Raw genomic sequence first — 288,358 nt, 5'->3', positions numbered from 1 at the left:
TGTTTGAATTTGTAGTTCCCTGATAACATACAATGTGGAGCATTATTTTTATATGTTATTTTCCATCTATATACCTCCTTTAGTGAGGTCTGTTAAGGTCTTGGGCTATTTTTCAATCAGGTTGTTTGTTTTCTTATTGTTAAGTAGTGTTTTTTCTATATTTTGGATAATAGTCCTCTGTCAGATGTGTCTTTTGCAAATATTTTCTTCCATTCTGTGGCTTGTCTTTTTATTCTCTTGACAGTATCTTTTGAGAGCAGAAACTTTAGTTCTAATGATGCCCAGTTTATCAATTATTTCTTTCATGGATCATGTCTTTTGTGTTGTACATAAAATGGTATCACCATACCCAAGGTAATCTAGGTTTTCTTCTAGGAATTTTTAGTTTTACATTGTACATTTAGCTCTAGGATCCATTTGGGGTTTTTTTTTTGTGTGTGTGTGTGTGAAGGGTGTAAATTCCATGTTTGGATTCATTTTTTTGCTTGTGGATGTCCAATTGATCCAGCACCATTTGTTGAAGAGATTATCTCTGCTCCATTGTATTGCTTTTGCTGCTTTGTCAAAAAAGTAGTGGACCCTATTTACGAGGGTCTATGTCTTGGCTCTCTGTTGTTTTCCATTGCTCTGTTTGTTAAATCTTTCATCAATTCCACACCACCTTAATTACTGTAGCTTTCTAGTAAGTCCTAAAGTCAGGCAGCATCAGTCTCCCAACTTTGTTCTTCAATATTATGTTGGCTAATTGTATCTTTTGCTTCTCCATATAAACTTTATAATCTATTTGTCAATATCAAGAATATAAATTTCTGGAATTTTGACTGGGATTGCTTTGACAATATAGATCAAAGTAGGAAGAAGTACTGACATCCTGAAAATATTGAGTTTTTGTACCCATTAACATGGAATATATTTTCATTTATTTAGTTCTCTGATTTCATTCATTGATATTTTTAAAAGTATTATTTATTTCAGGGAGAGAGAGTGAGAGGGAGAGAATGTGCACATGCATGTATGGGTACGGGGAGGGACAGAGGGGGGGAAATTCAAGCAAACTCTTCTGCTGATTACTGAGCTCAACATAGGGCTTCATCTCAGGACCCATGAGACCATGAGTTGAGTTGAAATCAAGAGTTGGCTGCTTAACTGACCCAGGCTCCCCTATTATTACAGTTTGTTACACAAAAAATAGATGATTTTACAACATCCACTTTCCTTATTCTATTAGCCTTGTTTTATAATATGGTAAACATTTAACAATATATAAACTTGGTATAGGAAAAGAGTCTCAAGGAAGGAATCTATACTATGATACTTCACTTAAAGGCTTAACTTTGTTTGCAGACAGGTCAAAAGAGCACCAAGATTTTAAAAATATTTTTCTTTTCCCATGGTGGGCAGTATAATATAATATTAAATCAAGCAAGTCTAATCCACGAGGCTATCAGACTATTAAGTAACAAATAAAACAAAATAAGCCATTAGGACTTTATTTGCATTCCTGAGTACTATTTTCCTGGAAACCCAGGAGACAAATAGCCTTTGTTTACCTTCTCACTTCAGATCATGTCCCTCTGGGTGCTGATTGTCATAACACCTTAGACCTTTGTCTTTTGGCCCTTAAGTACAGTGCAATGATATACTTATGAAATTAATGTCTAACTGTACCTTTAGACAAAAAGATCTACCAAAGCAGAGGCAGTAGTCTCTTTTGTCTTCAGTTGTATCTCTGGCTCAGTGGCAGGCTGTCAGTAGATACACAGTAAATATTTTTTTGAATAAATATATTATACAATTATGGACTGGCTCTACTATAGCATGTGATAATTCTTATAATGGAAAAAACTTCTGCTAATCTTTAGGACTGGCACAAATGTAAGAAGTGCAGTAAGTTTAAGATAAAAATTGTTGACTATCACACAAACTTTGTAGTTGATTTGAGATTCCTTCTGGGAACCAATTTGCCAAGGGAAAGGGTTATCTACTATTTATTTTCTCTTATGCATTAATTTCATTCTTTTTAAAAAATTTTTATTTATTTATGATAATGAGAGAGAGAGAGAGAGAGAGGCAGAGACATAGACGGAGGGAGAAGCAGGCTCCATGCACTGGGAGCCCAACGTGGGATTCGATCCCGGGTCTCCAGGATCACGCCCCCGGCCAAAGGCAGGCGCTAAACCGCTGCGCCACCCAGGGATCCCCATTATGCTATGTCTTTATTTCTATGCTGTGTCTTTATTTTCTTTCCTCTGTCTTCCAAAATCTATTGTTTGATTTTCTCTAAAGACAACTATGCAATGAGTTCATGCAAATACCATTTTTAAATTACTAAATTTTTGGTGGACAAATATAGAAACAAACTCCAGGGAAAATCTATTGTATATTCTTTTTGATCTATGAAACATTTTATTCTTTTAACATCTAAAACATGATAGGGGCTATTTATAATTCTGTATTTAACAATTCTACCTCTGCAAAGTAATTTCTTTAAGATATATTTACAGTTGCTCTCTATCAATAAAATTATGATAATCAGCTGACAGAAATCTGTTTCATGAATCATAGTTTAATTTAGTACCTATCACTAGTATTTAGGTTTGAACATTGGATTTATGTGGCATTGAGGTCCCCTTATCACTATCAATAAGAAGCTATACAATTTTCTTTTAAAATATTTTCAAATGAGTTTCAAAATCTGGTCACATTTAAAGAGAAATATGGGAGATTTAATTAAAGAAATACACTGTTGATAACATACTGGGCAGATGAAAATGACATCCATTTCAATTGATAAAAAAAATAACATAGAAGGGATTTTAGTCAAAAGATTTAACCAAGATGATTACATAATGTGAGGAAGAAGCAATAAAAAGACTAGAAGAAACAAAAAGGTATTTTGAAAACCGGTATCTCAACCTGTAATATAGGCTTATATGTCCCTGAAACAAGTCAATTTCATCTCCTCTGGTTTTCAGAAGTGTTGTACTATGAGGAAAGATGCAAGAACATTAGTTTGCTCAAAGGTAAATTTTAAAAAATTATTTATGCAGGGTGCCTGGGTGTCTCAGTCTATAATGTATTATCCAGGTCTCAGAGACCATCCTCTGTCCTAATTTTAACAAGGAAATTAGGTAAATTTTGAGTTTATGTAAACTTCAGATCTCTTCAAAGCAAGACAAGCCAACTCTCAAGGTGATGAATCACAAGAAAATGTATCCAGGAAGGACAGCCTGTTTTAACTCCAGTGAATGATCTAGTCCTATCTGTTGAAAGGCCTGGCAATTACAAAGGCCTTCAGAATAAAAGTGCTCAACCCCACTAAAGAGATTTGACTAGTGTTAGAAACTTGGAAAAAATAGCAACCAGCAGTAACTTCATTCCCTTAATAAAGTCATTTCATTCAAGAAATATATATTGTGTGGAATGCCTGGTAGCTCAGTCAGTTGAGCATCCAACCCTTGGTCTCAGCTCAGGTCTTAATCTTGGGGTCATTAGTTCAGGCCTCACATTGGGCTCCATGCTCCAATATATATTGCCATATAATGGGCATAAATAATTTTTTAAGAAAGATTTTATTTATTTATTTTAGAGAGAGAGAGTGCATGCATGAATAGGGGATGGAGCAGGGAAAGAGGGAGAGAGAGAGAATCTTAAGCAGGCTCCACATCCAGCATGGAGCCTCAGGCAGGGCTCCATCTTACAACCCTGAGATCATGACCTGAGCCAAAATCAAGAGTTGGACGCTTAACTGACTGAGCTACCTAGGTGCCTCTAAAATGTTTTAAACAGGCCCTTGGCTTTGCAAATGATTAGAAAAATAGTGAAAATAGTATCCTGAAAAAGAATGGATTTTCTGCAAAAGAAAAATTACTGGGGGCATGAATAATAGCACAGAACTTCTATGATGCATTTACAAGACCCCTTTGTTCTATGCAAACTTGGACTAGAGAAGTTTTTATTATGCAATTCATTAAGAATGACAAAGTTTCTTTTTTTTTTTTTTAAGAATGGCAAAGTTTCTAAAAAATTCCACTGATGTCTTGGATTTCATTAATTAAGACAAACATTTATTGAATGCTCATCATGTGCTGGCAGATTGTTAGCTGATGAGGTCTCAAGACAAATATGATGTTGTCTTTGCTGGGGAGCTGTAATACATTGACTAAGAACTAATAAAAAGAACATGTGGTGCCTGCTATCTATGTACTTATACAGTATAAAATGAAATTTTTGGTATTTCTATAATAAGCATTAAATTTTAAATTCTAAAGGAGAAATCAGTACTTCTTTACAAAAAATATTTTCCTCCTATAGACAAAACATTCCTATTCTGGAATTATAATTGGTCTAGAAGTCTTAGGTGATAGAGACCTAGAAACTTCAGAACTCAAAGTTAGGAGTGGACAGCTCCTTGGAACATTGGTGTTTTCAAGTAGAGCTGGCGTTGTCAACAATGGTGCTGGCTCTCTTCTTGTCCCAGGAATTCATGCAGATGCTGAGTCACACATGTTTCAGGGTAAAAATATAGATAGGTTTCCAAATAAGGAAGAAGTTGCATTTGGTGAGCTCCTTAGGTCCCTCTCTCCTCTCATAATTTGTCATTCTAATAGGATTGGATGACTATTGTGTGTTGTGTGTTGTGAAGCTGCAGTACTATTGGGGAGCCAAATGAGTGTGGGAGAAATTAGTTGTCAAATATATACGGAAGTAGATATTATTAATTTAGTTTTCACAGACACTCTATTACCCTGGATACCTTGCAAAATTAGATAAAGTAATGAAGGGATCCCTGGGTGGCGCAGCGGTTTAGCGCCTGCCTTTGGCTCAGGGCGCGATCCTGGGGACCCGGGATCGAATCCCACGTCGGGCTCCCGGTGCATGGAGCCTGCTTCTCCCTCTGCCTGTGTCTCTGCCTCTCTCTTTCTCTCTCTCTGTGTGACTATAATAAATAAATAAAAATTAAAAAAAGATAAAGTAATGAAATAATGATAATATTTGTTAAATATTATCATTATTTAAAATAATGATTTAAATACCCTTATCACAGATTTTGTCACAGAGCATGACAAAAATTTAAATTTTTTAATTTAAAATTCATACCTGGTTTCTTATTTAAGAATAGAAAGAGATCTTCTTAGAAAATGGGGATGACTAGGTAGTAATATACACTCTTATAAATGAAAATCAAATCACCATAGTGGTGAGTTAATAAACATTCAGGATGTCCTAGGGAGGTTTCATAAAATGAACTATTATGTCTTAATTAATATAACATAAGGAAACAGAATATAAATTTTTTTTTTAAATTTTTATTTATTTATGATAGTCACAGAGAGAGAGAGAGGCAGAGACACAGGCGGAGGGAGAAGCAGGCTCCATGCACCGGGAGCCCGATGTGGGGTTCGATCCTGGGTCTCCAGGATCGCGCCCTGGGCCAAAGGCAGGCGCCAAACCGCTGCGCCACCCAGGGATCCCCAGAATATAAATTTTTTTAAATCAAGTAGAGGTTTCAAAATATTTTAAATGTCTTTTAAGCTGCAAAATGAATTTTTGAATCTAGATAAGTCAGAACAGTATATATTTTGTGTAAGATTACATTTTCATGTTTGTGGTTAATAAGCTCCTAATTGAGGTGTGAGCTTAGCAATATCATACCCATGGTAAATGTAACTAACAACATTGAAGAATGAGAACAGTCCTAAATGAGATCTTTTCCCCTCAGATACAGTATAATCAGATTCTCATTCATGTGTGTCGTCTGTGCCAGCCCACTGCGCAGCCCACAGTGGGTTCTCAGAAAAGGAAGTTAATATTAAATGAAAACATTTGCTCTCTCCCAACTTATGACCTTCATTTAGTCTCTTGGGAAAGTATACATTTTTTTCTAGATCTTGTGATATGGTATCTACTAATCTATGCTTAGCCCCCTTCAATTCTTTTAATCATTTGGTTTGGAGGTGCATTGTTGACACAAAGGCAGATGGTTTATGCCAACTGCTCTTTCTTCCACTGCAACCAAATAATAAAACAAAATTAACAATGCCTGGTAAGTGAGTCTATTTGAAAACCAAACAGCCCTGTTATTTCTGTGGCTTGTGTAAATCAAATACCTAATTTGATGGATGGGCATCACAGTCCCTTGTTAATGGTGACTCAGGGATCACTCTGGGGTTTCAGAGCTGAAAGAAATCATAAAAATCATACAGATCAGTGGTTCCCCAAACTGGCTCTGTTTTGGAGTCACCAAAGGAGCTTGTTAAAAATTCATATCAGAGTTCACTCCAGATCTAGCAAAGTAGAGTCCCAAGCTTTGGACTGGCAATTTCCCCTGATGATTCTGGTTTGGGGACCAGTGGTCTGGTCTTATGTCTTCACAGAAGTCTAGAGAGACGGTTGATTGTGGTCATGAATAAATTTAGATTTAATTGAATTAAATGACGTCCAAAGTTTTGGTAGTAACAGACTTAGGACCAAAACCCATATGTGCTTGATTCCAGTTTTCTTTTCATGACACTAACTTTTGCTATGGCAAACATCATCTGAGAGTACATAATTTATATCCATTTGTGAATTAAAAAGTGCCTAGAAGTGCACATGCTCAGGTGGGCACACACACCTAAGACCTTTGAAGCTTTCTAAAGGCCTTTGATATCTCTTTCCCCACTCTTCCCCTTAACATTTTAATCACCTCCTTGGCCGAGTTCCCTGAACTCTATCTTCTCTTTGGCTATTTAATTCAGATTCCTCTTAGGGCTTTCAAAGCCCATTCATCTATTTTCACTCCTTTCCTACCAAGACTGTTAATCACAGTAGGGCTGGTTATTATGTTGTCTCTTTATCTTCTGTTCCTGTCTTCCAGTCTGGTGACTAGACATTTAGGTTTAGGTCCCCTGAATTTATTTTTCTAAGTGGCTTATCTTTTCCCTTATTATTTCCATGCCTTTATATGTTTTCTTTGACCTTTGAGATATTTCTTCCACTTCATTTTGTAGTTTGCTAATTTGGGTCTCTATAGGGACTTTCTTGACCTTCAATTCATCTACTGAATGTTTTAGTCCTCTACGTATCTATAATAATTATAATCTAACATATATATTTTTACTAGAAGGAATTGGTTCATGTGATTATGGAGGCCGAGAAGTCCAAGATCTGTAGTTGGTAAGATGGAGATCCAGGATGGCTGATGGTGTAGTTCCACTCTGAATCTGAAGGCCTGATCACCAGGAGAGCTGATGTGTTAAATTCCAGTCAGAGTGATGGCAGAAGAAGACTGATGTCCCAGCTTGAAGGTAGTAAGGCAGAGAGAGAATTCTTCCTTCCTTACTCAGCCTTTCATTCTATTCAGGCCTGCAAGGCATTGGATGAGGCCCACCCACACCAAGGAAGGCAATCTTCTTTACTCAGTCTACTGATTCAAATATTAATCACCTTAATAAATGCCCTCATATAGACATCCAGAAATAATATTTAACCAAGTATCTAGATACTCCATTCCCCAGCCAAATTGATTAATAAATTAGCCATCACAAGTGCCATCAACTTGGTACCAATTCACATTTTCTTTCCACTCAGCCTCCAAATAAAGACAATAACAAGTCCATAATTCTGCCTACCATGATACAACTGTATAGTGTACAACTGAAAACACACTAGTTGCTTCCGCAGACGAGGCAACTCCCTAGATCTGCCTATCGCTTTACTAAGGATGAAAATAGAGAATACTACACCTGTTTTTAAACATAGAATTTGATTCTTTCACCACAGTGTAGTGCGAGTAATAGGCACACTGCTCCTGTTTGCAGGAAATATAGTGATCTGCATTTCAAATATAGGATGTCATTGTTTATCTGTTTTTCCACAAGTACTTCTATAATGTAACCCAGTTAGTTACCAATTTCACAATCACCTGCCCAAATTCTTCTACTTCTCTGGCTCTGGGGCCCCCACCAACTGAGAGGGAGAGCAATTAAGAGTATATATATAAAATAGTAGGATGACTCTGTGCTGTGCAGCAGAGCACTAGATACGAGCAATATTGGTGGTAGGTCCTGCAGAGTCAGCGAGAGCATGACAAGTATTGGGTGCCTGCTCCCTGACAATGCCAATTCAGAAAGAGGGAGGAGTTCTGCATCTGGGCAGTTAACCTCTCTCTCATTTTGCTTCTTTAGTCCCTCCAACATATTTGCGGTCAATTCTCAATTACAATTCTGTTTTAACATTGTTGTTACTAATCACTCCATTTTTAAAAATAAATTTATTTTTTATTGGTGTTCAATTTACCAACATACAGAATAACACCCAGTGCTCATCCCGTCAAGTGCCCCCCTCAGTGCCCATCACCCAGTCACCCCAACCCCCTGCCCTCCTCCCCTTCCATCACCCCTAGTTCGTTTCCCAGAGTTAGGAGTCTTTATGTTCTGTCTCCCTTTCTGATATTTCCCACACATTTCTTCTCCCTTCCCTTCTATTCCCTTTCACTATTATTTATATTCCCCAAATGAATGAGAACATATAATGTTTGTCCTTCTCCGATTGACTCATTTCACTCAGCATAATACCTTCCAGTTCCATCCACGTTGAAGCAAATGGTGGGTATTTGTCGTTTCTAAGGGCTGAGGAATATTCCATTGTATACGTAAACCACATCTTCTTTATCCACTCATCTTTCAATGGACACTGAGGCTCCTTCCACAGTTTGGCTTTTGTGGCCATTGCTGCTATAAACATTGGGATGCAGGTGCCCCGGCGTTTCATTGCATCTGTATTTTTGGGGTAAAACCCCAACAGTGCAATTGCTGGGTCATAGGGCAGGTCTATTTTTAACTCTTTGAGGAACCTCCACACAGTTTTCCAGAGTGGCTGCACCAGTTCACATTCCCAACAGTGTAAGAGGGTTCCCTTTTCTCCACATCCTCTCCAACATTTGTGGTTTCCTGCCTTGTTAATGTTCCTCATTCTCACTGGTGTGAGGTGGTATCTCATTGTGGTTTTGATTTGTATTTCCCTGATGGCAAGTGTTGCGGAACATTTTCTCATGTGCTTGTTGGCCATGTCTATGTCTTCCTCTGTGAGATTTCTCTTCATGTCTTTTGCCCATTTCATGATTGGATTGTTTGTTTCTTTGGTATTGAATTTAAGAAGTTCTTTATAGATCTTGGAAACTAGCCCTTTATCTGATACATCATTTGCAAATATCTTCTCCCATTCTGTAGGTTGTCTTTTAGTTTTGTTGCATGTATCCTTTGCTGTGCAAAAGCTTCTTATCTTGATGAAGTCCTAATAGTTCATTTTTCTTTTGTTTCTTTTGCCTTCGTGGATGTATCTTGCAAGAAGTTACTGTGGCTGAGTTCAAAAAGGGTGTTGCCTGTGTTCTCCTCGAGGATTTTGATGGAATCTTGTCTCACATTTAGATCTTTCATGCATTTTGAGTTTATCTTTGTGTATGGTGAAAGAGAGTGGTCTAGTTTCATTCTTCTGCATGTGGATGTCCAATTTTCCCAGCACCATTTATTGAAGAGACTGTCTTTCTTCCAGTGGATAGTCTTTCCTCCTTTATCGAATATTGGTTGACCATAAAGTTCAGGGTCCACTTCTGGGTTCTCTATTCTGTTCCATTGATCTATGTGTCTGTTTTGTGCCAGTACCACACTGTCTTGATGACCACAGCTTTGTAGTACCTGAAATCTGACATTGTGATGCCCCCAGCTATGGTTTTCTTTTTTAAAATTCCCCTGGCTATTCGGGGTCTTTTCTGATTCCACTCAAATCTTAAAATAATTTGTTCTAACTCTCTGAAGAAAGTCCATGGTATTTTGATAGGGATTGCATTAAACGTGTAAATTGCCCTGGGTAACAGTGACATTTTCACAATATTAATTCTGCCAATCCATGAGCATGGAATATTTTTCCATCTCTTTGTGTCTTCCTCAATTTCCTTCAGAAGTGTTCTATAGTTTTTAGGGTATAGATCCTTTACCTCTTTGGTTAGGTTTATTCCTAGGTATCTTATGCTTTTGGGTGCAATTGTAAATGGGATTGACTCCTTAATTTCTCTTTCTTCAGTCTCATTGTTAGTGTATAGAAATGCCACTGATTTCTGGGCATTGATTTTGTGTCCTGCCACACTACCAAAGTGCTGTATGAGTTCTAGCAATCTTGGGGTGGAGGCTTTTGGGTTTTCTATGTAGAGTATCATGTCATCGGTGAAGAAGGGAGAGTTTGACTTCTTCTTTGTCAATTTTAATGCCTTTACTGTCTTTTTGTTGTCTGATTGCTGAGGCGAGGACTTCCAGTACTATGTTGAATAGCAGTGGTGAGAGTGGACATCCCTGTCTTGTTCCTGATCTTAGGGGAAAGGCTCCCAGTGCTTCCCCATTGAGAATGATATTTGTTGTGGGCTTTTCGTAGATGGCTTTTAAGATGTCGAAGAATGTTCCCTCTATCCCTACACTCTGAAGAGTTTTGATCAGAAATGGATGCTGTATTTTGTCAAATGCTTTCTCTGCATCTAATGAGAGGATCATATGGTTCTTGGTTTTTCTCTTGCTGATATGATGAATCACATTGATTGTTTTACGTGTTGAACCAGCCTTGTGTCCCGGGGATAGATCCTACTTGGTCATGGTGAATAATTTTCTTAATGTATTGTTGCATCCTATTGGCTAGTATCTTGTTGAGAATTTTTGCATCCATGTTCATCAGGGATATTGGTCTGTAATTCTCCTTTTTGGTGGGGTCTTTGTCTGGTTTTGGAATTAAGGTGATGCTGGCCTCATAGAACGAATTTGGAAGTACTCCATCTCTTTCTATCTTTCCAAACAGCTTTAGTAGAATATGTATGGTTTCTTCTTTAAACGTTTGACAGAATTCCTCTGGGAAGCCATCTGGCTCTGGACTTTTGTGTCTTGGGAGGTTTTTGATGACTGCTTCAATTTCCTCCCTGGTTATTTGCCTGTTCAGGTTTTCTATTTCTTCCTGTTCCAGTTTTGGTAGTTTGTGGCCCTCCAGGAATGTGTCCATTTCTTCTAGATTGCCTAATTATAGCTGTTTATAATATGTTTTTAAAATTGTTTGTATTTCCTTGGTGTTGGTAGTGATCTCTCCTTTATCATTCATGAATGAAGATACTCAAATTAATAAAATTTGAGTCTTCTCTCTCTTCTTTTTAATAAGGCTGGCTAATGGTTTATCTATCTTATTAATTCTTTCAAAGAACCAACTCCTGGTTCTGTTGATCTGTTCCACCATTCTTCTGGTCTCTATTTCGTTGAGTTCTGCTCGAATCTTTATTAACTCTCTTCTTCTGCTGGGTGTAGGATCTATTTGCTGTTTTTTCTCCAGCTCCTTTATGTGCAAGGTTAGCTTTTGTATTTGAGTTCTTTCCAGTTTTTGAATGGATGCTTGTATTGCGATGTATTTCCCCCTCAGGACTGCCTTTGCTGCATCCCAAAGATTCTGAACAGTTGTATCTTCATTCTCATCAGTCTCCATGAATCTTTTCAATTCCTCCCTAATTTCCTGGTTGACCCTTTCATCTTTTAGCAGGATGGCCCTTAACCTCCATGTGTTTGAGGTCCTTCCAAACTTCTTGTTGTGATTTAGTTCTAATTTCAAGGCATTATGGTCTGAGAATATGCAGGGGACAATCCCAATCTTTTGGTGTCAGTTCAGACCCTATTTGTGATCTAGTATGTGGTCTATTCTGGAGAAAGTTCCATGTGCACTTGAGAAGAATGTGTATTCAGTTGAGTTGGATGTAAAGTTCTGTAGATATCTGTGAAATCCATCTGGTCCAGTGTATCATTTAAAGCTCTCGTTTCTTTGGAGATGTTGTGCTTAGAAGACCTATCGAGTATAGAAAGAGCTAGATTGAAGTCACCGAGTATAAGTGTATTATTATCTAAGTATTTCTTCACTTTGGTTATTAATTGATTGATATACTTGGCAGCTCCCACATTCGGGGCATATATATTGAGGATTGCTAAGTCCTCTTGCTGGATAGATCCTTTAAGTATGATATAGTGTCCCTCTTCATCTCTCACTACAGTCTTCGGGGTAAATTTTAGTTTATCTGATATAAGGATGGCTACCCTTGCTTTCTTTTGAGGACCATTTGAATGGTAAATGGTTCTCCAACCTTTTATTTTCAGGCTGTAGGTGTCCTTCTGTCTAAAATGAGTCTCTTGTAGACAGCAAATAGATGGGTCCTGCTTTTTTATCCAGTCTGAAACCCTGCGCCTTTTGATGGGGTCATTAAGCCCGTTCACGTTCAAAGTTACTATTGAAAGATATGAGGTTAGTGTCACCATGATATCTAATCAGTCCTTGTTTTTGTGGATTGTTCCACTGGACTTCTTCTTAAGGGGAATTTTAAGAGTCCCCCTTAAAATTTCTTGCAGAGCTGGTTTGGAGGTCACATATTCTTTCAGTTCCTGCCTGTCTTGGAAGCTCTTTATCTCTCCCTCCATTTTGAATGAGAGCCTTGTTGGATAAAGTATTCTTGGTTGCATGTTCTTCTCATTTAGGACCCTGAATATATCCTGCCAGCCCTTTCTGGCCTGCCAAGTCTCTGTGGAGAGGTCTGCTGTTACCCTAATACTCCTCCCCATAAAAGTCAGGGATTTCTTGTCTCTTGCTGCTTTAAGGATCCTCTCCCTATCTTTGGAATTTGCAAGGTTAACTATTAAATGTCGAGGTGTTGAACGGTTTTTATTGATTTTAGGGGGGGATCTCTCTATTTCATGGATCTGAATGCCTGTTTCCCTTCCCAGATTAGGAAAGTTTTCAGCTATGATTTGTTCAAATACATATTCTGGCCCTCTGGCCCTTTCTGCGCCCTCGGGAACCCCAATTAAACATAGGTTTTTCTTCCTCGGGCTGTCGTTTATTTACCTTAATCTATCCTCATGGCCCTTTAATTGTCTCTTTTTTCCTCAGTTTCCCTCTCTGCCACCAACCTGTCCTCTATGTCACTCACTCGTTCCTCCACCTCGTTAACCCTCATCGTTAGGACTTCTAGTTTGGATTGCATCTCATTCAATTGACCTTTAATTTCTGCCTGATTGGATCTAAATTCTGCAGTCATGAAGTCTCTTGAGTCCTTCATGCCCCTTTCTAGAGCCACCAGTAGCTGTACAATAGTGCTTCTGAATTGGCTTTCTGACATTGAATTGTAATCCAGATTTTGTAACTATGTGGGAGAGAGGACTGTTTCTGATTCCCTCCCTTGAGGTGAGGTTTTCCTTCTAGTCATTCTGCTCAGGGCAGAGTGGCCAAAGACAAGTTGTATTGGGAAAAGGAGAAAAAGAGAGGAGAGAAAGAAGGAAAGAAAAGAGAAAAAGAAAAAAGAACAAAAGAGAAGAAAAAGAGAAAGAAAAAGAAAGAAAGGAAAAAAAAGGGGCGGGGGAAGCAAACTAATCAAAAAGCAAAAAACACAAAACAAAACAAACAAACAAAACCACGGGGGAGTATCTTCTGATTCTGTATACTTTAAGTCCCTTGACTTCCCCTGGAACTTGTCCGTCTAGCTAGTCTTCTGGGGGAGGGGCCTGCTGTGCTGATTTTCAGGTGTTAGCACTTGGGGGAGCTGCTCTGCCCCCTGCCTGGTGCAGGGCTCAGTGGGGGTTGTTTACCCCGTGAGGCCCCAGGGGAACAACCGCAGTGGCGGGGCCAGCTCTGCAGCCCTGGAGTCAGCTCCCGCAGTAGCTCCGGGGCTCTCCGTCTGCAGGGCCTGGGGGCTCCGGGGCGGGGCCGCTGATCTGCTCAGTTCCAGGCAGGAGCGTCCTTGCTGTCCTGGGCCCTCCCGGCCTCTGCCTGTCCCGGGGTGAGGCCGGATCCTGGGCTGTGTCCCGGCGCCCTGTGCCCCGGAGCCTCCGCTGTTGGATTCGCTCCCGCCCTGCAGCCCCCTCCGCGGAGCCGCCGCCCGAGCCCCTCCGAGCTGCTCCGGGTCCCGCCGTGCGCGCTGCAGCCCTTAGGGAGCTCGGCGCACTCTCCTGGGGCACAGGTGCCTGTTAGTGTCCCAGGGAGCCCGAGGGCATCCCCGCCCTCCTGGGTCCCGCTCTAACTCCCTGCGAGCCCCTTTCCACCCGGGAAGGTTGGTGCAGCTCCTGCTCCTCCGGGACGGGGCTCTCCTGTCCTGGGGACACTCGCCCCGGCCTCAGCCTGGCTCCTCGCGGGGCCCCTCCCCCTTGGAGGCCTTTTGTGTCTTTATTTCTTTTCCCCCGTCTTCCAACCTTGATAGAAGCGCGAACTCTTCTCACTGTCGCATTCCAGCTGGTCTCTCTTTAAATCTCAGGCCGAATTCGTAGATTTTCAGGATAATTTGAAGGTTATCTAGGCAATTTGGTGGGGACAGGTGACTTGGGGACCCTACTCTTCCCCCTTCTTGCCCCTCCTCCTAATCACTCCATTTGAAATAACCAGAAAGCTCTCTCTTTCCCTGGCTGGAAACTGATTGACATATTAAGGTAATGAAACTTGTAGAAAAGAATCTTGTTTATAATGAAGTTAAACTGTGTTAAGGTAGGAAACATAGAAGACTCCTCATAAATTAATCAAACAGAGCTGTGGGTCTTTAAAGCCATGCTTGATAGAAAAGCCGCCATGAACTGATTGTTTATTCTGTGGTCCATTTTAAGGTAAACTTAAGGTGATTTCTTTGTGTTGCATATCTTCTTTCTGTCCCACTTTCCCCAGCTTGATTATCACTCTGTCTTTTATGGAGGCCATTCAGTGTGAGACAGTTTGAATCTCAACAAAATAGTGAAATTATAGAAAACACTGTATCAGTCATTTATACTCATAACTGACTAGTACAGCAATTACGTTCAGTGCATGGTTATCTCCACTAAGTATTTTCTTTTTAAGCATTTAATCTCTAATTTGGGATTAAAACCTTTTCTCATTAAATGCATTTTAGGCATCAGTAAGATATTTTGTATCCAGTACACTGAAGAGGATGCTGTAGTACTACAGTATTAGCAGAGCCAGCTCTGAGGTTAACCTTGATAACTTATCAGCAATGTAACTGCTTTTGTGTAAATGGCCCCCTGATGGCCCAGAGAAGACTAGAAAGGTCCTAATAGTGCCCTTCATTATTCATTCAGGGGAAACAAATATTTATCGGTCATCATATGTAGCAGGTACTGTGCTAGGCACTCTGGAGACAATGGGGACTTAAAAAAAAAGATGACAGTATATTATGTAAGAGTACAGCTAATCTGTCACTTTGAAGCTTTGAGAGCTTGAGCAAGTGATCTTGAATTTCAGTTTCCTAATCTACAGTGTGGGGAAAACTAAGGTGTGTACTGCAGTGAGCTGGTTTTCAACATCCCAACTCCCCCCACCAAACTGCTGGGGCCAGAGCATTTTATAGCCTTTTATCTCCTATCTTGCCTCAATATAGAACTGCTTAGTAAGCCCTGAATTGAACACAATTCCTTTATTTCTCTCTCTTGGATTCAGAGTGTCTAGATACTTCTTTGTATATTTCAGATACAGAGATTTCTGACTTTCCAGATGTATTTTGTACTATATATATATATATATATATATATATATATATATATATATAGTCCTATTTAGTGATATATGTCTAACACAAAGAATCTTGTCCTCATGCCTCAAGCCATGTTCCTGTGCCTTCTCTGTATTATTTCTACCTGTGATAGTGAAGTTTCTCACAAAGCTGTATTGAACATCTTCTTACTAATAAAGATATTCCTGAAAGACAATTACCATATGATTTCACTTATATGTGGAATCTAAAAAGCAAAACAAACAAAACAAAACAGAGAACACAGCAGTAGTTCCTAGAGGGGAAGCGGATGGGGAGATGCACAAATAGCTGAAGGGGATGAAGAGGTACAAACTTCCAGATATAACTAAGTCACGGGGTATAATGTATAGCATAGGGAATATAGTCAATAAAATTGTAATAACTTTGTATGGCAATAGACAATAACTAGACTATTGTGATCATTTTGTAATGTATAGAATATGTTGAATTACTATCTTATACACCTGAATCTAATATAATACTGTATATCAATTATAATTCAATAAAAACTGATATTCCTGTATAAAAACCAGTTTGCCAGGATAGTAAGTTACTACTTAATAATCATAAAATCCTCATAAAGAAGACATCTTTGACATGTCCCAATACAAAACAAAGGCTAACATAGACATTATATCTGACATAAACTCAACTCTCTATCTTATCACCCAATTTAACATATTTGTGGATTTAATATTGGATATACAGGTAGGATCTGGGGAAATGTTGGTGGCAGTTGTATATTCAAAGCTTTCCAAATTAGCCTTTAAAATATAAAAGAATGAAATGAAGTCAATTTGCTGCCAGGAATATTTATATAACACTATGCTCATTTTTGAAATTAAAATAAATCTCTTCTAGAACATAGGGCTTAGTTAAGGATTTTTATAGCTATTTGACATCACGTTAATTTACAAAATAAACTCTAATTCCCTGTATTTGGATTTGTGTTTTCAGGCTATTGTGGTCAGCGATCTCCTAGAGCAGAGTCTGAGAAAAAGGCTTGTTTAGGTAGTTTGTGTGGGAAGTGAGCTTGGAAGTGAAATGGGAAAGCCCAAGAGAGAATGCATTCTGAATCAGCACTGCTGTGGATGGCTGCGGCTTTTGGCATCATGTAGGATACTTATTAGAATTGCCCACCTGAGGAAAGAATGGGAGAAGCATTTGTTCACCCCAGCGCCCACTAGTTGAGGGTTGCCCATAGGGTATTAAATCCTCTGCAGGCTCCTCTAGAGCATGTGTGGGAGTCAGTAGGCATCAATGCCTGGCAAGGGGTGCATCCTGGAGGAAAAGAATTATTTAGATGGCAGTAGGCAGAGCTCCTGAGGAACTGTTCCCATGGCTGTGGTTGCATTCAGAGGAGGCTGAGGAGACTGTGGGGCTAGATACCAGAGGCTCCTAACATGGGCCACCCATATTTAGTTGAGAAAAAAATTAGATCAAATAGGACAAAAATTATTCACAAGGAAAATAATCCCACTTGAAGATTGTATGCTTTTCTTGACTGCTAATATCTGTATTTCTATACTTGGTATAAAGACAACTTATCAGAATTGGAGAGATCATTGAGTCACTTAATTAAATATAATAAATCTGATGTTTTAACATTAGGTAGGGTGATTAATTCTGCATTCCCGAATCTAGCTTCATTTGGAACACACCCCTGGGGCACTTTATTCTTACATTTATAAATTATGAACTCAATGAATGTAATATTTTGCCGATAATGGGTATATAATACATTAAGGTTTGCTTGCTTTAAACAGATATTCTTTTTAATAGCAATTAGGATGGGGAAAATGTCCTTTGTTATGGTCCATCTTCATTTTCAGGCTTTCTTATAGTTTAGCTTAGTAATTATAAGGTCATTAATATGATATGAATGCAAAACCTTCAAAAATCTGAAAAAAACAATTATAAAAATGAAAAGAGGAATTAAAGCTGGAATGAAAAGACATGGCAAATGAGGAAAATGAGCATTTTTCGAGATACCAATAAAAAGTGAATTTAGAGAAAAAAATACAGAAAGAAACCCTTGCATTGACACGTCGGAAAAGATATTTTGTGTTGCTTTGACTTTTATGCCATTCAAAGCCCTCAATGGCATGGCTTCCTGTCATTTTTAAGAACAAGCTCAAAGCAAGTCACTCAAGGACCTCCACAAACCAACCCCAGTCCACTTTCAAACCTGTTTTCCAGAGTTCACTTTCAGGAACTCCCTACTCCAACCTCACCTAATCTAAGCACTCTACAAATATTAGCTCTTTGAATCTGCATATATGTCTATAAGGTACTGAGATACACACAAGTAAATGACTGCCCCAGATCATCAGCTAGTAGTTGGTGAAGCTAGGATTCAAACCCACTCTGGCTCCTGAGTGTGGGCTCTCCACCATCACATCCCTGGCTGCCTGGCTGCTGTCTCAACCTGCCCTGATATCTACTGAAGCTTTGCTTTCTGTCATGGAGAATGTGCTCTTTCCTCCTTTCTACCCCGTAAATCCTACTTGGCCTTTAAGGCCAACACCAAGTTCTGCTCTCTTCCACAATGCCTCCCATAGCTACACTGGTCCCAGTCACCTCTTCTTTGGATTTATCGAGTTCTCTTAATTGGCAGAATTCATTTGGCACCTGTCACCTACAGTCTTCACTGAAAATTATCTGTGTGTATATGCACATTTTTCCCTAATTCAGGCATACCCTCATTGAAGATAGGCCAGAACCTTCTTTTTCCTCTTAAAATTAAGTAGCTTTCACTTTGTGGTGGAGTTGAAGATCATGATGCCAGTACTCCAATGCAGGACCCCAGAGGGACTTTGGCTTGGTCCCCTTTCTGGGTTTCCTTGTAGCACCTACTACTGCTTACATTTTATGCATAGTCCATGCTCAATATTAATTGAGTTGAATTAAAGTTGAGAACTGTGGTCATTTGAATAGCCATGATTTCATTTCTATTATTTATTCAGGTGAAAGTGTAATGTATATTCCATATTAAAAATAAATGCAGATTGGCAATTTTAATACTTTATATGACAAGGAATTTTAAAAGTGCTCAAAACTTCAATGTGGCACTGGAAAGGTTTCCCTATTTTCATTTTATATGTAAAAATTACACTTTCACAGCAAATTTCCAGTGACCACCATTAGAGTGTTAATGATAAGTATGGGTGCATACATATAAAAAAACAGATATACATTATCATACACAAACTTCCAGTGGTTTTTCAGAGGGGAAAATAAAGACATAGTTGAAATCAACAAAGATGGTATCTCTTGCCCATTTCTTGCCTGACACAGTTGGTCCAAAAGCCAAAAATCTGTATGTGTATCTGAAGCTTGGCATGTTGGTAGATCTAGTTTGCTTCTCTTTGTTCTTTAAACAATTCCCAAGGTAAGAAAAGGCAGGTGACCTTGGGAAGTTGGCAGTGGATTTGGGGGGGCAATTTTCTCACATCAAATTAATGGGTTGAATCTCAGCCTGTTCTTATCTTTATAAAGCTTAAATGTATTTATTGAGCCCCATCTGTTGAAAATAACCATGGAATTAATAGCTACAGGTTCTTACCTGCATGGGAGAGATCACAGCATGTGATCCATATCCTTTGTCTCTGCCTCATATTCCCTTTCTCCTTCATTAAAGAGCCTTTTGGGCAGAAGCCTGCTCAGGCACCTCAGTCAGGCCCAACCAATCCCTAAGACCCTGTGTAACAGCCACAGTCAACTACCATTTTGCCGAGAAATGGCTCTTTCTAGGGTAGTTTCCAGACCCACAAACATGTGGTAAAGATTATTTTCTTTAATATTTGATTTTATCCTTATACTTCTACCTCTGTAGCAGTTCCTTCCAAGTTATATCACCTTAGATAAAGAAACAAACAAAAAAGATAAACACTCCTGAGCACAGAGTCTGAACTTACTAATTTTTCCCACGTGCCCTTTGTGGGAGAGGCCCTCCTAGAGAGAAAACAACCTTGGGGATGTGTAGGATGGACCATATGTAATTCCCAACTATGAATTAATGGAACAAGAGAATTTATTTACTAACTTTCCACATCTTTGATAATTTGCAGGAAATTATCTTGAATGTTAAAAAACTTTTTTATTTTGGCCAGCATTTTTTTTTGGGGGGGGTGTCAATATTGTTGACCTTAGGAAGGAGCACTCCTCAGCCATTCTAACTCAGAGGGTGTGACAAGAAAGATGTTTTCCACTTGCTACTAGGAAAGTGTTTAAGTGTTAGAGGTGGGGTGGGGTGGGGTGGGAATATATTTAACCATTTGCCTTGATCATTTAAATATGTAATGATTTTATCTAAAATTTAACTTTGCATAAGGAAAATTTCTTGGTAGCAATAGGCATACCTTTTTAAAAATGAAGACTAGTCTTATCATCCAGACTTCTCAAACTGTTTACTATTGATGTGACTCACTTGGAATCTTGTGACTCACCTGGAATCTTGTTACAAGGCAGATATGGAGTCGGTTCAGTAAGAAGCCTGTGATTCTGCATTTTTTGTTTTTATTTTTTTAAAGATTGTATGTATATATGTATGACAGAGAGAGAGAGAGAGAATGAGTGAGCGAGCAGGGAGAGGGGCAGAAGGAGAAGGAGATAGAATCCCAAGTGGACTCTGCAATTGAGCACAAAGGCAGACATGGGGCTTGATCCCATGACTCCAAGATCATGACCTGAGCCAAAAATCAAAAGTTGGCTGCTTAACCAACTGAGCCACCAACTGCCCCTGATTCTGCATTTTAACAAGCTCCAGATGAAGCCTATGCTGCTGTCCCTGCCTCTACACCTTGAGTAATAAGAAGCCACATACAAAGCAGCCTAAGTCTTTACTTTTTAAAACACTTCATCATTATGGCAGCATTTGTACTTTTTTTTTTTTTTTTTTTAGCTCTTCTAGTATGAGCTTTACATAGGCATTAACAGTCTATCTTCCTAGAGTTAGTGTGAGGATTCAATGATATAAGTCCTTGCTATGCAAAGTGTGGTCTGTAAGCCAGTAGCAGCAGAGCCACCTGGGAACTTATTAGAATTGCAGACAGGCCTTACCCTAGACTGACTGACCTATCAGTATTTTATTTTTTATTCTTATTTTTAAAGATTTTATTTATTTATTTATTTGAGAGAGAGGGAGAGAGAGATCATGAGCTCCTTTCTGGGGAGGAGCAGAAAGAGAGAAGCTATGTTAATCTCCCCAGAGGTATTTGCTTTAATCAGGATTTTCTAAATGTAATCTTTTTGCTCAAAAAAAAAAAAAAAAAAAAAAAAGGTACTCCTGTGGGGAGAATTGTAGACTGTGTAGGATTGGCGAGGATGTATTTTAGTACGTGTATGTGTGTGTGTGTGTGTGTGGTGTGTGTGTGTGTTGGCAGTGGCTGTGGGCTATGGAGATCTCTCCTGGCATTCCTTAATCCCAACTCTTGGCAGACACCTGCTCCATTCATATGTAAAACCTGGGAGAGAATCACAGTAGTTCAGATTTGGGAGAGATGTTTCTATCAGGAAAAATCAAATCACAAATGAAAGTGGGAGGACAAGGAGAAGAAAGATATATCTGTGGCTCTGAAGTTTGACCAGAAATGTCTAGGACATGGAAGGAACATGATTTTGGAGCCAGAGGTGTAGGTAAACAGTTGTATCATGGAGACTACTTGTGTCGCCCTGATTATGCCATTTTTAAATTTAAATTGGACTTTTTTTTTCTGATTTTGCTTTCACGTTTTTAGAAACATGCTACTAGACTATAGGCTTACTGGGTAGATTTAGCTGTGTATCTTAATCTTAATTGCTTTATATATAAACTTGAGGTCCTTTTCGATTTGCTCCTGCTTCTCACCTCATGGGCACTGATTGATTTAATTTCTTTCTGTGTTTTTGCTAATAGGAATTGAATGGACTTGCTGATTCTCTTTAGGTCTGCTTTGATTTGATTGCTTCATTTGCAATTAGGGCTTATATGGGATGCCTGGGTGGCTCAGTCAATTAAACATCTGACTCTTGATTCCAGTTCAGGTCATGATCTCAGGGTCTTAGGATGGAGCCCCTTGTGGGGCTCTGTGCTCAGGTGAGAGTCAGCTTGTCCTTCTCCCTGCCCCTCCCGCTGCTTGTGTACTCTCTCTCTTTAAAATAAATAAATCTTTAAAAAAAATTAACTGGGGCTCTTATTTAAAATTTTTGTTTATCCTATGGTTTTGTCTCTTGGATCAAGACAACTTCCCCGATAATGAATTCAGAACTCTAGAGGAAAGCTGGTTAGGTATCCAACTGCTTTCATTCTTCTTTTTCCTGTTGTTATTTATATTTTTATTTGTCTATTTAGAGTTTCCAAGTGTGTCTTGGTGTTGGGGATAGCATAATGTTGTGGAAGAAGATAATATTTTGCAAGTATATTTCAAAGGGGATGAAGTATGAAAAATAATTTGCTTCCCCCATTCTAGATCAACTTGGAAAGTCATTTGTTTAGGACTAAAGTGTAATTGTAGAGACAGGCTGCCATTGGTAAATATGAGAGATGCAGTCAAATCTGGTATTCTGATCCCAACATTTTTTTTGTGAACAAAGATTTTTCTAGGCCATCATAGTGAAGAAATGGAGAGAACTAGTGCTTGTTGGGAGTGCATTTGAATTATGAATTAAAGGTCTCAAAGGTTGATATTTCTTCCCCTGATAGCTCTCCTTCTTCATCTCCCATGGGGCACTTCTCTTACATGGATATACACCACTTTATCGTTAATACAGATTATTTTATAGACAATTCAAATTTGGACACCTATCACCATTCCTTTAATGACATAGCACATTGCACCTACCTCAATGAAATGTGAAAAGTAAGGGTCTGTCATGGGGCACCACTATTATTCCATATACACTTATGCTGTGCATGTATATGTTTATTTGTAGTGGGGTGAATCTCAGTTCCTTAACTCAGATGGGCAAGAAGTGTAACTTTATATTCTGTAACTGAACTTAATTTTTGGATTTTGAGCTTCTAATTTGCTGGGAGTGGGTAGAAAAGTCCTGACAATAACTTTTCCTGGAGTTCTCCCTTGCCCATACAACTTCCTGGTGTTGCTTCATAGTTCCATGATCCTACCCAGTTTTAAGGTGTTAAGGTGGTGGAAAGAGAATGGTTACTGGTGCCCATGTCCTCTTTAGATACAACTTTCTGCTATTTGGTGCTATTCTTTCATCACAGAAGTCCTTTCCTGGCCTGTCTATGGTCCAGTCTTCCTACACATACAGCATAGCTGATATCTCTGGGGTATGGCCATCTCTTTTTGTTCTTGGGAATCATGCTGTCTTTTTCTTTTTCCCCTCCTTCCAACCTCAAGGAAGCTTCTCCTAGTCTTAGAGAAACCCATCTTTTTCATATTTATGCTTGCTCAATCCTCTCCTCTTAGACTTTTGGGAATGAAAGCTGGATTTCTGCTGGAGAGCACATTCATGCCCTTCCCTATGGTACTGAACATGGACCTGAATGGGAGGGGAAGGGAACTGGTGAAACAGAGGCTGATGCAGAGAGCTATCTTGAATGCAGGAATGATACCTCAAAGTATCATTTCTTTTCAAGATTTTATTTATTTATTTATTTATTTATTTATTTATTTATTTATTTGAGAGAGGGAGACATAGAGAGAGAGAGAGAGAGAGACATAGAGAGAGAGAGAGAGAGAGAGAGCACAAGTGGGGAGGAGGGGGAGAAGCAGACTCCCCACTGAGCAGGGAGCCCAATGTGGGGCTCAATCCCAAAACCCTGGGATCATGACCTGAGCCAAAGGCGGACACTTAACCAACCAAGCCACCAAGGTGCCCCTCAAAGTATCATTTCTGTACAATTCTGGGATTTAGTTATATATATTTTGTTTTGTAAGAACTATTATTCCCAAACACTGTACCAATGGCCTTTCCTTCAAGTTGCAGAGTTTGCAAGCAGTGAGGAACCAACAAGTGTTCATCCACTCTCTGTCACTTATCAAATAAGCTATTTGGTAGAAGAGACACAAATTGTAAGCTGTGCAGTGAAATTACCTTTCTGTGATAAGTTTTTAAGGATAATTAATTTTAGGTGGCTGTCAAATATACTATGCAAACCAGTGGATTGTGAAGTAGCTATGGAGGGCCAAGTTTTTTTTTTCTCCTAATAATGCACTGAAAACCTTACCTTTTAAATATATTCCTTGATTAACACAAATTATATCTGCAGCATAACAACTATTTTCCAAAAACAAAGAATTTTCATGGAGGGAATTCAAATCAGAAGTAAATGGATGGGTGTGAAATCCTTTCATTGCTACAATAATGAGATAATTTATGTAATACCTCAAGCATCAAAATCCTTTAATGGCTTTTTTGAAATATAAAAGACTGAAAAAATCAGTTATGCCTGTTCCCTCCTTCACTGAGTGTTTATTTGAAAAACTCCTTGTTCAGTTAATGTTCTCTTGAAAAATAATAGCAGCTTGGTCTGGGATGGAGAGACAAATTGTTTAGTGGTTTTCTTAGTGGTTTTCTTCTCAGAAATTTCTATTGTAGTTATGGGGGAAATGTTTTCTCAGCAATAAAGTTAATCCTCTTCCCCCACCTCCCCAGTTTTCTGATAATTGTTCATGATGTTATATTGTACTTCAAAATTTTAGTGCTACTTCAAATCTGCTGCTCAAACTTTCATCAGATTTTATTTTTTCTTCTTTTAAACTGACCGCTTCCTAAACCACCTCACCTCACCTCATCTCTTCTCACCTCTGAATATCCATGGCAGCCTTGTAGAGCAGAACTTCTCTAACAATTTGTGGTGAAGGACAAATTTCTTTTTTCTTTTTTATTATTTTTTATTTTTTTGAAGGACAAATTTCTAAATCTGAACTCCCTATTCCTATAATAATTTGCTCACAGACTAGAAACAAAGAGCTTGAAGACTAGGGTTCATGGGCCACACTTGGGGGTGTTCTGGGATCCTGTTCACCATCTCTGCCCATCCCCATACCATCCTGGATATTTTCCCAAAATATCGCTTTCTGAAATGAAATCTCTACTCATAATCCTGGAGCTCAACATTCTGCAACATCTGACAGCATTCGGTCTGTGTCCTAGCACATATCTCAGCCTCCTCTATGGTTCTCTCTCTTTGTTGGAAAGTAATTCCTCAGCATCTAACTAAAAAGCAACCTTTGCTCACTACACTTGGCTGTATTGATATCCAGATTGCCTAGAACATACTGAGCCACAAGCATTGCTCTCTAATTGCCTTATTTTTTCAGATGGATTACTTATTTTAATTAATGAGTAACTAATGAATTTGGTTGGCAAGAAACATGGAATATTTTTAGTCAAGGGTGGGGGGGCAGGGAGCAAGCCATCATGGGTACAAGGGACAGGGGTTGTAGTATAAGGGGGGACATGAGTGCCAAGAATTTTTAACTCTGGGTGTTTAGGACTGCATAAGTGATAGTCTTAGGGGAGAATTTACCCCTGATTTAAAGAGGTGTGTGTGTATGTGTGTGTGTGTGTGTGCGCACGCACTTGTGCACAGAGAAAGGCATTTATGGAGAAGAGGAGATTTATGGAGAATTATACAAAGATACAATTTTTGCATAATCTTTTCTTATCTGAATTTTTTATTGAGAAAATTACAGATTCATATGTGGATGTAAGCATTAACACAGAGAGATCCCATATACCCTTTATGTAGCTTCCCTCATCGGTTGTATCTTACAGAGCTACACTCCAGTATTACAATCAAGATATTGGCATTGATTCAAACCACTAATTTTCAGATTTCCCTGGTTTAATGTGTACTCATTTTTGTGTATGTGTCTCTGCAAGTTTATCAAATATGTAGGTTTGTGTATCCATGGTCTTAATCAAGATATAGAACAGTTCCATCAGCACAAGGACCTGCCCTGTTGCCCCTTTGGAGCCACCCTCTCTCCATTCCTCCAGCCTTACCCTGGCAGCCGCTCATCCTCCATTCCTAAATTTTTTCATTTCAAAAATGTCACATAAATGGGAGCATACAGCATGCAACCTCTCAAGATTGGCTTTTTCACTTAGCTTAAGTCTCTAGAGATTTATCCCAGTTGTACACGTCAATAGTTCCTTTTTATTGCTGAGTAGTATTTCATGTTATGGATGCATCAGTTTATTTAACCATTCACCTACTGAAGGACACCTGGGCTGATTCCAGTTGGGTTGCTACAAATAAAACTGCTACAAGCATTCAGAAACAGGTCTTTTTTTTAACGTAAGTTTTATTTCTTTGGGATAAATACCCAAGAGTGTGATTGCTGGGTCTTTTGATAGCTGATTTGATAGTTTTATTTAATCTTTTAAACTTATTGTTTAAAATTGTTTTCCTACTCCACATTTTTGTATTATGATGAAAAGTACAGTTGCTTGATTAGTTATGGCTCTGATATTAATACCTGAATAAAACCATCTTTTTAAAGTCTTTTTGTCTTGTTTAAAATAATCTTAAAACTCATATCTCATTTTATACTTACAGCACGTCTATAAGCTCAGCAGCAATTTATAGGAAACCAAGACACAGAGGTGTTAAGTAACTTGGGCCATATAGAGAATTAATAGCATGGTCTGAAGCAAATCCCAAGGCCCCTAAAACAGAATTTTTTAAACTATATGTGGTGACACATTAATGGATCATGAAATCAACTCAGTCAGTCACAACCAGAATGTTTTTATAAAGAGACTAGACTAGAATATAAAATATCTTAGTGCATTGCACATAGTAAGAATATATATTGTGCAATTTATATATAAATTTATTTATAAATTGGATGATAGTTAAAAATGATGTTCTTATAGCTTAATTTTTTCCATTAACCCCCCATATAATTAACTTATATTTTCCCTGGTGCCTACCAAGGACATACAAAAATTCAACTAGTCTAGAAATTTAACTAAAAATTCTTGGTTAATATTGGTGTGAAGGAAGGCTTGAAAGCAAATCTCTTATCTCTCTAGGAATTTGTCAAAATGTTTTTGTCACTTTATGGAACATTATTTTCTTCATTACTTGAGGCAAACCTCATATACAAACATTCCTGGGCTACAGGGAAAAAGGGAACACTCCTAATTCACTTGATAAAATTAACTTTGATAATAAAACCTTACAAAAGCAGTACAAAAAGTTAGAAGTGAGAGGACTGCCCTGAGGCCACACATTTAGAAACAGCTGGAGCCAAGACCCAACTCCAAATTTTCTGACACCTAATAATATGCTTTCCCTGAAATCTTACCCTGATTTTCTGTAGGGTATTTTCAAAGTAGCATATGGTGTTTAGGCTGATTCTGTTATGGACAGTCTGTATATGCCAGGGCTTTCATCCAGAGGTTATTGAAGCTGCAACAAGAAGGATGGGAAAGAAAGACTGACTGTTTGCAGATACTAGACGGGCTGTGATATAGGAAAGAGAGAGAGCATTTCTGTCTTACAACACAAGGTAGAACTAGGATAGGATTTTGGCATTTAGAATGATGGAAACTTCTTCATCTCAAGGAAAATATATCTAGGTAAGCTGCCCAGGAACAAAATAACTGCCTAGCATGGTCTTGAACTATCTAAATAAAGAAGGGCTCATTAACCCACCAGAAAACTATCTATCCCAGCTACTGGAGACAAATTCTTCAATTGGACCAAATGTTCTCTAAGGTCTTTTTCCAAATCCAAGCTCCTAGGAATCTATTGCTAAATGACTTTCTCCCCTGTTAGTCATTTATCTCTGCAAATCCTACCCACGCACCATATTTCCTTGCAATCTGTTTAGAATTAAAGAAATGATTTCTAATTGAAACCTTAACTACCATGATTTTATTTCCAGTAGATATAATTTATCAAAAAACCGAGCTTAAGGGATATGCATTTTTTTCTCTTAGTTTTTTGAATTGGGTCATAAATCAATTAACTCATATTGTGGAGTAGAACAGAACAGGATGAAATGTGAAATGCAGTGTTTATCAATGTGAAATGGAGACTTGCCTGATCATAATCCTCTAGAAGTAGGTAGGGATAGATATTACTCAATTGGAAATTCTGACAGAGAGAGGAAAAGTGATTTACTCAAGATCACGGAGCTAATAAGTGATCACACAGCTAAGATACGGTCACAAAGCTAACAAGTCCTGCACTTGCTAATGCTCTTTGATGACTCCTTGAATAAATATTAAACTTATCCATGGAAGAATATGCTTGAAGGGAAACTTCTGACTTCTAACAAGAGAATTTTCAGGGGATTATAAGTCCAGTTGTGAGTTATTATTTACACAATAAAACTCATTATCCCCTACTTTGCTTACTAATGTGTTATTTAAAAAATAGATTTTGCCTCCTTCCATGGATTTCTTTTCCTCAGGAATAAAAAGGAGGTTCCTTTATAGATAGACAATTCTATTCTGAAAGCATGACATTCTAAATCATAAGATTTTACCTCTTGATCTTACATTTCCACCACCTCTACAAAAGATATTGAAGTTCATGTCAAGTACCATCAGGAAAAAAATGTGAGTAAAACTAAGATCTTAAAGTAGTAATTTAATAACTCCCTTTTTATACTGTAGTGTCAAGTAGACAATACTTATATTTCTTGTGCTCTCACATGATTTCCACTTTACCTTACTGTATTTGAGATTAAGGTCCTGTCCACTGCACCAGAGAAGAGTGGATGTTGGCTCCAATGTCTGACAGGTGTTATTCATGACATCTCTGGGCCTACAGTAATGATAAGAGGTTGGTTAGCTTGTGATTTGGAAAATTCTAGAGATTTGGTTTGAACAGTCATGGGATAGAGATGAAGAAGGTTGGTAATGTGAAAGTGGCTGCTGTACCTAAGGGAATGATCTAATTGAGAATGGGCTGGACAGGTTATGATGAGAACTATATTTTATTTTCTTTGATGGACTTCTCATTCTGCTTGCTGAATGGCCCCTTGGACATTTAAAAATATGCACAAATGAAGAGGAAGATGGGAAGAAGGAGGAGCCAACCTGAACATCAAACCTGCTACTACTGTTGTGTGAGCTTGACTCTCTAGTAAACTAACTGCTGTTTTGCAGGTCTGGGTCTTTGCAGATTCCTTGCAAACCTACAGAGCATGCGGAGCAATTTTCAGAAATTGTTCTTTAGGGCTTAAGTTGGTGAGAGGTTTAAGAGATCCTACATGCTAGCAATCTAAGAAGCTACTAAGACAGATTTTAATTGGCATAGTTTACTGAGAACTGAGTTCAAGAGATCATTGTTGAGGGGACTTTGATCTTACGTTTGCAACAAGTATTTACACTAGAACTATAAGAAGAGTGGGTTTTACTTGTCGAGGTGGAGGGGTAGCTTAGCTCTTCTGCTCTTCTTGCCTCTCCAAGTGAAGTTCTACCAGCAATTTCCTGGTCTCACTCTTTAGAGGCAGAATATTGGTGATTAAAGAAAGAGTGAAAGTAGATACTTATATTAAATTCTTTGTCTTTACCCAGAAATTTTATATAATTTCTAAAAGTTCCATTTAATTTTTAAACATTCTTGATGATTTTTGTCATCTCTTCTGTTTTATTCTATTGTTACTTATTAAAAATTGCAATTTTAAAATTTGTAGATTCACATACAGTTGTGAGAAATAATACAGGGAGACACCTAGTTTCCTGCAATGATAACACCTTGCATAATTATAGCACAATAACATAACAGGATATTGACATTGATATTGTCAAGATATAGAACATTTCCATCACCACAAGGATCACTCATGTTGCCCTTTTCATAGCCACACTAACTTCCTTACTATCTAATTTCCCACTTGTCCCCTGGAAAACACTACTCTGTTCCCCATTTCTTTCATATTGTCATTTTTGAGAATTTTACATAAATAGAATCATACATTATGTAACCTTGTAGATTGCCTTTTTCACTTTATAATTCTGAGAATTTAACCAGGTTGTTGTATGTATCAGCAGTTCATTTGTTTTTATTACTGAGTAGTATTCCATGATATGGATATACCACAGTTTATCTACCCATTTACCTGTAGAAAGACATCTAGGCTTAATCTAGGTTTTGGCTAGCCTGAATAAATCTACCATGGACATTTATGGGCAAGCTTTTCTATGAGCACAGGTTGTGTCTTCTATTTTTTTTTTTTGTCAGTATTGCTATATAAGTTTGTCAATTTTACTGATATTTTCAAGCTCTTTGATACATTTATTTACTACTTTTCTGTTTTCAATTTCAGTGATTTCTGCTTTTCCTTTAATTTTTTCTTTTTTCTACTTGCTTTCCTTTTTTCTAGTTTCTTGATATGGGAATTTAAAGAATTGATTTGAGACTTTTGTTCTTTTCAATATCTTTACTTAGTGCTATAAATTTTCTTTTAAAGACTGCTTTAGCTATGTCATCCATATTTTGATATGTTGTATTTTCATTTTCCTGCAATGTAACTTTAAAAAATATTCCTTTGAGACTTCTTCTTTTACCCACGGATTATTTAGAAATGTGTTGATCAGTTTCCAAGTGCTTGGAGATTTTCTTATCTGTTACTGATTTCTAGATTGATTGCATTGTGGGTGGAGAACACACTCTGTATAATTTCGGTCATTTTAAATTTGTTGGTGTTTTTTTATAGCCCTAGGACATGATCTATATTGTATATATATGTAGTCTATATTAACCTATGTTCTGTGAGCACTTGAAGGTATATATTTTGCTGTTGTTGGCTGTAATATTCTATAAATTTTAATTAGATTGTGTAGGATGATAATGTTGTGAGGTTCTAATTCCTTGCTGATTTCTGTCTAATTGTTATATTAATTGTTTTGAGGGAATATTGAAGTCTTCTACTATAATTATGGATTATCACTTCATTGTATACTTCTATAGCTGTATCTTTCATACTCATCATAACTTATTCATTCCATAGCTAGAAATATGTATTCCCACTTCCCATCACTCCTTTTTGCCCATCTCCTCATTTTTCCACCCTCTGGCAATCACCAGTTTGTTATATGTATTTATGGGTCTATTTGTACTTTTTTGTTTGCTTGTTTTGTTTTGTAGATTCCACATATAAGTGAAATCATATGGCATTTGTCTTCCTCTGACTTATCTTACCATAATACTTTCTAGGTCCATCCATATTGTAGCAAATGGCAAGATCTCATTCTTTTTTATGACTAAGTAATATTACATTATATTTATACCACACCTTCTTTATCCATTCATCTGTCAATGGACATTGAGGTTGCTTCTACATCCTAGGAGGTCAGCATTACTCTGATATCAAAACCAGACAAAGACACTACAAAAATAGAAAACTATAGGCCAATATCCCTAATGAACATAGGTGCAAAAATACTCAACAAAATATTACCAAACCACATTCAACAATACATTAGAAGGATCATTTACCACCATCAAGTGGGATTTATTCCAAGGATGCAAGGATGGTTCAATATCTGCAAATCAATCAATGTGATACAACACATTAACAAAAAGAAGGATAAAAATCATGTCAATATATGCAGAAAAACCATTTGACCCAAATTCAACCTTGATTAATGACAAAACCTTCAACAAAGTGGGTTTTAATGGAATATACTTCAACATAATAAAGGCTTGTATTACAAACCCATGACTAACATCATCCTTGATGGGGAAAAACCATGAAATTAAAAAAAATATTTATTTATTTGAGAGAGAGAGATAGCAAGAGAGAGAACAAGTGAAAGGCAGGAAGGGGGAGACACAGACTTGAACTCAGGACCTCAGGATCATGGCCTGAGCTGAAGGCAGATGCCTAACCAACTGAGCCACCCAGGTGTCCCAAACATGAGATTTTTTTTTTTTTTTTACTAAGATCAGGAAAAAGACAAGGGTATCCACTATTACCATGTTTATTCAGCATAGTTTTGGAAGTTTTAGCCATAGTAGTCAGATAAGAAAATGAAGTAAGAGGCATCCAAATTGGCTGTCACTATTTGCAGATGACATGATAGTATGCATAGAAAACCTTAAAGGCTCCACCAAAAAACTGTTAGTGAATTTAATAAAGTTGTAGGATACAAAACTAATGTACAAAAATCTGTTACATTCCTATACCCTAATAATGAAATGGCAGAAAGAGAAATTAAGAAAACAATTCCAGGGATCCCTGGGTGGCGCAGCGGTTTGGCGCCTGCCTTTGGCCCAGGGCGCGATCCTGGAGACCCGGGATCGATTCCCACGTCGGGCTCCCGGTGCATGGAGCCTGCTTCTCCCTCTGCCTGTGTCTCTGCCTCTCTCTCTCTCTCTGTGACTATCATAAATAAATAAAAAAAAAAAAATTAAAAAAAAAAACAAAAAACAAAAAAACAATTCCATTTACAATTGCACCAAAAAGAATAAAATATTTAGGAATAAGTTAAAACAAGATAAGATCTGTAGTCTAAAACTGTAAGACAATGAAGAAAGAAATTCAAGATGATGAAAACAAATGTTAATATATGCCATGCACATGGATTGGAAGAATAATATTGTTAAAATATGCATACTACCCAAAGGAATCTACAGATTTAGGGCAATCCCTATCAAAATGCCAATGGCATTTTGAACCCCTAATCCTAAAATTTGTGTGGAATCACAAAAGACCCCAAATAGCCAAAGCAATCTTGAGAAAAAACAAAGTTGGAAGTATCACAATCCCAGATTTCAAGATACACTACAAAGCTATAATAATCACAACACATTGGCACAAAAATATACACACATAGATAATATAACAGAATAGAGACCCAATATATAAACTCAGTAATAAGTATTTAAACCATTTAAATTAAAAAAATAAACCATTTAAATTTATAGTAATTACTATAGATAATTTTTACAATTGGCATATACACATTTAAAATTTTTAGGTCTTCTTAGTGGACTGAACTCTTTGATCATAGCATGTCCCTCTCCATCTTTGCTCTGATGTCTGCTTTATCTGATCTAATAAAGCTATTTCTCCTTTCCTTGATTAATGTTTGTATAATATATATCCTCCCACCTTTAGTTTCAACCTGACTATATTATTATATTTGAAATTTCATGTAGATAGCATATAAATGAGTCATGTTTTTAAATCCACTCTGCCAATTTCTGTCTTTTAATGGGTGTATTTAGAGAATTTATATTATATGTAATTATTATGTTATGGTTTATTTATAATTTATTTTAAAATATTTTATTTATTTATCTATGAGAGACATGGAGAGAGAGGCAGAGACACAGGCAGAGGGAGAAGTAGGCTTCCTGCAAGGAGCCCAATATGGGACTCGATCCCGGATCCTGGGATCATGCCCTGAGCCAAAGGCAGAGGCTGAACTGCTGAGCCACCCGGGCATCCTGATTTGTTTATCATTTTAATATTTTTTCTATTTTGGCATGCCTGGGTGGCTCAGTGGTTGAGTGTGTGCCTTTGGCTCAGGTCATGATCCCTAAATCCTGGGACTGAGTCCCACATGAGGCTTCCTGCAGGGAGCCTGCTTCTTCCTCTGCTTATGTCTCTGCCTCTCTCTGTGTGTCTCTCATGAATAAATAAATAATATCTTTGAAAAAATCAGTAGCATACATAAAAAATATATTTTCTTTTATTTAATTTCTCTGCTTTATATCCCCCTCCTTCCTGTGGCTTATTTTTTTTCCTGTGGCTTATTTAAACATAATTCAAAATTATGGAATTTTGGAATTATCTATACTTTTTTTTTTTGGTTTCTATTGATACCATAGGTGGGGTGGGGGTTGTTACTGGATAACTGAGATAAAAGCCCTGGATCCCTGCTTAGCCTTCTCTGACACTCTTAGTAGGGGTGTTTGGATGTAATAGTAGTAGAAATGTAGAAGTCTAGGCTACCAAGTTGGCTTTTGCTGGCATGGTGAGAATGAGGCCATATTTTTTCCTGTTGTATTTGGCAGGAATAGCACAGTTATCAAAAAGTTTCTGTTGTGCTAGGCTTTCCTTTTATTGGCCTTTTTTTTTTGGCTTTTGTTGGAGTTCCCCACCACCCCAGCCCCATACTCACTGGCATCTCTGGGCGCTAGATTCTTTAGCTCTAAAACTGGGATTTACCCCAAAGATTCAGATGCAATGAAACGTCGGGACACCTGCACCCCGATGTTTCTATCAGCAATGGCCACAATAGCCAAACTGTGGAAGGAGCCTCGGTGTCCATCGAAAGATGAATGGATAAAGAAGATGTGGTTTATGTATACAATGGAATATTACTCAGCAATTAGAAACGACAAATACCCACCATTTGCTTCAACGTGGATGGAACTGGAGGGTGTTATGCTGAGTGAAATAAGTCAATCGGAGAGGGACAAACAGTGTATGTTCTCATTCATTTGGGGAATATGAATAATGGTGAAAGGGAATATAAAGGAAGGGAGAAGAAATGTTGGGAAATATCAGGAAGGGAGGCAGAACATAAAGACTCCTAACTCGGGGAAACGAACTAGGGGTGGTGGAAGGGGAGGAGGGCGGGTGTTGGAGGGGAAGGGGTGACGGGCACTGAGGTGGACACTTGACGGGATGAGCACTGGGTGTTTTTCTGTATGTTGGTAAATTGAACACCAATAAAAATTAATTAAAAAAAAATAAAACTGGGATATATGAAGCAAAAAGAAAACCCAGGGGGCTTACCATCATATCAATACTTGGTTCCAAGGTTCCTAGACTGTCTGATTCTAGACTTCTTCTTCTTCATGATCTCATGTCTGTTTTATACAAGGACCAAGGTTTTAGCTGTCATTAGAAAAAGGGAATAGGGAAAAGTATGTCTGTTCCATCTTTTTGGAAGTCCGTTTTTATGTTTAAAAAATATACTATTATATAATTACTTTATATATTATATTGTATTTGAAATTCTTGGAGGGCTAAATGTTTTTTTTTTCCCCTAGTAACTTTGACATGTTGCCATTTGTTTCCTTATGCTGGGTGATCCTGATTTGAGATGAGGCTAGGACTTACAATGAAGATGTGTATATCCTTAGAGAATTTTCCTTTGGTTCTACTAGATACCAAGTTATGCTACCTGGGATCACTCTAGCATTCACCTAATCTGTAATTTAATTTAGTTTAATTTAACCTCAGGTTCACCTCTTCCTCATTGCCTCTGCCTCAGGCTTAGTCTTCTGATCACAGTACCAATACAGGCATCTTTTCCTCTTATGTTTGTTTTATATACAAACCTATAAAACCTGCCTCTCTTCCTCCCATGTATCTAAGTGTGTGTGCACATGTGTATATTGATCGGTGCCGATTTTAGTTCACAGGTTCTTTTTAGAGGTTGAGAACCATTTTGCAGAATTTTCTTACTTTTTTTGAGCCTAGGAAGTCAATACAATTATGTTTTATGAGATCTAGTTCTTATGTCGAAAAAGAGTTTTACTGCCAGAAACTGAAGCTACATTTTTATACCTTCAAAACAAACAAACAAACAAACAAACAAACAAACAAATTCCAGTCACATTTATTCTCAAAAGGCCATTGAGAACATCTCATAACATTAGAGCTGCTTTTCCCAAACTATATTCTGTGGAAATTTAATATCATTGACATAAATTGTAATAGGTTTTCCTCAAAAAAAGTTTAAATGTTTCATGGTAAGAAAAATTTGGGTAAATCATGTACATTGTATCTTCTCCTCTTAGAAATACATAGTGTATATTATCATGTTAAAGGTTCTGAGAATTTGTGAAGTAAATGCAAAGTTAAAATTGTGATTAACCCTGCATTTCCCAAATTACTTGAATGTGGAATCTCACATCTTAATTAATTAATTAATTAGTATTTATTCACATCCCACATGACACTAGAGTTCTGTGAAACAGTTTGGTTAATGCTGATTTACAGTCTCTGGTTAGAAGCAGTGCATTTAGAATGAGAAGATCTCAGTTCTAGTCCTGGCTTTGTTGAGCTGTAGGACATTGGGTGAATGTATAACCAACTTGAACTCATTTCTTTCTTTAGAAAGAGGTTGAAGGAAATGATTTCTAGAGTATTTTCAAGCTCTATAATTATCTTCTCTCAATCAACAGAGTTACCAATGCCTCCTCTATAGTATAAGGATGAGTGCCTTGGGATAGCATTGGAAATGTGTGTTTGCTGCCTTCCAGGTTTACAATGCTCCTCACCTTCCCAGCACTCCCCTCTAATGCTTTAACTATAGAGGACCTGCCTTTATTGGAATTTCTACTTCCTTTTGTGTCCAGGTTTAATATTTCTCCTTAGAGCTAGTTTTTGTTTTTTCAATTACTATCACAACCAATAATGTGAGTGTGATGGGAAGAACCCACATGTGATTATACCTTCCTTGCCTGTGTTCAATATATAGATTGACCTTGGGGATCCCTGGGTGGCTCAGTGGTTTGGTGCCCAGGGTGTGATCCTGGAGTCCTGGGATCTAGTCCCACATTGAGCTCCCGGCATGGAGCCGGCTTCTCCCTCTGCCTGTGTCTCTGCCTCTCTCTCTCTCTCTCTCTCTCTGTCTATAATGAACAAATAAAATCTTAAAAAAAAAAAGATAGATTGACCTTGAGCAACAGGAGTTTGTTTAGTCCCTGGTCTATTTTTCTTTATTGTCTTAAAATGAAAAGAACACTCACTGACTCTGGAGGCAGAAGACTGAGTTTGAAGGCCAGTTGATGATCTTGGGTTCCCATTTTTGCCTTAGACTTTCAGTTTCCCCTCTTGAAAGCAATGGTGATGCTAATTGTTCCATCCATCTACATCACAGAGCTCCTATATAGTTCTGGGATGATAACAAATAGGGAACTGTCTGAGTACTGTACTACAAAGCTGTGCAAGTGGAAGGTATGTGAAAAGTGAATAATGAACTTTGTGATTGTGGTTTCTTGCAGTTTACAGAACAATAGGTTGAAACAATAATTATGGATATACATGCTGAGGCTATTTACAAAAAAGAAATCCAGGAGATAACTAAGTTAGAAAATTCAGTTCTAGGGGCACCTGGGTAGCTCAGTTGGCTGAGTGTTGGACTCAGGTTAAGATAGGGTCATGACTTTGGGGTCCTGGGATTGAGCTCAGTGGCAGGCTCCTGGCTTAGCAGGGAGTCTGCTCAAGATTCTCTCTTTCTCCTCCTCCCTCTGACCTTCCCTCCACACTTTCTATCTCAAATTAAAAAATCTTAAAAAAATTAAATTCTTAGCTTTTTCCCTATCTTTCCTTTTCCTGCTGTCTTTGTATGTAATAAGGAAAAGCATAGGAAACTAAAAAAAAAAAAAATGCCACCAGGCTTTCCAGGTAAACAAAGATTAAAGAAAAGATAGGGCCAATGTAGGGTAAGATATATTCATATGCCAAAATTTATTTTTAGTCAAAAATCCCCTTAGCCTTATTCAACTCAGAAAAATGAAAACTGATGACCTAGAAGTGAAAATTTGTATATCCTTTTACTTAGTCTCATAAGTCATTCTGTTCTAATTCCTTTGTGAATTCATGCAATACTTTGCCAATGAATTAATGAATAATATTCTTCTAAGTGGGTTCCTATGAGAATGGATTTTTGTGTGTATAGCTTATTAAATCTTTTTTAATATCTAGGATTTTACCATATTAATAAAAGTATCAAACATATGCCCTTGCAATGCAGAGGAAAAGTTATAAGATTATTATTTCAATATTCAATAATCTTTCTTGCAAAAGCACCATGCTACAAAATTTTTTCCTATAAAAACAGGAAGTGATATGAATTCACTCTATCAAGCTGGCTTGGTGGGCAAAGACCACCTTTAAAATTCTCATGATTGTCACTGTTTTCTGACATTCTCTCCATCTTAAGAAACAGGACTCGTGTAAAATAAAGAGAACTCACTCCAAAAGGACTGAGTCACAGCTTGGAACATTTCATGTTGATGTGATTTGAAATGATAGTTGAAAATCTGTGATTAATGGGGATGTAGAATAAAAGCCTGAGTAGACCTTGCACTGTGTGGTGCAGCTCAGCATCACTGCAGTACAGGGCACAAAGTATCAAGATGAAGATGGGCATGTCTTCTCTACCTCCCATGGCCAATTTCCCTTTTGGGCTCCCTGGTACGTAAGATTAATATTCCATGTTCTTTGAGGATGGAACTTTAGTACCAAATGTTTGATCAGAGAGTCATGCTAGAAAACACTAAGAAACATCTTCCTTCTGATTCAAACATCCCATTTTCTCTATTTGCCTACTGAATTCTCACTTAACCTTCTGAGTTTTGGCTTAGATGTCACCTATAATGAAAAGTAATTCTAGACCCTGTGGCCTGAGTCAGGTTCTCTTTTCTCTGTTCCTGGGCACCATATAGAACACTTATGCAAGGCTATCCAATTTCTCTTAGATTAACCTTTTTTTACTTTTCTCCTGAGTTCCCACTCAAATGCAATGAGTACTGCCTAGTAGTACTTTCTGCAGTGATGGAAATGTTCTAATCTATGCTGTCCAGTGTGGTAGCCACTAGTCACATATGGCTGTTAAGCACTCAAACTATGGCAAATGTGACTGAGAAGTGGTTTTAATTTTATTTCATTTTAACTACACTTATTTAAATCAACTAAAATTAGATTATAAAGTATATAAAAATTCCATATATAAATTATAAATACTTTAAATTATTCATTAACATTATTAAGATTTAAAAAAATTAAGATTTAAATTTAAATAGTCGGTGGCTTTTGGCTATCACATTGGACAGCACTGCAATAGCTGTAAGCTTCTTGATGGCTGGGACTACATCATTTACTTTTATATTTCCAGTACTGGAAGACTTTCTATTCCAACACTTTCTATGCACTCAAGAAATACCTGTTGACAATTGAATGAATGTCAGTGTTCTATTCTTATTTCACTTTTAGTTTGTCAGGCTCAGAAACCTGACACTGTAGGTGAAGTTCTGGCTTTATCATTTAGCACTTATTCAAGGGTGACTTAATTTCTTTGTGCCTCAGTTTCCTCATCTTTAAAATGAAGTATCAGTAGTATCTGCCTCATAGGGTTATAATGAGACTTAAATGAATTTATATACTTAATTTATTAATTAATAAATACATTAATTAGTCCTGAATACAATAGATGGCGGATAGTAAGTTCTACTATGTACTATCATATTGATTTTGCAGTGTTTTTTTTTTTTTATTAAAAGAAGGAGTAAGAGAAACAAAAAGAAGAAAATGAGGCAAAAAACACTACTTTGGTAGAAAGTTTTGAATTTTGTGTAAAATCATTTAAACTAAACACATTAGGGATCATATGTTATTTTGTTTGAGATTCTTAACCATCAAAAGGGCTAAAGAGGGAAGGGAAACCATAAAAGACTTTTAGCATTACAGAACAAACTGAGGGTTGCTGGAGGGGAGATAGGTGAGGGGATGTACTAAATAGGTGTTGGATATTAAGGAGAGCACTTGTGATGAGCAGTGGGTGTTATATGTAAATGATCAATCACTGAATTCTACTCTTGAAACCAATATTACACTATATGTCAAATAACTAGAATCTAAATAAAAACTTGAAACATGAAAAAAAAAGAGCTGCTATTCTGATGTGTCTTATATAGGATTAACAGTGCCTTGACACAGCACAATAAACAATAGCAATAAAATGTAGAAACTTTATGCATTCATTTATTTTTTAAAAGGAGTAACTTCAGAATATAGACGCGGTGACAAATTTTAAGACAAGAACTTTACTATCATTTACAATATAAATTAAATTTAATGCAATTATAGCAAAATATATTTTTTAAAAAGATTTATTTATTTTGGAAAGAGAGAGAGAAAGTGTGAGTGAGTGAGTGCACATGTAAGGAAAGAGGTGGAGGGAGAGAGATAGAGAGAATGCTCAAGCAGACTCCCTATTGAGCGTGGATCCTGACACAGGGCTTGATCCCATGACTCTGAGATTATGACCTGAGAGGAAACTGACTGAGCCATCCAGGTGCTCCAGTAAAATGTGCCAGTAAAAGATGTCAGTAAGGATGCCGACAAGAAGGACTTTATCTTAGTCTTCCATTGCTGTTACTTTGAGCCACCATGTTGTCAACCAGGCTGGATCTTTCTGCAATGACAAAATAAATCATACTTTTCTTTCCTAGTTTGACATCTTTTTCAATACACAGTTGATGAGTGAAATTAAAAAATGTCTTAACCCTGAAAATTATTTCCTTCTTCATATTCAGATAGTTTTTTGATTTATTAATATGTCTATCTTTATTTGGGGAAGGAGAATCAGATGGTGGCTCTTGGCTTTGGAAACTCAGGCTGTGTCCTCCATTTTGAGGGATTCTTTGGATATTACTATCTACTTTTTAGGGTAAGAAAACTAAGTCTTAGAGAGATGCGATTTGCCCAAAGCCACATGGGTTATAGTAAATAATAGAATTGGAAGTAGATCCTAGGTTTTGTGACTGCTAGTTCTAGGAATTTCCAATGAGTGTTGAGCTTAGAAGATACTGGAAGAAGAAAAAGAAGAAATAAAAGAAGGAACACCCATAAGTAGCTGCTACTTATTTCACTGGAATTTAAATTTTTATTAATTATAATGAGATTTTGGTGTAAGCCACTGATCCTTCCTCAGACAAATGCACATAAAAGTATTTTGCTAACACATTTAGGTAACAATAGTCCCTGAAATTCACTGATGGACCATTATTTAAAAATAGTGTGGAAGAAATCTAGTTTCATTTTAGGGCATTATAAATAATGCCTCAAAATCTCTGCACACATAGTCATTGCTAGTCTGAAATATCTGGATACTGGAAAAGTATCCACTCTCATGGTTACTCTCATGGGATGAGGATAGATTCTTCTTTTGTAATTTAAGATTTTATTTATTTATGAGACACACACACACACACACACACACACACACACACACACAGAGGCAGAGACAAGGCAGAGGGAGAAGCAGGCTCCCTGCAGGGAATCGGATGTGGGACTCGATCCCATGATCCTGGGATCAGGATGAGGATAGATTCAGAACAGGGTTTATCATTCTCTATTACTGAAAACAGTAATTGTAGATTGTGTTGCTTCTTCTACTTTCATATTTGATGTGGTCATGACAACAAGCTACAAAGTTAGAATATAATGCCTTTTTTTTTCTTCAATAAGGAAACATTATAACGTGTTCCTCAGTCCCAATAACCACCAAAGTTAGATAATGTTACCAATTACTACCAAGGTATATATATATATTTCAAAGGCATTTGTTTCCTGGGAAGTAAAATATTCTAATTCCAAGAAGTAAAAGTAGAAGATATATTAGCAATTTGGTGTTTTCAAAAGTTTATAAAATTGTACTAGAAGAAAAGCAAGACAATGAAATATTTGAGATACTTTCAATAATGCTGGTATTTTAAAATTTTAAATAAGTTGCTAAAAGGAATAAAGAAATTGTGTTAGGTAACCAAAGATCTCTTTAAGAATGGATATTAATGTTAAACATGCAATCTACTAACGGCAAGTTGCTGGTGGGAACAGTATAAAAATTTAAAGAGACATAATGAAGGTTTTATTTCTGGTTTAAGACCTCATTTTTATTTCTCATTGGGAAAATGTGAAACCACTTCTCAGAACAGTCATTTTAAATTGTGTAACTTAAGAATAAAATATACAAAGGGAAATCAAGGTAAGGAAATATGTGTCTTCAATACTTCTTTAGAAAATACAGTAAGCCATTGTATTTACTTATTTTATACCTTCCAAAATATATAGGAAATAGCTCCAGGACAATTTGGATAAAATTTATCTTGTCTGTCATAGGAGCTGCTTTTTATTCATTTTAAGGGTACTGTTGGGGTATTCTGAAGAATTTCATTTTCATTAATAAACTCATACTATCTTTCCTTGAAGCACAAATTATTTTCATCCTGAGGGAGAGAGGCTGAACATTCATGAGTTCTCTCACACAGCTACTTTCCTGTGGGAGTATGTGTAGCAACAGTGTTGCCTTTCATTAGAAAAAAATCTATAATAAGAATTGTTCATTATTTCTAAAGAGAGCCATATCTGGCTACCCCTGATCATGGTCCCTTTTTATATAGCTTGATTTGATTCTCAGCAAACAACTTCCAAGAATACTCATAAAACAGATGAATTTACATGTGAAAATACCTGGTAGGGCTTTAGTTGTGGTGGTTTTCTTCCCACAAAGAATAAGGGGAAACTATGTCTAAAGACATTACCAGTTTTTCTCAGAGCCTGATAAAGTCAGTATAACTATTAGCCCAGTTCAATACTTGTTGAGCACTCTTTAAAATTTTTATTTATTTATTTATTTATTTATTTATTTATTTATTTATTTTTGAGCACTTTTTTATATGGCAGGACCTGTGCTTAGTGCTGAGGAAACCAGCATGAGTAAGACCTAGCATCTGCCTTTAGGAACCTCATGGGTGAAGGTCAAGAACTGATTCTTAAGGATGTGATTTTGATACAACGCAGTTGATGCTTTGAGAGATATGTGCATAGAGTATACTGAATATGAGAAGGCACCAAGCACAGCCTGGAGAGACAAGAATGCTTAGCCAAAGAAAAGAATACCTTGTGGTACTTGAGGGTGTTAATAAGGGTGCCAGCATGAGCAAAAAAAAAAAAGCATGGGGCTAGAAATAACACAGTGCATTTTAGAATTGCTAGGATAAGAAGCAGCTATGTGGCTGAAGAGACAAACAGGGTCCATGTTATGTTCCAAGGAAGACCCCATACAACATGCTAACTGAGGAGCCTGGACTTTAGCCCACACCTTTATCTGTTTATAAAAAAGAATCATGTAGGAGAGGTCTGGGGCAGAATTAGAGATTTGGAGGTCATCAACAGGTTAGGTAGAAACTGTAAAACGAATGTGACCACTCAAGGAGTTTCTGTAAAAGAGTAGACTGGAAAAAGAATCCTGGAGAACCCAAACAAGTGAGAGTCCTTAAAAGGGTTAAGAAAAAGCAGAATAGGAAGACAACAGGATACCATTATGACAGAAGCTGTGAAGAGCACCAGAAAAATCCAGTGAGATTAAATCGGAAATTGTATCTATCTCACCATTAGGAGATAATAGTGGGTTAGTTTAAAACATTGATGGGCTAGTGGGAACAAGAGACATATTGCAGTAAATTGAGAAGTGAGTGGGAGTTAAGCATAGTCAGCTTGTATAAGCAACTTGGATAAGCATGAATGGAGAAAGCTGCTTCAGGGAGTTTGTTTGTTTTCTCTACAGGAGATCCCTGAGCATATTTAAAGGCTGATGGTGGGTGTTTGTAGAAATGAAGGAGAGGGAATATTGCTGGAGCAATATTCACGTGAATTTAGGAGGGAGTTGGGTAATTCCATTCTGATGAATTATCTTTCTTTTCCTTAATTGATGCGTTGTCTTTCAATGAGAAGAGAGGCATGTCTTTCTCTAAGACTGAATGGAAGAAAGCAAGAGATATCAGGGCAACTTTAAGAAACATTTAAGTAAAAAAGTTTTTTTGAGTAGATAATAAATATGGCTCAAAATTGGAAAGGTATAAAATGTATGATGAAAAATATTCTCTCCAACCCTGCTTCTCATTCATTACCTTCTTAGAAAACACTTTATTGAACACTTACGCATATACTGTTTCTCATGTTGGAGACATGACAGTGAATAAAACAGAGGAAGTTCCTGCTGACGTGCTGCTTTTATTTGTGTATGTACGTGTGTGTGGGAGGGGGAAGGAGACTGAAAATAAATAGTTATATAATATATAATGTAATATAAATCAAAGTTCTTTGACAAAAACTAAGCAGATAATAGTTATGGGGAGGTAGGCAAATTCTGAGTTTATATAGGGTGCTCAAGAAAAGCTCTCTGAGGAATGGGTTTGAGTACAGTTCTGAATATGGTACAGAATAAAATGAGAGCCTATTTTACAGAAGAGTGTCTCAGGCAGTGGGGGCAGGAAGAAAAAGGCCCTGGTCAGGAACAGGGAGGTGAGGTTGAGGAACTATGAGAGGATAGCCCGAATGGAGCTAAGAAGTAGGAGAGACAAGTGTTGGTCCTATTGAAGTAACAGGAGATTTATAGCTTTTTTTTTTTAAGATTTTATTTATTTATTCATGAGAGAGAGAGAGAGAGAGAGAGGCAGAGACACAGGCAGAGAGAGAATCAGGCTCATGCAGGGAGCCCAACGTGGGACTTGATCCCAGGTCTCCAGGATCACACCCTGGGCTGAAGCCAGCCCTAAACCACTGAGCCACCCAGGCTGACCTATAGCTTTTTAGATTTAGATTTTATCCTAACTTTGAGTGGCTTGCTTCAAAATGGGGTTATGATGTAAATGCAAGATGCTAAAAAATCTTGTTAAAATGCAGATTCTGATTCAGTAGGTCTCAGATGGCACTCAAGATTCTGTATTACCAACAAATTCCTGGTGATGTGGTTATTGTTGGTCTGCAGAGCATACTTGGGATATAATGGTCTAGAAGCAATAATTATCGCTTATTCTACTCCAGACCCTATGGATTAGAGCTGTAGGAGAACAAACAGCTACTACTTGTGAGGTGTTGAGTACAAAATGGAATGGCAAGCTTTAGTCAAAGCAAGAAGTTGCCAGAACATTCTGAGAAGAGGTTAAAGATATTTCACTAATGTATTTGCTAATATATTACTGAGTTCCTGAGGGCACAGTGTAAATATTCTGGGTGGGTAAGTGTGTGAGATTGGGTCAGATGAGGGAATGTACAGAATTTATGAAAAAGGTAGACAAATGACAAGGATAATTGGCACCTTGAACTGCTCCTGGTGATTGAGACAAACACAGATATGAGAAAGAATGGATTTACTTCTCATGCTCTCTTAGGGGAAAATGTGCCACCAGTTCCAATTGCAGCCTTCTTCATAAGGTTAGTATTTTGAGCAGACTATTGAAGTGGGGTGGGGAGTATAGGGTGTCAGGGATTGGGGATATTTCCAGGACTGGGAGGAGGTCTGAGGGTCATGATAGCAGGATCCAGGCCTGGGGTGATGCAGCATTTCCTGGAATGTACACAGCTTTGAGGGCCCTGTTGACAATCCTCCATGGCCATATGGTTTCTCTCTTCGAAGCAACCAAAATTACTAGTCTCCTGTGTACCCTTTCAGAGCTATTTTATACAGATAAAAAACTCAATAGGAATATAAAATATTTCAACAACACAATTAACAAGCTTGATCTAATGGACATAGAAAGAACATTACACTTAACAGCTCCTTTCAAGGGCTCATGAAAGATTTATACAGATTGATCCATTTTGGCCCATGACGCAAGTCTCAAAAAATTTCAAAGGATAATTGTCACAGACTCTATACTTTCTGACCATATTACAATTATGTTAGAATTTCATAACAAAGAGAAAAAGTCTTGAGGAAATCAAAGTATCTTCTATCACTAAAACTTTAGTTATCATTGATAAAAACAAAGAGAAAAAGTCTATATGTTTGAAATTTATGAAACAGTTCTAAATAACTTATGTTCAAAATATAACAAATCAGGAAATATTTAGAACCAAATGACATGGAAATTCTTTTATTAAAACTTATTGGATGCAGCTAAAGCAGTGTTCTGAGGAAAGTTTTCAGCCTTAAATACTTCTGTAGATAAGAAAAAATAAAAATTAAAAATTAATCATCTATGTTCAGAAGTTAAGGGGAAAAACAATAAAATTAATCCAGAGAAAGTAGAAATAATAATAAAGAATATGAATTTAATGAAATGTAATATCAACGTGTAATAGAGAGGCCCAATAAAGGCAAATGTGATCATTTGAAGAGCACATTTGAGAAACCTCTGCTCAATTTAAGAAAATAAAAAGGAGAGGACAAAAATTAGAAATAAAGAGGACATATCTATAGAAGCTACAGAACAAAATGTTAGTAAGAAGATATGATAGGCAGCACTGTTTGTAACAGAGTTGGTCACATTCCTAGAAAAATGTAATTTACCAAGAAAGAAGTAATAAAGTTGCTTATTCTAAGCCCCATACCATCAAACAGGCTTAATTACAGCTTTGGCTTTCCCAGAAATGGAATTTTAAGCCAGTCAATCAGAAATCACTTGATCGGGCATCCCGGGTGGCTCAGCGGTTTAGTGCTGCCTTCAGCCCAGGGTGTGATCCTGGAGACCCGGAATCGAATCCCACGTGGGGCTCCCTGCGTGGAGCCTGCTTCTCCCTCTGCCTGTGTCTCTGGCTCTCTCTCTCTCTCTGTCTCTCATGAGTAAATAAATAAAATCTTAAAAAAAAAAAGAAATCACTTGATCAACACCAGTTATCTTACTAATGACTCCTGCCATCCTCTAAAGGAAATTACCTTTGCAATAACCAATTCATTTTTTTTTCTGGTATAACTTTATTGTTGTTTGCTTCTTTCTGCTTATAAAAGTCTTTCATTTTGTATAGATCTTTGAGGCCCTCTGCTAGATTGGATGTTGCCTGATTTGAATTGTTTTTTGCTCACTTAAGATTTTTAATATGACTCAGTTTATCTTTTAGTGTATTCTAATATCCACTAAGTTAATTGATTTGTAGTTAAGTCTTCCTACTCAAGGTGTATAGGAACAAATTGTTTTACCAATATATTCTAGCAAGTACTCAAAGAATGAGTAATTCTACTCTTACACAAACTATTCCAGAATACAGAGAAAGAGGGTACACTTGACAAATCACCATAAGAGCTTAGTTGTCATAATCTTGATATCAGATCTAATGAGGATAGCTTAAGAAAGGAAAATCTAACTCATGAACTTAGAAGAAAAATTCTTGAATAAATATTAGCAACACGAGTCCTACAATGTACAAATAAGTAGATAGGGAAGGAGGTGAATGTGTCTTAGAAAGAAGAAAGAGAAGAGAAAGATGTCAAAAAGCACAGGTTGAGGAGCGACCAAGAAAGTTGGTGGGTTGGTACTAAAATTAAGTTTCACTTCCTTTACAATTTTGACACTTCTTGCTCTAACATTACAAAGTATGTGAAGGAAATACCTAAAACTGTTACGTTTGTTTATTCATATAGTTATTAAGCCCCCTCTATGTACAAGGTATACTGACCTAGGAAATTAAAAAGTTATGCTCTGAATATTTTGTGAAGAAGGCAGTGGCATCTTCCCAAATTCTTCTATAAAACACACAGAATAGGATAAAAAAAAAACAACGGGCCACAGGCAACTCACAAAACTAGGTGACAGAGTATTTCCATAAACCCCAAATTATGAGCAAATAATGACAAATCAACAGTTACAAGACATCCTGGGTATTAGCACTTGTTCAAGAGGAAGCAGAAAGAAGCAATGGGATCTATGACAAACCTGATGGTTCAAAATAGCAAACAAGCATTTAACCTGAAAAACTCAGCCAGCCAAGCTGAGAATAGCAACTAGAACTGAGGGGGATTTTCATGATCCAAAATGTCTATGGTGAGGCATGGTGTGTGATAAAACTGAAGGGCTTGAATAGTTTGAGCTCCCTTCATTGTCAAAGCTACCAAACAAAGGTCCCTCCCAGGACAAAGCTGGGCAATAGTCTAAACTGAGAAAAAACTGCTGAGAAGAGAATCTAAATCGAACAGATCAGGGACAATAGAGACCATAGAAATATGAAGTCCAGAACACTGGTGAGGGAGAATAGAAACAGGAGATCTTAGAATTTAAGTGTTCATACTGTTGAATACTTTACAAAAACCACCAGGAGAGGGTGGTCTGGAGATGTTCAATTGGAAAAACTATATATATATATATATATATATATATATATATATATATATAAATATATATATATAAAAAAAGGAAAAACTATATAAACCAAGCTCCCTTTATAAAAGTTCAGAAAATCGAATTCTTTGTCAAAATGAGCAACAAAAAGGATAGTGTTCAAATCACATTTAAATTTATCATAGGATAAAAAGGAAGAAGGAGTAGAGTCTTTATATATAATGGATGAACATGAGATACATGTTCTCACAAAAATGAAAACTATAACTTAAGGGGGCCTGGGTGGCTCAGTCAGTTAAGTGTTTGAGTCTTGATTTTGGCTCATGTCAGGATCTCAGGTCATAAGATCAAGTCCCACATCAGGCTCTGTGCTGGGCATGGAACATGCTTAAGATTCTCTCTCTTTTCCCTCTGCCCCTCCCCTGCTCCACACACACAAAAACAAGACCAAAACCCAAACCAAGAATACTATAACAATATTTCAAAATGAGCTATAAGACAGAAAATCTGAAAGATGAATCAGAATGAAGAAAATTCAATAAAGTGGTAGAACTCAAGAAAGAATAAGAAAAAAAAGAAAACATCATTTCAGAAATTGACTAACTAGAAGTATAACACAAGAGCATATATATATAACAGCTAATATCTTACAATAAAAAGAGGAAAAAAAAGAGGAAAAATGTAAAGATCAGAAAGAATTGAAGATGCCAGAGGCTAGGGCTGGGAAAGTGGTGGGCTGGGGAGTTAGTACTTGATGGGTACACAGGACACCAGGGTGGCTCAGTGGTTGAGTGTCTGCCTTCAGCTCAGGGTGTGATCCCGGGTCTGGGGATCGAGTCCCACATCAAGGTTCCTGTGAGAAACCTGCTTCTCCCTCTGTCTATGTCTCTGCCTCTCTCTCTGTGTCTCTCATGAATAAATAAATAAAATCTTAAAAAAAAAAGTACTTGATGGGTACAGAGTTTCAGTTTTGTAAGATGAGGATAGTTCTGGAGGAGGATGCTTGCGATGGTTGCTCGACAATGTGCATGTACTTAATGCTACTGAACTGTGGTTATGATAGTAAATTTCATGTTATGCATATTTTACCACAATAAAAAAAAACTGAAAAGAAAAAGTGAAGAAAGAAATGACGAGTATCAGCAAGAGTGTGATTAATTCAGAAAACCAGCAGAGAGGATCTGGGGTGTGTGTATGTGTGTGTGTGTAGCTGAGAAAACTGACCCAGAACAAATATCCAAGCAATAAGATCTTGTGATTTATAAGGGAAAGAAAAGTAGATTATCAGCTTTTCAATAACAGTGCCTTATCCTGAAGAAAACAGAGTAACATATTTAAGATGTTGAAGGAAAGAAACTGTGAACCACAGATTTTATATTCAACTAAGCTGACTGAAGTATAAAGACAGAAAATTGCCATCAACATGCAGAAACTTAGGGAATACTGTTTTTAGAAGCTTTTCCTTGGGGATATACTGGAGCTTCAGACATCCAAAGTAATCAGAGAGACATTGCTATAGAGATTGAGAGTGAACATTAAGTATATATTTACATGGAGAACAAGCAAAAAACAAAACAAATATAAGTTAGTATGTAATGGCTCTATATTCTGACATATATATATACAGTAATATTCTAAAAAATGAGAGAATGGGAATAGTATATGAAAAACATTCAAAATATTTGTCAATAATTACAGTGGTAGTAGTTTTGGTATTGTAATTCTGAGAATGTTTAGTGTGACATGGAAAAAACATTCGTCATCCCCATTGTCCTTGATAGCCAGGATTCCTGCTGTGGACAAAGGGAGATTTGGATGAAAGAAGAGTTTAAGAAAATATGGAATTTGAATTGGAAGTAGGGGTGGGAACACCTGAGGGATTTTATCTTTAAATAATAAATGTACATATTTTCATTTATAGTTACATATTATGTAATTATGTTTGTCATATAGGTAACTATGTATTATACATATAATTATATAGAATTGTTGTGAATATAATGGACCATCTAGGAAAGAATAATAGATATAATGATATTTAAGTTACCAAGTTCCCACCTTGCTTATTTAGTCCTGGGGATAGTGGCTGCTTTCTGAAGTTGCTACCTTTGTACACTTAAGAGTTCTCATCTACGACTTTTCATAGTTGACCATTATTACCTAGTTAATAATTCTTTATATTAAATTTTACCAGCTCCGATGACTAATATATTTTCTGCCTGCTTCTTGGACAAGGGCTGATGCAGGCAATGTTTGTAACTGAGATAATGGAATAGAATCGAACATTTACTTGTCCTGTGGTGAATTGCCGGAGGTTTTTGAGGAAGCCAGGGATGTTCTTAAAATATTGTGCCAGAAAATTAAATGTGGACATTGCATATATTTTTTCCAAATTTTTTAATATTTAAATTCAACCAATTAACATGTATTATTGGTTTCAGAAGTAGGGGTCACTGATTCATTAGTTTTCTATAATACCCAGTGCTCATTATATCATGTGCCCTCCTAATAGGTAAGAGGTTTCTTTTTGGGGTGATAGAAATATACTGGAGTTGATGGCTGCATAATTCCATGAATCTACTAAAAACAATTGTACACTTTTTAAGGGATTTTAAAGGTGAATTTGATGGTATGTAAATTATAGCTCAATAAAGCTGTTATAATAAAAAGAAAAAAAAAGAAAGTTAAATGTGGCTGACTTTTTTTAGAAGAGAGAGAGCCAAAGGTAAGAAGGGCCAGTAAGAGGTAAAAAGGATTCAGCATGTTGGCAGAGAAGATAAAAAGAGTAGAGAGCTGAGAAAATATAAGGAAAGAACAGGATTTAGGATTGTTCAGAGAGGAAAGTAAAGGAGATACTGAGGATTTTAAGCCATAGGGTTTCAATGCATCAGAAATGATCATTTTAAGGCAAAGATACTGAAAAGGATACCAGGAGATGGATCATGTTGATGGGAAGGTAATGATTTGGGTCTTACACATTTGAGTTTTAAATGATAATGAAATATCTGGGTGAAAATGTCTGGGCAGCAGTTGAGTATAAAGGTCTGAAGCTCTGGGAGAGGTCATTTTCAGAGCTCTAAGTTAAGACTAATTATTCATTTATTCTTCAGAGGCACATTCAGTGTCTAGTATCTGGGTGTTGGTATTTAGAACTGATTCAGCATATTCATGGTCTCTGCCTTGGGGAACACACAATCAAGTGTCATGTGTCCAATAAGTTACTCATTCTAACATCCTCCCCGTATAGCTGACACTTTTTGAGGTCCCAAGGGCCCATCTGGCTGCCAAAATTTCTCAAATGTAAGTAGCAAGGTTAGAAATTGAATTTGAGCTTTCTAAAATACTTTTGTTTTAAGTACAAACTCTCCAGACACATTAAGGCATTTAATGCCCTCCTTCCTACTCCCATCAATTGAAGTGAAATCTAAGCTCCTTATCGAGGTAACTTCTGCAACAGGTGAGGTGCTTTTCTTTCCATGGGAATTTTACTTTTAACAAACAAAGCCCTACTCTACAGGGTGATGCTACCATGGCGGAATGTCGATATCAGCCAAGTTCTGAACAGAGTATGGGCTTCCTCCAAGGTCTAAGCACCTCTTGCCTATGCACTAGGCATCCTCTTGGATTCAAAGCAAAAAAAACCCAGAAATAGTCAAATGGAAAGGTGCTCAAGTACATTAGGATAAATTTCAACCCTTTCTCTCCTTTCACTCATGAAAGCTAAAATTTTGCTAACAAGGAAACAAAAAACCCTAGTATGTTTGTGATTACCTCACCGATTAAGTGCTTTTTTATTTTATCAGATATTGAAAATATAATGAAAAGGAATAGAAAATATATTGGTGTTTTTGGAAGTAGACAGTCCAAATATTCTTTCTTTGGCTGCTTAAGAGCACAAATGTTTCAATGAGACAGCCTGGTTTAAATCTTAACCCCACTCCCCACTAGCTTTGTGATCTTAGGAAAGTAAGCTAACCTCTCTATGCCATAGTTCCCCACCAGTGAAATGTGGATACTTCTCATGGTTGTTCTTAATATATCTAAGGTGCTTAGAACAACATCTGGCCCCTAGTAAACACTATGCAAGTATTAATACTATTAAGGTTGCAAAGTTTATTATATCCCACATACCTGATTATTTGGTTAATCTTGATTTGCTGCCTGAGCCCCTGGACTAGTGGTTGCATAGATGATGGTCCTATTCTCAAGGAATTTCATTTTATTTGGAGAGCCAAGATTTATGTCTATGAAGAGATAACACACAGTGAGCATAAGTGAAAAATGCGAAGTGCATAATCAAGTCAATGTTTGTTGGGAGAATGGGAGATGGGTGGGTTCTAATGGTGGAGATGACCTAGGACAATGTCCATTAAAAAGCATGTGTGTGTATGGAGGGGGCAGATACGGACTAGTAGAGAGAAAGTGAGCAATGAGCAGGGGCTCTGGACTAACCCTTTATGTGCCAGAAGCATTGTGATAAAGAAAAGAGGAAGTCAGTGGAGCAGCTGGGAACTGTGGGAAGGGAAGGGAAGGGAAGGGAAGGGAAGGGAAGGGAAGGGAAGGGAAGGGAAGGGAAGGAAGGGAAGGGAAGGGAAGGGAAGGGAAGGGAAGGGAGGGAAGGGAAGGGAAGGGAAGGGAAGGGAAGGGAAGGGAAGGGAAGGGAAGGGAAGGGAAGGGAAGAGACACTTGTGAGAGACATTGGCCAAGAAGGCCAGTCCCTAAATCTTTCTTGATATGAGGCTATGCATTGAGGAAGAATAGCCAAGCTCTCGGGCCCGGCTAGTGGGTAGAGTAATGGTACCATTTACCAAAATAGCAAAACCACGAGGCAGAAGCTGGCTTTGAAAGGACAACCCATTTACAGCTTTCCCAGATTTGGTTGTTGGAAGGACTGGATGAGACACAGCATGCAAATCACTTAGCACAGTGCCTGGCGCAGAGTCAGCGCTCCCTATCTGCTAGCCAATATCATCCATGCACTCTGGAGGCTGCACTGCAGGAACTTACGTGCAGTGCTAAGACATGCCGGACATGAATGCACATAGAAATGTACATGTGATATTTTCGAGCTTTTGTTTGGATACTTGGGTTTTTTTTTTTCCTGAAAGAAACAAAATATATTCTTATAGCTGCAAGATTTGACTTGAACTCTCACCATGACTTTAGCTATGATTAGAAAAATGGGTAATAAAAGAGACCATAATTGAGAACTTCCAAGAGGCCTGAGAGAGGCAAATTAGCCAATATTCTGTCACTTTTCCCTCTCCCCTAGGGTCATTTTTTTTCCCCACATAGAATAAAGTAAAAGGGAAATCTTGACAGCCTTCGATTCAGAAACAGTTGATGGTATTGTTAGAACAAGTATCTTTCATTATACGCTATAAAACTTGCTGAGCGTGCTGATGGCATTTATAGAGTCATGTGGGGAAACGCTCAAGGATTCCTGGCTACACTAGAATTCACTGTATACAGTGCAATGAGTTTAATTTGTGGAAAATACATTTAATAATTTGTTGACCTTTGTCTTCTTACTGGACTCATTCCTTTGTATTTTCCTCAGAAAAGTATTTACTTAAAAGCTGCATGAACATTGAAAGCAAGCATTGAAACTCAAGCTCCACACCATTGACTGCAAAATTACAAGCTAGGGTGGGGGAAGTTGAGGTGTAAAGGAGCAGGCAATTAATAGTTTTTTAAAGGATGTTTTATTATTTTTTAAATTTTTATTTATTTATTCATGAGAGAGAGAGAGAGAGAGAGAGAGAGAGAGAGAGAGGCAGAGGGAGGAGGAGGCTCCATGCAGGGAGCCTGACATGGGACTCAATGCCCTGGGCTGAGGGCAGTGCTAAACCGCTAAGCCACCCGGGCTGCCCTTAAAGGATGTTTTCATTGAGGACTGGTACTCTTTTAAAAAACAGTACGTCAGCTGGGAGTTTGTCTTCTTTCACTGTCAAAGCAAATGGAGATTCTAGGCTCACGGAATACTAGAGTTGAGAGGTGACTTGGCAACTCTACACTCTACCAATGAGGACACTGAGGGGTGATCAGATCACAGCAGTGCCCAGAATCCAGACCAGAACCTGGATCCTGCTGCCCGCTTGCCTGCTGCCCCACTTCCTTCTCCACTTCTCTGAGGTCACTGAATGCTCATTACTGGTAACAAGGAGGGGATTCTTTAAAGCATTAAAAAGCTTCAGAATTGGAAGGGGCTGTTGAGAGCATCAGACTCAACCCTGTGAAGCTCTGGGGCTTGCTCAATGTTGGAGATAAGTGTGAATGAGAAGGGCCTGGACCTGGCTTCTCTGACTGAATTCAGGTCCATTTGTGTTTCTTTAAACCACTCCAATATCAGTGACCCGATGATTCAGACTTCCTGTCAAAATAACTGCAACAGGGCTCATCTTCCTTAAGACCGGTGTACCTCATGCTTCTACCTATTCCACTTCTCAGGGCCTAGAGATCTCCTCTAGGAGATCTAGACTAGAGGGACAGACGGTGCAGATGGTCTATAGGCTCATCTAGCTGAAACACACAGTGCTTTGGTGACTGTGGATACAGTGCATGACCAAATTCCCTAGATTCCTTTAATAATCTTTTGCTGCAATAGACCCATTGTTTCTCTTTCAAGCAACCCATGAAATTTCCCACTTCTGCACCTTTGCAAAGCCATTCCCCTTTCCTGGAACACTCTTTTGCCTCATCTTCATTGACTTGAGTATGTTCCCTGTGGAATGTGAGTGCCAAGGGAGTAGAGGCCTGTCTGTTCTGTTTGCTGCAGTGGTCCTCCACTTGAAAGTGTGCCTGCACAAAGTATGCACTCTATATAATGAATCCAAAAGATTATAGGTGCTGCTTGGTTCCTGTCTTTTGAAGCTTTATTAAGCCATAAGTAGGAGTCTTTGATCCTCACCTGTGGGCTCAATCATATCTTAGACTTTTTGCTCAGTTGTGACCCAAACAGAATAGTTGTCAGGGCTCTTGCCAGGAAAAGATACAACTTAATCAAATTAAGTAATCAAATAAAAAATCAAATTAATTTTGCTGCCACTTGGGCTCTGACTTTGGGCCTTACCTCTGGACTCTGGCTTCCCACCTTTTTATGGCCTTCAGAGTGCATCTGAGTCTGATGAAGAATCTAGCAACCTTCCCCACCAGGTAGAGGTTTAGTGCATCTTATTTAACTTTCTGCTTAAAATGTCCTGCCTCTTTTCTGTATATCAAGTTCTGCCTGCTAGGCAGGCTGCCACGGACTCTGTCCTCACAGTGCCTACTGTACTCTGGGGGTGGATAACTCTTGCTTTCCATCCCTCCCTATCCTGCTCTGGTTAAGTCAGTTACTTCATGATCCACGTCATGTTCTATATGATAGTCACTCTTGGTACCTAACACATTAGTGTTAACATGTTCGCCTTGGCCCTGTCCATGAACCAGGGTTTTCCCCCTAAACTACAGGCAACTCTCTGACTTGTGTCCTAGAGGGCGCTACCTGCTTGCTTTATTGGTGTTGCTGTTTTAGCGTTCCTCTCTTGGTGCTGTGTCTCCTGTGGCATCACTCTGCCACCTGGAGTTGGGCTGGCAAAACCAACTGCTGGCATGGATCCCCTCTGAAGTATTTTATCATTGACTCCAGTTATCAGAGTCTGCTGGCTATACTGGTCTTTCTCCCTGAGATGTGTTCATGTTCTGGGAAGGGTGGTGCCTTTCCTCATCTAGTATCATGGCTAAGAGATAACATTCTGGTATCAGAGTACCTAGACACCAAGTGTATGGCTTAGTTAGGCAAGTTACTTAGCTTTAAGCTTCAATTTCTTTACCTGAAAAGTGGGGGAGGAATGCAAGCAATAACAGTGTTTTGTCTTGTATGGTCATGATGAGGACTACGAGAAGTGTAACCAGCAAGTTTTGTAGCTCAGAGTTATTGGGCTCCTCAGCCCGCTGAACTGCTCTATCCTATGAGCTCCCATAATATTCTCTATGCTCTCATTTTGCATTAAAGATACTATGTTGCAACTGCAGTTTCCATTTTTAGATCCATGTCTTACATGTCCAGCTATATTGTCAGGTCGTTTAGGTAAAAATCTGTGCCTGGTACTACCTTCTATCTCCCAAGCCCAGTGCCCTGCATAAAACAGATCTATAGTAAAGGCTTATTTTTATTGCTAGCATGAGTAATCATCTCATTTATTAAAAAATTAAATATTACCATCCCACAAACTCTTATGAGTTTGCTCACCCCAGCGTTCATTTCCCTTGTTGATGGTGCATTGGCAAGGATAAATGCCAAGGCAGAAAAGACACTTATTAACTATCCCATGGATTATGCAGGTGGCAGCTGTCTTGGGAAGATGTTCCTTATTAATGATGTTCTTAGACTTACTTGAAGCAGTGGTTAGAAGTAACAATGGTCATACTAAAAATCTGCTTTCCAGTTAGCTCAGGAAAAAGGCTGGCATCTGGGACTCAGCCAGTAGGAAATTAAGAGACTCAGTGCACAATATTTCAGAATACTGTTTAACTTGTAATGTCAGTCTCCTTTCCTCACTAGATAGTTTCAGATTTGGTCATTTAACTGATAGGTAAAGCATTTTTGACTTTTACCTACTATTGACCAGTAAAAGAATAAAAGTTGGTAAGAAGTGCCATCAGTAAGTTCAACATCACATCATCTTTCTTGGAGAAAGGCATTTAACACAATTAACACCCAAAAATTTGGGAATGGCTTTTCGAAAAAAGCTTATTTGGGTTCTGAGATGAAAAGCAAAGACACTGCTCAAAGCACAAAGACATTTGTGCTCAGACACTGTAATATATCTGCAGTGAAATGATTAAAGGATAGGAGTGAATCACACAAGTGAAATTATTATGGGAATATTCCAGCATTTACATTGGAGACTACAGGTGGAAACTGTGAGTGAGGACCTGCACTTACTTGTAGGAAGGTGAGCTGGGTTCCACCCCTTTCCCAACTGCAAAGTTGGCATTGTCTCTTTCTTCTGTAAAATGGGAGGAGTGCCAATTTCCCTGTCCTGCTTTCTCAGAAGGCTGTTGTAAAGATCATATGTGGTAATAATTGTGAAAGATCCTTCTGGGTTTAGAAGTACTAAGTAAACATAGGTCAAACAAAATGGTTTTGTTGACTACAGGCCCGATCTGTACCTGGTGGCCTTCCCAGTGCCTGGCATGGTGGCCTAGACAGACCGAGAAGTAGGGCGCAGGGTGTGCCATGATGGTGACTATTATCATTTCACTGGAGACAGAGACTGGCTGATCTGAAGGAGGGCAGGATGCTCTTTGAGATAAGTCTTGCTTTGCACTCAGATTGAATTTGCAATTTCTGATTTAGGGATCTAGAGGCTTTGTTCCAGATCATGCAGAAAGGGTCCGGAGGTGACACAGCAGGGACAAGACTTCTATCTCAGTAGCTCTTCTTAAGAAATCTCTAGATACTCTAAGAAACAAATTCGTATTTTTCAATGGACCAGTCTTCTTTTGGAAGGAGAGAATTGAGAAAAACGGACTTAAAGTTACAAAGGGGATATTGTTTGGCAATGAGGGGAGATGGTGATTTTTTTCTCAAGGGAAGAAAAATGTGACAGTAGAGAGAGAGAAAGGGAAAAGTTTTATGTCCGTTTCAGGGTTGGAGGTAACACAGCCCATTACTGGCAGAGGCCTGGGTAGACTTCTGATATTTCCAAGAAGAAGAAAGGTAATTACCTTTCTGAGATGGCTTAAGGGCATTTCTTTTCAAGGTCTCTTCAATTTCTTTGCTGAGTCTATAAACTTTGTGAGGGAAAATAGAAATATATATCCACTTTAAGAATAACGTGACAAGCTATCTTTTACAGTAAACTCTTGCTTTTTTTTTTTTTTTTTAGAACTTTTTGTTTTTTAGTACTGAGAATCTTAAGAAATGAAGGGTAATATTAAAATTTGAGAGCAATAGGTCATGAAAATACATTAGTCAACTAATTTGTCAAGCTGTTATACAATTTCCCATTAGGTTAGTTATCTTACATGTTAACTTCTAGAAATAGAGCCTCCAAATGCTATCTCTAAAGAGGGTGGGAATGATGAAAAGCTGAAAGCCAAATATCTCTGAGAGACAGATAATTTCAAACTTGAAGTAATCCATTGTCCAAATTCCTAGAGTCTTAGAAAGAAATTGCTAACGTCAGATTGTCCACATTACTCCAGGAAAAATAGAATTCAAAAGAGACATATGAATAACTGACCCAAACAATAGCCTCAGAGTGTCTCCAAAGAGGCTTCCTTAGAGAGAGATGCCTGCAACACTTTTTTCAGAAAAATTCATCTTTCTCAACAGCACTAATAACATTAAGCCTTTAGAGAAGTACTTTCCATCTACTAACCTTTGGGGGAGGGGGAAAGACCCCACATATCCAGAGGCAAGAAACAGTTCACACTAGATAATCTATTAATCCCTGAACTAGGCCTATAAATGAAATGGTGTATAGAGAAAAGAATTAAAGAATTTACAACCTTTGTCAAAAACTCAGAATAACTCTCGTTACTTCTCTGTTTGAAATAAAGATTCATAAAACTTTTTAAATTAACAAGTTTTATGAGATTTTCAAGTATAAAAATAAAGCTAGAGGGTCAGGTTTTTCTTCTGAAGAGAAACAAAGGTAGAGTGGGAAAGAGAATATAAAAGCCAAGCAGGAGAGAAGAAAGATATTTTGAGGCATGCCTACTAAAAAATATTTACAGAGTATAGTAAAACTATTTAATCTCAACTTTTCATTACAAAGAGAATGGTTCCCTAAGCAAATTAATAGCATAAAGAAGACTCCAGGTAGGATCCAGAACTTAATTATGAGAATAAGTCATGCTTGTCATTAACAGCATAGTTTGCAAACCAAAAATGTCTCACTTGATGATTCTGTGTTTACAACAGAAAGGTCAGGGACAATTCTACTTGATGATGTTTTGGCAAATCATCAGGTGGAGTTAGATGTTTATAATAATAGTCATAGTCTTTTAGAGATTGGGAAACATAAGAGAAAATCTAAACTGATTCTACCTCTCAATGTATATATGAGAAAATGGAGTTTCTTAGTGATAGGATGTTTGGCTAAGGATTGCAGCTAGTTGGTTAAAATGGTCCAGGATCATGTTTTAAAATTCCCTGTTCATATTTCTTTTATTTTCTTTTAAGATTTTATTTATTTATTCATGAGAGACACAGAGAGAGAGAGAGGCAGAGACACAGGCAGAGACATAGGCAGAGGGAGAAGCAGACTCCATGCAGGGAGCCCGACGTGGGATTTGATCCCGGGTCTCCAGGATCACGCCCTGAGCAGAAGGCAGGCATTCAACTGCTGAGCCACCAAGTGTTCCCAGATTTCTTTTATCATAATGCTTAACTGAAAACAGTCATAGAATCATAGAGTTTCACTTCACTCATCTTGGGAAGAGCCATTAAAATTCATGTTTTTGGTATCCTTCTCACTGAAGTGTACTGAAAAGTGCACAAGTCTTAAGTATACAGTAAACATGTTCACCCCAGTAGAGAAATGAAACATTACCCAAACTGCACAAAAGCCACTTGCACCTCTTGAAGTCAGAGCCCACACTGTACAACACAATTACATATTTCTATACCCAGCTGAGGAATGAGTGGGCTGAGGTCTACATTGGATAAATGATTTCATTTGTCCAAAAGTGAATTACTAGTGAGAACATGAAACAAGGTCTTTATGCTGCTACTTGTGTTTTTCCAGTAAGTTAATTCCATCTAATTTAGCTAGCAGTATAGAGCCCAACACAGTACAAAACTGCAGGAAGAGTGCCCCAAACATTTGTTGAATGAATTAATGAAATCATCTCTGAAGTTCCTCCTGTTTCATACATTATATCTATGTTTGGTGTGTTTTTCTTGGTCTCTCACTCACATTGCAAGGTCTCTTCAAATCTTGCTGATGATTCTGGGCTATTTCTGAATGAAGTATTATGAAGCTGTATGTGTGGGTGCTATTGCCCTTTGTAGGGCTTTTCTCTAGGAGGGTTGAATGTGAGCCCATTTCACTGGGTGAAGTCCCCATGTCTGTATTTGAAGAACTTATTTCTGGGGTTATTTTATTTTGAAAGAAAGGAATCCTTCCACCACCTGGGGAAACATGAAAACTGTTAGTGCTTTAGAAACAGTATGAGACGAATTGTGTGACCAGCTCTTCATGCAGTCTTTCTCTAAATCTGTGTTCATTTCTACATCTCATTCCCAATGTTCTCTGAGGATGACTATAAGTTGATGTACTTTTTATTGTTACCATGCAATAACAACTCTAAATAATGGCAGTAATAAAATATCCTCCTACTTTTAAATATTAACTTGGTCTGGCTCTAAACAATTGTGGTTGCTATTTTTTCAACTTCATAGATATTTAATTTATATATCATAACCTCCCCTATTGTAAGTGTACATTTAATGAGTAGTGATAATTATACACAGTTTGATGAATTTGGGTAACTGCATTCAAAATATGGTACTGTTCCATAACTTTAAAATGTTTTCTTGTGCCCCTTTGCAGTTGATACTTTGATCCAGCTTCCAGGACCAAATAACCACTGATCTGTTTTCCCTAACTATGCTTTTTACTTTTTTAAAGAATTTCATATAATGAAAACAAATAGTATATGCTCTTTTGTGTTTTCTTTCACTTAAGACGTTTTTGAGATTTATCCATCTTGTCGTATATATTAATATCCCTGTTTTATTGATGAGCAGTTTTACACTATATGGATATTTCACAATTTTTTTTTATCCATTCACATGTTGGTGAACATTTGGATTGTTCTAGTTTTGGGCAATTGTGGATAATGCTTCTGTGAAAATTTGGTGTAAGTCTTCATATAAACATACGTTTTCATTTCTTTTGGAAAAACCCCTAAAAGTAGGATCAATGGATCATATGTTTAACTTTCTAAGATACGCTATGCTGACTTCTGAGGTAGCAGTGCCATTTTGCTTTCCACCAGCAATGTTTGAGAGTTGTCATTGCACTATATCATCAACACTTGCTATTGTTAGTATTTTTAATTTAGGCTATTGTAGTGGTGTGCAGTGTTTCTCATCTGGTTTTAATTTCATATCTCTGATGACTTGTGATATTGAGAATCTCTTCATGTTCTTATTTGACATTTGTTTATCTTCTTTTGGGAAATGCTTATTCAATTATATATGTGTATATATATATATATTTGTCTATTAATGGGTTGTTTGCCTTCTTGAGTTGAAAGAGTCTTTTATATTTTAGATAAAGCCTTTGTCAAATGTGTTTTGGAAATATTTTTCCTAGTTTAAATTTACCTATTTTGCTTCCCTCAACTCTAAGAATAAAAGTCTTAATTTTGATAAAATAAATTTTATTAGTTTTTTTCTTTTCTATATCATGTTTATAGTGTCTTGCTTAAGAAATCTTTGACCCAGGTCACAAAAGTTTTTTGTTTTCTTCTAGATGCTTTATAGTTACATTTTAAAAAAAAATTTTATTTATTTATCCATGAGAGACAGAGAGAGAGGTAGGCAGAGATACAGGCAGAGGGAGAAGCAGGCTCCATGCAGGGAGCCCCATGCAGGACTCGATCCTGGGACTCCAAGACCACACCCTGCGCCGAATTAGGCACCAAACCACTGAGCCACCCAGGGATCCCTATAGTTACATTTCTTACAATTAGGTCTATGATCCATTTTGAGTTACTTTTTATGTATGGTATCATGTATGGATTGAGGCTAATTTTTAATACAGACAACCCGCTGTTCCAGAATAATTTAAAGACTACTTTTTCTCTATGGAATTACCTTGTTTTAGGAAAGGACTTGGCATATTCCAGAACCAGAAGGGAGGTCATTGCGGCCTGCATGGAAAAAGAGGAGGAGAATGTTATACAATGATATTGGAGGGATCCCTGGGTGGCGCAGCGGTTTGGCGCCTGCCTTTGGCCCAGGGCACGATCCTGAAGACCCGGGATCGAATCCCACGTCGGGCTCCCGGTGCATGGAGCCTGCTTCTCCCTCTGCGTGTGTCTCTGCCTCTCTCTCTCACTGTGTGCCTATCATAAATAAATAAATAATTTAAAAAAATGATATTGGAGAGAAAGTAAGGGCCAAACCTTGTAAGAACTTATAGGTCTTGATAAAAAACTTGGATTTCAATCTTATTGTAATATAATTGCCTCAGGCAACTTAAATATGGACACTGAGTGATCTGATTTATGTATTAAAAAGATACTTCTGTTTGTACCAATCTGGTGAAACCATGCTGATGAAGGTCACTGCTGACCATGCAGTAGTAAGCTGAGTCTGATGAAGTTTTATTGTTTTTCAGTTGGGCAAAATTTGACCCATAGCTCAGCAGTTCTTAAACTGCCAACTGCACATTTGCTTTTTCCCCTCTCCTTGTAGGAGTCTGTTTAAAACCAGAGCTAATGCACTGTTTTGAATGCTAGCTTATATATTGCTACTGCCAGAAATTTTTGCCAGAGATATAGAAAATGCTACCTGGTGCTTTATGTCCTTTTGGCTTCTCTTCCTTTGCTATTTCCTTATTGCCAAGGTAAACACTGTGCTAATGCTAATAGGAAAAAGCTTAAGGAGATTTTTTAATTATTAGAGATGGTATACCCTTTGGTGGTTATTACTAGCTTAATTTGTGAATTGAAATTAACTAAACATGAGGAATCTAGGGTAGCATTTTTGTAATAAAGATTTATAATGCATCATGATCATCCACTGAACTTGAAAATGATTAAATTAACTTAAATATAAAAAATATTTTGATATAGAAAAATTTTGTTCTGTATTAGAGTAGAGTATAGGGAAATTGTAGAGATCCTAATAATAGAATTGGTTTATTTTGGCAAAATTTTGTTGAAGGATGCTTAACTGGTTAAATTATATCTAGATTGTCTTTTCTGTTTAATTCTAAAAGGCTCTTTATTCAAATATAATTTGTGCTTAAACTTTAGTAGTTTTAGTATATGCTTTAACTTTCAGAAGATTAAATGTACTGAAGAGGCAAAAAATGAAAGTTAAATCAAGTTGAATAAATAGGTTACTATTGTTTTTTCTTTTAGTGAGTTCTATATGATTAATATCAGCTGTTTGGCTGATCAGTTCTATAAATAAGTTTCATATTTGCATCATAACTATATAATTTGTCTAATATTGTAAGAATGTTGGTTAGGAAGATAGACATTTTATTAAGTAAAATGTTGGCACAAGTCTTGCTAGTGTTGATATTTCTTATTTTTAATTTCTTGATTTTATCTGTACATTAACCCAAATTTCATTTTTAAAGATTATTTTAGGTGTTTAAATATAGAGTTTAGGGATGCCTGGGTGGCTCAGTGGTTGAGTGTCTGCTCGAGTTGTGATCCCAGGGTCTTGGAGTCAAATCCCACATTGGGCTCGCCACGGAGAGTCTGCTCCTCCCTGTGCCTATGTCTCTGCCTCTCTCTCTCTCTCTCTCTCTCTCTCTCTGTGACTATCATAAAAAAAAAATAAATAAATAAATAAATTATTTTTTAAAAAATTTGAGTGTAGTTGACGTACAGTGTTACATTAGTTTGAGGTATATAGTGACTCAACTTTTCTATACATCATGCAATGCATACCACAAGTGTACCTACCGTCTGCCACCATGCAATGCCATTACAATATCCATGACTATATTCCCTATGCTGTGCTCTTTTATTTGGAACTGGGAAATTTTTTGATTTAAAGCATGTGGAGAAAATTCCACTTTTGTTGGACAAGATATTATGAAAACTCTCCCACTAATAGATGTAGAAATTATGAGATGAATATCTTCAAAACAAAGAGAATAACTAAAACTAGAGTGGTAAGCTAAAACTAATGTCCTGGTTTTTCTGGAGTGTCTATTAGAAATATAGACCAGGGTTTTGACAGCTTCATGAAGGAATAGGAGATAAGACCTTTTGTTTAATAAGATGGGCAAATAATACTCATGCATAAAGGCAAGATGTTCAGAGGGCTAGACCCTCAATGAATGGTTGAACTAGGAAAAAAAAATCGTATCTTGGTGAAAGGAGTCAAAAGGAATCTTTAAAAGTCTTAGTTCTGGGGGGAGGAGCAGGATGGCGGAGGAGTAGGGTCTCCAGGTCACCTGGTCCTCAGCAAATTACCTAGAAAACCATCCAATCATCCTGAAAACCTACGAATTCGCCCTGAGATTTAAAGAGAGAAGAGCTGGAACGCTACAGTGAGAAGAGTTCGCGCTTCTATCAGGTAGGAAGACGGGGAAAAAGAAATAAAGACACAAAAGGCCTCCAAGGGGGAGGGGCCCCGCGAGGAGCCGGGCTGAGGCCGGGGCGAGTGTCCCCAGGACAGGAGAGCCCCGTCCCGGAGGAGCAGGAGCTGCACCGACCTTCCCCGCGGAAAGGGGCTCCCCGGGAATTGGAGCAGGATCCCCAGAAAGGCGGGGACGCCCTCGGGCTCCCGGGGACAGTAACAGAGGAACTGCGCCCCGGAGAGTGCGCCGAGCTCCCTAAGGGCTGCAGCGCTCGGCGGGACCCGGAGCAGCTCGGAGGGGCTCGGGCGGCGGCTCCGCGGAGGGGGCTGTGGCCGGGAGCGCGAATCCAACAGCGCAGGCCCCGGAGCACAGGGCGCCGGGACACAGCCCAGGATCCGGCCTCCCCCGGGACAGGCAGAGGCCGGGAGGGCCCAGGACAGCAAGGACGCTCCTGCCTGGAACTGAGCAGATCAGCGGCCCCGCCCCGGAGCCCCCAGGCCCTGCAGAAGGAGAGCCCCGGAGCTACTGCGGGAGCTGACTCCAGGGCTCCAGAGCTGCCCCCGCCACTGTGGCTTCCTCCCGGGGCCTTACGGGGTGAACAACCCCCACTGAGCCCTGCACCAGGCAGGGGCAGAGCAGCTCCCCCAAGTGCCAACACCTGAGAATCAGCACAGCAGGCCCCTCCCCCAGAAGACCAGCGAGACGGACCAGTTCCAGGGGAAGTCAAGGGACTTAAACTACACAGAATCGGAAGATACTCCCCCGTGGTTTTTTTTTGTTTTTTGTTTTTTTGGTTTTGTTTTTGTTTTTGTTTTTGTTTTTGTTTTTGTTTTTTTTTGTTTTGTTTTGCGCTTTTTTTTCTCTCTTTCTTCTTGATTTCTGATTGCTTCCCCCACCCCCCCTTTTTTCTTTTTTCTCCTTTCTTTCTTTTTCTTTCTTTTTCTTCTCTTTTTCCCCTATTTTTTTTCTTCTTTCTCTTTTTTCTTTTTCTCTTTTCTTTCCTTCTCTCTCTTTTTCTCCTTTTCCCAATACAACTTGTTTTTGGCCACTCTGCACTGAGCAAAATGACTAGAAGGAAAACCCCTCAAAAAAAAGAATCAGAAACAGCCCACTCTCCCACAGAGTTACAAAATATGGATTACAATTCAATGTCAGAAAGCCAATTCAGAAGCACTATTTTACAGCTACTGGTGGCTCTAGAAAAAACCATAAAGGACTCTAGAGACTTCATGACTGCAGAATTTAGATCTAATCAGGCAGAAATTAAAAATCAATTAAATGAGATGCAATCCAAGCTAGAAGTCCTAACGACGAGGCTTGACGAGGTGGAAGAACGAGTGAGTGACATAGAAGACAAGTTGATGGCAAAGAGGGAAACTGAGGAAAAAAGAGACAGGCAATTAAAAGACCATGAGGATAGATTAAGGGAAATAAATGATAGCCTGAGGAAGAAAAACCTACGTTTAATTGGGGTTCCCGAGGGCGCGGAAAGGGACAGAGGGCCAGAATATGTATTTGAACAAATCCTAGCTGAAAACTTTCCGAATCTGGGAAGGGAAACAGGCATTCAGATCCAGGAAATAGAGAGATCCCCCCCTAAAATCAACAAAAACCGTTCAACACCTCGACATTTAATAGTGAAGCTTGCAAATTCCAAAGATAAGGAGAAGATCCTTAAAGCAGCAAGAGAAAAAAAGTCCCTGACTTTTATGGGGAGGAATATTAGGGTAACAGCAGACCTCTCCACAGAGACCTGGCAGGCCAGAAAGGGCTGGCAGGATATATTCAGGGTCCTAAATGAAAAGAACATGCAACCAAGAATACTTTACCCCGCAAGGCTTTCATTCAAAATGGAAGGAGAGATAAAGAGCTTCCAAGACAGGCAGGAACTGAAAGAATATGTAACCTCCAAACCAGCTCTGCAAGAAATTTTAAGGGGGACTCTTAAAATTCCCCTTTAAGAAGAAGTTCAGTGGAACAATCCACAAAAACAAGGACTGAATAGATATGATGACACTAAACTCATATCTCTCAATAGTAACTCTGAATGTGAACGGGCTTAATGACCCCATCAAAAGGCGCAGGGTCTCAGACTGGATAAAAAAGCAGGACCCATCTATTTGCTGTCTACAAGAGACTCATTTTAGACAGAAGGACACCTACAACCTGAAAATAAAAGGTTGGAGAACCATTTACCATTCAAATGGTCCTCAAAAGAAAGCAGGGGTTGCCATCCTTATATCAGATAAATTAAAATTTACCCCGAAGACTATAGTGAGAGATGAAGAGGGACACTATCTCATACTCAAAGGATCTATCCAACAAGAGGACTTAACACTCCTCAATATATATGCCCCGAATGTGGGAGCTGCCAAATATTTAAACCAATTAATAACCAAACTCAAGAAATACCTTGATAATAATACACTTATACTTGGTGACTTCAATCTAGCTCTTTCTACCCTGGATAGGTCTTCTAAGCACAATATCTCCAAAGAAACGAGAGCTTTAAATGATACACTGGACCAGATGGATTTCACAGATATCTACAGAACTTTACATCCAAACTCAACTGAATACACATTCTTCTCAAGTGCACATGGAACTTTCTCCAGAATAGACCACATACTGGGTCACAAATCGGGTCTGAACCGATACCAAAAGATCGGGATAGTCCCCTGTATATTCTCAGACCATAATGCCTTGAAATTAGAACTTAATCACAACAAGAAATATGGAAGGACCACAAACACGTGGAGGTTAAGGACCATCCTGCTAAAAGATGAAAAGGCCAACCAGGAAATTAAGGAAGAATTAAAAAGATTCATGGAAACTAATGAAAATGAAGATACAACCGTTCAAAATCTTTGGGATGCAGCAAAAGCAGTCCTGAGGGGGAAATACATCGCAATACAAGCATCCATTCAAAAACTGGAAAGATCTCAAATTCAAAAGCTCACCTTACACATAAAGGAACTAGAGAAAAAGCAACAAATAGACCCCACCCCCAGCAGAAGAAGAGAGTTAATTAAAATTCGAGCAGAACTCAATGATATCGAGACCAAAAGAACTGTGGAACAGATCAACAGAACCAGGAGTTGGTTCTTTGAAAGAATTAATAAGATAGATAAACCATTAGCCAACCTTATTAAAAAGAAGAGAGAGAAGACTCAAATTAATAAAATCATGAATGAGAAAGGGGAGATCACTACCAACACCAAGGAAATACAAACGATTTTAAAAACATATTATGAACAGCTGTACGCCAATAAATTAGGAAATCTAGAAGAAATGGACGCATTCCTGGAAAGCCACAAACTACCAAAACTGGAGCAGGAAGAAATAGAAAACCTGAACAGGCCAATAACCAGGGAGGAAATTGAAGCAGTCATCAAAAACCTCCCAAGACACAAGAGTCCAGGGCCAGATGGCTTCCCAGGGGAATTCTATCAAACGTTTAAAGAAGAAATCATACCTATTCTACTAAAGCTGTTTGGAAAGATAGAAAGAGATGGAGTACTTCCAAATTCGTTCTATGAGGCCAGCATCACCTTAATTCCGAAACCAGACAAAGACCCCACCAAAAAGGAGAATTACAGACCAATATCCCTGATGAACATGGATGCAAAAATTCTCAACAAGATACTAGCCAATAGGATCCAACAACATATTAAGAAAATTATTCACCATGACCAAGTAGGATTTATCCCTGGGACACAAGGCTGGTTCAACACTCGTAAAACCATCAATGTGATTCATCATATCAGCAAGAGAAAAACCAAGAACCATATGATACTCTCATTAGATGCAGAGAAAGCATTTGACAAAATACAGCATCCATTCCTGATCAAAACCCTTCAGAGTGTTGGGATAGAGGGAACTTTCCTCGACATCTTAAAAGCCATCTACGAAAAGCCCACAGCAAATATCATTCTCAATGGGGAAGCACTGGGAGCCTGTCCCCTAAGATCAGGAACAAGACAGGGATGTCCACTCTCACCACTGCTGTTCAACATAGTTCTGGAAGTCCTCGCCTCAGCAATCAGACAACAAAAAGACATTAAAGGCATTCAAATTGGCAAAGAAGAAGTCAAACTCTCCCTCTTCGCCGATGACATGATACTCTACATAGAAAACCCAAAAACCTCCACCCCCAGATTGCTAGAACTCATACAGCAATTTGGTAGCGTGGCAGGATACAAAATCAATGCCCAGAAATCAATGGCATTTCTATACACTAACAATGAGACTGAAGAAAGAGAAATTAAGGAGTCAATCCCATTTACAATTGCACCCAAAAGCATAAGATACCTAGGAATAAACCTAACCAAAGAGGTAAAAGATCTATACCCTAAAAACTATAGAACACTTCTGAAAGAAATTGAGGAAGACACAAAGAGATGGAAAAATATTCCATGCTCATGGATTGGCAGAATTAATATTGTAAAAATGTCAATGTTACCCAGGGCAATTTATACGTTTAATGCAATCCCTATCAAAATACCATGGACTTTCTTCAGAGAGTTAGAACAAATTATTTTAAGATTTGTGTGGAATCAGAAAAGACCCCGAATAGCCAGGGGAATTTTAAAAAAGAAAACCTTAGCTGGGGGCATCACAATGCCAGATTTCAGGTTGTATTACAAAGCTGTGGTCATCAAGACAGTGTGGTACTGGCACAAAAACAGACACATAGATCAATGGAACAGAATAGAGAACCCAGAAGTGGACCCTGAAATGTATGGTCATCTAATATTCGATAAAGGAGGAAAGACTATCCATTGGAAGAAAGACAGTCTCTTCAATAAATGGTGCTGGGAAAATTGGACATCCACATGCAGAAGAATGAAACTGGACCACTCTCTTTCACCATACACAAAGATAAACTCAAAATGGATGAGAGATCTAAATGTGAGACAAGATTCCATCAAAATCCTAGAGGAGAACACAGGCAACACCCTTTTTGAACTTGGCCACAGTAACTTCTTGCAAGATACATCCACGAAGGCAAAAGAAACAAAAGCAAAAATGAACTATTGGGACTTCATCAAGATAAGAAGCTTTTGCACAGCAAAGGATACAGTCAACAAAACTAAAAGACAACCTACAGAATGGGAGAAGATATTTGCAAATGACATATCAGATAAAGGGCTAGTTTCCAAAATCTATAAAGAACTTATTAAACTCAACACCAAAGAAACAAACAATCCAATCATGAAATGGGCAAAAGACATGAAGAGAAATCTCACAGAGGAAGACATGGACATGGCCAACATGCACATGAGAAAATGCTCTGCATCACTTGCCATCAGGGAAATACAAATCAAAACCACAATGAGATACCACCTCACACCAGTGAGAATGGGGAAAATTAACAAGGCAGGAAACCACAAATGTTGGAGAGGATGCGGAGAAAAGGGAACCCTCTTACACTGTTGGTGGGAATGTGAACTGGTGCAGCCACTCTGGAAAACTGTGTGGAGGTTCCTCAAAGAGTTAAAAATAGACCTGCCCTACGACCCAGCAATTGCACTGTTGGGGATTTACCCCAAAGATTCAGATGCAATGAAACGTCGGGACACCTGCACCCCGATGTTTCTATCAGCAATGGCCACAATAGCCAAACTGTGGAAGGAGCCTCGGTGTCCATCGAAAGATGAATGGATAAAGAAGATGTGGTTTATGTATACAATGGAATATTACTCAGCAATTAGAAACGACAAATACCCACCATTTGCTTCAACGTGGATGGAACTGGAGGGTATTATGCTGAGTGAAATAAGTCAATCGGAGAAGGACAAACAGTGTATGTTCTCATTCATTTGGGGAATATGAATAATAGTGAAAGGGAATATAAAGGAAGGGAAAAGAAATGTTGGGAAATATCAGGAAGGGAGACAGAACATAAAGACTCCTAACTCGGGGAAACGAACTAGGGGTGGTGGAAGGGGAGGAGGGCGGGTGTTGGAGGGGAATGGGTGACGGGAACTGAGGTGGACACTTGACGGGATGAGCACTGGGTGTTTTTCTGTATGTTGGTAAATTAAACACCAATAAAAGTTAATTAAAAAAAAAAAAGTCTTAGTTCTTGGCTTCATTTGGGAGAAAAACTATTCCCTGAAAATTAATTACTAATCTATCTAAACATGAGCTCAAGGTTTGAATTTACAAAACCTGCAGAGTTAAGAAAAACCACACTAACAATTTAATTTAAAATGCTTCAGGTAGGTAGTGTACCAGAGTGGTAGAGCACCTACCAGAAGTAAATACACATTTATTTGATGAAAGTCACTCCCAACTTGCCTCTTTCAAATTAAGGCCCACCAAATAAGAGCTTACACACACAAGCAACAAGCAAGAGAGCAAAGTCATTAAAAACAGCAAACAGTGAATCAGATGGACTTGGCTTAGGATCTGACACAGGGTTAAAAATGTCGAAATTATGCTTAAAATGTCTCTGTAAATAAAAAAAGGATATTGTAAATATGACCAAGGACTAAGGTTGAAAATATTTTAAGAATTATATAACTTTGAAAAGGAACTGGGTAGAATCTGTAGAAATAAAATATATTTGTCTAAATTAAAACTCTGTGGATGGGTTAAATGTCAAACCAGACACAGCTAAAGAGAAAATAATAAGCTGGAATGAGATCTGAAGAATTATGAAGAATTTAGCACAGAGAAATTTAACAAGTATGGAAGACAGACTGAAAAGTTCACTCATGCCTAACTGGAGTTCCAGAATAAAAGAGTACTGAGAAGAGGGAGAGGAAATTTTGAAATATTAATATTTTTTATAATGAGAATTTTCCACACTTGAGGAAATACAAAGATTCTTAGATTTAAGAAAACAATAAATCCAACACAGAACAAATAAAAACTAATGTTAACCCAGTCACACTGTAAAGTGAGATCATCAATGACAAGATAAAAAGTAACTTTTTAAAATAGGTGGCAATCTACCTTCAAATAAAAGTTAGATTGATGTCACAGCAGCAAAAATAGAAGCCAGAGAATATAAACACATCTTCAATGTACTGAGAGAAGAAAGAAGTTCATCTAAAATTTGAAACTTAAACTATCTTTGAGAATGAGGATTAAATAAAGACATTTTCATGTAGACACAAATTAAAGGAGTTAACCACTAACAGACTTCACTGAAGGAATTTGAAATGATGTACTCAAGGTAGAAGTAAAATGATCTCAGATAGAAGGCCTAAGATTCAAGAAAGAATGATATGTAAAAAAAAAAAAAAGGTAAACATGAGGGAAAATATAAACTAAGATGGACTGTATAAAAAAGTAATAATACACTTATTTTCGGGTAAAATTATTAAAATTTTATACTAATAACTTTTAAGATGAGAAGGAAGTTGTCATATGTTAAATTATTCCTCCCCCAAAAGAGATGTTGGAATTTTAACCCACAGTACCTCATAATGTCACTTTATTTGATTGTAGTCTTTACAGAGGGAATGCAGTTTAAATGAGGTTATTAGAATGGCCCTAATTCAATATGACTGGTGTCCTTACAAAAAAAAAAAAATTCAGACACAGCACATAGGAAGAAAACCACATGAAGTTGAAGGCAGAGATCATAGTATGCTTCTACATGCCAAAGAATGCCAAAGATTGCCAGCAAACCACCAGAAACATTAAAGACATAAAACAGATTCTTCCTTATAGCCCTCAGAAGGAACCAACCTTACTGACACATTGATCTTGGATTTGTAGCCTTTAGAACTGCGAGGCAATAAACTGTGATTGTTTAGGTCACTCAGTTTGTGGTGCTTTGTTACAGTGGCCCTAGAAAACTAATAGAGAAATGTTTAGGGTAAAATGTCCAATATAATAGGAGTTCTAATAACTTTGTATTATTTGCAAAGATAAAATTATATATTTTAAGCAAACCATATATTAAAATTTTTCTTGGATGTCACTAAAAGTAAAAATATAATACATATCTTTTACTTCAGTAGAGAATAAGTAGAATAAAAAATGAATTCTTATTATATATACAGCTTATTCCATATCTGGAAATGTATAAGTTGATCCTGGAACATTTTCATACCAGAGAGCAAGAAAACCCTTAAAGATTTCTGCTAATAGACTCATAAACTAATCTGATTAGCCAGCCCCAGCCAAGAAAGGAAAATTTATATATCAATAAAGATAACAACTGCAATGGATTAAAACTTATAAAATATATTTAAGTCCAGAAGTTCAAAATTATACTAATTATTTATGATTTATAGGAATAAACGAACAAACTCAAACCCTTTGGAGGGTTCTAGAAAATGATTTCATTATTCTGGAAACTAATTAAAATATATCAAGAATTAATCCTAGCATCTGATGGGAAGATGATGGAGTAGGAGGATTCTGGGCTTATCTAACCCATGGATACACCCACATTTTTAGGAAATACAAGGAGATGGAGAAATGTGCTGAGTATCACTATGTGAATACAAGAACAAAAGCCAGACCACAGGAAACTATAGGACATATGACCCAGCATATTCAACACATTAAAATGAAATGAGATAAAATGAAATAAAATTAAATTAAACACAATAAAATAGATGGACAGAAAATATACATATTAGAAGAGATTTAAAAGACATAGAAACTGAGAAGATAGACCATATTTAGATACTTTTTTAAAGTAAAAAAATGTATAAAATCATCAGGGAAATAGGAACATTGAGTAGACATTTATAGTATTAAATATTCGTTTTTAAATTCTAAGAATGCAATAATGGTGTTATAGTTATGTGAAAAGAAGAGCACTTTAAATAACTTGTAACAAGGTGGTGGTGGATATGGTGCTGTTTGAATAAAGGTCTAGAGAATAATTGGCCACGTTCAGTAATTATCAAGATTGGGTTATCGATATATTAGGTTAGTTATTTCTGTCTATTTTTATAGATGCTTGAAAGTTCTGTGATACAAAAGTTAAAATGAACACAATAACAATTCCTACTTCATAGGGTGATAGAGTAAAAAATTATTATTTTTACTAGCACAGAAGTTTCCATGTAATTCACACCCAATTTTTCAAAAGCCTCAATCAACTATAAACAAGAAAGAAAGAAAAACGTAGCAAATTCAGGGGAAACAAGAAGCATAAAATAAGAAAATTTCAAACTTACTAATAGTTAAAAGCCAGTGTTAAAATTTATATGAAAGAGTAAATAGTGCAAGAGCATAACAGAATTTGAAAAAGAAAATAAATTTGTTTAGATGACAAATAAAATAGTGGAACAAAATAGAGTGAAGAAATATTCCCATATATCTGACTTAAAGATGATAAATATGTCATTGTAGATCGGCAAGAAAATGATGAACCATCCCATAAAGGGTGGGTTATTTAGGGAATTAATTTGGAACAATAAAATCTTATTCCAGATCCCTATTTCATATAAAAAGATAAACTCTAAGTGGATTAGAGACCTGAAAGGAATGTAAAGTAAAATAAAATAAAATAAAATAATATAATAATTATAAATTGTGGGTAGTTAAGGATGTTAAACAAGACCAAAGAAAGCCCAAAACACAAAAGGAAGAAGACTGATTAGATTTGACAATTGTATCTTTTATGGGGTTATGTTTATAATACATATTACTAATAACTGAATCAATAACATGGATAACTCAGTCAGTTAAAAATGACCAATTGCGAATAAATGAAATTAGCGAAAGAATTGAGTCAGCAACTTATAGAAGACAAAACCTCAAAAATAGTTCAGCAAATTCAACATGAGAGACCATTCATACATGTGAAATTAAGAAAAATTAAAAAGGGCTGCAATGCTAGCTGTTGTTGAAGAGGTTGAGTAACTGACCAGCAAATCTACTTCTAGGCATTTACCTACAGAAGAGAGGAAATACAGAAACTCTATCACGTGTATACAGGAACATATACAAGAACATTCATAGCATCATTGTTTATATGAACAAAATACTGAAAACAAATGCCATCATAAGCAAACTTATGAAGAATAATTATGTATACTCACACAACAGTCTACTATCCAGCAATCAAAATTAACTACTGTCACAAATATCAACATGGATGAATCATAAACATAATGTGGAGGAAAGAAACCAAGTCATAGACTAAATAGGCATTATGGAAATATTTATATAAAGTTTAAGCACTTCCATAAATATATGTATAACAAAATTAAAAAGAAATACACTGGAATGTCAAATGTAAAATTCAGAATAGTAGCTATGGATTGAAGAGATATGGGTATGTTCATAAAAGGTAATAAATGGGTTAGTAATATTTTGTTTCTGAGTCTGAGTGATGGATGCATGGGTATTTATTATATTATAGAACGTTTGCATATTATAACTTATTAAAATTAAATTCTTAAATTAAAAGTTTTAATATTAATAACTTATTAATAATAAACAGTAAAGCAATTAGAAAAATATAAATACATTTACTGAGCTTCTTAAAAGTGCCAGGCACTTCTAGATGCTAAAAAGAATATCATGTTGAACAAGAAAGACATAGCTTTTAGCTTTATAGACCTTAAAACCTTTCTGGGAAGATAAACATTAAACAAATAGTTACCATTCTAGATGACTTGCCATACTCAAACATATAGTTTTTTTTTTTTATGAATTCCTGCTTTCTTTTGACCTTGCCTGCTCTTCTCTTGACTCATCTCCTACCATGTAAGTCTCCATAACCACAAAATTTTCCCTGATGTCTCCCTGCAGTATTGATCCTGCTTTCCTCTCTCAGATCACTGTGCTCTCTGTTTTTAACCTCTGTATTTCAATTATTAGTTTGCTTTTCTGTTCCTGCCAGCAGTCTATGAGCTCCTTAAAAAATGGGAAAGCCTTTTGTGTTTTGGGCTTTCTTTGGTCTTGTTTAACATCCTTAACTACCCACATCCTTAACTCAACATCTTTAACTACCCACAACTTATAATTATTATATTATATTATATTATTTTATTTTATTTTATTTTATTTTACTTTACATTCCTTTCAGGTCTCTAATCCACTTAGAGTTTATCTTTTTATATGAAATAGGGATCTGGAATAAGATTTTTTTTTGACATATTAGAACATATTTTATTTTTTTTTAATTAATTTTTATTGGTGTTCAATTGACCAACATACAGAAAAACACCCAGTGCTCATCCCGTCAAGTGTCCACCTCAGTGCCCATCACCCATTCCCCTCCAACACCCGCCCTCCTCCCCTTCCACCACCCCTAGTTCGTTTCCCCGAGTTAGGAGTCTTTATGTTCTGTCTCCCTTCCTGATATTTCCCAACATTTCTTTTCCCTTCCTTTATATTCCCTTTCACTATTATTTATATTCCCCAAATGAATGAGAACATACACTGTTTGTCCTTCTCCGATTGACTTATTTCACTCAGCATAATACCCTCCAGTTCCATCCACGCTGAAGCAAATGGTGGGTATTTGTCGTTTCTAATTGCTGAGTAATATTCCATTGTATACATAAACCACATCTTCTTTATCCATTCATCTTTCGATGGACACCGAGGCTCCTTCCACAGTTTGGCTATTGTGGCCATTGCTGCTAGAAACATCGGGGTGCAGGTGTCCCGACGTTTCATTGCATCTGAATCTTTGGGGTAAATCCCCAACAGTGCAATTGCTGGGTCGTCGGGCAGGTCTATTTTTAACTCTTTGAGGAACCTCCACACAGTTTTCCAGAGTGGCTGCACCAGTTCACATTCCCACCAACAGTGTAAGAGGGTTCCCTTTTCTCCACATCCTCTCCAACATTTGTGGTTTCCTGCCTTGTTAATTTTCCCCATTCTCACTGGTGTGAGGTGGTATCTCATTGTGGTTTTGATTTGTATTTCCCTGATGGCAAGTGATGCAGAGCATTTTCTCATGTGCATGTTGGCCATGTCCATGTCTTCCTCTGTGAGATTTCTCTTCATGTCTTTTGCCCATTTCATGATTGGATTGTTTGTTTCTTTGGTGTTGAGTTTAATAAGTTCTTTATAGATCTTGGAAACTAGCCCTTTATCTGATATGTCATTTGCAAATATCTTCTCCCATTCTGTAGGTTGCCTTTTAGTTTTGTTGACTGTATCCTTTGCTGTGCAAAAGCTTCTTATCTTGATGAAGTCCCAATAGTTCATTTTTGCTTTTGTTTCTTTTGCCTTTGTGGATGTATCTTGCAAGAAGTTACTGTGGCCGAGTTCAAAGAGGGTGTTGCCTGTGTTCTCTTCTATGATTTTGATGGACTCTTGTGTCACATTTAGATCTCTCATCCATTTTGAGTTTATCTTTGTGTATGGTGAAAGAGAGTGGTCCAGTTTCATTCTTCTGCATGTGGATGTCCAATTTTCCCAGCACCATTTATTGAAGAGACTGTCTTTCTTCCAATGGATAGTCTTTCCTCCTTTATCGAATATTAGATGACCATACATTTCAAGGGTCCACTTCTGGGTTCTCTATTCTGTTCCATTGATCTACGTGTTTGTTTTTGTGCCAGTACCACACTGTCTTGATGACCACAGCTTTGTAGTACAACCTGAAATCTGGCATTGTGATGCCCCCAGCTATGGTTTTCTTTTTTAAAATTCCCCTGGCTATTCGGGGTCTTTTCTGATTCCACACAAATCTTAAAATAATTTGTTCTAACTCTCTGAAGAAAGTCCATGGTATTTTGATAGGGATTGCATTAAACGTGTAAATTGCCCTGGGTAACATTGACATTTTTACAATATTAATTCTGCCAATCCATGAGCATGGAATATTTTTCCATCTCTTTGTGTCTTCCTCAATTTCTTTCAGAAGTGTTCTATAGTTTTTAGGGTATAGATCCTTCACCTCTTTGGTTAGGTTTATTCCTAGGTATCTTATGCTTTTGGGTGCAATTGTAAATGGGATTGACTCCTTAATTTCTCTTTCTTCAGTCTCATTGTTAGTGTATAGAAATGCCATTGATTTCTGGGCATTGATTTTGTATCCTGCCACGCTACCAAATTGCTGTATGAGTTCTAGCAATCTTGGGGTGGAGGCTTTTCGGTTTTCTATGTAGAGTATCATGTCATCGGCGAAGAGGGAGAGTTTGACTTCTTCTTTGCCAATTTGAATGCCTTTAATGTCTTTTTGTTGTCTGATTGCTGAGGCGAGGACTTCCAGAACTATGTTGAACAGTAGGAGGGGCATCGGCTCGCATCCAAGATGCCCTAAGCACGGTGTTGCAGTATGCAGAGGATGTGCTGTCTGGAAAGGTGTCAGCTGACAATACTGTGGGCCGCTTCTTGATGAGTCTGGTTGTGAGAGTGGACATCCCTGTCTTGTTCCTGATCTTAGGGGAAAGGCCCCCAGTGCTTCCCCATTGAGAATGATATTTGCTGTGGGCTTTTCGTAAATGGCTTTTAAGATGTCGAGGAAAGTTCCCTCTATCCCAACACTCTGAAGGGTTTTGATCAGGAATGGATGCTGTATTTTGTCAAATGCTTTCTCTGCATCTAATGAGAGTATCATATGGTTCTTGGTTTTTCTCTTGCTGATATGATGAATCACATTGATGGTTTTACGAATGTTGAACCAGCCTTGTGTCCCGGGGATAAATCCTACTTGGTCATGGTGAATAATTTTCTTAATGTGTTGTTGGATCCTATTGGCTAGTATCTTGTTGAGAATTTTTGCATCCATGTTCATCAGGGATATTGGTCTGTAATTCTCCTTTTTGGTGGGGTCTTTGTCTGGTTTCAGAATTAAGGTGATGCTGGCCTCATAGAACGAATTTGGAAGTACTCCATCTCTTTCTATCTTTCCAAATGCTTTAGTGGAATAGGTATGATTTCTTCTTTAAACGTTTGATAGAATTCCCCTGGGAAGCCATCTGGCCCTAGACTCTTGTGTCTTGGGAGGTTTTTGATGACTGCTTCAATTTCCTCCCTGGTTATTGGCCTGTTCAGGTTTTCTATTTCTTCCTGTTCCAGTTTTGGTAGTTTGTGGCTTTCCAGGAATGCTTCCATTTCTTCTAGATTTCCTAATTTATTGGCGTACAGCTGTTCATAATATGTTTTTAAAATCGTTTGTATTTCCTTGGTGTTGGTAGTGATCTCTCCTTTCTCATTCATGATTTTATTAATTTGAGTCTTCTCTCTCTTCTTTTTAATAAGGTTGGCTAATGGTTTATCTATCTTATTAATTCTTTCAAAGAACCAACTCCTGGTTCTGTTGATCTGTTCCACAGTTCTTTTGGTCTCGATATCATTTAGTTCTGCTCGAACTTTAATTAACTGTATTCTTCTGCTGGGGGTGGGGTCTATTTGTTGCTTTTTCTCTAGTTCCTTTATGTGTAAGGTGAGCTTTTGAATTTGAGTTCTTTCCAGTTTTTGAATGGATGCTTGTATTGCGATGTATTTCCCCCTCAGGACTGCTTTTGCTGCATCCCAAAGATTTTGAATGGTTGTATCTTCATTCTCATTAGTTTCCATGAATCTTTTTAATTCTTCCTTAATTTCCTGGTTGACCTTTTCATCTTTTAGCAGGATGGTCCTTAACCTCCACGTGTTTGAGGTCCTTCCAAACTTCTTGTTGTGATTGAGTTCTAATTTCAAGGCATTATGGTCTGAGAATATACAGGGGACTATCCCGATGTTTTAGTATTGGTTCTGACCCGATTTGTGACCCAGTATGTGGTCTATTCTGGAGAAAGTTCCATGTGCACTTGAGAAGAATGTGTATTCAGTTGAGTTTGGATGTAAAGTTCTGTAGATATCTGTGAAATCCATCTGGTCCAGTGTATCATTTAAAGCTCTCGTTTCTTTGGATATGTTGTGCTTAGAAGACCTATCTAGTATAGAAAGACCTAGATTGAAGTCACCAAGTATAAGTGTATTATTATCTAAGTATTTCTTCAGTTTGGTTATTAATTGGTTTAAATATTTGGCAGCTCCCACATTCGGGGCATATATATTGAGGATTGTTAAGTCCTCTTGTTGGATAGATCCTTTGAGTATGAGATAGTGTCCCTCTTCATCTCTCACTAAAGTCTTTGGGGTAAATTTTAATTTATCTGATATAAGGATGGCAACCCCTGCTTTCTTTTGAGGACCATTTGAATGGTAAATGGTTCTCCAACCTTTTATTTTCAGGTTGTAGGTGTCCTTCTGTCTAAAATGAGTCTCTTATAGACAGCAAATAGATGGGTCCTGCTTTTTTATCCAGTCTGAAACCCTGCGCCTTTTGATGGGGTCATTAAGCCCGTTCACATTCAGAGTTACTATTGAGAGATATGAGTTTAGTGTCATCATATCTATTCAGTCCTTGTTTTTGTGGATTGTTCCACTGAACTTCTTAAAGGGGAATTTTAAGAGTCCCCCTTAAAATTTCTTGCAGAGCTGGTTTGGAGGTTACATATTCTTTCAGCTCCTGCCTGTCTTGGAAGCTCTTTATCTCTCCTTCCATTTTGAATAAAAGCCTTGCTGGATAAAGTATTCTTGGTTGCATGTTCTTCTCATTTAGGACCCTGAATATATCCTGCCAGCCCTTTCTGGCCTGCCAGGTCTCTGTGGAGAGGTCTGGTGTTACCCTAATATTCCTCCCCATAAAAGTCAGGGACTTTTTTTCTCTTGCTGCTTTAAGGATCTTCTCCTTATCTTTGCAATTTGCAAGCTTCACTATTAAATGTCCAGGTGTTGAACGGTTTTTGTTGATTTTAGGGGGGGATCTCTCTATTTCCTGGATCTGAATGCCTGTTTCCCTTCCCAGATTCGGAAAGTTTTCAGCTTGGATTTGTTCAAATACATATTCTGGCCCTCTGTCCCTTTCGGCGCCCTCGGGAACCCCAATTAAACGTAGGTTTTTCTTCCTCAGGCTGTCATTTATTTCCCTTAATCTATCCTCATGGTCTTTTAATTGCCTGTCTCTTTTTTCCTCAGTTTCCCTCTTTGCCATCAACTTGTCTTCTATGTCACTCACTCGTTCTTCCACCTCGTTAAGCCTCGTGGTTAGGACTTCTAGCTTGGATTGCATCTCATTTAATTGATTTTTAATTTCTGCCTGATTGGATCTAAATTCTGCAGTCATGAAGTCTCTTGAGTCCTTTATTGTTTTTTCTAGAGCCACCAGGAGCTGTATAATAGTGCTTCTGAATTGGCTTTCTGACATTGAATTGTAATCCAGATTTTGTAACTCTGGGGGAGAGACGGCTGTTTCTGATTCTTTTTTTTTGAGGTGAGATTTTCCTTCTAGTCATTTTGCTCAGTGCAGAGTGGCCAAAAACAAGTTGTATTGGGAAAAGGAGAAAAAGAGAGAGAAGGAAAGAAAAGAGAAAAAGAGAAAAGAGAAAGAAGAAAAAAAAGGGGGTGGGGAAGAGAAGAAAAAGAAAGAAAGGAGAAAAAGGAAAAAAAAAGGGTGGGGTGGGGTAGGGGAAGCAATCAGAAATCAAGAAGAAAGAAAGAAAAAAAAAAGCACAAAACAAAACAAAAACAAAAACAAAAACAAAAACAAAAAAACCCATGGGGGAGTATCTTCCGATTCTGTATACTTTAAGTCCCTTGACTTCCCCTGGAACTGGTCCGTCTCGCTGGTCTTCTGGGGGAGGGGCCTGCTGTGCTGATTCTCAGGTGTTAGCACTTGGGGGAGCTGCTCTGCCCCTGCCTGGTGCAGGGCTCAGTGGGGGTTGTTCACCCCGTGAGGCCCTGGGAGGAAGCCACAGTGGCGGGGGCAGCTCTGGGACCCTGGAGTCAGCTCCCGCAGTAGCTCCAGGGCTCTCCGTCTGCAGGGCCTGGGGGCTCCCGGGCGGGGCTGCTGATCTGCTCAGTTCCAGGCAGGAGCGTCCTTGCTGTCCTGGGCCCTCCCGGCCTCTGCCTGTCCCGGGGGAGGCTGGATCCTGGGCTGTGTCCCGGCGCCCTGTGCTCCGGGGCCTGCGCTGTTGGATTCGCGCTCCTGCCCCGCAGCCCCCTCCGCGGAGCCGCCGCCCGAGCTGTTCCCGGAGCCGCGCCGCCCCCTCCGCGGAGCTTCTTCCTCCGCCCGAGCTGCTGCCGCTGAGCTGCTCCCGGAGCCCCGCAGCCCCCTCTGCGGAGCCGCAGCCCGAGCCCCTCCGAGCTGCTCCGGGTCCCGCCGAGCCCTGCAGCCCTTAGGGAGCTCGGCGCATCTCCCAGGGCGCAGGTGCCTGTTAGTGTCCCAGGGAGCCCGAGGGCATCCCCGCCCTCCTGGGTCCTGCTCTAACTCCCTCGGGCCCCTTTCCGCGGGGAAGGTCGGTGCAGCTCCTGCTCCTCCGGGACGGGGCTCTCCTGTCCTGGGGACACTCGCCCCTGCCTCAGCCCGGCTCCTCGCGGGGCCCCTCCCCCTTGGGGGCCTTTTGTGTCTTTATTTCTTTTTCCCCGTCTTCCCACCTTGATAGAAGCGCGAACTCTTCTCACTGTAGCGTTCCAGCTGTTCTCTCTTTAAATCTCAGGCCGAATTCGTAGATTTTCAGGATGATTGGAAGGTTTTCTAGGTAATTTGTTGAGGACAGGTGATTTGGAGACCCTACTCTTCTGCCATCTTGCACCTCCCCCTGGAATAAGATTTTATTGTTCCAAATTATTTCCCTAAATAACCCACCCTTTATGGGATGGTTCATCATTTTCTTGCCGATCTACAATGACATATTTATCATCCTTAAGTCAGATATATGGGAATATTTCTTCACTCTATTTTGTTCCACTATTTTATTTGTCATTTGTCACTATTTTATTTGTCAACATTTCTACATTTTCTATCTACCACCATCATGGCATATGATAAATTTTGAAAACCTGTGTTTACATGTGAAAAGTAAAGTACTAAGGCAATTATGTAAATAATACAAGATTAAAATGAAAGCAGTATACAAAATTCTTTGCCTCAAAAATTAAAATACTATTGGGCAAAAATTTATTTTAACATTGTAAATATAAACACAATGATACCACTAAACCATTAAAGGTTTTTAAAGTTGCAACAAAAAACCTTATGTTATTTTATCCTATTGTCTTTTCAGGGTTTTCTTTGTCAAAATAATGACTTTCTCTTGTGCATAGAACTTGTATATGCCATCAAAATAAGTTGTTGAATTTAATAGAGAAATTTTGATGAAAACATTCCCATCCAAGGGGCCTTTCTTTCTATATTTTATTCATACAAATTTTTATTATTGACCAATTTCCTGGAAAATACTTCTATATCAGTAAGAAAAACACTAGCATTTTTTTAAGCTAGGGTTTTCCCTGACTCGATATATCATAAGAACTTCTCTTTGAGTTTCTTTATATGTACAAGTATCAATATCTTGTTGTAGCTTTTTTTTTGCTATAAATTTGATGACTAGTTTTGATAATGTGCTACCTTGGTGAAATACAACTTTTTTCAAACTACTCCCAAGGATTAAGTCTTACTAAATAAAATGTTCAGAAAAATCTATTAAGTACATATTACCAGAGTCCTTGTTATTAAAAGAATCACAGTATGTTAATATCTATGCTTGTTTGTATGTGATAAGAATTTGAAATTGAGATAATAGCCTTGGTATTACATGCATTTTGGCCAGAACATATTATAGAATATATACTCTGCTGCTCTGTGACTAAATTTTTTTTCAAGATTTCCTGCATCAAATAATCTCCAATTGCATACACATTTAAGAAGAGAGTGAATCAAATACCTTACAATAATAAAAACACAGGTGAATTTAATTTTCCATTATCCCCATTAACTGGAGTCTGGCTCTTGCCTAAGATTTGCTCTCACAAAGGCATATCACAAAGAAATATCCTATTTCTATTACCAGGGCCTCATTGGCTTTTGTTAGAGCACCTCATCAACACAGGGAGAAAGACAGCAATTTGGTACATGTAATTCAAAAGAATTTCTCCAAGACTTCTTTGAGGTAATATCAGAAAGTTCCCTTGATATCTACCTTAAAAGAAAATTGGATCTTAAATTTAACTTCACAGAAACACATCTTTTGAAGTATTACAAATAAAGCAAGTTTCCTGCCTCGGGACACTTGCCTATTGCTCTAGCAGATTGCACTTACTATACTATGGAAAATGGAACAGTGTTACGTTTATTTTTCTCAAAAATTGCCCTAAGAAGGATGCCCACTATCTCTAGTATTATTTCATGTTGAATTGGGAGTATTGGACAATGCATTCAGACATAACAAAAGAAGTAGAGGCACAAGAATTAGAAAAAATAAAGAAATAAAACTATTTGCAGTTTATGAGATGGTATTCTTGGAAAACCTGAGAGAATCAAAAATAAAATTAACACATACATAAATTCTGTGAAGTAACAGGGTTCAATTTTAACATACAAAAATCAATAACCACTTAAAAGACATAATGTAAGAAAAACTCCATTTATAACAATAAAAAATGTAAAATACTTAGGCACAAACTTGAAAAGAAATGTGCAAAATCTATATAAGGAAAACTTTAAAATATATCAGAAAGGCACAAAAACAGATTTTAATAAATGGAAAGACATTCTTCTTTCTTGAATAGAATGAATCAATATAAAAGAGTTAATTCTCCCTAAGTTATTATGTAAATTAAACATGATCCAATAAAAATCCAACAAATTTTATTGCTAGAGCTACAGTATTTGATTATAAAGTTCAAAGTTACAAATAAATATACCAGAGAAACTAGGAAAATTCTGAAAAAGCAGAATAATTAGTTTTACCAATTACTAAACACACACTTCTATAATTAAAATAGAGGGTACCAATGAATGAAAAGGCATATCAGTAAAAGGAACAGCATAGTGAGTTCAGAAATAGACACAAATACATATAAAAATTCAATATCTGGGGACTTCCTGGGAAGATGGTAGAGTTGGAAGACCTAAACTCATCTTGTCCCATTGAGACAACTAGATAACACTTACATCAATACAAGTAACCAAGAAAACTACCAGAAGACTGGCAGAACAAATTCCACAATTAAATTCAGAGAAGAGGCCAGAATGAAGAGGATAGGAAGGGCAGAGGTGCAGTGGGGAATTCATCCTTATTGGTCTGGCCATTGGAGGCAAGGAGTTAGGGGTGCAGAGAAGAGCAAGAAACAGACTCACACCTGGGAGCCTGCACAGGGAAGATGAATCCTCATAGCATTTGGCTTTAAAAATTACAGGGAACTGAATTTTGTGAGTTCTTACAACCAGTGGGACTTAATAAAGTCTGGTATTTTAAAAATCAGTAGCTTGGCTCTGGAAGAGCCCAAAGGGCAATAGGTAGCTGAGTCCCTGCCCATAAAAAGATAGCCCAAGGAGATACAATGTAGAAGTAGTATTTTAAACAAATGCCTGGAGCATGTTGTTTACTAAAATCATAGTCCCCTGAGGGACAAAGGAGCTTGCCTGTGCCATTTCCCTCCTGTGTTCCTCCAGCAAAAACACCTGGTAAGCTGCAGGAACCAACCCAACACCAGGTTTTACTACCTAACTGGCTTATACTATGCTCTGTTGTCCACAATTTGGTGAATCTGCCCCTTCCAGCCAGGCCTGACTCAGTCCTGACATTTCAGTTTCCCTTCCATTCAACACCAGCACAAACCTCACCAACACTGCATCATCTGACCATGAATTTTGCAGGGCCCTGGTCTTGGCAGCTGTGGCTCGCCATCTCCTTGGGAAGACAGTGCTCCTCGTTGAAATTGTACCCCCTGCTCTCACGCACTTTTGCAGAGTGGCCCTAGTCTACTATGGTATCAGTAGTGGCTGCATATCCCCCGTGGAAGAGAACCAGCTCCACCTTGTGAAAAGTATGTATCCCACCCACTACTTCAAGAACAAGAGACAAAGCAAATGAGGAGACAAAGGAATATGTCCCAAAAGAGAGAATAGGACAAAATCACAACAAGAGAGCTAAGTGAAATATAAATAAGTAATGTGTCTGATAGAGAATTTAAAGTAATGATCGTAAAGATACTCAATGGACTTGAGAAAACAATGGAGGACATAAATAAGACCTTTAACACAGAGATAAACAAAAAGCAATCAGAAATGAAGAACACAATAACTGAAATAGAAAATACACTAGATGGAATAAATGGCAGGACAGAAGCAGAAGAACGAATCAGCAGTGACCTAGAGGACAGAGTAATGGAAAGTAATCAAGCTGAGCAGATGAGAAAGAAAAATTATGCAAAATGAGAATACATTTATGGGACTCAGCAACTCCATTAAGTGTAATAGCATTCATATTAGAGGGCTCCCAGAGGAAGAAAAGAGAGAAAGGGGGCAGAAAATTTATTTTAAGAAATAATAGCTGAAAATCTGGGGGAAGGAAACAGAAATTCAGATCCAGGAGGCACAGTTATTCCCCAAGAAAGTCACCCAAGGAGGTCCAAACCAAGACATGTGGTAATTAAAATGGCAAAACAAAAACAAAAACACTGTTACAAAAAGAAAGAATTTTAAAAGCAGCAAGAGAAAAGAAAAGTTACATACAAGGGAAACTCTATAAGGCTATTGGTGGATTTTTCAATAGAAACTTTGGAGTCCAGAAAGTAGTAGCATGATATATTCAAAGTGCTAAAAGGAAAAAGTCTGCAACCAAGAATATTCTATCCAGCAAAGCTATCATTTAGAATACAAGGAAAGATAGATCTTCCCAGACAAACAAAAGTTAAAGGAGTTCATGACCATTAAACCATCTCTTCAGAAGATGTTAAAGGGAACTCTGTGAGTGGAAAGGAAAGACCAAATGAGTAAGAAATGTATATCTATAAAATTCAGTCAAGGGACTCACAGAATAAAAGGATGTAGATTGTGACACAATATACTTAAAATGTGGGGAAGAGAGGAGTAAAGAATGGTTAAAACTTAAGTGACCATCAACTTTATACTTCTATATGCAGAAGATGTTACATACAAACATAATTATAACCATAAGTCAAAACTAGTAATAAATATGCAAAGAATAAAAAGAAATCAATGTATATCACTAAAGACAACTTACGAAGATAGAAGAGAGTAAGAGGGAAAAGGGACAGAGAAGATTCACAAAAATACAAAACAAATAACAAAATGGCAATAAGTACCTACTTATCAATAATTACTTTGAATGTAATTGGACTAAATGTTCCAATCTAAAGAATAGGGTGACAGGATAGATTAGAAAACAAACAAGACCCATCTTATGCTTCCTACAAGACTCACTTCAGTCCTAAAGACACATGCAGATTGAAAATGAGGGGATAGGGATATATATCATACAAATGGATTTCAAAAGAATGCCAGGTTAGCAATATTTATATTAGAAAAAACTGACTTTGAAACAAAGACTATAACAAGAAACAAGAAGGACATTATATTGTCACTAAGGGAACAATCAATCAAGAAGACATAAATTGTAAATATTAATATGCCCAACATGAGAGCACCCAAATACATATAAGAGTTAATAATAAAAATAAAGGAAAAAAATTGCTAATAATACAATAATAGTAAGGGAAATAACACCCCACTTATATCAATGGACATATGATCTAAACAGAAAATCAACAGGGAAACATGGCTTTGAATGGCACACTGGCCAGATGGATCAGACAAACTCATCTAGAACATTCTATCTTAGGCAGCAGAATACACATGTTTTTCAAGTGCACACAAAACATTCTCCAGAATATTAGGTCACAAAACAAGTCTCAATGAATTAAAAAAGATCAACATTGTACCATGCATTTTTCTTTGACTGTAATGCAATGAAACCAGAAATGAACCACAAGAAAAATGTGGAAGGAGCACAAATACATGGAAGTTAAATAAATATGCTAGTAAACAATGAACAAGTCAACTAAAAATCAAGGAAGAACCAAAAAAATACATGGAGACAAGTGAAAATGAAAATACAATGGTCCAAAACCTATAGTATGCAGCAAAAGTGGTTCTAAGAAGGACGTTTATAGCAATACAGGTCTACCTAAAGAAGCAGAGAAATCTCAAACAACTGAGCCTTACACCTAAAGTAGCTAGAAAAGGAATGACTTTTCATGTCTTCTGCCCATTTTTTAACTGGATTGGATTACTCGATTTTGGGGTATTATTAGTTCTTTATACATTTTGGAGAACAGGCATATGAAAAGATGCTCAGTGTCACTGATCATTAGGGAAATACAAATCAAAACTATAATGAGAGATCACCTCACATCTGTCAGAGTGACTAAAATCAAAACCACAAGAAACAACAGGTGTTGGCAAGGATGTGGAGAAAGGAAAATGCTCTTGAATTGTTGGTGGGAATGCAAACTGGTGCAGTCACTCTGCACAACAGTATGGAGTAGAGCTACCCTTTGATCCGACAAGTGATATAAAATACTAATACAAAAGGATACAAAAATACTAATTCAAAGGGATACATGTACCCTGATGTTTATAGCATCATTATTACCAACAATAGCCAAGCTATGGAAATAGATAAAGTGTCCATAGAATAATGAATGGATAAAGATGTGGTGTATATGCACACACACACACACACACACACACACACACACACACACTGGAATATTACTCAGACATAAAATGAATGAAATCTTGCCATTTGCAACAACATGGATGGAGCTAGGGAGTATTATGCTAAGTAAAATAAATCAGTCAGAGAAAGAAAAATACTATATGATTTCACTTCATTTAAGAAACAAAATAAAGAGCAAAGGGAAAAAAAAGAGAGGCAAACCAGGAAACAGATTCTTAACTATAAAGAACAAATGGTTACCGGAGGGAAGGTGGGTAGGTGATGACTGAATAGGTAAGGGGTATAAAGAATACACTTATCTTGATGAGCAGTAAGTAATATATGGAGTTTTTTGAATTACTATATTTTATACTTGAAATGAATATAATACTATTTACTAACTATATTCAAATAACAATGACAAGAAAAATAAAAAAAAACCCTCAACATATGATGAAGGTGGCATCTCAAATCACTAGAAGAAATGTAGGCTTTTTATTTATTTATTTATTTATTTATTTATTTATTTTTTAAATGTAGGCTTTTTAATGAATGATTTTTGAACAGCTATAGAAGGCCACCTATACTTCACATTATATACCAGAATAAACTCCAAATAGGGCAGAGATCTATTGTAAACTACGAAACTACACAAAGATTAGAAGAGAAGGTAAAAGTTTAAAATAACCTCTGGGTGAGTTATGACTCAAATCCAGATACAATAAAATATTGATACCTTCAAATATATTAAAATATTTTTAAATTATCAAAACCACCATAAACAAAGTCAAATAATAAATGGCAGATGAGGAGAAAATATTTGCTACCTTATCATAGATACAGGGCTAACATCTTAATATATACACATTTCTTAAAATATATTTGAAAAACCTATGCCCTAATACAAAATAAGCAAAGATAGAAATAATCAGTTCATGAAAAAAAAGATATACAGAAGGCTTTCAAATATATAAAAAATTTCATAACTTATAAGAAAAATGCAAATTGAAATTACATTCAGATACTATTTCTTATCTATTAGAAAAATAAGAATTCAAAATCTCAATAACATATTTTGTATACAAGATTATAAGATTACCAAATATTGCTGATGAGAATTCTAAATGATATAACCTTTTTGGAAGGAATTTGGCATTACCTAGCAAAATTTTCTATTGACACAGCAGCAATTCCCACACGCAGGAATTTAACCTGAAGATACACTTTCACAAATGTGAAGGGAAAAAATATGCACAATGTTATTCATTGAAGCATTATTTGTAATAGCAAACTACTGAAAACATCCCAAATGTCCAACCACAGGAAACTGGTAGAATAAATTATGGTACTTTCACACATGGAATAATATACATTATAAAAAAAGATTGAGGAAGAATCCTATGAATTGGTATGAAATGATTTCCAGGCACACTGTAGTTTGGGGAAAAAAAAATCCCCAAACCCAAGTATATATAGTATACTATTTTTTATGTAAGAGAGAAATAAGGCTATATACATATATTTTAGATAAATACAGATATATGTGTATGCGTGTATATTGCAAAATTGAAATACAGAAAAGATAAGCCAAAAATGAATAAAATTTTTTGCCCCTAGAAGGTATGTGGAAATGCAGTGGAGGGACAGTATTGAGTGTGGGACTTCTTGGAAAATATCATTTTAACTGTCAAATAATATAAATGCTTTACACATTCAGAAATTTTAAAAAATTAAAAAGAATTTAAAAAAGATTTCCCTACAAATGGATAGAAATAGAAATAAATGAACCTAACTATATATCAAACTGATGATATGATCATATGGAAAAAGAAATTCATTCAAATAAATTTTGAATGTAGTACCCTATGTATCATAAATGAGCTAAGTACAAGAAAAACTGCAAAAAAAATCGTGAACTCCGTTGTTTTGTTGTTGATAATGGTATTGATGTAGTAATACTAGACATAATTTTTGTATACTATTGGGGTGGGGCAAGATGGTGGAGAGTAGGGTCCCCAAGTCACTCGGCCCCACCAACTTACCTAGATAATTTTCAAATCATCCTGAAAACCTACGAATTCGACGTGAGATTTAAAGAGAGAACAGCTGGAACGCTACAGAGAGAAGAGTTTGCGCTTCTAACAAGGTATGGAAGATGGGAAAATAAAATAAAATAAAAAAGAATCCAGTGGAGGAGGGGCCCCCCGAGCCGGGCTAAGGCGGGGTGGTGAGAGCCTCCAGGACAGGAGAGCCCAGCCCCAGAGAAGCAAGAACTTTAAAAATCTGCCCCGGATTCTTCCTGGATGGAAAGGCGCCCACAGGGAACTGGGGTAGGATCCCAGGAGGGGCAGTGGAGCCCCCAGGTTCCCAGGTCACTAACAAAGGAGTGTGCCCGGGGAGAGTGCTCCACACACCACGGGCCGAGCGGGGGAAAGGGCTGGAGCGTGCCCCGGCTCGGGGAGAAGCCGGTGGGTCAGGCGGGGGTTCCAGGCGGAGGGGGCTGCGCCCTGCTGCCTTCGGGAGCTGCAGCCCCAGGAGCGGGAATCCAGCAGCTCAGGCCCTGGATCCCAGGGTGCCAGGGGACACAGCCCAGGATCCTGCACTCCCCCCGGAAGAGGCAAAGGCCGGAAGGGCACAGGGCAGCGAGGGTGCTCCTGCCGCTGGGCACCCCCAGGTTGTGCAGGTCAGCGCCCCTGCCCCCGGAGCATCCAGGCCAGTGCAGACTGGGAGAGTGCGGTAGTTACTGAGGGAGCTGACTCCAGGGCTGGGGAGCTGGCCGTGGCTAATGTTGTTGTCCCTCCTGGTGGCACCCTGTGCCTGGGATTGAGTGGGGCCACCAGGGAACAGGGGCCTCACAGGATAAACAGCTCCCACTGAGCAATGCAGACACCTGAGAGTCAGCACAGCAGGCCCCTCCCCCAGAAGACCAGCTGGAAGGACAAGGGAAGAGCAAGTTCTTGACCAAGCAGCGTTGGAAAGCTCCAGGGGAAGTCGAGGGAATTACAATACTGGAACCAGAGGATACCCCTCTTTGTCTTTATCTTTCTTTCTTTCTTTTTTCCTTTCTTTTTTCCAGTACAACTGGTTTTTAGCCACTCTGCACTGAGCAAAATGCTAGAAAGAAGAACTCACCACAAAAGAAAGAATCAGAAACAGTACTCTCTGCCACAGAGTTACAGAATTTGGATTACAATTCAATGTCAGAAAGCCAATTCAGAAGCACAGTTATAAAGCTACTGGTGACTATGGAAAAAAGCATAAAGGATTCAAGAGACTTCATGACTGCAGAATTTAGATCTAATCAGGCCAAAATTAAAAATCAACTAAATGAGATGCAATCCAAACTGGAGGTCCTAACAACAAAAGTTAATGAGGTAGAAGAAAGAGTGAATGACATAGAAGACAAATTGATGGCAAGAAAGAAAGCTGAGGATAAAAGAGAAAAACAATTAAAAGACCACGAGGAAAGGTTAAGGGGGGGTGGGGGGAAGACAGCCTTAGAAGGCAAAAAATCTACATTTAATTGGGGTTCCAGAAGGACGCTGAAAGGGACAGTGGACCAAAAGTATATTTGAACATATCATAGCTGAGAACTTCCCTAACTTGGGGAGGGAAACAGGTATTCAGATCCAAGAGATAGAGAGATTCCCCCCTCCCCAAATCAATAAAAACTGTTCAACACCTCAACATCTAATAGTGAAACTTGCAAATTCCAAAGATAGAGAGAAAATCCTTAAAGCAGCAAGAGACAAGAGATCCCTAACTTATATTAGGAGAAATATTAGATTAACAGCAGACCATTCAAATGGTCCTCAAAAGAAAGCTGGGGTAGCAATCCTCATATCAGATAAATAAGCTTATCCCAAAGACTGTAGTAAGAGATGAAGAGGGACACTATATCATACTTAAAGGATCTATCCAACAAGAGGACCTAACAATCATGAATATTTATGCCCCTAATGTAGGAGCTGCCAAGTATATCAATCAATTAATAACCAAAGTTAAGACATACTTAGATAATAAGTATTAATAGTACTTATTATCTAATAATAATACTAATTATTATTAGACTAATACTGGGGGACTTCAACACAGCACTTTCTGTAAATGACAGATCTTCTAAGTACAACATCTCCAGAGAAACAAGAGCTTTAAATGATACACTGCACCAGATGGATTTCACAGATATTTACAGAACTTTACATCCAAACACAACTGAATACATATTCTTCTCAAGTGCACATGGAACTTTCTCCAGAATAGACCACATACTGGGTCACAAATCAGGTCTTAACTGATACCAAAAGATTGGGATCGTCCCCTGAATATTTTCAGACCATAATGCTTTGTAACTAGAACTCAATCAAAAGAAATTTGGAAGAAATTCAAACACATGGAGGTTAAAGAGCATCCTGCTAAAATATGAAAGGGTCAACAGGGAAATTAGAGAAGAATTAAAAAGATTCATGGAAACTAATGAGAATGAATATACAACCGTTCAAAATCTTTGTGATACAGCAAAAGCAGTCCTGAGAGGGAAATACATCACAATACAAGCATACCTCAAAAAATTGGAAAAAAGTCAAAGACACAAGCTAACCTTGCACCTAAAGGAACTGGAGAAAGAGCAGCAAATAAACTCTACACCCAGCAGAAGAAGAGAGTTAATAAAGATTCGAGCAGAACTCAATGAAATAGAGACCAGAAGAACTGTGGAACAGATCAACAAAACCAGGAGTTGCTTGCTTCTTTGAAAGATATTTGCTTCTTTGAAAGAATTAATAAGATAGATAAGAAGATATTTGCTTCTTTGAAAGAATTAATAAGATAGATAAACCATTAGCCAGCCTTATTAAAAAGAAAAGACTCTAATTAATAAAATCACAAATGAAAAAGGAGAGATCACAACCAATACCAAGGAAATACAAACGATTTTAAAAACATATTATGAGCAGCTATACACCAATAAATTATACAATCTAGAAGAAATGGACACCTTTCTGGAAAACTACAAACTACCAAAACTGGAACAGGAAGAAATAGAAAACCTGTACAGGCCAACAAAGAGGGAGGAAATTGAAGCAGTCATGAAAAAACTCCCAAAACACAAAAGTCCAGGGCCAGATGGCTTCCCAGGGGAATTCTATCAAACGTTTAAAGAAGAAACCATACCTATTCTACTAAAGTGTTCTGAAAGATAGAAAGGGATGGAGTACTTCCAAACTCGTTCTATGAGGCCAGCATCACCTTAATTCCAAAACCAGACAAAGACCCCACCAACAAGAATTATAGACCAATATCCCTCATGGACACAGTTGCAAAAATTCTCAACAAGATACTAGCCAATAGGATCCAACAATACATTAAGAATATTATTCACCATGACCAAATGGGATGTATCCCTGGGATGCAAGACTGGTTCAACACTCGTAAAACAATCAACATGATAGATCATATCAACAAGAGAAAAAACAAGAACCATATGATCCTCTCAATAGATGCAGAGAAAGTAAAAAAAAAACAGACACGTAGATCAATGGAGCAGAATAGAGAATCCAGAAATGGGCCCTCAACTCTATGGGCAACTAATATTCGACAAAGCAGGAAAGACTATCCACTGGAAACAGGACAGTCTATTTAATAAACGGTGCTGGGAAAGTTGGAAAGCCACATGCAGAAGAATGAAACTAGACCACTCTCTTGCACCATACACAAAGATAAACTCAAAATGGATGAAAGATCTCAATGTGAGACAAGAATCTATCAAAATCCTAGAGAGAACACAGGAAACACCCTTTTTGAATTTGGCCCCACAGCAACTTCTTGCAAGATACATCTCTGAAGGCAAGGGAAACAAAAGCAAAAAGTAATTATTGGGACTTAGTCAAGATAAAAAGCTTCCGCACAGCAAAAGAAACAGTCAACAAAACTAAAAGACAACCTACAGAATGGGAGAAGATATTTGCAAATGACCTATCAGATAAAGGGCTAGTATCCAAGATATGTAAAAAACTTATTAAACTCAACAGCAAAGAAACAAACAATCCAATCATGAAATGGGCAAAAGACATGAACAGAAATTTCACAGAGGAAGACATAGACAAGGCCAACAAGCACATGAGAAAATGTTCCGCAACACTTGCCATCAGGGAAATACAAATCAACATCACAATGAGATACCACCTCACACCAGTGAGGATGGGGAAAATTAACAAGGCAGGAAACAAAAAATGTTGGAGAGGATGCGGAGAAAGGGGAACCCTCCTGCACTGTTGGTGGGAATGTGAACTGGTGCAGCCACTCTGGAAAACTGTGTGGAGGTTCCTCAAAGGGTCAAAAATAGACCTGCCCTATGACCCAGCAATTGCACTGCTGGAGATTTACCCCAAAGATACAGATGCAGCAAATGCCGGGACACCTGCACCCCGATGTTTCTAGCAGCAATGTCCACAATAGCCAAACTGTGGAAGGAGCTCAGTGTCCATCGAAAGATGAATGGATAAAGAAGATGTGGCTTATGTATACAATGGAATATTCCTCAGCCATTAGAAACGACAAATACCCACCATTTGCTTCGACATGAATGGAACTGGAGGGTATTATGCTGAGTGAAATAAGTCAATCGGAGAAGGACAAACATTATATGGTCTCATTCATTTGGGGAATATAAAAAATAGTGAAAGAGAAAAAGGGAAAGGAGATAAAATGAGTGAACATATCAGTGAGGGTGACAAAACATGAGAGACACTTAACTCTGGGAAATGAACAAGGGGTAGTGGAAAGGGAGGTTGTTGGGGGGTTGGGGTGACTGGGTGATGGGCACTGAGGGAGGCACTTGGCGGGATGAGCACTGGGTGTTATGCTATATGTTGGCAAAATGTACTCTAATTTAAAAAAACAGAAAAAGAAAGAAAAGAAAAGATTATCCTCCAAAATATATTCAATATATTTTTCTTCTTTCTTATGGGTTTAAAGATAATTTACACACTATTCTTCCAATATACCACACACAAAATAATTCAATATTCTCATATTATAGCCCAAAGAAACTAGCAAATATTAATTTTTATGTGAAATTACTAGAGTCTGATTTTAAAAAGCTCTCTCTCTCTTTTTTTAATGCACAGAGTATTTGTGTGTGTGTGTGTGTGTGTGTGTGTGTGTGTGAACTTTCATAGAATAGATTGAGAATCTAAAAACTTGTGTTTTATTTCTACTTCAGTCACAAATTAGTTTATTTTAGGAAAATTACTAAAACTGAGCCTTCGTTTTTTTTTTTTTAATCTGTGTAATGAGGACTGGAGTATTTAATATCTAAGATTTCTTTAAATTCCAACCTTCTGGGCAGCCCGGGTGGCTCAGCTGTTTAGCACCGCCTTCAGCCCAGGGCCTGAACCTGGAGACCCAGGATAGAGTCCCATGTCAGGCTCCCTGCAGGGAGCCTACTTCTCCCTCTGCCTGTGTCTCTGCTTCTCTCTCCCTCTCCCTCTCTGTATCTCTCATAAATAAATAAAATCTTTAAAAATAAATAAATAAATAAATTCAAACCTTCTATGAGTCGATGTAGTTTTGATAAGGTTTTAGTATTTGTTTCTCAGAGAGGTGGATCGAACAGAATTTAAGCTACTGAAAAATCCTAATAATAAATTAAATCAATTAACATTCATGATATAATAACTAAAGTAACTAGTTTGTGAATACTAATGGACCGAAGATTGTTTTAGACTCTTGCCTAAGGCTGTCATAGCCTATTTGCTGACAAATCCCAGATTCATATAACCAGTGTAGATCTATTTGCACTCCAATTTGTGTAAGCAAGTGACTCTATGATTAATACTTGTATGTTTCTCGGATATTCAAGTTTAGGACATATAAAGTCAAACTCTAGACCTGCCTCTACCTCTCTTAACTTGGAAATAACATGTTCCATTCTACTTCTGTCTATGGCCTCTGTGATCCCAGTAGCTTGAATAAGAAACTTCAGCATCTGGCCTGACTCCTCTTCTGCATACCACCCACATTCAAACCTATCAGTCCTGTTTTTTCTCCCTCCAAACTATGTTATGAATCAGGTCACTTCATTTCCAATGTGAGCATCCTAGCCCAAAGCACCATATTTTCTCACTTGGGCTTTTGTAATAGTTTAGTAGCCTCCCTACTTCTCCTTTTATCTCCTTAGAATCAATTAATTACCCTCCTAGCATTCAGAGTATGCAATAATGATTATTTTACAATACAATTATTGTTATTGTTATAAAAGTGACATAAAGACATGAATTATTTGAGGAATACCATCATTTAAAAATATTAGAAGAATATTATAAACATCTCTTTGTACATAACTTTAGATAAGTGAATATAGAGAAAATATTTTATAAAAAGAGATACTATTTATTATGATATTTTTCTACTTTTACTCTTTAAAAATTCTATATTGAACAGTCATGATTTTTTTTTTTATTATCTATGTTAAACACCATGTATCGACACACTGCCATGGTAAATGAGGAGGTGGTAAATTTAGCTCACTTATTCTTTCCTAACCTCCCCTCTCTCTCTCCTGTCACAGTAATTATTTCACTACTCTTAGGTCCTCTTTTGATCATACTTGTACCCCCAAAATATACATTTTCCCTTTATTTCTGTCTAGTAGTAATAAACGATCTATTTCCTTACCTTTAAAAGTGAGGCTTTTGATTCCTCACCCTTGCACTGTTTTTATTTTTATATTAACAACACTGAAAAAAATTGCCTTCTGTGCTATAACCACAGTTCAGTTCTCCATGCGTTGCCTTTAACTTTTAAGAGTTGGAAAATCAATAAGCCTAACTTTACATTACCACAACTATGCAAATGTGGTCCATTGTGGAGCCAAGCAGTGATTTCAAGATAGTGTATTTATTTCATGTATAGTGTCCCTCTTCTTCAAATTTCTAATTGCCTTTCTTTTTTTCTTTAGCTAATCCTTAAGTTTGTTCTTCATTTCAAGGATACTATCAAGTCTATGGAATATATTCCACTGCACACACCTTTTATTTTTTTACTGCATGCTTATTTCTGGACCTTACTTTAAGAATGATTTTGCCACACATTAGTTATGTTAGGTCTAACATCATTATTGTCACCAGTTAGCTTCAGTTTCCTACATCCTATGTCTTTCTCATTCTTAGCTTCTTGTTTCTCCCGAACCATCTTAAGGAAGCTTGTAAAGAAGGATGCATGGGAGAGAAATTTTCTGAGTACTTAAGCATTTTAGAAGCTTTTTGTTCCATCATCATACTTGATTGATAATTCTCCTAGGTAAAGACTTTTAAGTTCAATAGCAGCTGTCATCAGAATTTTGAAAGCAATGCTGCTTGCATGCTAGCAGTCAGTACTGTTACCTTTCCTCTGAAAATTTCTAAGATCTTCACTCTGACCTTGGTATTCTTAAATTTCTTGATATTATGTTTAGTAATGGATGTTTATTGCACTCATGGTGGACATTTCCTGGCTTCTCTCAATCTGAACACCTACATCTATACTAAGCTGTGGCATGTTCCTGTCTATTACTTCTTTGATATTTTTCTTCTCCATAATTTTCTTGTTTTCAATAGTCATACACTAATTTTCTAAGTGTTCCCTCTTGCAATTTTACTTTTCCTTTTTTCAGAGATCCTATTCTTGTTGTATGCATGTAACATCTTCTACTGTATCTTTAGTATAATAATTATAATAATAATAATTTAGTATAATAATTAGTATAATAATTTTAATAATAATTAAAAGTTCTTTTCCATTCCTTAATTTGTCTTTCTTTCTCTGGGGTATTTTATCATGTTTACCTTGGTCTTTAAATATTTTCCCTGAAGTGTCAGATAATTCATAGTTGTTCATTGCTTTAGAATAATGGGAAAGAGAACTAGAAATAATGTGTAAAAGGTTTCCATAAAGGTAAATGGGTAGTGATCTGGCTATTTTTTTTTTTTTTGATCTGGCTATTAATCTGATGAATCCCTAAAATGATTCTAAGGCTTTATTCTAAGTGTAAACATCTCTACTTTGGGTTTTCCAAACTATTAAGTTTCTCTAGAAAAGAATGATTTAGTTTTGTTTAGTTTTGATTTTTTTTGGATGGTGAGGCTTAGAGGAGGTGAGGGATATGGGGTTACTATTTTTTCTTTACATATTAATTATTTTTATTAATTATTTTTTAAATCAACCCTAGGTCTCTATCCCACCCCTGTCACACCTGGTTTCTTCATAGCCAGAGCTCTTCCTATACTTCCACACTTCCATCTGCTTTTTGGACTTCCAAACCTTATTGAACTCTTTCATCAACTACTAGCCCTTACCTTGTTTCATTGGATCTTCTACTTTTACTATCACTTTAATACAGTCTTGGGAGAGAGAATTGATCAATACATGTGCTCAATTTGTCACCTTAAGCTATTATAAGAATCTACATTCCATTTTTCATAAAAAGTAGCTTAATTTTACTTGACATTGAGACACTAAGCATTTCAAAGTTTTATGACATTTATATTGTGTTTTGTAACCTTAATCCTATTTTCTTAGTTCTATATTTAAATGGATTTAATGTACATCACTATTTTCATTCCCAAGTTCTCAATTTTGATTCCCTCTTGTTGTATGGATTTTATTTCAAGTGTTGGACCCTGGCTCACCGGTGCCAACGTGTCCCGGTGGACGCCCCAGAGACTTAGACCCCAGACAGGCAGATGCAACAAGCAAGAGGGTTTATTGGACGTTTGCGCAAACGGGCTCCCCGCCTCAGAGGTGGCAGAGCCCCGACTAGCAATTACAGGCATCTTTTAAAGGCAAAAAACCGCGGGAGTAGCATAGCATTCGGGTTATGACATGATTGATTTCTTTGAAGGTCAACACGACCATGTTCAGGGACTTTCCCAGTCAGGGCGAGGGGGGATAGTTTTTTTATCTCGGAAAAACAGAATGTTTTTGTTGCTTGAATTCATGGGAGGCGCCTGGATGAGCTGCCTCAGGGTTAGGCCTGGTCCCACTCACGGGGGGGGGGTGGTGGGGGGTGGGTTTCTTCACAAGGAGTTTATAAAAACACTTGTAAGTGCTATATTGGGGGGTGGGGGGGAGAAAAAAAAAAAGTGCTATATTCACTGAGTTCTTTTGTGCTAGAGCATATTATGTGTCTATTACCTTCCAACCTAAAGAAATACTTGGTTGATTATAGAAAATGTTGGTCACACCTTCTTGTACTGCTGTGACATTACTATCTTCTAGTATTCAACATTGCAGGAGACACCATTTACCATGATGTCTCTATTCATTTCTTGATTGGCTAGATTCTATCACTGAGTCATTTTTTTGCCCCTCAAGCAAGTGAATGTGTGCTATTTTTTTTCCTTTTACATTTAAGAATATCTCTTTCTAGTCTTTATATGTGAATGGAATGTTGGCTAGATGCAGTATTTCTTTTTTAAATCACATTTCTTTTCCTTTCAGTTTAGTAGGCAGTTCCTCGTTGTCCTCTACCCTGGAATAAGGAATTTTTTCTTATCCTCTAAATTCAGTAATAACAAGAATATGATTTAGAGTTGATAATATTGAATATATTTGTTGGAATATGATATAAACTTCTGAATTGCAGTCTCTTATCCCTGCAGTTCAAGATTATTTTTCTATTTGTTATTGGAATACTTTTTCTGATTCATTTATTGAGTTCTTTAACTCAGTGACATTTATCATCCTTGTGTAATGTCATCTTTGTCACTCTTCCTTAGCTATTATCTTCTATTGCCATTAATCTTTTTATCTTTTTCCTTTGATTTTACTGTGCTTGTCTCAAGCCTTTTCTCTGTGTAAGTAATTTATTTTTCAGCCGTGTCCATTCAATTTCTTACAGTGTATAATTTGTTTATTAGTTTTGTAATGGTGTTATTTTAGTTTCAGTTTGTTTCCTTATATTTTGAATTTCCATTTTTATTTCATTCTGTGTTATCCTCTTACATTTAAGCTCTTATATTATTCAATTCATATTCTTAATAAGCTTTTCTATGGTATGAAACACTGGTGAGATGTTTTTCTGTGTATTTTAGACTCTGGTTGCTATAGAGTTTCTTTCATTCTCATTTTTTGTTCTGTTTGCATAGTTTCTATGCCGTTATATTTTCATCTTGTTCATATTTCTAGTGGGTTCTATATGTAAACTTTGTTCTGGTAGACTCTGGGTGAATTCTCCTTTAGTCCCCTCCCATATTCCCTGAATCTAAGAGTCTTTCCCTAAAATTTGACTTGAGAGATGGTTATTGAATTCTTCTCCCTTCTCTGTAGCCTGAGGATTTTGGTGTGTGTGTTTTGGAAGATGACTAGGAGTAGGGAGAGAGGTAAGCTGGCACTTGGTACAGTCTAGTTGTTCAGATATTCTATACTTTTACTAGCTTTTTCTGTCTGGTTTATGCTTTTTATTGAAGTGTATGACATCTCCTACTATATAGTTTTGGGTTTGTTGACTTTACTTTGTAATCCTGTCAGTGTGCTCTGTCTAATGTGATGTGATATTATTAGGTACCAAACTGTTTTACTGTCTTGGGGATAATTCTCTATTTTTTGTAATGCAACTTACTATGAAATATACTCAGCTCTTCTTTTGTTTAAAGATTTTATTTATTCATGAGAGACACACAGACACACACAGAGAGAGGCAGAGATATAGGCAGAGGGAGAAGCAGGCTCCTGGTCAGGAGCTCCATGCAGGACTCGATTTCAGGACCTTGAGATCACGACATGAGCCAGAGGCAGATGCTCAACCACTGAGCCACCCAGGCACCCCTCTACTTGGCTTTTTAAAACTTTATGCTCAAATTTTTCTTTTTTGGTTTGGTGTTAGGTATGCCTTTTCTGATCAGCATATATCTGAATTTTATTATTGGTACTCCATCTGATAATATTTTAATAGGTGAACTTTACCTACCACATTCACTTTGATATTTTATGCATTTGGGCTTATTTCTACCACCTTCCTTTGTATTTTCTGCTTACCATTCATTTTCTTTGTTTTTTTTTTTCTGTTATCCTATTTTCTGTTGGATTGATAAAATGTTCTAAATTTTTATTTTCCTTTCTTTTCCCCTCTTTTTCTTCCTCTTCCTCCTCCAAATTATCTTATTTGTCCTCCATTTGATTCATCTAATTTGGCAGATATCAAGACTGTTTCTATTTCTATGTTTATTACCTAGGGTTAACTTTTTAAAATTTATGTAGAGCAAACATTTAGAAATGAACATATGCGTAAGTGTACACCTCCATAAACTTTCACAAAGTAAATACACCTGTGTAATAACCCCGATCAAGAAGTGGAACATTATCAGCACCCCACAACCCCTATAGTGTCCCTTCCCAATTTCCCCTTTTCCCTTTCTAAGGTCTTCCTTACCATAGATTAACTTTGTTTTGAATTTTACGTAAATGGAATAATAAAATATCACCTCATTATGTCTGCTATACTTCAATGCTATATTTCTAGGCCCACCTATGCTGTTAAATGTAGTGGTGACTCATTCACTTTAATGTAGATTATCCCATTTTATGAATACACCACAATTTATCATCCATTTTACTCTTGCTGGCCATTTAGAATTTTTCTAGTATTTGACAATGATGATTAATGCAATTTTGAATATTCTTGTTTCTGTCTTTCATTCACTGTTGCATTTGGGTATACATGTAGGAGTGAAATCTTAGGATTGGTGAGTTATAGGCTATGCATGCATTCAACTTTAGTAGTTACTATCAAACATTTTCTGACATGGTTGTACCAATTTATATTTCCATGTATAGTGCATGAAAGCTCTAGTTGCCCATATCCTCACCGGCATGTGGTATTACTAGTTTCTCTAGATTTCACCTATTCTCACAAGTGTATATAGTTATACAATTTTCAATTCCCTAATGAATAATGATGTTGAGTAATTCATATGTTTATCATCATTTATTCTCTTTCACAAGTTACTTATTCAATGTTCAAGTTTTTGCCCAATGGACTTTCTATTTTTATAATGCCTCATAGGAACATTTTATATCTTTGGGATAGTAATCTTTTATCAGATAAAATATTGAAAGTATCTTCTCCAGTTTGTAGTTTTCTAATTTACTTTTTTACTGCGGTCTTTAGATAAATAGAGGTTCTTAATTTTGTCTCAGTTATCGACACTTTAATAAGTTTTTGCCGTCTTAAAGTCATGAAGAAATTCTCTGTTTCCTGTGTGATTTTTTTTGGTTGTCAAATGATCCTTTATTAAAATATTTTCCTTTGTAGTTCTTAACTAGTGGGGCATTCCACTGCACCAGTATTAATATTATATTAGGTCACAAGAGTGGTGACCATCAACATTGCAGCCTGCAGGCTGGGCAGTCCACAGGATCTCTTCATGGTTCCAGAGAATTTTCTGGCTAAAGATTGGTGCCTCATCTGTTGAGAATCTAATAAAAAGTGAATATTTACACTGTGCTTAATGTTTTTCTGCTTCTTTCTGCCTCTTGGGTGGTTTCTTGAGGACTTTCATAATCAGGGTAGAGGCAGAAGATACCATTTCTTTTTTTTTTTTTTTAAGATTTTATTTGTTTATTCATGAGAGACAGAGAGAGGCAGAGACACAGGCAGAGGGAGAAGCAGGCTCCCTGCAGGGAGCCCGACATGGGACTCGATCCCGGGTCTCCAGGGTCATGCCCTGGGCTGAAAGTGGCGCTAAACCATTGAGCGACCCGAACTTCCCAGAATATACCATTTCAATCTGGGTCTGACTGTTCTGAATGGTCAGTTTCATTGTAATCCTCAACCTTTCCAGTCACCAGTTGCCTTGGTGATGTTATCACCAAGCATTTTTGGATACAGACCCAGAGGGCCAATCTTTAGGGCCAGGGCAGATGTGGCACTGACTTCTCCAGAGGTGCACATCAGATATACAACTTTGATCTCATTGGATTGAACTTAGGTGGCATGGTAAAGGTGGCTGGTATTCGAAGAACCTGGATTCTAGACAACCAAAGAAAGTTGTACCCCTTTGTTTGCCTCCTCCAATCTGAAAGCCAAAAAGTCTATGTGATGTTTTGCTATTATCATTCACATAGAGGTATACTTCCCACCTACTCCAGAATTGATTTTTGTATCTTATGTGAAATAGGATATCAAGAATATTTTTCCATATGGATAACCAATTGACCTAGCATCATTCTTTAAAATTTGTTTCTTTTATCATTTTTTATACTTTATAAGAAAACAAATGGTCTTACATATTTTTCTCTTCCAGGTGTCTACTTGTCTATTCTCATCCTAATACCAAACTGCCATAACTACTATAGCTTTGCAATACATCTTGATAACTCTTAGAGAATTATCCTCCAATTGTGTTATTCTTCAAAATTGATGTGTATAGTCTTACTCCTTTACATTTCTATACATAGATAAATTAGGTTCTGTTTGTTAATTTCCACAAAAATTCTTTAAAATTCTTAACATAGAAGCTGTAAATTAAATGTAAGTAAAATTAATTAATTAAGTATAATGTAGCCAGTAAGCCCCTTGACATCAGCCTTGGAAATGAGTTTTTGGATCTGAGTCCAAAAGAAAAGGCAAAAAAAACCCCAAAAATAAACAAATGGGCCTATAGCAAACCAAAAAGCTTCTGCACAGCAAAGGAAATCACTCATAAAATGAAAAGGCAACTTAGCAAATGAGAGAATATATGTGCAAGTCATATATGAAAAGCACTAATATCAAAATATATAAAGAACTCATGCAACTGAATAGCAATAAAAGAATCCAACTTAAAATGAACAGAGAGGGATGCCTGGGTGGCTCAGTGGCTCAGTGGGTTAGCGGTTTAGTACCTTCCTTATCACCTGCCACACCTGAGGCATGATCCCATTGTCCTGGGATTGAGTCCCACGTTGGGCGGGCTCCCTGCATGGAGCCTGCTTCTCCCTCTGCCTGTGTCTCTGCCTCTCTCTCTCTCTCTCTCTCTCTCTCTCTCTCTGTGTGTGTGTGTCTCTCATGAATGACTAAATAAAATCTTTTAAAAATAAAATAAAATAAAATAAAATTAATAGAGAGTTTGAGTAGATTTTTTTTCAAAAAAGACATGTAGTTGGCCAATAGGCACATGAATACATATTCAACATCACTAATCATCAGGGAAATGCAAATCAAAACCGCAATAAGATATTCTTTCACATCTGTTAGAATGGCTAGTATCAAAAAGACAAGAAATAAGAAGTGTTGGTGAGGATGTGGGAAAAAGGGAATCCTTGTGCATGCTGGTGGGAATGTAAATTGGTACAGCCACTGTGAAAAACAGTAAAGAGTTTCCTCAAAAAATTAAAAATAAAACTACCATATGATGCAGCAATTCCACTTTTAGGTATTATCTAAAGGAAACAAAAACACTAGTTGAGAAGGTATGTGTACCCCCATGTTCAATGCAGTATTATTTATAATAGCCTAGATATGGGAGCAACCTAAATGTCCACTGATGGGTGAATGGATAAACAATATGTAGTATATGTATATAATGGAATACTCTTCAGCCATATAAAAGAATGAAATCTTGCCATTTGTGACATTATGGATGGAGCTGAAGGCATTAATGCTAAGTGAAATATAAATTTCCAGGTATAAAATATATGTCATGAGGATATAATGTATAGAATAGTGACTATACTTAGTAATATTGTATGGCATAATTGAAAGTTGTTAATAGAAAAAAAGTTTTCATTACAAGAGAAAATATAAAAATTTTTATAACTATTTATGATAGATAAAGGATGAGATTTATTGTGGTGATCATCCATAATATATAAAAATATTGAATTTTTAAGTTGTACATCTGAAACTAACACAATGTTATATGCCAGATATACCTCAAAAGAAGGACATTAGAGGAGGGAGTTAAGGTAGCAGAGTAGTAGGGGAACCCAATGCTTGCCTCATCCCCCAAACACAGCTAGATAAATATCAAATCATTCTGAACACCCAAGAAATTTATCTGAAGACTGAGAGACCAAATACAGAACTAGAGGGAGAAAAGAGGCCACATTGTGGAAGATAGGAGGTGCAGAGATGTCATGTGGGAAGAAAGTCATAAGTGCTGTGAAGGGGAAGGAGTCCTGATCATAGATAGAGGAGAGGGGAGGGGAGTGAACGAAAGCACAGTGCACAGGGGATTGCACAAGAAAAACACCTCCTCAAAACTGCTGACTGGAAAAATGAGAGGGGCTGATTATTGTGAGTTTTTACAACCAGTGGCCATCAAACACTGAAGTTTTAAAAGTCTGCACCATGGCTGGTGTGGAGCCTGGTAGGCATAGCAATGCTCCTATGGAGAAGGAGGGCAGGGGCCCAGGAACAGATGGAGTGATCTGAGGATCTCCTGGGGCACACTAGGAGAGAACTTTGCCCCTTCTTGGAGCACTTGGGAGGGGTGGCATTGCCTCTCAGGGGACAAAAGAGCCCGCAAGTGCCATTGTACTGCTCAGTTCCTTAGCATAGGGGCAAAGACAGCTGCTGAGGGCAGCTAACCCAGATGGCAGCTTTTTGCTGTCCTTTACTCTAAATTCCAACCTCCTACATATTGGAGCAAATGCCCTTCTGGGACAAACCAGCACCGGCCACAGTTTGGTGAGAACCCCTCCCTCCCCTCTGGAAAACCAGCACAAACACCAAGGCTACTGACTAGAGTGCTGCAAACTTTAGCTCTAGTGGAAATAGCATCAGTCCTCTTTTAACAAGCAGGTCAGTGTACACCTAGTTAAAGCTCATTACACACTAGACAAGGTACAAATACTCCCCATTGCAGACAAAGAAAAACTCTGCAGAGAATTGACCTGTGGGAAAAAGCAGAAAAAAAAAACAGCAGCAAAAAAAACAAAACAAAACAAAACAAAAACCCCAAAAAACAGCAGTGGAGTGCATAGAACATACACCAGAAACACTTCCTGAAGCTCCATGCCCTGGACAGTATAGCACTTTTTAATAAAGCCATTACTCCCAGGAGCAAGAAACATAACAGGCTTTCTTTCCTAACACACAGAACAAGACAGAGACCAAAACACAATGCCAATACAGAGGAATTCATTTCCCCCCAAAAAGAACAAGAAAAGGTCATGGCCAGGGATCAAATTGAAACAGATGTAAGTAATACGCCTAAACCAGAATTTAAAACAACAGTCATAAGGATACTAGTTGGGCTTGAGAAAAGTATAGATGACACAAGTGAGTTCCTTACTGCAGAGATAAAAGACCTTAAAAAGTAGTCAGGCTGAAATAAAAAAAATGCTATAATCAACATGTGAAACTGACTGGATATAAGTGACCACAGGATGGATGAATCAGAGGAATGAATCAGTGATACAGAAGATAAAAATTATGGAAAATAATGAAGTTAAAAGAAGAAAGAGAAAAATACTGGATCACAATTAGTGGTAGACTTAGGGAACTCAGTGACTCCATAAAGCACAATAACATTCCTTCATAAGAGTCACAGAAGAAAAGAGGGGAAAACGAGCAGAAGGTTTATTTGAGCAAATTATAGCTGAAAACTTCCCCAATCAGGGGAAGGAAACAGACATCCAAGTCTAGTAGGCACAGAGAACTCCCATCAAAATCAACAAAAGCAGGCCAACCTCAAGACAGATTGTAATAGAGTTTGCAAAATACAGAGATAAGGAAAAAAATATTAAAATCAGAAAGGGGAAAGAAATCTCTAACTTAAAAGAGAAGACAAATAAGATTAGCAGATCTCTCCACAGCAACTTGACAGGCCAGAGAGTGTGGCAGGCTATATTCAATGTGCTAAATGGGAAAAATCTGCAGTCAAGAATACCTTATCCAGCAAGCCTATCATTCAAAATAGGAGAGATAAACATTTCCCCAGACAAAAATAGAAGGAGTTAGTGACTACTAAACCAGTCCTGCAGAGAATATTAAAGGGGACTCTTTGAGTGGGAAAGAAAGACCCAAAACAAAACTAGAAAGGAACAGAGAATATTTCCAGAAATAATAACTTTACAGGTAGGAAAATGGTACTAAATTCATATCTATCAATAATCACTCTGAATGGAAATGGGCCAGATTCTCTAATCAAAACCCCTAGGTTATCAGAATGGAGGAAAAAAAAAAAAGACCCATCAATACGCTGCCTACAAGAGGCTCATTTTAGACCTAAAGACACTTTCAGATTGAAAGTGAGAGGATAGAGAACTATTTATCATGCTAATGGATGCCAAAAGAAAGCCAGAGTAGCCATACTTATATCAGATGAACTAGATTTTTAAACAGACTGTAACAAGAGAGAAGGGCACTATATCATAATAAAGGGGTCTATTCAACAAGAAGACCTAACAATTATAAATATTTATGCCCCAAACTTAGGAGAACCCAAACAGATAAATTGATTATTAACAACGACAAAAAGAAACTAATCGGTAATAATACAGAAATAGTATGGGACTTTAACCCCTCACTCACAGCAATGGACAAATAATCTATGCAGAAAAATCAACAAGGAAACAATAGCTTTGAATAACACACTGGACCAGATGGACTTAACAGATATAATCAGAACATTTCATCCTAGGGGTACCTGGGTGGCTCAGGTTGAGCATCTGCCTTTGGCTCAGGTTGTGATCCTGGGATCCTGGGATCAAGTCCTACATGGGGCTCCCCAAAGGGAGCCTGCTTTTCCCTCTGCCTATATCTCTGCCTCTCTCTGTGTGTCTTTCATGAATAAATAAATAAAATCTGAAAAAAAGAACATTTCATCCTAAAGCAGCAGAATATACATTCTTTTCAAGTGCACATGTTACATTCTCCAGAATAGATCACATACTGTGTCACAAATCAGGCCTCAATAAATACAAAAAGTTGAGATCATACTCTGCATATTTTCAGATCACAAAATTGAAGTCAACCATAAGAAAAACTTGGTAAGATCACAAATACATGGAGGTTAAAGAACATCCTACTAAAGAATGAATGGGTTAACCAGGAAATTAAAAAAGAAATTAAAGAGTATACAGAAGCAAATGAAAATGAAAACATGATAGTCCAAAACCTTTGGGATGCAGCAAAGGCAGTTCTAAGAAGGAAGTATAAAGGTCTACCTCAAGAAGAAAAATCTCAAATATACAACCTAGCCTAAAGGCACTAGAAAAAGATCAGTAAATGAAACTTAAAGCCAGCAGAATAAGAGAAATAATAAAGATTAGAGCAGAAAAATGATACAGAAAGAACAACAACAAAAAACCTCCCAGTAGATTAGAACAATGAAAATAGAAGCTAGTTCTTTAAAAGAATTAATATAATTGATAAACTGCTACCCAGACTTAACAAAAAGAAAAGAGAAAGAACCCAAATAAATAAAATCATGAATGTAGGGCATCTGGGTGCTTAGTCAGTTAAGTGTCTGACTCTTAATTATGACTCAGGTCATTATCCCAGGGTTGTGAGATTGAGCCCCATGTTGGGCTACCCGCTGGGTGTGGAACCTGCTTAAGATTCTTTCCCTCTCTCTGCCCCTCCCTCTCCAGCTTGTGCTTTTCTCTCTCTCTCTCTCTCTTAAAAAAAAATAAATAACCATGAATGAGAGAGATCACAGCCAACACCACAGAAATATAAACAATTATAAGAAAATATTATGAAAATCTGTATGGCAACAAACTGGGCAATCTGGAAGAAATGGATAAATTCCTAGAAATATATAAACTACAAAAACTGAAACAGGAAGAAATAGAAAATTTGAACAGACCCAGAATCAGCAAAGAAATTGAATCAGTAATCAAAAATATCCCCCCAAAAAAACAAAAAGTCCCAGGCCATACGGCTTCCCAGGGAAATTCTATCAGATATTTAATGAGGAGTTAATACCTATTCTTCTCAAACTATTCAAGAAATGGAAGGAAAACTCCCAAATTCATTTTATGAATCCAGCATTATCTTGATATATAACTTAAAGATACCACTAAAGAGAATTATAGGCCAATATCCCAGATGAACACAAATACAAAAATTCTTTTTAATATTTATTTTAATTATGAAAGACACACAGAAAGAGGCAGAGACATAGGGAGAAGTCTCCCTGTGGGAGTCCCTATGTGGGGAGCCTGATGAGAGACTTGATCCCAGGATCAAGCATCATGCCCTGAGCTGAAGACACATACTCAACCCCTGAGCCACCCAGGCATCCCCAAATGCAAAAGTTCTTAACAAGATACTAGCACATCAAATTCAACAGTACATTAAAAGAACTGTTCACCACAATCAAATGGGTTATACAAGAGTGGTTCAATATTCACAAATCTATCAACATGACACACCAGATTAGAAAAAGAAAGGATAAGAACCATATGATCCTCTCAATAGATGTGGAAAAAGCATTTGACAAAATACAGCATCCATTCTTGATAAAAACTCTCAACAGAGTAGGGATAGAGGAAACATACCTCAACATCATAAAGGCCATATGCAAAGGACCCACAAGTAACATAATCCTCAATGGGGAAAAACTGAGAGCTTTTCCTCTACAAGCAGGAACAAGACAAGAATGTGCACTCTCACTGTTGTTATTGAACATAGTACTGGAAGTCCTAGTCTCAGCAACCAGACAACACAAAGAAATAAAAGGCATCCCAATTGTCAAGGAAGAAGCCAAACTTTCACTATTTGTGGATGACGTAATATTCTACTAAAAATTACTAGAACTGATACATGAATTCAATACAGTTGCAGGGTACACAATCAACATACAGCAATCTGTTTCATTTATATACATCAATAATGAAACAGCAGGAAGAAAAATCAAGGAATCAGTCCCATTTTCAATTGCACCAAAAAACAAAAGATACCTAGGAGTAAGCCTAACTAAAGAGATAAAAGATCAATAGTCTGAAAGCCCTAAAATGCTGATGAAAGAATTTGAAGACGACATAAAGAGATGGAAAGACATTCCATGCTCATCAATTGGAAGAACCAATATTGTTAAAATGTCTATATTACGCAAAGCAATCTAGACATTTAATGCAATCCCTCTCAAAATACCACCAGCATTTTTCACAGAGCTAGAATCCTAAAATGTATATCAAACCACAAATGACCCTGAATACTCAAAGTAATCTTGAAAAAGGAAAAAAAAAAGCTGGAGGCATCACAATTTTGGACTTCAAGTTTATTACAAAGCTGTAATCATCAAGACAGTATGGTACCGATACAAAAACAGACACATAGATCAATGCAACAAAATTGAACACCTGTAAATGGACCCATAATTATATGATCAACTAATTTTTGACAAAGCAGAAAATAATATCCAAAGGAAAAAAAGACACTCTCTTCAATAAATGGTGTTGGGAAAACTGGAGAGCAATATGTGAATGAAACCAGATCACTTTTTTTCACTATACACAAAAATAAATTCAAAATGGATGAAAGACCTAAATGTGAAACAGAAAACCATCAAAATTCTAGAGAACATAGGCAGCAACCTCTTTGACTTTGGCCGTAGCAACTTTCTTTCTAGATATGTCTCCCAAGGCAAGGTAAATAAAAGCAAAAATGAACTACTGGGACTTCATCAGGATAAAAAGCTCCTGTAGAGCAAAGGAAACAATGAACAAAACTAAAAGGCAATTTCAGAATGGGAGAAGATATTTGCAAATGGCATATCTGGTTAGGATCTAAAATATATAAAGTATTTTAAAACTCAACACCCAAAAAACAAATAATCCAATTAGAAAATGGGCAGAATACATGAACATACATTTCTGCAAAGAAGACATGCAGATGGCTAAGAGACCCATGAAAATATGTTCATCATCACTTATCAGGGAAATACAAATTAAAACTATAATGAGATACCACTGCACACCTGTCAGAATGGCTAAAATTAATAACATAGAAAAGAACAAATATTGGTGAGGATATGGATAAAGGGAAACCCTCTTGCACTTTTGATGGGAATGCAAACCTGGTATGGCCACTCTGGAGAACAGTACGGAGGTTCCTCAGAAAGTCAAAAATAGTTCCACCCTATAATCCAGCAGTTGTACTACTAGGTATTTACACAAAGGATACAGAAACACTGATTTGAAGGAGCACATTCACCCTGATGTTAATAGTAGCATTATCAATAATATCCAAATTATGAAAGAGCCCAAATTTCCATTGACTGATAAATGGATAAAGAAGATATGATATATTTATACAATGGAATATTACTGAGCCATTAAAAAGAATGAATTCTTGCCATTTGCAGTGACATGGATGGAAGCAGAGAATTATTCCTAGTGAAATAAGTCAGTCAGAGAAAGACAAATGCTATATAATTTCAATCATATGTGGAATTTAAGAAACAAAACAGATGAACATAGGAGGAAAAAGAGAGAAGGAGGCAAACCAGAAGAAAGACTCTTAACTATAGAGAATAAACTGAGTATTGCTGGAGGGGAGGTGGGCAATGGGATGGTTCAAATGGATGATGAGTATTAAGGAAGGTACTTGTAATGAGTACTAGGGTTATGTGTAATTGATGAATCACTAAATTCTACTCCTGAAACTAATATTACACTCTATATTAACTAACTAGAATTTAAACAAAAACATGAAACATTAAATAAAAGAAATGGAATAATATATGACTCTTATGCATAAAACTTCTAAAAATCAAGAATTAAAGAAAAAGGGTAGATACAATATGGGCTCTGAAACCATATCAATAAACTTTTTGCACTCTTATTAAAAAATAGCTCAATTATAATTTATTTATAAAAATATCTGAAGTTATCTAGTATTTTTATCCTCCTCTCAAACCCAAGAATCTAAACACACATCAATTATAGGCTGGATATCTGTTTCCCCACACCATTTTTTTTTTTTTGTTACCAAGTTATCTGTGTATAGTACTCTAAACTGAATGTTCCCCTTGTTACGCTGAATATATTTCTCTATTGTCTAATGGCATCTATTGTTGCTGGTAAGAAATCTGCTGGGTTTAATGTTTAATTACCATTTTTGTTGGTAATCTCTCTTTTCTCCTGGTAGCTGATAAGCATTCTCTTAATTCTTGATTTTCCTCTAGTTTAACTACGATGGGTCTAGGTGGAAATATGTTTTCATAGATCTTGTTTGGTTCAAATAGGTCACTTTCATTTTGAGGATGCATGTCTTTATTCAATTATCAACAATTCACAATACTTTCCTCTTCAAATATTACTTTTTTGTGATTTTGTTGTTTCCGTTTGGAAGTCTTCTTTGTCTTTTAGTCTATCCTATATATTTCTTAACACTTGAGTGACCAAATAATTTATTGTTTAAATTAGGACATACTTGAGAGTTAAAAGGTATCCCACTGGGCAACCCAGGTAGCTCAGCGGTTTAGCGCCGCCTTCCGCGCAGAGCGTGATCCTGGAGACCCGGGATCGAGTCCCACACCGGGCTCCCTGCATGGAGCCGGCTTCTCCCTCTGCCTGTGTCTCTGCCTATTTCTCTCTCTCCCTGTCTCTCATGAATAAATACATAAAATCTTAAAAAAAAAAAGTATGCCACTAATAATTACATCAGGACAACAGATAAAAATCGGAACTCTATCAAGCATACTAAGGTGTATGATCTATTTAACATTTTTATAGACTTTATTCCCCTGCTCTGATCCAGGTGAATCCTCAGTAATATTTTCCAATTTATTATGTTTTCTTTTATTGTCTGTTCCAAAGTTTACCAAGTGTTTTGAATTTTTATATCAATGATAGACTTTACATTTCCGATATGACTAGTCATTCTGTTTTTAATTTATCTGACTTGTTTCATTTGTTTTTATATAATTTTTAAATATAATTTATATAATTTTCATTTTAATCTTTAAGCATTCAAAGCATATTTATTCTAAACTTTTGGCTAGTTTCACAAAATTTTACCTGGAATAAAATTTTGTCACAATTGTGGATTTTTGGCTGGGTCACATTCACAGCATTAAAATTCTCCATGTGCTTTGAAATTTTGCAGCCTCATTTTGAAGGAAATCCTCCCCACTTCTTTTTCTTCACACTTCTCTCTGTAGTGGATTTGCAGCTTTATTCTCCCAACTTCCTGAACCCCAGCTCTAACCCAGATACTGTATAGAATCGTGGAACACCGGCCAATGGTCTCAATAGGGCTAGGACATCAGGTTCCAGGCCAGGGGCAGTTGGCCCAGTTCCTCAGGTGCATGGAGCGTTTGGCCTGCTTGCTTCTGAAGCCGTCCACAGAGTCATTACCCCAGGTAGTAAACCGCTGTGCTTTTCCAACCTCCTTTCCCCAGAAGGAGCCTCATCTTGCTCCTGTTTTAAAACCTGGCTCCAGTCTTCTATGGAACACCTTCAGTTTTCCTTCCCTGAATTGCCAGCTGCCACTGCCTGCTACTGGACTAGAGCCCAGCATGCCTGTGACCTCGGTTCTACCCAACTCTTGGTTTCTCTTCTATTTCTAGTACACAGCAATGCTTGACAGGTTTTGAACCCAGACATGGGTTTTAGGATTTTCTTTTTATATCTTTATATATCTTTGCTATGTATTGGGTCATGGAGGTATATTAAAGCAGGAACTAACTGTTCTATTTTGACCAGAATACATACAATTTTAAAATAAAGAAGTACATTGTATTTTTTAAAGCTAAAATGGGTGATTATAAAGTATTCAGATTTACCAAATTTGGAGGACATTTAGAGGTATATATTCTTTGTACAAGTCTCTGAAACATTTTTATAAATGTGCAACAGTGGTAGTACTAATGGGATGAACAGAACCAAAATTGTTTAAAATACCTTTTGCCAAAATGCAGTTATTTCTTTCCTAAATTACATCATATGGAAATCTTTTCTATTAGCTAAAGCACTTTCTGGTGCTATATGACATTGTGACTTGGTTATTTTGAAATGAGACATATTTTACTCAGTTAAAGACAAATGATTAAAATTTCCATGTAAAATAATTATGAAATCTACAGAAAAAAAAATAAAAAGAGGAAGGAAGAAAAAAGTGCATTCACTCCGGTGTTTTGAATAGTACCTGGCCCTTAGTAAATATTTGTGGAAAAATGAAAAGGAGAAGTATCTGAACCTCACGCCATTGCTGGTTAGCACTGTCAAGGGAGGAAGGTAAGTATCACATTGTGGATGTGACAGGGCTAAGTGCAGCATGAGGGCTCACAGATAGAAGGTCAGGTCAGAGTGAGGGTAAATTGAAACAGAGTTAGTGTGATTGTCCGAGTGTTTGTTTTTCTATAACCTGCTTGTACAAAACAGTGATTTTTTTATTGACATTTTTATGTGGCTGTGAGTTTTCTGAGTCACATCAAAACCATTATGCCAACTCAGCCATGACTAAATGTCCTGCTTCCTGTTTTGAGCCTATTTTACTGAGCTCTACCTGTCACTCAGGTGAGGAGACAGGCCATGGTGTGAGGTTATAGATATCCTCCACATTTGGAGGGAACATGTTTGGAGAAAAGAAGTAAATGAATCATTCCCCTGCTGCAGTCCCTGCACTGTGGCACCTAAAGAGAAAGTCCATTCAAGCCTATATTGGAATGAATAACAGTTTTCAGCAACATAACTTTACCAAACTTTATGTCATCCAAGCCCCTCAAGGAGAAACAAGGGAATAGGTTGGATCTTAAGGAACCAGCCAGACAGAATGACTCTGGTTGAGTCACTGGCCTCTACCTCAGCTCTGTTACCATCTAAGCCCTTTGTTCATAAAGTGGGCCTTCAGTTTCTAAATTGATGTGTGGGGAGCAAGTAAGTACCTCTTCTTGGATCACTTAGTCCCAAGACCTATTCCCATGAGCGGGACTCTTTAATAACTATTGATTCAACTATCTTATCATATTATTAAAAGAAACAGAGTAGGGCATGTGACAATATTTTAATGTGCAGTTCTCACTCCCCGGTACAAAGTTTTCTCTTATTGTATGCTCTAAGTTACACCATACTCTATAGCTCAACATGAATATATTCCCTTTGATTCTTCATAGGTTCACACTTGATCTTAATTTATTACCCAAAGACTGATGATAGAACTTTGAGCAATCTCCTGAATAGGTGGGGAAGTCAGTTCCAGTTGGTTCAAATGACTCCTACTTAGACTGATTTCTAGGGATTGGAAATCTATATAAACTCTGTGAGGATGCTGGGGCAAGACTAAACCAACCAGAATTAAAGACTGTACAAGAAAGACAGAAAGGGGAGTTACATCACAAATTCTCATGTCTGTTGGCTTTATTGTTGTAGCGTCAGCATTAAAAGGGTGATAGTTGCTTCTTTAATTTCTGTCATTGAAAAGGATTAGCCAGGGCAATGGTTTATTCATCCTTGTGATTCATAGGTTATTTTAACTGGGAAGAAGAGCATTTATGTTTGTTTAGTGCCTTGTGTGTGGGATTTTCCTTACATTGGCTCATTTTATCCCCACATTTGTGGTTTGAGATACATTTTATCTTTTACAAATAAGAAAATTGTATATGGGAAGTAAATAACTTGGTCAAGATCATCAGCCAGTGTGAGAGCTAGTACTGAAACTCAGGAAGGCTGTATAGGATCATGGGTGAGAGGTGTAGTCACTTAAATCTGTGTGGCTCTTGTCAAGCTGCTTAACCTTCCTGTGCCTCAGCTAACTCAGTTTTAAATCAGGAATAATAATCTTAAGATTGTTATAAGTTAAGAATTTAGGGTAGCCCCGGTGGCGCAGCAGTTTAGTGCTGCCTGCAGCCCAGGACATGAGAGTGGAGACCCAGGATCGAGTCCCATGTCAGACTCTCTGCATGGAGCCTGCTTCTCCCTCTGCCTGTGTCTCTGCCTCTCTCTCTCTCTCTGTGTCTCTATGAATGAATGAATGAATGAATGAATGAATGAATAAATAAATAAATAAATAAAGAATTTACAGCATAGTTTGACCCAGGGGCATTTTCATTTTTTATTGGTGGGAATATAAATTGGTATTTCCTCTTTGGGAGGCAATTTGGTAATTGCTTAAATGGGAAGTCTAATACATCATCATTATTAGTATTGTTAAAATTTGTAATTTTTGAAAAACACACGGACAAACTTAAAAATTTAAATTTTAAATTTTAAAACATGCATCTCCTCTCACCCAGCAATTCTTATTTTTTAAAAAGATCTTATTTATTTATTTGTGTGTGTGTGAGAGAGAGAAAGCATGGGCAGGGGGAGAGGCAGAGGGAGAAACAGACTCCCCACTGAGCAGGAATCCCTATGTGGGGATGTGGGCTCCAATCCCTGAACTCTGGGATCATGACCTGAGCAGAAGGCAGACACTTAACCAACTGAGCCACCCACTCATGCCTCACCTGGCAATTCTAATCTAGGAATTTATCCTCTAGATATACTCACACATATACATGAAAGTAGTTATTATACAGGATGTTCATTTTGGCACCATTAATAATAACAAAGACTAGGAAAACAGAAACATCAATTAGGAACAGATTAAATAAGATACATAAAATGTACTGTATGAACTCCAAGATATGTTGTGAATTGAAAGAAAAGGTGGCATATTATTTGAACAATTCTGCCATTTGGATTTAAGAGTATGTGTGTAATGCAAATATCAATACTTATATGTACATTAAGTATTTCCTGAATTATACACAAGGAACTGTTTACCATTGTTAGCTTTTGGAGAAGGGGGTTGAAGAGAATTTAGTATGCAAACAATTTTTTTAATACAAAGGAACCAATTTTTTAAAATACTACAATACTGCATTACTGAACTAAGGAGAATTGTTAGCTACTCACATGCAGTTCAATTGAGATAATCCCCTAATCCTGGTAGGCAGGACCCTTTTAGTGAAAGGGTCTTCTGACTTCTGAGATCCAGAAGATGCCTCCAAGTATCAAAGAAAGATTCACTACACTTTTGTCAGCACAATTAGGATTTAAAAGGAGCATCTAGAACATATTTCTGCATCTCTTTCATATTTTGTGACTCCTCACTCTAAATCCTACTATTTCTTCAGCCTCATCTCTGTATTAGTCAGCTCAGGCTCCTGTAACAAAATACAAAATACCATGACTGGGTGGCATAAACAACAGGAATTTGTTTCTAATAGGTCTGGAGGCTAGAAAGTCCAAGATTAGGCTGGCTGACAGTTTCCTGAATTCCCTGGTGAGGGTCCTTTTTCTTTCTTGAAGCTGGTTGCCTTCTCACTGTGTTCACATGGACCCTCATGACTTCATCTAAACCTTATTACCTACCAAAGGCCCATCTCCAAATACCATCCACACATTGGGAGTTAGGGCTTTAAGATATGAATTTTGGGGGGACACAATTCAGTCTATAGTACTTTTATTTGAGCTAAAATATTAAACTTCTTAAGATTTATAATAGGATATTAACTGTATCACCAGCGTATTGTTTTCTAAAATTCATGAAATTTTCTTAATTAGGCATATAGAATGCCTGTAATCCAGGTCAATTGCCTACAGTATCAGTCTTATTCTGTTTAGATGGTAGATATTCAAAGTCTGGCAGAGAGGTAGTTAAGAAAGATTGTCTTGGGTTATGCATCTATTCATTACTGTATATACTCCAAATTCTCTTAATGTCTTTTCCTTAAAAAGTCCTTCCCTAATACTAGGTGGAAACAAGAGGACATCCTCCACCATCTTAACTCTTGATGGGGGTGCTAAGTAGAAAATTAACACTGCTATCACAATTTGTAACTATTTTATTTTTATTTCTTTTTTTACTTTATTTCTGTCTCCTCTGCAAAAATGTAAGCTCCACGAAGGCAAGGACTATGTCTATTTGCTCACAAATATGTCCCCAAACCCAATACAAACACTTGCTAAGTATGAACCAATGTTCTTGGATCAAGTTAGATCACATGAGGGCTGCAAGTCTGGACAATGACATCTTTGTCATTGCTTTTTATAGACTGTCTCAGTTGTTGGCCATAGATTTTTATCTGAGGTTGCTCTCAAAACTAGTCATTCAAATTTAATTTATCTATTCATTGTGAAACCAATATTGATGTGATTATTGATATCTTATTCCCTCTATTGTCACATAGGAGCTAGGTCTCTCACAGGAAATATTATCCCCCAAATACTTGTAGGTAATTATTTCATATTATAAATTATAGAACATTCATTAAAAATAATTTTCTACCTTCATCATGGCTAGGAGAAAACTCCAGGTTTGATGCTCAACCATAGTTACTCTGTTGACTCTTTTTGTTGGCATATCCTCCCCACCTCCCACTTTTGGTTCTATTTTATGAGTCTCATTGTAAAAATCTCCTTCTCTTTTTGAATAATTCATCTGAAATACTTTCTTTATGAAGTAAAATGTAAGCACATTGAATTGATAAAAATAAATTATGTTGTTTTTGTGTATTTTCCCATTTCACATGTCTTTACTGCTAAGTTTTGAGTCCATGACATATTTTTGTTTTTGGCTTAATACTATCAGCATCTAGTCTTTCTCTGTCCTTTCTCTTTTCCATTTTATCCTGTTCCCTCCCACCAAAATGCTGTCACCAAAGATAATGCTTTCCCATAATACCACTGTTGCTGCCACCTCTTGTATCATGAACTGTCATAAGAGTGGACAGTATACCATATACAACTTGCTTCCTCAGGTTGTGCCTAGTTTTTGTCCCCTATATAGCTTGGCTATATTCTTAGCTTCACCTTCTCTACTTTACAATGCCTCTAATACTCCTGTAACACAAACTATCACCAATATAAAACTCATGACATTTGTTTCTTCTTTAGTAATCCCTGAAATCTTTTACTGATAAAGATACTTTTAGACCTTAGGAATAATACTCATCTATCACTATCCAGATTTTCTATATTTATAGATTAGATTATAATTATAGTGCCTTATTTTATTAATTGTATTGATAAATAGTCCTATGTAATTGTAAATAAAGCATTAGAAGTAGTCCCTTAGCCCTCTCTTGTCCCAAAAATATAATTGTATATTATACAATATATAGTATATTCAAAATATATAGCACACACATACACACATATACATTTTCCCCAAAGTTTTTTCATAATGATATAACATAATACATTTACCAAAAGACAAAATTAGCATAATGAGAGGCAATTAGAAAACTGAAAAAACAGCATTAATTTGTCAACTGATTAATTACTTTTCTGTTGAGTAGAAGATAAGAATCTAAGTCTGAGAAGAACTAAGTCTCAATCTTCAACATTAAGTTTCCTCAAATGTGCAGGTATTAAAATGAATTATAATTGATCATAGTGTTCCAAATTTATTACTTAGTACATAACATAGCAGGTACTGAATTGAAGACTGAAACTAAATAAAATATTACCATAGGAAAATAAAGTGGAATCTTGTAAAATTAAAGACCCTGTTTTTCATATAAATTATTTAGTAGAAGTTGCTTAACTAGGAGTATGGAAGAAAATTGCAAAATCTCTTTATTTTAAATATGGTTGTATTCACTGACATGCTTCAACTTGGTAATAAATCAGCTTGGGAACCTTTTACATAGAGGGATGTCACTATAAATTAGCTTTTACATTTTATCTTAAGTAGTATCATCATAAAATATTTAATCAAGACACTAAAGCTGTCAAAGTAGGTGGATAATTTGAGACCTGGTGTGTAAAAAAAGATTCAATTCTTTCAAGTTGGGATTTTTCTGCATTCTATAAATTTTGATTTTTAAATTTACCAGAACTTGCCACAGTAACAACATTAGATAACTTATTTACAAATTGTAACTATAACAAATGTTTGCCAATCAGAGATGCTAATCAAATACTTTGGTTAGAAACTAACCAGAACAAACTAAATTTAAAGAAAATAACACATCAAAATGCTTTGTCCTATTTTGTTCTCAACAAAAAAGATATTCCTACCATGTTCATGTTTTTCCTATTCTTTCCTATTTTTTTTAAAGAGATTTGATTTATTTATTTATATGAGAGAGATAAAGAGAGAGAGAAAGAGCAAGAGAGAGCACAAGGCAGGAGGAGAGGGAGAAGCAGGCTCCTGGCTGAGCATGGAGCCTGATGAGGGGCTCTATTCCAGGACCCTGGAACCAAGACCCAAACCGAAGGCAAGCACTGAAGCAAATGAGCCACCCAGGTGCCCTCTATTCTTTCTTATTTAGATTACCTTTCCATATATTTTTCAATTATTTTTACAGATTTGAACAATAATAATAATGATAATTTGACTTTACATAAAATATCAAAATTGATCTTTTCCACACTCTTATTAGGCAGAGAGAGTAGGAAACAGATAAACTGAAGCCTAGAAGGGTCACTGGGTGTCCCTTCTGTCCTGGCTTCTTATACTTCAGAAGGCAGCAAGAGCTCATCTTTTGGCTGCTTGCCAGGATTACTGTTTTGCTTGCCTCTTCCTAGTGGAAGATCCTTGCTTTCCTTTTCACTGGTTCTTTGACCCACAGGTTACAACAGTTAACTGTTGCCCACCTCAGGCTCTTCTTGCCTTCTTCTATGACTGGTTTAGCTCTGCATTTTTGACTTCGATCTTTAATTTTACTGTTTGTTCTTTGCCTCCCTTCAACCACAGAGGCCATGAAAATCACTTCCTGTCATCTGCCCCAGTTCCTTGAGCCTATTTCAGGGAGTACAGTTCAATCCAACCTCCTACCATGAGAGGAAGATCAGATATCCTGCCAGGAGCAATGAAGTCTGGATGATAACACAAATAAAAGCACTTTTAGAAAATGCCATTCAAATTGTTGAAAATGACAACCATCAGAAATTCTTAACTATTTTCAGTCATTACTAGCCTGGCTATATTGATCAAAAAAATATTGTAAAGGTAGATCTGTGAATTCCTCTTGCTTTTTAAAGCTGAAGTAATAAATTCTCCAGGTATAGACTTCAAACAACATCTGTTGACTTAATTAAAGAAGAAATGTTTCAAGGATGAATTCTTTCTAAACTTGGTTGTCTTCTCAATAGATGATACATCTGAAACAATAGGTAGGGAGCAGGTGTGGGATAGTCTGAGTCCTTGCTTGCATTTGGCAAAACTCTGACTATAGAGTGCAGCCATTAAAGATGTTGTCAGTGAGATTGATGATGTTACACATTTTGAAATTGTCCTTGACAAATTCTTCTCCAAAGACACATCATGAATTGAAGCAAAATGTAACACACAATACACCCTTTTTCAGGGGGCAAGGATTTTATTAGTTCACTGAGGCACATTCAGATTGAATTAAGACAGATTCTGAAATAATTCTACTAAAATATGTCATTGTAAATAGTTCAGAATCAAATGAAAAAAGAAGTATGAATGAACTGAGAAGGGCTGTTTAAATAGCATGCAACCCTCTTCCAGTATATGATTCCCCCTTCCATGTTAGAGTGCAGAAGCAGGTCTCCAGGGTTGTAAGATCATGGATGAAAAACCTGAATCCAGAGGGCCAGTTCAATGTTTTGATTTGAAATCCCTAAACAGGAGTGACTTGTCTTGTACTACAAAGAAATCAGAGGTACATCTTCCTAGGTGAATTGGGTCAAATTTCATCTCGCCTGCCCCCAATGATTGATAACTTAAAATATTATTTTGTATTAAAGGAGAAATAGATATGATATATAATTTTAAATTCCCATTGACCTTTAAAATGAATAATAGGAACTTAAAGAAATCTTGTGCTTGCATTGATTGACCACCGCTCCAACTAATGATATGAATTTACCTGTCTTTGACTTAAGGATACTTATATGGAAATGCTGAAGAATAGAAAGATACAAAAAATGTGCATTTAAGTATGGAGTCAGAATGAACAGGCGAAACACAACCTTAGGAAGCCTGGAGCAACTCCAGAGACGAAAGCTTAAATCCATGCAAGATTGAATAAATAAGCTAGTTCTCTTCCTTATTTCCTACCTGCCTCCTTCCCACAGAACTAAAGCAGAAAGTCATTGAGTCTCAAGGTTCAGAGAGACTTTTTGGGACCATTAAATCCAATCTTATTACATAAAAATTCCACAAGAGTCTTAAGAAGTGGTTTTCAAGTGTTTTCTGGAATACTTTCAAAGACAAAAAACTCATTATTATGTAAGGAAGCTTTCTATCTTCCAAGAATGTGAATTGTTAGGAAATACAGGGTTGTTATGAACACTGGTTTCTAAAGTCAGATAATTAGAAGAAAAATTGGCTTTAGGAATCTATTTATCCTGGCTTCTCATTCAGTGTTTTTTTTTTTTTTCTTTCTTTCTTTCTTTTTTTTTTTTTTTTTTACAAAACTTTAGTAGAAATATTTGATTATAAATTGGTTAAAGGAAACTGACTTGGCAGCTGTAAAGGAAATCTTAATTTAAGCCAGAGGGAAAAGAACAAATGACATCATAGGAAGTTATGAAACCTAATTCAGTAGAGAAACAACCTAAGACAATTTATTCTTCAGTAAAAAAGCCCTATGACCTACTAGTGGAATATTTCCTCCCTTTATCCTGATTTTCTTCTCCTGGGTTCTAGAGTTTGCAGGTGGTCCAGATACACACCATGAGGGGGAGATATTTTAAAGTTATTGTTCTATTTTTAAATCAACAGAATTAAAGAATCTGCAATAAGTCACAAGTTATTCCAGCATTCTACAAAAAAATTCTGTGAAATTATCTACAAAAAATCCTACAAAACCTCAAAATCACAGTCATTCTACAATTACTTCCAATTCTAGAGAGTTAATCACATGTCACTTCCAAAAAAAGAGCAGGACATTATTTTGAACTAATAAAAACATTGCACTTGTAATTAAGCAAAGGATTTTTCTTTTTTATCAAGTGAAGAGTTTCTGTAAATATTTTATTTGAATTTTATGTATTCATTTCATACTATCCACCACTCTACAATATCATCACCATTTCTCTTTAATGCCATATTAACTGAAAATCTATACAAAGAGAGGATATGGATGAAAGTCAATCAAATTTGGAGATTCACAGACTGACATTTAGCTTCTGATCACCAGCCATTAAAGTGAAGGCTTATAGTGTCCCTGGTCCACTAATATGCATAGAATTCTCAGTCAAAACTCTTCTTATCAGAGAGACCACTGTGGAAAATCATCCTGTTAATGTAACAGCAGAAGAAACTCTAATGATCCAAATCTTCCTAAAGCATGACTGGACATCCTAGGTTAAGGAGACACGTGAGAAATACCATCAGCATCAAAGAGAACAAGCAAGGCCAAGGTAAAGAAAACTGACTTGAGGAACTAATAATAATCTGATCTATAACTCTTCTGAATTTATGTATAATAAGTTCACCCACTCTAACAACCTTATGAGGTAGATCCTGTATTGCCCCATTTTATGGATGAAGAAATTAAGGCATAGTACATCCATAAGCCTGGCCTCACATGCAGGGAACAATCTGCTTGTTCTAGAGTGCCCCCTGTGTGAGCCCCTAGACCCATCTGGCTAAAGTGTCTCTAGCAATTATAAGAGAAAAGAATTCAGAATTATAATTCAACCTTCTCAACCTCAAAACAAAAAGGAGAAAGCTACTCAGACTGAGAAGGCAAAGATCATACTTAAAGGAGAAAAAGTTTAAGATCAAATTATTAGTAGAAAAACATAAACAGTCTTTTCTACAACCAAAAAAAAAAAAAAAAGACTTCATTACTGAGCATAGTGTGGTGGAAGGATTGGAAAATAGATTATTGGGAGGACATGAGGAAGGCCAAAAATCCAGCAACAATTGGCCAAAATACATAATGATGTAGAGACTTATTAATTAAAGCATAATGATGTAGAGACTTATTAAAGCATTAATTAAAGGAAGTGACAAATCTAATTTTATTGAAAAACTCAGAGAAATAATGTAAACAGTTGAAAATGCAATGAGCACTTTTAAATAAGAACAGAAGTTGATATATGAAGAGCTTATTTAAGAAGAGAAAATAACTAATGACTTGAGTGCCATATCTAGAAAAACTGACACATAGGCTTTGGGTCACTCAGAAACACACAGAGGGCTTTCATAGCAATGTCAAGCAAAGTTCCTGGAGACACAGTACCGTCACACACTCTTCCAAGAGAAATATAGATTCTGAAAAATTCTTTCAGCAAATAGGAGGATGACAAGGGCACTGGACTATTAGGATTACCAGAACTTTGTAACAGTGAGGAACAAACATAAAGAGAGGCCAACAGTTATGGGAGAAGTTCTAGAACACTACCCTCGAAAAACACAGGATAAAATGTAACAGCATGAAAAATGATAGAAAAATTTCTGACTTTAGGAGAAAGGGGAAAAAAAGTCTATTAAGAATTGGAAAACTAAAAACAGCAAAAGGGGGGATTTTCAAGTTAAAGACAGGATATACTTATGCTTCTTCATAATAAATAAAAAGATAAAAGCAAAAAGAGGAACAGAAAAGAAAATTGCCAGTTGAAGCTTGCAAAAAAAACCAGAAAAGCATAATAAATATCAATGAAATATATTTCTCATATTGAAAAGAAGTTAAGAGAAAAAATGTAGCAGAAAGAGCACCTATGCTAGTTTAAATTAAAGTTACTATTAGAAAGTTACACCTAGGAGAAATAAAAATAGGAAGAACTTTTGAGGCTTGAAAAGGAGATACAGGCAAGGGCAGAAACTAGGAAAACTGCTAGTTATGAAATTTCCAGTTTTCAAGAAAGAAATTTACATACCTGGATAAAAAAATTCTAGCTAGGCAAAGGGAGAAGAATGCAGAAAACTGAGAAGACCGGACAAATTAAGAGTGAAAGCATGCTAACAGAGATCCCTCTAGGTTTTACAAACTTATCAAACTTTGGAAAGAATGGACTAAAGATATAGGACTGAGCTTTGAACCACTTCTGCATATTCCCCACTGGGCTCTTCAATTTAGAGACAGGGAGAACAGAGAACATGAGATAATGAACTTGGTATACAGTTGATGAGAATGTTAGTATAGTCAATTATTCTGGAAAATATAGTGACTAAATTTCTTTAAATATTATTAACCTGATCAGTTAATTATTAATTGTATTATATGTAAATTGACAGGTATGAAGTTCCATACTGATGTTGCTATATTTCCTATTTGCATTAAGAAAATATTTAATTTATATGTTGGCCTATGACTGATGTAAAAGCTATTGAAATAAGTTTACTAATACACATTACTTCATTTAATGCACAGAAAATTGAGAAGATTTTTTTGTTTCTTTATTGAATAACAAAATTAATTGGAACACTTTTGGAGTGTTTGAATTTTTAAACCAAAAATCTCTTTTAGAACTTGGAAGTAAGTTGGCTTGTGTAAGAAAAATGTAAAATTTTCTTTTTAGAGTTGTAAGTTCATTGTTCTTCTAAGGTGAATAAATTGATAGTTTAACAACTACTGCATTTTTGTATGATAAGCATTTTGTATTTTTGAAACAAAAAAAGAAGTTCCAAAGGACACAAAACTGTTACAAAGCTGACATTTAAACCCAGGCTATCCTGTTCTAGAGTCCATCCTCTTAATTACCATGCAGACCACCTCCAGTGGCAAAAAATTTTAAATAGCTAATAATCTATCTAAATATCTAGTGGATATTGAGATAGTTTTATAACCTTAAAACAAGAACAGGACACTCTGAGAAAGGAATAAACAGAAACCCAGAAAGATCTCCTAGATGTTAAAATTGTGAATAAGTTAAATAAAACAATAAAAGGACTAGAAAGCAACTTCCCAGAGTTACCAAAATAGTAGTTCCAGGGGATTCAGTTTACAAAGCACCCCAGATCTGCAGTGACTGAACTGAGCAGTCCCTGAAGCTCTTCCTATGGTTATGGAGTCAGGTTACGGCTGTTGCTGCTGCTGCTGCAGCAGAGGGATTCTGTGGAGATGCAAAGCTTTCAGTTTCCTTTCTGAAGCTGTGCTGTAGGACCTAGCACTCAGCTTTTCACAAAGCTGTGGCCTTCTCTGTAATGCTGTCTCCTTTCTTGCCTCATACCCATTTCCTCTCACTCCTGATTTTCTGGCACTGCACTCCCCAGTAGTAAGCTTTTACCTTAGGTGCTGCCTTCTAGTAGATCCAATCCATGACAATCATATTCGAGAAGGGGAGAATCATTCCTGAGGTGTTACAGCCAGGACCACTCTTCCCAGAAGAAGCTTCATCTTGTGGGATCTCAGCTGTTCTTGTGAGGCAGGATGGGGATCCCTGGGATGAGAAACACCTGAGCTCCTTTGTAAGGGGTCTGGCTCAGGCCACCTATGAGTTAAATCCCAGTGCTGCGCAAGCCCTTCAAACAGCCTTGTCCCAGAAGCCTGGCCAGGTGTGGAGAATGGGCTCTGGCCCAAAGGCTGCACCAGAGCCAACCACGGAAGCCAGATGCAGGGCCAGAACTGTGCATATGTGGGCTGGAAATCTATAGATTTCTGGACACCAAGTGCCCAGAAATGAATGAAAAAGACCATTTTTTAAAAGACAAATCACCATGATATGCTGAGCAACAAATAAACAAAAGATTATAAAAACTTCAGCTGAAAAAAATAATATGTCATTTACACAGGAACAAGAATCAATCTGGCAGAAGCACCCCTGGAGGCTGGAAAACAGGGAAGCAATGCCTTCAAAGATTACAATCGTCAAACTCCCAGCCAGGGTGAAAGCAAAACAAAACAAAGAAAAAAGGAAGACATGCAAAGAATTAGATAATTTACCCTATACACATTGTTTTAAAATCAATTACCCAAAAATGTACTCCAGGAAAACAGGCATATTTAAGAAAAAGGAAGACAGGCTGAGGAGACAGTGAAACCTGGAAGGGCAAAAAAGAGAAGTACTAGGGTAACAGGTAAGCAGACAACTAAAAACAAAATGAGCCAGACTGGAACAGGAAAATGGAAGTCTGGGGGAAAAAAAGGGGAGCTGCATGGACTAGTATGATATAGAGTCTGAAAATGAAAAGGGGATGATCAAGGAAAATGCTATAAGAAATCATGAAAGCAATTTGAAATTTTAGGCAAAATACATAAGAATCAAAAAAATGAAGGGAATTATAATGTTAACTAATGTTAAGTAATTGGGGAGTGTAAGAAAAGTTAGTCCATTTGACCCTGATGCTTGGAATTGTCCAGCAGTGACGCAGAGTCATGAAATTAGGGAAGGAAGTGTAATTCTGGCCCACTATTTGGCAACATTGTACTTTCCTTTACAGTGGAGAGTATTTACAGAGTACTAATGCTGTTTGTTAGCTTCCATCTTTTAGCATGAATCTATATATAAAGCCAGAGAGATTTGTTATGGTGGAAGGATAAAATGTAACGATAAAGTCCAAGTATAGCTAATGCAAGATTGGAGGTGGAAGGAGAGGGTCAAAAGGAGTGTTAATATATGCTTATCTCACAGAATGAGGAAATAAGAAATACCATTGAAGGTGGATAGAAAATCCAACCACAAGGATCAATTAGATTACTTTGCAAGGAAAAGTGAAAAGGGATACCAAGGATAGAATCCCAAGGAATATCAAAAGTAAAAAAAAAAGAAAGAAAAAAGGAAGAGGTAGGCAGGAAGTGCAAACACTTGGGATGCCCCAAAAGGGAGGCAGAAGGGCAATGAAGAAGGTGTTGTGACAAGGAAGTCTTGGGGAAAGGATGGGCTCAATTGTAACCAATGCTGCTGAGGTGTCAAGGAGGATAAGGACTGGGTGTGTCCTTTGGATTTGGCGGCAGGGAGAAGAATGATGGGAGCAGTAGCCACAGAGCAGTGTGTTGGCAAAGAAAGTGAGGCACAGTAGCAACAGAGTCGGGTGATGCTGAAGTTTGGGAGTGAAAGAGAGGAAAGTAAAAGGGTAGCAAACAAACTGGGACATTGGATCATAGGACCATTGGATCATAGGACCATTGTGGAGTTGTCAGGTATAGAGGGAATTCAAATGCTGATGGGAAGTTGGGGGTGGTGGAGGGAGGGGTTAACCAGATGGATATGGGCGGGTGGACTCCAGGAACCGGAGAACAGAGTCCACAGAACAGGCCACTTCCTCCTCTGCAGCAGGAGGAAGAGGGTAGCAGATGATGTAATTACAGTTAGATGTGTAGCAGGCAGGAATTTGGGGAAGTTCCTGTCTGACAGCTTCTAATTCTTCTATGAAGGAGGAAGCCTGCCCATGTCTGCTGAAAGAGAAAAGCAGGCAGTTTAAGACTTGCTTTATGGTGTGATTTTTCTTCAGCATTCAGCAATCCAGGGCAGAGGCAAGGCAGTGGAGAGCTGAGTCCGTTGAAGATTGGGGTATTGCCAACTGGGTGCAAAAGACGCATGGGTATTTTTTGGGAGCGCAGAAGGAAGAGGGCAGGGGCAAGCCAACTAGCAAAAGGCTCATTTGTCAAAAGCTAATTTTGCAAATAGTGAAAGAACTTCAATTATGTAACGAAATAAACTTTTTAAATGGAACAAGAAGGTTATCAGATGCATTTTGAATAATGAGCCCAACACCAAAAATGTTTACATTCAGGATTATTAACCTAACGTGAATGCCCTGAATGCCCCCTTCTAAAGCTGGGCAGTTGAAAATTCCAGAATGTAGAGATTCTTTCCAATGAGAAGCAACCTAGAGAAATAGGCCCAGCCCACTTGGTGAAGAAGCCTCGTGTTTAGATGCCAATTGGGACAGGAGACATCTGATTGTAAACTTCTATGGAATTATTCCATTTGGAATGGGAAAGATGCATGAAAATGTGGACTATTCTAGAAAACGGCTTGCTATTCCTAGAGTCAGCCAACTGGACATTCTGTTTTCCTGGCCTCAGCTCTGCTCAGCTTTTCTGGAAAGGTGTTTTGGCTGCCTGAGTCCCTTCATCGGACATCTGTGGGGCTTCTTCAGTGATGGTGCTAGCTCAGGCAGAGAGCCATGCCAGGTGGTGGTGAACGTTGGTCCAAAGACACTGTGATTTTGGAACAACTGCAAGAGCTGCTTTTGACTCACGTCCTCTTAAAAGGTCTAGCAGTCAGGATTCTGTGGCCTAAAAACAAAGAGCTTCCCATATTAGGGTATGTTGGGGGATACAGGGCATTTCTAAAGGGGATGGAGGTGTATAGTGGTGGTCATTGCTGCCATGTACCCCATAAAATATACCTGACCAATTTCATCCTCTTTTTGTTTTCTACTGCTGCCCGCAAGTTTAGAAGCATCATTTAGCAACACACTGACACGTGCTTTTTGTACCAGAGGTGAGGCTGAGAGGAGAAGGAAAGTGGGGACTTATTCAAGTCCAAGGATCCTTATTCATCAGGGCTCAGGGTCTATTTCCTTTCTTCTTTTTCTTCTGAAACCTCACATTATCTGGGATTAAGATTTTCAGCTCCTTTCATTTTGAACCATAGTTATTTATTTAAATATCATCTCCTCTTAAACTTTTGGCCAGATTTTGTAAAATGGCTGTTGTGGGTATATTTAACCTGCAGGCATGTTTTTTTTTTCCTTTTACCTCACATAGAACTTTAAAAAACAAAAAAACTTAGAAATGGTTACCAGATACAAAAATTAGAATACTTCATATAATGTGGATTTATAACTTCTCTTAAAATATCAGAAGACCTGCGGCACTGGGTACAGTTTCCCACATCTGAAGCTGAGTAGTAGCTGCTCCTTTCGTTACAGCATGCACTTTCCAGAACGCCCTCATCTCCACCCAGTTGCTTTGCCTACCTGTGATGCCTTTTTTGCCTCTGGAACTCTTGAGATTTGTTAGGAACTAAGATTGTAGATTGAGTGTGAGTCAGTAAGAACTCGAACTGCTCCAAGTGGTGGCTGGAAAGAAATAAGGGCAGAACACAAGAAAGAAAAGTGTGAAGGAAGAATTTTCAACATTTAGTGACTGATACAGTATGGCTTGATGGGAAAGGAGTTGTGACCCTGAGTGGCCAGTGGAGTGACAATGTTTATAATAAGCATGTTGGTAGCCAGTCAGATGCTTTTTCCCAGATGGTGCACATATTCCCCAGCTGCTTTGACAGTTGGCTGGAAATTACTTGCAGTTGCCCTCCTTCTCTAGTAAATTGGCACCCATGAAAGGAATGAGAGCATTAACATTGAGAGGTTACACATAGCACTCTCTGAGGAGACGGCAGCATGTAGTCAATGATTCATTGACATGGACGTACAAAAGACAATCCTTCTTGCCTCAAGGTGGGATCAACTGAGTGGTACAATTTATGCTTCACAACTCCCCACAGAAGCTGGATTCCAGTTAGGACTGCAGCTTTATTTAGTTTCCTTCTCCAAATCTCAGTTGCTTTAGTCCATTTTCTAAAAAAAGATTTATTTGTTGAGTGAGGAGGGGCAGAAGGAAAGAATCCCAAATTGACTCCCCACTGAGCACAGAGCCCTATGCGGGGCTCCATCCCAGGACCCTAAGACCATGACCTAAGCCAAAATCAAGAGTTGATCGCTTAACCAACTGACCCTCCTGGGTGCCCCTGCTTCCCTCCTTTTATGGAGAGTGCTTTCTCAATAATTCATGAACACTAGAATATCAGTAAATTATGTATTCTTAGGAACCCAGCCTTAGAACCCAACCTTCATAAGAGAATTTTGTAGTTTAAAACTTGGGAAATGACTAACAGTAGGGAGATAAAACCTAAGAGCTCCTCCCCATAGGAATTCTTTTATAATCATGGTTTTATCTCTAGCTCAGCAGCACAGGGCCTGGCATATCCATTGTGCAGCAAATTTTATTTTGTTTGTCAAATGAATTTGATTTGGAGTCTATTAAGTTTGAAGCAGCAGCAGGACATCCAGTGTGAGATACGGTACATGGGCACAGGAAAGTGATTGTGGCTGGATATTTAGGACTTTCACTGGGAAGGAAGCAATTCAAGAAGGAGGCAGTAATTAGTGTCAAGTCCAAATAAATTCTTGAGTCTCTTCAACATAAAGCAACCCATATTTGTCTTTACCTCAGCGAGGTACATAACTTCAGTTACTCTAGATCAATGATTTACAATCCTCTAGTAAAATTTATGCAAAATTCCAGTTAGTGAGTTTTGATCACTACTAGTAAGTAGATCCAGTGGAAAAGATTAACATTCAGTTGGAGAAGTACTTGTGGATTTTGTTTATATATTCTGTATTCTATTCCCAAACAAATTGAGTGAGCCATCTGAGATTCTTTTAGGACAGGGAAGTGTGCAAAATAAATAAAATAGTGTTTATTGTACTTACACTTAAGAGATTTATGCCTATCTCTCTTCATTACACTGATTACATTTTTTACACTGATTACATTTTTAAAAAATAGAAATAAAAACAGAGACAAAAACATTCAAATATCCCAAAGGTTACACTATTTATATTTTCAAATACAAGTCTCCAGTATGCTGAAGAGGGTGGTTTTGAATGCTTTAAATCTTGGTTGTCTAATTTCATCCCATAAACTGTAATTATAGCTCTTTATAACATGCTAAATAATTCCTCCCCAACTGGATGTTTATACCTTTCAAATATTTATAGACTGTCATCATTCCTTAGTCATCTCTTTGCAAAGTTGCACATATTTTGTTCCTATAATATTTTTCATAAATCAATTTCCTCAATACTAAGCTGCTTGTCTGAGTTCTCCATTCAATTTGTCTCCATCTTTTTAATATAGTGCTAATCAAAGTTAAATGAGATATTTTGGGCTTAATTTATCCTAAGGTTGTTTGAGAGGGTTGAAAATTTCCTCACCTGGATTGGTTCATTTATATATGGCTCAGAATAGTGCTGACTTTATCGGTATTTTTATCATTTTACTTTGAAAAGCCATAACTAATTTCCCATGTAATGGCACTCAAAAATCTCTGTGCCGTTACTGTTTCTTCACTGATCATTGAATATGTAGGAATTAAATGAGTTCAGAATATATTTCTATAATTTGCTTCTTATTATGCAATATTGAATCACAGTTCCAGCTTCTTAATATCCATAAACTATTATTATTTCTCATTGTCCCTCCAAATCAGTAATATCTGGAAATTTAGAATATATTATTTTCATTCTAGGTTGTTCGGAAAGATATTAAATTCTTTCTTGCAACCACGTTTTCAGTCTTTCAACATAATTATTTCTTTCCAACCAATGTTTCAGTTGACCTGGTTGTGTCATTATTATGACAATTTATTAAGACAATTCCTTTTGCTTATTATGTCTTAAGCATATCCCCCTGCTGATAGGATACTATGCATATATCCTACGGGTAGCAGATAACATAAGAATAATTTGAAATGCTCAATATTTTCTTCTTCAATATCATCATTCCTCAACAACCATATCCTATATTTATATATTTCAAGTTTTAAAACTTGAATTTCATTTCCCCTTTTCAGTTTAAAAACCTCATACAGCTTCCTAGAGCCATGTGTGTAGTAACGTGGTGTGGCCCCCAAAGGGTCTGCTCAGTCTGACCCCACTCAGCCTCCCTGTTCTCAGCCCTATTCACTCTGCCCCATGAGCACTGTGCTCCACCACACACAATGGATTTCTGTGAAGACTTGAGAAGGATCCCCACAGAATTAGTTCTTCCCTCTGCCAGTACTTGTTGCCTTACTTTGTGCCTCTATAGAAGCTCTTGTTTCACTGAAAGCTTTACTGTTATTTGTATACATTGTTGTCTCCCACACATCATTTTGTGAGTTTGTTTTTTCCCTGCCCTGTGCCTCACAGAAGTACTTAAAAATGTTGAATAACAGCAACTCCAGATTTTCTACCTTGTCAGGGTTTTGAGTGATAGTCCAGCTGGAGAGAGAGCTGGAAACCAGGAGACCTGTCCTAAAGCTGCCCTGGTAGGTCAAACACATGACATTTACTTAGATTGCTTATTTGGGAGTGGCTTGGGGGTGATTAATAGAGGCCATGGGGGGTTACAAACACCTGTGCATTCCTTGGTGTTGGAAGCAGTCAAGGAGGAAGGACTTGAGGACAGTCAGGCTCAGAATGATGAAAGGACTTGCAGAAGTCACCCTATGATGGACTGGATTAAAAATTATGGGCTTGTGTTTTCACTCATGATTTTGTTCCCATGATTCATTATTCTGTTTTGCTTGGGTGTTTCTCTTAATGCTTAACTCCTGACTCATAATGACATCAGACAGAGCAGATGACATTTTTCTACCCTCATGTAGTCTGTTTGGAAGATAGAATCACCTTCTCCCATCTTGACCCCATATTAATTGGTGTCCAGTCAGGAAACCAAAAACCACTTTAGGTTTTTCAAATGGAAAATACAAGGCATTGGTTTCATTGGTTTAGGAAAGCCTGATGGAGCAGAAGGCAGAAGGTGGGGAGACGAAGAGTTAGTGACTACAAGAAGTCACCACCAGCCCTGGCTAGAGGATTGCAGGAAAGAGACAGTGCCAGAAGACACAGGATGATGTTCACAGTGGATCTTGCAGGAGGCCAGAAGCCACATTGCTGACAAATCCATGGTCACCCCTCCTGCAGCTACTGAAGACCAATGGAGGGCACAGCCAGCTGGCTTCATGGATGCTTTTTTGCTGTTTTAACTGTGCACAATACTGGAGCCGCAGCCATCAGCCCCAGTCCACAGGGCCAAAGGCCACTGAAGCCTGAGACCTCCCACTGCTGTTGGAAACAAAATTTCTTAATAATAAAATTTTCCCCTTTCTTCAGCTTTCTAGTCTTCGGCTAGTACCTTTTTTTTTTTTTTTTTTTTTTTGGAAGAACTGATCCAGAAGTCATCTGGCTGAGAAACCAAGGGAATTTAATTTTTAGTGTTTTAGGCCTAGAATGTCACAAGGTAGAAAAGAAACTAAGAGAAAAATGGGCAAATGAGTGTCACATATCCCTCATTCCACCAAGGCTTTGGCATAATTCCAATTCTCTATTCTTTCCACCCATGAAATAATAGCAGTGTAACTTACATTTAAATATCTATACAACAAACTTTACAACCTGGCAAAAGTAGTTTTGGCATGCACAAAATTTGCATGTATCTCTTTAGATCAGTGCTTCCTACAATGTATTCTATAGACGCATTCTGAAGAAAGATCTATCAATCCCATGAGTTTGGGAAACTCTGCACTTTATACCTGCCCTTGGGGTTGCACAGCTCATATTAGTATGTGAAAATCTCTGAGAAATTCATCAATCCCAATGAAATTTGACATTTTTGACTTTGTATTTGGGATACGTTAGTGACAAAAATGATCACAGTCCCTGCCACCTGGAATTTAGGAGAGAGATGTAGAGAATAAAGTAAGCAGAGAAATGTGTGTGTGTGTGTGTGTGTGTGTGTGTGCATATGAATGCAATTTAAGTCAGGTTATGAATGAAGCCAAGTAGGATGCAGTGATAGAAAATATTATAAAGGGGATGGATCTTATGAGATAGCCTGTTTGGTGCAGACTCTGAGGGAGTGACGTTTTAGGCGATGCCTTAAAGAGTGGATGGAATCAGTTACAACACAGAGTACACCAACACAGAGCCTCTCAGTAGCCTGTAGACTGACCTCTGTTGGCAAACTGTTCTGGAACTTTAGTGAGATCTGTCCCGAAATTGAGAATAAGCATTTGTAACATTTATAGTAATTTGATAGACTACCTTTATGCCATTAAATATAAAAATAAAATATATTTCTTTTAATTATTTTTCTAGTAGTTGATTTTTACTCTATTTTGGAAAGAATTCCATGACAGATTGAAGAAAAGATCTGATCCTTTACCGCAGATAATTCAAGAAACTCTGCTCTAGCAGAAGTAAACTTTGTTGCAAAAGCTCTAAAGAAGTAAAGAGGCGACTGAGTTTGACCGGAGGCTTATGACTGGAAGTGTGATTGTGTGTAGAGCTTTGAGGACAAAATAAATAAATAAAGTGACTGGATTTTATTTCAAGTGCAGAGGGAAGCTAATGAAGAATTTTAAATAATTTAAACAGATACATGATATGATTTAGATTTTTAAAAACAATTATTCTAACTGCTTTCTGAAGAACCAGCTAAAATGAAATAAAGAGGGTAAAATACACTGATCAGCCTGGAAGCTTTCAGAAGTTTCTGGAGATGATGATGGCTTAGACTGTGGCTGTGATAAACAGGAAGAGGCTAACTGGGGGAGAACTGAAGTAGAATTGGCACATGACTCCCTGAGGAATTGGAGGCAAATAGATAGAAAATAGGAATTGGAGGCTGGGAAGGAGGGCACAGGAAGAGATTGAAGCTTCTCTAAGAAGAAGATACGGCTTGATGTATGCGTTCAGGGATAAGCAGTATTTCGTTTCCATAGCCATGAGGACCGGATCATATTGAAGATAATGCAAAGGGAAGAGTTCAGGGCTCAGGACTGAATCCTAAAGAGTATCTTTGATCTTTTTAAGGCCCTGGGGAGTCCAGCTGGAAGAGAACTAATTACCTCAAGGCATGTTGATTTTTAGACATTCAGATTTGTGTCTAGATATCATTAATGTTAAATTCCACTCAGTAAATTTACTGAGCACCTATATATTTAGAAGCTGATGGAGGTGTTGTAAAAGATAAAAGCCAAACAAGACACTTAAGAACTTGCTATCTAGAAGGACATCTAAACTATCTACACAAGTACAAGACTTGTACTGTTAAGTGTTGTAAGAGAATACAAATTGAAATGGGGATCTGGAAAGGTTTAAGTGGAGATGGTATTGAGCTGGCCTTAAAGGAGGTGCATGACTTTGAGTCAATAAAAAGTATACAAAAATAAAAATAAAAAGTATATAATACATTGTATATACATGTATATACAATGTATTATATTAGCCCCATGCATACACACATTTATATTTATTTTCATATCTTTATTGGCACATATATAGTTGTGGCTTCCCATGGGGGAACCAAATATGGGACTCAATTCCAGAATCATGATTTGAGCCAAAGGCAGACGCTCAACCACTGAGCCGCCCAGATACACTTCTGCCCATTTCTTAACTGGATTATTTGTTTTTGGGGGTGTTGAATTTGGTAGGTTCTTTATATATTTTATATACTTTATCAGATAGGTCATTTTCAAATATCTTATCCCATTCTGTAGGCTACCTTTTAATCTTGTTTATTGTTTCCTTCAATGTGTAGAAGTCTTTTACTTTGATGAAGTCCCAATAGTTCATTTTTGCTTTTGTTTCTCTTGTCCCCGGCAATAGGTCCAGTAAGAAGTTGCTATGGCTGAGGTAAAAAAGGATGCTGCCTATGTTCTCTGCTAAGATTTTGATGGTCTCCTGACTCACATTTAGGTCTTTTGTCCGCATTTGAATTTATTGTTGTGTATTGTATAAGAAAGTGGTCTAGTTTCATTCTTTTGCATGTTGCTATCCAAATTCCCAACAATATTTGTTGAAGAGACTGTCCTTTTTCCATTGGATATTCTTTGTTAAAGATTAGCCCACCATACAGCTGTGGGTTCATTTCTGGGTTCTCTATTCTTTTCCATTGATCTATCTGTTTTGTGCCAGTATCATAGTGTCTTGACGACTACAGCCTTGTAATATAGCTTGAAATCCTGGATCATGATATCTCCAGGTTTGTTTTTCTTTTCCAGGATTGCTTTAGTTACTTATTGTGGTCCCATTCAAATTTTAGGATTGTTTGTTCTAGCTCTGTGAAAAATACTGGTGGTATTTTGATAGGGAATGCATTAAATGTCTAGATGACTCTGGGTAGTATAGACATTTTCACAATATCGGTTCTTTTAATCCATGAGCATGGAACGCTTTTCCATTTCTTTGTGTCCTCTTCAATTTCTTTCATCAGTGTTCTATAGTTTTCAGAGTACAGATCTTTTACCTCTTCAGTTAGGTTTATTCCTAGGTATCTTATTAATTTTGGAACAATTGCAAATGGGATCATTTCTTTGATTTCGTTTTTCTGCTGCTTCTTTATTGGTGTATATAAATGCAACAGATTTCTGTGCATTGATTTTATATCCTGTATCTTTCTGAATTTATGTATTAGTTCTAGCAATTTGGTGGAGTCTTATAGACTTTCTACTAGAGTATCATGTCATCTGCAAATAGTGAAAGTTTGACTTCTTCCTTGCCAATTTGGACGCCATTTGTTTTCTTTTGTTGTCTCATTGCTGAGGTTAACACTTCCGGTACTATGTTGAATAGTATTGGTGAGGGTGGACATCCTTGTCATGTTCCTGACTGTAGGGAAAAGGCTCTCAGCTTTTCCCTATCAAGGATATTAGCTGTGGGTCTTTTGTATATGGCCTTTATGATATTGAGGTATGTTTCCTTTATCCCTATTTTGTTGAGGGTTTTTATTAAGAATGGATGCTGTATTTGTCAAATGCTTTCTATGCATCTATTGAGAGTATTATATGATTCTTATCCTTTCTTTTATTAATCTGGTGTATTAAGTGGATTGATTTGCAACTATTGGATCATGTTTGTAGCCCAGGAACAAATTCCACTTGATTGTAGTGAATAATTCTTGTAATGTACAGTTGAATTTGATTTGCTAGTATTTTATTGAGAACTTTTGTATCCATGTTCACCAGGGCTATTGGCTTGTAATTCTCCTTTTTAGTGGATTCTTTATCTGGTTTTGGAATCAGGGTAATGTTGGAATCATAGAATGAATTTAAAAGTTTTCCTTCCATTTCTATTTTTTTTTTTTTTGGAGCAGTTTGAGAAGAATAGGTATTAACCCTTCTTTAAATGTCTCCTAGAATTCCCTTGGGAAGCCATCTGGCCCAGGAATTTTGTTTGTTGGGAGATTTTTGATTACTAATTCAATTTCTTTGCTGGTTATGAGTCTATTCAAATTTTCCATTTCTTTTTATTTCAGTGTTGGTAGTTTGTAAGTTTCTAGGATTTCATCCATTTCTTCCATATCACCAGTTTGTTGGCATATACATTTTCATAATATTCTTTTATTATTGTTTGTATTTCTGTGGTGTTGGTTGTAATCTCTCCTCTTTTATTTGTGATTTTATCTATTTGAGTCTTTTCTCTTTTTGATAAGTCTGGCTAGGGGGTTATCAATGTTATTAATTCTTTCAAAGAACCAGTACTTATTTTGGTTGATCTCTTCTACAGTTTTGTTTCTGTATCATTTATTTCTCCTGTAATCTTTATTATTTCTTTTTTTTTGCCAGTTTTAGGCTACATTTGTTGTTCCTTTTCCAGCTCCTTTAGGCATAAGGTTAGGTTGTCTTTTTGAGACTTTTCTTGCTTCTTGAGGTAGGGCTGTATTACAATATAATTCTCTCTTAGGACTGCTTTTGCTGCATCCCAAAGGTTTTGGACTGTCATGTTTTCATTTTCATTTGCTTCCATGTATTTTTAATCTCTTTTTATTTTTTTAAAGATTTTATTTATTCATGAGAGACACAGAGAGAGAGAGAGGCAGAGTCACAGGCAGAGGGAGAAGCCGGCTCTACATTGGGAGCCTGACATGGGACTCAATCCCGGGTCTCCAGGATCAGGCCCTGGGCCAAAGGCGGCGCTAAACCACTGAGCCACCAGGACTGCCCTTAATCTCTTTTTAAATTTCCTGGTTAACTCATTCATTCTTTAGTAGGATGTTCTTTAACCTCCAGGTATTTGTGGTCTTTCCAAGTTTTTTCTTGTGGTTGATGTCAAGTTTCATAGTGTTATGGTCTGAAAATATGCATGACATGTTCCTGATCTTTTTGTAATGGTTGAGGGCTGATTTGTGACCCAGTATGTGATCTGTTCTGAAGAATGTAACGTGCACTTGAAAAGAATGTGTATTCTGCTGCTTCAGGATGAAATATTCTGATTATAGCTGTTAAGTCCATCTGGTCCAGTGTGTCATTTAAAGCCATTGTTTCCGTGTTGATTTTCTGCTTTATCTGTCAATTACTGTAAGTGGGGAGTTAAAGTCCCCTTCTACTATTGTATTATTATCCATGAGTTTCTTTATGTTTATTATTAATTGATTTATACATTTGGGTGCTCCCAAGGTGGGAATATAAATATTTGCAATTGTTAGATCTTCTTGATGGATAGACCCCTTAATTATGATATAATGCCCTTCCTCATCTCTTGTTATAGTCTTTGTTAAAAATCTAGTTTGTCTGATATAAGTTTGCTTACTCTGGCTTTCTTTTGACATCTATTACATGATAACTTGTTCTCCATCCTTTGCTTTCAAACTGCATATGTCTTTAGGTCTAAAATGAATCTTTTGTAGGCAGCATATAGATGGATATTTTTTATCCATTCTAATACCCTATATCTTTTGGTTGGAACATTTAGTCCATTTATATTCAGAGTGATTATTGAAATGTATGAATTTAGTGTCATTGTGTTACCTATAGAGTTGATGTTTCTGGTGATGTTCTCTGGTCCTTTCTAGTCTCTGTTGCTTTTTTTTCTCTCTCTCACTCAAAGAATCCTCTCTAATATTTCTTACAGAGTTGGCATAGTGATCATGAACTCCTTCAGTTTTTGTCTTGGAAATTCTTGATCTCTCTTTCTATTCTGAGTGACAGCTGTGCTGGATAAAGTAATCTCGGCTGCATATTTTTCCCATTCAGCATGTTGAATATATACTGCCACTTTCTTCTGGACTGCTAGATTTCTGTGGACAGATCTGCTGAAAACCTGATCTGTCTTCTGTCATAGGTTAATGATTTTTTTCCCTTTCTGCTTCCAGAATTCTTTCCTTGTCTGTATTTTGTGAATTTGACTATGATATGTCTTGGTGATGGTCAACTTTTGTTGAATTTAATGGGAGTTTTCTGTGCTTCTACAATATATTTCCTTTCTATTGTTGTTCAATCTTAGTACACACAGGTAGGTTCAGAAGTGCTAAGTCATATCTCTGTGAGAAACACATTTACTAACTAGAATATAGTATATTTGTACAAAATTTTTTGTTTCTAGCCTTAATAGTATTTATTCAAAATATTGTTTTCTAAAGTTTCTTAGGTTAGTTCTTTTCTTCTCTTTCTGTGGGGTAATCTAGTTCATAGGTTAGATTAGTTACATTTGTTAGAGTTTATGTTCCATTTTGGGCTTCCATTTTGGGATACCTCCACATCCTGTTATGTTTTTATTCATTTTACATAGAATAAAATGCACTCATTTGGGGGCATAATTCTTTGGGTTTTGACAATTGCTTAAACCCATGTACCCAACACCAAGCATGATTCAGAGTACTTTTATCACTACTGAAATTCCTGTGTGCTGGACCTTTGTTGATACCACCCCCCTCCAAGTCCCAGCAACCATTAATCTGTTTTCTGTCTCTATTTTGACCATTTTCAGAAAGTTATGTAAAGAGAATCATATAAAATGGCATGGATGTGCCATGCTATGTACATCTATTCATTGATTTAAAAATATTTGAGTTATTTCCAGTGAGGTGATTATGAATAGAGATATGAGAAATATTCATGTATAGGTTTTTGTGCGAACACAAGGTTTCAATTCTCTAGGGTAAATACCTAGGAGATATAAAATTATTTCCTCCTTGTGTTTCAGTTTAGGTCATGTCTGTTGACCAATCTTCCAGTTCACTGATTCTTTGTTAAGTCTGTTGATGCCATTTGAAGATATTCTTCACCTCTATTACTATGGTTTTCATTTCTTACATTTCAAGTTGAAATTGCCTATCTGATCTTGTATGTTGTTCTTCTCCACTAGAGCTTTATCATAATACTCATAGTTATTTTAAATTCCCTGTCAGGTAGTTCTGACATCTCTGTCATTTCTGAGTCTGGTTCTGTCAATTCCTTTATTTTTTGACAGTGTGTTGTTTTTTTCTCACCTTTTCATATGTCTCATAATTTTTTGTTGGAAGCCAGACACCTTGTCCAGGACAGTAGAACTGTGATAAATAGATTTTATGCCTGGAAATGCATATGCATATACTTGTCCTTCTGCTAGAATTTTAGCATGTGAATTTGAGTTAGGAGTTGGGCTGAGTTTGATATTACCCTCCTCAGCTGCAGTGCTAACTCAATTCACCACAAGGATCAAATTCCTTTAGTGACTCCTTGCACATCAGGTGGGGGGTGGTTTGCTGCTAGCCCTCCCCCTGCCAACACACAGTGTTTGTTCCACCCTTAGTTAGTTCTTCCCTTTGTGCTGTGCCCCAGAGAGAGTCTGTCTTCACTCTCTTGGCCTTCTTCCAGCAATATCCACTGTATCTTGTTACTCAGCTTGTGAGCCTGGTGGTGGGGGAGAGGAAGTTCTCTGTTTTTATTAAGACTCAGTCTTAGGTAGGCACTGTGTCTGGAGGGTGTGGTTTTCTCTGTCCTCCTGTCCCTCTCTTCACCTTAGTTGTGACCCCAAGAGATATTCTGGAGCCTTACCTACGCTAGGGTTAAGATGACCTCCTTCTTCCAGTGTGCTAGGGACTTCCCCAGTTAGCCCTGAAAGTCCCATGTCCATCCTAGGCAAACTGGAAGTAGAAGTGGTAGATGTTTTCTGTTCCTTTCTTCATTTGCAATGGGTTTTCACCAATTTCCTAAGGATGACTGTTTGTTATACTCCTTCATAATAGCTTAGGACTTTTGTTCCATAAACAAGATAAAGGAGAAAGGTCCTGCTTGGGATTTCTTATCCCTTTAGCAGATGTTGCTATTTGGCTTTTTAGTCCTCCATGGTTAGGGATGCTTTTTCAGTGTGCTTGAGGTGGGGTTCATGGAGAAGAGTCTGTAAGAAGGTACAAACTCTCCCATACTTGCATCTTCAAGAGGCTCCACATTTTCCTACAAGCTTCACTCAGGCTCTACTAGTTCATGAACTATTGTGGCTGAGTTCTTCCACAACCAGTGTCTGATTGTGTCTGAGCCATGTAAGCAACTGGCCATGTCTAGTCTTTCCCTGCAAATGCCTGTCTCTTCTTAGATTTGGGGCTAATTGGTTATTCTTCTCTGATGGGTTCAAGAAAAGTGATGAACAAAAAAAAAATAAAAAAAAATAAAAAAAAAATAAAAAAAAGAAAAGTGATGAACTTACAATCAGTTGACAGGATGTTTTTGCCATGAATGACAAACAAGTGACATATTTTTAAGCTCTCTATGTCCCTGAATCAAATCTTTGATTTTTAACATTTGTACTAATAAAAAGATTTCAACTGTGCATATATAATACAGACACATGTACTTATACAGTCAGCTCATAGCTGCCCTATGTTGGCAAGTATACTCATAATTGGCCCGTGGTAGTTGGATGTTCAGTTTAGAGCAGACAAATTTGGTTATAGCATAAGTGAACTATCCTGAAAATGTATCATTTCTGTATCTTTTGCGTGCAATCCAGGAATATTGAGGAGGTTTCTTTGGCATCTAGAATGTCAGCCACCATACTGACATTCTATTTCCCTGCACATATCAGGCCTTCTCTTTTCTTCACAAATTGGATTTGTATAATTTATTTAACTTTATTTTTGCTGTAGTAGATTAATGCAAATGTATCTAATAAATACGTATTGAATGTCTTACATACAGTAAGGTATATAAAGAGTATGTTGAGTTTTTATGGAAAATCCCAATATCTTATCCATTTGGAGCTCAAGGCTGTCTTGTAAATTGATATTTTATGATTTTTAATATTGTACAAGTCTCTGTGTTGGGAAGACCTGTATAAGCAGATTCATAGAAATCTTCTGCTAGCTGTATTACCTGGCATTTCTCCACAATGGCATATCCTCAAATATGTGCAGGCTATCTTTATAATCTTTATCATCCCTGAATATTTAACATAGCATTTTATTTTATTTTTTATTTTTTTTTAATTTTTATTTATTTATGATAGTCACAGAGAGAGAGAGAGAGGCAGAGACATAGGCAGAGGGAGAAGCAGGCTTCATGCACCGGGAGCCCGACGTGGGACTCGATCCCGGGTCTCCAGGATCGCACCCTGGGCCAAAGGCAGGCGCTAAACCGCTGCGCCACCCAGGGTTCCCTTAACATAGCATTTTAAACCAACTTCTATAATGGTCTTTATACCTACACTTGATCTTTTAATTTATGTCTATTATAACCACTATCATAATTACTGTTTTATTACCTGATACTATGCACATTGTTTCTGTCTCATAATTATCTTTCACCCATAAGTGTTACAAATATCCTTTGTTGCATTTTATGGCTACTTAAAAAAATATTTATTGGAACATTTGAAATCCCTTTGCATTCTTCACCCTATATCAAAGGCACTCAATATATTTACAAAGAAAGTATCATTTAAAAAGTTACCATTTGTAACTATGATTATTTTTATTAAATACATTTATTAGCATTAGTTTCATCGTTGTTTTTAATAGCAAAATATCCTAAGAATCCTAAATGACAATAGAGATGGTTCTGGAATTATATATAGTCACTCAATTCAAGTTTTCAATATTTTTATCGCTGTTAAAATTTTGTTAAATTAACAAAATAAGATAATAAAAATAACTTTTGTGATACAATTCTATGGATTTTAACATGTGTTTAAATTTACAGAATCACTAATACAATCAAGATATAGAACGGTTCCATTACCACTAAAATTTCCCTGGTAAAATAAATAAAATAAAATAAAATAAAATAAAATAAAATAAAATAAAATAAAATAAAATAAAATAAAATAAAATAAAATTTCCCTGGTACTGTCTCTGTTTATCCATCACTCCCCTCACCTCTAACCCCTGCAACCACTCATCTGTTCTTCCTCCCTATCATTTTCTATAGTTCTGCCTTTTTTTTTTTCCAGAATGTTATTTAAAGGGAGTCATACAGTATGCAACATCTTAAGACTAAGTTCTTTCACTCATTATGTGACCTGTGAGATCCTTCCATGTTATTTGTCTATCAATATTTTGTTCCTTTTTATTCCTGAGTAATTTTCTATTTATGGCTATACTACATCTTGCTTATCTGTTTATCTATTGATAAACATTTAGATTGTTTCCAGGGTTTTGGTGATTATAAGTGAAATTGCTATAATAATTCATGTATAGGTTTTTTCTGTAAACATAGTTTTTATTTCTCTAAGTTAAATAGGGTTGATGAGTAATATGGTAAGTCTATTTTTAACTTTATAAAAGATTTCCAACCTGCTTCAGGCTGTCTGTATGATTTTGGATTCCTATGAGCAGTTCATGAGAGTTCCAGTTTCTTTGCATCCTCATCACCACTTGGTATTATCCATGGTTTGTTTGTTCATTTATTTTTGCCAATCTCACAGATTGGTAGTGGTATCTTATCACAAATTTAATTTGATTAGTCATAAGTAGGTAATGATATGGAGCATCTTTTTTTTTTTCTTTTCTTTTTTTTGCTTATCTGCATTTGGCCATCCATATATTTTCTCTGGTGAAGCATGTATTCAAACATTTTTAACCATTTAAAAAATTGTATTGTTTGTTTTCTTATAGTTGGATTTTGAGAGCTCTTTATGTATTCTGGATACAAGTCCTTTTTATTGAATATGTAATTTGCTAATAATTTTTCCATTCTATAAATTGTCTGTTTTCTTAGCATCATTTGCAGAGTAGAAGTTTTAAATTTTGATAAAAATTAATTTATGACATTTTAAAAGTTTGTGGATTGTGCTTTTGGTTTCATATCTGAGAATTATTTGCCTAACACAAGGTGTCCATGAGAAGACAGACACCCTGAGAGTAGGCAATCATAAACTTGAGTGAGAGAAAAAAGATAGACCAGGAAAGCCAACCTCCCATCTTAATAAGATGGGGGCACACTGAAGCTATTGAGCATGGAATAAAGTGATATTTTCAAAGGCCTTTTGTAGATGATTGGTCTGGCAAAGATATACTACATGAATTGGAAGAAGGAGACTGAGTAGAACCATAAAGAAAAACTGGGAGACGATGCTATTGAAGTACTCCAGGTTTTCAGTGTTAAGGGCTATTGTCACACTAGCATTGTGACAGTATGTCATGGAAACATGAAGGAATAGGTGGATGGGACAACCATTTTAAAGGAAAAAAACCCTCAATATATAGCATTTACCAAATGAGCAATAAATAGAAAAAAGTTAATCAAGTGTGATTCCTAGATTTTTAACTTGGGTGATTAAAAGAATAGCAGGGAAGTTAGTAAAGCCCCTGGTTTTAGAAAAAAAGATCATGAGTTTAGATTAGGATACCTTAAAGAACACTTATCGTATTGCAGCACTTAGAACAGCAGTTGATACTCAACACAGGTTATTCTTCAAATACATGACCTTGAGACTTTGAGATGACAGGAAGTATCCACGACGAATTATATAGTAGTCAGTCAAAGGTACAGAAATATAGGGTGTCCATAAAGTTTGGAAACATAAACAAACATGCATAATAAATGGTTTGGAATATTATCTTATAAAACATACAGTGACATATGATATGTTCAACATATTATTCCTCCTGAGCATTGCATATCTGATGCAAAATTGCAATGAATGGGGTAAAAATTGCAGCATTTCCATCAATTCTTCCATTTCCTCGGAAAATTTATATCTCTGATTTTCACTAATAAGCCATTAACTTATCCAAGAAGAAGCAATCATGAGAGTTCAACCTCTGAAAAAATAAAATGAGAAGTTTTAATTCCAGACTTTTTGGCCAACAATAAAATCCCATGAGGACAAAGCTGAAGATATAGAATGGTGGCTGTCATCAGGAAGATTAGATTTTTAGAGTGGATATTATGCTAAGTGATGAATTTCTAAAGGGAGACAGTACAGAGAGAAAAGAACAGATATCAAAGGAAAGGAGAACAGAATTAAGGAAAGATTTTTGAGGTAATGTGAGGAGAACCAGGACAGTGTGGAATCCTGAAAGTGATGGAGCAAAGGGTTTAAGGATGGAATGTGTCACCCAAGTGGTAAATACAGTGAACAGAATGACACATCACAGAGATCATGAAGCTTATGCAATAACGTCTAGCAGTTTCAGTAGAATGGTGGGGAATGGATACAGTTTCGGAGGGGGTGAATAATGGGACAGTGGAAACATAAAGATCACTTGTCATCACTTGTCATTTGGAGAAGTGAAAGGAAAAATTAAAAAAAAAAAAACAATAGTAGCTATAGAAGCACCTGATCAAGTTTACTTTTTTTTTTAAAGCTAAGTGTGTGTGTGTGTGTGTGTGTGTGTGTGTGTGTGTGTGTGTGTGTAAAGGCTGATCCTGTGGAGAAGAGATTAATAATGTTGGAAAAAGAGTAGTAGGTACTAGAACAAGATTCCTTAGGACTTGGCTGGAAGAAGATTGCAAAATTCTATTTCCTATCTCAATCTTCACTCTTATCTTCATCCTCTGGGTTTGTAACCAACCTACACAACTGTTAGAGCATTTATATTTTTCTGAAAAACTACTAAAATACTCTGGGCACAACTGACTTCATAAATGGTGTTAACACTTCTGGGTCAATTTCTTCTATTGAATTTATCCATTTTTTTTTCTTCTCACCTTCAAATATTTCATATAATAATCTCAATCATCATCAATTAATATTCACTGAGAAACTTCCTCTATATTGGGTATTATAACTTTGCAGACTGATTGTTCTTTACTATGAATTCCTAGGAATGGCATTTTTAGTTATTGAAGTTAAAACCTTGAAAATGTCTTTTTGGGAATTATTCCATGTAGATTTCCGCAACTCTAAAATGCAAGTCCAGTAACCTATTACAGTCTGACTTTTTGTTCTTTTTATTTTACAAAATATAAAAGAAGAAATTAAAGAGAAAAGTTTCCATTTAAGTGGATTACTAGTTGCAATATTATGTTAACATAAAGGTTGGTCAAGACCAATGATTCATGCAATTACGTGAGAGAAAAATGACAAGATGATTTAATAATTATTTTTCATTGAAAAATATGTTTATTTTCTTCTACTTGGTAGTTGTGACTCGTGTACCTCAGGTCAGATTGGGCTCTCCCACAGATTTCTATATGATTGTATCTACAGCATAGACACAATTAAAAGTCTGTCTCATTGACACTGCAGGAAATGCTCATTTTTACGGTGCTTTTGAAACTCAAAACAAAAATCATCCTCTTCTGTTTTCATAATTGTAAAGATAGCTACAGATATCATATCATTGAAATTAATGAATGAATGTGTTGTAGTTAAGTCTATGGACTGCTATCAGCTACCAATGACAAGTAAATTAGTGAATTATTTTGTATTAACACCATTCATTAACAAACCTTTGATGAAAGCAATAGGTATCAGTTTAAATGAACAAACAGCTACTAGGCTATGAGTGTTTGTTTGTTCATCTAAGTATTCATTAGAAAGCACTTAAAAGTGTATATGATGTATTGCCTCTCACAGAAGGCTCTGAGGAAGAAAACTATCAGCTCTTCGCAATTTGCTAATTTATATTTTTAACTAATGGAGAACCTTCAAGGACTTGGGAATAGAGTTTTCCTCTGAGACCAAAATTTTGATTCAGCATTAAATGGACTCAGACTGAATGAGTAATTATCAAAAAGAGGAGTGGCTCCAAGACTTTCAAGAGACCCTGTCCATGTTCAAGGTACTCACATACATGAAGAAGATGGCTAATCAGACTGTTAATACTTAAACATTGAAATACTCCCAGCCAATTGTTACCTGGTCATGACTCCAATACTTCAGGGCTTCTCCCCTTTCCCAGGCACCCTGAAACTCCCCACAACCCAGCAGTTGGCACAGCAGGGGACCTCCAGACCTCCAGCCCTCCTGCTGGCATTCTTGGCAGGAAACCACATTATATGGGCTGTTAGGGATTTAGAATATTCTCCTTGAATAAGCTATTCATAAACAGTGTGATCATTGATGAATACTCAGAGTCTAAGAGTTACAGTGTGCCAAACAGAACAGTGCTGGAACTGTTCCACTCTCCATCATAGGCAAAAGGAGGCTGCAGGCTTTGGGGCCTTAAGATCTTGAAACACTTTAATTCTATGTTGTCTCTGGGTTTGATTTCATGCTCACTGTCTTAGTCAATTTGGGCTGCCATAACAAAAATACCATTGACTGCGTGGCTTAAACAATAAACATTTATTTCTCACAGTTCTGAAGGCTGAGAAATCCAAGATCAGAGTGTTGGCTGATCGGATATCTGATGAGGGCCTGCATCCCAGTCCATAGATGGCCATCTTCTCAGTGTCTTCACATGATGAAAAAATTAAGAGAGCTTCCTGGAGGTCTCTTTTATGTGTGCCCTAATCCCTTTCATGAGAGCTCCTCTGTCATGACCTAATCACCTCCCAAAGCCCTCACCTCCTCATATTATCAAACTAAGGGCTAGGATTTCAATATATGAATTTTGGGGGGACACTCATAAAGCCTGATGAGCACTCATATATATACTAGGAATTGTCAGTTACAGTTCTCATCATGAATTAAGAACTGGTTTTCTGGACTAGTCTTTTAAAGAGCTCTGTTAATATCAGCTAACATCCTTCAGTCAGATCATCTCACAACAATTACAAGCTAGAGATTCTGAGATTGTGCAGCTCTGGGCAGCCTCTCTGCCTTGCTAAATTCACCATTCAGTTCTCATGGGAAGACTCAGCCCTTCCAGGGATTCTGGTCTGCTCACTATTGAAGAAGCAGAAGTGAGCAGAATGGTGATAAAACCAAGAGCACTGCTCAGGCAAGAAGGAGAACTAGTCTCTTGATCTTTCTCTCTCCTCTCTACTACTAATAATGCTCTGAAGGAAAAAAAAAGTTCTACACTAGCAGCTTCTACTTCCTCTTTCTATTCTAATTTTTTATTTATTTTCACCATTCTGTAGAAACTGCTCTCACCAAGGTCATAATATGGCAAATTTGATTACCTAGTTTTAGCTTTCCTCCAATGTGTTATCTCCTCAGCTTTTGATATTAACCTTGAGATCAGGGATGTGTCTTTTTCACCATATTTTCTCCAGTGTCTATCACAGATCACAGTGAATGGTTCCTAGGAAGCACTAAATACATTTTGATCGAAAGAATGAATAACTCTATAGCTGTTCTTATTAACAAAGGAACAAAAATCATTCTTTTTTTGTGTGTGCTGTCATAGCATTTTGTCATAAGATCTTGTATCACCATTTATATTTACTCATCTATGTTCCCACAGAATTGAGAGCAACAACTTTTTAAAAAGATTTTTATTTATTTGAGAGAGAGAGAGATAGCATGAAAGGAAGAGGGAGTGGCAGAGGGATAGGGAGAAGCAGGCTTCTTGCCGAGCAGGGGGCTCAATCGTAGGATTCAGTCCTGGGACTCCAGGATCATGACCTGAGCAGAAGGCAGACACTTAACTAACTGAGCCACCCAGGTGCCCCACAGTAACTGTGTCTTAAACATCTTTGTATCCTAGCCTAGTACAGGGTCTGGCATATGATAGATGCTTAGTAAAAGTTTGTGGAATAAATAAAGTTGGTGACTAGTGTTGATTTAGTTTCTCCAATAATTTGTAATATATCACTCCAAGATGTAGTGTCTTAAAACAATGATCACTTATTTTTCTCTCTTGGTTTCTGTTTTGCCAGGAATTCAGAAAGGGCTAGGCTGGATAGTTCTCATTATTGGAGGGGAAAATGCTTTCAAGTGGCTACAGTCAGATGTCAGCTGGAACTGTAGGCATCTGAAGGCATGGCTGGGGCTAGAAGATCCACTTTCATGGTGCCTCACTCACTTGTCTGGCAAGTTTGCGTTCTCTATTGTCTGGGGCCTCTGTTCCTCTCTTTCTTTGTAAGCCTCTCTATAGGTCCCTTGAATATCTGCAAGACATGGCACCTGGTTTCCCTCAGAATAATCAATTGAGGAGACTAAAGTGGAAGCTGCAATGTCTTTCATGACCTAGCCTCATGTTCACCATACTTTACTATTTTCACAGGGCCAGACCTCATTCAGTGTGGGAGGGGGTTTTTCAAGGCCATGAATATCAGGAAGTGAGGATTATTAGCGGTATCTTGGAAACTGGGTAGAATAGATGATCAGCCATTAGAAAACAAAATATCAAACTGAGACAAAGCCTCTGTCTAAGCACTCTTCTAAAGTAGTTGTAAGCTATGAAGCCTGGAAGGAAGAGTTGTTGCCAAATAGGATGGTGCCTCTCTTAGAAGAGATGGCCATCTGGATGGATTGTACCTCCTCTTGCCACATACAACATGCTGATGTTTTCCTGATGGAGTGTTTTCCTGATGGAGTTGCTGACATCTATGAAGAATTATTCTTGGGAACCCTGATGGCTCAACGGTTTAGTGCCACCTTCAGCCCAGGGTGTGATCCTGGAGACCTGGGATCGAGTCCCATGTCGGGCTCCCTGCATGGAGCCTGCTTCTCCCTCTGCCGTGTCTCTGCCTCTCTGTCTCTGTGTGTCTCTCATGAATAAATAAATAAAATCTTTAAAAAAAAAAAGAATTATTCTTTAACACCCCACTCCTGGCTCCCAACAGTTTGCCAATCTCATAGAAGGCCAGACTAGTGTCTGGGGTTGGTTAGGGATTAAGTAGCCTATACTTGTCTTTGGGCAGGAGTATGACTTGGTTCCTCTGGCATATTGAGGCTGCCATCAAGTTCTGGAATAAAGTGCCAAATGCTTGCCTTTGGGTCTCTCAGCATCCCAGGGTTCAGTGACAGCATGTCTACTGGTTTTGATGTGTCCTCTTAGGGGCACTTGTGCCCTGAGTAGCCTGGAGGAGATCCATCCTACAACCTGCCTCTGGGAGTCTTTTCACAAGATGAAAAGTAACTGTAGAAGAGAAGGGCAGAAACTCTGAGGAAGCCTGGAGGAACCCACGAGAATCACATATTCCTTGGCTACAGATTTAATAACAAGTACCCCATGAACTGGCGGAAAGTCCATAATGTGTTTACATATCCATCTCATATTCAGTTACTTTAAAGGGCCAAGAATGCAAATTATGTAAAAACAGTAACAAATATTTAATAGTAATTGGAAAAAAGGGACTGGGAGATACATATCTATTTACATTCATGGAAAAGAAACAATAACTTTGGAGGTAATAGGTAAAATTTCTTTTTTTGATTAAGGTAAAAATTCCTGTATCACATAGTGTTTATACTAATTTTCTTTTGAAAACGTGAATGTTTTGTATTACTTAAGTGTGGCTAGAAAAGATATTTCAGTTTCTCTTCAGTATAGCATCTTAAAGTGAATACAAGCCCCCAAATATGGATCTAAATGCTGCTGAATTATGCAAGTAAAGACTCCGAACAAATGTTATTGAACAAAGGTTATTATTTTTTTTCAATTTAAACATGGTTCTATTTTTAGTCTGTGGGCTGAATTTATTTGCTTAGTTATACAAATGATGGTATATAACCAATTTCTTATATTAATTTCAACTTATCTCCACTGATATTATATACTAATTCAATACTTAAATTCTGTGAACTTTTCCTTGTCTTTATTAATAAGTTTAATGTGATGTGATTAGTACAAAGGACTCTAGGCTGTGAAAATAGTATTGGAAATGAATCTAGAGCTGGTCTTTGAAGTGTAAACAATTTCTTAGGAATAAATTAGTCCTTTAAAAACGTTAAACTTCTCTCTTAGCAAATCACCATTTTCCATGGATTGTAGAATGTACAGTTTTCACATTTAAATGTCTCTGAAATAGGATGTGTCTTAGAGTTGATTGTTTCCTAGACTCCATGAAATACAATACATTATTGCTTCAGGGGATCAACCAATACTCCAGTGGTCTGAAAAAGGCCACAGAAGACACTTGACATACGTAGCCAGGATGGCTCCAACTTCTCAAGTCTGTTGAGGATGTCGGTTATTTACTCCTTATATTTTGACTTTACTACAAAGTAGTAAAAACAACAAATACTCCTATCAAAAATAATGGAAATGGAATTGCTTTGATAAAAGGGGGTAATTTTTTTTATAATACTATTTTTTTTTTTCTCCAAAGGTCTTTGTTCCTGGGAACTACTGAAAAGTTAATTCCTAAGGTTGGATAAAATGGTCTGTGATCTACTCTTTCCTTTTATTTGAAAGGCTCTCAAAGGAAATTATATAACAATAAATCTTTTTTCTTAACATCCCTAAAACACAGTTCACTATAAAAAACACTTTAAGATATATCACATGTGTTGTGGGTTCGTTCTATTTCAAAAAGTTTTGTTCCAAAAGCACCAGTTCCTCCTTACAAAGGTCTCACCATTCAAGGACATGGCTGAAACCATGACGAGTTTGAAGACTGGTACACTGAAACATGGCTATGGTATCTGTATAGCTTAGTGTAGATTCTGGATTTTATTTATTTATTTGAGAGGGAGAGAGAAAGTGAGCAAGAGAGAGAGTACAAGTCAGGGGGAGGGGCAGACGGAGAAGCAGGCTTCTCGCTGAGCAGGGAGCCCCTACATCTATCCTGGGATCATGACCTGAGCCAAAGACATACGGTTAACTGACTGAGCCACCCAGGTGCCCCTAGAAGTTATACTTTATAATAGGCATTGCCATAGTAGTTTCTCTTTGTTCCACATATTTTTATATTATTAAATATTATATTATTAAATATTATTTATATTGTTAAATTCAATCCTCTTTGTAGATATATCAGATAGTTATTAGGGCTAGCATGTATTGATAAATTGATATCTTCCTGGCACTGACTTAGTGTTGAATTTTTTGCATGAAGCAAAGACATACTTCTTTACTATCAATGCAAGAGTGTTAAATACTCCCAACAATTAGGATGATGAGGGATCCCTGGGTGGCGCAGCGCTTTGGCGCCTGCCTTTGGCCCAGGGCGCGATCCTGGAGACCCGGGATCGAATCCCACGTCGGGCTCCCGGTGCATGGAGCCTGCTTCTCCCTCTGCCTATGTCTCTGCCTCTCTCTCTCTCTCTCTCTCTGTATGACTCCCATAAATAAATAATAAAAAATTTAAAAAAAAAAGAATTAGGATGATGAAAAAGTTTAGGTTTTTGGGTAAGGTAATTCCTGTGTACAGAACCAAGAGATGAGAGATCTCCAGAATTTTTTTAAATACATAGATTGGACACAACATGATGAATTACTGCAGTGAACTTCCAAAATTATTACTTAAGGTTTTATAATACCTCACGTAAAATTATGTTCTTTAGAAAATCCATTGCACAGCTTGGTACAAAATCTATAGCCCTATTAAAAATTGATATATTTGCCAAAAGGTAGTAGAAAAGTAAGGGTTTAATTAATTGTAAGTTATATATATATATATATAGGCAGATACTTTTCACGGTGCCATCATCTACCGCTGCATAACAAACTACTGCAAAATTTAATGCCTTAAACATCAGTCATTTTATTATATTTCACTACTTTGAGGGTCAGGAATTTGAGCAGGGCTCTGCTGAATGCTTCCTCTGTTCCACATGGCATCAATGGAGGTCATTGAGAGGTGTTCAGTTGGTGAATGGTCTGGTCTGGAAGCTTTAATAAAAATCAGCAGAATTCAGCAGGGGATGCTGCAAGGCTGGGACTGGTGACCTGAAGACATACACAGTGGCCTTTCCAGCATGGCAGTCTCATAATAGTTAAGCTTCTTATATGGCAGCTCAGGGCTACCAGAAAGTATGTTCCAAGACAGCTCAGTAGAAGACGCAAGTTTCATTATAGCTTAACCTTGAAATCCAAAATATTCTATTTTTGAAAATCCTCCATATTCTAGTTTCCAAAGCAAGCCACTGGGTTGAGCCCCAATTTAAGGGGTTAGAAATTAGACTCTGTCTCTTGATGGAAAGAAAGCAAAGAATACAAGGCCAACTTTACATACTACTAGACCGACTGATGGAACACCTATCCTTAGACTCCCTCTGTCTGGAATGCTTACGGTTGGACGGACAGCATTTACTTCTGCAATGTGTTCTGGTTCTCTGCCAATGGAAGATGAATCCAAATCCCCAGATATGAGCAGTTGGATTCATGTGTTCTACTGCTGCTCCATTTTTTCTTCACTGAACCATTATGATTAAAAAAAAAAAAAGTCTCTTTGCAGGTCTGGTGTCTTTTACTTATTAGTTTTAGAGCTTTTCCAGTCAGGGACCACAGAAGGTCAGAGCTGCAGGGGACCCCAGAGATAAAATCTGGTTGAATTCTATAGATGAAATTTAGGTCTAAAGTAGCTATTTGACCTGTCCAAAGTCATCAGATACTGATTAAAGACAAAGCCACGGGGATCCCTGGGTGGCTCAGTGGTTTGGCGCCTGCCTTTGGCCCAGGGCGCGATCCTGGAGTCCCGGGATCGAGTCCCGCGTCGGGCTCCCGGCATGGAGCCTGCCTCTCCCTCTGCCTCTCTCTCTCTCCCTATGTCTACCACAAATAAATAAATTAATTAAAAAAAAAAACCCAAAAGTTTAAAAAAAAAAAAAAAAGACAAAGCCACAGCTGGGATCTCCTGAAGCATGCTCGAGGAGAGGCAGTCTTGATTTATCTGGAGAATGAGCACCCTGTTCACCTGACTTTTCCCCCTAGATACAGACCATTGGCCTTGATTCAGTCTCCTATTTTATAACGCAATATTTATACAGAAACTATATATTTCAAGGCACATCAATTTATAAGACATAATCTTATATATCTAACTTACTTTCTCAGTTCACATTCAACAAATGTTTACTGAGTACCTACCAAGTTCTGGCATATACACAGACATGATTGCCCTCAAGAGGCTTTCCTTGCAGTTTTAGCACAAAGCCATAACACAAAGTTTACAGTAGCCACTTTGCTCAGGGCCACTTATGTGGTCATGCAATTTTATCTGTACGTATTCCTACAACACGTTTTCCCTCTTCCTTTCATTTACACAACAGACCAAGAGAGTGGCCTACCATTCTGAGGTTTTATCTTACCCAGAGCATGGATTTGGAACGGGTGGTAGTAAAACAATCCACAGATCCATGGGGGAAGTCTAGCTGGTCTTGCTCTTTTTGTTTCAAGAGACGTTTGCTCATTAGATGCGGGGACAGATGGCCTTGACTGTGTGCAGTCCATAGGGGCTCTAGGTGGCTGCCCTAAACGCACAGAGTCGTGGTGGCTCGGATTTTCTGTTTATGTGGTGCCCTGTCATCATTAGCTTTTGTCGTCTTCTGGTGTGGCTGATTCATCTTCCTCCCGGACCAGCCGGGAGAAGAGGCGGAGATGTGGACAGGGCTTGCCTGAAGACGGTGACATCTGTCCGCCCCAGCCAGCGGCTGCCGAGCCCGAGCCCGAGCCCGAGCCCGAGCCCGGCGGGACCGCTCCTGCCGCTCAGCTGGGAGGAGCCCCAAGCCGGCCGTCCTGCCGCGGGGTAGGGGAAGGGGTAGGGGTAGGGGTGGGGTGAAGGGGGCGGGCGGACAGCACCCCCGCCCTCCCCCAGGAGGCGTGCGAGGCCCAGCGGAGCCAGGCCTTCCGGGGCCGAAAGGGGGCAGTGGGGGGCGCCCCGGGGCCGGGCCCGGGGCCCGCAGCGCACGGGCCGGGGTGCGGGGGGCGGGGCGCGGGGCGCGGGGGGCGGCGGCGGTTCGCTCCCCGGGGCTCCGGGGGCGGGGGGAGAAGCAGCCAGATGGGCGGGTTCAAGCGGCGGCGGCGGCGGTCCCGGGCCGCGGGCTCCTCCCCGCGAGGGTGCCTGTCTGCCGCTCGCCGCGCTGAGGCAGTGCGGCGGCGGGCGGGCGGGCCGAGGCTGCCGCCCAGCGCCCTCGCCGCGGCCATGCCCGGGCCCTAGCGCGCCTGCCGCAGCCCGCGCCCGGCGCCCCGTCCCGCGCCCCGTCCCGCGCCCCGCGCCCCGCGCCCCGCACCCGCAGCCCTGCAGGCTCGCGCCCGCCGCCGCCTCTTCAATGGGCAACCTGCTCGGCGGGGTCAGCTTCCGCGAGCCCACCACCGTGGAGGACTGCGACTCCACCTGGCAGACGGACTCGGAGCCGGAGCCCGAGCCGGAGCCCGAGCCCGAGCCCGAGCCCGAGCCCGAGGAGCCGGGGCCCGGCGGCGGCGGCGGCGGCGGCGGCGGCGAGGGCCCGGGGCAGGAGCCCGAGCAGCCTGCGCAGCCCCCGGAGCGAGGCGGCGGGCGGCCCCGCGCCAGCCCCGCGCCGGACGGAGACGCCGAGGCGGCGGGCGCCGAGCAGGTACGCGGGCCCGCGGGGTGGGGGGGCTCGGGCCGGGCCGGGGCGCCGCTGCCGCTGGAGGAAGGACGTCGCCGCGGACGGGAGCAGACGCCGAGCGACCCCGGCTCGCGGCAGGGGGAGGGGGAGGGGGGAGGGGGAGGGGGAGGGGCGGGCGGGGCGCCGGCGGCTGCGGGTCCTGCGCGGCCGGACCCCTGGCGCCCGCCGCCGTCCCGCCTTCCCGCGGACTCGGGGGCCTGCTGCGGCCGGGAGCGTCGGAGCCGCGCTGCGGGCCTGGGGCCTGGGGCCTGAGCCCTGAGCCCCGAGCCCCCGCGCGCGGGGAAGCCCCTCCCGGCGGCGGCGCCCAACTTGAAGGGGTGTTTTCTTTGCCGCTGCAGCGCAGCTGGGGGCTGCGAAGGTGGGGCGGGGGGACCCCGTCCGAAAATAGAGGCCGGTGAACCTGGTCCGGTGCGTGCGGCCGGTGGGAACGGCCCGGAACGAGGGGGGACCGCCACCAGGAGCACGAGCGCGCTCCCCTCCGCTCGGGTCTGCCGCCGCTTGAAGTGCCGCGGAAGGGCCCCGCCCCGAGGTGGAGCGCCGCGGCCCCTGCCCGGGCGAGGCCTTTCCGCCGGGGAGCCGGGGAGCTGGGGCGCTCTTCCAAACGCGAGTATCGCCCTGAGACTTGTTGCTCCAACTGTGCCTAAATCATTCGCCTCGTGCAATTTGGAGGAGAGGTTGGTAAAGAGATAAATATATTCCTTTTAACCTCTGACGGCCTGAAAGTAAGTCAGACAACTTTCAAAAAGGAGGAGGAACTGCATAGCCAGGCTCGAGAGAGGCGCTTATCCTGGAGGTGTTTAAGGTTTGTGGTTCTACACTAGGCCCTCCTCCTCTGTCAGCTGTGGAGGAATGAGAGTGTGTGTGTGTGTTGGGGGGGGGTGGAAATGGAGCCCAAAGTCAGCACGACCACAGGGTGCTTGGCAGGAGTAGAGGAACTGCCACTTTAGTATTATAGCTGAGGCTGCCTCATAAATGTGGATAATTGTCTCTCTAGGTCAGGAGAAAGCAAAGCCCCAGCGCAGGCTCCATGCTAAACATATTATTTCAATCACCCGAAGTTTCAGGAGTTGGGTGGGAGTTGCTGTTTTTAATCCCCATGTTAGAGGAAACAGGCTGACAGAGTAGGAGAATCTTGCCCAAGAACATCCAGGGAGAGAGTGATGCAAACCCCAGTATGTCTGCAGCCAGTGTAGGTAGAACGTTTAACCTGTTGGAATTGTGATTCTCTCTCTGCCCCTTGTGTTCCGGTTTATTGATGGGTCATTTTGCATTGTGAATTTAACCTCCCTCCCCAAAAGTATTAGAGGCTGTATTCCAGCTTTGTTTTTGTTTTTTTTTTTCCTTTCTCTTGTCTCCCAATTAAGTAACCTGCTCTTTTGGGATATCAAAAAACAAAACAAAACAAAACAAACACCAGCTTAGGTTCAATCCAGCCAACTAGGTCCATCTGTATAAAACAGTTTGATAATCAAGGTTTCAGTCAGTTAATGGTGACCCCAGAAAATGGTAGACCACAACAGCTCTCCCTTTTCCCTTTCAATGATTAATTTTCCTTGTTAGTGTCACCATTTAACTTCTTAAAAAATATTTTTAATGTCGTTTTTTGACTATCAACTCCATTTGTTGCCTCTCCCCATAGTCACTTGCAAGTACTGCTGGGGCTACCTTTAGAATATATCCCAGTCTGACTACTTCTCACCTCCTTCATTGCCTTCATTCCTAGTTCAAGTGAATATTTGGCAAATGATGGTGCCGTTAAGTAAGATGCGTAAGTCTAGGGAAAAAGCATCGTCAGGGGTTAAATCAAGAATTCTCTTGAATTTTATATCCGATTGGACATCTAAGTGGAATTCTTAAGATATCTATGAATGGAGCCTTAGTCCAGAACTGCAGTCATCAGCTTTTAAGAATGGTGGTATATAATGTACTAGGAGGTACTTGGTCCTTGAGGAGTGATGAGGAGTAAGAACCGAACCCTCGGCACTTCTCAATATAGAACATAGGAAGAGGAACCAAAGAGAAGGCTGACAAGGGGCGTCCAATGAGATAGGAAGAAACCAGGAGAGCTGTGGCATCTGACAGTGTTTCAGGAAGAGACATTTAACTGGCCCAGTGCTGCTGGGAAGTTGTGTGAGTTGAGCACTGAGACATGGTTTGGCAAAAATGGAGATTTGTTAGTGACATTAAAAGTGCTGTTTAGGTGGAAGGCTGAGAATGAAAGCCTGATTGTGGTGGGTCTTGGGAGAAGAGGAGAGACAAGGAGGTATGCACAATTCAGTGGTGATATTTTACTATAATAGGGAACAGAGCTATGGATCTGTATTTGAGGGGGGATTTGGGTCAAGGAAGGTTGTGTGGGTTTATTTTACGATAAGAGATACTACAGCATGTTTGCTGAGGGGAATGATCCAGAAGAGACAAATTTTGATGATGCAGGAAATAGGAACAATATATTAAGAAACAAAATCCTTGGCTGAGCAGATGAAAAGGGACAGGATAGTGAATCCGAAAGGAGCAGAAGTTGGAGGAACAAGGTCATGTGCTTGCAGGTTGGTACATTTAGAGGTTGGAGGATGCAGTCATTCTCATGATAATCCTGGGAAATAGGTAGGGCATGAGTCATTATCTTTGTTTCACAGATGATAAAACTCAGATTCAGTTAAGTGGTTGGCTTAAGGCCTCACAAATAAGTAGCAGAGTCAAGACAGCCCAAGTCTTGGGCCGTTGACATTTTACCAAGGTTCCTATAGTGCTCCTTCACTTGTAGTGGAGCTGAAATAATTCATGCCTAGTTAGTTGGACTTGCAGCCCCCGGCCTGGGATTGCAATTCCTGTCTTGTCACTGAACTCTGGGCCTTGTTCAACTTCTCTAAGCCTGGGTTACCGTGTTTTGAAGATGGGAACGCTAATAACTGCCATCCAGGTGTGTCATAAAAATCAAATGAAATAATATACATGTAAGTGCTTTGTAAATGGAAAAGTGCTTTCTATACAAATGTAGGATGATGATTCATATGGTTGTAGCTCAGGCTAAATAGATTCAGAAACTTGCTAGGCAGAGCTATTTTGAAACGTGTGGCAAGGACCAGAATTTAAGCTTTGCCTTGCTTATGTAACATGACAGAGTAGCTAATGTTAAACATCAGAGAATTTGGTGTTAAAGTAAGTATCTCTATACTTGTAGTAATAGTGAGAATCACACCACTTCAAAAATGTGTGAAAATTGCTTGGAGGATGCTAATCTCTCAACACAGATGGGGGTGGAGTATGATGAGAAAGGGATGGGGGTGGGGTGGGGATGGGTGAAGCTCTTAATGAATATTCATACCTAAACCTTGTCTTCTGTCTCATCATTGTCATCTGTCTTATTGTCCTTCTGCATGATGCGGGACACAAAGCACTTCCTTATACATTATAATAGTACATATAGTTAGAGAATTTAAACTGATTACATTGATCTGTGTCTTGCATTTTTAAAATTATTCATGGTAGTGAGAATTTTTAGAATTTAAATAGTATGAATAAACTACCACATATAAGTTACTACAATCTGAAGTTCATTCCATTTGAGAGCTTTTACTACTTTGTGTATATATATTTTAAATGTGCTGATTTATGTCACCTTGTATTATCACCAGGTTAATGGAACATTGATGCCTTTGTGTACTCATTACGGTGCTATCAGGGATGGAGTTTAGAAGCTATTTAGTTTGCTTTAAAAATTCCGTTTTCATTCCATAAGTTTCATTTTCCTTCCACTGTACAACTAAATGTTGCAAAATTAGTAACAGTTTTCTTTGCAGAACTGATTTATTATCTTAGCAGTTTTTTTAGTATTATATATTCTAAAATTTTATCATAGAATAACTTGAGACCTCTGGTAAAGTAGATGTCTTAAATTTATTTTGAGTTCTATTTCTGATGAATAGTGATCTAGAACATTTGGCCTCTGTAGGCTTTTGGTGAGTAATAAAGTTTTTTTATTTATTAAAACACCTTAGAACAAATGTTACTGGGCTCAAATCAGGCAAATAGAATAGTAACAAATGTTGCTAGTAATCATCATTAAAAGAGAATTCCTAATATTGTCATTATTCTGAACAGCTTGATATTTATTTGAGTGTTCTAGAAATTTCTCAGTGACATTATATTGCATCACCATGTAAATGGAATTTCCCTTTTATTTTAGGGTGGTGATTCCACTGAAGCAACTGCCAAACCAAAGAGAAGCTTTTATGCTGCAAGGGATCTGTACAAATATCGACATCAGTACCCAGTAAGAGTATAGAATGTTTTTTTCTAAAATGTAAAATATTTCCCTTCTGTTTTTCTTATTTTGTGTTGCTAGTGAGCAAATATGCAAGAAGGTCCTTGTGCCTTTTTTATATGTCCATATGCTGGAGATTGATTTATTTTTTTCCTTTAGCAGAACTTCAAAGATATCCGATATCAAAATGACTTGAGCAATCTTCGTTTTTATAAGAATAAAATTCCATTTAAGCCAGATGGTGAGTAATCTGCTGCCTTGATAAAAAACAAACTTTAATAACATACACCTAGTTATTTTTTTTTTAAGACACAGAGAGAGAAAGGCAGAGACATAGACAGAGGGAGAAGCAGGCTCCAGGCAGGGAGCCCAATGTGGGACTCGATCCTGAGACCGTGGATCATGCCCTGAGCCAGGGGCAGGTACTCAACCACTGAGCCACCCAGGTGTCCCATACACCTAGTTATTCTTTGTTTAATCTGCAGTCAGTACATTCTTAATGCATTTGTTCATTGACTGGCTTTACGGTGCCAGTAGTCTAAATGTGTCCCCAAACTCCTAGACCTTAGAGTTGTGAACATCCACTTGACCAGTTCTGGAGGAATAACTGAATTAGCAATACCTTCCCACCACTTGTTCGCGGTGGCTATTATCTTAAAGATAGTGGGGGCTACTTTTGTGAGAGGCAAAGAGATGAGATTTATAAACGTATGTAATCATAGAATATTAGATTATTAAGAAACGTTAGAGGAGATCAAATTAATCTTCCTAATTTTAAAGATGAAGTCACTGGGTCTTAAAGCCTGAATGATTGAGTTATCTGGACATTCGATTGTAGAATTGGGTCTAGCATCCAGAGTTCAGTATTCTTTTCACCATACATACCACACCCCCAAAATATTTAGAACATAATTTAAAAGTAATGTTTATATTAGAATTATCTTTCCCTGGGCACCTGGGTGGCTCAGCAGTGGAGTGTCTGCCTTCAGCTCAGGGCGTGATCCCAGTCCAGGGATCAAGTCTCACATCGGGCTCCCTGCAAGAAGCCTGCTTCTTCCTCTGTCTATGTCTCTGCCTCTCTCTGTGTCTCATGAATAAATAAATAAAATCTTGAAAAAAAAAAAGAATTATCTTTCCTGTTGATTCTGGGTGTCAGGGGTCAGGGAGATCCAGCAGTACCAGTTCAGTGTTCCGATGTCCTAGAAAGGGAACTGCACAGACAGTAGATATCCATTCAGCTCTGCCAAATAAAGTGCCTCCTCCTTCACAACTTTACAGTTGCCCTCGTAGGATCTTTTCTAAATTTCTCCCCCTATATGGAGAGGGTACATCCACTGTGATAATATGCATATTTCACCAAGGCACCATGCTATGGTTCATAATGAGCATCCTAATTTTATCCAGGTCAAAGCAGCCAAGTTGGCTTCTCTCCTTCTCACCCTTATCTCTGTGAGGTGACCAGATGGCCCTGGCTTCTGCTCTTTGCTCTTAGTGGAAATGGAGCCAAATCCACAGTTGTGTGAGTCAGGGAATGAGGATTATACATGACAAAGCTTTCCAAGTAGCAGGACTACATTTTCTAGTGAACTAACTGAAAGAAGGCTCTTTGAAGGCTGGGTGGAGTGTGGGGAGGAGGATTCCTGTACTGTGTACTGAGAGGTATACCAGTTGGGAGTTAGGACTTAACAACACTGTTGCAATGGCCAGATCCACTTGTCTTTAATTAATTTTCTGGTGTCCCAAAAGCCTGCCCTGATTTAGGAGGAAACCTCTGGATAAAAATGCTCTGTTACATTTACTAATGATAGAAACACACTGCTTTATTTACTAGTTGAAGTAATATTAAATAAATTCTTAGTTTTTTTAGGACCTGGGACAAGAAAACCTTTTGAAGAAATGCAATGATAGATTGTTAATTTGACTCTGATTTGAATTTAATAAAATGTACCTAAAGGAATGCCTTCAAATATAAAAAAAACATTGAACATTACAATATTTAATTGATTTATTTTTGTATTTTTAGTAGTGAATTTATTTTTCAGGTAGCAACTTAAAGTAATAACTTCAAGGAGTGCATTAATTTTTTGTAATCTTTATAATAAAATTTATTTTAAATCTTACAGGCTTTGTAGGGGTCAGGAGTTGTATCTAAGGTCACATAAAATGTTATTCTAGTTTATTATATAAATTACATTAACTCACACAACTTCCAGCATGTGTACACATACGCATATACCCTCCCCCCATACACACCCATACACTTGCCAGTAAGCATAAGCCTGCAATGATGTAATTTAATTATTAAGCCGGAGGAGGGGTAGTTGGAAGGGAAATTATGGAGGTAAATGGTTTTAAAATGCTGATAAAGCCAAGAGTTTGATTCAAAAACAACTTTTTACTCAGCCTTCCAAGAGTAGACCTCTGCTACAAACTGGTGATCTGTGGAGATGAGCTATGCTTAGAGAAATATGTCGTCGTGGTTTTTTCTATAAAATTGACTAAATGGTCACACAGTCAATTGTGCGGACCTAGAGAGAATAAGAGAAGCAGGAGGGTTTTGTTCTACAGTTGGCCCTCAAACAGTATAGGGTTTATGGAGGCTAAACCTTGTACAGTCAGAAATCTGTGTGTAACTTTTGACTTCTCCAAAACTTGACTGCTAATAGCCTCCTGTTGACTGGAAGCCTTACCAGTGGCATAAAAATAGTTGATTAACACGTGCTTTGTATGTGACATGCATTATGTACTTGTTCTTACAAAAAAGTTCGAACTCCTGTTCAAAGGTTAACTGAAGTAAGTTCTTATGGGGAAACAGTAGGATGTGGTGAAGAGGGCTTGTTTTTAGGAACCAGAAAGACCTGTGTTCTACTCCTAAGTTTATTCTTTTGTTAGTGTGTGACTTCAAATGAATTGCTCAATGTCCTCATTATTAAAATGGGAATGGTGGCACCGGCTGGGGAGAGTTCTGTGAAGATTAAGCTGGATGATGTATACTGTGTGTAATATGGGTCCTTTCTCTTCCATTTTTCCTCTCTCCCTTTCCTTCTCCTTTTCCACACTTCTCTCCCTCCCTTGCTCTTCCCTCACCTTTCTTTTATTACTTCCTTTTTCCCTGGGCTACATTTCATTTTGATCCCATCTTTATTTAAAGAGCTTATGACCATCTAGGGCAGGGGTTGGCAAACTTTTTCTGCCCAGGGCCAGAGTGTAAATGTAGTCAGCTGTGTAGGCCATGTAGTCTCTGTTGCAACTACTCAACTCTACTGTGGTAGTGTAAAATAATAAATGAATGTGCATGGCTTTGTTCCAATAAAACTTTATGTATAAAACAAATGGCAGGCCATAGTTTGTCAGCTTCTGCTTTAGAGTAACACTGGTAGAACTTTCTGTGATTTGAGGTGCCACTGATTTTTGAAAAATCAGGCTTATTACATAACTGAGCAAATGGCATAGGGTATTCTTGGCATTATTTTTGTGTGCTATTATTAAATTTAAAGACTAAGTGATTGAATGTTAACATGCCTCCAACGATGTCTTAAATGTCTGACTCATTTTCTAAATATTTACCACCTAGGTGTTTACATTGAAGAAGTTCTAAATAAGTGGAAAGGAGATTATGAAAAGCTGGAGCACAACCATACTTACATTCAGTGGTCAGTTACATTTATGTATCTCAAACTATGTCCTATGTAATCATGTATGTTTTCCAGATAACATTAATATAATAATATTATTTTTCTAAAAAAATAGGCTTTTCCCCCTGAGAGAACAAGGCTTGAACTTTTATGCTAAAGAATTAACTACATATGAAATTGAGGTAATACAAGCTCATTTCATTTTATAGGAGATGACCAAATAATATTGCTATTTTATTGTGCTGGTAACTACTGAATCATTTCAGCTGACTTTTCTTCTTCCCTTAGGAATTCAAAAAAACAAAAGAAGCAATTAAAAGATTCCTCCTGGCCTATAAGATGATGTTAGAATTTTTTGGAATAAAACTGGTTGATAAAACTGGAAATGTTGCCCGGGCTGTTAACTGGCAGGAAAGGTTTCAGCATCTGAATGAGTAAGTAAAGCCCTCCCCGACCCTCACCCCCCAGTGTATCAGGGGCCAGCATGTTCTTTTCTTGGTTGAAATTCTCTATGGAATATAGGAGCAACTAGCAGATGGACCCAGGAATTTGAATTCAAAAGCTGGTCTGAAGTGCAATTTATTCCTTGTTCTATATTCTAAAGCACAATAAAACCACAAAAAAGGATGAAATTGCAGGTAGGAATAAGGCCATTCTGCTTTATTCTCATTCTTCTTGAAACCTCTATACTGATCAACCTCTCTACCCTCACTCTTTATACCATGGTTCTTGGCATTTATACTTATTTCTTGGGTATAGTTTCCTAAGTCACCTCTGCTGGACTGTAAGCTTCTTGTGGCATAGTCTGTTCATCGAGTATGGTACCTTCTTAGATTAAATACATAAATTAAGCCTATGACATATAAATATCATTTTATAAGACTCAGATGTGCTTGTACATTTCTAAAAAAAAGAAGGAAAATTAGAATCTTCATTATTTAGGTAAAGAACAAAAGCCCTTTTTTGCTTACTAAATCCTAAAAACCTGTGAAGAAAATTTTAAGAGTTTATTTGGAAATGATTTACTGTACTTTTTTGCCTAGATATTTATAACTTAATACCTACACCCAAAGTTTGCTTTTTAAGATTATTTTCTTTGCATGCAAACTGAATTTCTTTCTTTTTAATGTTAGGGTGACTTATGAATGCTGGACCATAAAACCAGTAGCTTTAAAGCATTTTATTTTTAGCCCATTGTAATTAGCTGAACTGGACAAATACTAAGAAATAAAAAAATAACCTAAGAAATTTTTCATTGCCCAACAGAATTTTGAGCATCAATTAACTGAATTTTTGGGTGTTTTTCTAGAACTTTCATCTTGTTTTGCTAAAATGAGTATTAATGTTTAAGCCTTCTTTTTACTTTATTTTAGTCATGGGCAACACTATTAAAATGGTAGCTTGTACTAAAACACTGAAGATATTGGGCATAAAGCTTTATGATCTTGGCTAGAAAACCCATTAACTCATAACTCAAGTTAAATTTGATTTGTATAGGGCACTTAACAGCAGAAGCATATATATATACTTCTGCCTCAGCAGTGTGGGTAGCTGTCTCTGGACAGAGTTTCTAAGCACTTCTGTCATACTATCAATGAAAGCTGTATGCAAGCAGCCTCGTGACATGAAGGATGGCAACCTATCATTTTAGAGAATCTTCGTCCCCATCTTGTTTCTGGTTGGAACAGCAGTCTCGTTTAGTAAATGTCTGTTGAGTGAATAAACAATGAACAAATACGTTTACCAGGTTTAAACCTCTTTGCGATTTTATTTTCAGATCCTCTGATAGTTGGAAAAAGAACCCTTCCAAAAGTTTTGATTAAAATGATCTCCTGGCTTGGGTCACGGGAAGGGAGTCTGAATTAACCATGACATTCCCTGTACCCCATTCAAATCCTTTTCTTTCCACCACCCACTGTCTCTCATTTTCCTTTTGCTGGGTATTACACAGAGCTTTTATTTGTGTTTAATCTGTGTGACATCTTGAGTTTCTTAGAGTAGGCAGGAAACTCAATATATTTATAGTAGCCCAGCAGACAAAAAAGTATTGAATGAAAGTGAAATGAAGTAACGTTCAGTGAACAAATGACCGTGACTAAAAGAAGTGAAATATTTTCAAACACAGGAGTACAAATTATAGACCAACTGCTCAGATGTATTTCAAATTTTATTTGTAATCACCTTAGATTACAGAGCCATATTTTAAGACTCTGGAATTTCTTCTCACTTTTATTTTCCACCTTCTGGTTCTTGCCTTTTTTGTGTTCTCTCTTCACCTACCTAGTCTTCCTGACACTTGCAGTCCTGTTTACTGCCCTTACTGCTGTCGGGAAGCCCAGCTTCTCTCTTTTATCTGCTGTGCAACCCCAAAGACTCCTCACAAAATTAGGAAGGTTTTAGCTGCTCTCTTCTTTTCCATTTTGTCTTTATTTGTCATATTTATTTCAAGTCATATGGAAGCATTCAGTTCCTTTCTCATATACTTCTGTTCCATAATCCTCATTTTCATTCCATTCAACCCAAGGTTTTGCCCTTTTCTACTGTTACATAAATATTTTACATTGGAGAGTGTACAAATAACAGATAAATGTGTACAGAAGTTTCATCTTGGCCATTCTTCAAAGACTGCATATGAGCAACAGAGCTGGTTGCAATGTAGTAAATTTTGTTGGATTATGTAACTCGTCTTTGGTATTTTTAAAGAAAACTATTTCTCCACTTTTCCATACATCTCTTTCTCATAGATTTAGGGAACAGATATTGCTCAACACTTTTATCACTAAGTTTTTGGAGAATAGGAATGCCATACTAACCTAACACTAAGTCAACTCTGCTGCCCATGGCACATTGTCTTACCTCATTAAAATTCATGTTGTCTTAGAAGACTCTTGCTTCCTAACTATTAAAAAAAATACCGATTCATAAGACTGAAACATATCTGCTATGTTCTACCCTTTGGCCTCAAAGAGTTGAATATTAAGATGATACTTTTGTGGTAAAATCCAGAAGAATGGGGATGATAAAACTGCTGGACTTGTCTTTTCCAAGGTTTGGCTAGTTTGAATCATTAAGGTTTTTGTTTGTTTGTTTGTTTGTGTTTGTTTTTGTTTTGTCCAGACTTTCTTATTAAAATGTAAGGCTGTGGAACCATCTCCATCTGTCTCTTAGATAAGTCAACATCCTTCTTCACCTCTCCCAAGTAGTTTGCTAGCTGCAAAGTAGGTATATGCATTGCTTGTTTAAAGTTCAATGTCTGGTGTATAAAGCAGGTTTTAGGAAGTTAGAAATAAGTGATGATTATGGTTGTGTGTCAATATGGGGTAAATAAATACCTGGGCTATTGATGATGCATGATTAATACATGCAGCCAAAGATGCAGCCATATATGATGCGGCCATATATTTGTAATAAGGCAACTATTGGCCCAGTGACATAGGGCAGGCATATTGTGAATTGTGATAGATAAGCTTAGGGAGCATTAGTTTGGGGACAGAGAAGTTTCTGCAATTTGGGCAAAAAGGTATCTCTGGAGTCCATGCCATTAGAAGCAAATTCTAAAATTCTCTGACCAGGGGAATAAAGGAGAAAGAGGCCATGGATGGAAGACATTAAGTGATTAAGTTGGGACAGATACATATATGTATTTATACACACATAAATTAGTACCAAATTTAAATAATAACAATATTAATTTTAAATAGTATATAATATGTTTTGAGTTCTACAGGCCCTGCATGCATCTCAACTCTTTTGATTCTTCTAACAGTCCAGTAAGATATGGGCCATTTCCCCTATTTTACAGATGAATCAGAGAGAGATACTGTAACTTCACAGAGCTGTAGGTGGCAGAGCCATGGTATGAGCTCAGGTCTGACTCCAAAGCCCATGCTCCTATGTTCTGCTAAAGAAGTCAGTTTTGCATCCTCTGTCACAGTTGTGCTAGCAAGGTAGAGTGGGTTTTTGTGCTGCTTTCTTTATGGATTTTGCTGACACTGTAAATCATACCTTCAGCTGACAGCTAATGTTGCATTTATGTTTGGTACTAGTTACCTGTGGTAGGTACAGTAGAGTTGGTGTTGCTGCACCTAAATGCTCCACATCCTCGATGTACTTAATAAACAACAGTTCAGCATCAGTGGGAATAAATTTTAGATCTAAATATTTTTCAAATATGAAGAAGTAAAGGAACAAAGGGAATTTATATTGTATATTTGAATTTCACCTAGATTGGCATTACATAGAAGTATAAGGTTTTCATAACTTCTAGTTTATTCTTCTTACAGTGTCTAATATGACTTTCAGTGAAGTCCTTGTTCCATTAAAAAATATTTTTCCAGTACTTCACATTCCCCTGCTTTCCTTCACCTGATCACCCACCCCCCGACCCCATAACATTTTATTCAATACTCTCTTTCAGGTCACAGCACAACTATTTACGAATCACTCGTATTCTTAAAAGCCTCGGTGAGCTTGGATATGAAAGTTTTAAATCTCCTCTTGTAAAATTTATTCTTCATGAAGCTCTTGTGGAAAATACTATTCCCAATATTAAACAGAGTGCTCTGGAGTATTTTGTTTATACAATTAGAGACAGGAGAGAGAGGAGAAAGCTCCTACGTTTCGCCCAGAAACATTACACGCCTTCAGAGAATTTTATTTGGGGACCGCCGAAGAAAGAACAGTCAGAGGGAAGCAAAGCCCAGAAAATGCCCGCCCCTCCCACCTCTGGTCATATCAGTCAAACTTCTATGCACAAAAAGTCCAAGGACTCCAAAAATTCCTCCTCAGCTGTTCATTTAAATAGCAAAACAGCTGAAGAAAAAAAAGCAGCACCAGGAGGACCTGGAGAGGAAACAGACAGTCTTAGCGCAGAGCCCAGCAGTGAAGCTACCAAGCCAAGAAACACCGAGGACGGTAATGCCGAAAATTCAAATTCTGAACTGGAAAAAACAGTCACCGATCCCACGGAGAGGAAGGAGACTGCAACTCCTACTGAAAAAGATGAAGAAGGTGAAAATCATAAGAAAGACAGTGAAAATCCTGGAACTACAGGTTCCCATGATGATGTACAATTACAGTGAATTATCAGAGAACCCACAACCCAGTTTAGGTACGGGAGGAGAAACCGTACAATGTATCCTGAAGAACAGAGGGCACGTCGCAAATTTTAGCCATCTGTTTGTGATTTCTGTTGTAAATGTTTTGTTGTTGTTTTTTTATTGTGGATGACAATGAATTTAATATTTAGGAAGAAGTTTCAAACAAGACCCAATAAATGAATGTATTCTATAACACTTTTAGGTTGTGAGTGTTCAAATTCTGTACATAATAATTGCTTTTCAATTATTTTCAACATATCTGGAAATAATCATGTAGTATTTGATATATCAAATAAATTATTTCGGGAGATTACAGTCTACATGAAGAAAATCAAGAGGATAAATTTCATGCTCTTGCCATACTTTTGCCCAAATTTATGGATTTATTTCTTGAGCTGGCAAAACAAATTTGGACTTTTTAGATGTATTAAGAAAGTAATTTGGACTCTTTCATTACAGCACCTCAACATGTTTATTTTTGAATTCTGGTATGTGAAATTTCTGTTCTTGGGGAGCTATAATTGCCCAGCCCATTCCTTGGCCCCACTGTCCTTTCCTCTTTCCCTGTCTCTGCACTTGTCCTCATTTGCCATTTTTGTCGGCCAGCATGTGCATTTCTAGGGTACGTTCAAGTGATCTGTACTCAAATTTAAATGGAACAGAAGAGCACTTCAACTGTACGATATCAAGAATTTGCTTTTTTAAAGTAATGAAAATGTTTTTCTGTGTTAAATGCTTAAAAACAAATTACGATGCAAAAGTCCAAGGAAAGTATTTTGCTTTTATGGCTGTCTCATATAAATTTGGTGCTTGTTTCTGAATGCAAATGACTAAAGAATTAAAAAATAAGGAAAAAAATTACTCATCTTTAAATGGCCTGCTTCTTACCTGGCAGCAAAGCAGTGGTTTCTAAAAACCTTGACTATTTTAGTGTTCTTTGGGCTATGAAATTAATAATATTGCTTTGTCCAGAGTATCTTTAAAAAAGAAAACAATATGATGTATCTCTAAGTTGTCAAACCTTGAAATTGAGAATAGATTTGAAATTCCATATCTTCATCAAATTCCTTTTTTTTAAAAAGATTTATTTCTTTATTTATGATAGACATAGAGAGAGAGAGAGAGAGAGAGAGAGAGGCAGAGACACAGGAGGAGGGAGAAGCAGGCTCCATGCCAGGAGCCTGACATGGGACTTGATCCCAGGACTCCAGGATCGCACCCTGGGCCAGAGGCAGGCGCTAAACCACTGAGCCACCCAGGGATCCCCTTCATCAAATTCCTTATCCACATTAAGTTTTAGTAGACACTTAATGTGTTAATATTGGTTAGAACAAGTAGTTTTATTTCTTGTACTACTTGCTAATATTAATTGATGTGTAATTAATATTACACATCAGAAAATAATCAGAAACTCTGTGGTGAGAACTTCAAAGCATACATACAAATATAGTTAAAGCAATTAATAGAAAAAAATTTCACTTTCATTTGGAGTGGAACTAGCTTTTGTGTATCCCTTGGGTTTTTAGATTCACTTTAATCCCCAGAGAATTTTTACTATGTCCTATTTGTGAGTCCTATCATACCATCTTCTGTTACCTTTATGATTGGGGATTTCCAGCAGAGGATTTTTAGAAAATATATCAATAGTATGTCTTGAGAAATATGATTTTATTGCTTTGAAGTTTACATGAAATACCACAGTTGCTCAAACTTTTTAAGTATGAATATTAGTAACTAAGTTGTATATCATATTCCAATTAATATAGACCATTTTCTCATTTTTGGTTCCCATAATACCCTAATTTTTGCTTTCTGTTGTTTTGTGAAATGAGTATTAAGATTTGGGGAAACAATTCTGCTTTTGCATTTCAATTTTTTTTTTTTTTTTTTGTATGGGCTGTCTTAATGTGGAGCTTATAGCACGGCCACTGTAGAGTTTAATAAACAGTTTTCCAGGGTTAGATGGTGAGAGTAGTTGTCACATTGAGCCAAACTGTAGGAACATGATTAATTTAAAATATCTTACCAATTTTGAATACATGATAAAGTGTTCAGCCTGCTTTCTAGGTGTATAATATTAAAAATTTGTGACCAGATATCAAAATATTGACAAACAATGGACAAAGACTAAAATAAATGGTTATAATCTGAATGACTTAGGAACTGTAGTATATCAGAGCCCTTACAAGTAAAAACATTTCATTCAACAATTTAACTCTTAGAATATTATTCCTAACTAGGAGTTTGATTAGATTGTGAAAATTATTTTGAGAATACTTAGTTTCAAGGGAGAAAATTGCCTGGCTTCCATTTAAAACATTGGCCTTGTCCCTTCATGTCATTTTTTAATGCATATACATATATAATAGAATGATTCCTCCATTTAATCTGCAAATAATTTATGAGAGAATTCTTCAGTGAAGAACAAGTAAGGGGATGTCATTCCTTTTGCAGATAAAAGTTATGAGTGTTTGGCATTTTTTTCTATAAAGAATACTTTGTACAATTAATAGTTTTTTAAATAAGATCTATAGATATGTATTTATGTGGGTCTTCGATATGAAACAGCCCTCTGGGTTTGACTCTGATGTTTTGTATTTTTAAAAAACTACCATATGCTTGCAGAAATTTATTGAGAAGTTGTTTTAAAAAATGCAGTGAAGCATGGCCAAATAGCTAGAAACATTATTGAATCTTTGCAAATATATAGACTTTATCATTGTACCTTGGACTGTGAGGATAGAAACATTGGCTATTGATAAAATATTAAATTGCATTTAACGGCAAATAGATGTTATATCACTTAGTCTAGCACATTTCTAATATTTTATGCTTTCATATCTCTAAGGAGATAATGTATGTGGAAGTATTTTGAAATACTGTAAAGTGATATATAATTATAAGATATATTTCTGTACAGTAGAGAAAAAGTTTATAACATTAAGAATATTGTACTATTATTCAATTTCATGCTCAATCTCATAAGAAACTAAAAAGAATCATGATAGAAGTGAAATGTGTCTGATTTCTGTAAATCAGGTCTAGTTCTCAGTTCAAAAATTATTTTGTAAAGTTTTATTTTGAATTTAGGTTTTTAGACCACTTTGTAAGCTTCAAGTAGGAAATAAAATGTACAACTCAGGAGTTACTAGAGAAGTTCTAAGATTTTTTTGCTAAGTATTAAAAATTTAAACATATGAAAATGTCATTTAATACCTATCATAGTCATTATGTTTCACATTTTGTTGTATAAAACTACCTATTTTGCTTCTAGCCTTTATGCTTTAATATGAGTGAAAATATGATCTGGTGAAAAAGGAAAAACAGTGCAATGTTCTGAGTTATTCTTTAAAGAAAAACCACTTTAGTAGGTAAATTTCCATATCAAGTGGTCAAAAACTGGTTGAACTATTTGGTTAATTGTTTAAATTTCCAAAGTTTAAAATAGAGTTATGATTGAGTTCATACTCTGTCGAGTAACTAAATCAACCAGGTTTTTGTCTTTCTATAAGTAAGGCTCTTCTAAAAGCTTTATTTTCTAACCTGAGAAAAGAAGGACCTTCTTGATCTTACTTGAATGTATCTTCGTCTATGGGTCTTTTGTGTCTATTTGGGCTGAGTGGAGATTCTTTGTGTTAGGAATGGTTTTGAAGATTTCTAATTTGTTTCTCACTTAGAGAATTCTCCTTTGTCTTTTGGGGTATATGTGTTAAATACAAGGTAGGCTGGAGTTAGGCGTGCTAGAATAATTTCAATGCAGGTGTGGGTGTAGAGAATGACAAGAGGGCCAATGTAGGATCTTGAAAATTAGGAGTTACATATATTGACTTCTTTCAACTTTGAATTCTGGAGTGTTTATTACATGAACAGATCTGTGTGGGTAATCTCTAGGGTGACAATGAGTACTCCCCTGCCTCCTTCCCTGTTCTAGTTATCCAGCCCACCCAGCAGATTGTGTTCAGGGACAGACTGTTTTTAGAAATCCCTTATTACTGAAGTTAATAATAATATAGTTATAAATACGATTGCCTGGAGGTGTCCAGATGTGCCTTAACGAATGTAAATGGTTTTCATTCAGAAGCTTAAATTTTTACTCTGTTGTAAAATCTTGACATGAGCAACTTTCCAAACCATGAATATCAATTATTTTAATGAATTTACGTTGGTGCATTTTCATTTTGGAGAAATTTCCCTCTGTGACAATAGCATCAGTTCATAAGAAAGTGCACTTGCCACAGTGTTCAACAATGTGTTACATTTGACAAAAAAAAAAATGTTTAGGGTAAGAAACATTAACTACATTGGTATATTTATTTATGCTTTTTCTTGATTTTGCTACATGCTATGATTTTCATTTTAAACATTTCTCAGTTACTACAAGTAATATCTGTATTTTACTTCTCATTCTTAGCTGCAGATGGATGCAGAAAATGGACTTCTGTTAGAGGATTATTTAAAAGTTTAATTCCAGTAGATGGTTAGAGGAATATGAAATTAATTTTCCTATTAGAAACATTTGAAAAGCACTGTTTTTGCTTTTTTTCCCTAGATTAGACTGTTCTTTGTCATCTGCTTTTTTCTTGATCTGTTGAGAATTATTGTTTTAGTTTTTTTTGTAGGAAATAGCTTCTTAATATGTTTGTTGCTTGAATTAAAGTTTTCATGTGGAAGATAAAATTAAGTGCTTTGTTTAATGGCTCAAACCATGCCTGAAAGTAGAGTTGGGAATGAGGACTAAGAATCAGCTAGGCATCTTGATAACGTGGAGCCAATACTGGGTTCCAGTCTCTCCAAAGATGTGATGGGTACTCAGAGCTTCCTCTGAATTATGAGGTGCTCATTATCATGACTTTTGAAGAAGGTAGATCACCTTGGACTCCATACACAATTTTAATAGGTTATCAGTTGTCACAAAATATCTGTTACAATTTGCTGTAGTTGTTTAGGAAATTGTGAGCAATTGGATATTCATCATGTAAATTACAGCTGAATCTTTATAACTGTCTTGGGAAACATTGAAATACCATTTCTGCCCACCCTCCCAGTTCTTTGACCAAATTCTCTTGGGTTGTTCTTTCATAGATAAATATTTTAAAAAATCTTTATAAAATGACTCAGTGTAATTTAAAAATGAACTGAAAGGGAAAAGACATTGATACTTACTTGTTACAGTGAAAGACCTCGTTAAAAAAAAACAGACCTTATGAAAATATATTTAAGCTATGAGGTTCATCATATTTTCATTTCTAAATCATAGTAGAATTTATGGAACAGTTTACATTAATCAGAGAGATTACATATATAATAATCTTAGTCCTAAGAAATGTTCCAAGTTCTGTACTCATTGGTCGAGTAGGCATTGGTTTTTTTCAGTGTTGAAAGATTTTCTTGTGAAGAAAAGGAAAACACAAACGGAACAAGAGATTGGGAACACTACCAGGAACCCTACTACAGAAATAAAGGTATAACCACCAATGGGTTTGTACAAGTGACGGAATTCTTGGGAGCAGATGAGGAATGATCTATATAAAAGCTTTATGGTAGGGGTGTGATTTTGGAATTAGCTCTAAGTAACTGATGCCTAGGAGATCAGGGCCTGGTGTGCAAACAATCCCATTAATACTCTGATTTGAACCATGACTTCTGGCTCTTCCACAGGAGACTGTGACCTTCCAGGAGACCAATAGAATTAGGCAAATGATCAGATACCAAGTTCAGTTTCTTTGCCAGTGGGTATCAATAATTGGTGGTTTTACTAGCAAGGAATTAAACTGGCTGAGAGAAGATTCGGTACTAAGGTTGTCAGCAAATGAAACAACTATCTCCCAAAAAAAGAGTTGACAGCATTTAATTGTGTGGTGTTACAATTAAGAGAAGTAAATGAGAGCAAAGCATCAGCTTATCCTTTGATAAGCATTTTTTTTCATTTTTTAAAAAGACCATTTACTTACTTTTTTCCTGAATAAGATATTGACCTTCCATTAGTATTACCTAAGAAGATAGATGGCCAACTGGATCCAGGCAGTATTTCACTTTGGAAACTGTTGCGTACTTTTTATTTTAAGTATTCAGGAAAATGAGTATGATTCTTAAAAAGATGTATGTTTTACTTCTCACATAAGCTCTCCCTGTCCAGCAGCCCCTGGGTCTTCTCTGTGCTCTATATTCACCTGCAGTATGAATTACAGAATGCTGTGCATGTCTGTTAGTACCAATACCATGTGTATGTGGTAGGAGTTGTAACCAGTTTCTGGATCTGTATGGTACTATGAAACACTTATTTTATAATTCTGTAATTGTATGGCAGTGTTATGCCAAAAATGTATAAAGAACAATAGTTTCTGTTGCTGACTGCTGTATTTTAAAATATTGTTTCTGAGATAATATATTTAGAGTTCCTTTAGAGTAATTATTTTTAAAAACTATTGCCAAATATACATCCTGTAAAATGAATAAAAGCCACTTCATCTTGGTTAACATTTTAGCATTATGTTACAGTACATTATATTGATTTTTGCATGATTAAAATATTTTTTGAAGAGCTGGAACAAAGGACTTGCTGTTTTTCTATGATTAGGCATATATTTTTATGATTCTCATGTGAGATCAACATTATTTCCTTTTATTAAATAAATATTTTGAAGAGTGAAATTTTATTTACATATGAAGTTACTTTCGTTGCAGGTTTTTGGAGGGCAGATCGCATGTGTAAATACTTGGATGTTTATTGTTTCTTTTTTTGCAAGTTTAAAAAGTATATTGAATACAGATAAATGAAAATGAGCCTTTAATGGAGATGACTTTTTTTCACTTAATAGGGCTGGTCTTTTTAACAAGTCTTTCTAATAAGGGTCTGGTTGACACACAGGTTACACTAGTTTCAGCTGTACAACACAGTTTACCGCCATCACCATACAACCCTATTACAATATCATTGAAATAAGTCAAATTTCTTACTAAGAAAAAGGCAATTGTGAGGTGAAAGTGAAGAGATTGCTCTAAATATCCTGGGACAGTGTGGATGAGGATGAAGAGCTTGGCTGAGCTGATCTAGATAAGAAAGGAGAGGATGGAAAAACTGAGAATAGGCTGTGGTAAGAGGCAGAATGAAATGACATTGTGCATAATTGAGAAACTATTAGAGAGGAAAAAAGTAACAGTAACTATTAGGAAAAAAGTAACTCACAGTAGTGAGTGAGCATGATTTTCACTGCAGCCTTTGGGATGAATTGTTTAGTAGAGAGGAATGCATGCAGTTACTGTCATGAGGGAAGAATGGGCACATCCCGGTGATGGAAAATAGAGTGTTCTTTTCCCCGAACGCTGAATGTCTGTAGGCAATGTAAAATCCTAAGAGACTGGAGATTCTTGGTATAGTGAGAAATTCAAGACTGAGTCTGCATTGCTTTAAGAACATAAAATTTAATATGGGAGAGAATTTGGAAAAAAGATTTATAACACATTCCTTATTTTAAACCTCAAGTGGATGCAAAGCAGGCAAGCTGGTGTTCCAGGGAGGGAAGGAAACCCAACCTGGATAAATGTAATGATGGGCAGTTTGGCCTCTCATAGGTGATTTTATGCTTTGGCAATTGTGACTAAGGGGCTAGAGTGACACAGGGAACATAGAAGGATTATCCTGCCCTTGGGATTATCCCTGAGAAAACGTTGGATTAATTGGAAGACCATTTTAAAATAGGTTACTAAAGACAGATTAGAGAGCCAGCATGGGTTTGACTTAACTATGCAGAAAGGCTGGGTTTATTGAGTAATTCTGCTATAATAGTTAGCACTCTACTATTTTTATAACCTTAGTGTATATTTAACACTACCAAGGAATATATAAATATTTTGTTTTCAAATGGTGTATAACATTTTTGTTGTGATTGGAATGGCCTGTTTTATCCACTCTCAACTTTGGAAAAGCAAGATTTTAAAGGAAGAATAAACAAAGAAGTGGTAGATGATGTGAACCAAATCAGATCTGACAGCTTACCTTAGAATGCTGAGCTTGTCTGAAATCTTTGAATGGATGATTCGACTGTTGTCAGGAAGAGAAGTTTGAGAAAAAGCCCTGAAGGAGTAAAAAGAGATATTTTGTTTAATGGAGCACAGCTGGCCTTAAGGCCAGAGAAACTTGGATCCACATGGCAAAGCCATCACTTATAGTTGGCTGTGTGGCTTTGGTCAAGTCACGTAAATTCTGAGTCTTTGGTCTCTTAATGGTAATAATATCTATTTTGTGAGTTTCTTGAAAGGATTAAAGCCTAGGTTAAATACAAGGGACATATTCAAGATACTCTTTTACGGTGGATGCTAGCATTCTAGAAGAAAATGAGATGTTTGGTCATGCATACATTGTGTAGCATTTATCTCAATGGAAATCAATCTGCTCTATGTTTGCCCGGTTTACAGATTGAAACAGATACCTTACAGTTTTAGTGTACTATAAAACTATAGTACTAAAAAAGCGACCAGGTATAGAACTGATGATTTTATGTTAGATATACTGATATCTACAGTATAGAAAATTTTCCTCACTGTAAATATAATGAAAGTACAAAAGAGTCCTTTATTACTTCTTTAGTGTTTTTTAGTGTTGGTTTCCCTTTTTTGCCAAGAAAGAGCTGGAGTATGAGGCAAAGCTGAAGCCTTTGGATCAGGATCAGGAGATGATCTAGTTTATTTTAGGACACTATCAGTATTGTTTTTTATCAAAAGCAGAAAATCTTAATTTCAAACCCTCCAAATAGATATTTATTTATGTTTTAGTGGAAGACCTTTTAATAGTTAACACTATTTAAAAATATGTATGTAGTTAATTCTATGAACATTGTGGCCAAATTATTATTGTTGGCTTATAATCAGATCTAGGAGGATAAATAATCATGCTAGATAAACATTCATCTTTCAAAACTCTAAATTGTAGGTATCTTCATACTGTGAAATTAAAATGGGGTTGCCATAGGTCTTGGTCACACATAAGATATGAAATAAATTCTCATGACCTAAATAGAGGTTGAACAGTTTAATTTTCTCTGACATTCATTTCAACTGCTTTCCACTCATTTTTCTGTTTCAATGTCCAGATAGGAGAAGCAATATTATGGACTTTTACAGTTGACAGTAAGTGTGGATCCTAATATTCCAGATAATGAAGACGTGACATGACTATTCTCCCTCAAATGCTGCAGTTGCAAGAGCGTAGAGTAGGACCTGAGCCCCCTGGCTCTCTATTCAGTGTGTTTGCAATGGGTGGCCCCTTTTAACTCTTGAGCACCCCTTGCTAATTAGAATGAATTCAGAAGCATCAGCCTAGACAGTAGGCTGATCTATGCTGCAGTATTAATCGAGGACTGGAGTCCTCTCTACCGAAGAATTTTTCTGACCACCGGGCTTATTTGCCACCTGCCATTGATCAAGTTTAGCAAGCTCTGAAGCGAGTTCAAACATTTCCATGTGGGAAAGAAACCCACTGGAGCTCTGAAACGAACTTTGAAAACAGTCATCTCTGACCATGCAGCTTTCTGTGTATAGTGGCTCCTTTAGATCTCATCTCTGGGGTAATGTGGAGCTGGTTATACACCTGTCACCCTGACATTTCTGATCTCGTTAAGTGGCATCATTTTATCTCCACACTGGAAACCAGGAAGCTACCTCTGAATTTTCATTTGTCAACACATCCAGTTTGACAACAAATTCTGTTAATTATATTTCTCAAATCTGTCTCCAATCTGCTCCCTCATTTGCATCCCCATTGATTCCATAGGCTTTTATCTATTGCAAATGGCTACCTCCAGATCTTCCCTCTGCCTTCAGAGAGAATGCAACCTTCACCTTTGCATCTTGGGTACCTAACTGGGGCTCAACACATAATAAACAATAAAGAGTGACTGGATTAAAAAAGTGCTTAGCAGTTATATCTTGAAGTGTGTAAGGGTAGGGACAGCTATTTCTGGATCCATTTCTGAAATAAAATGTTTTCCTTGGGCAGCCTGGGTGGCTCAGCGGTTTAGTGCCGCCTTCAGCCCAGGACATGATCCTGGGGTCCTGGAATCAAGTCCCATGTCGGGCTCCCTGCACGGAGTCTGCTTCTCCCTCTGCCTGTGTCTCTGACTCTCTGTCTCTTCTCTCTCTCTGTGTCTCTCATGAATAAATCAATAAAATCTAAAAAAAATGTTTTCCTCAAGACAGCCTTCAAAATGAATTATTTTTATGACAAGTAAAAGGATTTATATTGAAGCATTTCATAAGTATTTAATGCTTTGACAAAGCTAGATCATAGTTTCTGGTTTCTTGGGTCACTTAGCAACAAATGTCATTAATTCAAATTTGAGGTAAAAAAAGGGACATGGTCCTACTTTTTCTGCTGGCTTGAAATTCTGGGAAAGATGAAGTAATTTAAAAGTCATATTTAGTGAATCAACAAAGTCTCTGTTTCCATGCCTGGCTGAGGGTTAACGAATGGCAATAAACAAGTGCGAGCATGAGATGAAGTCTCTGTATGAAAAGCATCTGGAGCAGCAGCAGAATAAAAGCAATGCCCTTGGCGGTTCACAGCAAAACTGACTTTTTTCCCTCTGGTTTGTCACTTTAGACCAAAATTCAGATTGACAGTTAAAGGCCACACTTTTAAGAAAAGGCTTTTTCCCTTAATGTTTGATTTTCTGATTATATTCCTTTGATGTGAGCTTTTCTTTTTTCCTACGTGTTGGCAACCAAATTTTAAGTGTGAGGCTCCCGATAATAAGATGAAAAACTCACTTATCTTAAGGTTTTATTAAATGGAAACCCTGTGGAAGTTTTCATGGGTGGAAGTAAATGGTCATCCAAATTCTTTTAAACTTCATGAGCATTGTTGACAAGCCATCCTATAGAAGGGCTTGAGTGTGTTGTATACCTAGAAAAACTTGGCTAAACTTGACTTTGTGAAAAGGGTGACTCTTCGTTTTGTTTGTCCTGTTTTAGCTTATTGCAGTGAGCTCAAATTATAAAAGTATAGTGAGGTCACAAAGTCACACAAAATTCAGCCATGTAAAGAAAATGTAGCACCTATTTCTTGATAGCTCATCTGATCTTCCTTATGAGTCCCACCCTGATGATTGGTAGGGACATCTTAAACCTACTAATGGAACTATTTCTATCATTTCATGTCTATATTTCTCCTTTCAGTTAAACATCTGGACTATTGAAAATTTGAATAAGAGCCAGAATCACTCTGTTTCTTTTGGTAAACTACTAGTTGTTCAGGTTTTATACCCTCCTTTCTCTTCTTGCCTAATATCGCATCTGGAGGCATTGATGAGGTATACTAAATATTGTGGCAGCAAAGGAGAACAAGTGAAAAGATTGCTGGGGCATCACCTGGATGTTCTCTAGGCATAACTGTAGAGGGGCTTGGCCAGCCTACTCCTGGATGGGTAACTGCTGATCTCAGCTGGCTATTTGGACTTCAGTCTGATGGTGCTCATGGTGGAGCTGATAGCCTTCACTCTTGAAGTGCCTACAAATAGCAGCCAAATGGGTCTTCAGTGACCATCTCAATTCCACTGCTCCATGCCATTGTGGAAGTGGCTGCCAGGAAAGGATAACCCAGAAACTTCATTCCACATAAGTCACCTGGGAGAGTATGACACCAGGAGGCTTAGTGCCTTCCAGTTTCCTTATATATCTATGAATATTTTTTTTACAGACTCTAATATGAATTGATTAAAGAGAAGGTTATTTATGCAGAATGCAAAAGAGGAAAGAAAATGTCCCCTATGATAATAGAGTACTTTCCTTTCTTAGTAGAATCTAGAGTTGGAACAAACTAGAAAATAGGAAGTTCAACAACTGCATTTACTCAGAAAGAAACAAGTTTAAAGGGTTTCCTTGAATTCTGTGATGGATCTGCTGTTTAGGTTAGCTCCAACCTAAGTCTCCCAGCCTCCCGCCTCTGTGCTCTTTCCATGATACAAGGTTGCCTTTCCTGTAAGTGCAAATTTCTATGTAGTTTCCTGAATAGATACAGGCTGAAAGATCTTCTGTTAATACTATATGCTGAAGTCTACCTTTTAATTCACTCTTTGGTTTGAATAGATAATAGTTATTTTGGTTTGGAGGCATCTGTATGATAGAGACACAGAGATGTCTGAAGTTATGGACTTGCAATGTTTATTCCTGATGGAGTAGTTAATATGCTATTATTGTTGTTGCTGTTTCTTGAATACTTGTGGTTTCTGAGTGTTTATTTTAAAGATCACAATTTAAAAGAAAGGAGGAATGAGGAAAGGAAGAATGAGAAGAATGAAAAGATACAGAGCCAGATCTCTATATCATTTTAGATTGGCCTTTGATTTTTCTTTAGAGTTTGTTTACTGATTACATAATAACACCTAATTCTTCATCTAACTTCATGGTTATGAGAAAAAATTGTTATCACAAATGGAAGAAGCACTGCATAAGCTAATATTATCATATTTATAATGTAATTATTTCAGGAATTTTGAATAATCTACTTTTTTAAATTAGGGAAAATATAAAATACCCATCAGGGAACTTGGCAAGAGAAATAATACAATATTTAATGATTCAGAAAGTTAGTTTCCTCTTTATCATCACTATTTTTGTGTGGAAAGCAAAAAGATCAGTGGGGGACTTAGATTTCCCAAAAGTGTTTTCAAGAGAATTTTGTCCATCCAGGTAAAACTCTGCTGATAAACACTTCTCTCCACTCTTAATCTTGAGGCCTCATTCAAGTGCTCTGTAATTGCACAAATGCTGATTCAAACTAAAGAATGGGAATTCTGCTAAATAAAATAACCAGCCCTAGGAAAACATTTTCAAAGTGCCCATTACTGTGATAAATCAGGTAATTTTTGAGTGGTAACTATACATAGATCTGTAGACTGGGAAATCTGCAAAAGAGCTGCTTTCAACTTTAAACACCTAATTATCTTGGTAAATAGCTTCATTATTGACACCAGGGAGACTTGTCCATGTCTACATTCCCCCTTATATATGTATTTATTGACATTCCTGCAAGTTGGTGTGGAATGAGCTTTCATGAAGAGATTTTTTTCCTAATATGGCAGGGGATTATCTCATGACTGGAAATGCTTCCACTTGGGAATTACCCTTCCCCCATTACCAACCCTCCTTTAATACTGCCAATTTGAAGAAATTATTAATCTGGGAATTAAATAAATAAATAATAGGTGAGAGTACTTTCTGCAGTAGTCAACTTTTAAGACAGGCTGTCTGAAATACTTAGGGATAAATTTAACAAAACGTGTAAGATCTGTACATGAAAACTAACAAAAGATTGTTAAGATAACGACTATAAAGAGTAAAGATACCATATTCTTGAACTAGAAAACTCATATTGTTAAGATGTCAATTCTCCCCAAATTGTTCTACATTCAATGCAAGCTTAACAGAAGTCCCAGGACTTCTTTGTAGAAACTACTAAACTGATTCTAATAGTTATATGGAAATGTAAAGGACCTAGAGTTGCCAAAATAATTCTTAAAAAGAAAAATAAATTTGAAGGACCTCCTTTTTTAAAAATTCAAGCCTTACCTGAAAGCTACATAATCAAGATAGTATGGCCTTGGTGGAAGGATAAACAAATAAATCAATAAAATGGAATAAAGATTTCAGAAACAGACCAGTATTTATAGAAAGTCAATTGATTTTTGATAAAGGTGACAGGGTAACTTGATGAGGAAGAGGTAGTACTATCAATAGATAGTGTGGGGACATCTGGATATTTAAACAGAAAAAAAAAAAAAAAACGAACCTTGACTCCTACTTATACTACACAAAAATACACCCAAAGCATATCATAGAACTAGAGTAAAATCTAAATATAAAAAGTTTCTAGGAAAAAAAAAGTTTCTAGGAGAAAACATAGACATTTTCAAATTTTGAGGAGAGGCAAAGATTTTATAGATATAACACTATAAAAATTGATAAATTGGACTTTATTACAGTTAAAAAAATTCTGCTCTTCCAAAGATACCACTAAAAAATTGAAAAGGCAAGCCACAGATCAGAAGAAAATATCTGTAATTAGTATATCTGAAAAAGGCTTGCATCCGGAATACCAGAATATGTAATGGACTCTGACAACTCAAAAATAAGACAAATGACAATTTAAAAAAGTGGGCAAAATATTTGAACAGAATCTTTACACACACAAATATATATATATATATACATACAATGGCCAAAGAGGACATGAACATAAGGACATGAAAATATTATTAGGAAGTGTAAATTAAAGCCACAATAAAATATTGTTACAAACAATCTAGAATGTTGAAATTTAAAAAGCTTGACAATATCAAGGGTTGAAAAGAATGTGGAGTAGCTAGAATTTTCATACACTACTGTTAAGAATATAAAATACTGTAAATATGTTAGAAAACAGTTTGCAGTTTCTTATCAAATTAAACATAGACTTCCATATTATTTAGGCTTAGGCATTTAATTCAAGATAAATGAAAACCTATGCCCACAAAATGGGTGGCACACTAATGTTCATAAAAGCTTTATTCATAATAGCCCCAACCTGGAGACAACCCAAACACCTATTTACAGATGAATGGATAAGCAATTTGTGATATATACATGCAACTTATCCACCAATAAAAAAAGAGTAAGCTACTTATATGCAACAACATTGCTGAATCTAAAAAACACTCTGAGCAAAAAAGGCAGTCACAAAAGAAATTGTACAAATGTGTATGCTGTGTGATTGTATATACACGAAGTTCCAGAACAGGCAAAAGTAATCCACAGTGATAGAAGTCAGATCAGCAATTACTTGAGAAGGGGTTGGTGTTAGTTGCAGAGTTATAAAGGAATCTTGGGGGAGGGTGATGACAGAATTATTCTATATCATAATTATGGTGATGAATATACAGATGTATACATTGTTTAAACACATCAAACTGTACACTTAAAATAGGTGCATTTAATATATACAAAATATAATTTGATAAAGTTAAATGCATAAGCAAACAAATAAATAATAAAATAGACTACCTTTCCAGTCAAAATCAGGCAAAGTAGAACCTACAAAGTCCGTCTAACTTAGAGTAAGTGTCAGGAATCTAGGAAGATAGTTATTCTCTGTTTATACTTTTACACTCTTCATAAAAGAAGCCAGTTCCTACACCCTTCCCAGAGTTTCAGGTTCACTGCCTTTCTTAGCTTATAATATAGTTCAAAGTCTTCACAAACATCAAATTAAGCAGTTGAAATTCAAATGCATTTCTACTCAGTTATTTTTCTGTCATTGCAATATCAAGCATTCTTTGTTCTGTCTGTCAACTTAAGTGTGATATCTTCTATTTCATCATATTTTGATTGTGGCATCTCTAATATAAGCATCTGGATCATATTCTAAACAGGGAAAATAATTTCTTAAATTCGTTCCTTATTGGAAATCTCTCCCACATTTGTCTTGCTGTCCTAGCTTTCTAACTAGTCTTCCTACCCCCAATCCTCTACAAATCACCATGTAACTTCTAAAGTCTTTCCTTTATTAAATCACCTGCCTTCTGACAACCCTTCATTTTGCTTTCTAAATAGCATCAGACTCATGAGTTTTCCCAGTGTGGATTGTTACTGTCTTTCCTAATTCCCTTGTGAATGACATGTTCTAACACTGACTACCAGTCATTCCTTGAGTATCTCCTTTCTTACCTCTAGCCTTCGTGTATGCCTTCTTTCCACTTGGGATGCTTCCCCTCTCCTACTTTGCCTTTCTAGATCTCACTAGTCTTCAAAACTAGTTTGCATGACCCCTCTTTACCATCACTCACAACTGATGTGATTCTACCGACTTAAGCATTTTTCCTTTTTCTTGAACTTACTCCTATAATAGATCATAAACTCATAGAAGGCTGGGGCTCAGTCTCTGACATCTTTGTTTCTCCCAAGTGGCTTTGAATCTAGTAGGAAAAATACACCAATTGAGTGAATATAAAGAATGAATCATGCAAGTTCATGTGGTTGAAAAGCAGAAGAGTGAGAACCAGAACTTCTATCCCCTTATTCCTCACTCTATTACTTTTTTTACACTGCTAGTGTTGGGAAAATTTCCCACAGGACTTTGAATTGCCTCCAGGAGAAGGATGAGGAGAGCACATTGCTCTAGACATTTAAAATTGAATTCAAGAAGGTAGTAAAATTTGCTGCAGGGAATCATCCTAGCAGAAATATTAGCTTAGATGCTTTTTCTATTTCTAATCTCATATGATAGTAGAGCAAATGGACTGTAAAGTCCCCTATGGAAATTGTGACTATTCATTAGATCTTTTCATATGCATTTTCTTTTTCTTTTTAAATGGAGCCTGATGATTGGAGGCTTATAGCATATTTTGTATGTGGTCAGTACCTCATGAATGGATCTCACACCTTTTTGAGGAATGCTTTCACAAAACAGAATTTTGGATGCCACTTTTTAATTATTTTTTTCTTGAACTACAATTAACCTAGAGTGTGATATTAATTTCAAATGTGCAATATAATGATTCAACAATTCTATATACAAGGGGGCACCTGAGTGGCTCAGTCAGTTAAGTATCTGCCTTCAGCTCAGGTCATGATCTCAGGGTCCTAAGATTGAGCCCCACCTCTGGCTCCCTGCTCGGTGGGGAGTCTGCTTCTCCCTCTGCCCTCCCACCTTGTGCTCTCTATCTCTCTCAAATAAATAGATAGATAGATAGATAGATAGATAAATAAATAAATAAATAAATAAATAAAATCCTTAAAATAAAGCCAATTCTATTCATTTTTCAGTGCTCATCAGGATAGGTGTACTCTTAATACCCTTTATTTCACCCATCCTTCTACTACCTCCCCTCTAGCAACCAGTAGTTTGTTTTCTGTACTTGAGTCTCTTTTTTGTCTTTTTTTGTTTGCTCATTTGTTTCTTAGACTCCACATATGAGTGAGATCCTATGGTATTTGGATGGCACTTTTTGAAGGCATTAGCTTGTACCTGCCTTTGTCATGGCATACTTAGTAGGCCACCCCTTAACACCATGATGCTGTTTGACAAGAATCATACACCATCTTGGCCAGCTTGCTTATGTCATTGCCTATTCCAAAGAAAACACAAGTTTTCTTTGGTCTGGTATAACATTCACTCTAGCTCTTATATTTTGCATCAAATTGTACCTCAATGCTCTGACAAGCAATAATAGAATATATATTGGTTTGGTTGTAGCAAAAATACATTTCTGTATGGATAAAAATGTGAACATTTGCTTTTGATATGACACACATGTGGATATATGCTACTTTACATGATCAAAGTTGAGGCATTTGGACAAAACAAACATACCATGTGGTGGAAGCTATCAGCTGTCCTCCAAAATTCATCCTCTTTGTTTCATTGGGATACAATTGTAGATGGACACATGGTTATTCAGTGAGAGACTCACTTCCCAGTATCCTTACCACTCTGTGAGGAGTTGTGCCTGAGTCCTTGCAGTAGAATGTGCAAGAAATGACATGTGTTGCCCCCAGGTATGGGCCTTGTAGCATGGGTGTGTGCTCCTTTTCTTTCCCAAGATAGGAACTTGAATATGCCCACAATCCAGTCTCCACCATGCAGCAAGTTCAGTACCTTAGAGCATAGGTGGACACACTTTTTCCACGAAGGACCAAATAGTAACTATTGTCAGTTTTGTCTATATACAGTCTTTGCCTTATGTTATGAAAGCATCCAAAGATGACACATAAGAAATGGGCATGGCTGTTTCCAATAAAATGCTATTCATAAAAACAGATAGCAGGCTAATTTGGCTTACAGGCCTGCAGTTTTCAAACTCCTGCTCTATGGTGAAGAAACTTTGCAGACGAAGAGGTACCTAATGACTCCATGGAGCTGCCCACCAGACCAGGCCACTCATCCCAGAACTAGTTATGAGAGAGAAACATATTTCATTTTATTTAAGCTGCTGTGTTCTTGGGCCTCTTTGTTAAACAGTTTGGCTTTCCCTCCTACCCAGGACACATGAGCAGGCATTGTTGATCTTCCTCAGACTCAGTTTCCCATTTGAAAGCAAGAAACTTTAGTTGGGCACTAGCCATTTCAGTTGGATTCCTCACTATGTCCTACTTCTGCCAAGAAGTTATTCCTTCCTATCTATCCATTGTATTAAGAAAGGCAGATTAGTTTTCCCATAGCCATCTGTTTATTTGGCCTATTGTCTTACGATTTCTCAAAACCAACACAGGTATTCCCAGGGTCATCTGTGACATCTGCCAAGCTGCCTGGGGAGCAGAGTCATATCTAGACATAACATGTGAAGGAGGTCATGTTTTGGTTGGGGGGGGGCGCTTTTTGGTTCTTTTTCTACCTAGAAGTCTCTTTTGTCTCCTTAGATGTCTCTTCTGTATTTATAGCTAGTCTTGGAGCATTGCTTTTTCCTACCTGTAAACTAAAGCGACAGTTCATAAAACTTCATTTGTCTTTTTTTCTCTTATTCATTTTGTTTTGTTTTACTTTTCCCAATTATAAATTTCATGACATTTAGAGAAAATTTGGAAAATATAAAGTTAAAAAGTTATAGACAGTACAACTCCCACACATAATCATGGCTAACATGGTGCATTTTTTATTCCTTCTTGGCTTGTATTTAGGTGTAATTTAAGAAAACTCTTCAAAATCCAAAGGGATAAGTTTAAGCAATTAAACAAATGGAACTGGTGAATAACAGCTGGCATGGTCAGTTATTTCTGTCTGAGGATCAGGGAGGGTTTGATGGAAGAGTTAATATTCCTGTTGGGTTTGAGAGTATAAATAGAATTTTGAAGAAGAGTGAAGAAGGAAAAAAAATCCTATGATAAAAGAAAAACGTGGAAGCATTAAAGTATACATATATATGAATAATTAATGGCTGACTGTGGTCCTGAAGACTCTATTAAAATTTTGTGCTTCAGTTTCCTTGTTTATGCATTGGGGAGAGTCATATTTGTCTTTTTATCATTCTAGAAAATGGAATATGTTAAGATAATTCCTTTTCAAGTGCTTTGAACTCTTCAAAGAAAAGACACCTAAAAATCTACAGCATAATTGAGGTATCAGATTTTTGCCACTTTTTACTATTATGATTTTATTCACTAGCATTTATTTTGTCATCTAGAATTTTATTCACAAGCAAAAGCTTTTAGGAAATCATACTTATTTTAGGTTAAATGAGAAAAAACATTAGCTTAATTTTTTTTAGTTTTTTTAAATGTTTCTGACTATGATTATAATACCTCACTTATAAAGTTAATTTTCAATTTCAATCATTATTAATTTAGCTGTCTCAAAATCAGGCTATATGTTATTCAAGTACCACTCTTTAGTGTCATGAAAAAAAAATCAGTACAGTGGGTTCAAAAATAAACATCTTAATTGCAGACACTTGCAAATAGTTCAGAGTATGTGTTAAGATGACACCTGTAACATTTCAGATATTTCTTGTTCTCAGTTTTTAAAAAAGCAATCTAAAAAGCAATGGAACAAAGGGAAAATATTGACAAGTAATCTGCTTAAAAACCCATGTGAATACTTGGAAATGTCAGATCTTTACAACTATAATCTTGAACTTCCCATGTTTTATATGCTAAACATTCTAGCCTCTTGTTAGGTACCATGTCTTTTAAAATTGTATGGGATTACATTCATATTTAAGATTGTATTCTAATTTTGCATGGACTAAATAAAAATCTACTTATTTAGACTGACAGAGTAATTTCACTGTCATTCTGCAAGTTGGGTTTTGTAGTTTTAGTAATCAAAAGTAGGTTTACTTTTTTAAAAAACTGTAATTCAGCTGTGGTATAGAAAATAAACTCAAGTGGGTAAGAAACATCTCAGTTCTCATTGCCTTTAAATGAAAATTAAACTAACTGATTTTAACCTCATCAGACTTCCAGGAAACCCAATCTCAATCAGTGATGGAGTCCCTGATTCTCTTAGAATCATAGCATCTGGGAAGTTCACATGGTATTGAATAAGGAAAAGGGCCTCTGCTGGCTAGGCCATCATGGCCCCAGCTGACATATCAAAGCTAAAAATTCAAATTTTATGCTTCCTTGGAGTTTTATGGCTCTCTGTTCTTTAGTGAGGCCAGGGCTTCCAATACCTAGGGTTTCTCCAGTTTAGGCACACCATGCAGCTATCTTTTTGAGATCTTGCTACATTTTTGCAGGGATACTGTGCACAGTGGTATACTTTGTGCTCTGGACAAAGGGCTAGATTGAAGGGGTAAAGGGGCTTAGAGCCAGGGTGCACCCTGTTCACCAGGCCCTGTGCCCTGGTATGGGGATGATTCATTTTATTTTGGACAGAGGCACCATTTATTCAAAAGCTGGGTTCTTTTTGGCTTACATCTGCCCAGAGGGGTGCATTTTCCAGTTGATACAAAGGCTTCATATATAGACTAGCTGTGGTACTTCCCTCCTTCTGGCATTGCCACAGAGCACAGCACAGAGCTCTGCCCCTTGCAGAGCCTCAGATTGCTCATCCTCTTCCCACTACATGAGAATGAATCTCTTCTCTCAGCATGGATGATTCTCAAAGGCACTATTCTTTTCCTGCTCTCTTCAACAACTCCCAGCACCATCTCTTTTGAGGACTTAGAATTTTGCAAAAGAGTGAAAAGGCCTCTGGCTACAGGTAGTCTGGCTTTCTGCCTGGCCAAGATATCCATGGAAAGATATCTCTAGGGCCTACCTACTAGCTTGGAACAGATGATGGGTGAAAACTAAGAGCATACTACACACCCTAGTACTCAAAATCACCCACCACACAAGTATTAAGAGGAAATATTAAGGTATAATGTTTATGAATTGCTGCCCCTCCCACCTCTAGGGAGGAAGGACTAGTTAGTTCTTTGGCTACAGAATCTGTCTTGGACTTGAGAAGTACTTCCAGGGTGAGGAACAGGGTGGGAGAGCCCAGAAGTTAACATGAAGGATAAAGGAAGGAAGGGGGATATAAGGCAGAGAGGAGACCTAGCAGAGAGGAGAACAGAAAAGGGAGTTCTGAGGAAGAAGTGGGGCAGTTGATAGGACAGTGGAGTATTAGAGAGAGAGCTGTCTTTGAGTATCCTTAGGAAGTCCTGCTGTGTATCGTTTGTTATAATTCTTCTGCCACTTTCTCATCAAGAGACTACGTGAAGATCTCATTGCTTTTCTAGGCTTCTGGGTGGGGGGTGGGGGGTGAGATTTGCTAGTTTTGGGGCCATGTGACTGTATTGAGATGGTTTTCCAGGTGCTGTACCTTGCAGCCATGGGCAGAAAAGATAGGATCAAGGATAAGCATTAAGAATAAGTCAAAGATGAACTGATATACCCTTATGAGAATGGGTAAGATTAAAAGAAAAAAAAGAAGGAAAATGCAAAGTGTTGCTTAGGATGTGGAAGAACTGGAATGTTTCCTTCATTGATACCAGCTTATAAATTGGTGTAACCATTTTGGAAAACTATCAGCAATAACTACTAAAGCAGAACATATATATACTTTATGACCTAGCAATTAAACTCCTAGGTGAATGCCTAACAGAAGTACATGTATAGGCACACCAAAAGACATATACTATTCATAACAGCCTCAAACTGCCCATCATACTGACATTATAATTTATAAGCAAACTGTAATCTATTCAAGAATGAAATTCTGTATAGATCATTATTGACTATATATGGCAGTAGAGGTGATTCTCACAAACAGAATGTTGAGTGAAAGAAGAAAAATGCAGTAGAGTTTGTACTTTATGATTCTATACGTCTGGAGTGCAAATATAGGTGAAGTGCTGTATAATTATGGAAGGGTTGGTGAAAGGAGGGAAGTACAAAGGTGACTTCTGGAGTGTTGGTAATGTTCTGTTTTTTAATCTGGGTACTATTTACACAGTGTGTTCAGTTTATAAAAACACAAGAAACAGTACAGTTTAGTATGTGCACACTTTATGTTTCTCGCACTTTGATAAAAGGTGAAACCAAAAAAATGGATTTAATTTGGGCACACTTTACATCCTGGCTTTTTTATAAGACTATAGTTCTCTCATAAAAATTTTGAGTAGACACAGAATTGAATAATGAATCATTTTGTATCTATCAAATCCTGACACAAAGAACTGAAAAATATTGGGAAATGAAATTATCTTTTCTTAAAGATAATCAACACCAGAGGTTATCTGACATTTTTGTTTCTCCCACAGTAATGCAAAGATGAAAGCAAATATTAAATAAGATCATATTATAAATTACAAATACAGGGCCTTCCTACAGTAGACTCAGTAAGTGGAGCTATCTTTATTTCTAAAGACTGTAACTATGTGGTCCAAGCAGAGAGGTGCACATTTATCAAGACAGTATGTCTCATATAGCCTGAATGCTATTGCTCACCTGTACCTGAGGGCTTGGACTGGATGCCAGTCCTGCTAGGTCTTGGGGCCCCATGTGGCATGTGGAAATGAGTTTGCTTTTAAGGAACCTAGATGAGCAGCTAATGTCACTCAACACTTATTGTCTGCTTTGTTCCAGGCACTGTTCAAAGCAGAGCTATTTGGAGAGAGGGGAGAAGCTGATACAAATTACTTGAGCCAGTGGTCTATAAGGAGGCTTTGGGCATGTGGATATTGTAAAATTTAGATGAAGTTTTGTTGTTGCTTTGTTTTGTTTTGTTTTTTGTTTTTAGTTGGATGACATTGTTGATGAGGTCTTTATTTTGTTGTTTGTTTGTTTTGGTTCCCAACCTTTGAAGTAGGTAGTATTTCACCAAGGAGAAAACAAAGTCACAAAAAGATTTAGTAATTTTCTCAATGTCACACAGCTATTAAGAGGCCCAGTCAGGATCTGACTTCAGAGTCTATGATGTCAGCAAACTATGCTGAGTACTTGTTACTTGTTCATACTTCTGTCACCAACTCCAAACAGGACAGAGCAGGAAAAGGCAGCCACAATGTAAAGGTAGAAGGGTTCAGATGTCAGAGATTAATCCAGACAGCAAATGATGTCTAGTCAAGGAGTCTTGGAAATCTCTGGTAAATGTTTTGCTAGAAGATTTCAAACATAATTCAAGCTTATTTAAAAGTCTAAAATAGTTTCCATACAAACAAGAAAAGGCTCCATCCTAATCACTGGATACATACTAATATCAAGTAGTCATTTAAGCTTTTCTGTCTTATTTGAAGAGTTTTTAATCAATATTCTGAGATAGTATACTTCAGTTGCCATAAAATTCCTTTTTGCATTTTTTAGTAATTTAAAGTATTCTTCTCCCTGTCAACCCACATTTAAAATACATTTCTTTCATATTAGTGGGATTTTATGTGCCTGTTAAATACCATGTGGAAATAATCAAGTCCCATTACGGACCCAATGCCAATTCTCAAAGCAGTTTACCCACTTAGTGTCAGTGGCTATGTGTTTTTTAACTTGTGATTTAACTTTTAAAATCCCTTTGTTTTAATTTTGAGTCCACTTCTTTGGTATAAGTTAATTAATTTGGCAGGATCTGGACCATGTTGGAGTTTGCACCAGTGGGAACTAGCATTCACTATAGCAGGTGGCGGCTGTGGATGGCACAGATAGTGTCTGGCGGGGAGGCTTAGTGTTTCCTGGCAGATGACTAGCGTTTTTCTTTCCTACAGGGACTTTCATGGACTTTTTCAGATCACTCAGGCTTGGGTTGGAGATTTATTTCAGTTACTTAGAGAACTAATGCAGATTTCCCATTAGCTTCTTAGACAATCTGGTTCTTTGACCATGTGTGTAGCAATTAAGTCACTTGAAGATATAATACAGCAAAGAGAATTAAAACATGATGGTGTGGGGTCTACTAAAGAAAAGGTGGTTAAGTATGAGAAGGCAGCATTTAAAAACAACCCAAATGATAAGAAGGGGTGAGCCAGGTAAAGACCTGGAGGAAGAGCATTCCATCAGAGAGAAGAGCACGCACGAAGATCCTGGGGCAGGGATGTGCCTGATGTATTTGAAGAACAGAAGGAAGGCCTGTATATGTGCTAGAGTCCAATGACATGAACTGGGGATAAAGATTAGCAGAGGAGATAGGAAGGCAGGCAAGAGCAAGGTCATGAAAACTTGTAGGTGACAGTAATGAGCGTCATTCTTACTCGAAGTGCAATGGAAAGCCTTTGGAGAGTTTAAGTAGGGAGTGACATCATGCAAATCATGCTAAAAAAAAGATCACTTGGTTGTGGTGTAGATTATGGATCATATGGGAAAAAGAGTGGAACAATAAGGAGGTTATAGGATTTTATAGGCAGGAGACAATGGTAGCTTTGATGTTATTGGTGGAGGTAGAGGAGAGGAGAATGGATGAAGGAGACATTTTGGAGGAGAGCTAATAGGAATAGTGATGCCTTGAATGGAGGAGATAAGGGAAAGCTATGAAAGAGTGAATCAAGAATGAACACCTTGGGTGAGTAATACTAATATTTACTGAGATACGGGAAAGACCTCACTTATTCCTCACAACAGCCCTTTGAGGTAGTTCTATTATCCCATCTATGTTGTATGATCTATCTATTATCTATCTATCTATCTATCTATCTATCTATCTATCTATCTATCCCATCCTGTATCTCCATATATCTAACCTGTATCTATCCTGTATTATTCCTGTAACTATTATAAAAGAGAAGAAAGTTAAACCTTAGTGCTGTAGGATAATTTGGCCCTGGACATGCAATTAGAAAGTAGTGAGCAGGGATTTGAGCCCATTCTGCATGAATTCAAGGTCCAAACCCTAGTCACCACTCTAGGATTACCTTTTAGTTATCAGCCAACAACTACCATTGTCAACATTTTTTATTTATTTTCTTTCAGGGTTGAGATGAATTTCCATGTTCTAAAACATCTGCAACAATAATTTTATAAATGATCTTTCCCATCAACTACTATATTAAAGTATTACTAAACACTCTTCATAACAGCATCTTTCATGTAAACTGTCATCCTCAAATGTTTCTTTTCCAGAGAATAAGACTTTGAACATCAATGTGTGGGGAAGAAATAGGTAAATGCCTGAGAAAGTTTCCTCAAGGAGAGAAAAAAGAACAAATGAATGTTTTGTTTCTCTGATTAAATATTTATTTCCCTAAGATTTTCACTCAAATATTTTTATATATGAAAAACCTATATTTTCACAAAAAATAACCTTTTTGCACAGTATTTGTGAACTGTTTTAAGAATTTTTAAATTTTATTCTTTAGAATTGCCTTCAAACTTCAAAAAAAGATCTTTAGGTCTCAGATCTTAGTGACAGAGCAGTTCACATATTTCTTAGTATCCAGTTTGGAATTACAATATGTACTCTGCCTCATTGTTTTATTCTGGATCCTGTGGTTTCAAGTAACAGAGATCCAATCAAGCTAGTTCAAGGAATAATAATAATATGAATAATAGTTATCTTAGGCTGGGTGTTCTAGAAAGTAGAGATTGAAGTAAGCAGGAATTTTAAAATCTGAAGTTGATTTGGGAGAGGCAAACCCAAGGAAGCCAGAGTAGGGAAGAAGGGAGACTGCAAAGAAAGACAAATCATGAAATGTGATACAGTACCACCGTGGCTGCTACATCATGGGAGCTGTGGTAAGTAAGACACAGCATGTCTTCTAAAGACCTCTCCAGACAGGTCCGATGGAGAAACTGTGCTTTAGGGCAGTGTAGAATGAGGGAAAAAGGAGGTGGTCTGCCTGGCTCCCTCGCATCCCATTGATCAGTTTGTTCCTGGGGGTCTGACTCCCTCTCACTTGCAGGTAGCATCATGAAGCACCTTCCATGGCTGCTCAGGAAGTTTGGATGCAGCTGCATGGGGTGTCTGGAGGGGCTGTACCCCCAGCAGTATGGGCTGTCTGGGAGGTAGGAGGTAGGGAAAATTTGAAGATGTGCCTAAGATTTGTGTCTGATATATTTGAATGTCAGTAGGCTGGGCACTATATTTGGATTATCTTATCGAAACCTCATCAAAACCCTATGAGGTATCTATTATGTGCCTTAATTTACAGATAGGAACATTTAAATAAAATAAGTATGGAACTGAGTTTTCATGTAGAAAGTCAACCCTAAAGCTCATACCTTAACCACTGTACTTTCCTTTTGAAAGCTCTTGACAAGTCCAGAGGGTTTTATTAAAGTGATGAAATTCCAGGAAAATATACAGTGAACTTTCCTGGGAAATAGGGTTGGGAATCGGACCATCATTGGAAGCCAGGCCAACCCAGATGTTTCAGAGTTGTATACCCCCCTGGCATATCTGCTTCTTCCTATGATTCTTATCCTTTTTCTTACTCTGTGAGTCAACCACCTTTGCTCCTCCTTATCTCTAATGAATAATAACATGCTCTGCTCACTTTCTGTCTCTTCTCTAGCCTTTTACACTACCTCACGCCATTCTAGCTCAAAATCTACGCTGTGGCAAAGCATGTCTGTGTCCTGGTTTGCTATTTCTACATTTCTCAGGGAAGCATTGGCCTAACATAGTACTTAGAGTGTGTTGGGAAATAACTCTATTAAGTTATATTAAAAGTGAATTCATTAGAAACTATGGGTAGATAACAAGACCCCTGTTTAGGACTTATGGGATCTAAATACGTCAGAAGGTCTCAGAAGCAGGTCTGAAGGACACCCACGTATGTGCCAGCCCTGGAACATTCTTTTTCTTTTCTTCCTTTGTATAACATGGCCTGAAATTCAAGGCCCTTTTAAAGAGGGTGTGATTGGCTGAATATAAGTGATGTACCAGCTCTTAGCTACACTAGGCAATTTTCACAAGGAAATTAGTTGAAGGAGCCTCCAGTGATGCCTGGATTAACTTTCCCAACAGGATTGCACATAATAAGAGAGATAATTACCTAGGAGGATATTACGATACTAGAAGAAAGTGGGGGATGAATGTTGGGTCGACAAAATAGGACAAATGTTTTCTATGCCCATTCCATCGTTTCTCTTACCACAGCACACAACTCATCATTCATTGGCCAGTCTATAAATGGCCATAAAATTGTGGCTGGCCTTAATGCATTTCAAAGCAAAATATAAATGACTTTCCAATTATCCATTTTGAATTATTTATGCCATCACTTTCTACTGTTTGCACATCCTAGATCTAATCGTGGAAAATGACCACATTATAGCCATTTATCAGACAACACTTTGGCATCATATTTCTTTATTTACAAATATTTCTTTACCATTGGTCTTTAAAATTTACTGCTGTGTCAGGTGCTATGGGAGATAGAGAGGCACTGGATAAGATGTGATGATTGCTTTCTAGGTGCTTAGAAACAAATATAGGAAATATAATACAGAATAAATAATATAAAATAAAACAATATAAGACAGTGCATAATCAAAGATTAAAACGTACATCTATGTGTGTGAGGATAGCATGGTTGGGAGCATAACTGGTGCTAATGTAAGAGGAGCTAGGTGCAATGTGTAATTTAAATCTCAGAAGAATATTTTCGATAGTGGCAACTAGATGATCTTTGTCCAGGCTGTGTTAATCTAAATTATAATTTTTTGCTATTTGTTTGTTCCAAAAAATAGGACAGAAATTGATTTAGACTATGTCTCCTTCTGTGTATAGTACAGAGATTTTGTCCTAGGGTTATTCCCTTTGGCCACAGTCCTGCTCTGGAGGAGCTGCTGTTATGGCATTTGTAAATGGCACGGGCCTGGCCCACCTGTCTACTGCTATCTTTCTACTGCTAATGTCATGAAACGCCTCTGGCAGCATAAATGACTTTATTACTAAGCTATAAAGTAGAGCAAGTTATTAATATTGTATGAATTGCATTCTATTCATTTTTTTTCTTTAATGGGGGTAGTTCTTACCATGGTCTGGAAAACATATCCTTGAAACTGCTGAGTAGCATGTAATGAATGAAATGATTTTGGAAGCCCCATCGCTACTGGAAATTTTGATTGGGAGCTGGATTTAATAAGTTCAGGTTTACTTCTGAGCTACTCATTTTCTTTAGGAATTCCATGATTAAGGCAGCCTACCTCTCAGTGATAACTACAAGGAATTGGATTTTACTGTGTAGTATAAACAGATCTGGATCGATGAGATGACATTCTGAGCATTATCAAGAGGCTTGTGAACTGCTTTGTTGTGAGAGGTAATTGACACTGAAAGCTTTTGAAAATTGAGGTTTACAGGAGCAGGCCTAAGTCAATGATGTTTTGTTTCATCTGAGGTATTTGAATAAGGCATTAGTTGGCGGGTACTAATACCACTTTTCGAAGCTCAAGTTTAGGCAAGCCATTAACCTCCTCTATAGCAAGCAGAAGTTAAGTTAGAAGGGATAAAAATAAAATTCCCTCCAGATCAGTGCAGAGGAAGAAAGGGGTCTGCAGATAACACAGACTGAGCTTCATTTGATAGAGGTTTATTTATTTCCCTCAGGCCATTAGTAACCACATGTTAAATGTTCTCCTTCTTGATGTCCATCCTATCCTTTATTGTAAGTTGATTTAAAAAGAGAACCCTCTGAAAAAACTCAGGATGCTAGGTTCTAGTCCTGAGTTTTCTAACAGCTGACATGATCTTCTGCTTTTTTGTGCTCAGTGACAAAAAACACTCATATTATTGATTTGCATAATACTGATTTCCCCATAGGGTTTCATGGAAGTGTGCAATTTCTGACTCACTGCCAGGGAATAGACTGACACACTTCTCACCTGTTATCCAAATGTCACTATTTTGTTAGTAGCAACAAACAACTGTGATACACTTCCAGATGATTTTGACCTATCTTGACATCTGGTTGAGATTGGCAGTATTCACAGTTTGGCTGACTGTGATTGAATTGTTTAATTTCTCTGTGATTTATTTTTCCTACAAGTAGGCCCCTTCCAGTTCTGAAATTTTACAAGCAATCTCATATAGCAGTAACCAAGCCAAATGAGGCCTTTTTGTATATTTATATCATGCTAACATAAGAAATTGTCCTACTTATTAACTCAGAGTTCTTCCAATATTGAATTCTAAATTTGACAATGGCATGGGGTTATGATTTAAGCACTGCTATCCTCACTAGCATTCAACAGGATTATGGCTACTCCCTTGAAAATATTCTAACTCTCTTTAATGTCCATGTTGGACCTATTAACCATTACTGCATGATGAATACAACTATATTATGATCTAAGTGTTATTGTGTTATAGACATAAAATTTATATTTGAAATTAATTCCAGCCATCAGGGCAGTAGTCTGTAAGTTCCACAAGAGCTTGGCCTTGGGTCTGGTTTGTTCATCTCCTCACAGTCTGGCACAGAGAAGATGCCCAGTAATATTTGTGGAGTCAACTAACAACCTCCACAACCATGGCAATATATAAAGGAGTGCTGTCTGTTATTTTTTGTATTATCAGACTCTTTTTGCCTGCGTTGGACTGAAACCCAACTTACATGAACTTAAGCAACAAGCAGAGATGCTGTTGTGTGACTGTCCCTAGAATGGAATGTGGGTGCCTGTCCTTACGAGTCTTACTCAGGGACAAGAATCAAAGGCCTTCTGTCTCCATCACTCATCCTTGATTTCTTCCAGCTTCCTCTATAAGGTTAACTCATGGCCATAGGTAGCACCTGGCTTTGCGTTTCAGTTTTACCTTCAGAAGGGAACCACCTTTTTCCTTAGTTCATCTGGCTAGGTAAAAAAAAAAGGACTTTTTTTTTTACCTAGTCCTTGTTACAAAGGTTATGGGCAGGGCAGGGTGCAGTAGAAGGTCTTTTGTCATGGATTTGTTAGTTTAAAAGCGGAGTAAACCTTAAGGACAACATAGGCAACTCCCTTTTGAACTTGACCATGGCAACTTCTTACAGGATGCATCTATGAAAGCAAGTTTCCCTTGCTAAAAAGCAAGTTTCCCTTGCTATGAAAGCAAGTTTCCCTTGCTAAAAATGAATTATTGGGACTTAATCATAATAAAAAGCTTAAGAAACAGTCAACAAAACTAAAAGAACCTACAGACATCAAATGACCTATCAGGTAAAGGGCTAGTATCCAAGATCTATAAAGAACTTATTAAACTCAACAGCAAAGAAACAAACAATCCAATCATGAAATGGGCCAAAAGCATGAGCAGAAATTTCACCAAAGAAGACATAGACATGGCCAACAAACACATGAGAAAATGCTCTGCATCACTTGCCATCAGGGAAATACAAATCAAAACCACAATGAGATACCACCTCACACCAGTGAGAATGGGGAAAATTAACAAGACAGTAAACAACAAATGTTGGAGAGGATGTGGAGAAAGGGGAACCCTCTTGCACTGTTGGTGGGAATGTGAACTGGTGCAGCCACTCTGGAAAACTGTGTGGAGGTTCCTCAAAGAGTTAAAAATAGAACTGCCCAGCAATTGCCCTGCTGGGGATTTACCCCAAAGATACAGATGCAGCAAAATGCCGGAATACCTGCACCCCAATGTTTATAGCAGCAATGTCCACAATATCCAAACTGTGGAAGAAGCAAGCCTTGGTGTCCATCGAAAGATGAATGGATAAAGAAGATGTGGTCTATGTATACAAGGGAATATTATTCAGCCATTAGAAATGACAAATACCCACCATTTGCTTCAACCCGGATGGAACTGGAGGGTATTATGTTGAGTGAAATAAGTCAATCGGAGAAGAACAGTTATTATATGGTTTCACTCATAGGGGGAATATAAGAAATAGTGAAAGGGATTAGAGGGGAAAGGAGGGAAAATGAGTGGGAAAAATTAGAGAGAGTGACAAAACATGAGAGACTCCTAATTCTGGGAAATGAGCAAGGGGTAGTGGAAAGGGAGGTGGGTGGGGGGATGGGGTAACTAGGTGACAAGCACTGAGAGGGCACCTGACAGGATGAGCACTGGTGTCACACTATATGTTGGCAAATCAAACTTCGATAAAAAATATATTTTAAAAAGTGAATTAAAGAAGGGAAAGCTTTAAAAGGATATTTCTTAAATATTTTAACAAATTAATTTGCCAACCTTTTGATGTAAAGCCAAGACTTTTCTTTTTTCTTTTTTAAATTTAACTCTGGGACTACTGTTTGGAATTCTATGTTGCTCTTTTTTAAAAAAAAAAAATCCAATCCTCTTTCAGCTTTACAACTGTGATTTCTTTAAAATGGAGAAAATACTTAAAGATGTGTGCAATCAGTCTGGATGTAGAATCATTCTAAATATTTGAGATTCCCCCCTCAATTGTGTATAGTGCTTTTTCCCATGACTTGACAATTTTGCGTGTGTGAGTATCTGTGTTTGTGTGTGTAATCCGTCTCTATTTTTTCCCAAAACTTTTGGGATACATTTCACAAAAATAAAGTTTTCACTTCTGCTGCACTTGTTTATTGTTTATTTGATATCTAATGAAATACATACTTATAATAACTAGTAACACTGGCATAAAAGTATAGGAATAAATGCAAGTGACTCTTAATTAATATACAACTCCAAAGGGGCAATTGAAGTATGCAGACATAGTATGCCCTCAGTGCCAGCTGGTCTTGTTAGGGGAAGGAAGAACCTCTGTTGCTATGGTGATTTGGGGTTAGCAAAGGTAACCACTCTGCCTTTGAGTCCTCACAGAGTACAAAAGACAGACATGCACATGTAAAAACATGTAATGTAGAATATGATGGATCTCATAAGGAGTATACTATGAGAGTAAAGAGGAGGGATTCACTGTTTCTGCTTGAGCATAGGTCAGTTGGAGCTGCTGCTTTAAGAACAACAAAGGGGAGGGATGCCTGGGTGGCACAGGGGTTTAGCACCTGCCTTTGGCCCAGGGCATGATCCTAGAGTCCCTGGATCAAGTCCCACATCTGGCTCCCTGCATGAAGCCCGCTCCTCCCTCTGCCTGTGTCTCTGCCTCTCTCTCTCTGTGTCTCTCATGAATAAATAAATCTTTAAACAAACAAACAAAACAAAACAAAAAACAATGCAGAGCTTATCGCCATGTCCAACTACTAAGGGTCTTGGATTATTTGAACTGGAGAGATGCCAAAACCTATTTATGAAAATTGTGGTAATTTCAAATATTTACCTTTCATAAATTAAAAACATTAACATATGTAAAAAAATGCTACTCAAAAGAAATCACAGGATTTGTTTTAGAAAGCCATCCAGGCAGTATAGGCCTAGATGGGGCATAGATTAAAAATTGTATGATTAACATTTGAATGATGAATATCTTGCCAGTGTATATATATGTGACTCTATGAAGATAATGCAAAAATCTCACTTTGAAGTGGCTATAAATGTTCCACCATAGCCAAATGGCTCTCCTCCATGCATGCTTCCTTGCTCATATGCACCTGGAGCCTGGTATACTAAGGTGATTGCAAACTGAAAATTGTTGGGCATGGATGTGATATAGAGTATGTGTTAAAGAATCACATTAACCAAGCAGTAATGGAAGATAAGAGAAAAATCATTAAGGATGTTGAAGCTGTGCTAAAAAATTTGGAATGAAGGTAACAGAGAACCCAACATTTCCCCTCTCTGAAAAAAGCTATTGGCCATCACAAACCAATATTGTATTTTCTCATTTTTAAAAAAATCATTTTCTTATAAGACTGTGATGCTCTCCTAAAAGTATTGAATTATTGTATACCCATCAGACTGGATAACAAATACTGAAAAATATCCTTAGTTGAGTGACTTGGGATGTAGAATGATTTGGCCTTAAAGATAAAATTTTGGCTTAGGTTGAATATGAAAAATGTTCAAGAAAATAGTCAACATAGGAGCTTTGCACAAATTCTGATCTAGATGAAGTATCCTAGACTCTCACAGTTTCTGCTGTTCTTCCACAAGCTTCCAGTATCATCATTCACTCTGACATAATCTACAAGGGATTTGGCCAGCGATGTCTCTCCCTATGGCACCATATCTTTACCCTAGCAGGTACAGCTCATGGTGATGGATGTCATAAACATGCACAGACAGCATGAGTATAAAAAGGTTGTGGTGTCTTAAAGAAAAGAACAGGCAGAGAGATTCTATCTGTCAAAGAATGTGATGATCAAATCTATTTTCTCATAGTTGTTAATGACTCCATACTTTTTTTTTTTTCTTTAAAAAAGGAGTATACTTTTGGAAACATGGTCAGGAAGGATACCCTTTAATTGAAGGAAGTATATTTGACCGTAAGTCATGGAAAGATTTTTAAGAGTGATGAATACTACTATAATGAACACCCATAAAGTAGAAGAAATCATGAGGTAGTTGACAGCTTTTCAAGCATTCAAAACTATCCTTTTAGCTCTGAGTCATAGAGTTTGATTCTTTGAGGATTGGCCAGGCACTGACAGGGGTAACGTGTTGACTCTCAACACAGTTGACTGAATGGATTAACGAAGATTTCAAAATATACTTGATATTTCTAGGAGTCTTGCAAGTATAAAATTGTTTAAAATTCTGATTTTTTACTTATCTTGATGAGTTTTTTTCCATATAGAATTAAAAAATCTAATTTAAATGATCACATTATAGGATTACAATTCAATTATTGATCAATAACATGACAGAATTAAAAAGCCAGTGCAAAATGGTAGATGGGATAGAGGTAATGAAACGTGAAGGTCAAACTTTTAGACCTTTGTCTAATAATTAGACTCAGATGTCTGAATGGCCCTGAGGTGATTATTTGTTTGGCTTTAAGAGATGCAATCGTGAGCCAAAGTTTTTTTTTTTTAAAAGATTTATTTTTATTTATTTACGATAGAGAGAGAGAGAGAGAGAGAGAGAGAGAGAGAGGCAGAGACACAGGCAGAGGGAAAAACAGGCTCCATGCCGGGAGCCTAACGTGGGACTCGATCCCGGGACTCCAGGATCGTGCCCTGGGCCAAAGGCAGGCGTGAAACCGCTGAGCCACCCAGGGATCCCTCGAGAGCCAAAGTTTGTGTGACCTTTCTCCATTTATAACTTGCCCAGTTTGGAGCTTAAGAGTTTCTGGTTTTGCCCAGTTTATACAAGAGAAAATGTATCCATTCTATTTACTAAACTCATGAATGGGTCATGAATGGAATGGAATGCTGTTTTTGGAATTATAAATAAACATCTTATTTCTATCTTTTCTAATAGGTTTACCTTGAGATTAACTACATTATATTATGTTTGTTACTGCCATTTACCAACACTAGTTTTACATGTATTAATCTATTTTTAGGTGAAGGTGGGAGTTCACCAAGGGCAATATTTTTTACTCACAATAGGAAATCTATAATATATAAATGTGTATAAATATAAATGTATAATAGAAACATAATATTTATAGAGACAACTCTAGATATTACATAAATATTGTTGTGTATATTCCTATGCTTATTATATATCTATATAAATTATATAAATATACACGTGAAACAAAAGTCTCACAAGACAAACTTTATTCTTACTACTAGTAATGCTTTCTGACCACTTTTGGGGACCACTTTGTGGTAGCTTTCCCAAATCAGTGTGTCAGCACCATCCTATTAGCCCAGTCTCATGCAATTCCACAAAAGAAATGCTGTGCCAGCCACCAAGAGTAATTCAACTGCAATGCACCAGGAAGGTCCAAGAGCACTTCCCTATGATCTATTTTATCTATTATTTCACATGTTTTAAAATGTCTTATGACTCTCCATATTGACAGTTCCCAATCTTTTTTGCCTTTCTGTCTCTCCATTTGGTGTCCTGGAAGAGAGAATTTGATCATCTGGGTTTGAATGAAGTGTCTATGCCTGCAATAATCAGCTGCAGACAAAAAGATTAGGATATTTATTTATTTGTGTATTTATTTACTTATTTCTAAAATGTAAATTCAGTTAGCCAACATATAGAGTATATCATTAGTTTCAGATTTCAGTAATTTGTCAGTTGCATATAACACTCAGTGCTCATCACATCATATGCCCTCCTTAATGCCTATCACCCAGTTACCCCATTCCCCCCACCCACTTCCCCTCCAGCAACTCTCAGTTTGTTTTCCAGAGTTAAGAGTCTCTCATGGTTTGTCTTCCTCTCTGATTTTTCCCCATTCAGTTTTCCATCCTTCCTTTATGGTCCCTTGCACTATTTCTTATATTCCACATAGGAGTGAAACCATATGATTGACTTATTTTGCTCAGCATAGTACCCTCCAGTTCCATCCACATCAGTGTAAATGGTAGACGTATTCATCTTTTCTGATGGCTGAGTAATATTCCATTTTATATATATACCACATCTTCTTTATCCATTCAACTGTTGAGGGATATCTAAGCTCTTTTCATAATTTAGCTATTGTGCACATTGCTGCTAAGAGAATAGGACCTGTAGTCCAGGTATGATCATTTTCTATCCCAAACATTCTGCATCAAGGGGAATAATTCCAGCAAATGGGAGTAACTGTGAGACAAGCAGTCACCCTCATTAGCATGTATTTAATATATCAGTATCCTTGGGATTTGGACCCCTCTTCTAAGTTCCTTCAGGGCTCTAGCCCAGGATACATTGACAAGTGGGAATTATTATCTGATTTTACTGGAGGAGAATCCAAGAAATAAAGAATAAGTAATTTACTCAGGGTTACATGGGGACTCCATGGAAGAAACAAGGCTAGATCTATGCCTTCCTACTTCTAGTATATGGCACTATATTGCTTGTTCAGCACAGTAAACTTATTGACATTGAAACTGCTTTGTTCATGTCATTCCTTCAGAAAATCCCCCCCCCAAAAAAAACCACCACCTCTACATATTTTTATTAGTATTATGCTCTTCAAAAAGTTATGTTCCCTGCTAAGTATCTTATGCAATGTTATAATAGCTGGTTTGATTATTTGCACTTGTATTCATAGAAGTCTAGCAGTCTGTAATTTCCTGTGACACTCCCTTTTCCTTTTTATTAGATAGGGAAAGCATGTCCCTTCTTTCATCTTTGGATACATTTTGTGAGTCCTTTATAATTTCTCAAAAAGATTGAACAGTGGCTCTGTAGTGACAGCAGCAAAGCAATTTGTGATCCTTCAAAAAGATGCAGTGCAAGTAAAAATTATTAGCCTGTGTTAACAAGGTAACATATGACACCTAATATATTTTACTCTGTTCTTCATGTCCATAACTCTGGGTTTTCCAGATTTATGTCTATGAAAGTGTATTTTTAAAATGTGCGATAGACATTGGTCAAACTGGAAGCAAAATTTTTATTCATTTCTCTTTCTTTTTTAAAAATTTAGAGCCAGCAGGGTTATACCGATGGGCATTCTAGAGAGCATTAAGAACTATTGGTTGAGGACATTGGCAGCCCCCAGCTACTTCTGTAACCATTTCTGGGTCTCTGTCAAGATCCTGGTATAAAGATTTCTTAGTAAATACATAACACCGAGACAAGAGTCCACACTTGGTCTAAATCATTATGATGACCGTCTTACACTTGCTGACTACCCCATTAAATCTCTGCACTGAAGAGTAATGCTTTGAAAGTGTGTGCATATGTGTGTATGTATGTGTGTTTCTGAGCAGATCTTTTAATTCAGAAAGTAGATGACTATTTTTTTTAAAAGGAGAGTTTCCAGTAGATAAAGAAATATAAGTAAGGAACTAGTGGTCAGGAAAGAACTTAGCTGGAGGTAACATGTCTGTTTTGTCAGAAGTCAGTATCTGACCATCATTAGCATAGGGAAATCTCTGGTTTCTCTTCAAAAGTCTGAGTGCGATTTTTAACTCTCCTCTGATGTCTATTACCATTACCTGGATCTCCACAGAGAAAGCTTCAAATGATTCAGTATTTTCTAAAGCTTACTGGATTTAATTCTCCCCTTCCCCTTGGTGACTGAAAAGATTGCAACCTATACATCTGTTGGCCCTCTCCACTACACACCCTACTGACAAAATCTCTTCCCATAGTTTTCCAAGGATGAATGTAAGTTGCTTCCTAAAATTAGCATCCAATACCACCAGGAACTGAGAAATGAAGAGTATTGAGCAAGAAATTTTCTGTGAAGGCAAGGACCAAATACATTCAAAGAACATTTAAGGGCAGAGGAAAAGAGTTCTGTATCCATCCCTTAAGCTTTTTTCTGCTCATGGATCTACTCTTCCTCTGGGGAAACTTGTTCTCCCCTCAAAGAACTTGCTTGTTCCAGTCTAACAGTGGACTGTGGGCTATTCTGTTGATATGCTAATTTTCTCTGCAGATGCTTGCCTTTTCATGTTTAAAGATTTGTTTATTAGAGAAAGAGAAGAGAGAGAAAGTGAAAGAGGGGAGGGGGGCAGAGGGAGAGGGAGACAGACAATCTCAAGCAAACTCTGCACTAAGTGCATATAGCCCAACATGGGGCTTGAGCTCATGACCCTGAGCTCATGATCTGAGGGTAAACCAAGAGTTGGATGCTTAAACCAGGCACCCCTCTTTTTCACATTTTAAATGAGCATAGAAACAAGAAGAGCCCACATGAGGAAGAATTCAGAGTGCCTGGCTGAAGTTGCTAGTAGTAAAGCATAGAGGTCTGGGGGTGTCCAGGCAAGTTATTTATCCCAATTTGCCATGAACATTCCACCAGATTCAGAGGTAAAGTGATTACTTTCTGAGAAAAGTATCCTGCAGAGAACTACCATGAAGGTCTGTTTTTTCAGTGACACATATTAGATTGTTCCCTAAGGTGGGGCAGGAATATCTCCCTTAGGAAGCCATTACTTCCAGGTCGAGCTATCAGCAAACCATCCCCCATCTTTGGTCTAATTAAACTATACACATTTGGGGCGGGGGCATAAACTAGAGATGCTGACATGTCAGCATTTATGCTGCTGACACAAATGTTCTGCATAGAGCTGATGTAAATGGTGCTGACATAAACCTTCTCCTTGAGAACAGCTGTTAGAGGTGCTTTTTCACTATCTTCCAGTGGATTAACTTTCAGCATTGTCTGGGCTAAGAGGTGAAGCATCTACTCCTGATATTCAGTCCTCTACTATGACAAATTAACCTATTGATTATTCAATTACTTATTCCTTTCATGCCAATAACTACTTAAATTAGAGCATGACTCCTTTTAAAGTTCAATATTAGAAGAAGAATGCAGGAATAATTATCTTTGTACTAGTGTCTTAGTGTGCAGGGCTTTACAGATGACATTTGGTTTAAGATGGAAAATCGAGGCATGATTGTTTATTGTATAAAATAAGATACATTGTAATACAGATTTCATGTTAATATGACTTTTGAACTATTGAGTTAACTGAGAGTTGCCACTGGTAAGAATTTTGTAGATGACTATGATGAAAGCTATAGATCTTCTTCAGGGAGAATTGCATACACACTTAACATAATACGCACAAATTTAAGGGGCTCAGGAACTCCTAAGGTTGCCTACAAACCCGAGATCAAGAACCTCCTTCATTGTTTCCATTGATCAGAGATGGCATTTGCCACCTACTTTTGGGGGTACATTATCCCCAAAAGACTTTTCAAAGATCACATCTTCACTCAAAGTATCATTCTGTAATATTAATACTCAAGAATGTTGTGAGTTAGCAGGATCTACTGGCTATTGGAGGTGAATTAGTTCAAGTCCTCCAAAAAGCTATCATCAAGGCAAGATTAGATGTGCAAAAAATTCAATGTGGGAAAATACCAGTGAAGGATAAAAGAGGAGGGAGTAGGAGTTGTTAGGTGACCCTCCCTGCCTGGGAACTGATCTGACACCTGGGAAGAATCCCAGACCACAGTACTTTTCTAAAAAGTCTCACCCAGGCCAAGTTGGGAGTCCCTGAGCAAAGTCTGCACATTAGAAGAGTTCCACTTGGGCAGGATGGCCTGCACCTAGTACCCCACCTGCCCTAGCCCTGCCTGGGAAAAGCCAGGGTGGGGGAAGAGTAGCACTGTGGCAGATTCAGAGATGCAGCAACTAGAGACTGTAAGGCAAATATGGTCACCAAGAAGGGACTCTTGACAGGGGTTCTAAGCAGTGGTCCTCATAGCCACCACACAGAAGTAAGAGGAGCTTTGTAGGTACAAAAGTACCAGCTCTTCTTTTTTCTCCCACTGCTTTACATTTTGATAGCTGCCACTCTTTGGCCAGTGTGACTCTGCCAGCCAAAGTATACACAGGGACAGGTAATATGATATTGTAAATTTGTGACTTAGTTTCTTGTCTCCATACAATACTGTAGCCACTGTAATTGTTCAATAAGGGGCTGAGGTGGTGAGATCATTATCCATAGAGGTTAAATATATCAGCGTTTTTCTACCTTTACCTTTTGTCTGGGGCACTCAGCAACAACATTCCTGTTAAATGGGAAGGGACTATATAGTTAAAAATTGCTGTTTAAGTGTAGAGCCCAGAATACTCACCAACGTTTGACAGAAGCCACGCTAATATCTAGTGTCTGTTGGTGGTATCAGTGGGATTAAGTCCAAAGATTGGGGTCCAGTTTTTTTTTAATTTCCCTCCACTCCACCAACCCTGTGGCCCCTTTATTTCACTTGTACTAAAAGACACAGAGAGGATTCCCTTCCCTAACCTGTAGAGCAGATTCTGGCCTTCCTCCCCAACCCGAGGGGTGGGTACTGCATTCTCCAGGGGAGTGAGCTCTACTAGAAGTGGGCTAGGTCAGAGAGGAGGGTTAAAGAGACACAGACAGGATGAGGAATGTTAAAGGAGCTCATCTATGGTAGGAAAGTTGAATGCTTCCAGGACTTGGGAGTTTTTGAGAATTCATTCATTCACCAAAACAATAGTCATGGGGCAGTTACTTTGTTTCAGACACTGTTCTAAGTACTTTGGACATATAAACAAACAAAATAAAATTTCCTACCCTTAGTAGCTTACATTCTAGTAGGGAGACATTAATATGTACATGAACAAAATACATAGATAAATTATATCTAAATAAATATACTTCTATAAAGCACGGCTTTTCTTAAAATTGCTTTTCAGCACCAATTGCCTCATCTGCTAATACCAAAAGCAGAGGTCTCTTCCTTTTGTTTTCTTTGCCCCCTTTAGGTTCTTTCATCTTGCCTTCCTGTTTCTTCCCCAGGGAAGGAAATACTTCTTTTGCAGAAATTCATGAAAAAAAGCTTCCAGAAAGTCACTGACAGAGTAAAATGACCCTGAGTGTATTATTTAGTGAATATTTTTGATCTCTGCAAAGTCTGCTTTTTAACTAGACCTTAATACATTTTTCTAAAACCAGTTCAGAAAATGTATTTAAAACACAACTGGTTAAAACCAAATTAAAACCCACAGGTATTTAGTTCTAAAATCAATGACATTAAAATAATAATAATAATAATAATAATAAATAATAAAATAAAATCGATGACATTAACCTACCAAAGGCAGGCATGGCACTGGATGAAGACAGCCACAAGTCTCACTGATTATAATCTAAAATCCACAGATACCCTCAGTAATAAATAGGGAATGAGACAATAAAAAGTACTCAACTGCGAGGAAGGCAGACATTTCAATTCTCCCTTTGCTACATTAAACAATACAGCCTGCAATCTACAGAGACAAGAGAGAGCCAAGTGAGAAATAATGACTCCAAGTGCATAGGACTCACAGTTAAACCCTGACCCTATTTCGGGGCCCAGCCCTAGATCAGTAGAGCATACACAATTTCAGCTGGATTTAATGGAAGTCTTCTTTCCTTTTTCTCCTTCCTTCCTCTCTCCTTTCCTTCCTTCCTTCCTTCCTCTTGTGGAAGGGACTATTTACATATGGTCTTCTGCATTCACCTTCAGGAAAAAATCAAAACTGAGTTGATTCATATTTAGAATTAAATGATACACTTTAAAAGGCAGTATGAATGAATCATCAAACTTCCCCATCCCAAGGCATATACATAGATTCTATTTTTAACTTCTTAGAGAAGCAAAAATTATCTTAGTGGCTGTGGGCAGTTGAAACTTTAATGAAACTTGATTAAGCCAATATTCGGTTAAAAGACACTGTAGGTCACAACCAGAAATAATTTACAGAATGTATGGAAACATCCCTCATTCCTGCTATGACCAACATTTTCAAGAGCAGATCATACTCCTGTCTTCAATTCCTCTCCATCTTCATCCTGGCTCCATTCTGGCTCCAACTCCATTCTGCTGTTTGGTGAGGCTGCTCTCCTTTACAATGAGAGTGGCTCATCTGTCCATCTCCAGCTCTCATGTTCTGAACCTTTGACCTTCCCTGCTCTTAGAATTGCTCTTTTCTTGGCTCCTGTGACACTCTGTTTTCTTGGATCACTTCATTTTAGCTTCACACAGATTTCTTCTCTTCTTTCTTTTCCTCATTTCTTAGATAGAGGCAGAACCCCCAAATCCAGTCATCAGTGTACTTCTTGTCAATATCACCCACTCCATAGCTCCCATGCTGAACTTTTCTTACAGCATCAGCTCTGAATCTGAATATAAAACTACCTGCTAAGCACCTTAAAATGGGTGTTCTTCTGCACATCAAGTTCGAAGTCTGAAACAGCAATTCATTTTCTGCCCCCTTCCTACTCTTTTTATGTTTTCAATATCATCTCTTTTTGTTCTCTCAGTCTCTTGGGCCAGAAAACTTGGTCAGATCATCTTTGAGTCCTTCTTCTCTCTCACTCCCTGCATTTAATCACTCAGCTCTTTGAATCTATTCTATTTTCATAATTGTGAATTTCTATTTCCAATGCCACTTTCCATAATTAGGCTCATATGAGACTTTCTGTCTGGCTCATTATAATAGCCTTTTAACTGGAATTCCTTTCTCTCTCTCCTTTCTTTCTTTAAGAAATACCAGTCTCTTCCATAAACTGTGCAAAACTGTGCTGGAAGCTTGGAAAACAAAAGCAGTTAGACCAGGCTCCCTCTGTAAGGAGCTCACAATGCAGTGGGAAAGAAGGATGTGAATGATACTCACTTCCATATACACTGATGAGCACCGCACACATGAATGGTGTGTAGGTGGCCCAGAGAGATGGATGATTCTTTTTTCAGGCAGTAGGCAGAGGGCCTTAACAAAGGGCTTAACAGACAAGGTGGCTTTGGGGCTGAGATCTGGGGAAGGATAGGATTTCACTAGATGGAGAGTCATGAGGAAGGGCATTCTGGACCGAGGTAACAATGTGCACAAACTCAGGGACATCAAGGTGTGTGGTATGTTTAGTAATCTGATATTACTGAATGCAGACTAGGTAGGCAGTGGGGGCAGGAGACTGCTGATGAGTTAGGCTGGACCGTGAAGTACCTCAAATGAGGTGTGTGAGTTCTAAAATACTTTGGAACCAATCCTTTCACTTCCCACATCTAACTAATACCAAATTCTGAGTAGAATCAATAGACTGATGTGTGAATCTAACCTATTTTTTTCCAGTGGCACTCATTGTCTTATTTCTGCCCTTATTCCTGGGGGCTTTTTGCCAAATTCCTCTTTATCAGAATGAGAACATTTCCATATCTAATCTTCAGTATTTAATTAGTTATCTTTTCCGTTTCTTACAGAAATTAAGTGGGATTTGGAAATATATGGCAATATCAGGATCTATGTCCAAATTTCCTAGAAGATAATCTATACACACACACATATATTTCATTTAATTTTCACTACAGTTCTGTGATAAATGTTCCTATCCAGAAATTTGGCTTGCTTATTGTTTTTGCCTACAACCGAATGGAGAGATATTTCCTCATTTGTCTAGCCTCAAATAGCATTATGAGTGGCCCATGACTTCTGCCACTCATTGCTGCCCTAAGGGATATAATGAAAAGGGACAGTACACCTGCCACACTGAACCTTCTGTGAATGGGGAGCAAAGCCCTGTACAAGTCTGCCTTTTAGGAGGAGTATCCCATAACTCTGTGGTGGATCCTAGGCTGCTCAGGCTTTTGCAGTACTCCATGTAGGCGAAAGGATGCAAAAACAAGGCTGCCGGTATTCACCATTGCCCTGAATAGAAAAAAAGCGGAACTGCAGAACCATCTTTTGTCCAGTTTCAAAATGTCCTTGATGTTTGAAAACTTCTGTCTCATTATTTATTATACACAATCAAAGTAGGCCTATCTTAGAAAAGGGAACATTCCTAATTTTGGAAAGATTTCTGAACAGGCTCTCACAGTACCTCATCCAGATTATTGTTTTATAAACTAACGATCTCCTTTCTTCCTGTCCTTCTTCTTCTGTTTATTTTACATTCTAGTCTCCAAATTTGCTGTTTAAAATGCATATCTTCCACTTCTACGATTTTTTTTTTGGGATTTTTATTTATTTATTCATGAGAGACACAGAGAGAGGGGCAGAGACATAAGCAGAGGGAGAAACAGGCTCCCAATAGGGAGCCTGATGTGGAACTCCATCCCAGGACCCTGGGATAATGACTTGAGCCAAAGGCAGACAGTCAACCACTGAGCCACCCCAGATGCCCCATCACTTCTATGTTTAAATATTCCAGTATACTTCCTGTTGCTTATGGGATAAAGCCCAAAATCACTTGGTATGGTATCCCTCTCTTTCCAACCTCATCACCCATCTTACTCAACATATGAAAGTTTTAGGAATAACCACCAACACACGTAGGAACTGTATAATTTGTGCCTCTATCAGAGATTCTTGATGCAGTTAAGAATTTGTTATGCTATACAATACACTAGGGAGCCTACAGATTGATTTCTGAAGTTCCCTAAACCTGCTGAAATGAATCTTACTCATTTTGAGTATAAAATATATTAGAGCATTTTTCAAGGGGATAAGCTCCACATCTTCTGTAAGATTTTTAAGTGGGTCTTTACAATCTCATGGTTAAGAACCATGGTAAATCTATGAAAAGCCTGGGCACTAGATAATCAAATGTAATGAAATAATATATAAAATAAGAATGGATGACAGTGTTTTAGTCAGATCATCAAGTACAGAACCTCATAAGATGTAAACACTGAGGTCCAGGGAATTATAATAACTCGCCTGGGATTATTTACACACAGAAAAACACAATTTAGATTTAATTGTGCATTACCTTCTCTGCTATTTACTGTTTCATATGTTAATGTTGCTTTTTTTAAACCACAATACAATGGAAGCTATTTGAAAGCTGGAGCCTTGCCTTGAGGTGATGATGATGATGATAAAGATAATTTAGAGGAAACTGATTAAATAAAATGACTAATGGCACAGGCTAATTGTTATTAAGCATCAAACCAAGATACAGGAAATATATACTGTTACATATTGCTACTTCTTACATATTTAGAGCACTCAATCTACTGCTTAAAAATCCTGGATAATGAGAATTTACTTATTTTAATTAAATACATTCAATAAATCAGGCAATTTCCAAGTAAATGAGAGATTTTTTTAAATGAAATACTTTTAAAATGATGGAACCACGGATTTGCAGATCTGAGAACACTTGTTTTTCATGTTACCCAGTTGTTTATGGAATGATTAAAGAAACAAATAGCCACTTAGCTGAGATATCTTTTATTAGGCTATGGGAAGCAGAGGAACTTGCTTTGCATTTTTGTTTAACCTTTACCAGATATTTCAAATCCTCTCATTGTCCGTTTTACTGATTTATAAAAAAGGGTTTAGGAGTGGTTTTATTTTGTTAGAGAACTAAAGTGCCCTCTTCTGTTTATTCTCTGTCATTACAGCCAAATATCAGTTAAGATCCTTAATAGGAAAGTTGTCCTGATAGAATTAAAGCAATAAATTCATTCTGATAAAACTAAATTAAGACTATGTATTCTAATTATTAAAAAGGAAATTATAATTGACTAAGCATTTTTGAAGCACTTACACATTTGATAATTTGATCTGCAAATAAAATCCCAAATATTTGCCTTAATCATGTTGTCACTTATGTTTTAATCTTAAAAATGCAAATTCTACCTTATAAAGGACACTTTCAAATTTTGGCATTGGCTTTAATTCATTTTAGATAGCCAAAACTTTTTACTATATTGACTAACACCTTTTCTTAAAAAGGTGAATCAAATAGATATATTTCCAATTTAAATGTTCAGAAGCACAAAATAATTGAGGGTCAATCATGATTTTATTAATGTAATTAACTAAATTTACCACTGATAAAAGAATCTCCATCTTGTTAAGATGCCATGTGATTAATATCCTAAATAACTTAAAAATATAACTTCTTTAGCTTGTTGCAAACTTAAATTTTGATTAATAGTTATGCATACTAGCTCCCTTCACTGAAAGATCTCGTTAGGTCAGATTCATTTTAACTGCTGTTACTAATAACATCATTAAATAATAAATAAATGTTATCTTCAAGTCTTAATATTTCAGTTATCTACATGCTGAGAGGCTTAGGGCCTGTAGAGAACGTTCTTATTATGAGTTCATAAATCTAATTATTTCAGAAACATTTCTTTCTTTCTTCCTGTCTTTTTCATAGGACTATTCCATCACTGCCACAGTTTTAAAAATTTTCTAGCTGTTGGTAGCTATTCAGTTCTTGCACAAAGACACAAATCCTGGCTGCTGGCCTTTTGGCATCTGTTAATATTTTCATAGACCTCAATTGAACTTTCAGTCTGTTCTTGGAATTTCAGAGGCTGACAATAGAAACCACTTCTATTTGTCTTTTAACCCTTCGCTTTTAAATCCTTTCCATAATCCACTTGAAAGTACTGTTCTAGCTGGTTTTGGAGAGAGAGGGGGAAAAGAAGAAAATCTATGTTCCATAATGTTTGAGTCTCCCTTCTTTTTTCATCCAAAGAAAAGCAAATTAAGCAAACATTCAAACTGGGGACAATATGGTGCTTATAACTAAGATTAATATTGGATGAGCTTCAAACTTAGAACACAGTCATTTGAGCCTCTCCTGGGTGCCAGAATTAGTCAGCAGAAGCAGCCATAAAAACACATACAAAAAAGGGAAAATGGCTTAGCAGTGTGGAGCTGAAGCAAGCAGGTCCTGCCAAAGAGTAGTGAGCTCATACTTAACAAACTAAAGAACTAGAAGTTTGCCATAATACACAGCTTCTTCTTGGGTCCATCAGCTAGGCACTCCTACCTTTTCTGAAGCCGCAGGAAGAATAGCTTTCAGTTTCCCTTGCTCACCCTCACTGACTCTGACTCCAAGGGAAGAGGCATGGCCTGTCTGGTTGACGACTGTTCTGTCCTGCTTCTCAAACGTCAGCAGGTCTGGATCAGAGCTAAGACCATCTCAAGGTAGGTGGAAGGCCAGTCTCCACAGCAGCAGTTCTAGGTGAAAGGGCCTCCTTTGCCCTCATAGCCCTTGCTCTCAGGTAGATTGTCCCCCTACCCAGGCCCTGGGTTAGGGCAACCTATCGAGGACATGCTGACATAAGCTGTAGTCTCCAATTCAATGCCACTGGTAATAAAAATGTTAGGTGGACACTTGGAAAGTGATGAAAGGCGAATTTATTATGATACAGTTTGTTTCTGATGTATTTTCCCCTGGGCTCAGAGAACAGTTGTATTGTCAGCCACTGAGCCTGTAGGTTACAGACTATTGCAAATCCTCTCAGCCAATGAGGTTTTTGTTTTTACCACTCTATACTCAATGTGTGCTTCTACAATGTGTGCCATTTAATTAGTTGTGGGTCATCTTTCTGACATCTGTGCTCTGGCAAACGTTTAGAATTATAATGTCTTACAAGTGTGTGAAGGTAGAAATGTGCAACCAATTGCAAATAAGAGAAGCTTACCATGATGCAAATTAAAATTGAGCTTTATAGCCTTAAAAGGAATGTTTGCAGGAACACAGGATAAAAATAAGCAACAATTTGGAATTGGTGGAAGTTCTTTAAAATCCTGTGGATCATTATAAACTTTATGGCAGCCCGGAAAGATTGACTGAAAATCATGTCAATAGGAGATAGAAGAACATGTGTACACTTTCATAGGATTTGAAGAGGAGAACAAGTGTTGGATGCCAGAGGCAGCCTATATGTTTAGAAACTAAGCTACCCTGTCCCAGCCCTGGAATCAGCCATTTCTCCTAGAAGCCTTGATTCCTTTTAGTGGGATCAAGGTCTGAGTGCCAGGTTTGCTTGTTGCTACTTTGGTCTTTGCTCTTTGGTCTTCTCAGTTAAGAGAACTATGATGCATATGTTCACATATGCACATGCCTGCATATCAGTATACAAACACAATACATATACAGACATGCATACATATATATGTGCACATAAACATTCATATAAATATTTTAAAAGTCATGAGTTTACACCAATACCTGCAGTTGCAGTACATTCCTAGGGGGTTCTTTCGTGCCTTCCAGCATTCCATATTTGTATTCCCTTCTTCCATCATCTAAAATAGTTTCAAAATTGCTTTGCCCATGACACTACAATAAACAATTCACTAAGAAGAGTTTGGGATTTCTTTGTTGTCTCCCTCCCCATCTACCACAAGACTGAGGGTATATAGTCAAAAATTGTGCTTATAAATTCTTTAGATTAGTTGTTCCTTCCCAACCCTCCTTCCATGTCTCCCTTACTTCCTTAAGTGTGGCAATAGTAGTCATTTGAAATACAATTAGGTTTGTGTCTTTTACCTTGCTTTCAGTTTTAGCACTTTCTTTGTATTCTTATTGATTTATTTTTGAATATGTAGAATACTGATTTCAAAAGCCAAACAATACAAAATGTATAATCAGAGATGCATCACTGCTTCCTGTATTCTTTCTACCCAATTTCCCCAACCTCTTGTAGACAATCAATTTTATTGTTTTCTGTTTCATGCTTCTTTTTTTGTTTTTGTTTCATGCTTCTTGTGTTCTTTCTGTAATGATAGGCCATGTATTTTAAAGTTTCCCCCTTATTTTTACACAAAAATTAGCATACTAAACACTTTTTCTGTATTTTGCTTTTTTCATTAATAATATTCCCTGGAAATCATTCCATATCAGCACATAGCCCTCCTCCTGATTATGTTTCACAGCAGCATAGTACTCCATTGTGTGTATGTACCATTATTTATTCAATCAATCTCTTATGCTTAACAATGACAAGTAATTACCTGTAAATAACTTTGGGCATCCGTGTTTTCATATTGTTGGAGATAGATGGTCAGGAGACATTCATAGAGGGAATTGCATGTTGTGGTTTGGTTCGGTTATATATAGTTGGTTAAACATTTTCAAATTCCCCTTCTTAAGAGTCACACTATTTTTCATATTTATCAGCAATATACAGTAGTGCCCATTTTTCCACCACCTCATCAACAGAGTATGTTGTTAAGATTTTGAATTTTGTCATTTTAACTGGTAAAAATAGGTTTCCACAGGATTTTTTCCACAATTCAAAACCATTCTTAATCAATTGGGGATTTAATCCTTTATCTGTGACATGCTGTGAATATTTTTTCTGTTTGTCAGATGTCTTTGTTAATGTTTTGGCAAGGCAAAACATTTTATTAGTTTTTATTAGTAAATAGTCAAATTTACTAACCTTTTCTTTCATTGTATCTGGGACTTTAGATCATAGCTAGAAAGCCTCTCCTTATACACAGAGTTTAGAAGAATTCACTTATGTTTTCTTCTGGTACTTATATAGTTTTACTTTTTTATATTTAGATCTCTAATCTATTTGAAGTTTATCCTTAGGTATAATGAAAAGAATAGATCTGCTTTTACCAAGTGGCTATCCAGTCATCCCTATGCTGTATGTTGAACAGAGCATCTTTGCCTCAGTGATTCGAGACCTCTTTTATCATAAGCTAGATTTGTATACGTAGTTGGATCTATTTCTGGATGTTTCACTCTATTCTATTGGTCTGACAGCTGCTTCTTGTGTCAATATCATACTTTTTAATGAATGTAGCACATTTTTATAGCTGGTAGCAGTTGTTTCTTGTCCCCCAATCCCCACTGCCACCCACCACCCTATGGATCTTCATAATTAGTAATTTTCTAGCTAACCTTGTGTTTTTTATTTTTCATTTTTAGTTTTTAATAAAACTAAAATTTTGATCAACACAAAGGTGGCTTTCACTTTATCATTATTAATAAATAATACTCAACCTGAATAATGGGAACTGCTTTTGTAAACAGAGAATGATAGCCATTTTATTCCTGACTGTGAAAAATACTTATTTAATCTCTTTACAAGTTGAGAATAGAAGAAAATTATTTCTGTTCAATACAGCCTTGAAAAAATTTATGTTATTGCCTCATTCCTACTATATTTTTGTTCTTACTTTTCATATCTCACCAATAACCCAGCCCACCACGGGCAAAAGAAAACCATGCCGGCACCATTTTCTGGTAGCTCCTTCTTTTGGAAGTTACAGTTGAAAACAATCTTTTATCTCACTATTCTTTGAGTTAATAGAAACCTCCCTTGTATGTATCTATGTTCCTAAAACTAATTCAAGATGATTGTAGTACACTGCTTCTGCCTTGGGATTGTGTCTATACTGATGTGCCCCTACAAGAGCCAGAGAAGATCAAACCAGTTCTGATTCCGTAATGGTAAGCATGCTAGTTTAAACTAGAGTAAGCAAAACCACAGTTGATTTCACCTGCTTCGAATCTTTTTTTTTTCTCTTAAGATTTTATTTATTTATTCTTCATGGAGACACACACACACAAACACACACACAGGCAGAGACACAGGCAGAGGGAGAAGCAGGCTCCATGCAGAGAGCCTGACGTGGGACTGGATCCAGGGTCTCCAGGATCACGCCCTGGGCTGCAGGCGGCGCTAAACCACTGCGCCACCGGGGCTGCCCACCTGCTTCAAATCTTAATTCAAGAAATCATATCTGCTAACACCAGTGGTCCAAAAAGATCTATTATGTCTTGAAAATTGGATTCTATGTAACTTATATTTATCGTCATAGTACATTTTCTTTTGCTTGTGGCATAAATTAGTATTTAAAAAGCTATATTCCCCATCGAGTTTCACAAAAACTGAGCCACTTTCTCCATTAGTTTTGGAAAAAAATTTGTAATCTCAAGTTCAAACGTTCAAACCACATATTATAGTTGGTCAATAAAATTTTATACTCCATTGAGACAGTCCAAAGTTTTTTTTTAAAAAACGCAGCTCAAAAGAGAAAAAAAGAAAAGAAAAGAAAAGAAAAAGCTGCTCAAAAGATATGTTATACCAACTTAGGTACTCAATTTTTTGTGCCAATGATAAGCCAATGGACCATATCATGAAGGCTTAACTTTTCAATCAGAAGAGATTACCCTCAATGTTAGAGAACTTTCATTTTAGAAAACTTTCTGATTATTCTTGCTATTGGAACTTTTAAGCATTTTTATCAGTTAGCTTAATGTCTTTTGTGAATTATCATTTGGTGTATTTTCCTGTTTGTTTTTTCTATTAAAGTCTCTGTCTTAATTATTTAAGAGTCTGTCACATATTATGTCTATTAATCCTCTCACTGTCATAAGTTTTGCAGATATTTCCCCCAAATAATTATTTGTTTTCATGTTTGGTTTGGCATATTTTGATACATAAGGTTTTAATTATCTTTATTTATATCAGTCCTTTGTATTGTGGAGTTTTGAAAAATCCTGTAATGCTTGGAAATTTTTCTTCCATCTTCTGATTATATAAATATCCACCTATTTGACTTTTAAAAAATATTTAACTTTTTAAAAAAGATTTATTTATATGAGACACAGAGAGGTGGGAGGGTATGGAGGGACAGAGGGAGAAAGAGAGTCTCATGCAGACTCCCCACTGAGTGTAGAGCCTGACACAGGGCTCCATCTCTTGACCTCAAGATCATGACGTGAACTAAAATCAAGAGCCAGACACTCAATTGACTGAGCCACACAGGTGCCCCTAAAAAATATTCAACTTTTTAATCAAGGTATAATTTATTTTGCTATAAGTATGAGGTGAAGATCTAACTCTTTTTCTGATAACCAATTGTCCGGGTACTATTTAAAGAATAATTTATTCTTTATCTATCTGTATATAATGATCTCTATCTATCATAGACTTAATTTTGTATGCAGGCACTATTTTCTTTTTCTTTTTTTTCAGGCTTTATTTTCTGTTTCACTAATGTATTTGTCTATTCCTGAGACAGTATACTATTCCATTTTAATTATTGTAGCTTTGGAAAAATTTCAATATCTGGACAAACTAATTCTCTCTCAGTATGCTCTTTCAAAATTTTGACTAGTCCTACCTATATTTTAAAAATAGATGAACTTTCATGTACTTTAATAATTCTTTTTTTGTCCTTAATATATCACATTATTCATTTCATGTTCACTGACAGACTTAGTTGTTTGCTTCATTTCAATCTGTGTAAGGTATTGTATGTTTTTATAGGTGAGATGTGGGTCAGCTTGGCTGGTTCTCTGCTTTGATTTCATAAAGTTGATATCATGGTGTCACCAAGGCTGCATTCTTTTTTATAGACACTCAAAAGATGAATCAGCTTCCAAGATCATTTATTCTGTTGATAGAATTTAGTTGCATGTGGTTGTAGGAAATGATGTTTTCATTTCCTTGCTGGCTATAGGCTGGTGGTTATTCTCAGCTTCTAAGATCTGCCTCCATTTTTTTGGCCAGTAACCGTTTGTCTGCAGGGACAGCAATGGCAAGTCAGCCGTTCTCATGTTTTGAATCTCTCACACCACCCTTCTACTTATTTGTTCTTTGCTCCTCTCTTCATCCCTCCACATCTCTCTGACTCTATGTGTTTATTTTGTATATGAAATTTAAGACCACCTTATCTAGCTCTAGAAAAAAGCCCATTGGCATTTTTATTGGGACCAGATTACGTTTATAAATTAACAAGAGAGAATTGACATCTTGATGATGCTGAAATGTGCTAATAAAGAGTAAGAGATGTCTTTCCATTTTTCAAGCCTATTTTTTTTTTGTATTACAGAAGTGTTTTATAGTTTTCTTAATATAGATTTTGAGCATTTCTTGTGAAATTTGCTCCAAAGTATTTTATCTTTTTTTGTTACCATTGTAAAGGGTTTTGTGCATTCATTATATTTCCTAGCTGGTTATTATTTGTGTATATGAATCTACCAATCTTTTTAAATATATTATTTACTTATTCATGAGAGACATAGACAGAGAGGCAGAGACATAGGCAGAGGGAGAAGCAGGCTCCTCCCTGATGGGGAGCCTGATGTTGGGACTTGATCCAGGACCCCAGGATCACTGCCTGAGCTGAAGACATATCCTCAACCACTGAGCCACCAAGACGACCCTGAATGCTACTGATTTTAACCTTAGTTTTATATCCTGCTACCTTAGTTATTATTTTATTGTTTGAATTCTTTTTTTTGTTTTGTTTTTTGAATTCATTTTATCTTTGATTCTCTAGGATTTTCCATGGATTCTATCATATCATCTGCCAATAGAAGTAGGTTTATTTCTTATTACTCCAGTACTTCTGATTGTTTTTTCTAGTCTAATTGTGTTGACTACTGCCTTCAGAGAGTGCTAGATACCAGTGGAGATAGTGGGCTTGCTAACTTTGTTACTGACCTTAGTGAGAATCCCTCTAGTGTTTCTCTATTAAGTAAGGAAATAGCTGTTCATTACAGTTTGCATGAAGATTTTTAAGAGGAATGGGTATTTTGCCAAAGTCAATCTTCAACACATATAAAGAAATTCATATCATTTTTACCCATAGACATTAAAATGGTGAATTATACTAATTTGTTATCTAATATTAGCATGTTTACATTTAGTATAAGCCTTATTTGGTTGTGGTGTATTAATTTTTAATGTGTTGTCAGAGTCAGTTCAGTAGTATTTTATTTTTTAAAAATTTTTATATCAATCTCAAATGATATTGGTCTATAAATTTTTGTACTCTTTTTATCAGGTTTAGATATCAATGTTATACTTGGCTTCATAAAAAAGACTTCTTGACTTCTTATTGTCTGAAACAATTCATGTATTAGGATTGTCTGATCTCTAAAGGTTTGGTAGAATTCTGTAGGATCATCTGGGCCTGACGCTATCACATGGGATAGGTAAAAAATTCTCCCATTTTTGTAAAAATTGGTCTAAGTTTTCTATCTGTACTGGGATCAGTTTTGGTACATTTGTGTAAGAAATTACCCATTTCTTCTAGGTTTTCAACTTTATTTTCACAAGGGCTTGCAAAAGTAGATCTAGAGACTTAAAAAATTTTTCTTTTGGATCATAATTATTCCTGAATTGTAAGTTCTACTTTTGTATATTTGTGATTTCTCCTTTTATTGATTAAATTAACTGGTGGTTTATCTATTTTTATTTTTCTAAGTAAACAGGATTGTCATTCTCAACTTCATTCATTTCTGATTTTAACTTGAATAATTCCTTCTACTTTCATTTGATTTATCTATTTTGTTCTTTGTTTAATGGTTTGAGTTGGGAATTTAATGCATTTATTTTTATTCTTTCATTTTTGTTGATCTTGGAATATAGGATTACAAATTATTCTTTACATTGCTTTAAATATATTCCAAAATTTCTGGTATAGAATGTTTTTACTATTATTTTTTCATAAATTTTGTTTTTACTATTATTTTTCAGAACATTAATTTTGTTTTATTCCCTTTTCACCCAAGAATTATTTCATGCAAGATAATTAATTTCCAGGTGAGATGACTTTTATTTTTTTATTTTATTTTTATTTTCCAGTTTTATGGCATTGTGGTCAAATCAGTTTTAGTAACACATTTTATGGTAACTATTAAAGTGCTCTTTGTGTCTTAGAACAGTGGTTTACAAACTATGGCCTGGAGGTCTGTACCTTTTCTTTTTTTGTACCTTTTCTTATAAGTTATTTTAAAGACATAAATGGAGAACTTAATGAATTATTTTAAAGTATACACGGAGTAAACAATTATGAAGTTAAAAAATACTTGCACCTCACTTTTTTCCTGTGAAAATCTCTTCCTCCCATTGTAAAGGAAACCAATCTACTGACATTTATGACAATAGTTTTTTCTTTAGTTTTACCACCTAAACATAAATTTCTAAACAATATAGTTTCATTTTGTCCATTTTCTAACCTTATGAAAATAAAATAAGTTTTTAAAATAAAACTTATAATTTTTTGATAATTGAAGAGTACCATGAAATTGTAAAAGATGGTAAAAAGAGATCCATCTCATGTACTTTTTTTGCAGTTTTCCTTTGTGGTAGCATCTTGGAAACCTACAGCACAATGATCACAATCAAAATACTGACACTGATACAATCAACCTATCTTATTCAACAAGGTCTTTAATTTTCTCCTTTTCCTTCCCCTTCACTACCTCATATCCAAGAAGTGCAATCTGTTTTGTCTCTATAATCTTCCCCCAGAAGCACTACCTCTAAGGCTGGTACTTTAAGCCCGGAACACTTTTAAGGCCCTTCCCTGTAGTTAGGGCAGTGAATTACCAAATCCCAATGTATGTTTGACATTTTTTTGTATGTCTCACTTCCTTCTATTTGCTCCAACCCCACTTTTCTATGCAACAGGTTTTCTGGGATGGTTTGCAGGTATTAGAAGCTTTGTTAGAATTTTCCTTTTTAGGGATGCCTGGGTGGCTCAGTGGTTGAGCGTCTGCCTTTGGCTCAGGGCATGATCCTGGGGTCCTGAGATCGAATCCCACATCAGGCTTCCTGCATGGAGCCTGCTTCTCCCTCTGCCTATATCTCTGCCTCTCTCTCTGTGTCTCCCATGAATAAATAAAATCTTTATATAAGAAAAAGAATTTTCCTTTTTATTTTTTTTCTCATAAGTGATTGAAAGTTGCAGTGTTTTCTGTTCCCTAACAATGTTTAAGCCATAGGTCCTGGGTAGTTTTATTTGTTCGATTTGTTGATTGTATGGTTATTTTGGGAATGTCATGGGAAGATTTGGAATCAAGTTACTGCTATTGTTCTTCAACCTAATTTAATTTCTCTAACAGCTTTGCGAGTACTATCATCTCTCAGTCTTTTGAATAGGAGGAAACTGAGGCCCAGAGAAGTTAAGTGATACCCAAGAAGTTGTTAAGTGGTACACTTGGGAATTGTTGATACACATTTAATAAGCTCTCAGGATTGAAGAGACTGTAACATTTCTGTTCCTTAGATTACTGCTATAACAAATACCCACTGTGGCTGCTGAAATTTCTGCTTGAATATCTCCAGTGGTAAGGAACTCATTGTCTCCAAATCTTCAGATTCTTTAAAATGGTTAAAAAGCTTTTTATGTTGTGTTGAATTCTACTTCTGTGTGTCTTTGACTTTGGTTCAGGTTATGCCAACTTTGCAGTTGGGGTCAACAAAGTTCAAATCTAAACCTTGTCCTTGTTCTCATGCTTAATTGTTGAAAGTCAGAAATGCATCCTAGTCTTCAACAATTTATTTTTGAGTCTCCTTTACTAAATAGTCACATTGTTTAGGCATGTTCTACTTTACTTACACCTCTACAGAAATGAACACAAAATTACTTGGAAAATGTGACCAACATAAAATTAGAGTAGGAGAATTTGTTCTACTCTGGACATATATTGATAAAATGTTCTTTTATATATATGGTGTTGTTTTGTTTTATTTTGTTTTGTTTTACTATCATGCCACTCTATGAGTTGCAAAGGTAGTGGTTAGGACAAGCCCTAAGTCTTTTTCCACATTTGCTTATGACAAGTCACATGTCCCTCACGCAGTTCTTGTACAGGTAGCTGTCTGATCCTCATAGCTGGACTTTTACACTTATACCAATTCAATTTCATTATATGCAACCTGGTTCATCTTTTTGGTTTGCTGAGATTTTACTGGGGCCTTTATTCATCTACTGTAACACTGTGTATTCTTGCTTTCTTTAAAAAAATCATAAATCCAACAATGTCTTTATCTTAGTAAACTTAAAAATGTGGTGTAGGGCAGGTCTGAAATAGAATTGAAATTAATGATTCTTAAAGTGACATGTTTAAGATATGTAACAAGTTATGGGTAAAATATAAACCATCTTTTTTTAGCTGTTTAACGTAGCTAAACATTTGAAGATCTTGAAAAACTTAGGATTTTAAATTTTGATTTCAGATAAATGGGTCAAAAAATTTCTTTCAGTAGGCTAAATCTTCATTCTTTCCTTGTATTTCTACCCCCTACCCTAGTGTAGTTATCAAAGAATAAAATTTATGCATGTTCTTTCTAATAGTTAGCATTGTTCCATTTTAGTATCACCAGAGTGGATAATATCACATACTTTCTAGTAACTCCTTCTCAGCATGTGTTGACATTTTTATTTTACCTTAACTGTTTTTTGCTTCTCTTTAGGCTGCATGACATTCCATTGGCCAACTGGTTGCCTCTATGCTCCTTACCATAGATTATGACCTCATCACAGGTTTATTCACTTAACATGGAGGAATTATCCTATATAGTGAGCATATAGGCTATTTCTAATTAAGATAGCAATGTATATATATTTTATTGAAGTGTAACCAACATACAGTGTTATGTTAGTTTCAGGTGTATAATATAATGACTCAATAATTCTATACATTTCTCAGTGCTCATCAAAGTAAGTGTAATCTTAATCTCCTTTATTTATTTTACCCATTTCCCTCCCCCTTCCTTTCCTCTGGCAACCAACAGTTTGTTCACTGTGTTTAAAAGTCTGTTTCTTTGTTTTGTTTCTTAAATTCCACATAGGAGTGAAATAATATGGTATTTGTCTTTTTCTCATTGCCTTATTTCACTTAATATTATACCCCCTAGGTCATCCATGTTGTTGAAAATGAGACAATTTCATTCTTTTTTTATGATTAATATTCCATTATATATATATATATATATATATATCCCATATCTCTTTTATCCATTCATCTATGGATAGACAGTTGGGTTCCTTCCATAATTTGGCTATTGTAAATAATGCTGCAATAAATAAAGGGGTGTATTTATCTTTTTGAATTAGTGTTTTCATTGTCTTTGGGTATAAATACCCAGCAGTGGAATTACTAGATCATATAGTAATTCAATTTTAATTCTTTGAGGAAACTCCATACTGTTTTCCACAGTGGTTGCACCAATTTGCATTCCCACTAACAGCGCATGAGGGTTCCTTTTTTTCTGCACCCTCATCAACATTTGTCATTTCTTATGTTTTATCAATTCTGGCAGGTGTAAAGTGGTATCTAATTGTGACTTTAATTTGCATTTCCTTGATGATGAGTGATGAGATTTTCATGTGTCTCTTGGCCATCTGTATGTCTTCTGTGAGAAAATGTCTATTCAGCAATGAATATATCTTACAGGAATTTAGCTTCTGTAAAATTCTCTACATAATACACATCCATGTAAGCTTAATACAGTGAATGACAATGTTGTTCTAAATGGAAGGTCAAGATTTTTTTTTTAATGGAAGTTTGTCACATTTGGATTTTTATCAAATCTCTACTCCCAGAATGAAACAACCCAAAGGCTTACCATAATTAAATAGGTCGTAGACCAAACCCAGGGCCTACTGGAAGAGCCACACTTTGCACAGCAGTGTCATTTAATCTAGCATTTATTTGCCAGTCGCTATTACCAAAAGAAAATGCTGATGCTATTCAAGTTATCAATGGTCTTCATCCTCTAAAATAAATTAAAAATTAATATATATATATATATAGAGAGAGAAATAGATTATACAAAAAAATGATTGAAAATGGCATCCCAAAACAAATTTGTATACTAATCATCATTGTTTAATATGAACAAAAATCTTGGTATGTTTGAGATCTCCCAGATTTTGAATACTTTAACACATAGCAAATAACTTTAAAAATGTTCATCTATTTAAAAATAGTACTTTATAGAATGTTTTTGAAATGACAACATTATAAGGATGAACAGAAAAGTGGTTGTCAGGAATTAGGGATGGTGGAGGAAAAGGAGAGTGACCATAAAGAGTGAGATCTTTGTAGTGATGGAGTAGCCTGTATATTAATTGCATGGTGGTTACATGAATCTATATGTGTAAAAAAATGGTATAGAATTACACACATACATGGTTTTCTAGCCTTCATAGGGTACCATAACTTTGTAAGATGTAACTATTGAGGGAAATTGGGTAAAAGTATATAGGATCACTCCAGTTTCGCAGGTCCCTATAAATCTACACTTATTTCAAAATAAAAAGTTAGAAAATAACCATACAATGTATCCATCAAATACATCATTCTAAAACTTAGCTCAGTATCATTCAACAGCTATTCACCAAGGTGAAGCATATGCACAGTAATTGCCTCTAATCATTTCTGTAATGAGATAGGATTATAAACAAATAAAATGGTTCAAAAAAGCTACTGAATGAAGGGTTGGAATTTTGCTATTAAATAAAGTAACCTTACAGAGGTAAAGTAGCCTAACAGTCAATTTTCAGCAAGTAATGGAGAAAACCACAGTCTTTAAAAAGGTAACTGCCAGTTTAGGGGATAAAGCTTCCTCTTTGTCTTTTTTATCTTGCACAAACACCTACTGCCAGCAGCATTAGTCATTCAACAATTCAAATAATGCAAAAGGTAAGGTCCTTAGGGTATTCTATTTACTTAGGTTTCAGGAGCATAATCCTTAGGAAAGAGGTTCAGAATCTCTCATGTTCATTGTCATGGTACTCAGCACTACACAGCTAAGTTGTTTAGTGTCCTCAGCAGGTCGATTTGAAAATCTCCACAACTCTAAATTTAAATATGAGGACCTGGATAATTTGGTGATTGCATAAACAGAGAAAGCAACGTATACATGGATGATGGGGTAGGACTTTACAGAGTCATAGTTTCTGAGGGGCAGTTAACCTAAAAAAAGGTGAAGTCATATACCAACTTGCACCATAAAAACTATAAGCATTGTCGGAAATTTGAGTAAGACTCGACAAATTAGCCTTCTTTACCTTACGTTATTGTTAACAGTCTTCACCACAGTATGAATCTCTGAATTAAGGAAGTCAGAAAAGAGGCCATCAGATCATGATATTTAAGTTTCAGACCAAACACATGAACCACAGAATGACAGGAACTTTCCTTCTACATACTATCAATATTGGATAATCATAAATATCAGATTGTACTTTTTAATTAAGCACATCCATTACTATCACAAAACTAAAAGGCAAACAAAGAAACTAAGTTTAGTTTCCTACAGGTCATGCAATACCAAGAGAGATAATAAATGGGGAAAAAATGACCTACTGGGTCAGAAAGACCTGGATTTGAGACATGTATCTGGCATGAATAGGTTATTGGGGTTTGAGTAAGTTATTTAGGCAAATTATTAAGTTTAGGTTAAATTATGTTATGGTTACAAATAATCTCCTTCTCCATCCTCAAACTGAATCTCAGGAGCTTACCAGAAGAAAAATTTCCTTTGAATGTCCAACACTGTGGACCAGGTCCAGCAGAGGGTCACGGTCTAGAATAGTCACTCAAGGATCCAAATGACAAAGGCTCCATTTTGACAAGTGTTTCACCAACACAGGAGGAAAGATGCAAGGCAGGTTGTATACAGGCCCTTTATGCTTCCCTGGTGCTTCTGTTCCCATTTCACTGACCAAAGCAAATCACACCTAAACTCAGGAGATATGGAGAAGTGCAAACTTCTCCTGTGCCAGAAGGAGAGGAGAACTGAAAATTTGTAAACAATCCCATATCTTTTTAACAATCAATTTCAGTTTCCTCCCCTGGAAAAATTGAGACAATAATACCTTAGAAGGTACTTGTACATATCACATAGTATGTAGGAACACATCTCAGCTCGAAGGCTGGTTAGCACAACTTTGGATACTTTTCTTAATTTCTCTCACTTCAGATTCCTCATTTGAAAAATAGTATTCATGCCTATTGTTTGTGACGATTAAATCAGTTATTATAAGCAAAAAGTTTAAAGTAGTGCCTGGTGCTATAATAAAGACACTAGGTATTTACTTTTGGCCCCGAACACAGCTTTTCTGAAATACAGAGAATCTTTAGTGATCATTGGCAGCTATCACGATGATTATTATTACCTGAACTGAAGCCATGCTTGCTGTTGCCCAGAACTGTCTTACTAAAACTTGTGAAATAAAAAAGAAGAAAAGTCAGTAAATATCTAATCAGATTCCACTCACCAAGCTGGAGTGGATTATGTGAACTTAAAAAGATTCACTGAAGCATAAATTTGTAGCCAGTACAGCAGGTACAGTACTAGTGCACAAAACTAGTGGAGACATCTAGTTGTCTGCCCTTGTTCTCCAGTGCTATCGCCTCGTTGGCTTATTCTGGAGATGAGTGACTATCTGTGGAGTGGGATGAAATGGAAATGGCTCAGCATAACTTCAGTGACTGTACTGTAGCAACAATGTTTAACCAGAGTGCACAGGAAGAAAGGTGGAAACTTTGCCTCTTCAGCACACTCACGTGACTGGGTGAGCAGCAACACTAAAACCAGACTATTTTAAAATTCAAAGGTGGTTTTAAAGACATGTTGCTTCTTCTTCTACTTTTTTTTTTTTTTGGAATGTCTCAGGCCAGGTGTTGAAAGCATTTTAGTACATTTAGAAATCCAAAGCTTTCCAAGTGACTGAATTATACAGTGAAGTCCTGGAAGTTGGCAGATTCTCAAGTAATGGCCATTACCAAACTGCAGAAATAACTGTTTCACCCTATGAGACTTGGAGGTTAAAATAGGATGCATTTTTCTCTTTGAGTCAAAAAAGAAGCACTTTAAGGCCATACTTGGGTTTTTGGTGACAAAACATTTGATGAACTCAACATTACAGAATGTTTGGCAGTCTCTCTCAGATCATAGGGTATTTTTCTGGCCAGTCTGGAGGCAATTTTTATACTTTAATTATGATTATTTTTAAGATCATCCTCCAGATCATGATATTTATCTCTTTTAGACCTGTAGGCTCTCAGGTCGTACATTATAGAGGTGTGTTAAACGTGAGACTCTAAAGTGTTTATCATTCAAATGTTAACATTCAAAAGTAAATTATCTTTAAGAATGTGTAAATTTATTTTGGAGGATTGGGCGTATTATTACTTTAGTCACCATTATTTTTTGTTTTTTGGGATTGTTCCAAGCCTCGTAAGACTGTCTTTTCCCAGTTATTGTGACAACCAAAAATGCCTACACCCATTTCCAAACACCCTTGTGGGGCTGCCCTATTCCCAGATGAAAATCATTAAATGGAGCTCATTAGCACATGTGACTTGATATGTGAAGGAGTCAAGGTTTTTTCATTTTGGCTGAATATAAAAGCATCCTCAAACTAGTGTTTGAAGTTGAAGTCTTTTCTTAAAAAATTATTTTAAAAAACAATTTTAACAACCACACAACATCTTTTGTTCAAAGAAAAGGCAAAAATTGAATCACAATAACAATTCTAAAGCTGAAAGATAGAATGCTAAATTTACAATCTATTTGTATATTTGACTGTGAGTGGTAGAGGGCTTATATGTTTCTAGCCCAGTCCTGGATTACTTGGCTATGGAAATAATTTAAGGCATTATAGAGTCAAGTTAGCAGTGTCCCCTTCAGTTCTCGAGTGGCTACTGACACCTATGTAATCCGATGTAAGTCAGCTAACCTTTTGACGCCTTGATCTTCCCTAAAATGTGTAATAGAAACCGGGTAGCAATATGACAATAGCTGAATGCTTCTCATCATCGGTAATTTCATCATCAGGTCTTTCAGTAATTTGGTGACTTGATAGAACTGATACAGTGAGATTTTGAGAAGAATGATGTTCTGTGAGATAGGATAGTATCTTGAAGAAAAGAGGATGTTCGCTTAAAAGTCAATTTGCTATGTGAACTTATGGATGGTTGAGCAGTTTGGGCCAGTTTTGGAGAATGTTCCTCAAGATATGTGCTGTTACTATGTTTTAAGAGAAGGATTCTCTGGGACAAAGAATTTTTCTTAGTGACTGCTTGAATAAGAGTGCTACCTGTTTAATTCAAGATCAGATGGTTTAATCTTTTTAATTTAATTAAAATTTTTTTTCAAGCATAATGCACAATCAGAAAAGTGCAAAAACAAATTTCAGCTTGAAGACATTTCATGAAATGACACACTTGTGTAACCAGTACTTAGACCAACATATTACCAGCACCCCAGGCATCCTGTCCCTCATGCCCATTTATAGTCACTGGTTTCCCACCCTGCAAGGTGACCATATTTTGACTTCTATTATCATCATACATATAGATTAGATTTGCCTGTGTTTGAACTTATTATAAATAGAAATATAAAGTATGCCCTCTTTTGAGTCTAGCTTATTTCATTCAACTTTATGTTTGTGAAACTTATTGGTAATTTCATGTGAATTGTAAATTGTTCATTCTCAGTGCTGTGGTATTTGGTTGTATGAATATATACCACAATGTATAAATCCTACTGTTAATGGGCATATGTGTAGTTCCCAAGTTGGGGCTATTACAAATAATATTGCTATGAACATTCTTGTCATTTCCTTTGGAGAACATTCTACAAATTTCTGTGGGGTAGAAAATAGCTGCGACATAGAATATGAATATATTCAGCCTCGGTAGATACCATTCAACAGTTTTCTAAAGTGGTTGTCCCAAGAAATGCTTCCATCTGCGGTGTTGTTCCATATCCTTGCCAACATTTTTTTTTCTTTTTAATTTTACCCATTTTAGTAGTTGCATCTTGGCACTGAGCTGTGATTTCAATTTGCATTTACTTGATAACTAATGAGGCCGAGCAACCTTTTATGTTAATTGGTCATTTGCATATCCTCTTTTTGTTCAAGTCTTAGCCTATTTTTCTAGTAGGTTGTCTGTCTTATTAATTTGCAGGAATTCTTTATATATTCTGGGCACAAGTTGTTTGGTATATTTGTTGCAACTATCTTTTCATTTTCTTAATGATTTTTGATGAAGAGAAATTCTTGATACTATTTCCCAAATTGTCATTTTTTTCTTTCCATTAGTGTTGTCTTGTGATTTTTTAAAAGAATTTTGCCCACCCCAAGGTCATAAAGGTATTTTTTTCGCTAGAAGCTTAATTGTCTTATCTTTCATATTGAGATCTATAATCAATCTGGAATTCTTTTTATGCATGGTGTGAGGTAGAGGCTAAAAATTCACGGTTTTTAATAAGGGTATTAAATTAACCCAGCACTGGCTGTTGAAAAAACCATCCTTTCCTTAATGCACTTAGTATCATCTTTCTCATAATAATGTCTCTGTTCTGTTTGTCCATTCATTGTATGTTTGTGGCTACACAAATAGCACACTATCATAGTTAATATGACTATGTTGTTAATATAACAGATGTTGATACGTAGTCGGATGATTCCTCCATCTTCTTCAGGACTGCCTTGGCTATTCTTTTGCCATTTAAATCATAAGTTTTAGAATTTCTCAATTTCCACACACTCGCGCACGCACACCCAAACACACACACACACACACACACACACACACACACACACATACCTGCTCAGATTTTTTTGGGACCTTATTGAATGTACTTGATTAACTGGAAAGAATGGGCCACTTAGCAGTTTGAGTCTTATTCTCCATGGCCATGTTACATCATTCCATTTTATTCAAATGTTCTTTAATTTCTTTCATGAATATTTAATTTCCAGTGTAGAGGTCTTACATGTCTTAGATTTATCTTTGGGGTATTTGAAAGTTCTTGTTGCTACAATAAACGATATTTTTAAAATTTCACTTTTATTTGTCTGTTGTGTATTTAAGAAATAAAACTGATTTTTGTATATTATTCATATAACTTTTCAATGATAGATTAACAAAAATAACACCCACGACCCACTGTTGTGATTGATAACTTGCTCTCAACAGTTTTAAATATATTTAGATGCAGAGAAATCTAAGCAAGAGAATTTTATAGAAATAGATCACCACTAGGCATAAAAATATATTACAAAGACTTACTAACTTAAATAGGGACAAGAAGACTATGAATTCATCTAATACAATATATGTGAGACTTATTTCTGTTGAGTTTTTATGTCACAATTAGGCTTGCAAAGAATTGTCAACTAAAGCTTAGGTTGTTTTTTACAAATATAAATGGAAGATTACATTAAAATAAGTTTGTGCTTGTAAAGTATTTATAGCATTTGTTTAGCAAACAGCAAATATACAAATACAGTGTAAAGGTAAATCAACCTTATTATCTGGAGAACTATGCATTTGACCAAGTAAGGTCTAAGTTGATAACATTTTGCACTTGTACAATATACCATAATTTGAATATATATAATGTATTATGTTGGAATATATATATATACACATCTATACATTCAAACTATCATTGTATATAGGACAAATAAATTTTATTAACTTGGACCTTACTCTTTTTATACATATATACATACACACATATGTAAGAACACATATACATTTAACCTTTATGTTACCTTCTATTATATAACTGCTTAACAATATCTTCTCAGTAAATGTATACAAATAAATGACCTCTCAAGCATGTTTATTAATACTACTTACATATGTCACAAAACAGCCTGGTAACAATGAGAACATATTTGGAAGAATAATGCTAAGTATGAAGGCTAACAATATTATATAGATTTATATCTAGAGGTTTTTCACAGACAATGAAATAAATTTTCCAGAATATTTAAATTTATTTAGTTTAGAAAGATTTAAAAAGACAATACCATTGGAAAAAAATGGATATTTTAGATACATAGAATAAAGAAGATGTTTATATCCTGACATGTTATGTATGTGTTTGTAAATTCATGAGATTTAGGGATTTTGTTTCTGCTCATTGCTATATCCCCAATGGCTAAAACTGGCACACAGGGACAGTGGGTGATCAATGATTATGTGTTGGGTGATGGAATGACTATCAACACAAATTTCAATAAACTTGAAACAGCTACATTCATAACTAAAAGACAAAGTCAACTTATATCTAGAATATCTGAATGTTTCCACTTTTCATTTAGGCAAAACAACTAAAATGCTATGAAAGAGTAAATGGGTTGTTCCTCTCCTATTCTGAGCTATCTTTGCATTTACCCATATAATCTGCACAACCTAGTAAAAGTAAAATTTTAAACATTGACAATAAAGATTTCTTTGAGGGGACTGCAGAGCACTGTCTCAAAGAGGTCCCCCTCAAGCCTGCGGCAAAATCTAAAAACGTTAATGACTCAACCAAGCTGGAGTTGCTCAGCCAGCACGTCAACAATGTCTGCCACTGCTGCAAGGCCAGCTTGTTCAAATACTTTCTAATACTTTCTTGAAATCACATTCTAAGGCAATAGTATTTATATACATTTTTTTTTTGTTAGACTCATATGAAACAATTGCCCCTATTATCTTAGGTCCTGCACTCTGCAAGGAGGAGAAATTAAAAGTTCCTCTAAAACTTCTGAAGCGGTAAAGTGTCTTTCAGTTTAAATGACTAGCATATGTTGATATACCAAGACCATATATTCAAGTAATTGTGTCCAGATTCATTTAATATTCAAAACAAACATTAATCTTTTAACCTTTTTAAGTGCTTGCTGTATTAGAATATACCTTATTATTTAAATATGCTCTATTGAAAAGAAGACTCATTTAATGATTAGAAAAAAAACAACAGATTTTGGGTAAGTCAAGTTCAATAAATCTTTGATTTAAAGTATTTACACAGAAGAAAAAAAGAATAGTTATGGTCTTTCTAGTTAAGGCTTAGCTTATAAGCGTCAGTTGTGTAGATTTTTCTTAAAATTTTCTTTCATTTTCCCCCACGATCCTACCTTTCCTCAAGATGCGTGACTATATTCTGGCTTTAAATAGTGGGTCTTACTCATACTGCTCACCATTACCACTCTAAGCGTGGGTCTCTAGACTACATCTGATCCTTGACAAAATAGCAAGTCCAGGACACTGAACTTCTGGTTCAAGAAAAAAGCAAAACTCAGGGTAGAAATGCTATGCAGGTTAATGGAGAATTGTTTAGCTTAATCTGCAGGCATTTAATGAAATGTTGCTTTTATAGACTGGGCTACAGCAACTCACAAAATGTAGCCTCAGCCGTGTACAGGTTACCAGAACTTTCATCTCTTGGGTAGTTGGTATTTTTTTTTCCTAAATGGTGTTGGACAGATGAAGGATAATTGATTGTACAAATTATTTTATATTTGTTAGTATGACTCAGTCAATTTACTTTTATTCCTTCTAAAGTTGACTTCATAAATAAATACTGGATAGGACTAATTACAAGACACATATAAAAATACTCCAAATCCGTTTCTCTGTAGTTGATTTCCAAGGCAGAGAGAGTAAACAGCCTTCTCCCAGCTTTCTTACTTTCCACAGCTGAGAGTGTAGGATGTTTACAGTATCTGTCACTCAGGGTGGGGTTGGCGGTCAGCAGCACAAGCCTCAGGAAACCCAGCATCATTTCAAGATACCATAATGTGTTACAGGAAAAGATCAGAAAAGTATACTTGGAAATAAATTATGGCTCTTTTAGGACTGGGGCTGGAAGGGTGGGTGAGGAGGCCACATGACGCTACTTTCCCGCCGCCAGCTGAGTTTTTGTCTTCCTGCTCTGCACATGCTAGGATTTTCCTGGGGTCTACAGCTTTGGTCTTACACACTCACATATTCTGTTAATGTTGAATTTTCAATATTTTATGATTTCCCAAAATGGTCTCAAAAGATTCATCCACCCCTTAAATGGCGCCCCTTTTCTTTCCCTATGTGGGAAGATGTGAAATCCAGCCTCTTGCTCTCTGAGCTATACAACTTTGTTCCAGCTCACTCCTGCATGTAACTGAGAACAATGGCTAAACTGTGCCTGCAGACAAGAAGACTATCCATCAGTGTAATTACTGAAAGTTATTTTAATTACGGGTTACATAGTCATAAACTCAATCAAATGAGAAAATGTAAATATGCTAGGACACAGGTTATATGCATAAAATGCTGTATTGTAAATTGCTAACAAAATGCTGAAATTTAAAAAGTCAAATCTATTTGGAAGGAAGTAAATCTGTAATTAGAGGCATATACATGAATGGAGTTAGTCGATACCCAAAGTTCTTTTCTAAAAATGATTTATTCAAGTGGTTCCTGGACTTATTTATTATTGATCTATGATGCACTAAACACTTGGGTGAAAAAGCATCAATACTGTATATCACAAAACCACCTTCCATACCACACTGTAAACCAGAGTGGCACCTAATTTCAAACTATTACTGGACATTGTTGAGTCATTCATTGAACATTTGTGAGTGACTTTCATATATCAACCATGTGTTAAATTCTGAGTGATGAGAAATGAATGGTACCATCCTTGCTCAAAGAACAACATGGCCTAATCTTCCAGACAGATGCATAAGCCATTGTTATAGGAGTGACAAGTGCTGTGGTGGGTCAAAATGACACTTCTGAATTGGCTGATACCTAGGCTGAGTCTTGAAGACTGAATAAGGTTGGCTAACTCTAGATGGTGCCAGTATGGTTTCGAAGGGGTGGGCAGGAAAGGGGATAGAGTAGTTTTAGATGTACCAGAAAGAACAGTCACAAAGCTGGAGAAAGAAAAAGATAACGTATGCTGAGACCTTCAAAAGTTCAGTAGAGTTAGAGCCAAAGATGCATGTGGGTCCTCTATGCCAGGCTAAGAAATATGGGCATTATCTCCATACTGAGCAGGCCAGTGAAAGTTATAAGCAGGCAAGTGGCAGGACCATGCTTGTGCTTCAGAGTTTATTCCACATGTAATGTTGCAGGTAAGGAAAATAAGAAAAGGATTAATAGTATAGAGGAGAGCATGAGAGTCTTAATCAGGGAAGTAAGTAGCAGTAAGGACCCACAGAAAATAAATATGAGAAATTAGAAAAAGAACAGAACTCTGAGTTCTGAATGACTGCTTGAGGAGACGGAGAAGTCTGGGTAATTCCTAAGTGTGGCTTGGGTGACAGAGAGGGAATGAATATGAAGAGGGGTGGTGAAGGAAAGAGCTTGGAAGAATACCCACAATACCTTTAGTGGATCTGGGCTATAAAGTTTATGAATTCACACTCAAGGCATATTTAATTCTGTCATAATGGAAGGGAGGAGTCCATTTTGAAGGACTAAATCAGATGAGCCTATTCTTTCTTCTGCTTCTGCACCTTCACTTAACCCCAGGTGGTGAATGCCCACACATTCTTCAAACCCCAAATCCAATATTTTGTCTTCTGAAGCCTCCCCTGGCCATCACCATCTGTAATATCAGTGCCCTTCCCCCAGCCTGCAGAGGAACTGTTCATATCTCACAGAGTACCATAAGGGTACTCTACATATTCTTCTATCACAGCACTTAGACTTTATTGCAATTATTTGCAATTTATTTGCAACTAAAAATTTTTTACAACCTGTAGCCAAGTTTGTTTGACACTACAGGAAGTTCCCAGTAAATGTTTGATGAATGAATGATGAGTAAATGTATGATGCCACTGTGCCACCTGGCAATTTGTTAAAAATTTGAATATGATTATTTGAGTTTTAAATATTTAAATAATGAGTACTTAACCAGTTCCTGAAAACCTGTTTTTAAACTCTCAAATAACTCAAGGTCAGGCTGCTTTGCTTTTCCAAGGAGCTTGTGGCTAAAAAGATAAATTTCTGCATCATAAGCAATCTTTTCTTAAGTGACAGCAAAACCTTTTGGAAAGTTAACTTTTCATGACAGCAGTTTGATTTAATTTTTTTTTGTATGTGTGTGATGGATTCCAAATGAAGAGAAATCAGAATACAAATAGAGGAGAAGTGCATGTAAACAATTTATAAATGGACAAGAAAGGAAGGAAATGACCCTAATAGTTGGTTCTGACTATTGAATAATCATTTAAGAGTTTAAATGTTCTCGCTGGGAAGAACCACACCCTAACTAAATATAGTCGTTAAAATAATTTTAGTTACATAAAATGATTATTTTAACCACCCAAAGACAAATCAGAGATGTTCCTGTCAAAACAAGAAATCTACTCTTTCAAGTAGGGCTTCTGATTTCATAGGCATTTTAGTCACATAAAACCAATCTCTGATAAACTAGTAATTTGGTCACTTTGAGTGCTTAAATGAAAAGATACTTATTTCAAGTGTATATTATATCTGATTACATTTGGTGCATTTTGTATTAAAAAATATTTTACCTATTAACTTATTTAAAAATATTCTGCAATAGTACCCATCAGCTTTTAGGACACATAGTAGCCTTCTCCAAATTTCCGTTTTTAGGTTAAAGTGTAGCAGCTTCATAGCACCATGAATGACTGGAGAAAAAACCAGTTACCACTTTTGAAGCTTGATGTATATTGTGTACTTAGGATTTTCTGCTGTTCATGCCTTGTCTATCATGGGTGTTACTAATTCTTAGGCTCTAGGTCTCCCACCATTGTTGCATCTTAAGGTGTTGTGTATTCCCTGGTGAGGATGCCTGCTTGCTATGCTATGGGCACAGCTCCATAAGCTGCTCTGCCACCTGCTCTCTTCTCTCACCCAGGCCATATACTTATCATTTCTTTTTTTTCTTCCACTTATCATTTCAACTCCCATGCCACTTTCATTTTGCCCATTTTGTGAGATGAAGATTTAATAAGAAACTATCACCCCTCTCTGTCAGCTGGAAACTAAATCCAAGTGTGACAAACATATTCTCTATGAATAATGAAATATACAGCCAGGAAACAACTATAAGAAAATCCTAATTAAATGTGATGACACACACTCTTTTTTGAGCTTCCTTCACGTATAGTAAATTTACTCTTACTCTAGTTTGTATTTATCTGAGATCCTAAGGAAAACTGCAAGTATAGACTACCTCACTACCACCATGTTACAAGACATGAATAATCGATAGGGTGACTTTAATATAGATAAAAGTGCAGAATATCTTCATAAAATTAAGAGGTTTTATGAGTTGGAGATTTATCCAACTCAAAAATGCCACGGTTTTATTTTCAAGTCATTTGCTCTGAGAAAGTCCACTCCTTCTTTGGTTAACCTTTCATGTTTATCCTGGAGAAAAAAAAAAAAAAGCTCTTCTCCTTGATCACCAAAGTTTTGTCCTTTGCCAAAAGTGATTCTGTCTCAAGTTCTCACTGTGGCTTAAATCTAAAATCTAATAAACTCCATAGTTGTGAGGGAATAGCCAAAGGTTTGTGTTACCTTTGTGTAGAATGCTGTGAGTAGATTCAATGAGAGTTAGGAGACCAATCAGTGTGATGTAACCTATTCAAGTACGCTTTCCTTAAAAATTCTTTGGGCTCTTAGTTTCTCTAGCTGTTTTTTCCTTTACACATACTATTTCACTTAAGTCGTTGTACCCAGAAAATAAAATGTGGATGAATTAATATTTTTTACTGTGTATCAATATAATAAGTTTCCTATGAAGTATGCAATTTAAGGTTGTGTTTTTATTTAATTAATTAATTATTTATTTATTTATAATTTATTTATTTATTTATTTTTAAGGTTGTGTTTTTAAAAAATATCATGGGGGCTAAAGGTTTACATGAAAATATACATGGATTTTTCAATGAAAGTGGCAGAAAAAGTGGGTTCAAAAACATTTTTAAAAGGCAATTTTTGGAGTCCTCTCTCCATATATTCTGTGAGCAAAGTTACAAACTACATGTTATTCTGACAACTTCAGCTATGATAAATAATTATTATGAGTCCTGTGTTTAAAAGTGTGCTAAATTTGGCTCCAGGCATAGTGACTAGTATTCTGGCAGTGTTGCCACACTAACATTCATGAGAAAACTCAAATGGTGGTCCTGCCAATATTTCGGTTAAATCTTAAGTATTTACTGCTGACATCTGAATTAACTCTAGAAATAACTGCCAGTGCTGCAGAGTATCAGAATATTATTAATAGTGGCAAGAGTTCATATTTTGATGAGGTTAATCTCTCCATTGAAGAAGTTTTACCAACAAAAAGTTACTTTGGTCAGATACTACCTTTTATGTACCAAACACACAACCCATCTCTATATTTAAAACAAAGTGCTTGTGTGTGTGTGTGTGTGTGTGTGTGTGTGTGTGTGTGTGTAGGGGCATTTCTTGAGAGCTACATATAAAATGACAGCAGTAATGACCTCTGGGGAAAGGAAGAGGGAAGTAGGGCTGGGTATCAAAAAAAATTTCAACTTTATTGGCAATAAACTTTTTTTTTCTTTTTTTTTTAAATGAAATTTCTCTTCTTACTTTTTTTTTTAATTTTTTTTTTAATTTCTTATTTATTTATGATAGTCACAGAGAGAGAGAGAGAGGCAGAGACACAGGCGGAGGGAGAAGCAGGCTCCATGCACCAGGAGCCTGATGTGGGATTTGATCCCGGGTCTCCAGGATCGCGCCCTGGGCCAAAGGCAGGCGCCAAACCACTGCGCCACCCAGGGATCCCCAGCAATAAACTTTTTTAAAAAGAGATTGTACTCATACTTCTATCTAAAAAAATATATATTATACACATACATAAAATTATGTCTATAAATATCTGTATAAATCTATATATACAGATTTAATTTTTAAATTAGAATTAAAATTCTCTCACAAAATTAGACAAAGGGTTCAGCTAGTTCTGGCCTCCCTATAGATTTAATCAAATTGGTTAACTCTACCTTTGAGTACTCTCTACAACTCTTTCAGAGCCTCACTTTTCCATCTATAAAATAATAAAACAATACAGATGTATCTCATGAAGTATGCCAAGTTCACTCTCAATAAATACATATCTGTAGAAACACTTCATATCATGTTATTAGTCTTAATATTAGCCTTAATATTTCATGTTTAGCATGTAATAAGGTCTATTCTTTCTGCCTTAATTAGTTTTCTCCTTTGCAAGGCCATAGATCTCTTTCTTAAGCCTAAGGTTGGAAATGTAAGAGTTATCGGCTGCTCTTGTTAGTAGGGCTTCTGGCTCAAGTATCCCTGCCACAGAAAAGAATGCAGGACTGGGAAGGGAGAGGTGTCTTAAGGCACATCCTAGCTGATAAAATGATTACTTTAAAAAAGTTCCAGACAAATAGATCAAATTAGAAAATATTAAAAAAAAAAAAAAAAAGACAGTACCACCAGGTGTCACTGTAACCTAAAGCAATGTTGGTTGTTTCTCTATTCAGTTGGAAAGAAATGTACATTATGTGCAAACAAGTACTATCTTACAAAGCTTTCCTTGTCATTAATTTATATCATAGTAAACTACTGCTACTAAATTCTAAATAAATTTCTAAATAAATCAACAAAACTTGATTTTTAAAAAATTTATAATTAATGATACTAAATGATTTAAAATGCAGTAGGTAGATCTTTGGAGGTCAAGAATTTCATATTTTCAGTTTTGCCTTTTGAGAAGCAAACCTGAAGTCCATGATAATAATGATGATGTATCGTTTGACTAAGATTTTATCAGAGAATGAATGAGTCTAGTTGACTGCCCAGCACTTTTCTTGTTCTTTACTGGATATTTGGTATACTTCTTAAATTAATAATAATAATAAAAACAGTTGGAAATTCTCATAACTCATAAAATTATAACTATGAATTATAAGATTTTAGAGACATAATTCATTTTAATAACTACCCAGGGATTTTAACATCAATTTTATTCTTTTCATCCCTTAATCTCTTGAAGATATAGGAATGCTTAAAGCAAAATGTATAACAGGGTATTTTGGGTTTTAAAATATACATATGTAAAAAAACAAAAATAGAAATAAAAATAAAATATACAGATGTAATATACATGGCAATAACGACAGAAAGGATGGAGGGGAGATAAATGAAACTATAGAGTTGTAGGATATATATATGTGTGTATATATATACATACATATATACATTTCCAAAATTACTTTAATAATAATTTTAAGTTGATCATGATAAAGAAGCATATTGTAATCCCTATAGTAACTATTAGAAGAATAATGCAAAGAAATATAGCCATAAAAAGCCAACAGAAAGGGACCTAGGTGGCTCAGTGGTTGAGCATCTGCCTTTGGCCACAGCGTGATCTGAGGGTCCTGGGATCGAGTCCTGCATCAGTCTCCACACAGGGAGCCTGTTTCTACCCTCGGCCTATGTCTCTGTCTCTCTCTATGACTCTTGCAAATAAATAAATAAAATCTTAAAAAAAAGTAAAGCCACCAGAATTAAAAAGATATATTACAAAATATTTGTTTAACATGAAAGAAGGTAGGAAAGGAACTAGAAATATATGACGCAATTGGAAAACAAATAGGAAAGGGGCAGACCCAAATTCAACTATATCACTAGTTACATTAAATGTAAATGGAGTAAATACTCTAATCAAAAGACATACATTATTGGGCCCAAGTTGTATAAAAAGCCAGACTCATCTATATACTATCTGTAAGAGATACACTTTAAATATAAAAACACAAATAGGTTGAAAGTAAAAGTTTGGGAAGACATACAATATGCATAAGCAAACTTTAATGGCTATATCAGGAACAGATAAAGCAGACCCCAAGAAGTATTATGAGAGTCAAAGACATTTCATATTGATAAAAGAGTCAATACAGCAGAAACTTATAACGATTATAAGTGTATATATGTATCTAATAATAGAACTCAAAAATATATGAAGCAAAAAAATTAGGAGACTTCAAAATAGACAATTACTATTATAGTTAAGTTGATGACTTAAATATGCTTCTTTCAGTAGTAGACAGAACACACAGACAGAAAATCAGTAATGACAGAGCTATACAACACTATGAAACAGATTGGTTTAATTAATATTTATAGAGCACTCCACCAAACAACAGAACACATATTCTTTTCAAGTACACACAGAACATTAATCAAAATAGACTGTGTTGAACCATAAAACAAATTTCAATACAGTTAAAAGGACTGTATTTATACAGAAGATGTTCTCGGACTACAAATAAGTTAAAATAATAAAAGGATATCTGTATAATCCCCAAATATTTGGACATTAAGCAAAATATGTGTAAACAACCAATGAGTCATAAAAGAAATTACAAGAGAATAAGAAAGCATTTTTCACTGAATGAAAATGAAAACACATCAAAATTTGTGGGATACATTTAAGACATGTTTAGAAGGAAATGTATATGCTTATATTAGAAATGTCTATATTAGAAAAGAAGAAAATTCATTTCTCTTAAATGGGCTTCCAAATTTAATAACTCCAGTTCTTTTATATTCTGCTAGATGGAGATGCTGAGTCACTGACAGATTTCAAAAATATTTTGGTTGGTATGTATTTCACATTACCTTTGTGATTAGAGGAAGATAAGGAGCAAAGAAGTATTTACTGTGTGCCTACTAGGCCACAAAAGGTGTACTTAAAAGAAAAAGCTTTTTTTCCTTCTTCTGAGATTGAGGTTATCCAGAGTCACAGAACTAGTGAGTGATGGAGAAGCTCAGATTTGGGTCTGCCTGATGTTACAGCTCATACTCCTACTATACAGCAGGATGCCTGAATTCTTGATTGGTACTCAACCTGTGCTCCACTATGGCTCCTATATATCTTTTTGCTTAAACTGTTCAGCTTATTTCCCATTATTATAGTTTGTTTCTTATTAATGAAGTCTGTTATGATTTATTCATTGTCAATTAATGAAAGACAAAGCAAATGTTTCTATTTGTCATGTTATTGCTTTTTAGGTTATAAAGTCATAATGGATAACTCATGTTTACCACATTATACTAACTGCTGCAGAATCCTTCCATGTAGATAGGCAGAGGTATTAGATGCACTTCAGGATGATGAGAGCATGCTTTCATCACTTAGATTTCCTTCAGGAAATACATCTGGTACAGTATGTTTGAAACTCTAATGCCATCAATTACTGTCAACATTGAATATTATAAATTTCCCAAATAGAAAAGGAAAATGCATTGATTAAAATTAATTCCACTGAATTACCTGAATAAACTACATAACAGTTCTGGGTTATCATGACTGATCAGACTTTAATAATAATAGCTAACAGTTTTGAGTGCTTTTCATATTCTGAGCCCCATGGCAAATGCTATTTACCATAGCATAGTTTGTAAATAAACCCACGCAGATGAGGAAATTGAGGATTAAGCTTGCTCTATCTAACCTGAGTTAAAATATAAACTCAAGTTTGCCTTTCTCAGCATCTATGTAAACATGCACACCCTAAACAGGGAAAGTATGAAAGAATGGAAGTATATCCTGGTTCTAAAAGCTTTATATTAATATCTATTGATACTAGAAAAGTACAAGAGGATCAGATATATTTGGATACTTTACAGGCTCTTACAACTTCATGGGATATTATATACAATTTCAAGTTAATTCTTTGGGGATCATGCAATGTCTTTATTTTTCCTTGACTATCAATGTTTCAATATGCAATAATGAAGTCAAGAAATGCTTGCTTCCACAGAGATGAGCATGTAACTCCCAAAAGAATAAATACAAATGATAAAAAAAAAAAGAATAAATACAAATGATAACGTATAGAGATCACTACTTTTTTGTAATTAAAAAATTCAAGTAAATGAGTTTTTGGCACCAGCATGTTGAAACTACTAAATTAGCAACATTTAAACATACACATGGCATAGGCATGGCTGCAGCAAATCTGTTATATTTTTGTGTAGATAAAAAATCTGTTTTTGACTTGGTGATATTGCTTAATTTAGTTTACCATAAAAAATAAAGGGATTGAATAAAAAACTATATGAAAATATTTGTCATCAAAATGAAAACAATGTTAACAGTACATTAATTTGATACAGTGGTATATCAACAAGATGTAGTCATTTAAGTGATCAATGTATTTAAGTACAACATATTTTCAAAAAGCACAACACTACTTTCAATGTACCACATGACTACATCTGTACAAAAATGGGAGACACTCCACAATAGCCAAAATATAGAAAGAGCCCAGATGTCCATTGGCAGGTATATGAATAAAGAAGGTGTGTTATATATGTATATATATATGTATATGTATATATATACACACACACACACACACACACAATAGAATATTACTCAGCCATCGGAAAGAATGAAATCTTGCCCTCTGCAGCAACATGGATGGAACTAGAGGGTATTATGCTAAGTGAAATAAGTCAGTCAGAGAAGGACAAACACCATATGATTTTACTCATATGTGGGATGTAAGAAACAAAACAGATGAGCATAGGGAAAGAGAAGGAAAAATGAAATATGATAAAAACAGAGAGGGAGGCAAACGTAACTATAGGGAACTGAAGGTTGTTGGAGGGGAGATGGATGGGGAGATAGGGTAACTGGGTGATAGGCATTAAGGACTGCATGTGATATAATGAGCACTGAGTGTTATATGCAACGGATGAATCACTAAATTCTACCCCTGAAACTAATAATACACTATAATGTTAACTAACTTGAATTCAAATAAAAAATTGGAAAAAAAATGGGACACCCTTGTGTTAATAGGCAAAAACTAAAATATTTGGGTGTGAATAAGAAGATTATGAATCATTTTTTGGGGGGAACTTTTTGGTTACCATTTTCTCAATGTTTCAACAATTTTTAAGACAAAGAAAGACACACGAGCACCTAGCTTCACAATGATGAAATTTAGACAAATGATGTAATGCTCTTTTTTAGGTCGTTGAAATAAAAGATGTTTGCTCACCACACAGCAATTGACTGTGCTTTTAAAATAGTAGCAAAAATATAAAAAAGTTCTCAGGTGGCTGATTATATTTAGTGAAACCTGAATAGGTGACTCCATATATTTTAAGAAAACTTTTGAAAATGATTTCTTTTCAGCAGCACTGAGGGTGGTATCCTTGTGCAGTTTTTGCTGCTATTGTATATTGACATGACAGAATGTTTTCTTTTGATACAAAACAGAACCCAGTAGACTCAAGCAAAGAAGAAAATGTGAATTTTTAAAAGCAAACTGTAGTAAAATATCTTGGGACTTTGTTACAGTAGTACTTAATCTCTGTATCTTTCTAATTATGTTTAACAGATTAATCACAGATCTCCATTTCTTCCATTATATTAAAAGTATGTTTCAGATGAGAAAAATAAACTATGATGAAAAGTCTTTGAAAGTTATGGGGATGTGATGTACAATATAGGGAATATAGTCAGTAATACTGTAATACTTTATATGGTGGCAGATGGTAACTAGATTTATCATGATGATCATTGCATATGCATAAAAATATCATATCCACTACCTGAAACTAATATAATATTGCATGTCAGTTGTAATTCAGTAAAAAATGTCTTTTGATAAAAGAATATGTTATCTTGTTACCTTTGCAAAATCAAAACTTTTGGCCCAGTCCACTCTGTCTCCTCTCCACCAAGAAAATCTTTATTAAGAAAACAGAAACTCTACTATTTGAAAATTCATCTGAGAACTGTACATAACCTTTCCAATTCATCTAAAGGCTAGAGAGTTTGCAACGGAAGAAAGAAAAAGTTCAGATGCTTAAAAAAAAAAATCTGACGGGCTCCAAATCTAGTTGCTTAACCACCAGTGCCCAAGTGTCTCTAGGGAAGCAAGAGACATCTGTGGGTTTGGAAGGAGCATAATTTATAAACATGAAAGTTGTATTTCCCCACTATCCACCCCTCTTTCCAAAGGGGAGGAAAAGAAAGCAACACAAGTTAAATGTTGAGGAATGAACAGTTACCTTAGAATTAGACTTAAAGGAATGAAAAATAAAATTGAATTGGCCATTTGTTTTTTATAAATATTCCATGTTAAGAGTTTATGGAGAAAAACTGGAGTACTTGATTGATATGTAAACTTCAGATTAGTTATAATTGATAATCTTGCCTTATTCATTCTGATAAGAAGTTGACATATCTAAGCAGTTGCTTGTGATAAAGTTTAATGCACTGCCCTTTATGTTCACAATGCTATTTCTATAAAGACATACCAATAAATATTTATAAAATTGATTTATCTCTACTTTGAGACATTTTATAGGGTCATATGAATAAATACAGTCAGCAGGTCTGAATTTGGATGTTGGTTCCACTTACTGCTTGTGTGACCTTGGGCAAGTTCTTAACTTCAATATAACAAACTTTAAAACACATGATAATAGTGACTTCCTCATTAAGATGAAGCTCAAGGTTCTTAAATGTCAAAATGTTAATAGGGACTTTTTCCTTTAAAATATTTTTAAGGATTTTACTATGTACCAGGCACTGTTCTAGACTCTAGGGATGTAGTAATGAGTCCCTCATCTCATGGTACCCACACAGGGACAAAAATCAATTAAGAAATTAACAATCTGACAGATGTGATAAATGCTTTAAGGGCAAGTATAAATGTTTAAGTGATCAGTTGGGAGTGATAAATGGACATGTGGGTCAGGTAAGGCCTTTCTTACTGAAACCAAACGAAGCAAGGGAGTGGGTCTGGTGTATATCTGGCATCATATGTATGCTGAATTCCACGTGTTAACAACCGAGGTTACACACATTTATACTGGAAGCTACTATACAGAGAAACAGGGATTTGATTGGCCTGTGAAGTACAGACTACAGGAACATACATAGAGGGGAAGAAAACAGCAATAGCAAGACAAAACAAACAAACAAACAGACATGGCTTCCCCCTCTGTCTCACAGGTAGCTTCTGGGTTTGAGTACAAACAACGTTGGCCTATAGGATCCCTAAAGGGGTGAAGGAAAGCTGGATACCTAGGCTCTTGAAAGGAGCGGACTCCAAAGGAAGAATGAATATTACTTTTATGCAGTCTTTTCTAGTGGGGCTACTAAACTTTGGACTCAGATATAAGCCACACTGGCACATGGGAAAAGGAACCAAGCCAGGGTAAAACAGGGGTCTTAGGCCCATTATCTCATGTTTCTCCACCTACACCTACGGTCCTTTTGAGATCTGTGAATGAGGTATGATTAACTTTGAAGTCTGTGTAAGAGCCCAGGTGTAGCCCAAAAAAGAAGGACTAAACAAAGAAGGGCTTTCAGAAAATGATTAACATAGCCCTTTGGAACAGTGGGAGAGATGGATGTTGCATAAGCAATTCTCTGAAAACTCTCCGAAGAACATTAGACTTAGGCAATGTAGTAAAAAATTGATTCATTGTTCTGTTAGGTCTTTTTTCCCCCTGTGGCAAAAGAATTGAAATTCTTACATGGCAGTTCTAAGTTCAAAGACATTGACTTCAGATGACAGTGCCATTTTTATAACATGTTAACCAGTGTGTGTGAAAGTTATTGGTAGTATGCACTTGAATGACTGGAGTGAAGTCTATTAGCACCAAATGTTTTAGAAAACAAGCTGCCCAACTTCTTACAGTTTATTTGCTACATAAGTTCAGTCAGTTTCCCAATCTCTCTAGACCTGACACCATATTTTATGTTATAATTTCAGTAACTTGAAAAGCTTCCTCTTCTGCACATGCTATGTCCCAGCTTTGGTCTGTCTCCTACTTAGAACAGCTGCTTTATACTCAAGTCCCACCCTTCAGCCTGAGAGCAGCCAGGCAATAACGGACATTTCTGGGCAGGGCAGGGACCATGTCTGACTTGTTCGCAGCTGTATCCTAAATTCTTAGCACAGGGTCGGGGTTTAGAATAATTTCTTAGTAAATATTTATTAAATGAATGAACTAATGTCTGAAATCCTGTGTCTGATATCCACAATCATCTTTTATCTTCTGAGAAGGACCTGGGTGGGAGAGAAGGCGGGCAGGTAGTATTAGTACAACATGGTTGTTGATTTTTATTTCCTCTCCTTTTGATTGGATTACTCAACAGGCAGAGAAAAGGTGTTCGGCAAAGAGTATTTGATCAAGTCTCTCATGTCCTTGTGGAGAAATTTTGTCTGGACCCTAATATAATCAGGAAGATTCACAATGGCTGAACAACTGTGCTCCAGAGGAACTGAGGACTGGATAGAGATCAACCTGGCAGAGAGCACTGAGAGTCAGGGTTATGGTACTGTTGTTGACTGGACATTTCCTACGCAACATTTTTAATCTTTATCAATAACTTCAGTTAAACTAGAGAATGAAGGCTTCCTGATGTAAAATTCTTTTGAATAGCTAAATCAGGATCCAAAAGAACTTTGACAGATTAGTGCAATGGGCTGATTCTAACTTAACAATTAGGGAGCAATCCTAAGAAATTTCTTACAGAGAAGGTGATGTAACTGCAGCTCTTGGGATGTCTTATGGAAAAATGTAAATACCTATTTAAATTTAGGTAATGAGTCAAACAAGTACCAACTGGGACAAAAGAGCAATTCACGTGAAAAAAGAATGAGTTGTAACTGACATTAAGCCCAACTTGAAAATACTGAATACTGCCCCTCTCCCCCCAAAAAAGGTAATGTGATTTTAGTCAACATTAAGAGAACTGTGCTATTTTTAGAAATCAACAAAGTATTTATGGAGTTTCTATTTGCATTGTTCTAGGTGCTATGTGGGATAGAGAAGTATCAGGCATGAAATCCTTGCTTTTAAGGCACATTCTAGTCAGATTAGCAGTCAGAAAACAATGTAAGATATGCGATATGATAGACTAATTATCAAGGAAATGACCCCCCAAAACTCCTAAACACCCAAAACCAAAACTGAAAACAAACAAAAATTCCAGAGGCCTGAATGCACTCGACAGGCATACATAGTCCATTAATTTATATTTATAACCATGGCCCTAAGTTATCAAGAACCTGCTATAAATAAAGTCCATTATTCTCTGTATAGAGACCGATTAGAAATACATCTTAAAAATTGTCTTTTTTGTTTGTTTAGTTGTTTTACTTTTAAATGGGATATAATTCACTTATCTAGAAAATTCAATTATGAGGATTGGCTGATTCCTGAATGGGGTCAAATAAATCAGGTACTGCTATACACAGTGAAGCACTGAAGTATATAGGTCAATCTGGAATACTTGAGAAAGAGGGAAATAAGCATGATAAATCACAGAAATGAAGCATTCCACTCTAAACACTCTATTGAGCCACGCCAGGTCTGTGGGCTCTCAGCATTTTGAGGTCGTGGCACAACCAAAGACTTTGGGTGCTGACGGAAGGACAGAGGGACAAAACAGCTGCTTCCACCCAAGTCCAACATATAATTTACCAAAATAGTCAAAAGTTGCACATAACATCATGTTCCCTTTATAATGATGGTGTACTGCACTCCAAACTCATGGCACATGTCCTTCTCAGGTGGGATTTCTAGTACACAATACTTTCCCTCCTTTGTGCCTATATTTGGACTTGAATTCAAGGCTGGAAAAAAGTGACACCAACAAGTGGATACATGCCTCTCCAAATTTATGGCCTCTAATCTCAGCTGGCTCTCAGTGAAGCACAGAATAGCTTCCACAGTCAGCTTCTTTTCTATGCTCACAGCAGCTTCTCCAACCTCCTCCTCTTCCCTATTTTCATCCCTCTCAAGCATGACCTACCTAACCTACTCCCTATTTCATGTGGTACCTTCTGTCATAAAGCATATTACTGTGTCCCAGCTCACACCTGTTCTGTGTCCATCCATCATTTCTTATTCACAGGAAAATGCCACTCCTGTTCAAGACTAAAATGCCTTTGTCTCTGCCGAGCTGCTGATACTGTTGACTTCTCCTTCCTTGAATTTTCTACTCCTTTTACACCTGAAGCCTCATTTTTCTCCTCCTCTACTGGCTCCTTTTCTGGCATCTTCCTCTGCCCACCTTTAAATGTCATGTTCCTCAATTACAGTCATGGTCCTCTTCTCACACTCGGGCAGTATGATCCACTCAGATCCTGAGTGGGCTCTGCAACCCACATCTCCATCCTCTGTACATGCTCTTTATCTTTCCAGTGTATCAGCTCAACTGATCCATTTGCCCAGGGTCTGCTTGTCCCTTGATATATTGAAAAACTTTTTTTTAAACTTTCCTGATTCTAAGCTAAACAGATCTTCTCTATAAACCCCTTCTCCTAAAACCCTCGACAGGACTTCTACCGGAGGTTGAGTCATGCAATCAATGGTTACCATGTTTTTTATCAACTTTTAAGTTGCCAACTCCTTGAAATAAGGCTGCATTTTTCTTTGCCACATCTCTGTGTGAAGGGCTCAATAAACACCTATCAAATGAATGGAAGAATTTCATTTGTGCAAAATGTGATGCTGGAGATCAGGAGATAATGAAATATTGTCTGGATGTCCAATTGGTGGGGCTGCCAGTTGACAGATGTGGCCCAAGTGACTTAATGTTCAAAGGAAGAGTTTACGATGTTCTGATGATCCTGTACCAAGTAAATCTACTTAAAGTTACTTTTAAAGAAAAGGACTAGATATTAACAAAGTCAAAATAGACTTTACCATAATCTGAAAGGTTCATTAGTGATTATTTTGCCCTTCTTTGTTTTGGTAGCAGACACTGACTGAAACACTTTTGAGTAACTACTGCTCTGTGTTATGGTGGCATGGGTTACTGGCTAATGAAGACCAAAACTATTTTTGTATCCTAGACTTGTAAAACTACTAGATCCTACAGGAAAGGAATCTACCTTTGTTCCTCAGCAGAAGGCCTCTTTCAACTGTAATTGATAACTAGCCATTTGACCCTAACTGATAGGTACCCTAGCCCAAGGAAACTTGTCTTCAGCCCTTGGAGACCTCACATGGTTGTAAGCAAACAGGAGATGATGACAAGAACATTGTTTTCTCTACTTTGTGCGATTTAAAAAAAAATTTTTTTTAACATAGAGCTACGTGAGTTTAAGGCTTGTATGGAAGAGAAAATAACTTCATAGTTTCTGGCATGGCTGGAGACATTAAAAGAGCTCTGGTTGCTGAATAAAATCACAGTTTTAAACCTTCCTGAGAGACTGTTATTTCCTCACTAATTCCCCTTATGCAAAATATTTAAGATCAGCATGAAGAGGCTACAGCTTTTTATTCTGAGGATTACCTTTCATGGAAATGATAAAATGGAAAAATAATTATTCCACAAAGTTCAATAAAAGAGCCAAATCCTCCCAACAAATCCACAGATACCATTACCCTTAAATACCCTCCACTTATCAGGGGGGAGAAAAAGAAAACTTCCTTAGATCCATTCAAATATAAAAACATTCTTTACTACATTGAATTTTATAAAATCCCATTGTTAAATACTTCCTCTCAAACTCCTGCCAAATGGGAGGATTACTGCTGAAACAGACAAGGAATATGTGACCTCCTCTCCCTCCCCTGATGAACATCAGGGTTACTTTGGCACACATACAGATCTATTTTCTACAAAGGATGCAGCTTTTCAGAGATGTGAAGGATCTGGAATGAGAACACTGGCCCTCATCAACCCACTTCCTCTATTGGAAGGGAGTCTCCCAAATAGTCCTCTAAAGGAAACACTGGAATGAAGTCACCCATGTTTAGTAAAGTAACAGTAGCCTGATGATGTGATTGTCTCAGAAGTGATACAAGGCACAGCAGTAAGATCGAGAGTTCACTGGGACTTTTAATAATGAAATTTTAGATAAATATTTGCACAGATGCACACACATATTTATTTGTTCTGCTTCCACGGGACTCTTCCAAGTGCTAGTTTCAAAATATAAACAGTGGGAAACTGCTATAGTAATGAGTAGCAAAATACAGCAATTATTGCAAGAGCTGAAAACTATTCATCTAATAAAAAGTAGGAAGCTGTGTGGGAGAGAAAGGAGTGAAATTCTCTAGCAAGTAAGGACAGTTGGAATTTAATAATTCACTTTGGCAATCATATTTGTTTAGTCAGCAGGCCAACGTTCCTACCGTGCTGCACAATGCCAGGGACAGTCTTCATCCTAAACCCACCATGTTGAGAGAGGATCTCTAGCCAAACTGCATAAATACCACCACTGCAGCAGTCTTCGAATATAAACCTTTTATTACCTATCTCTGAGCAGATCTGTAAAACCCAGAAAGGACTCTCATTAGTTGAGATTAATTTGGTGGAGATGGCATCAGATTATTTGAAAATGGTTATTAATCAGTATTTCAGAAGTGGCCTATGTGGCCACAGATAGCCATGCTCTCATAACAGAATATATGATAGGCTCCAGACTGTATTTTTAACATCTCATTAGTAATATAAATAGAGACCTAGACTCGAAAAGCTCTCCTGGTTTTCTTTTCTTTATTAAGCAATGCCTCTTCAAAAATATTTTCCTCATCACTTTTAATTGAAATTAACTTCCTCTTAAAAGGTGAAGAGATGCAAAAGAGCTTAGGAGAGAATGCATATACTTCTGTAGTATTAAGAATAGATGTAACTGAGGATCAGACTAACACAATTAGATTAATAACACCCAGTATGCAAACAGCCCAAATGTATAAATAACAAAACAACTGGCCACCTATGGAAGACTTGGTTTTTTATGTAGCAGATAGTCAAATACTACCTAGCAAATATTTTTTTCCTATGGTAAATATATGGTAGAAATGTTTGTGGAAAGAAATCTAAACGTTCTTTCAATGGAGGAGGAGAGAGAATTAGGTGTTTGGAAAGAGAGGCATATATGAAGAAGCAACAGAGTTTTGTAACTCTTGTGCAATGAGAGAGGCTTGCACAGTTAGTCCCAATCTGGAGTTACTTCCTTTCCACCAAAAAGTGTTTGGTGTATCCAGTTCCACTGCCAGAGCAGGGGGCAGATCTCCACCTAGCACAGTGCAGGAGAGGGCCGCAGCTTGCATGTCAGAGACCCAGAGTGGAGCCTAGTGGCACCAGAATGAGAAATGACTTCCTGGTGGCACATGGGGAGGTGCCTTTATTTTTTTTTTTTGAGTGCACAAAAGGAAAGTAAGCATTTCAAAGAAACACTTGAGGATGATTAGATGGGAAAGTTGAATTTGGAGCAACAATAGACTGGGGGATTGGAACATCTTCCAACATATACTAAAAGACCTGATCAGGAAGCCCAGTTCTGACAGGTGTGGAACAAGGAACCATCATGAAGGAAGAGAAGAAGGTCAGAGTCAAGTCCCTTAGTGATAGCTGTCTATGTAGTTGGTTAAGTACCCTGCTTAAAAATTAATGTCTGTGTATAATTTGATAGATAATAATTTTGCTTTAAAAATATTTTTACACAATTGTGAATAGTTCCCCTCTAGCATTTCTCACAGTGCTTGCTGAAGAGGGCAGCTGTGATATAGAAAAAAAAAATGGCTACCTTTGCTAAAACAGCCTCTCTTTCTTCAGGCTTATCTGACCCAGACCTCAGAATCTCCTGGACTAAGAACAACTCAGGCCATTGTGATTAAGAAGTATCCTGGTGCTTAGAGAAGACACTAAGACGGCCAGGAGACAATGGCGGCATTAGAAGGCCCTAGTTGAACAGAATATATAATTTCATTTAACAGCTGCGGAAGCTCATTAACTACGCTGGCATGAATGATTCTTTACAACTACAAAAAAGAAAGAAAAACAGCAGCCTATTTACAAATGCAGGGAGAGCCATTCCTTGTTTTCTAGCTTTCAAGGGAAACAAAACATTTCTGCATAATAACTTTATCCTATAATTCAACACTATTTAAAAGTGTAGCATGCCATAAGCTTAAAGAGATATTTTTGTGCCACGTATTCAAAACCTCCACAATATTCCAGCACAGTTTCTGACTGCATGGCTTTCAGGTTCCCTATGACCTGCTAAGGGGCCAATCAGGCAGCAGTCTGGCCACCCAGGCACCTTCCAGGCATGCATGCTCCCTGCACTCAAACATTTCTCTCCAAACATACCCCATACTTCATGTCCTCAACTTAAGGAAAGTATAGCTCAAATGCTTTCAACAATCCTTTAGCCCCTCTTATTTTTTACTTTAGGTTCTCTGCCACTTACTAAGTGACCTTGAGCCAATCACTTAGCCTTTCTGTGCTTCATTTTTTTTATCTGTAAAATTATGATAGTGCCCGCTTCACAGGGGTATTGTGAAGATTAAACTGGGAGTTAATACAAAGCATCTAGAGCAATGCTTGGTAATAGCACACCCTCAATAAATGTCCAGCCAGTACTTCACTATTATTACCACTACCTAGGACATGATTCACCACTATTACTTATTTCATATCTATTTTGCCAACTCCAACTCCACCTAAATTGTTTGAGGGCATCTAGAGAGAGTATGGGTACATATTAGCACCGTTTCATGCCCTCTTCCTCCCCTGCTTGCACCTCAGATATGTAGGTGGGGACTGAGAGAGGGCAGGACTGTTGCTATGGTGGGGAATGTTGCTGATATTTTTGGGGACTCAGCTAAAGGTTCATGAAGGCATGGGCATAGTCTTTATCCCATGTGGACAAACTTTCTTGTGGCTGTTCTTTCTCCCAACAGTAAGCATTAAGGTATGCTCTGGGACAGGTCCCTGTTTTTCTCTTTCACCTTCTCAGATACTGTCTCAAGATCTCTCATAAATAGAACTGCCCCATATGGGGACTCTAAGCTAAAGGAGTGTGAAATAAATGACTCCCTAGTGTAGCCTGTTTCATTAGTATTCCATACAGGGGCTGAAGAGGATGCTCTACTTAGTGACATTACTGTTGGCTTTTTATTTTCCTAGCATGTATTTCTTGTGAGATCCCTTCAGGAAGGGGTGGCTAATCTCTGATAGAATTTTGGTAATCCTCGGTTTCTGGTCCACATGACATTATCTCTTCCCACTCTTACTAGCAATCACAGAGGTCAAGTATTTTTCAATTTTGTATCCTTCAACCCCTAACATCCACTATTGTTTATAAAAGTAGGCATTTAATATTTATTGAAGCGAGCTGTTTATTCTTTAAAAAAATATTAGCCACTTGCTAGTAGGGCCAGTCACCATGACTAAGGTCCTTTCATTTAATTAAACTGAATCCAAAATTCAAGGAATTTTTCACAATAACAAGTGCTAATTTGATGCTTAGTAATACTTATATGCATCATTATGACCTATAGGCCCTACAATGCCTATCCCTTGTTTACTTCTCTGACCCTATTGTGCTCACTCTGAACCAGATTACTTCATAATTTTTGATTCAACCTCTACTCCTTTGCACTTGCTGTGCCCTCTGCTTGAAATCCTACTCACCACCACCACCCCCCCAACCCTGAGTTTCACATGATGAACTGCTTCTTGTGATTCCCATCACAGGACAAAGAAGGAGCCCACAGCCTGAAGAAATGACATGATACCTAAAGTATGAGAATACATGAGTGTGTATATACACACACACACACACACACACACACACATGAGTATATGTGTGTGTGTAGCTGTATGTATTTTGGGGGTAGAGGTGGGTAAGGTAAGACTATTCAATCTATGCAGAGGGAAGAGCTAAGGCAAAGACTTGAAATGCAAAGAAATAGAGTAAGGTTGTTTGCAGAACTGAAAGTCAATGTGGCTTCAGCTTAAAAAGCCCAAGACATCAGAAGATGGGATACGAGCCGAATCATAAAGGCATACATGTATCAGAAAAGGATACAAGAGGAGGGGCAGTACGGCATTTATGCATTGTGGCCCGCATGTACTATCTTAATTTAAGATACAGATTAATCATTCTTCGTAAGAAAAAAATCCTTCTGCCTTCATAGGTATTCTCCTATTCTTCCCTAACTTAAAAATAATTAAATAATTAGTAGTGCTAAGTATCAGTCACTCTTAGGATTTTTACATTTCCTTCAGGAAAAGTGAAACACCACATCCAAGATTCAGGAGATAGGACTGCTTATCAGCCCCTTGGAGCTTGTTTTTGAACCCTAAACATAACCATAACTTCTAATACTAGTTCTGGGGTTATTTCAGGTGGGAAACTTAAAGCCTTTTTAAAGCTGGTTTTAATTAGCTATTAGCATATCATACATTCACACACATTGAATTTGTACCAACCCCTGAATAGATTCTTTTCTATACAAAAAAATATTTCAGTAAATTGCATTTTGACAAACTGAATTTCTGCTATTAAATTAGCCTTAAATTTTTAGAATTTCTAATAATTCATGATGATTTATTGTAACTACTCCAAGATTTAGGAATAAGTTACAAGAAATCGAGACAATTAGCCCAAACACTAAAGCTAAAATGCAGAAAGGTTAGATGGTTGGTTCACGATACAGCTGAACATTATTCCTCCCATGAACAAACAGTGTGCAAATTTCCTAATTTCTTATTCAATGTCTGACTGTCAGAACTTATTTTAAGCAAAACACAGATTTACTGGGGTAAGAGAGTAGAATGAAAATTAGAAAAAGAAAACTACATATCTGATATGGCCATAAAAGCTACTGAAAGTATATGAAAAAGAATAAATGTTTCAAAATTAAATTCTCCAGATGGGCATTCCATAGTTGAAAGATTATAATTCCAAAGATAATTTTAAGCTAATACAATAATCAAAGAGTAAGGAATTGAGCAAAATAATTTCCTTAATATGCAATTAAAAGATCTATTACTAAATATCAATCAATACTCAAAAGTTGAATATCTGAATTCGCAACTCTTACCAATTCCCTCACTCATTTCAACATACTTAATACTCAGTGCAAATAAATCATTTAAATAGGACAATAGTTTCTATTCACTAACATCGGACATCCTGCAAATAAATGTATTTCTACTGTAGAAGTCTTCCTTGTAAGTGCTACTCTTTTATGGCATGAGACATTTATTTACATACATTTTCCTTCATTGGTATAACAAACATTTATTCTTTTCAAGAGTTTAACTCTTTTACTGAAAAACACCAAAATCAAAAATTCAGGAATGGCAGTTCAGTCTCTGCAAGGAAGCAGATTGAGAAAAACAAGCATATATTACATTACCACACTGCATAACATTTTGTATTTTCTAACATTCTTTCCAGTAAAAGTATCTTATACATAAGATTTCACAGTGTCATTTTTGAAATAAGAGCTATGAAGAGATTCTGATTTTACTCAGTTGTTAAGGTGCCTGAAGGAGTTCATTCATTCATTTCTCTAACCATGGAGGGCACTGGAGCCTTTGGATGATAAGTTCACATTTAGCGTTAGGCTGAATGAATCTCCAATCTACTTTGTTTTAATTTGCATTAAAAAGCCTCTACTCTCAAAGCACTGCATCATTAGGTTTATATAATAATTAGATATACAAATTAGGAAAGGCAGATGAAGTATCACTTGGCAACATTAACTTGTCCACCACCTTCACACTGAAGATTTAAAGAGTGTCTATTAGTGAGAGATACTTTTCTGTGCATAACAACTGAAGAAGCCTGTTAAGAATACTTAATTCACTATTATTTCTAATAATAAACACATTCAGAGGATGATTTCTTTTTAATTTTGCTTACTGGTTTTTTGCCATTAAGAGGAGTAAAAAAGGGAAAACATAATCATAAAAAGCCCAATCTCTTAAATGATTTAATAGGTTGGTTAGTACACACAAACAACTATAGTATATAACTATCAACCGTATCTTCTGTATCTATTTAGAATAGTTATTCTGATATAGTACCATACAAAGAAATTCCTCTTCATTCATGTAGTGATACGGCTGACACAGTTTACTAAGAACCACCTTTAAGAATTTGCAAGCCATTAAAAAAATGAAGAGAAATAACTTTCAGTTACACTTCTGATACAGAAAAACAACTGACATCTTCACATTATTATTTTTAAGCCACCACAAACTGGACCATTCAAGAAAGATTCCCCCACCCCCACCCCAACCATAATGGTTAGTTACAACTTTGGCTAAAGAACACAGGCAATTCTGATTGCACCTGTTTGGGTGAGGATGTGTTTCACAGGTACAGCTACTAATTTCCATGCAGGACTATATTCTTTTTTTTTTTATTATTATTTATATTTTATGATAGTCACAGAGAGAGAGAGAGAGGCAGAGACACAGGCAGAGGGAGAAGCAGGCTCCATGCACCGGGAGCCCGATGTGGGTGGGACTCGATCCCGGGTCTCCAGGATCGCGCCCTGAGCCAAAGGCAGGCGCCAAACCGCTGCGCCACCCAGGGATCCCCGCAGGACTATATTCTTATGCAGCTTCTTTTGCTCCCATCATCCTTACTCCTTGTTTTAGTTATTCTTTACCAGAGGAAAGATTTCACAAATGTGTAATATTATGTAAATAGCATCATTACAAAATAGAGCTCAGGTTCAAATTAGGTTTATGGTCAGAAAAAATCAGTATCATTTAAAGAAGTCACCACTGCCACTCTTAGACCTCTTACACTTCCTATAGAATTCTCCCTTTTAAAGAAGTACCCATTTTTATTTTTGCAGATCACAAGAACTAAATATACAATAGTTATTGTGATTACTCAGTGTGGTTATTTTTTGTTTTACATTACAAACTTCACAGCAACAGTCATATTACATTTATCTAGCGCATGTTTAATAGTATTTTAGTCTCAGTAACTGACCACTGTGGCCCATTTCAAGAATTTTATGTTCTAATCATATATGATATTTTACTATGCTGATATGACATAAAATTTTTTTAAAAACTGTAAAGAGAAAATTTTGTAAAGAGGGAAAGCTATGGCAAAATGAAAGCAATTAGCAATAGTTTCTAATTTATGCTAGATATTAATTTATCCTACTTAAGTGCACACTAACTTTGTCTATGTAGTTGTAGATATGTAATGCTATAAATTTTGCAAGTTGGATATTTTTGTGAAATAAAAAAATTGCATCCAGATCTTATTCCAAATATAAACAGCATACTTCTGGTACTATCTAAAATAGCATTTTAGACTTTTTTTCTAGTGAAATATGGGGCCCAAGTCATAATAAATTACAAGTATTAACTTCAAAACTATCCATCATGTTTTCTGCAGGCCTGTATTTCTCCACTGAAGAATAATGAGAAAGTTGTAATTTTTGGAAATTAAAATATTCTAATAAGTAATCACTTAACTGAAGGAAATAACTAAATAGGTGGGAAATGGAACATTTAGAGGGCAGTGAGGTGAGGGTGGGGATATGAAATAACATAGGAGGAGAACCTAAAGAAAGTGAAGGTCAAAGAACTAAGAAAAGTTTACCCATTTCTCCAGACCTATTGTTATTTACCTAGGAAATGTGGTTAAGTTCCCTGGGACACAGCTGAGTTATTTGCTCTAAGTGTTTTAAGTTTACCTATTAAACAACAAGCTGCATTCTCCATTCCAGACCCCAGGGCCTAGCAGATGGAAAGCTTCCATCCCTTCCACCCCTGTTTCAGGGGCAGGGTACTAACCTCTTATGGCCCAGCATGACTAATTAAGGTTTTTCACTTGATGGCTTTATTGTATGAGAGAAATTTAAAGGCATTTCCATACATGTCTCCTTCCATCCCAGCTAATTAGACTGTTCAACTGTGGTCCAGTCAAATTTTAAATAGTGATCAAAATTTAAATAGTGGTCACATTGTTTCAGTATCACCTCTTACTGACATCATCAGTGGGTATTAAATAGGAAATAGAAACTATAGATTCTACATTAATGACAATATACTACACGCTTAGACAATACTATGTTTTAAAGGACAAAGGATGCCATTTTTTCTTTCTTTTTTTTTTTTTGGATGTCATTTTCCTCTCCTTTTAACTGTCTCATTTCTACTATTTAAGTGTCTCATATTAGACAAATCTGTCTTAAGACACAGATAAAAAATAAGACAAATATAGATTTATGAAAAAGACAAGTTATTGGATCCTTCACAGACATTCACAACAGGATTCTTTTAAAAGTATTAGGTAGCCTTCATATACTTAGGGTAGTATTTGATGTATGCATCATTCTTAAGAGATATGTGCTGTTATATAGAGCAAGTTAACAGTCCAACTGAATGCAGCATTATCAACAATGGCCTAAAATATTATTTTCATCAGCTAAAATGAGAACAAATAGATTTTTCAAATATTGGTTTATCTTAGGTTTTCATGAAACCGGAAAACTACTTTATTACTTAAAGACTAAAATAAGGAATTAAAAAGTTTAATTCAATAATGTGAAAGTAAATTAACTCTTTATTCTGGCCTTTACTTTTTTTTCCTTTTCAAATAATTTAGACTTCATTCATAGAAATGTTTGTGAATGGATCTAAAAGACACCTATTTTGAAATTACAGATAAATATAAACAGTAGGACAAATCATTTTTTAGAGTGATTTGTGAAATATTGCCCTAGTACAGTTTATTTTTTAGAACAAAAATGACTATAATACATTTCCTTACTTCTCTCAAGGATAATTGGCTTCTTTTCTTTTTTGATATCACAAATTCTATATACACACAGAGCACTTCTCCTCCTGTCCTGCTAAAGTCCTCTAAAGATGCAGAGACAGTTTAAAAGTCATTTAATTCATATCATTTTCACCCAAGCTTTGTAGAAATGAATCAAAGTAAAAGCAAGGTATTCAGTTTTAGTTAACAAGATAATTGCACCTAAAGTAGCTCCTTGAAGTCTGAGGCAGTAGGCAGCTGCAAACATCCGACTGAAAGCCCATCTGTGGCTTCACAGCTTCCAGTCGAGGATGTTTACAGTCGCTCACTGTCAAGAGGGATATACCTTCTTTCTGTCTGGTTAACCTGCAGACTGGTCTCTAGCAGGTGTTTCTGAGATGTACAAGCAGCAATTCTGTACATTACCACATTCTCACTCTAACACAGAACTGTCCTAGAAAATGTCTCAAAATAAAAAGCTTCATGTCTGTTATTCATCTACCCAGTTCCTATAGGATTTTGTGATAGTCGAAGACAATGTATGCAAATTGCTTCCATCCATTATTGTTAAGCTAAGAAACAAACAATGCAGGATTACTTAATAGGGCTCCAACATGCATTATGCAATTAAAATCCTTCTTTGAGTGAAAATGACCAAACATAGAAATTAAATTATATTAACAACACAAAGTGCACATGAACGTTAAATACTACATTTAAGTGAGTTTAGATTAAAAGGTCTATTTCAAACATTATGAATTCTGATTTAAAAAACACGTGTTTTAATACCACTTTTGTCTGAAATTTGCTCCCACAGACAACTTGTATAGTCAGCTGGTTTTTGAAAGCATGTGCAACAAGCAGGAGAAACATAGAAAGAAATAATGAGGTCTATAACAAGCATATATCAGGTTTGTGGATCAAAGTTCCCCACTGGAAAAACACAGAACCTATCACTCGCAGCAGAGTGACGCACATTAATTCCAAATTTGAATGTTTTGAATTCCACTCCCATTCTGTTATGAAAATAAATGAGGAAAACTGAAGGTTAAGCTCTATCAGACACTACTCTTCTGAAGGAATTCAAAATGCTTCCTAGTCTAGTGAAAGATTAAGTTGATACAGAGCAGTGGGTGTGCCTTTCCCTGAGATTTTTTAGATGAAGTTACCATAAGGTTCTCAAGTTGCAGAAGTCCTAGTAGTTTGTGACACCAAAACCAAAACGAAAACCAAATCCACACAAACAGTGCCATGTTTACTGAAACTAACAAATGTGAAGATCGCCATAAATTACTTTTTCAAAGCAAAGGGTAATTCTATCCCATTAAGGTTAAGAAAGTTAATCTTTGAGGCAGCAGGTGAAAACAAGCTGAATTATGTTGAGGCCTTTTTCTTTATTAACTAAGGACTTTGAACTATTAAAACTTCCTAGGGAACCACGTTTTCTCAATGGGTCAAGTCACATAGGGGAACAAAGCAAACTTTATCAGTGCTGTGCAATTCTACATTCCTGAAATTCTTAGTACTTGGCATTCATATACCATTGCTGACTAGAGCTCCAGTCAGTCCACCCAACTCAGCTACAGCTACCAACCTTGTGAACTTCTCACCAAGACACCCACTTCTTTTAAGTTAGTCACAAATAGACATGGTACTCTGTAATTAAAACAGTTAAATACCAAGCCTTACACCCTGTGAAGACATTATATAGCAGTAAGTGCTTACTAAAAGAAAATATTTTTACTTCCATACATTTTTCTGTGACAGATCCCCTACTTGTCTTGGAATCTTACCATTTAAAATTAAAAACAGTAAGTGACTAATACATATTACCCAAACAACCTCAAATAACAAATGAACATGTGAGAGAGATCTTTAAACCTTAGCACAACTTTGAACATCCAGCCTTTTGCTCAGAGCTCTATGAATAAACATAAAAAACTCTGCAAAGCCCAGAAGACGTTAAAATCTTAGTTACATGGTGTAGCATAAATGGAAAGGTATTTCACAAGCATCAATACACTACACTACACTGTCTGTATACACAGGCTTCCTTTTTAGCAAGACATCAGCTGGATGAAATCTGTGTGGAAGGTAAAGCAGATTTATCCCAACAAGGAACTGAACAATTTCGCCACTTTAAGTGAGACTCAATGCTATTTAAATTATTTGCTTGTTTCCTGGTAATTGAGCAGTATTGGTTCCATTTAAAACAATAATTCTCAAAATGAGAAGATGACAATGGAATTATCAGGACAGGTTTTTTTTTTTTTTTTTTTTAATCAGGACAGTTTTTTTCCCACATACCTGGACTGCCTCTTGCCCCATCCATTTTTGCAATTCTTATTCAGAAGGGGAGGGGCTGAGTGTGTGTGTTTTGCAAAAGCTATCAAATGATTTTGCTATACCTTCCTGGCAGAGAATTACTAACCTAGAAAGATGAAACTAGATTAGATAAATTTGCTGGAGACTAAAAACTCTTGCCACCAATTGAGAAATAGCACCAATAAATCCATTTAAAAAATCATGAATTAAAAACAAATATGCCAGAATAAGATTCAATTGTGTCCAACACATCAGATCCTATATATTGTCTTATATAACCCTGGACATGTTGACAAAAAAACTACTTAGTTACTTCAAAGCCATAGGAATGCTGGCTGCTCCAGCCCTGTTAGATAAGGTCTGCAAAAGTTTCCCCACCCCAAAGTGCAGCGCTGGATATCTATACCCTAATCAGCTTTTATAATCTTCCTTATATTAGTTTTAACTCCTTGAAGGATTCATTCCTTCTGCTGAGGGACAGTTTAGGGCTGGTCTCAATTAGAGTTTAAAATTTTTTCTTAGCTACCCTGAACCATTCAGTCTTGAACCTTATTATTGATTCTATAATCATGCATTTTCTTAAACTATGTGTAACTAAGAACAGATTAAAATATTACAGCCACTCAAGCTCTCCCACCTCCTTCTACTCATACACACAATTTTCTGGATTTTAAGATGTCTGAGTTTTTAAATGGTCCATACTTGAATATTGAGGTTTTAGGCACTTATCAACAGATGGTGGAACTTACTATTACTTTATGTGTCGATTTATTTATTTATACTAGGACTCGCCCTTGGCCATGGAAATGCAAAGGTGCATGAAGGTGACCCTACCTCCCAGACTAAGGCTTCTTCCTCTGGTTCCACCCTTCTCCTCCATCCAATCTCCACCCATTCTGGTCTCTGAATGTTTACAGTGGTACCCCATGTCAGCATGGGGCCCAGTGGCCAGGCTCTGTTCTGCATCCTATCACCTACCATCTCTCTGGAGGCCAAGGTTCCAGGCAACTGCATCAACAATATTGGTATTTGGACTCTATTCTTTCCTTCAGAAAACCCACCTCAAGACAGGAAACAAGTGGTTTCTGTTTCCTTTTGTAGAAGGCATATACACAGAAGTGATTCTGGAATGCAAATAAATGTACAAACAAAATTCTGCCCTTCAAAATTCATCTTCACCTTATTCTATTTTTACATACACTTAAGTGGTCCACACTGTTGTCAGCCTAATTCAAAGGCTCCTAATTCTCATTATATTTCTTGGTAATGACAATGATGATGAACTTTTCCTTGATTTTTCTGGAGATTAAGAGAAATATAGACTACCTGCGCACTGCCTGTTGAAGGCTGTAGGAATTTACTAGAAACATTTCCCCATGGGTTGTAAATATATGTAAGATAAGAAACTCAAATTCTAGGAAGAAAAGCAGTATCTTTCATAGTGAAGAGCTTAAAAAGGATAAAATCCCTTCCACTTTAGAAATTAAAGTAAGCATTTTTTTTGTTCAATTAACATTCCCTAAAAAAATGGTAGTGAGAAATTGAGAATTAAGCCTGATAAACTGTATCAAGTTTACCTTAACTTTCACATATTATTTTTGTCGTATGCCAAGCAGTGTTTATGCACCATCTCATCTTATCCCTGCCATGGTCCGGTAAAACATTTATATCATCATGCAGATGGGAATACTAGGCTTGGAGAGCTGGAATCATACACTCACTTCTACTATTCTGATGTTCTGCTTATTGTAAGCTCTTCTGAATCACTTGTGGAACTGGAGAAGGCGTTGGTTTGAGTAAATATGAAACAGTTTATGAAAATTCAAGAAAATTATGTATACATGATACATTAGGCATAAAAAATAATAAATGAAAAAAAACTTTTAAGAGTAGAAACAAATATCCAGATTGGTGAGAAAACAATTCTCTAAGTCACTCATTTCATCCAACATATATTTACTCATTTGTCAAACTCTCCTTTAAAAGGATACTGATTTACAATCTAGGCCAGGGTTCCCCAGAAAGGAACTCTCCAAGCTTAGCAGAGTTTTTCGGTTGTTAGTACCCTACTCCCCCATTAGCCCCAGCCTTTCCCCTCCTACTCTGGCAGGCATTCTCACTAGGGAGGGGGATTCCAAGGGTCAGGGCATCCTAGCCTTCAGGCTAATAAGGGACTTTCCATCCAACTCCTCCCATTCCATCTCCTTCCCTTCCCTTGGGCACATAACTGTCAGCAGTTCCCAGGCTGCATCCCTCTGACAATCTGCTGGCTCAGCTCTTCTCCACCTCAGGGTTCCATTAGACTCTTCACAAAGAGCAACTCTCACCTAGGAATACCCTCCCAGTTCTGCTGAAATACAAGATCATATTTCTAAAGGACTATTAGGTGAATTTAAGGTAAGTTTCATTGTAATAATCCCACAGCAGAATTCAGAAGTCCTTGTTTCTTTCTTTTTTAATCAAAGCTATCAAATTAAATTTCCCCCAATAGTAAAAATTCAACATGATTAGTACTATATCGTCACAGTAATGAGAAGTTACTTAAGAGGAACACAATTCTATAATAGAAACTGCATTTAAAAAATATTTGTTTATAAATTTCACAATTACAAAAAATCCATTTCTAATATAGGTCAACCATACATAATTGATATTTCTATGGATATTTTAAGCAAGTAAAATGATTTTGATGCTCTTAAAGAAAGAACTGAAAGTAATCTGCTACTTGGTTCATTTTTTTTTCAAATCCTTTTAGAAACTATTTCTTAGTAGTATCACAAGTTAGAGACTTCGCTTAATCATTTTGTGTAAAATAACATCTGTAATTGCTACTGAATAGCCAGATGATTGACACAGAAACTGACTCTTTCTGAAATTATGTAATCATTAAAACATGTTTACAGAGCTATGCAATGATACAGAACATTATCTATCCCATCAGGATAAAAGAAAAGCCAAGAAAAAAAACTATATAAACATTACTGTGGTAAAATGCAGAATATACATTTTTTTTTTACTTTTCTGTATTTTAAAAGTTTTCTTGAATGTGAATACTTAAATACAAATAATCAGAAGAAATTGACCCATTTCAGAAGTAAGAATTAGAGCTGACCCTTGAACAACAGTTATGAGCAGCACGAATCCACTTACACATGACTGTTTTTGATACATATGCACAGTATTGTAAATGTATTTTCTCTTATGATTTTTTTCTTATGATTTTTAATATTTTTCTCTAGCTTTATTGTAAGAATACAGTATATAATACATATGACATGTAAAATGTGTTAATTTGTCTGTTTCTATTATCAGTAAGACTTCTGATCAATAGGCTATTAGTAAAGTTTTGGAGAGTCAAAAGTTGTACACAGAGTTTTGACTGTGCAGGCGATAGGCACTCCTAACCCCCACATTGTTCAAGGGTCAATTGTAGTAGCTCTCTTATCTCAAGAGTAATGTAGACAGTACCAGACATTTCTCAAGAACAGTTATCTAGGTAAATCTTTGAAAGGAGAGACAATTGCATGAGCCTCTTCCCTGAAGGCCATGATTCTACCTCAATCACTATTGTGTCTCCTGGAACAGCTCATCCTGTGCCTTATACATAGTAAGGTACTCAATATCTACTGGCTGAATATTCAAAATGTCAATAAGGAGATTCTTACAACATACCTTATTCACAATCATCCAGCATCTTTCTTTTGAAAATTTTATAAGCTCATAGCTCTTAATTTTTTTTTCCTCTTTAAAAGTGATGAAACAGACAAAAGTTAATAATTGGATTAAGTTAAGAGCTAAAGCTATAGTACTAAGATATGAGAACTGTCTTGAGACCAGCTCCTGTTTCGGTCAAGGTGGGAAGACAGGGAGCCCTGGGTCCTTTTGATAGAGACTGACATGGACAGATCTCTGAACACTGCTAAACCCTTTTGCTCTTTGGGAACTACAGTACTCTATACCTTACAGAGTTTTTCTGAGAAATGATGGACATGTACAGGAAAGTACCATACACATGTTAGTTATTGTTCCTTATTATTACCTTCTGATTATGAGCACGTTAAGGGAGATTAATCAGAACTGTGTTTACTAACGGAAATAAACTACTAATGTCATTTGGGCTTTTAAACAGCTACATGATCTCATTTGACCTCACTGAATATCAATTTCCTCAAGTGTAATAAGAGAGTTAATCAGATTCTCTCTAAAATCCTTCCAGCTATGAAATCCTATGACTCTAATTCCTTCATTGCTTTAATTTATGGGGTAGGGGTAGGAATCGAGGTGGAAGAGGGTTAGAAGAATTTTTAAAAATTAAATAAAATCATGGAAGCAGACTTCCTTTAACTAGTGTGATTTTTCTTAATACAAAGAAGCACTAATCACCCTGACTTCATTCACCATTACTTCCCACACCCACACATTTTTAAAAATAGGACTACAAAATAGTTTAAGAGTATATTTACGGACACAGTAGTTAATAACTGACTTGTGAAGTTTTCTATAGAAGAACTTAATTATCTCCAATACTGTCAGCATGGGAATTGAGTTGTAAGAGCAAAAGAATAGAGGCTCATATACTTTATGCCTACAACAAACAGTGACACAGCCTACAGAAAATGGGGCTGAAAAAATTCTTATTCAGAGTCCAAACTTGAAATGAGGTTGCAAGACCTCCACACCATTCTATGAAGTGAGCAACTTAATTTGAAATAGCTCACTGCATCTCAAAATCAAAGACACTTTCAGCAGAGTTTACTACAAGTTAATGTTTAGCTTATCTTGTTTGGGGCTATCAGTAGGTTAGTTGTTCACATAAGGATTTTCTAGATTTCCAACAAAGTAACTGTAAACTCATAAGATAAAACACACTTCAAAATACAGTTATTGAAAAACTCATGTTATCATTCCATCCTATTATATTAGCCTAATTAATACGTGCTCACAGCAGAGTTGTACTAAATTTGAACCACCAGGGATAGCTGATGAGGGAAATACAGTGTGACTGGCCCTAATTTCATTTGTAGATTCAGCATTAAGAATGGAGGTAAAAAAAGCTTAGGTCAACCAAACACGATAGCCACAAAAGCAATAATGACAAACCATCAACTACTATCTTGTTCCTCTTGTATCTGTGGAGGAGAGTCTGAGTAAACATGGGATGGTTTACATTAGCTTCTAAAAGGCCAGGTTTCTGTTTCTGCCTAATATTAAGAGAAATTAGTGTGGTTGTTATCTAGGATGCACCAATGGGAAACTTTTGATGAACAGTGGAGGAAAGTGAAAATTTCCATGATTATAGGAAAGGATACAATGAAAAAGAAAAAATGAGAAAGAAAAGTTCCTTTTCCCCCTTTCTATTCCAAAAGGGTAATTTGTTAGTGATTCTTGAAATGTCTGAATGATGTTATTGCCAAGCAATGATTGAGGGGGGGAAAAAAAAACTTACTTTGTTTTACCAATGGGGATTTAATCAAACCTTTTAAGACCAGATCCCTCTACCTGAGAAATGAATAACCATTTAAAAATAAATTAATTTCTTCAAATCAATACTTCTCTCATTTGATTAGTATTTTTTAAACTGGGTGTTTTTGATAAATGCTACTAAATAATGTAACTTTCTACAGAGTTCAGGGGCCATAAAATGAATTTTCAGAAAGTTTAAGGGTAAAAGTAACCATATATTTTAGATTTTCTGGGAACATTACAATTGCAGTAATTCTGTCCCAATGCAATTATAAATCAGTAAGAAATACTTTTGGATCTGTGATCTGATCAAGAAGTCATTAGAGATGATTTAAACAGCATACAACAAATTCTAAATTCCCTAAAGAATTAACCTTAGTTTTACATTCCGTGCAACAAAAGTGCCACACTTTTATTTTATCTAAGCTATCTACCAAGAAAAGATTTATATACAAGACGAGTAATTTAAACTCACTTTAAAAAATAATTAATGAAACTACCTTAGAGATTTTGAAGATGTTAATTTAAAAGAAACCTACCACATTGGTTGGCATTCTAGAGCCTGAAAGTCCTAATTTTTCTTATTTTCTCTTTCTAAAGCACTTCTTAAAATTGTCTCTGATATTTTTTAAATGTGCTCAGAAGTCCTAGGGCTCTGGCAGTTTTTTAACTAATAAAATAAACACAGCAATCAAGTACCTACAGTTCTGTTAACAGTATTGTTTGTATTCTAAGCCCTATCCACAAAGGCTACAGAGAAAAATATCCAGTATAAACAAATATTACTTAGATACCAGTGGCATCTCAGAGCAGCACACCCAAGTCTTAAAATGCAAACGGGAGAAATTTTCCACTCCCACGGCGCATAACTTCCTGGTGAACCTCATATCAGGCAAAAGAGAGAGAAATTGTCTCTGTTACTGTGAAGCTGGGGAGGAGGTGTGGGTGTGAAGCAAATCAGTAATTCTCTTTCTTCATTTTTTCACCATCTTTTTCCCCTCCACATCTCTTCTTTTCCATGATGTCTTTCTCTTTTCTCATATTTCCTGCATTCAGCAGTTCTCTCATCTTCTTTCATTTCCATCCCCAATTTTAAAAGAAAAGATAACTTTGTCCTTTAATCTCATCACTTAAGATCAGCCCCTAAACTTCATATAACACTCACATAAACACTACTGAATAATATTTTCAGTGTAATGCTCAAATTAGGGCAAGAAGAGATAATCTACTGGGCTGGAGTTAGGGGTGGGGGGGAAATGCCATTTGTATTTGCAATGCCCAAGCTTCCAGCTGAGAGAGAAGTCAAACTGTAGGAAGGCAGAAGCTTGTTCTGAGAAATGCTATGATGAGGTAAGGCATAAAGGTCCACGCAACCCTACGAGAATCACAATGAGCCAGTACAGCCCATGTCACCATGCAGCTGAAACCCATGGCAATAGTCACTTCTGATGCAATGATCACTTCCCAGGACAGAGGAATGTCTCCTTTAAGTTTGACTTTTGATTCTACAGTCCAAGGCTTAAAATTGAAGAAGACCTACTAACTGGGTTGATCCTTTCCACACAGACTCATCTTCCCAAAACTCTTGCACATCTTTTTGCAGATTCTTAGCGCTATTGCTAAGTTATGTTCTCTGCCTACATTTATCAGTCTCCCCTCACTTAAGGCTTACCATAAAACTCTGTGTCTTAGTTTTTTTCTCAATTCCATAACTGTAATTATATAGTAATAACCCTAACTTTCGAGTCAAGGTAATTAAATAAACTAACATTTGTAAAGTGTTTAGAACAGTGTTTGGTAAAGAAAGAATTATATAAAAATTTGTTAAATAAAATGAAAATAAATTATCCGTAAATACATATATATGGATTCAAATGACAAAAACTCCATATGATGGTAAAACAGACTTCAAACAGAAAAGAACAACTTGTTAGTATGAGTCATCAATCCAGTTGAATTACCAAAAGAGATTACCTAAGGAATCAGGCTTTATCTAAATATTTTGTATTTAACCAGTTCTGGCCTGGTCTTGAGATATTTGTCAAGGAAGAAATAAATCTGTTGAAGCTAGTTTACAAAATGGATGTGTGAGAGTTCACCCTTAGTCTGGGATATCCTGTATCTGACTCTTCAGCATCATAGTCCTTTGGATTCTTTTTACATTAATTAGATAAAATTATTTAAGAGGCTTCATTGTATAGTCTAAAAAAGGATAGAGTTTGAAGTCAAATGTTTGGACTAAGGCAAAAGAACTTATTTTCCCTTGGAGGCGGGGCTATAATGAGATGAAAAGGACAGCTGTTAAGTCATAAAACTAGAAACAGAAAAAGGCAGGAAAAAAAGATAGGACAATAGGGAAGGAGAGACAATGATGAGAAAATAAGGTCAGTTTCATGAGATGAGACTGTTTACCATGCTTGTAATATTGGAATAAATAAAGAATATAATGAGATAAAAACTTATTACAAACAGGAAACAAATACATCACAAATATGGAGCTACATATGTGAAAGGTATAAAATGACCTCACGAGAATAAAAACTCTGGTTTAAACTTTATCGTCTCTATTTAAAAACTGCTTTTAAGATAAAACAATATTTTAAAAACATGTCTGGAGTCTCAGAGTTAAATTAGCAAAAATCAGAAATTATATGCGTTTATTTTTCTATTAATATTTAACAAGAAGTGTAGCTACTTTTTCATGATCATTAGGAATATTAATTTAGAAGCCTGTAAGGCCACTAACCATATTAAAAATTATTTTCGGGGGGATCCCTGGGTGGCGCAGCGGTTTGGCGCCTGCCTTTGGCCCAGGGCGCGATCCTGGAGACCCCGGATCGAATCCCACATCAGGCTCCCGGTGCATGGAGCCTGCTTCTCCCTCCGTCTGTGTCTCTGCCTCTCTCTCTCTCTCTGTGACTATCATTAAAAAAAAAAAAAAAAAAAAATTATTTTCGGGCAGCCCTGGTGGCTCAGCGGTTTAGCGCCACCTTCAGCCCAGGGTGTGATCCTGGAGACGCAGAATCGAGTCCCACGCCCGGCTCCCTGCATGAAACCTGCTTCTCAGTCTGCCTGTGTCTCTGCCTCTCTCTCTCTCTCTCTCTCTCTCTCTCTCTCTCTCTTTCTCAAGAATAAATACATACAATTAAAAAAATAAAAATATTAAAATTATATTCAGGGCAGCCCCGGTGGCTCAGTTTAGTGCCACCTTTGGTCCGGGGCGTGATCCTGGAGACCCGGGATCCAGTCCCACATCGGGCTCCCTGCATGGGGCCTGCTCCTCCCTCTGCCTGTGTCTTTGCCTCTGTGTGTGTGTGTGTGTGTGTGTGTGTCTCATGAATAAATAAATAAAATCTTAAAAAATATTATTTTCATAGACTGATTTCATAAATGTAACACCCAGAAATTTTTAAACAATTCAGCAGATGTTCTATAGGTGATAGAAATATGTTAACTTCAAAAAAGAATATTTGACTTTTTAAAAACATGAACATCATTTATAATAAAATTAAATTACACTCACAGCAATTCAAGGGATATAATTGGTTTGCTATGAAAACAAATCCTTTGAATTCTTGTTTAATAAGAAGTATTAGTATTGACAGTTTTAATCAAGACAAATGGAATTGAAAAATTTTCAAAAGTTTATTATGTTAAAAATATGTAGGGTTGAGGTGCTAAGCTTCTCTAAATTTTAGCAGCATGCCTCAAACTTTTGCCAGAAGAAAAGTACACTTCCACTAAGCAAGAAATTTCCATTACTCTTATATTGAGAAGCCACACCCCATACAACTAATGACAGGAAAGTATTTCAATTAACTCTAACACTATCTAGCCTGAAGCAAAGTTTAAAAAAAAATACAAAAATAAAACACAACTTATATTTTCAGAGAAGAAAGGAAACTCTTGCTAAATAAGTAGCAATTATGCTGAAGAATTTATATGCTAAGCACGACTGAATGTAAAAACACCAGAGCAGTCAACCATAGCTTTAGCACTTTGAGTATGATTAACAGAATGAACTTTCAAAGGTCAATTAAATGTCAACACATTTTAAAGAGATATTCTTCTTAAATCTGGTCAATGTATAATCCCTTGTAATTTAGGGTTCCCTTCTCAATTTCAGTGTCCTGTGCATGTGATATATATATATATATATATATATATATATACACACACACACACACACACACACACACATACATATGCAGATTCACAACATGTCATCAACCACATTACTATGGAAAGTCACCTAGTGCCTATCGTAGAGTTTGACTATATTAATGTTTTTCAATTTATGAAATGATTTTAAAAATTTAACTATTTACTATACAGCACTATTCAATGAAGATAAAATGCAAAGTAAATTTTAAATGCTAAGACTATGGTTTATCCAATAGCTGACCCCATTTATTCCATTATAGAAAGTCATTCACATGATAACTCTTTATTATCCCTAATGCATCATCCTGCTACCTAATTTATCTCCAGTAACCCTTCCCTGAAGGCTTGTGGTTATAAAGCTTACCAAAAATGATACATAGCATTCAAAAATTGCTGATCCCATCATCAAGGGATCTGTGGGACAGAACAGGTCCTGAAAGCACTAAGTGCCCATTCTTAACATTTTCATCCAAGAACCAGTAAGAGTCCCAATTCCATCCTACATAAGGAAGGCCCAGTTGTCTCAGAGCCTCAGAATGAGAAGGCACGCACCATCAACATCATCTGACCCAAATCTTTCTATAGCCACAGCTCAGAAAATGTAGAACCACAAAGGTAGAGCAAATTAACTTTACTCCCACAGCTCTTTAGTAGACATCAGGTCTTGAAAACTTACTTAGTGTTTTCTTCTCTATATCAAATTTATGCTATGTTTTTTCTCCATTAGGACTTCAAGACCAGGTTATAATTGACCAAATAGCTGTGCTTATCATAGACATTCAGAGCAAGATGGAATCTTTAAGGAATGATGATCTGGGAAGGCTCTAAAGAGGAGCTGGAAATTGAAGAATGGATAGAATCTAGGTGGTTCAAAAGGAGGCATCACTAACGAGGCAATAGGCAATATGGGCTAGGGCCTGGTGGTGAGTAGGCCATGTTCCAGGAACTATGGGGAGACTGTATTTAGAGTAGGATGGGATACTGTTTTTATGGCTGCTGTATAAGCCAGGCAGTGGAAGTTCAACCTGATATGGGAAAACATAGAAAATGATGAAAGGATTTTGATTTTAAGAAAAATGATGCAAAGATAGCAAAGACTAGCTTTGCAATAGGTTTGCAAGAGAATGGAGATGGGGAGAGAAAGATTTGATGAGCCTCATAGGGGTCTGTCTACTAATGTTAATATTTTACAGGACTGTAAGAAAAAAGTGAGCTAATGAGAGACAAAGTACTTCAAAAAGTAGAAGAGCTCTAGAAAGTAAACGTATTATTCAAAGTCAGGGGGCAGTGGCCTCTCTGATCACACTGCCATGTCTTGATGGCATACACTTCTCTGAAAAGGCAAATTTAGAGTTGGACACTGGATCTATTTGCTTGGGTCAGAGAGAGAATATCTCTTCCCTTCCACAATTCCAAAGGCTAGATGCCAAGAGAAGATACAATTGCCACCTCTGAGCTACTGCAAGGTTGAGGATCACAGACACTAAAATCCAACACCAATACTAACATTTTGAGGCAGACTACACAATCAGTTTTTCCCAAAATGAGTAAAAAAAAAAAAAAAAAAGCATATCAAGTGGTATGGAAAGGGAGGAGGGTAGAGGGGACAGCACCTAGGCCAGGATGCTACATGGGAAATCTAGGTTACTAGCAGTGCTGCAGTCTATAGCCTTCCCTTGTCCCTTTCCTCTCTGCTCAACAACTACTATTTAGTGGTATGACCTTTCCTTGAGTCCAGAGTGACTTATCTCCTCCTGCGTTGTCTTCCTCTCTTATCCCTCTTCTACAGCAACTCTCCAGGGCTAAAAAAGAAATTTTAAAAAGTTACTATAATAAATTAAAAGTACATATATGGAGTATATAATGAGTGACAATTATTATCTGTCACTCATTTATATATTACATAATTCCCAAAACAACTCCTATGAGGCAGGTACTATGATCCTCATATTCCAAAGAAATTGAAGCTTATAGGGTCAGGGATGCAGCTCAAAGTCACCTAGGTAGTAAATGGCAAAGCTAGGATTTGAATCAGGTGTGACTGACTCCTTAGCCTAGACTTTGAACTTCTCTCCTAAACTCTTCCCTTTTTCCTCAAAATCATGAAAATAGTGCAATGTCAGGGATTCTATGGATCCAGAGATTACAGGAGCCATTATATAGGTTTGTAGATGAAAGTTTTATCAATAAACAGCAAGGGACCTGGGTTCTCCCATACACTTGACTGCTAAATTATTAGCTTCAGAACGAAAATTGTCAAATAGGCTGAGGGGATAGCTTTCCATTTAGCATTCTAGCTCTGTTCCCTCTCAGGCCTTCTGTACCTTGGGGTACATTCCCCAAGGAGCTGAAACTTCATCTCCTTAGTTGATGAGGAGGTGGGTGGAGGAGGGGATGGTGGGAGTATCCCATAGAAGAAGGGGTCTCCTGGCCCTCTGCTCCAAAGCTGCCTTAACACTGCTTGAAGATGGTATCTTGGTTTGCTTGTAGAAGCAGTTCATGAGGGGCTCCCCGGCCACAACTAAGAGATGACACCACCAGCTCTGGTGCCAGAGGGAAAGTGGTCAGAGCAGTGAGCATGGAGGGAAGGGGTACTCTTTAAATGTTTGTGGGGAAAGCAACAGTTGTCATTAAACATTGGCAAGAAAACCCTAACACGAATTCTCAAAATTGAGCGTTATTCTCACTTTGAGAGGAGCTTATTAAGAATATAGACTCTAGGTTATGCTCACAGACATTCTGATTCTTTAAATGTAGAAAGCTGCCCAGCAGTCTAAAACTTTGCAGATGATACAGAAGATTCTGACACAAGTGGTTGAAGGACCACCCTCTCGGATGCACTGCTCTAACCCCCTGCAAGGCTGCCCAAACAGCAAACCTGCTATGAGGAGAATGCACATTCTACAAAGACAGCACCTTGTTCAAATATCAATACTATGTTTTAGGTTGAGTGGTCATTTTAAATAAGGCCAATAGGCTTTCCAGAAGTTTCCAGGCTTACAAATGTTGGGGACTTACTTTCCTTGTCAACAAATAGATTATTACACAGACTCCTCAGGAAAATCAGAGTATCTTATATATGATGTAGTCCGTGTAGGATCCCTCTGCACACATAGTATTTGTCTAGAGTGAAGACCTCCTTGGATAGATGCTATTTCCAGTGCATATTTTATATTTGGTGTAAGATTGGAGGTAATTTTCTCACCGTAGATTTAGTTGATTTCAAAAGGTATACTTTCCTTCATGCAACTGCACTGAAAGGTTTATTTCATGTTATTTAAACAGTGACTTTAAAAATCAGATATCACTGATGTGAAATATGATGGCTATGATTAGGCCATTTAATTAGATATTCAATCGCAATGCAAATAGCTACTGATAATCCAAGAAACATACATTTTCAAAAGGTTTGTGTTCTTCAAAGAAAGATAGGTCATAAAATATATAATGTTAAATCAATATTGCTTTCTCCTAGAAACCCTATCAACCGTTTTTGTCTCTTTCCAAATCTGTATCCCTAATTTTAAAACATAAACTTTGAGGATGGATACCGGAATTAAGCTCAGTTTTTCTGCCAGTTTTCTTTGACACCTTCTTTCTTCCCCCCAAAGCATGATAATTCTCTTTAAGGATGGGTGAAAAGAATTTTAAGTTATTTTTATCCAAGCACTGAGTATTTTAACCAGTGAATATTTATTGAGTGTATTTATGTACTTACATTAAAAGAAATCAGTTTTTGTTTTTATAAGCTCCATGAGAAGAGAAAACCCAGTGGAGCACCTGACTCCTAGAAGGCATGCTCATGAATAGTGAAAAAACTGGGAAAATTTATGGAGAGAACAAAATAATTTTGCCTGTATTCAGCACTGACAAATATACATTTAATAGTTGAAAGAATTTTGGTTAGGGAAAATGTTTGATTTCACTTTTTAGAGAAAAAACTGCAGGTTATTAGTATAACCAAAAGTTAACACTACATTACATTGAAACCAGTGATGAAAATATTCCCAATACCACTCCCAGGCCAAACCTTTAACATTAATAATTTCTCAAAATTATACATGTCACTAACACATCCCAACAAAGAAGATTATGTAAGTGAGCCATCTTGGCGGCAGTGACACCGAACATAGCAGCTATTTTCAATCCTTCATTAAAATTAGATCAAGATGTACTTGCATTACGTGTAACAGTTCCTGTAAGGAAGATTTACATTAGTTTAAGATTCACTTTGGTTATAAGTGACATTTTCTTTCCCTTTGTCAGAAGTTAGAGCCCACTCCCCCACTGCCCTCCACACAAAAGTTTGCAGTAGAAAGAAGCAACACAGAAAAACAATAACAACAAAACACCTGCCCCGTTTTCTCTCTCCTATGTATAATAAAAGCCTTGTTCTCCCCCTAAACTGAATCCAGAAGGGATGAAGGGATCCCTGGAGGCACCTGCCACTTCACTCTTAAGCTTGGTTCTCTGTCCCCAGCATGGCTCCTACTACTCCAAATGGTGCAGCAAAGTAGATAAGTCTTAAAAAGTGTTTTTAAACAATGGATAATTATTTTTCACTGGGGGGGGGGGTGTGTGTGTGGAGAACAAAACAAAACCCAAAACAACCAAAAACCAAACCTTCGAATATTACTGTTTGAAAACCTCGGACTTAAAAGTTTTCTCGGGAGGCTGAAAGGTGACTCCAGGCGCCTGTAAATGAATCCTGGCCTACCGGATAACTCGTTATGCCACGCTGAGGCCCAAGGAAAATCTCAAGCCGAGATGTATTTAAAAAATGAGAAGACCCCACAGATCACGTAAGCTCCAGCCTCCTGTGCCACTAAGTGGTTCAGTCACTTGTCCAAGGTCACGCCGAGCCACTTACGAGGCAAGGCTGGTGCGCGACCTTCTCCTCTTCCACCTCCCAGCCCCCACCCGCACAGGCCCTCGGGAGCCTCGGCTCCTCAGAGGTTCCCACCGACGCGGTTCGCGAGTCGCGGCAGGTCAGCTACTCGGAAGCAATCGCACTTGTACTCGTTCTCCCCGCGCGCTGCAAAAAGTATCGAAGGCACCCGAACCCTTGCCGTCTCCCCAGACCCGGGGCCCGGGCAGCTTGGAGCCCGGCGCGCCCCACAAGCCAACTCACCCGCAGCCCCGCGCGCGGGCGCCTCCGGACGGACTCGGCCCTCCCCGCAGTCGCCGCCCGCCGCGCCGCGGCCCAGGCTGACGACGAGTCCAGAAAGTCACCGGCGGTGACCGCGGACGCCAGGGGCGGGCCGCGCCGCGCCGCGCCGCGCCGCCCCGCGGAGGCGCCGCAAACTTTTCCCGGCTCGCAAGTTGCCGGGCTCGGCGGCCGCGGACCGACTTCCTTCCCGGCTGCGGGAGCGAGGGGGCGCCCCTTTCCCGGGCGGGGGCCAAGCCTCCCGAGAGGGGGCTGGGCGAGCCGAGGGACGAAGGCTCCCGTACCCCGAGGCGCGCGGCGTCGGAGCCCGGCCGCATTGTCTCGGCGGCCGCGGACCCAGCCCCGGCGGCGGCGGCGGCGGCGGCGGCGCGAGCGGGCGCGGCCGGGAGTTGCCGTCCCGAATCCGCCGCCCCCTTTCGCCGCCGCCGCCGCTCACCGCGCTCTTTGTGTGTCTCTCGCCGCCTCGGGTCGCTTCGCCGCTCGCCTGACAGCTGATGGGCTCGTCACGCTGGGTCCCGCGTCTTCCCAGCCGCCGCCGGCGGAGCCCGGCCCGGCCCAAGAAGGGCTGAGGAAGAGCGTTGACAGATGCTGTCTCGGAGCGGCCGCCGCTGGGGGGAAATCGGGGTCTGCTCCCGGGCGGCCAGCGAGCGGCCCCTGTCCCGCTCGACCCCCCCGAGACCCTCCCCCCGTCCGCGCCGGGACCCTCCCGTCCTGCCTCCGCGGCCGCCCGCCCAGCTCCAGCCCGGCGCCCGGCGCCCTGCTCCGCAGCGGAGCGCGCTCGGTCAAGAATCCTGGGGAACCCGCCCCACCCCCGGCTCCCGCACCCTCCAATGATCTCGGCCTACGGGGGGTAGTTCCGTCCAATCAAGTGTCGGAGAGCCGGGCCAGTCCCCGAGAGCGTGGCCAATGGAACGCGACTCCGGCAACACACCCGCCCCGATCCACTAGGAACAAACCGCTCAGAGCCCTGAGGTGGGACCCTGACCCCGGCGCCCAGCGCGCGTCGAGGCTGTCGAGGAGGCAGGCCTGGGGCTTCAGTTACCGCGTGACGATCTAGGCTGTGCACGGACACGGCGGGGCTGCGCGTCCTGCCTGTGTAGGTCACGAACCCCATACCCGGCGCCTTGAAACTCCTTCTGTGGAGAAAGTTCCTGTGTGAAAGAAAACTGCACAAACACGTTGTAGGACTCTTGACTGTTCACATTGAGGCCCTTTAGCATCGCTTTAAAGTGTCTAACCAAAGAGTACTTAGTAATGAATGCATTTGTGTTAATAAAGTTTGCCAGAATATGAGGTATCTGAACCAGACGTTACTGTCTGGCCTGCTCTTAAACGCAGGTGGTCATGGTACTGCTGACTTTCTTTCTTTTCTTCTTTCTTTCTTTCTTTTTTTCTTTCTTCTTTCTTTCTTTCCTTCCTTCTTCTTCCTTCTTTCCTTTCTTTCTTTTCTTTCTTTCTCTTTCTTTTCTTCTTTCTTCTTTCTTTCTTTCTTTCTTTCTAAGAAAATTGCATTCAAGAGTGAAAATGTAGTTTTACATACAAATCATCTGTATTGTGAACTTTATTTCTGCAATAAAGTCACACATTGTCTTCAATGGAGGTTGGATAAAATAGATGAATAGAAAATTATATATATATAATTATATTATTATAATGCCTATATTATTCTCTCTCTATATATATAGAGAGAAAGAACTTGAGTAAACGACTTGTTATAAACGACTCTAGCTGTTAATCACACTACTTTGCAAATAATATAGCCACTCTATGGTTGCTTATTTGATATGAATAGGATTACTTAGCTGCTGTTATTGACGGTCACATAAACATTATTGAGCTCTTTACTGAAAGTGGACTACACAATGATGAAAGTAGTTTGTGGTAACAGCATACTTGCATTTATTAAAATCAATCCCACTTATTTGCATTTAAAATAACTCGTGTCTTAGGCATAAACCCCATGCCTAAATTTTGTCCAAAGATCCAGATTCTGGATTGACCTTCAGCAAATCTCTTAATGACTAACTCTGTTATGAAAGGGCCATATCCCCAACTCTGCATGCTTCATCAAGAATGCTGTGAGATCCAACCAAGATAACATTTATTGAAATTTTGTGAGATGTTGTGCCAAGTGCACAGCAGCCTTAAATGTGTTTACAGTCCTTCTCTGCTTTTCTACCAAGTATCAAGGTACTTGCCTACTAGAGGCCCAGCAGTATTTCCTCTGACTCGCACATTTTTCCAACTTGAAATATTTTTTATTTTTATTTTTTAAAGATTTTACTTATTTATTCGTGAGAGACATGGAGAGGCAGAGACACAGGCAGAGGGAGGAGCAGGCTCCACGCAGGGAGCCTGATGTGGGACTTGATCCCAGGACCCCAGGATCATGCCCTGGGCCCAAGGCAGGCGCTAAACCACTGAGCCACCCAGAGATCCCCTCAACTTGAAATATTTTTTGATCCCATTAGTTTTCCCACAACTTAGATATGAATGAAACTCCACCTTCTTAATTTAGGAGCAAGGCAGCACTCCCAAGTTTTATTTTTTCTTTCTTTTTTTCATTTTTCTCTCTAAGTGAAATTTAATGTATTCTGTGACTGCCAATGTGCATAGTTTTATGTAGAATTTATTAATGGCTAGGTCAAATTTATACCCATGTAATCAACTAATTTTTGCAGCCATTTATTAGGGATTCACTTAAGGCATTTGTGCTTAATATTCCAAGAGGAAATCAAATGTGTATTTTTAGAGATATTTCATAATGTAATTTGTTTACTTTGTTCCAAAATATGCAATCTAGTACAGAAGTTTAATTATTACTTCAAACAAATGTACATATGGTAACACTAGAATGTGAAATTTGCTAAATTTAATTGAACCAGCAGTTGTTATTTTCAACTAATTAACTGCACAGATTTCATTTTCTAAGTGGAAATTGTGGAAGAATCGATCAATATGAATCCAATAAACATGGCTTATTAAATAAATTTAAGTCAAAACCAGTGTTTGGTAGTTTCCTGATAATTGATGACTTCACACCCATTTATTACAGGGAATGAATATTTTATCAAATGGGTAATATTCCTCACTTCACTATGGTGATATTTCATTCACTAAGTAATATTTTCAGTTTTTCATCAATTTTTTCTTCATCAGTTATTCAGTATGGAACAAGAGAGGTGTCACTCTTAGAGAACTGCCAGTTTTAACATACATTTAAATGTTTACTAAAGAAGCTGTTGTAGTTTTAGCATTTGTAAAGATTATTATTTTTAAAATATAGAGACATAAGGTCTTTTATAAGCTGTATCACATGATTTATGGTAATATGACTAATGACAATATGATTTTTCTGTGTTTTTACATTTAAGATACTATCATCTTAAGACTGCTTCATCACTGAGTGTAACAACTTGATTCATACCTTCTTTATTCTGATCATTGAGATGACTCTGAATTTCTATGTGTTTTGGAAAAATCAGACTTTCATTTGACTTCAATTCACTGAATCCAGTTTGCTTATTTGAAAATGTTATTAGGAATAGTGAAATAATGTCTATAGAGAGAGAATAGAAAAACAATTTGCTCATTTTTTTTTTCCTGATTTCAATAGGGATGAGAGAATCCACAACATCAGATCCCTTAGCTCTCCTTTAACAATTTCTGTTTTCCTGATTTCTTGAACCTGCCCATGCAGTTTCCTCAGTGCGGTACCTACTTATGGCAAGACACTTCTATATGCATATGGAGAAACAGGAAGAAAATTCCAGAAAATATTGGTGATAGGCACCCTAGGCTTTCCTCCCCATTTTATTCTGGGCTACAGTCCCTAAGGGAAATTTCTTTTAGAGTTTAGTATTAGCAGAAGTTTGGTTTCCCTTGAATTGAAATATTTGTAACTTCTCCTTTTTATTTAAACTATCAGGAAGCTCAGAACTAAATTTACAGTTCAATTTAGGAAGGTATTATGTCCTGCTTCATTGTGATTTTTTAATAAACATAGTATTTGGCTTATTATTTTTCACCTATATATTACTAGCTTGTATTTGTATGCGTACATTTTATTTAAGCTACCTAAAATACTTTCTGAGGTGAATTATTACGTGCATGAATAACACGTTTTGAACCATACATAAATCCTGCGTGTGATGAGCTGAGCATAACTTAATCAGAATGTGTAGTGAAGACATGAAGGAGATTGCTGTGATTTTCATTCACAAAGGAAGAGGAATTTGATTCACCAGTCATAGAATCTCAAAACCTTTTTCAGAGAGGCAGAAAAGTATAGAATAGTACAAAATAGGGAAAATTTATTACACTTATTTTTTAAAGTTATAGGAAACATATTTATGGATGTTTTCTGCAAACTCAAGGTGTCACTGAAAAAATGTTTGACTTAAAAATAAACTAAAATACATATTATAAATTATACTTAAGTCATGGTCACTTCCCATCTTACCCTTCAGTAGCCTTTATAGTAAGACAATAACCCCTAGAATATGTTTCAAATGCAATAAATATTTTCTCCAGGATTACTATACACCTACTTCCTTCAATTTTAGTGTCTCTTTTAGAAAATAAACAATGTATCCCCCTGTTTTCAAATAATATTCTATAATGGTTTTATTGTTGAAAGGCTTTTCCTGAGTAAGATATTGTCTTAGACTATGGCAGAGCTTCATCTTATCACTTTGCTTTGTTTTATGAGATATATTTTAATGATACTGATGTATTAAAAAAATCATACGTCCTTTTAAGATAGTCATTTACACAACGTAGATGGTAGCACCCCTTTTCCTGGCTAGCAGGTAAGCAGGTAGGAGGTTATGAAGTTAAGAGGGTTTCTCTTGTGGTAGAAAACTGAACTCAATCTGATTTAAATATGAAAACATTCTTTTATTAGCTCAAATACTTAACAGTTCAGTTTACAACCCTAAAAGAGTAAAAGTAAATAGCTAGCTGACAGAGGAGGAAGATAAAAGAAGGTAGCCAAAGTAGAGGTATGGTATGCGTACAGGCATCAACAGTCTTATTCCACCTAGAATGGTGTCAAGAAACTGACTAAAATTTACTGGACAAGAAACAGAAGTGTAATTAGAGATTTCCAATTTAGAACCAACAAAGCTTAAAATAATATGATCATCAAAATTACAGAGGTGCTGTGAAAGTACTACAGTAGAGAAACTAAAACCTCACTTTATATAGATTAGTGTCAAGCACATCTCTATGTGATAGATAAATAGCAAGATATTCTAGTTGTTTCATTATCCAAATTTTTATATTTTTTCAACTAAGTTTATTATTTATTTTTCTAAAAATAGAATGGTTAAAAGACTTTTCCCTTTTGAGAGTATCGCAATTGTGTATGAGGAGGATTGTTGTCTAATTTTTTAAACGAAGTGGGAATATTGTTTTTATGAAAATTTTCAATATTACAAAAAGTCTTATGAAATTTATTAAAAAATAAGTGTAAGGTATCAATATATATATTTAATCACAATTATAAGGTAGTTAGGATAGGATAAAATGTTGTTTGGGATCTCAGTGTAATGAAATACAAACATCAATCAGGAATATATATGGTAATTTTAAGAAAGAAAATATAATGTATGTATATAGTGAAATTATTTTATTTCCTTCAAAAGCAATTCATAATGTAGTAGATTCTCTTTTTTGTACTTGAGAACAACTGTGCCTTCAGATCCCACACATTCTAGTACAGATTGGGTATGGAGAGGGTGTATTTTGAGTGCCTGTTTGTTTTTTGATGTAGTAATTGTATCATTTGAAACCATTTGACTCAGCACACACGAAAACTCAATAGAAAATGTGTTCAATTGTGAGCTTCATAGCTTGAGAAATGAATGAAAATTATGGAAAAAATATTGTGTGGAAAATTACAAAGAAATTAAAAATCTAGAACATAGAATATTTGAGGAATTGACATTTTTGAGCTTTTGGGGTTTCAAATTTTTCAGATATAATACGTTTTAGTTTTCTGTGTTGTTGAAGGAGAATACTGGGGTCACTGCAAAATGCTCCTGGGAGTCTCTTAGAATCAGTACATCTTGGGAAATCCGTCTGCTGGACTTGCAGTCTGTGTTGTAAATAGTCAAAGGCAGGGAAAAAAAATCATTACCAGAAACAATGGAGAAAGTAAAGGTGTGTGTGTGGTGTGTGTATGTGTGTGTGTGTGTATGCACATGTGCATAAGCAGGCATGCTCATGTGTAAGATATGAGGCCGAAGAAGTGTTTGGATCACCTGCCAATTGATAAGGAGCAGGATAAATCTTAAAAGCAAGTCCAGAAACATTTAAGAATCATCATGGAAGTAAAAACTAGTCATAGTGTAATGGTTTAATCCTAATATGTTGTTTTATTTAAAGTTTGTTTGTTTATTTATTTATGAGAGACACACAGAGAGAGAGAGAGAGAGGCAGAGACACAGGCAGAGAGAGAAGGAGGCTCCACACAGGGAGCCTGACATGGGACTCAATCCCGGGACTCCAGGATCACGCCCTGGGCTGAAGGCGGTGCTAAACCGCTAAGCCATTTGGGGCTGCCCTATGTTGTTTTATTTAAAATGTACTGTGCCATTCGGAGGAAATGTTTGTAGGAAAATGCCTGCACTCGCATGAAAGCATTCTTAGGTGGTTGCATATTACCAAAGTTACCTGAAAATAAATACAGCAAGAAGTATTGGGTTTTCATTAATTTTTCTTTTTCATTTGGAAAATTATATATATATTATTACATTATATATGTAATGTCATTAGATTCTCGTAACTTTCTTTCCAGATAGAGAAGGCAGTTGCTGTAGTATTTGGATTCAAAGACCGTTTTGAGCTCAGCTACTTCAGTGGGATTCAATCAGGCCACTAATTCCTCTGAGTCTATAAATGAGGATGATAATAATTATAAATGCTGTATCTCTTTTGCTGTGTTGTTCTAAGGGGAGAAGCAACCAATCTGTTTGAACATGCTTTGCAAACCATTATATGGGTCACTAATGTTCTTATTAGCATGGGTTCTTATTCCTATTTTATAGAGAATGGAGTCCTAGTGATTGAGATGAGTCCTCTGTTACCCAGTTACATAAGGTTGGGTCCCTGGCCCCAGGCCCTCAGGTGTTCTAATGATTCACAAGTGTTTATTCCCTTACTTTGACCCACACTTTGAACTGTAGTCAATAAATATAAAATTAGAATAGTCAACTGGTTTCTTCATTTTTATTTTTTATTTTTATTTTTTGAATCGAAGAGTTAGACTAATTGGTTACCAGGGCTTTTCTGACTGAAAATTGTACAGTAATCAAGTATTTCGTTCATCAACTCTCTTAAGGCTCTTCATTGATTTTGAAGGGCTCTATGCAGCCAACGTGGAGTTAAAGAGCTCTGTAGGAAACAGAATTTCTCCTTGCTCCAGGGAGAAGAGAAAGGGCACAGAGAACCAGGGAGGTGGTATGACCTGGGAACTATAAAGGATGACACAGTTCCTGAAGATTTCCTGAATGTGGGGATAGAAGGGACATGGAGAAATAATTTCTAATGTTCAAGGACAAATTTTCAGTGACATTTTCTAAACACATAAATGGCATTTGGAGGGATTTTTTTTGGGGGGGCGGGGTTCTTGTTAATTTGTTTTGTTTCAATGGATCCATATGGATCAAAGGAAGGTAAGAGGTGACCATGAAAATACAAAACCCTCTTTTCCTTCCACTAGAATTCTCAGAAAAATTAGAACTTTGGACATCTATATCTAGATGACACATAGAGTAGAAAAAAAATCCCTAATTGTATCTGCAGGTGTCTGCGGGTTCACTTCTCTCTTGTTATTGTTAAAGCCTGTGGGTTAGAGAAGCAGAAAAATTATAGCATGTAGAGATTATTGCTGAAAGTAGATAATACAACATTGTGTACTTTAGTGCTGTAAAATACAGTTTTTGAGAAAGTTAAGTATATTTATCATTACAGATTTTGCCCTTAATGTCTAGCAAACATTATGGCTAAGTCACAGAGTGGAGTATAAATCATGATTTGTTTAAGGGTTTAGTATAGGATATATTTATATGAATTGAATAATGTAGAAAGATCAACACCTAAATGTGATTATCTCCGTATAGTAGGATTATGCTAATCTACATACTTTTCTGTTTCCTGGTAATTTTCCAATAAACATGTTAAAATTAAAATAGTAAAAAGGTATATAACTGACACAGAAACTCTCAAAGTTCCATTATTGCTACATTAGTTATAAAGTTTATGAATAATAAAAGGTTTATGCATTATATGAATTATATGAAGTTATCTGCTTCTTATTGAAAATCTCTTTACTTGGAATTTTGAACAAAAAATTTGAATATTCATTGTGATAAAATAATTTAAATGCCTTTTATGATCAAGTAAAAATAAGGAAGTAACGTCAAGGGAAGTGAAATGAATTTTCAATGTGACAGTAACCTCTAACATCTAAATTCTAGGTTTTTTGTCAGCTGCTTTATTTTTTTTTTAAGCATGTGGGAAATCTTAATTGTTATTAGTTTAGGTAGAATATTTAAGGACTAGTAAAGTAATAGAGTAGCAAGTAGTTTGAAGGACAGGAATTTCACTTTTTGAAGACTTTGATAAAGAAGATAGGTAATACTCATGGCTCTCTGTGAGTGATATGACTTAGACCAGAGTTCTTGACCAGGGGAGATTTTGCCTCCCAGGGGACTTTGGGCAGTATCTGGAGACATTTATGATCATCACAAGGTGGGTGGCATGGAGAGGGTGCTACTGGAATCCAGTGTGTAGAGACCAGGGATGCTGCTATATGTACTACAATGTATAGGACAACCCCCCACTACAAAGAATTACTTAGCCAAAAATGTCAATAGTGTATAGGTTGAGAAACCTTGCTTTAGACCCCTTATCTACATAAACAAAATGGTACCATCAGCTCCAAAACCGAAAGAAATCAATCCCTATTTATGTTTTCTTTCAAACAATGAAAAATAGAAGTGATATTTCCCTCTCCCTAAAAGTAGAAAAAAGAAAGATATTTCTAGTACATTTTTATGTTATAAAATAATATTTTAAAATTGAGAAACCTGAGGTAGCTAAGCACAGTGTTTGAGAAAGCAGAATTGGAATAGTACAACTCATAGAAAACAGCTGTGCTTCAGCAACTTAGTTGAGAATGGCTTTTTTTTTTTTTATTTAACATTCCTCAAAAGACTATTTTAGGTAGTGATTCAAAATAGTTGGGAATGTGAATCCAATGATACGTCAAGAACATACATTAATAATGACTGCTATTCTCCCAAGAAATAAATGAAAACACAAAATGCACTTATTATGATGTTTTATGTGCCCTTCAGAATCATGAGTTATAAGAAAGGCAGTTCTGGGACAAGATGCATGGATACAGGACAGAAGTCTTCCTCTTTATCACCCCAGTGTGAAACTTGTGTTCTCATAGGAAGATTCCTGGGTTAAGAAAACAACAACAACAACAACAATAACAGGAAGTTTGGCAGCATTTTGTATTGTGTTAACCCCGTAGCCCTGAAGCATGTTTTTCAGGGCATTAAAAAATATGCTTTCAGTTGGTTAGTGCATGAAGTTCAATGAAGGTCATTGCATGCTTTTTTATTTTTCTCCCTAGAGAAGGCATTAATTTAGTTCCCTGTAAATAAAAATGAAGACAAGACTGTTAACTAAAGTATATCCATTTGGTCTTTATTACTCCTTTCCTCCAAGAACAGGATATGTTTTCATGAAGGATAAAATGATATGTCATGATTACATTTTGTTTTAGTTTTTAATTAAGTATGTAATGCTTAAAGAGTCACCAAATTGTCTTTGGCAGGTTAGCTGAAAACATTTTGAAGATCAAGTTACTTTGTGTTGTCAGAGGCTTTCCTTTTAGTATATGATAGAATTAATTCTATGAGGTTAATCAGAAAGGCATAAATCCTCTTCTGTAAATATTTATTATATATTTTTAATTGGAGTAGGGATCAGGAAGGAAAGAGGATTACAGGATTACTTTGTAAACATTCTGTACTTTATAATTTTACAGTATTTTTTGTTAATAATTTCTTTCTGGCCATTAAATAATATCTGCTTACTACTTAATATTTGGAAAATTCAGGAAAGTATTAAAAGAAAAATAACTCCCAGAGACCGCAACTTCCAACACAGATCAACTTCCTTCCAGCTCTTTTATAAATTTTTTTTAAAAATTTTTATTTACTTGTTTGTTTGTTTGTTTATTTATTTATTTATGATAGTCACAGAGAGAGAGAGAGGCAGTGACATAGGCAGAGGGAGAAGCAGGAGCCCGATGTGGGATTCGATCCCGGGTCTTCAGGATGGCGCCCTGGGCCAAAGGCAGGTGCCAAACCACTGCGCCACCCAGGGATCCCCCAGCTCTTTTATAAAACAGGTGTCACTGTGGGCCCAAACTTCTTTCTACCTCCCTCATATAGTGAACATTTACTGATTTTATCAAACTTCTTCCAAACAAAAGTTTAAAATGTCTGTATTGCATATCTTATATGAATGCAATTATGTAAGTGGTTCTCATTATTTTCTCCTCTGTAACACACATAGATGGATGTGTTCACAAACCAGTGAGTTTTCATGTACACATAGATTTTAAAAAGGCTCAGGTTTATGCAAATTTCTCTGGGCATTTGCCACTGCTCTGTTACTTTTCTTTCTACTCATGAAGTATATTGTAATAGGAGTAAGAATAATATTACAGAGATAACCTTGACTGTACTCTCACTTACTAAATAATATTTAGTTTGGTACTTAAACTATTAATAGTAACAAATTACTTGTGATACTCCCCACAACTGATGTTGAGTATTTTTTGACATCTCTGGTGATTAATGAGAAATTCAGCTAATACAGGTATAATGTGACAATGAATGTTCCTGCCCTCAAATGCTCCCTAATTATTTCCATAAGATGAGTGGCTAAAAGTAGAGTTATTCAATCTAAGAGCATTAATTCTTGATGTAGATCATCGAACTTACTTTCCAGAGAAGTCATTCCAATTTCTAATCTCACATTCAACAATACAGGGCTTTAGAGTTAAATTTAG

General features: G+C 37.1%; 2 protein-coding genes and 1 long non-coding RNA gene across 4 annotated transcripts; 1 reads left to right on the top strand and 2 right to left on the bottom strand.

Moving 5' to 3' along the window:
* Positions 1-39,444: 39,444 nt before the first annotated feature.
* LOC121473426 lies at positions 39,445-127,119 on the bottom strand. Its single transcript, XR_005983153.1, has 4 exons — positions 127,081-127,119; positions 125,062-125,214; positions 61,099-61,154; positions 39,445-39,637 (listed from the first exon to the last, which is right to left on the bottom strand). It is a non-coding gene; the product is annotated as an uncharacterized LOC121473426 (long non-coding RNA).
* Positions 127,120-154,412: 27,293 nt separating this feature from the next.
* Positions 154,413-174,611, top strand: OGFRL1 (opioid growth factor receptor like 1). Of its 2 annotated transcripts, none has more exons than XM_041752114.1 (7): positions 154,413-155,026; positions 159,252-159,338; positions 159,489-159,570; positions 162,904-162,982; positions 163,080-163,146; positions 163,253-163,398; positions 167,382-174,611. In XM_041752114.1, the coding sequence occupies exons 1-7, from the start codon at positions 154,742-154,744 to the stop codon at positions 168,043-168,045; spliced, it is 1,410 nt and encodes a 469-aa protein (XP_041608048.1). In that variant the 5' UTR covers positions 154,413-154,741; the 3' UTR covers positions 168,046-174,611. The 2 variants fall into 2 exon arrangements, with proteins under 2 accessions (XP_041608048.1, XP_041608056.1); XM_041752122.1 differs by having other exon boundaries at positions 154,414-155,026; positions 159,492-159,570.
* On the bottom strand, positions 167,905-278,371 carry LOC121486600 (collagen alpha-1(I) chain-like). Its single transcript, XM_041747603.1, has 5 exons — positions 278,189-278,371; positions 277,222-278,098; positions 273,813-273,892; positions 176,060-176,137; positions 167,905-167,953 (listed from the first exon to the last, which is right to left on the bottom strand). The coding sequence occupies exons 1-2, from the start codon at positions 278,369-278,371 to the stop codon at positions 277,319-277,321; spliced, it is 963 nt and encodes a 320-aa protein (XP_041603537.1). The 3' UTR covers positions 167,905-167,953; positions 176,060-176,137; positions 273,813-273,892; positions 277,222-277,318.
* Between the last annotated feature and the right edge of the window lie 9,987 nt (positions 278,372-288,358).

Source organism: Vulpes lagopus, chromosome 1, assembly GCF_018345385.1.
Source record: "Vulpes lagopus strain Blue_001 chromosome 1, ASM1834538v1, whole genome shotgun sequence".
Taxonomy (NCBI): domain Eukaryota; kingdom Metazoa; phylum Chordata; class Mammalia; order Carnivora; family Canidae; genus Vulpes; species Vulpes lagopus.
The sequence above is the reverse complement of the archived record's forward strand: the minus strand, read 5'-3'. Positions and strand labels throughout refer to the sequence as shown.

Bases quoted from the DNA above. Each gene is read 5' to 3' on its own strand.
- OGFRL1 (XM_041752114.1), top strand. From the start codon at position 154,742: ATGGGCAACCTGCTCGGCGGGGTCAGCTTCCGCGAGCCCACCACCGTG. The intron at 162,983-163,079 runs GTCAGTTACATT...CTAAAAAAATAG, and splicing joins AACCATACTTACATTCAGTG to GCTTTTCCCCCTGAGAGAAC. The intron at 163,399-167,381 runs GTAAGTAAAGCC...ACTCTCTTTCAG, and splicing joins AGGTTTCAGCATCTGAATGA to GTCACAGCACAACTATTTAC.
- LOC121486600 (XM_041747603.1), bottom strand. From the start codon at position 278,371: ATGGGGTTCGTGACCTACACAGGCAGGACGCGCAGCCCCGCCGTGTCC. The intron at 278,099-278,188 runs GTGTGTTGCCGG...TACCCCCCGTAG, and splicing joins TTCCTAGTGGATCGGGGCGG to GCCGAGATCATTGGAGGGTG.